A 288,358-nucleotide genomic window follows, 5' to 3' on the forward strand; every position below is an offset into this window, starting at 1 on the left:
ATCATCATTGACTAAAGTTTGATAATGTTTTCATTTGTTTAAACACAAGCATTTCTTGATTGAAGTCAAAGACAGCTAGTGAGCTCAGCTTCTAATCTCTCAGCTCATCAAACTGATTGGCTTTGTGTCTTGTTCTCCAAAACAAACTTCTAATTAGCACTGGAATTTACACAGAAACAGTCAAATACAGCCTGACGATCCATCCATCATGGGTATAACATTTGTGTAGTCACAGAGACACCCTCTTTTCACTATGCAATTCAGATTCTAAACATTTCCAATGCCTCATAAAATTTTAATTATAATTATTTCTAAAGTGGAGCTGATATCTCACTAGATATTAAAAACTGTTAGACTGCTTCTTCGCTGATGAACCTTTGTTTACCCAGCACAAAAGAGACAGCAAGCACTACTGCCAGCAGGTTTAACACAGACTTTGCACTGTGGATAGCTATGTAGGTAGAAAGGGAATCTAAAAGTAAGTTCTACTCAGTGCAATTTCACTTGACAGGAATTAACCTAAGATTGCCCCATAAATTTTGTCCTTTGCAATATGTATTTATTTATGAAAAATAAGGCATCTGATTTCCCCTGTTTTCCAAATCAGGGTATTCTTTCAACAAAACTTAAAGGCTGATCCCAGAACTACCTGTAGTTAGTTAAATACAAGAGTATTTAATTCAAAAATCATACACTTCAAATAATGTAGAGTTCATTTTAAAGACAAAATGTAAGTGTTAACTCTGTTTCCATCCCATATATTAATAGTAATGTTTGAATAGTAGAGGATGTCACTAAATAGCTTTATAAAAGTGAAGCGCAGAGATTTCCAAGTCACAATTTCCCACTTTTATCTACCTGTGAAAATCCAGTTGAAATACATGCAAGGGTGCCCATAAGATAGCAGCAAAGCACAGTCACCTTCTTTAATAGACAGGAAAAGTTGGTTCTGGTTTTAAAATAATGCTCTCTGAATCGCACATTAGGACATTCCAACTGTTCCTCAAATTAGAAACCTGACATAAGTTTTTGAATTATTATTTTTTAAATGGCTTATGGTTTTAGTCTTAGGAAGGGCTAATTTCTTGCAAATTGGAAGTGATAAATTATTCAGTTTGCTAATAATGGCTTTCCAGATAGGTGTAAGGCACTTTCTTGCAATAGCAGGAATGGCAGTTAAGGTTAAAAAATAGCTCACATTATGCTCACATTTCCTCCCACATTAATAAAGTTAAATTGCCTCTTGAATTGGATTCTATGGTAAATTTCTATAACAGAAGCTTAAAGCTGACATCAAATTCGTGTTTAAGTGTATAAATAAATTACTTAATTTTAAAATCTGCAGAAGAAAACTGGAGATGTTCATTGTTCCACAAGTTGGACTAACGTCACATATTTAAGCTCTTGGCTTTCATCTTATGCCTTCTTGAAGTTTTGTTTTTTGCATTATCTCTATATAATCTACAAAAAAAGTAATGAATCCTTAACTAATCTCACACCAAGATCTTTTAACACAGTTTTTTTGCATAAGCAGGCGTATTCTCTGAGCAGGAAAACTCACCACTTGCTAGTAAAAGATCAACCACCAGAACAACACTGGTGTCCTACAGATCTTTTCCCAACTGCATACACGACTACACTTGAAAAGAAATGCAAGTTCACTGAAGAAAAGATCAGAGGGTATGATTAACTGATTAACTCCTGTTTAATATTTTTTTTTGCAAAATAAGAAGGAATCAATAATTATCCACAAAATACAACTGCTCTCACAAATTAATTGTGGTTTAAAAGTATGAGCTAAATTATAAATTTTCCATCCACTCAGAACTATCTGAGATGTTAGAAGCATAAATTAAATGCCATTTAGCTTTCGTATCTCTCTGAAGGCCAAGTCATATTCTCACTGCTTCCTAAAACAAATTTGGAGGTGATGGATTTGGATCCTTCAAGTTCCACTAGTTTTTCCTACAAGATTAGCTGGGAGATGAACAGTAAGTTTTTTCATGCCATTAACATTTGTTTGTCATGTTAAAGATGTCTCTTGTGAACTTTATGGTGGTTGCTCCTTAGCCTGCATTTGCTGCTGAAGCCTTCAAGTTCTTGCAAAGTTTAATCAAAACATAAGGAAAAGTCTCATGCCCAGACTGGGAATAGCACTATGGAAGGGTTTCTGTTGTCACCTGTAGTGACAATATTTCACCCTTGCCTACAGGTTCCATTTTTTCAAGAAAAGAAAAATTAATGTGAATTCTCTGTGATCTTTTGGGGAGAATTGTATTTGCCATAATTCAGTATACCATCCAGTCAGTCCTGCTGAATAATAGCCAGTTTCCAGCATGTGAACTGTATCACAGAAAATATGCTGCCCTTTGCAGGCACAGCTTTGGGCTACCCTGTGTCTCTTGCTGCCTGCATCTCCTGTTTTGGTAGCCATGAAGAGCCCAGAGTTACAAGCAGTGTCTCTCTAGTCAAGCATGTGCAGTCAGGCATGTATGCCTAGGCACAATACAGGCATGTGATGTATTTGCTGCAATATAATAAAATAGTTCTGTATTTCATTTCAAAACAGAGAGTCTGAGAACGGCACTGCTTTCTGTCCAATGCTATTGGGTCTGTCCAATGCTCCATCGAAGTAGAGTTCCCAGGATGAAGAGATCTAGGAATTAGTCTAATATTTCTCTTCTTATTAATATCTTATTATTAAAGCACTTTTATTATGCTAGTAGCTGCTGTGACTTTTTTATTTAAATTGGGGAAGGACCCTACACAACCAGGCTGTGATGATGCTTCTGTGCTCTTGTAATTCCTGCCCACATCTCCTTCTTGGCAGGGCTTTGGACCTCTTTGCTGTAGACCTTGGTACCTTCTGAGCAGCCTGACAGGAGGTGTCTGGACCCTCTGCCTTTAGTTCCTGGGATAGATTACAGCTGGTAATAGGAGGGTGTGACGGACTGTTCACAGCCCCTGGAAAGCTGGATGGAAGGGTACCGCTACTCCTAGGTGCTGTCAGTGTGAGGGATGTGGAGGTGCATGAATGTGGGGCCATACACCAGGCATAGGTGATAGATCAAGTTTTACAAAACCTCTGTGTTATGGCAATTAGGGTTCTAATAAAAGTATGAATTTACAGAGTTTCCTGTTTTGTTCTGCACCCCCCTTGTGGCATCCAGTCTGTCCTGGAGCTCTTACTTTTCTCCAAAGCCAGCCTGCCATCTGGTAAGCACTTCAGTTCAGACAACTCCGGAGGTCAGTGAAGCTTGTACCATGAAGTAGCCAAGCCCTTGTGGGACCTTGCTCTTGGGGGCAGCTGATGTGGTGTCTTTTCTGGCTAGGCAGGAGGCACTCAATTTGCTTGTCCCTTTTCCACTGGCCTGTGACAGCTTTGTGCAGGCTCCTGGAGCAGCTGTTTCCCAGATTCCTCTGGAACAGCAGTTTTTCTTGAATCCTCATGGAAGACAAGTAATATGGAATTCAAATTACAGCCTGAAATCACTTTCAGGAATAGAAAGGGCAAAGACTCTTGCTGTTGGTATTCCAGCTGTGGAATACCAGGAGGAACCTGAAAGATGTCTTGGCCTACATCTCTTTACTGGGTTGCACTTCCAGCCTGTCAAGTTGCTGAGGTAGTGTCTCTATTGAGAGGAAGTTGTAGGCAGGGTGTGCTGTGAAGAGCTTTTTGCTTTGAATTTACTCCTCTCTTTTATCTGTCACAGCTCAGATTTATTAACCTCTGGACATCCTACTCTGAGGGAGGGAGAAAAATACTTGAAGATTTCTGGGGAACAGCTGAAAAGTTATTTAAACCAGCTTTTAGTAGTTACTGAACGTTTATATTAGCAGCAGACAGGCAGTTTATTGTACTGTTTTTACCTCTGATTACAAGTGATAATAATTTCCAAAATGCTTTTTCAGAATGCTCAGGAGGTTCTTATGAGATAATGAGGCAGAGGCAGAATGGATTCCAAGTGTGTGCAAAAAGCCCAACAAAAATTAGAAACCCTTGGTTGTATAGTACAGCTACAGAAAAAAATCTCATTTAGCCATTTGATGTAGCTTTGTCTGCATTTATCTACTGGTAAACAGTATACCTCCTTCTGGAAATGATGCCAAATTCCCTACCCCAATTCCAGCAGCTGCTGCATCAGTGACGCTCACAAGTGTAGAAATGTGCCTAAATGCATTGGTAGTGGGGTAAGGTAGGATGGTGGGATATGCAAGTTATTAAATGCTCTGGATGAGGAAAAGCACAGCACTGCTGACAGCTATGAGTGCCCCCGCTGCCCTCTGGGGTCAGGAGGTGACCTCATGCTCCTGAGGGGCCTGAGGGAACCTGCCATTAACACAATAGCTCTGCCTTTAGCACAGCAACACAGACAAAAGCTGAAAAAACATAGTTGGTGTTCTCTTGGAGTTTACTTATGTGCAGGATAGCAGAGTGGTTCTATTCAGACTCAGTATTTGGGTTTTCTCTGTTTTGAACTCTCCCAAACCTGTGCTTTTGCCAACGGCAATTATTTTGTCCATAGTTTATTATCTGTGGATGGTTGGATTAACATATCCACTTTGTGCTACATCATCCTAACTATCAGGATTTTCTATTCCTTTGCAACTGAAACACTCAGTCATTAAGACAAATGTAATTAATGAAAATAGGTGAGAGAAAAACCAAGATTTTAAGAAATTCCCTATAACCACATCTCTGAGTATTTTTCTGGGTATTTAAAGATTTTGTCTTACCTTTCAAATCTGTTTGGTTGTTTTATTTTGTTGTACATTTTAATTGGCAAGACCGGTAATCGTGAGGCATTCGGATATTATGGTTCCTAAAGTCTGTGCAATCTCTGTCTTTCTTTCGAGTGAAGCTGGACCAGCAGCAATTTCATTTTTTTAAATATAGATGCTTCCTGTACTATTTGAATGTGTAGTTCTACTAGCTGTGTTTTGCATATGTGCTATAGTAGCATTCAGAGTCTCTGTTTGTGCAGATGTTTTTTGGGGAATGTATAAACATACACAAAAGGGCTCTAAAACGCTTCATTCTTGCATTTCTTCACTCATTCGTGGTCTTACCTGTACCACGGCATTCCATTTTCTCATTGGGTTGGTTTGTCAAAGACTAAGAAATTTCTAATCTTCTCCTTGCAATACCTGCTGCACTCACTTGGGGTAAATATGAAGTTACACTTGCTGAAGAAGCTGAGATTCTCATCCATCCTCATAATTGTTCAAAGCTCATTAGAAACCTATGCTAGGAAAAAACTACATTAATGGTGCCGTACCTTGCAACGAGGACCATTCTGATTGCCTGGTACTTTGTAATACCAGCAATGAATTGGGGGAAAGGAGCAATAGAAAACACTTTTATCCTCTTCTCCAAGAATGTACATACTGAAGTGAAATTTCAGAAGAATACCTTTTCTTAGGAAATTAGTATAATAGGCACTGAACAACGGTGATATCCTCCTGCAAACTAATTAGATGGCGAATTTTTTAGTTGTATACAGATGTTTAATTACACTATAATAATCAACTCAGATGATAAAGTCCAGAGAGGGATCTCAATTTACATTTCATAGCTCTTGTGTAATATTCTGATGAGGATATAATACATGTTATAATAAACAGGCATTTATCATTGCATGGTTGCAACATAGTGCTCTTCAGCTTGCTGTTACTTGAAGAAATGGTTAAACTGATCATAAAGCTGTAAACTGGCAGATTTTATGTTGCGCAGATGCTCCCTCTTTTTCCCTTTCCTTTGTACTTGGCTCCCAACTGGTGCTTATGATCCTGCACAGAGGATTCCTTACCCTGACCTCTATGATTTTAGACCAAACGACACTTTGGCTCTTGAAATTTGTTGACTTTTCTCTCCACAGATGTTTTGCTTTGCTCCTCCTTGCCTGTCCTGAAATTTAAGAAGTTCCTGGTGTGAGCAAAGAATGGATCTGTTGGAAGGGACAGATGTGGAGTGTTATTTATTTGCAGACTTGAAGGCCTTTGATAAGGTTTTATGAGAGAAATTTTTCATTTTATATCTCCTTGACCCATAGATATTTCTCTTTGTCTATGTTTTGAATATAAACATTGGTATACTTTCTCAAGTATAACTCATAACTGTGAGTTACACAATAAGAAACTGCATTTATGTAAAATATGTGAGTCACTATTATTTTCCTGTTTCCTGACTTCTCTGACTTCCTTGATCAATCAAAAAGCTGAAGTCCAAACTCTGCAAAGAGCTGCCCACAATTTGAAGAATTGCAGCCTAACTCTGCTCATGCAACTCACACATATTTTTTTATTCTGAAATATGGTTTTTAATGCAATACCATGGAGAGGAGCACAAGGTTTTCCCAAAAAATAAACAGCATGTTTTAAACAAGCATACTTTTTTTTCATAGAAAAGAAGGAATTCACATTTGAGAGATGGTATCTGTTGAGTCAAGTTCCCCTGCCTTAACTGATTTTTGGCATGGAGTTCTTTTCCCAGGAAAGTGCTCCCTGCTGCACCTTCCTTGAAACACTCATTAGGGAGTATTGTAGATATAAGCTCTGTGACCTGACAAACCTTAAAGCAGTAAAGCCTAATGGAGATGAACTTTCCTGAAGCACCGAATAAATGTGTCTATCTCGAGAAATCTCTACAACCTTTTTGCTATGTTTTATGCTAGTTTCATAAAGTAGCTGATTATCAAAAAGCTGCAAAGATTTCCTATGGGACAAAAAGTAATCAGCCTTGTAGTTTAGCAGCTGAGAACTCATTTAATTTACAAACATGGCTGATTTGTTGTGGTTATGTGGAACAAGAGCTGGAAAACTATCAGGGCGGGAACGAACTTTCAAAGGTGGGGATGACATATTTTTAAGGAAAGCCTTAACAGATATTTATTTATTTATTTATTTATTTATTTATTTATTTATTTATTTTAACACGTGGAAATATCAGCCGTATGGAAATGTTGTATGTTGAATTAGCTTCGCGGTGCTTTCTCCCTTCTCACACTTTTACCTTGTTATTTCGCACACTCACCTTTACCTTCCTCCTCTTCCTTGCAAAAATTCCTCGGTTCGTCAACTAGGGCTTTCCGGAACTTTTTAGGCACGGGGTTGGGGCTCTCCGCACCCCGCGCATCACCCACAAGATGCGGTCGGGACCGCAAGTGCATCGGGGGCGGTTTTGCGGGGCCGGAGACGCGCGGTGCGGGGCGTGTGAGCGTGTGAGGAGGGGACAGCGTATGTGTGAGGAGGGGGGACTGCGTGAGCGAAAAGCGCGCGGGTGTCTGAGGAGGGGTGTGTATGAAGGGGGGGTCTGTGAGGAGGGCTGTGTATGAAGGGGGGGTCTGTGAGGAGGGGTGTGTGTGAAGGGGGGTCTGTGAGGAGGGCTGTGTGTGAAGGGGGGGGTCTGTGAGGAGGGGTGTGTGTGAAGGGGGGGTCTGTGAGGAGGGGTGTGTGTGAGGGGGGTGTGTGTGAGGAGGGGTGTGTATGAAGGGGGGGTCTGTGAGGAGGGGTGTGTGTGAAGAGGGGGGGTCTGTGAGGAGGCGGAGGTGTGTGAGGAGGGGTGTGTGTGAAGCGGGGTGTGCGAGCAAGCCCCGGTGGTGCGGGGCGGGGCGGGCCGGGGGCGGTGGGGGAGCACATATAAGGCGGGCGGGTTCGGTGGGGCGGGTAGGGTCCTTCCAGCGGCGGCATCAGCGATGGGCAGCGGCGGCCGGCGGCTGCTGCTGGCACTGCTGGCGGTGACTTCGCTGCTGTGCGTGCCGGGGCAGGGCCAGCCCCGAGGTGAGCGCAGAACGGGGGTGCGGGGGTGAGCAGTTAAGGCAAAGCAGGGCAGTGCCTGCGGGGTTGCTCTGCAGCCGCCCGCCGCGTCCCGTGGCAGCCTTTGGCCCCGTGGGGCTGGGGCAGCCTCGGCAGAGTGTCCCCGTCCCCCTCCCCGCCGGGCACAGCCGCGGCAGGGGCCGCGTTGGGCTGCGGAGGCAGCCCGCTGTGGGAGGCGGGCTGGGGTCCGGCAGTGCCGACCGCACGCTTCCCGACGGCTTCCCCCATCTCTTTCATCCCTGTTCTCTTCCCCCATCTCCACGTTTTGCAGCCGCCCTCCCCCACTTCCCTGAAGTCCTTTCTCCTCCCTCGGCGGCGGGGGCCACTCCGCCCGGCCGCCTCCGGGGCCGCCCACTCCCTTTGTGGGAGACCCTGTGGAGCGGCAGAGACCCGGGGGAGGAGGGGGCGACCCCGCCGCTCCCAGCTCCTGGGCCGGGGGGAGGGCTGCGGCGGCCCAGGGAGCCCCCGGCAGAGCCTCTGTCCCGGCGGGAGATGGGGTCAGAGCCGGGCACGGGCCGCAGTCCTGGGGTCCCTCTCTGGGGAAGGGACAGGAGCCGGAGCCCCGAAGGATGCCGCACGCTGTCGGTAATACAGACCAGATTAAGCTCTGTTATAAGGAGTGAGAAGAGTCCCGAACGACTTTCCGGGCACGAGACAGAGGTAGCATGAAGAAGTAATGGAGACAATTTACGAAAGTTTTCCTTTTTTTTATTGCACGTGGGCTGGCCGGTGCGTTGCGGCCGGGACACCGGAACGCTCCGCGCCGAGTTCTTACCCTGCCAATGACTTCGTCACACGCATCCTCTTTGTTCCAAGTGCCGTAACTTGGGTTGTCCTGGTGAGACCCAAGCTACTGAGCACATCGGCTCGCTTTGTTGCTGGGTTAACAGTGGTTGACTCTGCGGTGTCCTGGATCGTGATGGGAAGCGCTGGTAGACACCAGGTGCTCTCACCTTCGGCTTGGGTCAGCTGCTGCTGGGGTCCGCGCCAGAATTTCTGCCCATCCCTACTCCCTGCACATGAATCCCCAGTCCCATTAGGTTTCTATTAAAAACAAACCAAAAAAATCTTGAATGGAAAATGGTTGAAAGGCATATGTTGTGCAGATGCACGACTTGTTTTCTTTATGGTGAAGTAGAGTGTTTGAGGTGGATATAGGGTGGGAGATTAGCATCTGGATGTTTACAGGCTGCAGTAAAAGCCAGTGTTTATTAATGTAATTATGTGTACAAAATATCCTCTAGGTAAAAAGGACAAAATCAAGCCCAAGTAAATTTCAAAGGCCATATGTCTCAGCTTTAAAATAAATATTATTTAGTTGGGTTTTGAAAATTCAGTTGTAGAAACAAATGAAATGCCAGACAAAGTGATATAAACTTTGCTTTTTAGGTTTTTTGAAGGTACCATCTTACATCAAATAATCTTAATTCAATACTAATTCCTATTTGAATATATATGATAACATGCAGTATAAAAGGTAGGAATTTTCCTGAAGCTTGTCATGTATTGGTGACAAGAGTGAATACCATTTTTGGTTTTTTCATTGACATTGGCAGTGATCTCACTACAGTAATGTGCAGCTTTTATATAGCAGCCAACGGGTGCTAGAGGCGTCTGGATAAAATACTTGCTTTTTATGTCAGTGATTGAAGCTACCAATATATTTCATTGCTTCTAAGCTGCCCCTCCTGGGAATATTTAAGTTCATAATTACGTTTTTCCAGTTGAAAGATCAGGTCGAGAGACAATTCCTCCTATTAGATTAAGTTGATAGAATTTTTTTTTCTCTGCGTGAGAGCACAGATCATCCGAGGAAGCTGTGAGTTTCAACCCCCCTGGTGGTGAACTGCCTTACAAAAGCCACAATTCAAGATAACTGATCCTAAAACAATGTGAAGAATGTGATGCAGATTAGAGTAGCAATGTTGCTTTTACAGCAAGTAAGCAACTTAAAGCTCAGAATTGTAAGTATCTTGTTGAGGTAAAAATACATTTTGAAGTGAGGATGGAAAGGTTTCTCAGAGCAGTTGTCAAGAGAAGTTAGGGGAAAAGGTATCTTGGCATTGCTGTGGAGAGGGCTGTGGTAGACTCAAAGCATTTCTTGTTTTTCTGTTCAGTTTTGTTTTTGTCATGTCAGCAAATGAAGAAACTGGGGGTACCACAGCTGCAAGGGTCTGTCAGAAAGTGCTGAAGTCCATTCCAAGAAAAAGAAACACACGATCCTGAAGTCACTGCACTGAACAGCTTTGAAAGTTAATGATTGATTCTTTCAGCCTAAAGATTAATATCTACATAGCTATAAAATTTAGTTGGAATTTTAACTACAGGTGTTTTGTTAGTATTCCTATCATGGTCAAAAGTTTGGTTTGCATTTTCTGTTGGGTCTTTTGTATTCATTAATGGAGTAACTTCATGAAGCATGTAACTCAGTGTCTAGATACAGAGGAATTATTTTACAGTGTCAGAAGCAAAAAGCCATTTTGGAGGCTCGTTGTAGCAGCTTTGTTCTGTTGGAACTCATTCTTTGTTATACTGGAGTTAGGTGATACATGTCTTCAAAGTAGAAAGGAAAATCAGTTAATGATTTTGAACACTATTGCCTGTATTTCGTATATTTGACCCTGCCACTGTCAGGTGATTTTTTTTTTCTGTAATTAAAAAAAAATCTTGCTACTGTAAACCTGTGGTAGTGTTAACTTGGAAGGCTGTAGTTGTAGACTAAATATTTCCTCAGCTGCATCTCAGTTTGTTTGTGTAAGCTGGTGTGCTGAAGTAGCCTGCTCTGTTCCTGGCTGGGGTTTTGGAATAAGTGCTGGTGCTCAGGGAACCGAATAGCTGTGGGGAGGTACTCCATCTGGGCAGAGATGAGCATAGGTATTTCATATGCCTGTCACCCATTGGGTTTCAGACCTGCTTTGCTTCAAGGATCTGGTTTAGTAAGTATTCTTAGGCTATGGCTAATATACAAATTATGACATTATGGTGAGCAGCCACTTTGTTTTTTTTTTAATATTGAAACACAAGTGATATAAATTGTATTGTTAGAGCACATTCCCAGGCAGTGGGAGATTTCTGTTAATCTCCTTAGTTTGAGGTGGTTTGAGCCTACATCTCCAATCTCTGAATAGAGTGCTGTATTACCAAGCTGCTGTGACAGGTAATGCAGAGGAGGAGTGTGTGAAATCTCTCCAGACCTGTCTTTGAAAAGGAGCTACTGTACAGCCAAGATGTCAAGTTTCCTTACAGAAGGAAAAAAAAGCTGATGCTGTAGTTGAACCATTAGGGTGCTCAGAATGTAAGGAAAACACAAGTGCAGGCCTCCCTTTTATTTCTTTGCCACAAGCAGCAATAAGGTGTTTGACTTCAGGAGAAATTCTTCTATTGTACCAGTGTCTGCTGGGATTTGTTTGTTGTTTTAGTCTTTAGGGTTTTTTTACTAGGTTACTCAAGCCTGGCACCACTTGTGGGTACCACTCACTCTTTACCACTTAGTGAAGAAAGGCTCTTTGGTGCCTAATTCAGGGTGGTGAGTTCCACCTCAAGTAGTGATGTACTTGCAGGAGTTAAAGCATCTGACAGAAGTTTGGGGTGTGGTAGATTTGGCTGTTAGTCTGTGAGCCTAGGTAGGTGGATCTTACACTCTCAGCTGCCTCATGCATTCAACCTCATGCATTCAAAGGTGTTCTGTGCAGTGAAATAGTTTCCTCTGACACTTTTAAAACAGAGAGACAGTCTTCCAGAATGTGCTTGGAGGAAGTTTTTCTGGAGTTTCAAGATGACTTGAATATTGTATTCACAATTGCTTCCTGTATGAGATGAAAAAGGTATCTTAAGTGCTTCACCATATTGCATCTTGGGTTCATGTATGCTAGTGGCTTGAACAGGCCTTGTTGCCATCAGTCTTAAATAGTTTTTTCCCCAACATCTGCAACAGAATTAACTGTTACAGAATATGAGAATGTTTTTCTATGCCCTGCAAAGTTTGCCTTTACTTCTAAATATTTTCCTTTAATGTTTCTCCTATGTTTCCACTGATGTGAATATTGTTTCCTGATAAAGAACACTAAAAGAAACTTCAGGTTCCTTGAGGCTTGTGGAAGACTTAAAAGGCAGTGCTGTTTGCAGCTCGCAGTGTGGGGCAGGAGACCAGTGAGCTAAAAATATGACAGGAGTTGGAGGCAGAATCACTTAACATTGTGGTAAGGTAAAAACTTCTTAATTTTGGGCAAAATTTGGTACAGTGGTATATTTGGCTTAAGTTTCCACTTTTTCCTCAGGGTTGGAAATCCCTGTTACAGTGAACCTGTACATACCTTGTGTGTTTGGGTGGGCTAAGTAGCAGGGCCCCAAGATGCTTATTAGCTGTCCACACTCTCATTTAAGTTCTTAGATTGTGTGAGAAGTCTCATGTCCACCCACAAATCAACACGAGATCAAGGTGGAGCAACATAAATAATGAACCCAGAGAAATGATCCCCTGCCAGGGCTCTCCTCTGACAGCCCCTGATGTGTTATGGGAGCAGCTTTTTAGAGCTTACAGGATTGGGGTGGTGGCAGTCTACAGGGGTATGGGACCCATCCTGGGATATACGGGAAGAACATTTTGGGAATGCACAGGACTAATTTTGGGATGAACGGAGGAAGGGCCAAAGATGCAGGGATCAAAGTGGTTGAGCAAAGAGTGAGTGTGTAGGGATCCATTGTGTGTGTGTGTGGTGGGGCTGGTGTGTGTGCAGGGCAGTTTGTGCCTCGGTGGCTGGGGTGGAGATGTGGACCCCAGGGGCTCATGTGCCAGATGCCAGCAGTGAGGAGATCTTGGGTGTGGGGGAGCACAGTTACTGGATCCAGTGAGTCTCCAGCTTTGGGTATTTAAGAAATGCACATTGTGGATGGGCATTGAAGAAATCCATCTCTGTATGAATCCATGTTTTTCCCTGGAGCAGGGAACAGGATGAAACCATTGGTGGTTGCATTTGTGTGTTTCTGTCTTTGTGGATCTATGTGGCTGGCCATATGTATTTGAATATATCCATATATCCATTGCATTATGTGGGTGGCTCTGTATGTGCCTGTTGGGAATACTTGCTCAGCTTTACTAGTGGCTGGGCCTGGAAACATGGAGCTGCAGCAGCCACTTCTCTCTTGGCCTTGGTACACCCCAGCAAAACTGTGGAAAAGCAGATGTAATGCCAGAGCTCTTGGCTTTTGTTTCCTCTGTGTCCATTTGATTGTCAAAGTCTTAATGTAGTGGACTTTGTTCTATGTAATACTCTAAAAAGGTCAATTTTAGATGACCTGTTGATGATGTCACCTCAAACAGAGGCCACATTGCTTGTCCTCAGGAATGCAGATTTTCTGGATACCATTGTCTTAAAGTTACCAGGTTCCCTAAGTTCATGATGAGCAGCACAAATATATTTTGAAACTTTTATTAAATAGAAATGAGGTTTTACCTTGTTATAAGGAATATGTAGTGTAAAAAAGTAATTGATCTCAACTAGGGACAAATTTTGCAGTTTGAGACCTGACTTGTGGTTGGGGGGAGAAAAAAGAACTGAAAAATGTCATTTTTTTCTGGTAGTCTGAAGGGAACATCGTGGACATTCTGTGGGGAAAATGTGCTTGGTGTTGATTAAAGCCCTAAATTTAAAATCTGCTTTGTGTTTTGTTCCCTGATTTATTTTGCAAGAAATTGCCAGCAAGCCACAGACCATTTTCTTTTTTCTTGGAGTATAAAGGTATGTGACAGAGAAAAATCCCATGAAAGCATTCTAAGTTAGATTGAAGATTAAGATAAAAAAAAATTTGTCTGTTGTAAATATTTTCCCCATTCCCTGAGGGCTTAGAAAATGCATCTCTAGAAGTTTAGGGCTATCAGTGTATGTTGATCAGTTGTTGGTATTTGCATCTGTTTCAGAAAAGATCTTCAGGTGGAAACCAGTTTGTTGCTGTCCCCTGCTTTTTTTTTTCCCCCTGTCCTGCAGACATCCCTTCCTGACCAAACAGAGGAACAGTGTATTGCAAAAGTTTTGCAAGGCAAGATTGGTTAGGTCAGCTTGCAGGAATTGTGATTTGTTAGTTGGTGTAAACTTTAGGAGCACATCAGTCAAACTTATTTCTGTATGCTTTTAGGTACTTAAGGGATATCTGAGGCTCTGTACTGTGCCTCTGAGGTTGCAGGTATGGGTACAGCCCTCTGTCTTTTGAGATCTGAGGTCAGTGCTTCATTTACTTGTGTGTCAGAGCAAAAATAAGGCTTGAAATATCTGTGCTTTTTCTTTCTTAGTTACTTTTGCTATATAAGGACTTCAATGATTTCTCAATCATGGTATTCTCTTTTTTTACAAGCTGAAGAAAGCTGCTTTTTCCCTGAAAATAATTATTTTATACACATTTTTGTGTATTGAAAGCTGTATACATAACAATATTATAGGAAAACTGGAAGACTTCTTTTGTAATTACAGTAGAGATAAATAACAGTCTGAAAATAGGAAAACATAAAATTGTAAGACTAGAAACTAACTTTCAGTATTCTAATAGCAAATATTATAGATGCACATAATTTTAACTTCTCTTTCTGATGTGAAACAGCAGTTCCAATTCTGAAGAAGTTCAAGGCAAAATACAGAGAGAATGCTTTAGTTTTACCTGAAAACCTGATTTTTTTCTTTTTTTTTCCTTTTGAGTATGTCTGGAAAATCACAACTTTCTAGTAGCCATGTGAGCTCAGAGAGCCATTGGAAGAGAGGTGGATTCATGGCAAGCATTTTCACCCACTGCCCTTTCCACAAGTTCAACTTGGCAGGCTTTGTAAAGCAGCAGCTAATATGGGTCCATGGGCTGATGGGCTGACACGGTTGGTTTTTTTCTTGTAATTTCTGGGCTTTTCCCACCAGGCAAAGGCCAAGAAGATCCCACTGCTGCTTTGTGTAGGCAAAATAGATGTCAGCCTTCAGCAATAAATTCCTTCTGTTTTGTCATCTTTAACTTGTTAGCTTTTGCTGATTTTCTTTTTTAACTGTCATTTGATACAGTAACAGCTCTGTCAGAGATATTCCCTAACCATTTCTTTTAGATTAAAGATTCAGATTTGAAAGTTGTTTTGCAAGCGTAATGTAATTCCTTTCTGTGAGCTCATTTATTGCACTGCGCTGCGGGACTCAGCCCCCATCTTGATTCTCGCATGAAAATAAAGCTTAAAAAGCTGTTCAAGAAGACGTCTTCCCAAAGTGGAAACTTGTTTTCTCTCCTTGGCTCTGCCTGCATTTTTTTATTGCTGCTTGCTCAAAAATGACCTTGAAAATAGGCTGATGTCCACTACCTTTTTAACTGTATTTCCACAACTTTTATTTGCTGAAAGTCTGAGAGAACAGTGCAGAACTTTTACAGGTAATTCAGAACAACTTCTCTAGTCTTGATTTGATTCTTTGATTAGTATTTTTGTCTTGTTGACCCGATGAAGCAAGAAGTTTTTAATAGCAAAATCCTAACTCTGCAAATCAGCGGGGGTAGGTCTCACTGACTGTAAAAAACATTGGGATGCAGTCATTGAGCATAAATGCGAATTGGAGCTGTCATTGATGGTAACTTAGATTACTATTGATTACTTCTATCAGGTTTTTGAAAGCATGACTGGAATTTTGCCTTCTGTCACAAAAGCCAAAGATGTGTGTAAAGAAATGTTTGTGTGGGAAGGAGAGGAAAAAAGCACAGTAGCAGCTGAGATATCCAATGCAATTTGATTCTGGCTGGCTGCAGCCTTGCCAGGGAGCATTGGAGCAGGGATCCAAGTTATCCCTCTTTTTTTGTGGATGCTGGCAGAGTGAGCTTAGCAGGAAGCACAGAAGGTGTTGTGCGGGCTGGCAACCTGGGGAGCCTGACTGCATCTCTGATGCTCCCTACCCAGGCAGAGCTGCTGCCAAGCTGGATGGTGCCCATCCAGGCTTCACTGACTCCTCAGGGAACTCTTGATCCACCTAGGGCTATCCAGACAGTGAATCAGGAGAGCCTAGCACCAGAAGTAGGCCTGTACTTTAAAAACCAGTTAATTGGATTCCACCTTCTCTGTTTCTGGCTCTTTCTTTATAGAAGTGAGAAATCCAGCTCCTGAAAGTGCTTCCACTACACACACTATGGAAGAGATTCCACTGCTTTTTCCTGTCAGGTTTTAATTCAAATGCATGAATAGCTAATATGTGTTGTGCTCTTCTCCATGCCACACCATTCATATATTTTACTTTCCTTTGCTGTGCTGTCTTTTGTGCATATCTTGCCACTGCTTTAGGACAGGAAGGAAGAAAAGGCTTGTAACAGTGTGCCAATGCCTCTGATGATCAGGCTGTTTCTACTTTATTGGCTGAGAAGGGCTAGATAACAGAAGTTTGACATAAAGGTTCTTTGAATTGTCAAGATCTGTGGATACCCTGGTTTAAGTTAGGGTTGTGAAATATATGCTGATGAAATTTCTAGGATTCCATTTATTTACTTTAGCTTGTAGTCTCTGAAATGTGTGCTCAATGCCTTCAACTAGAAAAAAAAAACCCTTTAAAATACTCTGAAGAGATAAAAACTTTGATGGCAAAATGAAGGATTAAATCTGCTTCACTGGCTTGGGGAGAGTTGCTGTACTTTACATCTACTCAGTTCTTCATTCCTTCAGTAGCTGCTAACTAATGTGTTCATTTTGTGTGTCTCTTTTAATTGCCAAAGTAGTTCAATTGATAATATATGTCTTAAAGCATAAAGAAAAAGGTTTGTATAGACAGAAGGCAAATCTGCTGTTTCTGTGATTTTTTTTTTTAACTGTAGCTAGGTTATTTAGATATTATCAATAAATCTCACTATGACTTGATTAGAATTTTAGGAACCACACACTTCTTTGCTAATGCAAAAATGTGAGCTTGATACTGAAACTGTCTTTAGATGTAAACATGAATTTTAAACTAAAAGTTGCAGGAATTAAGTAATTTCCAGACCTATCCCAATTAATCTTCCTTGAAGTTGGTTTACAGTGTGTCTGCCAATGTTCTCCAGAGCAAGTTCATCAATGCTAAAGGCATGCAGCAAATGTAGAGTCCATCTTTGGATGACCACACTTTACTTGGGAGTGGTCACACTCGGGACAGCTTGGTTTGTGCATATTTGATAACATTGTAATGGGGATATTTCTGATTGAAGAAATGATTCTTCAAAGTGCAGTGCAGGTTTTCAGTGACGTGGTGAAGGCAACCCTTGGCAGGCAATGAGAAAGAGATGTTTGTGATGGGATGAGGAACTTCCAGATGAATTGAGTAACTTTCTATAGTGATCAGCAGCAGGATGTGACCTAAAGGCAGCAATGAAGCAATAGGTTCAATACATAGCTGCTGGTGGACAGCTGTGTTCATTTTGTATCTTGGTGTGGGCCAGAGGTTGCCATGCTGATGTTCAGCTCCTGCGATGTGTCAGGCTGCTCAGAAACTTTTCTGTGGGTGCTTGGTGGAAAGATCTGCTTGTTGCTGTGCTGCCATGGCTAATAGTGGTAATAGACACATCCAAGTTTGGGTGTTTCTGGTAGGCTGAGAATCCTGCAGGAGTGGTAGGGAAAGAGTGTCAGAAGGGGATTGTTGGTGGCACAGTGGCAGGGAAGAGGTCAGGACATTTGCCCCAAGGAGGAAAACCCTTTTTGTATACCACAGAGTATTGAGAGATGATACAATCTCTCTAAAATTTGAGCAGCCCTCCCTTATCTTTTCAGCTGCCCATTCTGCATCTCTCACCATGTTGCTCTGTTTCCCACAGTCATCAGCAAAAAATGTTTGGGGTGTTTCAGGCAGGATCCAACTGTGCCTTGCTATTATTTTAGTGTCACTGTAACATTGCTGAATTTTAAATTAAACTACTTGAACTCTCAGTCTGTTAGAATTTTTCTTCAAAATTGCGCTTTGGGCTGAAATGCATCATTCTTGTTTTCAGGCCAAAGGCAAAATACTTTCAGAACACTTGATTAAAATTCCATGCGACTGGCTGAGTTCTTGAGTATTAATGGCAGTACAGAAGAGAACTTTAAAAAATATTTTCTTTTTCCCCCTTGTTTTTTGGGTACTTAAAATTACACTTTTTCAGGAACTTAACCAGAGTGACACAAATGCTTTTGAATTTCATGGAGGTATTTACTGTAAAATAAGGAAATAAGAATTTGCATGTGGTGAGAATTTGAAACATAAAACATGTGCAACAATTGACTCGGTATGAATTTTTTTAAATAGTTGCAGCTTGTGTCCTTTACATTTGTTAATTTGTGTGCCTGGAGACCAGCAGATGCATGACCAAACAAAGCATGGTGTTTTGCAGTTTGTTGCCTAGAGTAAAATGCCTAGGAAAAAAAAGTAGCAGGATATATTTTACTTTTGACAAACAGCAGAAAGCTACCTCTATATCATGTTGAACAGTTGGTTACTACTGAAATAAAATGTAAAAAAAATTACAGAAAATGCCCCAGTAGGTTTTTCCCAATTAATCTTGAAAATTAGAGATTGCTAAATCTTGTCAGTAGAGATCAGGGAATGACCAAGCTTTGCATGTCTTTGGGGTTAAACAGTTGCAAATCTTTTCAAGTCCATTCAAGCTGGAGGAAATGTGCTTTCTTCTACCCAGGAAGATCTGGCAGTGATACAGGCCTGTATATGCCCTGATAATGGTTTTGTGCCTGTTGGAATGAAAACATTTTTCTTCCGTGTCTGAAAACAGGCGAGCTGGTAGTTCTGAGATGCCGAAATCTCTTGAACTTGAAATAGTTTTTGTTAATAAACGGAAAAATTCGACTTAGATGAAGCTAAATTTCTATTTAAATTACCACAGCTACAATTTCTAACATAAGGGAAGTGACAAATCTTTTTTTTTAATTAAGAAAATGAAATAAAATTTGGATTTGTGTACAGGTAGTTAATAATAAGCTTTCACTAAGTGAAAAATACATATCAGGGTTCCTTTGTAGTGCACCTACTTCATTTATGATCACAAGGTGATGCCAACTGACTCAAGGGCATTTCTAACTGTTTTAACCTTCTTAGTGTTTGTACAGGGCAAAAAGTGGTAACATTTTGTTTGGTTGTGATACTGAATCACAGTACCGAAGTGAGTGGGACCTCTAAACCTTTAAAATTCTTCCCAAGCTCAGGTCTCCTAGAATTTGCCAGTGATAAATGGAAACTTAGAATCAGAAGAGGGCTAAGAGATACTTGGGTCATAAATTCCTTTTTATTATAATGAATGATTTGGTGTAGCTGCACATTTATGCATGCAGATTTAATTAGGATTAAACCAAGAGGATTTTCATTTACTAGACAGTTGCTTCAGGTTGAAAACTGGTGATAGAAAAGAAGTTCAGTGGGAGATACTATTTAAGGAATCATATTAAGGAGGTGTGAGGGAAGTCTATTATGGGTCCTACATCAGTAAGAACAAAAATATTTTATTTTGTTGATATTGGGGCACATCATAAGTGACAAGTGACTGAGGTCCCTAGTCTTTGACATGCCAGTCACACTGCCAGTGCTTCTCTTATGTTGCTCTAAGCTGATACTGTGTCTTAGGCAGCATATAAGCAAAACTGACAAGACACTGAAGTCTTTAATAGCTGTGACTTGTATTTACTTCAGGTTTGAGCAAAGATTTTTCCCAACTGATGACTTCAGAAAAAAGCTAGTGTACTTGTAAAAGAAAGAACAACCCCCAAACCAGCAAGCACAATGATGCAGACTCCTCAACGTGTGGAAAAAGCTTTGGGTGAACAAGAAAGAACTAATTTCATGGTCTGGCAGGTTTGTTGTTCCTTGGCAGCCTGCCCATCTGTCAACTTGTGGTTCTTTTGCTTTGGTGTAAATCTGTGACAATTTCTGGGCAGATTCTTGAACTAGCCAACAGCATACAAAAAATCAATACTTGCAAAACATGATTTGACAGAAGAAATATTGATTATAATTTGGAAATGCATGATAGAATACTCAAAATTACTTGCCTTTCATATCAAGTTGTACTGTCTGATGTTGAAAACTAGCACAAAATCTAGTTTTCTTTTATTCCACTAACCCTTAGTTTGTTCTGATCGAAATAACCAGGAAGTTACTGTCGAAATTGAAGGTATTAGAAATACCTGTGATAGAATTTTTTTTCCCCAGGAACTAATTTTTTTTTTCCTCAAATCCCTCAAATCTGTGAAAAGATCAAGCCATAATACTACGAACCACACTCAGGGCTGGGATGTAAGCTATGAAACTTATTGAATTCACCAGTGTTTTCTATGCTCAGGCTGTCAAAGATGATGTGCCCTCCATTTGGGAAATAACATAGCACATTTGCAGGAATGCCTGGTTGGGGCTGAAAACTCAAGCTTCAGTTTCAAGCATCTGCACCCTGACCATGTCTATGCAGCCTTATCCTCTCCTTAGTTTTCCAATCATTTTGTATATAGCATGCTTCATACACTTTGAAATTTAATTTTTTTAGAACCCAGGTTTTCTACCTTACTTTGGAAAAAAAAAACCCACTTTTTTTTAACCTTGTTCAAATTCTGTTACATTGGGCCCAGCAGCCTGGTGATGTGCTGGTGCTTGGGAATTTTAAGGAAGACATGCAAGTTATGCCAGACACTTGCTCCTTAACCTTCACAAACTATATTGAGGAAACTAGTTGTGGGAGAAAAGTGCAGCTGGTGTTCATTCTTGACTGAGAGAACTTTTGCTTACTTTGGTTCCTGTCTGTTTTCATGGAATTTTTATTAATCTGTAGTGTTATGACTTTATTCACTTTATTAATTTGCAGCATTGTAATTGTTTTCAATACATTTCTGAGCACACAATACTAATTAGCACATCATCTAGCCTAAGGGAGACCACAGTAGGTAAAATGCTTTTGCTGTTGTACCCTGTCTGCATTATGGCCCTCATTAATAATGCTGAGTGCACATAAGAACTGCAGAAAAAAATATTTGGCAGAGAAGACTTTGCCATTTTGAAGAAGGGGCAAGGTTCCGTCCTCTGTAGCTTGTTTGTGCTCTAACAGCTTGTGGAGTTCAAACAGAATGGTTTTTGTTACATTAACTGGTGTAATGAACTTGTTTTGTTGTCCTTTTTTCTGGCACTCCAGTTGGATTGCTTAAGTGTGATTTGCAAAAGCTTGAGTGGATCAGAGCTGTAAAATAATCAGCAGACTGTTCTGAAAGCAAGTGGTTGAGTGTTCAGCAAATGGCTGCAAAGTAATCTGTTTTACAGATAACCTGAACTCCTCCAGGGTCTGATGTGGAGTATACTTCTTTTGTATAAGTGCTCAGGCTCTGCAGTACAATAGACCAGGACGTTTTACTTAGCTTGGTGTGCAATGCAAACAGAACAGCAGTACCTAGAAAAAATACAAAACTTATTCTCATGTGTGTTCACAAAACTGTCAGTAGTTTAAGATGTTATTCTACTCCAGTTGGTCCTGATGAGGTCTGAGGGTGCAGACTGTTGGAAAAATGCAAGCTGCCAAGAACTCAGAAGGATAAGGAGTGTAGAAGATGGACTGTAGAAAGATTGAGAGGATTATTTACATAGTCTGGGATAAGGTGTGTGATAACAGCTCAGGTAAACAAAAGATGTAATCAAGATCATGAATGCAGCAAGGAGGACTGAAAATTTGTAACTTTTAAAGTGATAAATTGTCAGAATAGACTTGTCAAGAATGCTGAGGCATATCCTCATTGGAAGCTCTTAAGAACAGGCAGACTTAGTATGTTCTTACATTAAAAGCTGATTAAATTAAATAAATGTAATCTTCACTACCTAGTGTTTCTGTGATTGACTCATTAGTCAGCTTTACTCTACAGTATGAGAAGAAATAGAGAATGGGTTTTAAGAAAAGATAACATGCAGTCATGGTAGAGTTTTCTTTTAGTTCTGAAGTAATTTTATCTAAATACTGCAAATTAAAGTTTACAGATGTTCTGCTAAAAACCCTCAAATATACTATGTAGTTAAATCCTGTAACTTTGATGTTCTGCTTGCAGAAATTCTCCTCTCTGAGCTACAGAAGCAGGTGTGATCAATTTTCAAAATAATTTCTAACTAGTGTCTTGCTACCTAAGCTTACTGTGTAAGTTGTGGTGAAGCTTTCAGCTTTTCAGGTGGGTTAATGCTGCAGCTAACACACTTTAGGCAGTGTCTCCACAAAGTGGATTATAAGGCAGGTTGAGTGTTAAACCCACATTTCTTGCTGACTGTATAACAGAATTAGTACCTTAATTCCTGTAGTTAGAAGTTACCTATTTCAGCCCATTTATTTTAGGGAAACCAGCGTAGATACTTGATGTGATTACAGAGTAGGATTCTGATGAAAGTGTATAGGGAAGCTTAAACTAGGGGTGCCTGTTGGTAAAATATAATGAGAGTAAATCTCTTGAGCAGGCTAGGAGTCTGAACCCAAGCCTGATAGTTCCAGGGTTTTTATTTAGTAAACTCATTTAATCCAAAACTTGAATAAGACCAACTAAATTAAATCTGTGCTACTGAAAATAGTCTGAGAATGTTACCAAGAATGTGACCTCAACTTCTGTGTGTAATGCTATTGCATATTTTATACATTCTAATACTGTGACACTTTATTACATTTTGTCTTTAGTCTGTTTGGTTCTCCTGAAGTGCTTCAAACTATTCTGAACAACTGTGTACTCTGTGTATGTTTTCAGTGAAGGGAGAATCCATTGCTTGTGAGCAAACTTCAGCATTCCCAGCTTGTTATGAGCTGCTGATTGCCTTTACATTTTTAAAAAATGCTAACTTGCAAATGAGATTAGACCCCTTCAAGTATTTCTGTGTTCTGAAAAATTACACAATAAAAGCTCATTGTAACTGAACACATCAGCTCTTTATGTTTTTTAAGTCAGATCTACTTTGTTCACTTGCAAATTACTGCTTTATTACACTCAGCACAGAAAAAGCCAAAATACTTAGGGAGCAATCAGGCTGTTGGCATCATTGAATGTCTCCAAGTTGCTCACTGAAGTCTGGTTTAGAGTCTTCATTGTATACACTGATGAACAACCCAGAATACTTTCTGAACTCAGTTCTTGGCTTGCTTCATATAATCTTTTGTGTTCATTTCCCATTAGTTTCTCTTCTTTGGGGAAAAAAAAAAAAACAAGCACCTCCCTAATTTAGTTAGCTTTCTAGAAATATCAGACAGATCAGTGAATCTAGATTCAGGAAGAAGCTGTCTTAAATATGCCATTTCTGTAAGAGCTTTGCCGTCCTTACTGTGTTGATCTGGATACCAAAATGTATTATCTTTATTGTGCTTGTTGAATATATTTGGTGGTGTAGTGAAGCCCATGTGGAGTAGAACTCTCATGTGTATGCTTCTGTCTCTGCAGCTGTTTGTAAAAGAAATTATTTTAATCAGCTATGCCTCTGCAGGGAAGATTTTTATTCTTGGGACTGTGTCTCTTCACATACCATCTGTAAAAAGTAGTTTTACCCTGTCTGCCACATTGTGAGGATTCATACAGTTTGATATGGTCAAAACCACAGATCACGCATGTGTTTTGCCAAAATGCACAAATCCGCTTCTCTTCTACCCAAAACCCAGTGATTAAATATTAATAATTTTCTGATTGAACAAAATCATTAATCAGAAAATGCAATTGGGGTTTCATTCAGATATAGCTGTACAAAATGCAGCCAAGGGTCCTACATTGAGAAAACTTATAGTAGGAAGGGAAAAAATAATGTCTAAAAAGCCTTTGATAGATGTCACACAAATGCATATGATTTCCATATTTGCATTTAGTGATGGATATGTGCTGTGGGCTGAGCATGGAGACTAAGTCTAATGTTAGACTGCACTGATGCTGCTCTACACGGACAGGATATCTGAGCTCAGTAAGTCCAGATATGTCAGATTTAGTAAGTCCAGATATGTCAGACTCACTGCACAGTACTATGGAATGATTATAATTGCTGTGATCTGCTCATGTACAATAGATTAGGTGCATCCAGAGTGAAGCAACAAATATGCATTGACTGCAGTTCGAGTTACCAGAATCCTGCCCATGTCCCAAATCCTTGAAATGGTGTGAACTTCAGGGTGTTTGGTATTCTATATGTGTAACAAAGTTAAAGCTTACAAACCAACAGAGAATTAACTTGAGTCTCCAGGAAAGATGATATTTACATCAACAACAAGGAGTTGTGAGGACTTCTGTATAAAGTAGAATAATTCACAAAGAACATAGGCTGTATGCTCAACCACTAACTTTACAATAGAAAGATAGCTGTCTTGATAGGGATGTCTTTTACTTAAGCAATCCATGATCTCCTGCATGGATTTTCAGTACATTGAATCTGCCTCAGTAAGCTGCATGCTCCACCTGTCCCTGTTAATTTGAGCCAATAGGCATATTGAAGCACATAAAATAGAAATTGCCTCATCCACCTTAAAGCTTTTTGCTTGTCTTCTTTTCCCCTGGCTTACTGCATGGTGACCAACTGTTTATCATTTGAAAATGTTGCAACTGGCTACATCATGAACAAGCTGACTTGTTTTCCTGACTTTTACTGGAACACTAATTCTATGTCCTTCACCATAAGGTTTGTCTGCTGAGCAGTACAACAAATCCATCTAACCTCATAATTACTTCTTGTCATTTCCTGATGGATTGAACTATGTAAAGTGTGGATGTGATAAATTCTGCACTATCCCCATTGCAGGTTGCCTTACTAGGAATGTAATTCCCTCCATTACCTCTGAGCTTGGGGTGTTTTGTCTCTCTAGGAAAGCTCTGAATGACATAATTCTGACAGTACCCACTCAGATTTTCAGTTCTCCCTTACTGAGTTTTAGTCATGCATCTGGCTAAAACCAAGTTCTTTACAAATGAGAGCAACTTGTTTGAACGTCTAATGAAAACATTGTGCTTAGCTTTTGTGCTGAGCAGTAGTGAACCAATTGTTATTCTTTGTCAAGGTCAAATTAACATCTATACACTTCATTTTCTGGCATTGGGGTGTGTGCAAATCTCTGGTTTAAGGCAAATGAGCATCTGAGTAGCTGGAAAATAATGAAAGAGTTCACCTTACCATGAAAAGAGCTGGCCAGCAGTTAGAAGTAAATGAGTTTAGTTTAAAAATTCTTCCAGCTTTTCTCAGGACCACCATAGTCTCTTGCAAAATGCTGAAAAGTACATGGAGCACTTGCCTTTCTTTCTAGTGGGAATAATATAATAAATCCATGGTGCATGGAGCACTTGCCTTCTTTTCTAGTGGGAATAATATAATAAATCCATGGTGCATGGAGCACTTGCCTTCTTTTCTAGTGGGAATAATATAATAAATCCAATTTAATCTATCATTTGTGCTGTACTTTAGATAGAAAACCTAGAAAGTTAAATGGATGAAAGGTGTAGAGGGTAAGTCCTTTGAGGAGGGACTGAGAGGGCTGGAGTTGTTTAGTCTGGAGGAAAGAAGGCTCAGGAGTGGCTTTATCACTCTCTGAAACTACCTGAAAAGAGGGTGTTGCCAGGAGAGGGTCAGCCTATTCTCCCAGGCAACAAGTAATAGTATGAAAGGACATAGCCTTAAGCTGTGCCTAAGGAGATTCAGGTTTGACCTCAGGATCAGAATTTCATCATGGGAATAATTGTTAAACACAGGAAGTGGACTGCCCAGGAAGTGGTGGAGTCACTGTCACTGGAGGTATTCAAGAAATGACTCTGTGTTCCACTTGGTGCCATGGTCCACAATGTGGTAATCAGTTAGAGGTTGGACTTGATGGCCTCAGAGGTCCTTTCCTAAGGACTAGGTGATGCTGTGATGGCCTTAAAAATGCAATTATCATTTGCTAAAGTTTTGGTTTAATGAAATATGTTGTCTTCTGATGGAGTTTCATGTCAGTTACAGCCACTTGCATTTCACACCAAGATATGATGACAGTCACCTGTTTATCTGCAAATGGCTCACTTAAGTGACTGATTCTTTGGTTGATCATCTTTATCATACCTACTGCTTCCTACAAGGCATAAAAATGTCTTAGCAGATGTTTGGTTTCCTGTTGTTTTGGTGGCGGGGGGTAGGGTGGAGAAGTGAGGGAGAAGAGAGGTTGGCAGAGCAGTATCTAAGAGCTTTTGAATTCTTCTCTCTGAGTGCCTGGGTCTCCTTAGTAAAAGAATAAAGAGGAACAATGTTCTATGAGGATGCAACTCATTTATTTGAAATTTGCCTTTTTTCAATTTCATTTGTTGCAGATGCTTATTGTTTCCTGATAAATCATCTGTGACACTATTCTCGGTCTTCCTTGAAATCATTGGCTGCACCTCTGCCATTTGCCTTAAAATTTAATTGTGGTAAAGAGATTCAGAGGTGAACATAGTCAACTAGCATTTGAAGAGATGCAGTACCTTGCAGGACAATGCTAACAACCTCTTGCTTTTCATTTGGGTCCTGGGGCAAAACTGCAGGGCAGCTCACTTGGATGTCTGTGAGACCCAGGAAACTCATTATGAGATAGCATTGCTGTTCCTTTGGCACTAGTCTGTTGACAGAAGGTTGTTGGAGTTGGATTATTTCACTGGAGCTAATGGAAAGAAATGGCAGGGCTACTGTATAATGTGAGTGAAGGTAAGGGGTGACCTGGGAAGTAATGGATAGCTCTTGAAGACAGGCTGGTAGACCCCTGCATGAGCAGTAATTAATACTGACTAAGAAAGATTTTATATAATTGGAGAGCAATGTTAAAAATGGTACCTTCTTCCACCACTGAGCATTCTTGTGGAGTAGGAAAACGGAGGCAGCATTTCTTCTTTGGCCCCAGCTTTACATCTGGGCACATACTGCACAAGGTGAGAGAAGCCTGTGCAGAAGATATCTTACTGACAGAAGAGCTCACTGGAGTAGTCATTGGGATGTCTTCAGCATCCTCATCTGCATCAGATTTAGGTGTAATGAGAACAAGGCATCTGACCTAGTCTGGGTTTAACATAAATGAAGTCAGGATTCAAAAAAATACAAAGCTCCATCTCCCTCCTATTGAATTTCAAGTATAGCTCAATTGAAAACACACAGTTTATTATTCATACGGTGGTGCAGAGGGTTAGGATTTAGCTAAATTTTCAATAACTGAATGCAAGTTTTAAATAACACTGAAACTCTTCTCCAGGTTTTCTGGGGTAATAGGGTAATAATAGTAACTGGGCAAAGAAACATGAAAGGAATATTGAATGTAGCCTTGTTAAATCACAGTATTGTTAGGGTTGGAAGAGACTTCTGGAGATTGTTTGGTCCAATGACACTGCTAAGGCAGGGTCACCCTGAGCAGATTACACAGGAACTTGTTCAGGTGGGTTTTGAGATGTTCACACTGAGGGTTGCGCTGCCACCCTCAGTGTGAAGTTCTTCTTTATGTTAAGGTGAAACTTCTGTTTTAGTTTATGATCATTGCTCCTTGTCCTGTTGCTGAAGAGCTCTGAAAAGAACCTGGAACCTTCCTCTTGGCACCCACCTTTGAGATATTTTACATGTATAAACAGCTAAGGAAAGCAAAACTTTAATATTGCAGTCTCTTTTGATGTATATTGTGGATAATGAAGTAAAAGAATTCATACAGTTTTACTAGTGGAATAGGAGTATTCACAAATATTTCACAAATATGGCTTGATTTTTTTTTTTCATATTTCCTTTCAACAGAAGACAAATCATTTTAATACCTTACTATTGCAACACAAGCAATTCTCGTGGCATTTTTAATGTGCCATACCAAGTCTCTAGCTTTGATTTTAGCCCACTGGGTTTAATCTCTAAAGACAGGACTCCTCTTTCCAAAATTGCTTCTTTTTCAGAGTTAATTATGAGTGGAAATGGAGTATCTTTGTTACACCATAACCATGCAAGAAATAAAAGCTTTTTAGCCCATGAGGGACAGCTGGAAGCTGATTGAGAAACTGTGCTTAACTTCTGTCTCATACAGTATTCTAGAAATTTTATCAGTAGCCTTCAAACCAAAGTAAACTTTACTCCTTTTAGAAAAGGTGAAGGATTCCTGGTCTGGTAGCTGTAATCTTGAAACTTAGTCTGTTGTTACATTATCCCAGTGCAGAAGAGCAAAACTATTTGAAAGTACACTGAAGTGTTTGTATAAAGATTAATAAGTGGCAAGCAAAATATCCCTTAGACTTTACAGAGACCGCAGAAGAAGTCTGTAGCAAAGGTCTAGAGTTCAGTCCTTAAATCTTTTCAGTTTGGAGTGTCCTGTTCAGGCCAGTGGTGCTGCTGCTGCAAAAAACTTGTGCAAAATGCAGATTTCCACACCAGCTGAGTGTGTGCTCTGTAGTCCCTCTTTGATTCTGGCAGTGGGCCCAGTCCCCCAGGGTTTGATCAATTCAGTATGCAAGGGAAGGTTTAGTAACTGGGAGACTTGGATTGCAAACTCTTGTGTTCCTCAGCGTAAAGCATCCAAACGTAGGGTGAAATAACAGAGATAATCCTGTCAGGGTGCCAATTTTGCATGCCTTACGATGTGGCTGATATACATTATTTCTTTCAAGGGCTGTTTCCTGCCATTTTGAACCTGGCCAGCAATGCTCACATCTCCACCAATGCCACCTGTGGAGAGAAGGGACCGGAGATGTTCTGCAAACTGGTGGAGCACGTCCCCGGACGGCCCCTGCGCAACGCCCAGTGCCGCGTCTGTGACAGTCACAGTGCCAATCCCAAAGGCAAGCTTCACATGTTTTGGATTTTGTTTGTTTCTTGAGTTTGCGTCTTTTTTTTAACCCTTCCCCTTGAATACAGAGTGTATTGGGGTCAAATATGTTTTGGTTTTAGTCTGTCTACTATGTGAGTGCAATTACCTTGGAGCAAAAGGCTGACAAAGTGTGAGCACCGTGTATCACCACTGAGCACTGCAAGATCCAGTGACAACCTTTTTGTCTGAGGGCAGATTTCAGCCTTTACTTCTTCGTGACAGGAAGAGATTGTTCTCCATGTGAAACAAACGTGCTGGGTCAGAAGAGTTCAGTGAGATTTATTTTCAAGAGATGTTTAATTTTTTTGCTTTGAAACAGAGCAGCACCCAATTTCCAGTGCAATCGATGGTACCAATAACTGGTGGCAGAGTCCCAGCATTCAGAATGGAAGGCAATACCACTGGGTCACCATCACCTTGGATTTAAGGCAGGTGAGTAACATTTATGTGAGTATCATTAAATGGATGTAGGATACAAGCCAATACAAATTGATTGCAGCTCTTTGTTTAGATAAAACAAAAACAGTTTTTAGTAAAAAATATCATCCATGTTCTTTCTGTCTTGGTAACCAATTCCCATCTGTAGCAATTCCTTTGTCTTGGTAACGTTCCTCTGCCTAATCTTCTGTCTTTTCCTCATGCTTGTGTCTTTTCCTCAGCAGTCCTATGAGACTGTTTTCCTTCACCTTTTATTTCTTAAAAGTTACTTAAAGTCTGTGTTTTCAAGGACTTATTTTTAAACAGGAGTATTTTCAGGGTAATGGCCAAAGCACACGTTTTATAAGTGAGGATGCATCTGACTGATTCTGATCATAATCTTGTTGGAAGAAGCACTGGAAACACTTGTTCTAAACTATATCTTCTAGGAACTTTTGCTGTCTGCTGTTCTGCAGAACTGGGGTTTGAATTTCTGAAACAGTGATTTGTGACCCTGGGGAGTCTGGAACTGTCTGGGCAAAAGTTCTTTCCTCTGTTTTGGACACTCTCTATGGCCAAACTTGGAGGGATTTATCATTCTTAGAGAGGAGCATGCTAAACTGTACAGGGCATTTGCTAATTTATAAGTTTGTCTGCTAGACACGAGAATCAGAAGTCTCCTGCCCTACTCCAAGAATAGACAAAGTAATTGGTGAAGAAATTAATTTTTCTTGGCTGTTTCTTGGTTTTTTGCTTTGAACAGATCTATGTGGTGGCCTACCTAGGTTGTTTGAAAAGCATAGCTCAACAATTCCATATTAATATGGGGATGTGTCCCAACTCTGGAAGAAGCAGCTTTATTACTTATTAAGAAATGCATAATTGAGGTGTAGAATTGGTAAGAAGCTTCTGCAGGATCTCTAGACCCTGCTTAAAAGTCATTTTAAAGATTAAAACAGAGGGTTTAACTTTGATGTTTTCCAATAAAGCATAGATTAAGCAGGTGCCTGGTTTGCTCTTTAATTAGAAAGTAGAACTGTTACGATAATGATCACAGGGTGTCTTTTGTCAGTGACAGAAGGTTTGGATAGGATGTTAATGTTGTTTGAAGAGTTAACTTTGTGTTTGGTTTGTAAATGGACAAACAGGAAGGAAAAATGAAGGAGGAGGGGATGCCTTAGTTTTTATCCTCCTAGAACAATTTCACTTTGGAAACAGACCAGCTGAGCTGCCCTCTGAGTTATTTGTTCTTCAGTCTTAGTGCTGTTGATGTTTCAGCAAATACATATCTTTACTCTCCTGACCCATGCTCAGTTTCACTAATTTGATTTGAAAAGCTTCCCCTAAGGGGCCTTTCTTCTGTTTTCCCTAGAGAGTTTGAGAGAGAAAGCATCTAGGGCTATGCAAACTGAATGTAAATTACTGCTCTGTGAGAAAGGATTTGGTTAATAGAGATTGCTTGAAGTCAGTGAGTTATTAGAGCTGACTTGATGTGCTTACTTGAAACGAGTTAGCACAAGTAAAGAAAGCAGAAAAGAAAAGCGTACGAAGGACCTTAGTGATTTTAGCAATTGTTTACTTCATGCATTTGTTTCCAAATTACTTAAAATAGGACCTGTGAAAATATTCCTGAAAGTCAGTACCAGTGTTCAGTATAATTTCATCATTAGTACTTTTCTTTTTTTTACATTTCAAGCGTTGTGCATTAAATCTGTCAAGTACTGTATTAAAGAAAACAAGTCCTTCATATTTCCTTGCCAGAGTATAGAATATATTCACACCTTTTTGTGATGTTAAAAATCTGGTCATTATTTATGGGTGGATTTTTTGTGCAATTTGCAGAAGTTCTAGGACTAAGAGGAATTGATTGTTTCTTGGGATTATTACCAAGGTACAGTTTAGAGATATAATCCAAGCAGTTGTGTTGGTAAGTGCTGGAACATATCCTTGGCTGGCAAATATGGGGAAGATTCCCGTAGCTGGTGAACACTGACTCCACCCCAGTTTTCCTAGGTGAACCTCTATGACTATTCATCTCTTGGCTTCAAGTTGGAGAGAACAGAGGATGTTCTTTTAGCTAATATTCTACCTTGTTCTTAGTCTATTTAGTCTAAAACCAGCTTTACTACAGAGTAGTTTGATGGGATCTCAGTAAGAAAAGAAAGCTATCTAATAAAATTGGCATTGAAATTGCTGTTTTATCTTTCTCCTTTGCATTATCTGTGCTATTTGTAGCTAATATAGCATTTTAAAAGGATAGTGAGTGCTTATGTTATGATTTTCTAGCTCATATACATCATGACAACTAGGTACATTTAATCTAGTGTGCCTTTCAGTCTTTCTAGGATCCACATGTATGACAGCCTTTCCTTCCCATGCCCTACACCACTGCCTCCCCTTCCCCTTTCCATTAAATGTATGGCAATGATCCAGAACTGGGAAAAGAGCAGTGTAGCAATGAGGTGTAGGACTGATGTACAAGACACTAAGATTTGATTTATGACCTTGTGCTTCCTACACTGGTAGTTCCACAGAAACAAAATACACAGCAGCAGTTTTCTATAAAAACAGCATTTTTTTTGTCCGAGTTTGACTCCTCTGAGCAGTTGCCCTGTGAAATTACAATTCTAATAAATCCTGGCTATGATGCATTTTACTGGTGTGATTGAGCCAGCTGTAAAATATTACTCTGTGACACCATTAAATGAAGACTACTTACCTCAGTTTTATTGCCATGCTTTGGACTTTTAAAGGTATTTAAATGAACTCAGCATCCTTCGTATAGCAGAAAGGCAGATGTTTTGTATATCAAAAAGTTATTGAACTGCAAAGTAAGACTAGGTCTTCTTGGAAGACCCATAGTATTGAGTTGAGAAAACAGCTCCACTCCTGATTAAGTCATAGTTTATGAATATTCTGTGAGTACTGGATTACCACTCAGAGGCTGATGTTGGAGTAACTTGTAGTTTCTGCTATTACAAAGTAAAAAAGAATGTAAATATAATATGATTTTTCCAGAGCTTTCATCTTGAAATCAACGGGCAAGAAAAGGTTTCTGTAAAGATACATGGTTTGCTGATGTCAAAAAATGGTGTTCTGTTGATTTTACAGGACTAATGCTGGATTATTGTTTGTGGCAAGCTTTCTTAAAAGCCTTTTGTGGCCTTGTAAAACTGATGATGCAAGATTCAGGTTGTTCGTCTGTATATTCTTACAATAAAATTCTTGAATAAAATGAATTTCCTTTCAATTCCAAATTAATGTTTTCACATAGTGAATCAAAATTTTGAAGAAAAGATAATTAATGAGACTAGAAGTTCTGTATTTAGTGTATTTTGCACTTGTAATGTCACAGAATCGTCAGAGAAAAATGTTGCAAACACTTGCTTGGCTTCATAGTGTCCAAGAAGATGAAGCTGACTTTAGCTCTTAAAAAGACATTTCTGTAAACAATATAAGCTGATAAATATCCCTTCATCTAGTCTCCAACTCTGAGGGTATTTAAGAATGATTTATTTGGTGTCACTGGATCAGCATTCAGGGAAAAAAGGTTTTTAGAAAGTCTTAATTAAAGCAGAAATTCTTGTTTTGTTGGCATTGCAGCTACGAAAAAGGGTTTTAGTAGAAGTTTATTTGGCTGATCTTAAAAATCAGGATTGAAATGCCTGTAGAATGGTGCTTTAATATGGCTTGGGAATTGCTAACTTGCTCTGACTTGCCCTTTTTGCCCTTGTAGTTCAATAAGGCAATTAGTTCTGAGAAAGTTATACAGTCAAATTAAAGTATACGAATCATTACCTCTTGCTCAGGTTTATCACGTGGCTGGTTGGTGGGCCCTGAATGACCATGGAAAGTGATAAGAAACTGCCACTGATGTGCAAACTTGAAGAACTTATAAAAGTCAAATTATTTTAAAGTGCTCAAAAGAAAATCAGTTTTCATTACATGGTCTTCTTGACCTATTATGGGTTGCAGAGTCTGTGGGATAGGAGGTCTGCAAAACCCCTACCTAGAGATATTCCTTAAGACATCTTCATCTGTGAACACTGTGGACACCTTGGTCCCTTTCTGCAGCTTCATTCCCTTGCTGGGAAAGATAATCCCTGAGAATACAGGTTGTCCTGGTAGGCTGTCTTGTGACTTCTCGAGTCTGAGAACGTTTATACAAAGTCCTTTATTTATTTAAGCTATATTATTTTCAGGGGCTGACAGATTTTCCTGAAGTTGTTGTTATTCATTATCCTGTGAATTTGTCTGTGAAGTAAAATGGGATACCTGTGATCTATGTGTGTAAATGGAAGAGTTGAGAGGAGATTTAATTTGTTGTATTGTGCACTGAATTTGTGCACAGTTGCTGTCAAAATGTTAATATTTAACTGTCTTTTCCCTCCACTCCCACCTCACCAAGGAACTTGATATTTAAAATAAGTTTAACTTGTATAATCTTGTGAATACCTTTTACTGCAGCAGTTAGTTTGTGATAAAGGATAGCTCATTGTTACTAGTTGGAACCGGATTTAAAACTAGCCACATCAGCTGCAGACTATAATGGGTCTTGAAAAATCTCAAAGTAATCAAAAGTAGATCATTTGTTGTTCAGCCAACTGTGTAATAAGTAGGGAAGCAGCTTAGTTGATGACAGCAAGCAGAGTGGGGGGAAAAAATAAATAAAGAACATGTGAGAGTTTTTGAGGGAGATTTTTTAGCAGGGTATTTGAAAAATATTTGGGTTCGAGTCTTGCATCTTTTATGCGTTTGAGAAAGATTACTGACTTCAAAGGAACTTGGAAGTGCATAGCTGTTTCTAAGCCCAGTCAATAAAACTTTTCTAGTTTTAATAGTTTTGTGATGTTCTCATCTGTGATGGAGGAAATACCCATACAAGCAACTCCTGTCACATACAAGTGTCTTCTGGTTTTGGGTACTGAAATGATGATACACCAGTTTCTGCTTGGTCATAACTGACTCAATGAAGTCCAGGTTGTGTGTAGGGAACATAGTTGTTTGGTTTGAAGTCTGCCCAAATGGTGTACTTTGTTCCTTTAAAACCATGTGTTTTGGCTTTTATTTTTCAGTTGGAGATTGTTGGCATGATGTAGGTTTTATTTAAAAGGCATTCCTCTCTTCATGGAAGCTGGATTATAATTCTTGCTATTCATTTAACTTTGATCAAATTTTAAGATTATGTGAAACAACAAAGGATTCACAGACCCCAGAGAAATTTTATTTCTAAGACTGACTAAAGAATGAGCTGGCTTCTTCTTTTGCCTGCATCTGCTTGTATTGCTGAAAGGTCGCAGTAAAATCCTAATTTTCTGTAAATTTTCATATTTATTGCAACAACTAGAAATGTTCTGTTTGCATCTGACTGATTTTAACAGGATAAAACTGGAGTGCCTGTAAAGAAAGTCAGACCAAACGAACATTGTAGTTTAAATGATCTGATTTAAAAACCAGTAAGATTGTTTTACTTTTTAAAAGATATTATATGTAGTAAATCAATGGAAGATAAATATCACCAATTTTTTTTCCTTTTCATGTGTGCAAGATCTCCTAATCAAGGCTTTGTTCACTTAAATAATGTTTTGTTTCAAAAGTCGTTTCCTGAATTGCATGCAGAACACAGTTACTATTTATTTTTGTGAGTTTATTTCCCCATTTGGCAATATCAAAACCTGCTTTCATGTGGCAAGTATTGCTCTTGCCCTGGCTTTAATCTGTATTGCAAAAAAAAAAAAAAAAAAGAAAAAAAAAAGTCCTAAAAATTTAAATTTATAATGTATGAAAGAACTGATTGCAGCCAGATTGGAGCTTGAGCTCAACACAGTATTAATACTGCACATGCAGACAGGAATTATGATGATAATGGCAGCCGACCAGGCAGTTTGCTCAAGTGGAAATACATTTTCTGAGATGGCTGAATAATACAGAGTTTTTCTTTCATGCAAACCTGGCTTGTTACTCCAGCGTATATGAAACATTAAACTCCTGTATAGAAGTCGTATGAGGTTGCAAATGCAGCCTGTTTTTTTGAGTGAGGTGATGTAGCAGGTCCTGAGTAAGGGAGAACATGATGGCTCTGCAGTAAGTGCTCTTCAGTGTTCATGTCTGATGCTGTCATGAGTTGGGGGGCCAGTGCAGGTTATCTGGCTGCGTGACAAGGCAATTTAAAAGGTGATGTGAACTTAATTACTGCCCTGCCTACTCACAGAAGTGCTGAACAATCCTGTTGTGTGCATGGGGATTTCACTTTGGGTTGTTAGAAAAATAGTCAAGATAGCTGCATAGTTCACATACATCTCAATGTTACATAAGAATATTAGCTATTTTATCATGCTTATTTTTGTCATGTTCAGCTTATTTGTCTGTGTATTTTTAGCAGTGCCTGTAAGTAGTCTTTTGCTGAAGTAACTTCAACAAAGGTTGAAATTGTAATGCAAAGGGGTTTTCAACATGGGTATAAAAACTTTTCAGAAATGTTATTTCAAAGAAGATTACATTCCCTGCTACATTGTAAACCAATGAGCTTTTTGGGCTGCATCTATAAAAAGCCCCACAAAAGCAAACAACCAAGCACAAAAAAAAACAAACAAGAAAACCCAACCAAACCCCAGTTTTTTGAAGCCCTCCGTGGTTCAGAAAAGCCAAACATTTCCCACAGATTGTTAAACCCATCTAATCCTTAAGTGTGCAGTATAGTTTAGATTTCAGCTATTACATCAGCACAAACTGATGCCCTGGACACAATTCAATGGACCTCTAGTCAAACATTTGTGCAAAAAATTTATCCAGAGTTACTTGACCAAATTTTACCCTCTGCCCAGGCAAACTGTACACTGCTTTTAAAATTTAAATTTATTACCCAGTTGGCTTCTGGTGGTGTTTTACAGTACAGTGAAGTGTTAAAATTTTCTTCTTGCATTTTTTTTTTCAGGTCTTTCAAGTTGCATATGTCATCATCAAAGCTGCTAATGCTCCACGACCTGGAAACTGGATTTTGGAACGCTCCATAGATGGCATGGAGTTCAGGCCGTGGCAGTACTATGCAATTAGTGATACTGAATGCTTAACTCGTTACAATATCACACCAAGAATTGGGCCGCCAACTTACAAGAGGGATGATGAAGTGATCTGCACCTCCTATTATTCCAGACTAGTTCCCCTGGAACATGGAGAGGTATCTTTTGGTTTTGTAGTTGCAGTTTGTGATTAAGGACGTGGAGTGATCACAATTTGAAAACATTTGTAATGCTGTTACAGAGTATATCACCCTCAGCACTATCAGGTCATCTGTTATTCTTTTTTAATCACATTATCTTTACATCATGTAGTATAGCAAACTTCTAAATCTTGGGATGAAGTGTGTCTTTGGTTCTATGTGTTCCCATTACTAAACTCTTTGTTCTTTCTTTCCATATAATTTGATGGTAGCAATTAGCTGTGAATTATTAGTTCCTTTATCCCGAAAAACTATAACAGCTGCTCTGTGTTCTGCCAGTTTTTTTTAGTAGAGAAAACTCCTGTGTTAGGAACACCTGGTTGTGTGAGATAAAGCAGCTAACACTGTTGAAGTTCTCAGCACAGCTGGAACTCCTAAACAAGCCTTGGCCTTGTTTCAAGGATGCAGCATAATTAAAAGGGCTACGAGTTGTGCAGTTTTGCTGTTGATTGTTCTTTCTTTTAACAAACTCTATTCATGGTACTTGTGTAATTTATTATGGAGAGACAGCCACACAATGAAATGATACATTAAAACCAGTGATTATTCTATCGTGAATGCTATAATGTATGACTGTGATAATAAGTGTGGTGTTATCCCATGGAGAGTGCTAGTAACTCGTAGCTTCATAGAAATCACATGTTTTTATTTCTTGGTTAAAAAAAAGATTGGACTGTATGTAGCCATTCACGTAGAATTAAAACTAACAGCAAGAAAAAAAAAAAAACAGTGAAATTCAGTAAAGTCATACTTACTTTAATAAAATGTTGTGAGCATGTGATCAACATAAAACTGACAGATCGGATGGAACAAAGAAACCTAAACCTGTCTCTCCACACAATTAACCAGAAAACCCTTACTGACTGTGTAGGAGGTTGACTGTATAGGAACAGTGCTGTTTGTAATGTGCATTTAGTAGGCCATACAACTCCAGCTCTAGGGATGCCAGAAATTCAATTTAGTGTTATTTTTTTCTCATTCTTTTTTTCCTGATGGCACACATAATTAATTGGGCTACATCATCAAAACACTACTTTTTTTCTGAGTGTGGTGGCAGAAAAACATAGCACAAAAAATTGGAAGAATTTAATTTCTGTCTTCTATGGAGAATCTCAGAATCTTTTAGGTTGGGAAAGACTTCTAAGGTCATGGAATCCAACTATTAGCCCTACTAATAAGGGCTAAGGTCATTGACTCCATTTAGTCCTACTATACGAGTTCAACACTGCCAACTTCACCCCTAAGCCATGTTCTTAAAGTGACACATCTTCATGTTCCTCCAGGGACGGTGACTCCATCACTTCCCTGAGCAGCCTTCTCCAATGCTTGGTAATCCTTTCTATGCAAAAAAAATTCCTAGTTTCCCGTCTAAAACTCCCTTGCACAATTTGAGGCTATTTCCTCTTCTATCACTTGATGCCTGAGAGAAGAGGCTGACCCCCCACCTGGCTACAGCCTCCTGTCAGGTTAGGGAGTGATAAGGTCACCCCTGAGCCTCCTTTTCTCCAAGCTGCTCCCCACAGAACGTGTGCTTCAGACCCTTCACCAGCTCTGCTGCCCTTCTCTGGACACACTCCAGCCCCTCAATGTCCTTCCTGGATTGAGGGGCCCAGAAGTGAACACAGGATTTGATGTGCAGCCTCACCAGTGCTGAATACATGGGGACAATCACTGCTCTGGTCCTGATGGCCACACTGCTGCTGATACAGGCCAGGATGCCATTGGCCTGCTTGGCCACCTGGGCACAGCTGGCTCAGGTTCAGCTGCTGTCAACCAGCACACCAGGATCTTTTCTGCTGGGCAGCTTTCCAGTAGCTCTGCCCCAGCCTGTAGCACTGCCTGGGGTTGTTGTGACCCAAGGGCAGGACTCAGCACTTGACCTTGTTGAACTTCATCCAACTGGCCTCAGCCCAGCAATCCAGCCAGTCCAGATCCCTCTGGGGAGCCTTCCTGCCCTCCAGCAGATAAAGACACATGCATAAAAGCTGTCTTTCACAAAGGACAGGCTGCTCCTTTGTAACTGGATTGTCTGTCAGATAGGAGCATTGCCTGCACAGAATATCTCACAACCTGCATTAGTGAATCTTGGAACTCTATGGAAAATATATGTATTTAGGGCTTTGTAATTTGTTCTGGCCAATCTGTTGCACTTAAGAATGGCCCTGCAAACCAGCTGATCTCTGTAAATGCCTGCCTTATATTCAGCATTTGCTAGCATCCCAGTTTTCTGCTGTCAGGTTGGAGTGTCTTGATGTAAAATAACTGTTAAGGTAAAGAGATCACATATCTAAATATGGATGTCATATTAGATGACATTTTTTTTGCCAAATCTGACATTTTGCCAGTTTAGTGCTAGATTTTTCTCAGGTTTGAAGATATATGACTGCTTGACTGTAAGTTCTGTAGTTTGCCTGATTTATACTGCTTGAAGATCTGCTTCTGGCAATTTACACAATCAGTTTATGACTCATGATGAATTGCATGGCTTAAGTTGCAGTTGTTTGAAAATGGTCTTGAATTATAAAGGACAGGTAAGCCAAAAATACATAATATAGAAATATCAGTGTGTGTAAGCTTATAGAAGCAATATATTAGACAAATGTAGCAGTGTGCAAAGAGAATCATGGTATTTCTTCTTTAGTGTCTTAGTCAGTATCCTTTCTGTTTCTCCCTTTTTCTGCTTGTGAAGATTCCTCTACAGTCTCTATAAAGATTTAAGTGTATTGTAACAGAATTTCTACTCATAGAATTTCTAGACAGTAGAATTTCTGCTGTTCCATCTTTTAACTTCAGAGTAAAAAAGTGAGTAATAATTTACATTTCATCACTTGAAGGCACTACTTTAGAGTAGTGAGAGTATATATAAGGCAGGAAAGATGATGTAGAACGAAGTGGCATGTGACACGTGGCCAATTGGTTGGGACAGGCATTTCTGGATCTGGTGTCTAAGTGATAAAAAGCAAACACAGTGTGTTATAAATTTCAGTGTCATGGTTGGGTCCTGCTCTCTTGGCTGAGAAAATCAAAGGATTGCAGTGAGCCTAGCAAATTCTATGTCTGTGCTAAAAAGTAGATGAGAGTAGGATGTGGTGCCCCATGCTGAAGTTGTGCTCATCTATAGTTGAGTATGTATGTGTAAACTTGTTTCAGTAAAAGAAGAACAGTGATATTTGAATATTTGACCAACAATTCTGCCTTGTAATTCCGAGCAGAAAACATAATTTCTGAATGAGTATGTCACAGTCAATTTGCCTGAAGAAAACAGGCTGAGATGTGGTGGGCATGTTCAGTCTTTAGTTGCATAAAACATGGGTACAAAGAGGAAAAACCTTTTCTGCATGTCTGTGACATGCAGAAGAAGAGTTCTGAAATTGCAACAAGGAAAAACATGATTTAGAGATTAGGAGCATTTCTAACAACAAAGCTGGAGAAGCCTGAAGTACTTTGCCTTGGAAGGTTGTAAAGTCAGCACCAACACTGGTCTTTGAAAATGGGTTGGTCAAACATCTAAAAAAACTCTAATAAATCCTGCTTTAGCAAAGTAAATGGACTAGAAGACTTCTCTGTATTTCTATGAGAGCTGAATATTATATCAGGTGGTGCTAATTTTCAGGATGAGACCTGGGAAACATTTTGGTTTTCATAACTGTTAATTCTGTGGTTGAAAAAATGGATGGGCTATCAGAAAAGTAGAAATCTTTGAACACACTATGTTAGAATATTAAGAAGAATGGTGCTAATCAATAAATGTCAAAATTATAATTTTGGAAATATGACCTCCATTACAAGTCTGTTTGTATGTCTTTTAAATAGCACAATTACTCCCTAGGGAGACCCTAGTTCCATTAGGGAATCAAGATTTTTTAAAAAAGAATAATAATAAATCTATAATGTAGGAATATTTTCAGGGGAACAATATGACAATTGGACAAAGTTGAAACTATAAATTCAAGAGTAGTTTGAGACAAAATTACTCCTCATAAATGAGAATATGTCATGCACTCTGAAATGCAGCTGACAAGCTGACCCTTTGTTTGTTATGGACACCAGGTAAACTGTTGAACACTTGTTCATTGTCTGTAGGGTAGAGTCTTGTTTTTCTGTTTTTTCCATAAAATGGAGCAGGGACTGTGGGGTCGTAGGGGACTATATCCTTGTGTATTCCTAAGTAGCTTTGGAAAGAAGAAAGGGGCTGGGCTGTTGCCAGAAAAAGCTGTGCAGTTTGATACCAAAAGCCATCTTAGTGGGGTCAACTGGAATTGTGCAAGAAAGATGCAGGTCAAATGAGTGGGTTTGTGTTGGCAGCCCCTTGCTTTCAGTTGTCATCTGTGTTGGGCTTTCCACTGCATTGTCTTATCACTGAGTACTTCTTGCTGGTTGTGCAACCCTGTCACTGTGTAGGATTAATGACCCCAGATTGAGAATGTGGACCAGTTTATGCTTTATAATAAGAGCTTTCTATTTGCAGAGAAGAAATCTGTAAGGACAAAATTGAACTTCAGGCCAGGGTTACATATTCTATCTCAATGAGGGAGAGGAAGGAAGACTGCAGAACCTAGGGACTCACCTTGATATCGTACCTTGGTTTTTCTCCTTATTTTATCTCCACAAAAGCCCAGGAGACTTGGGACTATGATGAGTTGATAAGGGTGGTTTCAGAACAATGTGACTCAGGCAGCAGGAATTTTACCTGCAGATAGACAATGGGGAAATATAAAGAACTCTAGGTAGTCTAACACGTCACCATCCTGAGTTGTTGGGAAACAAGATAAGTTCTGTGGTTTTGATTCTCAGACTAATGTTTGTCGTGGTAAATGAATCACGATGTTTGTGACTAAGTCAGCCTTTCTTTCCAGATTCACACCTCACTGATCAATGGTAGGCCTAGTGCTGATGATCCTTCACAGAAGCTGTTGGAATTTACTTCTGCACGATACATTCGCCTGCGACTGCAGCGTATTAGAACTCTGAATGCTGACCTCATGACTCTCAGCCATAATGATCCTAAGGAACTAGACCCCATTGTTACCAGAAGGGTAAGCTGATTATTCATAGATGGTATTCAGTATAGCTTGATGGGAGAGTCTATTCTGACCTATTTGAGAAGGAGAAATAAATACTTAATCCCTGTCATTCATAGTGGCTTTGATAGGTTTTAAATAATTCTTGCCTTGCCTTTGACACCATTAACAACAATATCTTGTCACAAACAGCTTTTAGAAAAAGCTTTTCAAGATAGTTTTTGTTTTAGTTTTTGTTTTAATTTATTTGTGTGAATGATTTGTGCTAGGAGCAGTGTTTATAGTACTTTATCATCAAAATACAAAATGTGGTTTGGCTGATTGAGATGCCCTTTGAGGTTGCTCTTGATGCCACTGCAGTACTTTTTGTGGTGTATCATGGATTTCAGGACCCAGTGCTGTGGTTCATAAATATAATTTTTTGAAAACATTACTGTTGTGAATTTTCATGTCTTATAAGAGTTTTCTTCATTTTTTAAGGCTGTTATAATCAATTGTTTTAGATCTCATAAATTAATGTAAAATGCTTGTATAGAATGGCAAGACCATTAACTGATTTTCAGGTTTGATCTGAAACTGTGGAAGCTGAACCCCAAACACTTGGGCTGACTTCTTCAGGTTCTCATATAAATTGGAAGTCTTTCTGCTGGCAAAGGATTTCTGTTTTGTATCTTGCCATTTTGACCATCTTAATTTGCCCATGACTCATAGGTTAACACTTCAGAGGCTTCAAGTTTTTCTGTGAAAGTAGGCTTTCTGATGAGGACAGGAGAACATGAGAAGTGTTTCTTCCTTCAGTTCCTTTGTAGCTCCTTTTCCTGAAGAAAATCTGCAGGCAACTCTTCCTTGTGCAGCAACAGGATTCTTGCAGTTTGTGACTTCTCTGATACAGGCAATCCTTGTGCTGTCTGGATAGCTGAGTATAGAAGGGAGGAAGGAACTTGGATTTGGTCAGGGATTGGTGGGTGCTTTCAAGATGTCCATTCAACTGCAGCATTGTAAAGTGTAAAATCTGGATGATTAGCATTTTCTGTCAATGGGAATTGCTAGCATGGAGACTGCAAGAGCAGAGTATTGGACAGCTGCTCCAGCTGTGCCTTACTTGGCAATAGGGGAACGCACAGCCTAAGAGGTGAGATGTTCCCACAGAGCAAGCTGGTTGATATTTAGGTCTGTTGGTAGTATTGGCATATCAAGACATACACCCCAAAAAGAAAAGTTTGACATGAAAGCGTACAAACATATGCTGGGAAACAAGAATTTGGAGGCCAAGCATTGCCACTGGTTTTGTAACATACACAGTTGTGCAATCCAGGGCTCAGTACTTCACCACCTAGCACTGCTTAGTGCAGTTTTACGTGAAGAACTACACATTTTGGCCAGAGTTCCCAAATCCTGATGTCTCACCTTGAGTCTCACTTTGTTGTGCAACCAGCTGCAACAAAGATAACCACTTCCAGCTTTTTGGATGCTATTTTTATTGGCTTTGAAGACTTTGCTACAGTTGTTGATACCAATTATGTTTAGTTCCCTGTACGTAGTATTGAAAAATGGCCAATGCAGATTCTGAGTGTTCAACAGCACCTTTATTTCTGTGTTCTTGTTATTTATTTCTGTCTGTAGCATTTGATTATCACTGGTCGCTCATTCCACCCCAAGCTGCACACAGCTGCTGTGAGCTGTACACTGGCAGAAAGTAAGACAAAGGAGATATAGTAGGGAATGCAGTGAGAAATTAAATTCTGCTTTTGTCCTTTCTCAGCCTGAACCTAAGACCATAAAAAAATAAGTATGAAATCAAAGAAGATAGTTTGCTCCAACTCCAAGAACCTTCAAAGAAATAACAGTCCAGTAGTCAGCATGTCTGACCACCCAGGGCTACCTCTCTTCCTGAACCAGCTGACATTAGGGTTGGTAGGTCTGAGAGCATTGAACTCTTCCCTTAGAAGTATCCTCAAAAAGAGTTTCTTTCTCATTCCCCTGTAGTACATACTTCCCAGGATACAAACAGGCCAACCATGTTGATACTGCAGCTGTAACTGAACCCAGATGGTCATTTCCTGCCTCCTCTTTGCCTTGAAAATTAAATCCTTTCCTTATGTATGTTGTTTCTGCTCACCACCTGGCAATATTGATGGATAGTATTCTGCTGTATCTGCAATTTTTAAGCTAAGAGTTTGAATAGAGTATTTCACTGGCTACACAGTAGTTGCAAAGAGCTGGTCTGGAAATGAGAGTGCAAAGTGGTTTTAAGGGAGGGATAGTTCCCATTTTAAGGAAGCATACTCTTAGTCCCCAGACTGACTCTAAAATACAGCAATTTTTTATGCTTTATGACTTCTTGTAAAGCGAAAAAAAGTTTTGTTTTTTTTTTTCCTTTCTTTTGCAAGTACATTTCAGTTGAGGTCACATTTGGTGGTCATTCTCAAAGCTGACCAAAAGGAATTTTACATACATACTTAAAAGTCAGTTTGTTTTTCATACCAATAGGGAAAATAATAGGAAAAATAAAAACCGCAAAAAATGGAAGGTTCCCCCAAATGGCAAATAGTTTCAAGTATTTCTTTTATTTATACAGAGCAGTTGAATGCTGGCATTTTATTTTGAAAAATGGGGCAGGGAAATGTAAATACATGTAAATGTCTTTTATTCATAACTTTCTCACTTTTTTTTTTGTAGTACTACTATTCAATAAAGGACATCTCTGTTGGTGGCATGTGTATTTGTTATGGCCATGCTCGAAGCTGCCCTTTGGATGAAATTACAAAGGTACTCTTTAATCTCATTATTTTTGCAAAACAACTTTTCCAAATAAAATAACAAAAAAAAAATCCTAAGGAGAATGAGAAAGAGGAAGCTTAAATAGGTCCTATGATGCGTACAAATTACTTGCTATATTTTCCTTTTTTTTTTTCAGAGCAAGCATACCTGGGTTTTGTAGCGTATCTATCTTGAAGTTAACTCTTCTTTGGCATTGAGTTTAAACAATTCAAGGAGCACAAGACATAGTCTGTCTTGCAGCACAGGAGATTTGCTCCTCCTGTTCTGGAAAGGCTATTTCCTAGTAGTTGATGTACCGTGGTAGAGCAGTTCAGTGCCACTTGTGGGGTATTTGTGGGTCATGCCATTTTTTGGAGTAAGATTGATACTGAGCAGACTTTTGGCAAAATTGATTAAATTGTCCATTAAAGAATATTTCAAGAAAGTGGATTTTTTTTTTATTCTTAGAAATTGCAATGCCAGTGTGAACACAACACATGTGGAGAGAGCTGTAACAAATGCTGTCCAGGCTACCACCAGAAACCATGGAGGCCAGGAACCCTTTCTGCTGGGAACAAATGTGAGAGTAAGTAGGCTCAGGCATTTAGGTAGTTTCATGAAGCCCTGCTCTTCTCTTATTTGAGGTTGCTTGCATACAGATCTGTATTAATTCCCCAGAAAAAGCCACAAACTATTAACTGTCTTCATGAGATTGTTCAGAGGTAGAGAACCTACTTCTAATCATAAATGTTCAGATGGTTTTCAATAATCTGTTCAGTGTAACTCCTTGGCTAGTGGAGTTGTCATGTAGTACAGCTCCCAGAATCTTTTTCAAAGGGACTTGGGGATTTATTGTACTCTTGTAGAAACTAGCAGATTTGCATCAATCATTTTGTTAGCTACTTGAAGTGCAGTTTTCATCAATTGATCATAAATTTTGTCAGATGAAGAACTTTGTTCTGATAGCAAATGTTTTGAAAGAAACCCTTTATTGGCCAGTTATAGTTCAGATTGTCTGATAGATTGACTTAGGCTGTGCCAGTATGGCTGAATGCGTTCCTAGGGCTAGTTGGTGCATTTTCTCACTTCACATTACTAATGGATATCACAAGCTGCAGACAATTAAGAACCTATTGGATAAAATTTAAAGTTCCAGATGGAAAAGAAGTGGTTTTAGTTGAAATCTTGTCACAAGTCATAATACCATTCTTTAAACTAAATAAAATTTATACTTAAGTACTTCTTTGGCTTCTCAGGTTTTGTCTATAATACAAATAAGAGAAGAATTAGGTGGGTTTTCATCTGTAATGCAGAGGACAGGAGAAGGAACAGTTACTGCTAATTGCACACATCACTGTCGACAGTAGTGCTGACAAGATTGTCTTAGTAGGATATACAGAATACTGCTAAAACCAGCGCTGTTAAAATGATAACAGTGGTTTTGGAATTTGCTTACTTGCTCAGAAATATAGTGTATTATATCTGATGAAGCACATGGCATGTTAAAGGGGATAAGCTCACTTTTGACATGAATTCATGGGCTCTTCTACTTACATTTTTAAATTTGTTACAATTCCTGTATCACTGGCATTTTTCACAGTGTAAATAAGAAAAAAAAATTTATTTCTTTTCCATTCTTTCTCAGAATGTAACTGTCATAACAAAGCAGAAGATTGTTATTACAACCAGAGTATTGCAGATCAGAAAAGGAGCATGGATATTCATGGCCAATTTGTAGGAGGTGGTGTGTGTTTAAACTGTACTCAACATACTACTGGGATCAACTGTGAAATGTGTGCTGATGGATATTTTAGACCACACAAAGTAAGATTTAGAAAATACCATTCTGATGTTTTGGTGAATTATAACATGGTATCATGCCTATTTCAGCTGATTGTGATTAATATATTGGTTTTTTTTTAGTTGCAGAATAACTAAGAACTATAGAGGTTTTTTTTTTTTTTGTAAATGACTTAACACCAAAATAAAAAACCAAAAATGCTTGTCCAGTTGTGTAGGAGGGCAAGTCAAGGTGTTGGGAGAAGAAAATTATAAGTAAAAATGGCATTTGATATCCTAGTGTGGAAATGTACGTGTTCTGATCGGAAATCCGTTTCTCCTGTGGGTTAAGTTCTAAAAAGGTCCAAAGTACTGAAGTTTCACTGTCTTCACAACTGCCAAAATTGTGTACCATCTTGTATCAGTCCATTTCAACCAGCATTAAAAAGGGCCTGGCTCGAAGATCAAAATCTTTGGCTCATAAGAGGTTGCAACAAATGCTCTTCTTGATATGATTGTTGCAGAACTTGTGCTCTGAGTGTACTTTCCAGTGTCACTCTTTGGAAAAAGGGCATAAACTCTACAAGACATCTATTAAGATGTGGCTGACAGAGTTAAATATATGAACTTATGTAACTTAGTATTGCATATAACTGCAGTGTTAGAGGTCTCTGTGTAATGAGACATTCTGAACTAAATTTCTACTTCACATGGTCTTGCTTTGGTAGGTTCATGCATATTTTGAAAAACCCATTCTTCAAAAATCTGGCATAAATTGGTGCAGAGGGCAAGGGTGAGTCCATAGGAGTATGGGTAGACAGCAGGTACAGCTCATCCAAGGAAGTGAATTGTGTCTCAGAGTTACTGTAAGAAGCATTGAAGAAAGGTCTTTGATCAACTCATAGCCGTTAAATGTGAGGTCATTACTGATTTGCTTTAGAGCTGAAGCACCTCAAACGACAGTTGTCCCTGCCCTGCAAAAAAATAAAATCTTGACATATGATTTTCACTGCCTTATATTTAAAAGATTTACGGATCATGAAGGTAGAATGAGTCTTTATTAATAGATAAGCTGTCCTTCCATTGAACACAGAGCCGAGGATTTCTTTAACTTCCTTCCTCTTTGAACCAGAATGTCTTTGCAAAAAGCATCCACTCTTGTCTTAAACATTTCCATATCTTTTGGCAAACGTTCACAGTGGTTAATTGCTGTTACTTTAAAAAAAAAAGTCTATTAATACTGAATGTGCCAGACTTCAGCTTCCAGCCATTAGCAGTTACTATATTTTTGAGCTATTGAAGATAAACTTTTGTTCCCACATTTAAGCTTTTTGTAGACTGCAATTCCCTGACCCTTATGCTTGCTAAAGTTAGACTAGTCCCGTTATCCATTGCCCCATATTATTTTTTTCCAGTCTTTATTCGTCTTAGCTTTGGTGACTGAAGACAGGAAACAGATGTAACTTTACTGTTCCCAGTTAATAATTTGAGAATTTGGCAGTGAACTTTTATTTTACAGGTTTCTCCCTATGAGGATCACCCCTGCTATCCCTGTGACTGTGACCCGTTTGGCTCTCTGAGTTCCGTCTGTGTTAAGGATGAGCACCATTCTGACTCCCAGCGTGGTAAGGAAACAGCAAGTGCCTTTTCCCTAAACTTCCAGTCTGACTGGAGGTCATTGAAATTGAGGGAACACTATCTACCTTTGAATGGCTGCCTTTTAGATACCACTTCAAAACACTGGTAAATCTTTGGGAAGGTGAGGCTGAGGCATAACATAATTTCATGATTTTAAGGTATGTCAGGTTCCTGAATCCCCAGTTCTGTGGGGATTGTGGGCTCCTACTGTGTAAAACAATGCGAGGTGTTGAGATCTAACACTGCTGTTTGTGAATGTTGTTACAGCTGTAACAAAATCCATTTTGCTGCAGTTTCTCTGCATTTGATTCTTTAAATGTGAAAAATAGATTGTGAGACTGACCTTGTGCCAAGTATCTGCGGAATATGACATGGAGTGTAATAAAGGAATGCTAAATTATTTGTACCCTCTGAGACATCCTGAATCCAGCCTATTGCCTGCTCTGATTTTTTTTTTTTTTCCCCCCTCTACTTTTGCTACTCAAGGCACTTGGCCAGGCCAGTGTCAGTGCAGGGAAGGTTATGCAGGAGAGAAATGTGATCGTTGTGCATTTGGGTATCGGGGCTACCCGAACTGCCTGCGTTGTAACTGCAGCCTGGTTGGTAGCATCAATGAAGATCCATGCACGGAACCTTGTCTTTGCAAAGTGAGTACTGAACTTCCACTTGTGTTCAACATGGAATCTGTGGTTTATTAACTCCTTTTTAATAGTGAAATTGCTTCATTTCCTGGGGACATCACTTCCTTTATAAGATGTAGCCTGGTGTATACTTGACAGCCTAGAACTCAAAACTACTAATTATTCTCTGTACTAATTATTACTCTGCATTTGCTGAAAAAATAGGGTAATTTATGTTGCGTAGTTCTGTATGTTACTGATGCAACATTTTCTATAATAATGGGCCAGACTGACATTAAAATGAAATAAAACCTGTTCATGTTTGAGGCAGTCATTGAGAGTGAGTATGCCTAGCTGGATTTGGTTAGGAATGAGCTGATATTTCTCTTCGAAGCCACTGATTGCTTGTAAACAAATGTTGTGTTTAAAACATCTGCTTTGTGTAAAGAAACAGCAGGCATTTGGAAAGAACTATTGGAACACTTGCACTAGACATATGTGTGAAATATGGTTTAATTATTCAATTACAAAATATAAACCATAAAAATGTTTAAAAAGAGAGCAGTTCCGCAGCATTTTATTTTTTGGTAAATATCCAAACCTCTTAAAATTTCTTGCAGCTGTAGATTCCACTGAATTATATTAAAAAACTGTGTTAATATTTAAAGAAGCTACTCAATTTCTGAACCAAATGTTGGAGTAGTTTATGTATTTGTTGCCAAATATGAGAGCGAACAGGAGCCAAAGATAACATGGTTTGTTTGACAATTCTTCTGAAAATTTAGTCCTTTTGCATAATTTATCTGATCCAAAAAAAATCAAACCTTTATAAATATCAAGACTCTGGAAAAACAAAATGGCTCAAATTGCCAATCGAAATGCGCAAAAGGAGATAAGTGCCTGAGTTGGAGTTATGGTAACACTGTATCAGCCAAGGCAGCTAAACTAGTGAAAATTTTGTTATAAACTGGACTAGAAACTCCCCTTTTCAGTGCTGCTGTGGGCACAAGCCTGGCATACAGAATTTTTAGGCTGGATCACAAAGAGCGTCACCAGCCAGCGGACCACCTACAGAGATGAAAGGAGAAAAGTTGTGCGCTCCAAATATCAAATGAAGGAAACAGGATTTCTAAGCCTTTGCAGACTCTATTCTTTTTTTATATAGTTCATTTTGTGATATTTGATCTTTCCTGAGACACAGCTCTTGAGATCTAGTCATTGGGTAAGATTTTTATTTTTCTTTAAGAAATAAATAATTTCTGTCTAATAATGTTAGATAGTGAAATGTGTGATCCAAATCCATCCTGAAGACTGAGAAATAAAAAAGCTGAAGACAGCATACAAATACTGTTTTTGTAAAAATCCAAGATTTTAAGTTCTCATTATATCAGGGGGCACTTTGCCTGAGATTTTTTCCCAAGTTTGCATATGAACAAATAGAAGCAGCCATCCTCAACCTTTAAATCAGAACTGGAGATCATAAATTTTTAATATGCTTTGCAAACACAGGTTGTACTTTGCTTACAAAAAGACATAATCTGGCTGTATAGAGAGGTTTAATGTAATCTTGACGTGCCAAACACTGCTCCAGATGGAAAGACAGTTGGAAGTCTCAGATTTCTCTCTGGTAAGCCTGAAATATGCTCCATAGGGCCAGATCTGATATAAGTCTGCAATCTGGAGTGATTCTTGTGACTGAAGTGAAGGTACCCTGGTAACACTTCTGAAAGCAGATTTCGGTCCACAGGCTTTGCATTTCATATGGCAATGCAGAGCTTGTATAGGCCTCCTCAAAACAGTAAGACAGTTGTTCTTCACATGGATGCTTGCGGTCTTAATGTCCTAACCATATGTATCAGGGAACTTTGTGAAGTGTTCTGTAAAGTTCTTTTTGTCTTTGTAGTGGAGTTTTCCCATAGTTGAAACAAAAGGTTGAGATTGGAGAGTGGTGTGTGTTCAGGTCTTGTCCTGATATGAAGCTAGGACATGATAAGAATCTTGTCCCTGGCAGTAGGAAATGTTCTGTATTTTAGTGTGTGGGAATGCCCATGGAGATCTGCTATTTACACAGCTTTGTGGGTATTTATCAGATATTTTCTCTGCTGGTTTGTTTGTCAGCAGCAATTGTCTAAACTTTTTTTAAGAAAGCGCCATATATTTGCTGCACAAATTTTACGAGAATAGAATATTGGGTGCACTGTTTGGGATGGGTTTTTTTCCTTGTAAGTTCTGCATTGAAAGATGTTTTTTGCTGTATGCTCTGAACTACCCAATTTGCATGGCACAATACCAATAAAAGGAGCTAAAGGAGTGGAGCATCTTTACTTCTGGATTAGGAGAGTCTGGACCTTAGCCAGAGCATATTGGGTGGAAGAGTTGCCAGCTATCATAGTGTGGTGCTCTATCAGGAAGAGGTGGCAGCAGTAGTGGGCATCAGAGCATAAATATTAAGAGATGGCTGAGAAATTATTGTCTTGAAGCTGGCTGTGGTGGCTCCTAGAGCCTGGCCTTAAAGCTGAACTTTCTGGATTCTATCTGGTGAGATAGCTGAAAGGTAATCTGGGTTCAGAAAACGTGAGATCTTCTCTCCAGAGTAATCTACAAAGCCAAGCTACACGAGAAGTAGACTGGCAAGCTGGCAGAAGCTTTTCAAACTCTGCCTGTGTTTTGAAATTTTACTACAATAGAACCCTTGCTGGGGCTTATTTAGATTTTGATGAACTGGCAAATTCTGATGAATTTTTCCAATCAGTTTCAGTTTTAAGCTCTGAGTCTTATTGAATAATCCTGCTGTGCTGAAATGTGTTTTCTTTTACAACCTTCTGAATGCTGTTATGCCTAAATCCCACCTAATCCATGGTATTTGTTACCATAATAATGCTGATGTGAACCAAATGTTATGTGCCTTTGACAGGAAAATGTAGAAGGTGAAAACTGTGATATCTGTAAACCAGGATTCTACAATTTGCAAGAAAGAAATCCTCAGGGCTGTACAGAGTGTTTTTGCTTTGGTGTTTCTGACGTCTGTGACAGTCTTACATGGCCCATCAGTCAGGTATTTAAATGTTATGTCCATGACCTAATATTTTTTCTTCAAGCAGCTGCAAAATGTACTTACGTGCCCAAGTTAACTTCAAATTCTGGTGTGTGTTTCCTTACAGAGGAATGGCTTTTCAGTATCATTGGGCAGCTCTGAGGTAGTCAGCAACTCATCCCAATGCAGGCTTTTGGCCCTGCTGGTTTGCAGTAATGTCAGAAGCATTGGGTAGTGAAGGCTGCCATAATGCATTGGAAAAATGAAGTTTTTTCTGACTGTTAGTTTTTTTTTTTATGCTGAAGAAATAAACTCAAGCCTGTTTCCTTGCTATTATACCTAATGGACAGGGCTATGGGACCTCTGGCAATATGGCCAATACTCCTTCTTAGCAAACAGTTTTTATAAATATCAGTGTTTTCTGATTAGACAGTTCTTAAGTTATGGGACTTTGAGGCCACTCTTTTCCCACTAAATTCCTTATGTATCTTTGCAGAGCTAGCCACACTTAGATCTTCTGTTTTGTGTGCAACAGAAAGGGAGGAAAACAAATTGACTGAAATTCTAAGATGATTGAATAAAACTCTCTCTGTAAGAAGAACAAAGTTCTCTGGTCTTGGTCCCTCTTCTGGGACTGTAGCTTTTGCTTTTCTCCAGCTCAGCCCTATCTATAAATAGGGACAATTGTCCTTGAAGCCTTTGAAATTCTGCATTTTTATCTCGGGGAACTGCATAGGTATAATGTTCATTTTTTTGGAAGGATGAAAATCAAGCTCATTATATTTTTGTTCCTGTCAAATAGAGAGGTGGAGACCATCCTAGTCTGAAGTGGCATATTTGCATATGTTGGTGTCAGCTTGGCTAATGCAAGTGTTCTAGATCCATCAGTTTGAATGAGTATCTAGGAAGAGGTGAATGCTTTCTCAATGACACAACTGCCTGACTGCTATTAATATTACCACTCTTGCAGATTTCGGACATGACTGGATGGCTCGTTACTGATCTGTACAAAGCAAGGAGTGTGCAGCCTCAGCGAAGCCAATTTGATGGACCCCATCAAATAAGTATTAACAACACTGAGGCTGTGAAAGTACTGAAAAATACTTATTACTGGTCAGCACCTGAGGCATATCTAGGAAATAAAGTAAGTACTCAGCTAAGTGTCAAAACTCATAGGTTCTCTGTCTTTACCACAACCTATTGCTCTAAATATATAGTTTCTGTAATTAAAGATTGTGCATAAAGCTCAGTATTACCAAACTTCTTACTCTGTCTCTGCTTTTTACATCAGAATGTTCCTGTGCAGACATTCCCAGTACCCTCTTTTCGTACTTTGAGCTCATCCATCTCTCCACTTCCTTCCCTGCCTATTGTTGACACAGTATAATCTCTCCTGACTGTTACTGACTTACATGCTCACATTTCCCATGCGCTTGGTTCCTATCCCAAAACTTACACCCTTAATGCCTTGTCCAATCACAGTAGATGGAACCATTAAAATCTCTTGTCTGCTTCATAGCCATCTTCTGTTTCCAAATAACTTGTCTTTAATTTTTCCCTGTTTACTAGCTAAAGCTCTGGGTGTCCTAGTTTTTGCAGCAGAATTGTAGAATAGTTGAGGTTGGAGGGGACCTCTGGGGGTCATCTTGCTCAAACTCTGTCCTCAAGTAGGAAAACCTAGAAAAGGTTAACCAGTTCCATGATCAAAGAGCTGCTTCTGAGTATCTCCAGGGATGGAGACTCCACAACCTCTCTGAGCAACCTGTGTCACTGCTTGGGTACCCTCACAATAAGTGTTTCCTAATGTTCAGCAGGAACCTCCTGTACTTCAGGTTGTGGTCATTGCCTCTTTTACTGGCACTGGGCACCACTGGAAAGAGCTCAACTCCATTTTCTTTCTTTGCACCCTCTCTTTAGGTGTGTCGGTGTATATAGATAAGATCTCTCTGAGCCTTACAAAAGTAGGTGGGACAGTCCTGCTGCTCTTGGTCTTTCCTCATATGAAAGATGCTTCAGGCTCTTAATCATTTAGTAGCCCTTCGCTGGACTCTTTCCAGTATGTCCACCTCTCTCTAGTACTGGGAGGCCCAGAACCAGAGTCAGAGCTCCAGCTGTGGCCTCTCCAGTGGTGAGGAGAGGAAATACTTGCAGCCTTACCTGTAATTATTTTCAGTCCACTCTTTCTGCCTGTGCAGCTGTGTTTATTGTTAGTATAGTGACACAGTAAATGAAAACAAGTGTAAAAAGTGTAATATTAAGGAGCAGATTTTGCACAGGGCAACACTCACTCAAATTCTGATTTCTTATTAATTTAATATAGGTCTGTTTGTTAATTTACTTTGTTGTAGTCAGCAGCAGGTGAGGGGCTAAGGACCCTGAAAGGTGGTGTATGGAATGTGGAAAAACTCCCACATGCTGTGCCCCTTGGCTAGGATGATAGTGTACACCTCAGCTGTCTGATCAGAGTGCTGTTAGTGTTTCACTGAATGAGGGCACTTATCTGAATCACATGTAGAGCCTCGAGCTAGCTCTCACCACCTGCACAGCAGCAAGCCAGCTCTTGTCCCTGTGCTGACACTCATGGCATGTTAAACTTCTTATGTAAAGTGGTATTTGTAAGCCTAAAATTGTCTTATAATTTGGGCATTGTACTGACCCATGTAATTGCTTTGTGTTGGCTGGAGGTTATCATGTTGGTAAGACTTTTCTTTTTGTTATTTCAGCTCACAGCTTTTAGCGGAGACTTGAAGTATACGGTATCTTATGACATTCCAATGGAGAGCGTGGACAGTGATATAGTGTCTACTGTGGATGTCATCATTCAGGTGGATTTTTTTTTCAGCTAGTTACTATTCAGATGTTATTAAGAATCTGTGAAAGGCTTAAAAAATAAAATAGTATTTCCATACCAGTAGTTTTTTCAGTTTTAAGTCCCTTAAATGTCACTGTCAAAATTTTATTACTACTCATTTCTCTGATTTTCTAATCCATTTGTCTGAATATACTAGTAGGTATACCATACTAGTTTTAAATACTAAATACCTAAATTTAATCTGTATGTATATGGGTGAGTTGCTTATTACCAAATATACAAAGCTGGGTTTACAAAACAAACTGCAATAAACTGGAAAGGCTTATGAAACAGGTGTGCTTGCTGATTGTTTACTTTTCTAGATTTATGTTGCAGTTAAAAAAATAAAGCCTTATACTAAATCCAGGCATCTCCAAAAACATGTATTTTTTTATGTGTACTTAGCAATAGAACAAAGGAGAAAGGAAATTCTGTTTTGTAGAGGTATTCAATTTTTGCAATTCAGTTTATTCTTTTAAAAAGAACTCTGGAGTCTCTGAACTTAGAGAGAATGGGATTGTGGTCTTGAAGCCACAGAAAACGTTGACTTTTTACTTACTTTTTCTTAATGCAAGGCATTTAGTTTGATTGCCTTTTCTCTGTGTTACATGGATGTGTATTTGACACTAAATGTTATTGCTTAATAAAATACATGCAAATATGGAAAATGTTTTCTCTTGTCCTTCAATTTCAGGGTAACGGGCACATTCTGAGTACAAGAGCAGCAGGCTTGTCATTACAGCCATATGAGGAGTATTCTAATTCAGTGAGACTTGTATCAGACAATTTCATAGAGTTTAATACAAAAAAGGCAATAGACCGAGAAATGTTGATGACTGTTCTGGCAAATGTGACCCATCTTCTGATCAGAGCCAACTACAACATTGCCAAAAAGGCTGTGTACAGGTAAGTGAGATACAATATTCAAGTTAATCTATATTGTTCTATTATTTTTCTGCATATGAATCATGATTCTTAGGGGCAGTATTCCTAAAGTTTTATGTTGTTTATTGAATTTTCTTAAGACCAGTTTTTGTCCCCAAAACACAGTCATATAGAGTGTGTGGTAAGGGACATTTGATTTTAAAGATATCTGATAACAGATGTTGTCTTCTGCTTTAAAGTAATAGTGCATAAAAGTCATATTACAACGGCTGCTTTTTTAGGGGGAAATGCCTCCAGAACTCCCTGCAGTATGCTTATTTGAGTATGTGGCAAGTTAATCCATCACTGCCTATTGAAAACCTATCAGTAAAGACACTGATTGTCATTTCTTTTGATGTTTGTTTGTGGATGTTATTGAGACTCATCTCTAAGGGAGTCCTTAATAGGAAAATTAAGCTGCAACAGATTAGCTGATCATTCCATAGTCTCAAAGCAACATTGGCAGTATCTGTGTCAGATCTTAGAGATCTTTGTTTAACCTCTTCTCCAAGATATCGGAATAAAGTTGTATTGCTCTCAAGGGAATCAGCTTCATCATTTACTTAATTCCCTTCACTCACTTTCAACCTTTCTTCCTTATTCCCTAATTAGAGCATGTTGCTAATAACACTTAAGTTGTGGATTCAAACCCCTATATGGGTCATTTATTTAAGAGCTGGACTTGATGATCCCTTAAAACTCAAAATATTCTGTGAATATTCTGTCATTTGGTAGCATTTTGTGTTAATAAAATAGGAACTGATACCAAATTTGCTTTGTGCCCCCACACCACTCTGGTGAAATTTATGTTCATTTAGGGATAGTGTGTTGTTCTAAAGGATTGTTTGTAAATATTTCTTACAAAAATGTTACCTGTGGCTGAGGATGTTGTTTCTTCCAGTAACAATAATGATAACAGGAGACATCTGCAAATGCTGTGATAAAAGTATGATCACAGACTTCTTGGAAAAGAGATTAGTGCCTATTCCTCAGTTGTCCCTGCCAGGGAGCAGTGCTCAGTGGTGTTACCTCCCCAGAAGCAAACTGTCCTGCTGAAGATCAAGTCTGGGGAAATGTATGATGATGTGATGTTTTCCTGCTTAACCCTAGGCTGGACTCTGTGACCCTGGATACTGCAAGTGCAAATGTTATAGATCTTTCTTCAGCTCCAGATGTGGAATTCTGTGAATGTCCTCAGGGTTACACAGGATTATCCTGTGAGGTAACCTCTTACAGTGTTTTGTATATGCAAAATTATCTCCTATTGTAAAGGCAGGCTGCCTTTAATTAAACTGCCATTAAAGTGTATGTTCTGTGGTGAATTGCTGCCTACTATACTTTATGCAATCCTGAAGGTATTTTCTTTCAGATACTCTAAACAGGATTTTAAAGTTATTTCTTGAATTCTTTTTCATGGCACTAAAATATGATGATGTGCTTCAGAATATCAGTGTTTCCGAGGGAGCAGCTGTTAAAGCTCTGTGAAGCTGTTTTGAGCTTACCTTACTCATTAACAGCACTTTTTCTGGAGCTCTGGATCGTATTTAGTTTATTCGTATTATGTGCCATTAAGTTTATGGAGGCAATGAGGAATCTTAGCAGAGAGGAATGCTAGCTTTTGGAAGAGCCCACAAGGATGAAATGCATTGTGCAAGGTGGTGTCTTGTTTATCTGTAAATAGAAGATTTAGAGAGGCACAGTCCTACTGCAGACTAGCAGGAATTATTTTGACAAATAATTTCAGTATGAAAATCCTGAAATTGTGCTATAGCATTGTTAATGATTCTGCAGAGGTGGTAGAATATCTTTTCTATTGTCCCATAATAAGGAATGTCACATATTAAACCACACAAAAAACTTTCGTGCCTCCAAGGAACAAAAGGATGAATCAAAGTTTTATGGAGTTAATTCTTATCCCCTTTAGCCAGTGCAAGTAAAAAACAACCACTTGAAAAGAGCTACAGTGACATCAATAGAGTTGAAAGAGCATTCAGTTACCACAGTGTGAAAGGGTTGGATGGTGGGTGGTCGGAAGTGCACTCTTTGAAAAAGTTGTGATGTGTATTTTCAACACACATAATGCTACTGCTTTTTTCCCCTTCATTTCTTTTCAGTCCTGTCTCCCTGGGTACTACCGTGTGGATGGAATACTCTTTGGAGGTATTTGTCAGCCCTGCAAGTGCAATGGGCACGCAACTGAGTGTGACATTCACGGTGTTTGCTTTGTAAGTCATCCTGCAAAGTGTTCTGCGTTTTAAGCATCTATTTAGGAGTTAAGAGAGCATTTTGACTGTGGAAGACAAGTTTACAGTGCACATATTTTCAAGCTATGGGTACCAAGTGTTTATTTTTGTTGGTTTTCATTGTTTAGTTCAGAGTATTTTTCAAGACTCCATTATTGTGTTTTCCAATAAACGATTTGTTTCAGTTTATCATTTCAAGTGGGGCATAGTCAGAACTAATACAAAAATGCCATTATATACTGGCTGATAAAAATCTTGATTTTGGTTGCTGCAGGTTCCTGAAAAGAACAAATTTAAGTGGTGAATATCTGTTTTCAGATATATGTGCATCTTCCATGACTAACACCAGAGGAAATTGCACTTTACCTTGTGAAGAGAAAATTTAGCTCTCAGCTCTCTTCTGAAAATTAAAGGTTACTGGAATAAAATGGCTAAACACCAGTAAAAACTGTATAAGTTTGTTACTGCAAATGTGTGCAATATGTGAAATACATTTAAGTATGTGTATAAGTAATGTGGCTGGTTTCATAAATTATATTCTAAAATGTAAGAAAAACCAATCAAGATTGTCATAACTCAGGAAAAAAAAACAAACACTAATTTTCAGAGTTCTAGGCAGTTCTTCATGGCTTGAAGAATGGCTTCCTTGATGTCATCCTGCATGCAGACTGCTGTAGGAATCCCTCAGGGGCCAAAAAACCATCAAGAGAAAATACAAAAAGATTTTTTCCATGTCTCTCAGGCTTGTCAACACAACACAACAGGACCTTTCTGTGATCAGTGCTTGCCTGGCTTCTATGGAAATCCATCCCAGGGAACATCTGAGGACTGCCAGCCCTGTGCATGTCCTCTGAGTTCTGCTGCAAACAAGTAAGCTTCTTATGCAAGACTGTCTTTTGCATCTTCAGCAAAACCAGAAAGTGAGAAAAAGAAAAATCCCATGACATCTGAAGGAGAGACAAAAGGAATTGTTTTTCTTCATCTTTGTTTGCATATATCTCATAGAAGCATTGTGGTTTGAGGTAGACAAATATATAGACTAGGCTAAGACAGGTTGAGTGAACTGGTATGATTTTGCATGGTGGATGAAAGTAATAATTCAACCTGTCCTTGAACTTTGCGCCAAAACTATGGTTATCTTCCGTGTTTTTTCAGAAAACAGTAGAAGGACAGAAGTGTTGTATCTGAAAAAAAGGAACTCAGTACAGCAGTTGTAGTGCTTTGCTAGAATGAAAGCCAAGTTTTTAGGAAGTTTTAAAATCTTGTTTTTAAAGTAAAAAACCCAAGAGTTTTTAAAAATTATATGTTTATTATTTTGACACGTTGTAATATTAAAAGCATTGATAAACTAGGAAAAATTGCAATTGTGTGTTTATATAGCTAGGTGCAAGGAAGGGTGGATATTGAATTTTTGCAGGAGTCTTGTGATTCTGTGCATTGATGCCAGCTGCCCTAAATATTCTTGTTAGTTTCAGTCCCACTTGCCAGCTGAGTGAAGAAGGTGGAATTGTCTGTGACAAATGTCTTCCTGGCTATACTGGTTCTCAGTGTGAAAGGTAGGTACACTAACTTTGGGTGAAACATCTATATCATTGCCATCACTAGGTGTTATCATCCTATCTTCCTACTATTGTTCATAGCACATGTACAGAACATGCCTAATAACATTTTCCTTCCTATTTAGACTTTCATTGTAATATGGAGACACTTTAGTTTAAAATTTAACAGGAGTGTGGTCATGTCATACACTCTCCCTTCAGTGAGGAGAGTGTATGACATGACCACACTCCAGCTGACAAAGTTTTTAAACTAATGCAGGTGTGCTAATGGTTACTATGGGAATCCTCTGATGGCTGGACAGTCGTGTGCTCCTTGTGAATGCAATGGCAATGTAGACCCTCAAGAAGAGGGCCACTGTGATCCCTTCACAGGACAGTGCCTGAAATGTCTGGGGAACACAGCAGGTCACCACTGTGAAAAGTGTGCTGATGGTTATTATGGGGATGCAGTGATTGACAAAAACTGTCGTGGTAAGTTGTTATTTTTATTACTCTAAACATTTAAAGAACACAAAAATGTGCAAAATGGATGGGGACATGTGCATCTTTGCTGAAAGAGTTAACCTTCAAGTTGTGAGTAGGCATGTGCAGGTTGAAAACTCTGAGGCTGGGTTAGGCTGAGGAAGGGGAATGTATTATGTTAAAGTTTTATACTTGGTATCCCTGGAACTTACTGGTTTGCTTAACACTGTCCCTCCAGTGACATGCTGGACACATTTCCTACTTCTGAATGTCACATATAGGGCTGAAAGAAAAAAGCTTTTCAAATACAGCTATTCAGAGGTGTTTTGTTTTTAAAATTTTAGTCCAAATGCACAGGCATTTCTGTGGTATATTAGCATCTGTGGGATATAAACAGATGAAACACATCATATACCAGATTTTGAATTCTGTGTAATAATGAATGCCTATAGATACACATGACTAATTTTTAAACTTGGTTTCTTTTTGTCTGATCACAAGCCTGTGCCTGCCACGTGAATGGTTCCCTTTCAAGTACTTGTCAACATGAGACTGGCATCTGCTCCTGCAAATCAAATGTAATTGGAGAAAGATGTGATAAATGCTTGGTAAGCAGATATATTGCCTGTTGCTAATGTATAGATTTTCTTGTCTTCCTCTTTATCTGTCGATTGTGATTTGAGCAGATACAGAGAATAGCAGCAAATAGGTTTGGGGGAGAGGGGCCTATGGAGTGGAGACCAAGGATGCAGAGGTTTTTGTGGCTGAAAATTGCTCTGCATGTGCTCCTTGCAGATGTGAAGCTGTGTAATTGACTCAGCACCCTCCTGCATAGGGCTGTTCAGGCTGGTGCTGACAGGGTGCAGTCAAAAACCAAACCAAACACTGTTAACAAACCTGAAGGGATCTTAGAGCTGTGCTTCTGTAAAAGCACAAATGAAGTCTGAGTAGGGAATATCTGAAGAAATGCGGGTGGTGATAATACATACATCGTGGCTGAATGCCAACAAGGGATTCAGCTGAAAGGCAAGCCTGTTACAGCGACATGCAGACATTCACTGGTGATACAAACCAGCAGTTTCCAGTCTATGCTAAGTGTAGAACTACATCAGAGACCAGAGCAGGAAATCTGTGACCAGTTGCTGCCTTTTGGGCTGGCCCAGCTGAATGACTTTGAGCATGCATGTACGCTGGGTCACTGACCTGCTCTTTTCTAGGCTTTCAGTCATAGTCACAGGTATCTGTGCTTGATCAGCACAGCCCACCCTCACCTCATGCAAGTCTTTAAATTAGAATAGCATCAGGCTTCAAAACATAGTGTTTTGTTTGTGAGATTAAGGACCATGAGAGCATTTCAGGGTTGAGTTTTTCACCCGAGGGCATATTTCTTTGTAGCTGGCAGCAGTGAAGACATAATGCCAGGGACTCTTTCCACAGCAGTCACACAAGTGCTGGCCAAGATTCATGCAGGTCCGACATCATGGGGAGTAAACAAGAGAAAACAAGAGTGTATATTGTAGTATTTTCAAAAATTTATGAGACGGCACAAATCTATTTCTTCTCCAACAGAATGGGTATTATGGGCTGCTTACTGGGCTTGGCTGTGTTCCCTGCAACTGCAGTCAGTTTGGCTCAGTGTCCGAGGACTGCAATCATCAGGGGCAGTGTCACTGTGTGCCAGGAGTGGCTGGAGAGAAGTGTGATCGCTGTGCTCATGGCTTTTACGCATTCCAGGATGGTGGCTGCACACGTAAGCTCTAATCCATGATCCTTCCAGGGTTTGTCTGGAATTTCTTTCAGCAGTATATTGTATGTTGAACTCTGGCAAAGGTCAGTTGTTGTGATGACAATACAGAAGAATCTGTAGGAAGGTCTACTAATACTTTGATGAAGTTAGGGAACAAAACATTTCTTTGCTTACTCTGTGCTCCTTGTAAAAGGTGGTGACTATGAAATAACTCATAAAGGGTGCATGAGAGAAATATTACATCCTCAATGGCTCCTTTGTCTCTTTATTACAAAACCCTTCAGTCCTTCAAAGAGAATGAAACCTTTTTTTCTGCAGTTGGGAAAATGAAGATCTATGCCTAGAGAATTTTACTTTCTTTTTTTCTCATTTAAATCTTAAATATGTGTTTCATACTTTGATATGAAGTCATTGGCTCTGTTTCCCCATCATCACCTGGACGTATGCAATTTTTAATCATGATAAGGAAGAAATTGTTCTTCTAAAAGGAGAACATGCCATCAAAACCTAATTTTTCATGTTAATAAGATGCCCTTTTCAGTACTGTATAGCTAAAGGAATGCCTGCCTTTTCTCCAGCCAGACAAAACCACTTTTTTCATGCCTCAAACAGTATATTAAAATAAAATATGCAGTGAGATTGTGAAACGATTGTTTTGAAATGAATATACTTTGTCTATACTAAGAATCAAAGATCCCTTGGGTACCTTTGACCATTTCATTATTGGAAAATACTTAAATGTTAACAAAAAGATTTAAAAAATCACTTCACTGAAATTCTGCTTTTTATCTGGAATAGTACTTTGTTTCTTAAATAGCCAAGTGCATCCTGCAGTAGTTAGTTATTATAAAAATAGTTATTCATTCTTGAGCATTAATCCTTTCACCTGCTTTCACCAGAAAACATTAGCTTATCTCCTGATGAGTTTTGTGCCCTCTAGCATAGAAAAGTTTTCCTACAAATGTACTCGACTCCAAAAGTAATTTTATTTGGTCTTGTTGATCCCCTTGTGAAAGTGCTGCTCTGCTTTTTGAAACACCAAATAGGCTAAGCCAATAAGCAATAATGGGCTTCCAGTAAAAAGATGAAATGTCACTGTGGTCATTATTTGTTTCTCAGTGATTAGGGATGGCGAGGGATTCCTAGTGGAACAGACAAATGTACTGCATAAGAAAAATAAGACTATTGGTGGTCTTGGAATTTCTTCTCTGTAGTAAAGTGTGGATAAAGTTAACATTTGGTCCTGTTTCTCTTGCAGCCTGTGACTGTGCCCATACTCAGAACAACTGTGATACTGATTCTGGCCAATGCATTTGTCCCCCTCACACTCAGGGACAAAAGTGTGAACTCTGTGAAGAAAATTACTGGGGACTCTCTCCTAAACATGGTTGCAAGGTATGGTAGGATGGGTGAAAAGTCATGGCTGTTAAAAACAATTTGCCTTATACAAATGTCAGAAATGGACTCTTTTTTTTGAAAACCATGATCTTTATTCTGTCTCAGTGTTAATGCAACATGCTCACATTAAAACAAAAAACAGCAAAACAACAGGTGGCACAATGTTTATTGAGGAACCTTCTAAGAGGACTGTCTTTGACAATACTTTCAGAATGCTTATTCTGGATAGGTGCAAAGTTCACACTGAAATTGTGAGGTGTGTATTCTAACATTTAGGTGTTTAAATAGTAGTACTAAACCAGATTTATAGCAGCAAGGGGCATCTGGGAACATAGTTTCTATGCAAATCAGTAAGTGATAATATTACAGATTTAAGAATATTGGAAGTGTCTTGAAAGTTACTGCAGGCATTTTTTCTGAAAATTTGTAGTTTAAATGGTATAATCTAGTTAATGTTTCATGGATGGAACAGTGGTAGCTCCCATTATCTCAGCTTAATTCTTATGGTTAAGCAACAAAATGCCAAGTCAGTGCAGATCCAAGGAACTGCATCCATTTAATGCCTTTAGGTTCATGCAGTAAATTCCTGTCAGGTATGGCATCGGTCCAAACTACTTTAAATGTTGAGATTTTAAAAAGCCTCAATTACATGAATGTAATGGGTAACTTCAGTGGAGAAACCACAAATACAATCAACTTGACAAGGTCTGTCGTTACATGCAGTAAGTATTTAAGTGTCAGCCAAATTGGTATCCTTTTTCTCTCTTTAATTTTTTAGAGTAAGAATGATAAAGTAGTCCTAATAAGTCTTCAGAGTTAACCATCTTAGTGATTTACAGTAACACAGTTGGCAACTAGTCTTTAAACCACGGCTTTGTCAGCTGTTAGCTTACTGTCATTCTTACCTAACATACTGCAAATACAATGTGCTGGTCCTTGTGCATTTCCTTGTGCAGGTGTTCATTTCATAGGGTGATTCCACAGCACTTGCCAATGATCTGGTGCAATTAAATATGCAATTGCTCTCTTTGGCTAGGTTATTTATCATTCCTTTTGGTTGCAGCATCACAGTAATGAATATGAAATACTCTTAAGTATTTTAGACCCTTTCTTGATACAGCAAACATTAATGTGATCTCCAGATAATAGTCCCAACAGAGGGATATACCCTGTCCTGAATAGTCAGATGTGGTAGTTTAGGATCAGGACCAATGTCTTCTGGCAAATCCAGGAGAGACTCTTTGTGTGCTCTCTACATGGATAAATGGGGGAGATGCTGAGAAGCCCAGACTGTATGGTTTTGCATCAGGGAATGCATAAGTGGTTACTTTATCTGGCTCTGTTTCTAGAGGTTTTGTTGATATTTGGTATCCATTTCTAGTGCATTAGTAGTGTAGCAGAGCTGTAGTCTTGTTTAGATTACAATCCTTTTCATGTGTGCTGCAGCACAGTGCATTGTACCTTGGAGTCTTTATTTATCTTTGTCACAAGTAGCTAGAGATTGAATACATGTAAATTATTACTATCTTAGAGTTTGATGTTCAGAGCTGGGGACCTTTACTGATACCTGACAGCTGAAGTTGTCAACCTGTGTGACCATAAAGTGTATTAAACTAGGTATTATAGTACCCAGTGCTAGAGTAAAAACTGCTTAATACAAAGAGTGCCGTGGGTAAACAGCAAAATTGTGAAGAATGCTAAAGGATAGACAGTAATTCTTCTGGAACTTGTGGGTTTTGGCATGCAGGACTTGGCAAGGTAAAGGCTTTTCATCTCACAGAGAGCTAATGAGCAAAAAAACTCAGGGGAAATGCTTACAGTAGATGGTGATAGATGGAATGTACTTTTTGCCTGTGTTAGAAATAACCATAGACCAAAACTGGGCTTGTGAAGTAACCACAGATAAGAAATTAAGAGGGAAGGCTAATCTACACTGCTTCAAAAAAGAATGACAAATAAAGTACACCCACTTTGCATGTTTGTAATACCAGGTTCATATTACTGATTGCATAATGAAGGGTGCACTCTGCTGGGAAACAGTGTTCCTTTGGTACTGAGCTGCACTGCATGTTGAGCTTCCCACCTTTGGGATGCAGTGAGAGTCTTGGTTCTTCATCACATAGTAAATGTAGCTTGAGCAAGATGCAAAAGCTATTAATGCTTCTTGAAATCTTAACAGAATGTTGGTTTTAAGATTTCCTTTCTGTCATATATATAAAATGCTGATACAGATTTCTTTCATTCAGCACTTATACAACATTATTTAATTTACTTGCTGTACTCAATTACTAGTACTGTAAATTAAGTATTTTGGATATATTTTTGTTTTCTGGAACAGATTCCTTCAACTCCTTTAGTTCCCAATCCATGTTTGGGAACCAACAAAGCTTATAACTTTTTGCCATCCACTGTTTACTGGAAATGCAGTTCTTTGCTAAAAAAACAAACCAAACAACCTCATTTCTGTGTGGAATTTCTTCTCTTTTATTATTATACAGTATTTATTGACAAACATTGAGTTTTAAGGGTCATTTTTAAATTTACTGTGCTGTTTCTGTTGTAAGAATTTTTTATTTTAAAAGATCTGCTATTTATGAACCTTTCTTCTCTTCTGCTAAGGCTTGCAATTGTAGCAGCACTGGTTCAGCCAATCTCCAGTGCGATGTGTTGACAGGTCAATGCCAGTGCAAAACTGAATTTGGAGGACGGGACTGTTCCAGGTGTGCCTTGGGCTACAGGGACTACCCAGACTGTGTTGCCTGTGACTGTGATTTGAGTGGAACCAAAGTGGAGATGTGTAATGGCACCAAAGGAGTTTGTGGTTGCGAAGAAGAAACTGGTGTCTGCACCTGCAAGGTACTGAGTCATTCATCCCCTTCTGGGAAAGCATTAGTGCTTTCTAGACATTGAGTGCATTGAAGTCAAGGAAAATACAGGGCTGAAAGGACTTCAAAAGGCAATCTGCATCATTTGTGAGTACACCTTGATCATTGCTAAAGGATTTCCTGTGACAGATCTTACTGTTAGTCAGGAAAAATTCAAAACCATTGAAGTTTTTCTGTTTGTACACATTTGGTTTGGGAACAACACATTAGTTCAGATGATAAAGCCTGCTTTTTTGAAAATTCAAATTATGATGGGAATAAACCAATAAATACTAAATGGAGAATCTCAGTGTTTTTTGAAATATATTTATGTTGAAAGTTCAAATTAATTGCCTTTGCTGGAACCAGTGCTTAAGAATAACTCAGATATATTGCTAATAGTGAACTCTGATATTCTTGTATATAGGGGAGGAAACATTAAAAACACAGATAGTATGGATTTTTCTGAAAAGATGGGAATCATTTCTTGAAAAACTGAGTGATAGAAAACTTACTTCAAGACAACAAATTTATCCCTTCATAGGTCTCTGTCCAATCTCTAGTTAAAGGTACCATTGGGCATTGACTGTAGTTTTTGGTGTTTCTTGAGGTTCAGCTTACCAATTGGGAATTGAGTGCAAAAATAGACACTTGGGAAGAGGTCCCTTGATTTCTATTCATACTAAGCAATTTATTTGTTTTTTAGAGCTCATTTTCAGATGCAGGTTTGGGAGGAAATTCTGTCTTGAGTTGAAATACATAGCTGCTAATTTTTGACAGTCAAATATATGAGCTTAACTTAAATGTTCGGTGGTTGTTTGTGGGGAGTTTTGTGTGTGTGTGGTTTTTGTTTTTTTGTTTTTTCTTTTTTTTAAGAAAGAAAGCGAAACAGCATTGGAAAGTAATGAAAAAAGTAATGTACTGCACAGTAAAACAGATTGCATACAATAATTGATATTCTGCTATGTAATTTATGTAGCAACTAGTTTTTCTTCAAAAAATAATCATCTTTCATTTAGATAGTGAAGTATTATGAGTGTATTGTTACTTTTTTTTTTTAATATCCTTCAGGAAAATGTTTTTGGTCTACAATGCAGTGAGTGTAAACCTGGAACTTTTGGTCTGTCTGCTAACAGTGCACTAGGATGTACTCCATGCTTCTGTTTTGGGATGTCCACATCTTGTTCAGAACTAGAAGACCATGTGAGAATTCCTGTAAGTAAAGCAATATAATCACACATAGACAGTTTGCTGTTATCCTCATGTTAGGTACCATGCTGGTGTGCACATTTAATGGATCAGGCTGAGTGTTCTGACTGGCTTATGGGGCCAGTGACACAGGTCAGAACAGAAAAGAAAGCAAATGTAAGTGGTCATACTCTTCTTTCTGGAACCTTGTGTTTCCCTCTTCACTTCTTAAAAAAAGTAAATATCAGACGTGTTTTTCAGTTTTTTGGGTTGGGCATTTATTACTCTTAAGATGGACCCTTGACTGTTAACAGGATATTTTGTTGAATGAATCTTTTGCTCTGTGTGTTGCAGATAACATTAACTCCAGATCAGGCTATTCTGCATGTAGTAGCTCAAAGTAACCTGACTGGAACAGTGGAAGGAGTATTTTCACAATTTCCTGATATTTTATTGGATGCTGCCATAGTCAGAAAACACCTAAATACAGAAACATTTTACTGGAAGTTACCAGAGCAGTTTCAGGGAGACCAGGTAAGAACATTAAATAATTTGAATGCTTTGTAGATAACTTTGTTGTCTGATAGACAATCCTTTTCTCTAGAACAGTAACTTTATCTTCATAACATGTTTCTATGTTAGTTCTATTCTTGTAAGTCATAATATTGTAACTATTCTGTGATAGAACTTACATATAGCAAACATGAACAATATATTTACATTACCCTTTCCTAAGAAGAGTCTTCTTGACCCTGTAAATTGGAAACACCCATATTTAATTACTTCACAGTTTCTGTGGGGGACTAAACAGTGATATATTCAGTTTCATTTTAGAAACCTAAAAAAAAATTTCAACCTTCATGCTAGAGTCACTATATAGCTCATGGAATCTCTATTACTTAGGAATTGAATGTAAACTGAGTGCACACCTTGAGAGGGTCTAGGTGAAGAAACTAAGACTGCTTTTTAGAAATATGTATTTAACCTTGGTGGAAAAGCCACTGAGTTTAAGTCAGTTTTCATGTTTTATTGCCAATATTTCAATGGACTGGCAGTTTTCCAGTCTACAGATGATGTTAAGATATCTTCAGCTAGTAGCTCGAACCTTAGAATAAATAATAATAGTAATAATTTTTAATCCAAACAGCTCATGGCCTATGGAGGGAAGCTGAGATATACTGTTGCCTTTTATGCTTTGGATGGCTTTGGAACCTCAAATTTTGAGCCACAGATTCTAATGAAAGGAGGTCACACCAGCAAGCTGGTTATCTATGTAGACATCCCTTCTCCAGAAAATGGAGTAAGAACTGACAAGGAAGTAGAAATGAAGGAGGTAAGCCAAAATACAGGCAGGAACACAGCATTACTTTGAAGTAAACATGAATGTTCCTGGTTTTAATAATAAAGAAATAAATAATAATAATAATAATTAATGTGTTATCTTTCACTAGGATTCTTGGAAGTATTTTAACTCTGTGTCTGATGAGCCTGTCTTACGTTCTGACTTCATGTCTGTGCTCAGCAATGTTGAATACATCCTTATCAAGGCAGCTTATGGCCAAGGATTACAGCAAAGCAGGTAAAGCAACCTCTGATTGCATTTATTTATTGTATTGCACTTATTATGAATTAATTTACAAATTGCCCCAACTGAGCTATAAAGACTTACCTCAGAGAAATTTACAATTTCCTATTTAAGACTTCTGTTCTTCCTCTGACAAGAAAACATTTATGACTTTTCATTGCAGCAGAATCCCTGTTGAATTATTTTTTTGTGAAATACTAAATGACTCGCTCTGCTGCTTTCTTTGATAGCAAAACACACAAGGAAGAAGAGGCTGATGCAGTGCTCTGCAGGACTGATGATATAGTTGAATATTTTATATTTTCTAAAATATTCCCTTTCCATCTTATTTTTATGGATGTTGAATTTTTTGTTTCTTTTTTCAGTTGAAGCACATGATCCCCTGAGTTCTTGGATTTGTATCAATCTAGGTGTCTCCTGTAGCTTGAAACACTCTGGGCAGTGGCAATAAGATAGTCCTACCTCAGAACAGTAGCATTTTATTACCCTTCTGTCCAGAGCTGTTACTAATGAGAAGGAGGGGATGGGATATCATAATTTCATCTGTCAATCTGGAAACAGACAAGACAAGCAAAGGTGCACCCAATGAAAACCCAATGTCTGTACATCTTCACAGCTCTGAAGAAGTCTGATTCTACCTCCAGATTTTGTGTTATTTTTGATTCACATGCCCCCAATTATCTTTTTGTTAGCTCTGTCCAAATTTGTGGCATGAGCCAAATGCAATTGTCTAATATCTCTGAGGAAGAATAACATACTCTTGCATGGTGGGTTTGGGAAGTTTTCCAGATCAAGAGGGGAGGGATCAACCTTTATTACTTTGAATAATTTCTGCTGTGTTTGGCTGTAGATTAAGTCCTATAACTAAGTTAAAAATGTTCAGTTTTTGAGATGGGAAATTATGGAAGATTATGTATTGTAGCCTTGCCCTTGAAGCCTGAAAATGTTTTTGGATCTTGTTTTCATGCTGCTTAAGATGTTCACACTCTCTTCTGCATATGTCTTGTAGAATTGCAAATATCTCAATGGAAATGGCAGTCAGGTTTGAAGAAATGCATCTAGGCAGACCTCTAGCTCATCTTGTAGAGCAATGTAGGTGTCCTGCTGGTTACACTGGATTGTCCTGCCAGGTACTGAACCCTTGAATCCTTTTTGTGTGTCTAATAGTGTGAAAATAAAAAAAAAAATATAAAAAATTACTTTAATGGCTTTTAAAATTGTTGTTGCTATTGATAACTGTGATAATTTCTTTAAAATTTTACTTTATTCCCCTTACAACTAGAGCTGTGCTCCAGGATACTACAGGGGGAAGCATACAGAACTCAGTGTAAGAGAGCCTCACACTCTGCTAGCACCTTGTGTGCCATGTCAGTGCAACAACCATAGTGAAACCTGTGATCCTGACACTGGGAAGTGCTTGGTATGTACATCTTATACATTCTTCTGTTGATTTCACCTGAGCATACAATGGCAGTAACCTGTCCAAGGAGTTTTTAAAAGAAATATACAGCTGTACTACTTTGATAAAGTGTGAATTTTTTTCCCCCTACAGCTCTGAAAAATGGCAAATGTGAATAGTTTCCCTTATGGTCCATTCAGTAAAATTAGCAAGATTTTGGGGCACTAACATACTCAAAATCATTAATTAGTTTTAATTTTACTTTTAATGTTACTTCTATATTGGTTGAATTTGTCTGTTTTTCTGTGAGACTTTCTGGCCTTTTGGACAAGGTCTGATTAGGCACACACACACAAAAAAAAAAGATTCAGTAAACCATACTGCACCACAGACTTAAATCAAAGGTAATTTTTTTCTCAGGAAGAGAATCCTCTGGGCAGCTTTAAATGAGGCTTTTTTTTTCTTTTATGCCCAGAGACTACAGTATTGTAGGGATATGCCTCAGCTAAGTTGATTTGCTCACTTTTCTCATTTTATCCCAAAGGTTGCAAAGAGGGGTCACATATGACTAACACATTTCCTCTCTCTTGTGGTCTGATAGCCTATGGACAGCAAATTCTCAGCTAACCAAATAAGGCATATTAAGTCCATTCCCTGACATTGCTCAGTATTTTTTTCTAATTATTTCCCTCCTGTTGCTTTATTTTTCCAGCGGTGACTGGGTTAGTTCAAAGTCAACTTCTACTGAATTCATTCTTGAAGTTAGTTTTTAAGTGAGTTTCCTTAGTCCTTCAGGCTTTTCCAAGCCATTCTTTTGCTTTCAGGTTTGCACACAAGTATGTCTCTCATGAGTAAGAACTAAGGTTCTCACTTTTGCAAGGCTAAGGTGCATAGGTCTTTCACAGAGGTGAAGAATCATCATTCTTCCTCTTAGTTTTTTTGTTGAGGGTTAGCAAGTCATCTGTGTCTTGGGATTACTTCTCAGACATTTCCAGCTGAGTGGTGTAGGCAAGAGGGTTGGTTTTCACCTGACTTCTGCTCCCATAAAATAGGAGATTGCATTGCTACTGTTTACCTCACCAACCAAGCTAAAATACACACTAGCAGGTATATGAAATACAGAATAAGAAAAAAGAAAGGTTAAAAGAAAAAAGGGAGGGGAAAGCAGAAAAATGTTTTTTGTTCAGTTGGGGGACTAGTCAGTTAAATTGTGTTTATAATACCAATTTAGTGTTTTAATATTAACAGCACTGGTTATTGATCAGTACTCTTGACAAATAAAATGTAGTGTCTGTTAATCCTAACTGGTGATAGTCCTCAGCATTTGCTGAAATACTGAAACAGAAAAACCAAGTATTCTGTTTAATTTTTCCTTTTTGTTTATTTGTTTCTTTTGTTTAGACTTTTTGTTTTGTGGGTTTTTTTAGGATTTTTGTTTTGTACTGTAATGTCCTGACCTGAATTGATTAATAGTAGCAAAAATACATAGACTTTATGGAAATTTAAAAAAGAAATTAGGTCAGCCTGCCTGAAGGAGCATTCACATAAGACAAAATATGCTGGCATTCTGTTTACATAAAAAGTTTTTTCACTCAGAGAATGCTGACCGGGGGTAGTGACATATAGAGATCATTGTTGGAAACTGTACACATTATATTGATAAAGGAGATAAAGTTACTTCTGTTGTTTGTTGTTGTTTTTAACCGTCTGAATTTTGTGTCTCAGAACTGCAGAGATAACACAGTTGGTGATTACTGCAGTGCTTGTGCCCCAGGCTACTATGGGAAAGTAACTGGATCTGCCAATGACTGCTCTCCCTGTGCCTGTCCCAGAGCCAACCCTGTCAGGTAACCAGGACTGACTAAATCCAGTGCACATTTCACCATTCCCATTTCTTGTGTTTGTCCAACCTCCTACTCCTTCTGCTCCTCCTACACTATGGCAGTAGGGGTTGGTTATTGTTATGGGTCCTTAATTTTTAGACATTTGAATGCTGCCTATTTTTGTTTAATAAATGGAGCTTGCATTCTGAGCTGTACTGGTAACTCTATGAAATTTTAAAATAAAAAGATTAGGTGATAAATGAGTAATTTTTTTCTCTAAGACAGACACGTAGACTGTTTTATAGATAGTTGACTAAGTTGCTGTGACATTTTGTAGTATCAAATATGAGTCTCCTTCATTCACAGAACAGTACTTTTGTGTTTACAAAGATTCAGGTCATCCCCACTCAGTGCAGGAACTTTTCATGAGATCAGTCCAAGGGGAATTACAAATATTCTTTTGTCTGAAATTTATAGATATGCTTGTTTAGTAGAGGAACAGTTACCTTTGTATTTTGACAAACAAAATGCTGTACAGGCTGGGTTTTTTTCTGAAGCTTAAGAAGCATATTTCTTGTTTGCTTTTGTATAATCAAGTCAGAATGAGAGTCTAGCAATTCTGGTGTTTTCATGCAAGTCTCAGTTAAATATATAAAATAGTCATATCATACAGTATCCATTTTACATTGTCTTACCTTTTCAAAGGAAGGCCATAATGTGCTCTAGGATGTTCTGCAGTAATGGAGCTGCATTGGGAAAGCAAACTTAACTAATTTAAAGTACAAAATCTAGAGAAATGCAATCAGATTAAACAGAAGGTGCTGTGGCTTACAGTATTTAACCCGTGACTGAAGGTGTTATCTGTCTTTGTCTGGTCTTTTATTTATATGATAGCAGGTATTTGTCTATCCTTCCCCTAGTTTTAGTCCCACTTGTGTCCTGAAAGGTGCTCATGATTACCACTGTGATGCCTGTCTCCCAGGATATGAAGGACAGTACTGTGAAAGGTGAGTTACACATGATGTTCCAATTTATTCCCAACTCCCCAGAGCAGTTTGGTTAACATGAGCCATATGTGCACTCAGATTATTCAGTGTTCATAAATAAGTGTATAAATGAGCGCTCAAGGACTTGGAGTGATTTTCTAGTTACTGTTGAACTATTAAAAACAACCCCAAGCTGTCAGTAAATGTAACATCTGATGGCACGATGAGTACCCCGTGATGTTCAGTGTGCCATTCCTCCCTGCAGGTGCTCCCCTGGCTACTATGGTTCCCCTCAGCTCCCCGGTGGCAGCTGCCGTGTGTGCCAGTGCAATCCGGGCGGTTCCATTCACGGGAATTGCGATGGTGCCAGCGGGCAGTGCCTCTGCAAGCCAGGAGTGACGGGACAGCTCTGCGAGGAGTGTGAACCCAGGCACCTTCTGCTGGAGGACGAGTGTGTCTGTAGGTGCTTTTTAAATTGTTTACTTTCCCAAGGGGCTGTGGTCTGCTCCAGTGGTATTTTTGTGCACATGGTTATTCCCTGGATGGGTTTATGGTGTCAGGCCCTGTTCTTTCTGTGAAGGAAAGAAACCTACTGGAATAATTACCAATATAATTGGATGGGACGTGCCTGAGCTTGTCTGGCCCTTGCTGCTTGACCAAATAGCGTCAACTGTTGTATTTTCACCCCAGAGACGCCTTTGGCTAAGCGGGATGCTGCAGCTGGGCACTTGGAGGCAAGTCCAGGCATCCATCCAGGAGCTCGGGTGGTCCTCAGGTTTACCTCTGGTGGAGAAGCTTTAAGGTGGTGGTGAAGGAAAGGAGTCGGTTCTGATGGAGGCTTATGATCCAGATCTTTATTCCTGGCCCACAGGCCTCTGAATCCAGCAACAACTCCAACAGAACTCTTGACTGTGTGGTTTGCTCGCCCTTTTACTGGGGGAGAGGGGGAGGGAAGGAACATGGGGACCACCAACCAGGTGCAGGAGAGGAGGTCTTAAGGGACAAAGGACACCTGGATGGCCCAGTGTCCCCACAGGGGTGGAGGGCATCTTTTGAATTCTGCCAATCACTGACACCCTTCTGGAATGCCTGGATTGACAGGCAGTGCTCAGCAGGGGGCAAGAGAGGGGCAAGGAGATGTGACTGGCACACCTGGCCAGGGAGGAACTGAGGTATCAGAGGCAAACCATGACATCACACAGCAACAGAAACCGTAATAACTTACTATTTTTGTAAAACAGAGAGGTCTGGAGAAGATATTCTCTGGAGGTCTCATCCAACCTCATCCATTCTGTGAACACAGAGGAAACTACAGTAGAGATCATAATGTCAGCCAAGCAGTTAATTCTTAAACTGGCATATTTAGTCTTACAAACAAGTTTAAGGGAAGATAATTTTAAGACTTTTGCGGACTGTATAATATCTTGTTTATTGCAAAATCTTGAATTCCTATGTCATTGACCCTTTGGATGTGAGGTTGCTGTAATAATACTCTTGGAATTATGCCAGGTTTATAGGCATTCTCCACCAATAATAAGTCATACTCCCCCAATAATTACTCTTGTAATTCTCTATGAGAGTGTAAGTAGCAGAAAGGCACATCTAGTACAGCAGTCTGCTTCTATAATGAATTGGAATTTAGAACTCAGGTTTTATTTTGTGTAAATAAAAAAAAAATCTAAGAAATAAATGGAATTACAGGACTGTAGGCTTGAATTTCCTGTCTGCCATACCTGTTTGACTGAGTGGCTTCAATGTGGATTTATTGCAAAATAGCTAAATAGGCTCAATAAGCTTATAATACATAAAGCAGCTCGATAGTTAGCAGGACCAATAGGGCTCTAATGTGTGCTAACCTAAGGAGAATGTATTTGGAATAAGTTCACTCTTGGGCAAGAAGGGAAAGGCAAGACTACAAATCTGTGCATTCAGAGTTATTATACTTTATCACTCTTAACTCAAAAGATGAAGGCACATACTGTCTAAATCAAAAGTGCAGTATTTTTTGTCTTCATTTTAGTATTAATACTGCTTTCTTAAATTTTTTATTTAGCTTGTGATGACAATTGCACAGGAGTTTTGTTAAACAGTTTGGACAATCTCAACGAGGCCATGCTTTCAGTGAACCTCACTGGTATTGACCGTGTGCCCTATGGGATATTGTCAGAGTTGGAGAATGCAACACAACATCTGAAGGTAAATGAACACATAAACAGCAGAAATATTCTGTCACACTTTTAAAGCAAAACTTGCGGCCACCCACAGGTGCTAGTAATTTGACAGAAGGCCTCCTGAAGTTCATTGCTTGAATATGTGTAAGTGATGCCAGGTTAAGACCATTATGTTTGCTGTGGAAATATACCTTAAGTTCTTTGGCTGCCTGTATAAGTTTCTTTTCATCTGTTGCACTGGCATTTAAATTAATGGATTGATATATTTTTCAATTACCAGTCAGATTTTCTGAATGTGCTGTATGTATGTGCTTCACCTAGATTATGTGCCTTAAATCTGGCCAGCAAGAGGATTAACTTTCAGTGGTGAAATAGAAACAGCAGACAAGGTCTTCTACCTTTTTAGTCCCTTTGCTAAAGAGCTGCCAAGGCATAGATTTAGATAGATTCCCTGGAGTTCCCTGGGTCCTTCCCTGGATTGATATGCTGCTTTTCCATTAGCAAGGGTGCTTGGGGTGCAGCAGTTTGCTTTCTTTTTGTCAGTGTGGCAGTCCAAGTGCTTTACTCTGTCCTTCATCTCAGGACAGTAAAGTCAGGTGGACTGTTTCAGTGTTGGACACTTTCAGACTGCTTGGGGCTAACTTCCCTTCAGCTCCTCCCCCCCTTAAACAAAGCATGAAATACCACTTTTTGTGATTCCAGAAGGTCATTTATTGTTGCTGAGGAATAGGCTCATGTGGCCTCTGCACAAAAACAGAGATAAACAGGAACCTCCCTTTTTCATGACTACTAAAAATAAGCACATTTATTCGTAAGAGTCTTCTCAGTAATAGTCAAGCAGAAAAGCTCTGAGTTAGAAACAAAGCTATCTTCTTTGTATTTCACCATATCACAAGAAAATCAAAATAATGTGTCTTTTTGCGCTGCCAAATTCAGCAAATTAAAGTATTGAATTCTAATTTCTTCTATTTAAGATATAAGGCAGAATGAGTTCCAATCAGTGTACTTTGAAATGTTAATAATTACAATAATTGATGGCAAACTTGATTAAATTACATGTTTATGCTTCAGCAGAGGTACTCTTGTCCTTCAATTTTACTTGCTAACCTTTTAGTTTGAAAGCTTCAGTTAGGCTTTTCTTCTTTATGTCCTAAGGCATAAGTGTACTGAAGTATTGTTATACTTCAAGGATACAATTCACTTGCTTTTTATAATTAGTTTGTGTTTGTTTGCTCCTGCGCCATCATCTTTTACTTGGAAACATTATTCATATGTAGTTTTTATTGAGCACTTAACAGCAAAGAAAAATCAAATCTTATGTAAAAATAAGGGCAGTTTAAATTTCTACTTACTTCTTAAGTAAGTTTAGCTTTCTTAACTATAGTAAGTTTGTAGTAAGTTCACCATAAGTAGTTAAGTAAGCTTCTACTTACTTTTTGCTTTTTAAGTTTTAGTATATACATTTTTTCAATATTAAAATTAAATTGAAGCCAGATGTCACTGTCTTGGAAGTAGGTGCTTAAAGTGATATAAAACTTCTTGTGACTCATGTAATTTCATTTATATCGGGCCACAGTGTTTTTTAAATAACTTAATTGTGGGGGTAAGTTGATAGTCTTTTAATTTTTCTCTGTTTGGAAGCAGGTATTCCCCCTTTTCTGGACATTTAAAGATAACCTTGTCTTTTGCCTTGTACCAAAGAAACTGTGGCTGGAGGCCAGAACATCCCCAAGGTTATTTCTGTGAATTGCAGATCTTCCCTGAAGGGCTGTCCCTCACTGTGCTGCCTCTGCCTCATGTTGGTTTCTCAGGAACCCGAGTACTTCCTCTTTTCTGTACCTTTCTGTGGGTCCTTTGCTAATGACAACATTACCAAATCAGATTGTCCATTGGAAGACTTAAGTAGTTCTGTTTTTCTAGTTAAAGCCTCCTGCTTTACTCCACCTGATATCCCTAAACTTTGTTGCTGTCCTGTCCTGCTTTTTTGAACTAGGCTTTTAAAGAAACCTGCAGGGCTTAAAGGCTCAAGAGCTTTAGCTTTCTCTTTCACTTGTTTTAATGCTGAGGAAAAGACTTTGAAATTTCCATTTGACACAAGGCTGGATACTCTTGTGTAGTACTTTTTAAAAAATTTGGATTTTAATTATATGTATGTATGTATGTGTGTTTATTTATTTATTTATTTGTAACTTATTAGGGTATTTACAATGATTGGCTCTGAAACATCTGAAATCTGAAAATAACCTTTCCTAGACTTGCTCTCCCTGTAAGAGATGCCCTAAGTTTCTTTGCATCTTTAGAGAAGTGGTATTCTGTTTCAGGCCTTGACTGTATCAAATATAATAGACTTGGGTACAATGACCTATTTATTGCTGTGTGGTGCAGGTTTGAGGTGACCTTGAAGGCAAATACAGCCTATTACTCTTTCTCATTGACAAAGGGACCCACAGGACTGCTGATCTCCAGGGTCACCCTCACAGATACACCCTAGTGCAGCTGTTCTTACAGGACCAGTTGCTGAAATGATAGCAGCTATGGTACTGGATGAAATATTTAATTTGAAGGGTCTTGGAACTCCTCAAAGTAGTTTATTTGGGCAGCTCAGACTGCGGTGGAATTGAGAATTAGGAATGCAGAACTGCTGCTTCCTTCCTTTTTTCTCAATTAAAAATACAACATGTCTGGATTCTTGCTTATTTAAAGAAATGGTACACTGTGTTGCATGAACTGTAGGTGTGTAGTTACTTTGTCATCTTGTGTGCTTTGAAAATCAGTCCTTTCCAACATATAAATAATCTAAATAGTGTGCATAATTATTTTCTTCCCAACTTTTCTGGACCCACAACGTCTTCAAATTACAATGAGCTGTCACTTCTCATTTCTTATAGAGGTCTATAGTTCCTAGAGATGACCCAACTTACTCTTTAGATACAGCAAAAGAAAATCTTCTGAATTTATCAGGAGGAATTGATTACTTGCATGAAGAGGTAGGTGCTGGCTTCTTTATTCTTAGCCTATCTGGAGAAATAATTTGAGATTTCATAGCTTAATATCAGAATGCTAGAGACTTGTTCAGAAATTACTTAAAATCTATAGAGTTCAGTGAAAGAATTCAGTCCATGCTGTAGTCTTCCTGAAAAGGGGAGTTAATTGCTTTGTGGAAATCTTCTGCAAATGACAGTGGCTTATGATATTGTCCAGGAGATGTACATGGTTTCTGTTTAAGTTAAAAGTTTTTTAGTACTGTGTTCCTTTAATGTTCTTAAACTGGAGAGAGTGAGTTACTTTTTTCTCATTGGTTTTAATAAGTGGAGCTTATTAAAAGTTATGTCATAGCTGAATGCTCACCAAAAAGTCCTTGATGCCTGTAGTGTTGTATTTAAAATGATCTCAGGAGAAATAAATCTGTTAAAGTCTCACAGGAAAGATAGACAACATCTTGATTTATCCAGTCTTAACAGAAGAATAGTTGTAGGTAGGAAATAGACCATAGTACTTCAGCCAATAGATCTCATTTGCTGACCAAATGTTCTCATAATTTTCTGGCCATGTATAGAGAATCTAACCAGGTGCTTCCACTGAGTGCTGTTATTGTATTGCATTAATATTGATGTATCCAGAACAGTGATTATCTTAACAAACATTAGTAGTACCTAAAATATTATGTAATATTTACTTAGTTAAAGAAATAGCTTTGCTAATTATGAGCTTACTGATTATGGAAATAATTGATAACTCTGATCTGAGAGTCTGGAACTTTAAACACAAGGCATCTGCAAGGATGGAAGCATCAGAGATTTGTAAACCAGTTGGATCTACCTTATCAAAAAGTATTGTTTCCTTAAATGAAAATATTCTCAATATTAAGAAAATAAGCATAAAAACAATAGACAAGAGTCAGGAATTAATCTTGGGTACAATGGAGTTTTAGGAGAACTGTGAAATATCATCTCTGATTTTATTCTAGACAACTAGATTTTTGAAAAAAGCTCAGCAGCTTGACACAATGACTCAGAAAACCAGGAATAAAAGTCAAGAACTGACTGGCTTTATTGACACAGTGCATACAACCATCAAAGGTATCTTCTTTTTAAGATATTTCCATTTCTTTATAAAATTTAGTAAGGGTATGCCCTTGGCAACTCTTAAAGTTCTATGTCCATGGAAAATGCTACGGTTTGCACTGGGGATTCAAATATGTTCTTTAATGGCATGACTGAATTGGTTATTCTCCTACTCAGTACTTGCTGAAGTTGCTTTGTCACTAAATGAAACACTGGGCCTGGATCTGCCTCTGTCAAATGCTGCATCTCAGAGCCTGCAGGATGATATTTCTGCCCTTTTGGATGCATTGCGCAAGAAGGATTTTGTTCAGCAGCACCATAATGCTACCACAGTCCTAAAGTAAGCCTGTTCTACCAAAAACTTTATTTCACATGTGTCTCTGCCATGCAACACTGCTTTTTTGAAGAGGTATCTGGAGAAACATTTTGCCATAATAAGTGGCAGTGTCATAGTTAGCCCAGGTGGTGCTGTGTGAACTTTGCTTTGAAGTTACGTGATTTGGTGATACTTAGTCATCCCATGTGATACAAATCAATAATAAAGTCTTTTAGAAGTCTGTAAAATCAATAGTAAAGCCTGTTAACTTGGATGTGATACAAAATTCCCTTGCAATAAGTCAAAAGACTCACTGATTTCAGATTCTTTCTGATCTGACCCTAATACACATCACTCTGTTGGTTTTGTCTGAAAACTGTCTCAGTCAGTTGCAAGCCCAGGACATGTCAGGCCTCCTGAAGGACATGACTATTGATTGTCAATGGAATATGTAACACAAAGATCTGCAAATAAAACCAAGGCATGTTTTTAAGCATTCTGAGTCATTGCTTAGGATTGTATTCTGTTGTCTTGATTTGTCCCCAGTTGAAGGCTATTTTGAAATGGCTTTTATAGTCATTATTAGTGCTTATTGCCAGACTTGGCAAGGTAAGAAATAACTGTACCAAAAGTCAGCAAATTTTTTGTTCCACTTTCAGAAATACTAACCAATGCCATATCACACTAAAACCTGTAGGAATGCTAACGTTGGCTTCAAGGACAAGGATTTAGACCAAAGTAGAATATTTCTGAAAATTTGACTTTTTTTTTTTTTAATTAAGTACTTTGGATTAAGCAGGATAGTGTGTTTGTTTTGGTAGCATGTCTCATTTTGTTCAGCAGACTCTTCTGCTGAATGTAGAACTGTATAGAAACTATCCAGACATGAAAGTGGACCAGAAATGTACCATTTATTCTTATTAGGTACTTCAAATATTTCACCAAATGTGTTGTTCCATAGTAACAGCATGTTCTGACTTTCAACATCAACAGCTTTTGAGCTGTTACAGAAGGTGTTTGCAAATTAACTTTTTCAGTTATAGAAATTTCTGAAAGCTCTCTGATAAGGGCCCTTTGACAGATCGAAGAAGAGCGGTAGTAAGTTCTATAAGGTTGTTTGCTCTGCAGAGTTTCTTAAGCAATGCAGCTGTAAATTCAAAAATTATTTAAATAAGCAGCTTGCTAGTCTGTGTTTCAGGGAGTAGATGTTGCCACATGACTCACAGTGGACTGAGTTTGTGATAAGGTACTTTAGGAAACATTTGTTACTGAGGTCTCCACACATTTGCCATGAAAGGCAAAGGCCCCAGACAATTTGGAGTATAACCTTTTTACTCTATGCTGAAACAGAAGCCATTATTGACTTACAAAATTCTTTAGATCTTCTTGTAACTTTTTTAAGATGGTGGCTTCTGACTGAAGGGACTCTTAATTTTTGGTTTTAGGAAATACATGCAAATGCACATCTGCTATTCACTAAGAAAGATGGATTGCATTTTGCTGTATATAACTGTGAAATAAAGTAGGTTTCTTTCACTTTGGCTAAAGATCTATGTTATATGCACTCAGATTTAAGAAGGACAAACATTTATGTAAAAATACCATTTCAGGAGTTGCAATGTTCAGCATATGTGCTGAAATGAAAAGAAACTAAGGAATAGACTTCCAGGATAATTACAATTTCTGTTCCTTCAGTTCTGGAAAGTGTTCAAATGAAGATGCAAATATTCCCAAATAGAATGGCTTAAGCAATTAACAGCTGACAGATTTTGGAGAATTTAATATTTGCCCAATAGTCTCTGTGCTGATTAAAAATATAAGTGCAGAGATTGTTCATATCAGTGTTCATTTTAATGACACTCTTTATTTTTATTTGATATTTAAACTTTTCTGTACTCTTGCATATATGTCTTTCAGTTCTGGTTACTTGTTTCTTTCCAGTGACAATCCTTGTAAATGATGTTTTGATCATACATTCAAAATATGAATCACTACACTTAGGATATAGAGTACTCCCAGAGGAAAGTTTCACAGAGATTTTGACGTGGGTGGGTATGTCCCAAATCAAATCCAAACCAAAGTGATTCATGCTCACCCCTTTTCCCTCTCGTCATTACATGCAAAGTTTATGAACTGTATTACTGTCCTCTCCCCAGGCAGTCATCATTTTGTGTGGTAAGGTGAATAACTAAACCACCATGTATGCTATTCAGGAAAAAAAGATGGCAGACTTTAGTAGGAGGCATATAAATTAATTTCACATGACACCATTTTCTTCTTAAGAAATCCATGCCTAAGTTTCTCCTTTGCTGTTTCTTTTAGTTGTGATTCCTCTCCTTTTTCAGAGCTGCAGAAGAGTTGTTGACCCAGGTTCAGAAAGAGTATCTCAAACCCCAGCAGGAACTTGCTGAACTGAAAACGAATGCCAGCCAATTCTTATCAAAGCAGAACAGCAGACTGCGCGATGCCCAGGACCTGGTGAACGAGGCACTCGCTAACATCAATGAGACCCATCGCTTGTTTCCTCTCATCTCCAGCAACCTGGCAGAGTTAAATGTAAGAGTAGACAGTCACTGTTGCTGCATAAGAAATACCAAATATGTGATTGTGTTTAAAAGCTGATATTTTACATTTTTAAACATATTTAAATGTTTTAATATATATGATACCTTAAAAATTTAAAGGAAACCAGATCCGTGTTTGAAAACCACAATATTATGTTATGTGAACTCATCAGTATGGCTGGCTTATCAGCCTGCTGTAAAACACTTGATTTATGCTATAGGACAAAAAGCTAAAAATAAAGGAAGGTGAAGAAATCTCGACCATGCTTATTAAAGAAGGGGAGGTCCTACTGAATGATGCTGCTGCTCTTGCCCAAGATGTAGAAAACTCTACATTTGTAAGTCCTAAAGTTTTAACATCCTCTTAGAAATTCTCAAGTTTATTTTGCTAGTGAAACAAAAACAAAAAAAAAGGGAAACTTTTTTTTCAGAATGTGGAAGTCCACCAGGATGGGTTGGTCCTGTGGAGCACCAAACTGCGACATCATGTGGATAAGCTGGTGATGCAGATGTCTGTGAGAGGAGTGCTTGACTTGGTATACAGAGCTGAGGAACATGCCACCCAGTTCCAAAGACTTGCAGATGCTCTGGAGAGGTGATCAACTCAAGAATTACAAAATTAAGAGGTTTACATTAGTGTCAGATTTAATAGGTAGAGGCCTGACTCACTAAACGCATTCCCCGCCCATGCTTTGAAAACAGAAAATTTTGCTTGGAGTAACATTAAGCAATTCTTGACCTCACCACAGCTAGATAAATTCAGTAAAGCAAAATTTAATATAGATTTGATTTCAGATGCTTATCATTTCCTCCTAGATCCTGTATCTGTACTTTGTTTTTTGAGTTTCAGGCAGGGGCTTGTTTCTGTTTTGTTTAGGCAATATGATTTGTTTGTTCTAAGGGTCTTTATAAATTGAAAAAATTAACATAGGCAAAAGGGAACAAAATAGGAGGAAAAAATAGAGATGGAATGGAAAAAAAAACAGAACAGCAACTAACAAAATAGAGAAAAGCCCCATAATTGAAAACCTTTTAACTTGGTCTTTCAGTTCAAAATAATTAATTGAAAGCCCCTTATGCAACATTGGGCAAGGTGTGCTCATTTGTTTCAGAATGCATCATGTATTCTGGAAAGATGTGCATGTTGTAATTGAAGATATGGAACTCAGTGCTTGATTGAAAACAGGATTGCTTGTTATATGTCTATTCAGTGACCTTTACAGAGTAAGAAATGTGACTCTGAACACAACTGCTGCTATCTACACTCACTCCAGTGTTAAAAGTGTGATTGAAAGAACAGAAAGTTTGGCAGATGATGCATCTAGAGTTGTGAATGGCCCCTTGGATTTAGTAAGTATCAAAATTAGTATTTTAATTTATGTCTTTCCCTTTCTCATTTAGGAATATTTGTTCTAATTGTTTCTGCACTTGCTGAAAACTTGAGTCTTTTTGATGGAGGCATGTCCTTGATGGCAGCCTGTCCTACCAGCTAGTATGTACTGTATCCTGAATCCCTACTCCAAGGCAGTAATGACACCACATCTCAAGTTCTGTTTACCTTGCTTTTCTCTCTGCCACAGTACCATTTTCCCTTTGTTTTGTTTGCTTTTTAATATCTAATGCATATATTATCTGGACTGGACTTGTTTCTATGAGGGTTTATGTCAGGCATCTGATGTATTCCCATAGAACTTAAATTCCCAAATCTCTATAGTGCTCCCTTCCTCCTTTAGAATTATTCAATGATCTCATTATTTGACCTATCCCTCTTCTGTTTCTATCTGGGTATTCCCAACCACAGCTACTTTGCTTAGTAGAGGACATTTCATAACAAATGTATGTTTGTGTTTTATCTACCATCCCTCTGCCTTCAAAGATTATCAGATTGTTACTGAAACAGTAGGTTCGAAAGACCAGACCAGCTCCCAATCTGATCTCAAGTTTCCTACAGTTTTATTTCCTCCCTCACATCTCTTTGTCACGCATGTTATACCTGCACAAGTAGATGTGATAATGCATTTACATGACAGCAATCTAAATAATTGACATTGTTTTGTGAGCTTGTATGTTTTTATATAGCACTCTGTCTTATTAAAGCTGTCTGCAGCATGAATCCTTCAAGGTGTTTTTCCATTGTTTTCAGTTGGAGAAATGTAAAAGAATACCTCTAAGACTGGGAGTTTGAAATATCTCACTTTAAATTCCTCAGTGCTGGAAATTTTGAATTAGCTCTGGAGTTAGAATTTCCAAAAGACAGAGCTGAATCACTAGCAGTATTGAAACTAAAATTTTGTAGGTTTTGTTTCATAATTGTCTTTTTTTAACATTAAAACACAAAGACATTCAATGTCACATTCTTGAATAAAGGATAACAACTTGTATTATTTTAAATCGATGCTTAATAAGGTAAGAATAGAATATCTCATAAATAACAAGAATGTTCAATAACTTTATGTAGGTGTCTACAAATACTTAAATGTTTTCAATTGAATTTCTGTTTTTCATATGTGGCAACTTAATGTCTGTGTTTTTTAGCCAGAGGAGTCTTTCAGTCTTCAGGGAAAAGAAACTCTACTGCTTAGCTCCAAATTTCAGAATGAAGCTAAAAATCTGAAGAAAAAAAGTGATGGTCAGTTCAATAGAATTAATATTTCTGCCTCTATTTCTTTTTCCCATTTTCTGGTTTGTGCTGCTTTTATTCTGTAGTTTATTTTTTTTTTTAATGAGCACAAGCTAAGGTAAATATCTGTATATCACTATGATCATATTATCATGTAGTTAAGATTAATGCTTTATGGATTCTCATAGTATTTTCATTTTTTGGGTAAGAATAAAATTTTTCTCTGTAAATATTTAAAAATTTGGCCTTCACTATACCCCATTTGCCTATAAGCAGTGCTTGCAATGGCTGTTTTTCCAAAGTTTATGAATTAAATCATTAGAGATTGTGTACTAAACAAAGAGAAAACATAATTCTTGAAAATTCTGTTAGTTTTTATTTAATAAATCATGGATGGCACAGGTATATAAGATGACATGTTTAAATCCTAATCCTTTTTATTTGTTCCTGCTGGACAGCTAAAGTACAAAAAAAAAGCTGAAGTTCTTTGTCTCCATAAACTCAAAAATACTTTTGGTTTTTCTGTTACTCCAAGGCAAGGCATTGAACCTTGATACTAGCAAGACTTGAAGTCTACACCATGAAAATTCAAAAGCATTTTGAACAAAGGCTTTGTGTAGGAGCAGAAGCAAACTCCAAGTTAAATTTTTGACAAAATTGGACAGAAAGGGAATGTTTCACAGAGATAAACTGTAACTGTAAAATAGTGTTGTCTTGCAATACCGGTGGTTTACAAATTTGTATAAATTTTATGTAATTCAGATGTACAGAATTACCTTTTTTTGTTCCTTCTCTTCTACATATTTTAATTTCTAATGAAAGGATTCTGCCAGCAGATCACATATCTATAGAAAAAAGCCACTTCTTTGGCTCCTGTTAGATAACATAAAATGTGAGGAACACTGTAAAAAATATTACAGTTCACAGTCATGGAATAATTTCAATTTAGAGCTGTTTCCTTGGTATGTTTGTAGCCATTCAGTCTCATGGCATTGGTCAAAAAGGGTAGCTTTGAACAGAGCAGTGCCCATAAGAGCTTATCTATTTATACTGCATTCATTTGGCATTCCTGCTTGTAAAATCTCTTTCTGTTGGGAAAAAAAAAAAAAAGCTCCATTGTTGAAAGAAATGAATACTTTGGTTTTGTGTGGGTTGTATGGTATTTGTTTATGTGTGTGTTATTTCTTTCAACAGGACTTCTATTTGGATTGAATGGGTTGAACAAAAAGGTAGAAAAGATTCAGGAAAGTACTAATAAAATTGGTAACCAACTTAATGATTCTCTGTTGACACTCAGAGCATTGCGTAACAGTAAGTGAAATTTATATTGACATTTTCCTTATTGCAGAACTCTCTAGTACAATTGTAATAAAACCCTGTTCATTATCTGATTGCAGAAACCTAGCAATAAACTATACTGGAGACTTCATTTAGCCTCCTAAATATTTTACACTCTTTTCAGTAAACCCATTAAACATAATTGGGTTATAATATAAGGTCTGTAGTCTGATTCACATTTCACATTGCTGTGAATCAGGAGGGGCTCTGATGGAAATAAAATTGCACTGATATGTAAGGAGAGTGAAGTTATAGAATATTTAATCCCACATGCAGAGAAATTTGCATATGGAACTCTGAGATTTCACTTTCTTTTCTGGCTTGTTACAAAACTGATTATATTAGTCTATGAATTTTACAGCCTGCATGTAAATGTTTTCTTGTTGTAAATGCAGACTTCATTTAATTGATTAAAATCTATTTTCTGTGCTTTTCTAAAATGAAAGAATTCCTCTTTCTTCAGTCATCATTTTAAATAGAGGCAAGACCTAAAGTTCATGGAAACTAATTGAGACAATTACTTTTAAGTTGTGAATAAGAGGGTCCAAAATACTTTGTCAATCTAAATAATGTGTTTTAAGTTAGAAAAACACTGATAAAGATCTCTTGCTGGAGGGCTATTTGATTCTACTGTGAATCTGGATTAGAATGCTAAGTTCAAAGCCTTAAAATACCCTTTTTGCAGTTCAGAGACCTAATTCATGCTAAAGAGTAATAGTAGTGATGATGTTACACTGGATACGAACTGCAGGATGCTATCTATCATAAAGCTACACATTGAAAATTAAGTCATTAAAATCACAGGAGTGTTCTCCTTAACTCACAGCTTAACATTACATTCCTTGAAGTTGTCTCTTTCGTTTTTTTCCCCCTGGTCAGAGATTGTTGGTGGCATTGCTCTCTGTGTAGAGAGTGGTGAAGGAGGATCCTTAGAGGTCTAACTCAGGCCTTTTTTTGCCAGCTGCGGCATATTCCACTCCTGTGGGCAGAGGGTGTAAGGGGCAGGCTGAGACTGGGGGTGGTGCACTCAGTACACAGGTGATTGTAGCCAAAACCAGAGGGTGTAATAGACAGACCTTCTGCCTCACCAGCTTTGCATAGGCTTCAAAACCGCAGTCTCAGATGAGTGTCTCTGGTGCCAACACTCATTTAGGGAACTTAAGCACTACGAGCCTGATGCATTCATACAAACTTCCTGATGAGATAGGCAGAATCAAGTTCCTCAAAGAAAGGACAATACAATTGTTATGATGACAGGAATGTAACTGACAGCATTCCTAGTATTTTGGCAATGTAACAGAAATGTAGCTGCTGTTACAAGCCAGGCATTTGTTAGTCACAAGAATGTATGAAAGTTTTGAATATTTTTTAACCTTGGAACTGTGTTTCAGATACCAGGAAATACATGCTTGAAGTGAAAGAGCTGGCTGTGTCTGCAAACACCAGTGCTGTGGTGGATTTAAGTCACTTTGGGGAGTTCAGTCGAAAGCTGATGAATACATCTTCTGCATTGTCCCAAGTTAATGACACTTTGAGGAAAACAAGTGAACTCATAACTGATTCATCAAAAGCTGGTAAGTGTGCTCTGTGGCAGTGTCACTGCTAGCAGAAGCAATATTGATATTCAGTTTTAACAGGCATTAAATTAGAGTCTGATGGACTGAGAGTTTATTTCTAATTCAGTAAAAATATGCTAACTTTTAAAAAAAGTCCTCTAGAGGATTTACATGGGATGTATATCCCTTACTGATGTTAAAAGTTGCTGAAACCAAAATGATCACAAGCTGACTACCTTGGCTAAGTATTTTAGCAATTTCACCCTGCCTCAACATTTCTTTTATGTTTCCACAGCATTCACAGCTGAAAAACAAGTTAAAGAAGTTGAAGCACAAGCAAGTCTTTTATTGGATAGACTCAAACCTTTGAAAATGCTAGAGGAGAACCTGAACAGAAACCTATCTGAAATTAAAGAACTTATCAGCCAGGCCCGCAAGCAGGCAGCATCTGTAAGTGCTATCATCCCAGACTGAAATGAATTTTCACTTTCAGCAGGGAGGTTGTTTGAGATAAGGAGCCTAAAATTTACTTTCAAGGTACCTGGTTGCTGTTGCCGAGTCTCAGTGAAGTCCAAAGAGCACTGACTGATGCTAAAATCATACTGGCAACATTTTAAGGTTTTAGCATCAAGGTTCTTATTGCATTTGTGAGTTTGTTGGAACAGCCAGCTAGTAATTTATCTGCTATTTCCTTCCTCCTGTTTCCTACAAAAATAATGAAACAGAGTATGCCAGAGAGCAGTCATGAGAGATTTTGACCAGAAAGAGACAAGTTGGAGGATGGTACTGCTATTCTCTTTAGTACAAGATTTTAATTTTTGAGGTTATTTAGAGATTGATGTGGGGTGCCCCATATGACATCAAGTACCACTACAAACTTTTTGTCAAGAGTGTTGATTCTATCAATAAGTTTGCCATCTGTGGCCTGTCATGTCCATATGTTCTTTGCAAGAAGCAGCTGATTATCCAGAGTACTTGAAGACAGTGTTCTTGTTTTTAAGTCTCTGTTCCTACCTTAAAAACAGCAAAAGTGAATCAATTGTACTATGGATCTCATTAGACTGTGAGAGAAATATGAAAATGACTTTGCAATGAGTAATTTTTGATATGCCTTTGACATACTTGTGGATATATTATTGTAAGGTTTAGGGAGGTTTTTTTTTTTTTTAAAAAAAGAAGGCACTCAGTTCTTTCTGCAAATCTTCTTAATTATATGGTTATTGCTTCTCTATCACAGTCTACTGAAGCTTAATAAATCCACTGCAAAAAAAACCAGAATGGTATTTTCTGAGGTGTCATAAGCCACAGAAGTTCCTGGCAAGGTGAAAAGAAGTGTTAGAAAAGTCCCTTTTTCCAGTTTGGGGGAATTTGTTCTGTTTGGGGGTGTAGGTTAAGGGTTTTGTTATGGTTAGGCTTTTTTTAGAGGGAGTTTGGGTTTTTTGTTAGTTTGTATTTTTATTTGGTCTTTTTTGTTTGTTGGTAATTTTTTACTACACAAGAGAAACTTTATGTATCTGTGTCCAGATGCGTCAATACACAAGTGTGTGCTGTATGCATTTAGCAGTTACAGGTAAATTCCATGAATTTAAAGGAATTAAGGCTTTTTTCCTGCTAAGATGGATTTTCTGTCATTATACTACCAAGCTGCTGGAAGTTTGGTTACATTTAGCTTGGATCAATTTTTCATCAGTTTACTAAACAGTGGTCTTAGGGATATGATAATAGGAATATTATTTATTTAATCTTTAAAAAGTGTAACTTGCCATATAGTCACAAATGTATTTTTTAATATTGTGTAAACTGTTACAAATTTGAAATTACTGGATTTGTTGCAGACAGTCTCCTTCTTAATTTGTTTAAAAAAACCCCCTCTCAATATAGAGTAGAAATGGTTTCCTTTATTTTAAAACATTTTGAATTTCTGTATCTTTATTTTCTGATATTATGACATGGCTTTCTGCAGCTGTATGATCTTCTGCCCAAAGACTTACTGTTATTTTCTGAGGTATTTGAATAGTTTGTTTACTGATTCAAACCTCCCAATTAAGTGAGTGTATTGAGACAGATTTCATTCTTTTCTATTGTGAATCTCTTTATCATGAGATATCTAGAAGATTGGAAAAATCTAGCCCAGGCAGCAATACTTGGATTGCATGGAAGATCTCAGCAAAAGAGATCTGTTGGTCAGAAGCTAAGTACATGCTCCACAAGTGAGTGCTATGTTCACTGAGACTTGTTGAGATTCCATTTTCTTCTTCTCCTTCCAGATTAAAGTTGCAGTATCAGCAGACAGAGATTGCATTCGTGCCTATCAACCCCAAATTTCATCCACAAATTACAACACCTTAACACTCAATGTGAAAACTGCTGAACCAGATAACCTCCTTTTCTACTTGGGCAGCAATGGAAAGGTAAGTTTCCGGGGTACATTTACTGAAGGTGATGATAGTCAAAAGTTTTAGATTACTTTTAAAAGTTTTAAATATGCTTTTTCTTTGTGGATTCTCTGCTTGTTTTTTTACCTTTATTGGGGTCAGGATTGAAGGCACTTGAGTCTATAGTTCACATTCAGACTCAAGTGTTTATTGTTTCTTATCAGTGCTACAGCCTCACAACTGTGAGTTTTGTAGTCTTTCATTAATAAGGCAAAAAATGGCTATCTCTTGTTACAAGGTCTTTTAAGGCTAAACTATCTAATTAAAAAATGATACTTAGATTATTTTCCCTTTTAACCGGACCTTTCTGTTCAATTACAAAACATCACCCAAACCCATGAAGAAGGAGGAAGAAGGTAAAGAAGGACAACTTGTCTCTGCCTTAAAACCTCCATCTTGTTTCATATTTATTTCTATATTCTAAAACCTCAAACTCTGAGTTTTACACTCTTTGATATTATACACTTCTAACTAACTGCACACTCGTAATCTTAGTGCTATTAATCAATTTCGGAAACTTTTCCTACAGTCGCAGGTCAAATACAGTGTTCTCTTGCGAGTCTGTGCCTTACAGCACAGAAAGTTTAAAATTCTCAGCATCTAGGGTTCCAGCATTTCTTACTTGATTTCAAACTAAGTAACCAAGTGAGGCCTCTTTCAGACAGATGTGTTCACTGGGGGTAGAAATATTTTCGTGCCTTAGATGATTCCAGAGATTTTCAAAGGTAGACAATAAAAGCACCAGATTCCTTAGCTGCTGCCTCTCGGCCCTGTGCTGAAACTCCCTCTTCCTTTTCCTGTGTTGGGCATTAACCACATGGAGTGTAACACCCCCTGTGATACCTTCATATAGCATGCTGGAGTGCATCAAATGATTTGCTTGGTAACACAGGTAAAATTCTTGAAGCTGTCGTTCATGAACATGGTGCATCCACCCACTTGGAAGGGAGTGTGATGGCTTACTGTCACATTGCTCTCCTCTTCATTCTCTCTGTAATCCCAAGAAATGCACAGCTGTTAATTCCTTGTGGCACACTATCATGGGATAGTACTTTTTCACAGACTAGTAAGTGTATGTGTGTGTATATATATATATAGAGAGAGAGAGAGAGAGAGAGAATGGACATTCAGCTACTTGCATATAATCCGAGGGAGTTTTGTCTCAGAACTGAGTGAAAAGCCTGATTTTGCTAAATGTCAACTCCTGTAATATGGGATGTAGGGACATGAATCTGGAAAGACTTTCTCCATGTTACTGGTGAAAATACACATTTGATTCCATGAGCTAGAATAGGCTCTGCTGTTTTTCAGACAGACTTCCTGGCAGTGGAGATGCGACGTGGTAAGGTAGCTCTTCTTTGGGATTTGGGCTCTGGACCAACAAGAGTGGAATACCCTGATTTTCAAATTGACAACAACAAATGGCATAGAATACATGCCACCAGGTAATTAAAATGAGAATGTTATAAGTAGTGTACACAAAGCATCCACTGTTTGGATGATGTCCACTCATCATTTTTGATGAGATTTTTCTTGTCCTTAGAAAGAGAAGCCAATAGTATGTATGTGTTGATTAGGCTTGGTGATTTCTATGACTATTTACTAGTATTTGTATTTGGCAGGTTTGGAAAAACAGGTACACTCAGCATAGAGGAAGTGAACTCCAATCAGAAACCTTCACCTAAATCTGGAACCTCGCTGGGGACAGCCAGCATATTGGATGTTAACAAGTCAACCCTAATGTTTATTGGAGGACTTGGAGGGCAAATCAAGGTTAAATTCTGAGATCAGCATTCTGTTAATTGTTTTGAACATGTTTGAGAAATACTTTTGTGTCAGAAGTAATTGCTTGATTTGGTTACTTCATCTTTATTTGGTCTTCTTGTATCCTGAATTTTTACATGAAGTTTTAACCAGGCCAGTCTGTGTGTGAATGTACCATGTATAGACATCATCAAATGGTTTTGTTTGCTTCTTCCATGGCAATTGTTATTCATGCCATGAGGGGTGTGTAAGCAGGTCAAGGACATAGTTATTTTACTTTTTTGATGTACTAATCTATCATTATTTCAATTATAATTGTTAATAGTTACACTAAAACCTATTGTTCTCCTATTATGATTTATATCTAACGAAGTTGAAGTTCAAGGAAAACAACCGTGCAAAAATTTTGCTGCATAATTTTCAGAGTACTTAACATTACTTGTATTCATGAAATATTTCTTTTCTTATAGAAATCACCTGCTGTTAAGGTGACCCATTTTAAAGGGTGCCTAGGAGAGGCATCCCTGAATGGCAAATCCGTTGGTCTTTGGAACTACATAGAAAGAGAGGGCAAGTGCAATGGCTGTTTTGGAAGGTATTTGGTCTCACTCTCTCTTCTCTTTTTTAAACTTGTTTAGAGTAATTTACATTTGTTATATTATATTTTTATGTTAACTAAGCATATGGAGCTCAGACAAATTAAAGTGTTTCACTGATAAAATTAACTTACAGTTCTGAGGACATTAATCTCATTGCATCAGTGGTATCAAATAACTTTGTATGGAAGTTCAATTTTTGATTCACTTCCTCAGAGGAGTTTTATTGTTGGTCTCTATTTTGTGCTTGGGAAGTAGGGACTACCAGTGAACGAAAATACTGTGGAATCTTTGCTTTTCAGTAGTTTTTTGTAGGACAGATTTATTCTTTCCTAGGGTAAGAAACAGTGTAAAGCAGTCTTATAAAAAAAATTGATAGCAAAACTGTAGCCACTGAGCGTGGTGCCTTTTGCAGACTACTATTTTATGTTTAAGGAATAAAAAAGAAATATGTTTGTCCATATTCCCTTTGCAGAATATTTCATGCAGAAACAGCAGAGGGTGCTGCTTGATTGTATTAGATTTTTTATGAGTCTTGTACTGCAGGGAAAGGGGCTAATAGATCATGTATTGTAAGTGCAATTATGCAAAGCATTTTGAGAAATAGATGACATGTTTTAATTTAGAGGGTGTATGCTGTAACAATTATTTTTCCCCTAGGAAATCACTGAATTTGGCTTTCATTTTTGCATATTAGGGAAGAACACTTATCTTGTGTGCATCCTTCCCCATGGCTAAATCGTGTGTTGTGAGGTTGCATAATGAAAGTGGCCGTTGGCTGGAATCCTTCAGTTACACATTGCATCAAGATTCAAGTGTTTCCCCACACTTTATGAATTGCTGCCTGGAGACTGCCCTGACTGAGCAGTACCTGAAGGGAGCTAGACAGAAAGGTGGAGAGAGACTATTTACAGGGGCATGGAGTGACAGGACAAGGGGTAATGGATTCCAATTGAAAGAGAGTAGGTTTAGATTAGATCTTAGGAGGAAACACTTTACTGTGAGGTGGTGAGATGCTAGAAGAGGTTGCCCAGAGAAGTTGTGGACATCCCATTCCTGGAAGTCTTAAGGCCAGGTTGAATGGGGCTCTGAGCAAACTGGTCTAGTGGAAGGTGTCCTTCATGTGTCAGGTGGTGGAAAGGGATGGGCTTTAAGGTCCCTCCCAACCCAAACTATTCTATGACCTAACTTTTCTTATATTTTATATACAAATTACTGGGAAAAAACAAATGTTCAGTTAACATTTTTATACTGGTTTTCTACTTCTGTAGCCCACAGGATGAGGACACTTCATTCCATTTTGATGGCAGTGGATACTCGGTTGTGGAGAAGGCGCTCCGCTCAACAGTGACTCAGATATTAATATCTTTCAGTACCTTTTCACCAAATGGGCTTCTTCTCTATCTTGCTTCAAATGGCACTGTAAGTAAATGGATCTGATTCCTAAACTGTCATTTAGCTTACATATATTAGAGCATATTACTACTTTTGTGTAATTCATCACCTGTGATTGGCATCATAAGTTAAAGGACTGAAGACATGAACCCTAGAGTACAACTCATTAGAGCAAATATACCCCTAAACTAAGGGCAAAATTAAACAATGAAAATAATTATTCACAATTTATTTAAATTTTAGAATAAAAATAAATTATTTTAGACCAAAATTAATGATTACTTAGCTAAAGGATAGGAAAGGAAACAGTAAGGACAACAAGCTAATTTTTCAGTTGGAGGAGCCTATTCAGAATGTAAAAATGTTTTGGAATTGAGCTTGCAGAAGGACAATATAATAATGATAAACCATATTGAATTAAATCCATAAGATGGGAATTCAGTAAACTGAAACAAATTAAATAAAACTCCTGCAAAAGCAATATAACCCAGACCCAGCACCAGACCTTCATTGTCATGTCATGCAGTTCACTGCATACTTAGATGGTGGTTTTCTGTTCCTGAAGGAAGGAAAAGCTTTGTTTGGGTACAGATTCTTTCAGAGTCACTGCATTATTCATTTGCTGTATGTACTCACTGCCTGAATACATTGCACAATAATATCTAATTTAAGCTTTACAGTTCAGAGGGGGAGTCTTCAATGCAATTCAGAAAGTCTTTTTTACTCTGTGAGGACGGTCTTTGCTTCTTGCAGAAAGAATATCGTAGTGCTTGATCATTATGCTGTCAAATCAAATTACTTTCAACCTCATCCAAAACCAGGAAAATGTGACTTTGTTATTTAACCATTCCTCTGCTGAGTAATCAAACCTCATGATGTATTTAAGTAAGGGTAACAGCAAAACAAAAATACATCCTTGTGAGGTACTTGTAACTTAATTTTCCTAAATAAAGATGAGCTTCTTGGGCCTAACGAGTAGTCCAGGTACAAGAGTTACAAGATATTTTTCACACAGTAGGCCAAACCGACCAGGCATGCATTCTCTAGGAAGATTTTATTTCCAGGAATGTAATCTGTTTGTTTGTAATGTTTTTGTTTTTGGGTTTTTTTTCTTCCTCTCAGAGAGACTTCTTGTCCCTTGAGCTTGTTGATGGCAAAGTGAGGGTGACTGTTGATCTTGGTTCAGGACCCCTTGCTCTTACAACAGAAAATCGTTACAACAATGGAACGTGGTATAAAATCTCATTCAATCGGAATAAGAAGCAAGGTAGGCTACAGATTGAGAAGCCCGAGTCTTTGCACATTTACAAATACAAATATCTACAATATATATTTACAAATACAAATATCTTACAAATATCTAAGATAGCTGCAGGGAACATCGCTGCAACCAAATTTGTTCACTTTCATTGCCGTCTCTTTAGCTGCCACGCCTCGGGTACTTTGCTTTTAGAAGGACTACAGTGTAAATCTTGTGGGTTTTTTAACACATCTCACAAAGAGCAGGTAGTGTAGAAACTGCTGCACAAAAACAAGTGAACAGTCTTTAAAGAATGAAAGATTTTTGTCTGAGTCTGTAAATGAGGGATCACATTTTCTCTCCTGCATTTTAATATTACTTAGTGCAACTGTTTTGTGGGGGTCTGTGTTTTGGCCATAACACGTATATGCTGAAACAAATTAAATAAAACTCCTGCCAAAGCAATATAACCCAAGCAATATAAGTAGTTATAACATATTCTCATATGTATTTATTTTCCTGTAGACTTCTCCAGATTTGGTTTTGGCAGAGAGGAATGAATGAGATTAACAGAATAGCTGGTAGTACAGTAAATTGTTCATTCTAAAAATAAGAAGATTGTCCATACACGTCTGAGTCAATGAATACATTTTCCTTTATTATGGACAAGATTGCCAGAAGAGAAGAATGTATATTCATGTTCTTCTCCAGATCTTTACTCTCTTTTCTTTGCAGGAGTTTTGGCAGTCATGGATGCATATAACCTTAATTATAAAGAAACCAAGCAAGGAGAATCTCCTGGGGTTGCCTCAGACCTGAACCGCTCTGATAAGGACCCAATCTTCATTGGTGGGCTGCCAAGATTGAGGGCTCTTAGGTAAAGTGTGTCACTTTTGCACCTTTTTTAAGACTCTTGTAACGTGAGGGGGAAACTATTACACACTCTTATCTTCTCTGAAATTAGAGAAAAACAGTGAATTCTGAAGTTTAGTTTATGGCCATGTATACCACGTCTGTCCTTTGACTTCAAACTCTGATATGGTGTTTTCCACTGGTAGGTCTGATGCTGCAGTTCAGAATCAGAAATAATTTTGTTTTCTTCCTCCAAGGGTGATTTCCACCACAGCAGCTGCCACAGCAGCCCCCCCTGCTCTTTGGGGCAAGAATCCAGCACTGCTGTCTGCAGTGATGCTCCTTTGATCTCTACCTTTTCGAGCCTTGTGTTTTCCAGATGGCATTTACGGGCAAAACTGTGCTTAAAGATAAAGTTGTACTTCAGAATTCCTGTAATTCAGTAGCTTGGAACAGAGGAAAACCAACTGTGAACAGATCCACAGAAAACATTGCAGATACATATTTTATAGCATGTCTCTAGTTATAGGAGTTTTTTGTATTGCATGTCTGTACTGAACTTGCAAAGTCACATTTCTTCCACTGGCTTCACTGTGAAAGGATAAACATGGCAAGAGAAAATCTAATTAAACTTTCTGCATGCTCTTGACAATAACGTAAATTCGAGTACATTATTGGTCTCTGCACAGTTATTACAGATAGCAGACTAGTTAATCTTAGCTGGCATTCCAGCCTTTAAGGGATTATGGCAGGATAGCCTTAGATTTCTCAGCCTTAAACCAGGAACCAAATCAGGCATCCTCCAGACTTGAAAACTGAAAAACTGCATAGTAGACAGCTACTGTTACCCTTTTACATAATCCATTTTCTTTCAGCTGAAGATTAACCTTAAAGTTTTGGGAATTTACCTGACCTGACAGAACAGCATTACACACTTGTATGTTTTAATTTGGGCACAAAATTATCTTGACTCTTTTTAAGACCTGATTTAGTATCTGAGAGTAAAATTTAAGCTCTTTTCACTTACAACAGACCAACTGCATCCTTCAAGACAGAGCTCTCTAACTTTTCTTCTTGAAGAGAAATTAATCTTTTCTCCCAGGAGATTCCAAGTACTACTCCTTGGAAAGCCAGCCTTGTTTTTTGTTTCAGGAAAGGTCTTAATAGTAGAATGTATGTGGGATGCATCAAGAATCTGGAAATATCTCGTTCCACCTTTGACTTGCTTAGAAATTCATATGGAGTAAGAAAAGGCTGTGTATTGGAGGTAGGAGACTTTAAATCTTGTGATCTGATGTTTATTTTAATAGAATAGTCAATAGTGGTACTTACAGTGAGTTGAAACAGATTTATCTTTAAAAATTCTAAGATAATCTTATCTATATTTGATTTTTTTCTTACCTTACACTATGTATGGATAAATTCAGTAATTATTTCTGTTCTTCATAAAATAGCCTATTCACAGTGTAAGCATCATGAACAATGGATATATTGAGTTGGTACCTAAGTCCTTAAGCCCAGAGTCAGAACTGATGGCAACTTTTGTTACAAAGAACAGCAGTGGCATCATCCTTGCAGGGGTCAGCAGGGGACTGGAAAAGCGACAGCGAAGACAAGCACATTTGGCAAGTACTGAAAACGAAGAAGCTTTGGGGATTATTTTTGCCATTTTTATTTTGTAAAATCAAGGCAGGTTGCTATATATATTGTGTATCTGATGGACAGTTGGAGCATCTAGAATCCAAAGGGAAAAATCTTACTATTTCCTGCTCTAAGAGGAGGAGTGTGTGGGTGTGGGTGTGAATGTATAAAAAAAAAACTCCTGCACTTTACCTAGAATAATGTTGACCATAGAAATCTCCAGCTTTTTTTGTGTTTGCTATTAGAAGTCTTTGCACTCTGAGAGGTACCAATACAATTCCTACTTGTCTTTGAGTTTCATTTAAAAGTTTGCAACAAGTTTGGAGGTAAAGTTTTCCCATGTATGTTCTATTGAAACACTTAACGAGTGTCTTGAAAATCGAGCTACAGTTAAAAATTAATCCTCTGATTAAATCTGCAGCCCTTCTTTTCCATCATGCTGATTGATGGTCATCTTGTAGTGCATGTTAATGCTGGAGATAGAGCAAGTACTAGGAAAGTAGTTCTTCAGTCTGCTAATGGAACATACAGTGATGGACAAGAACACTCTGTCATCCTAATTCGGAATAAGAGGTACATGTGACTGCAAAGAGTACTACCTGTTTAATTATTGCATGTTGTTGTCAGTTCACTGCACTCTCTGAGGAATTGCCTTTGCTAGCTTATTAGGTAGGATAATCAGGACTGTGTTTTTCTGCTGTCAATGCAGATGTTCTGATTTACATGGTAATTGTATACAGCGTACAGCCACTGATGGAGGTGTAGCTAAAAGCTCTCAAAATCTCTAGAACAGCTTGGGGCACTTGAGTACAAAGCATACTAAATAGTATTAGAGAAAAGATACACAGCTATCAAAATAATTTAGAAAGATGTTTGACAAAACTTTACATTTTAAAAATCAACAGCAGAAGGGCTTCCAGTTTTAAGACATTGAAAGGATTATCAAAGTGTTGGAACCTTTATTTATTAGAAGAGGATGTTTTTGAGGCTGACAGGCATGCTTTTCATCTGAAAATGGCTCTCTAAGACCTTGTTGAATGTTTTCCCTACTTTATCTTTTTCAGGATCATAACTGTACAGGTGGATGAAAGTAAACCTGCAGAACTGAGGCTTGGTTCAGCAGCAGAAAATAGCCCCATTAATATTTCCAACTTCTACGCTGGTGGCATTCCAGCAGGAGAGGGCATCTTAGGGCTAAAATTGGCTGGCTCCTTTCATGGCTGTATCAGCAACCTTATTTTTAACAAGGAGTAAGTCAGAAGGGTAACTGCCTAGTTTTGGAAAACCATGTATAGTAATTGTTAAGTGTAGTTTGTGATCTCTTCCATGACACTTCTGTTTGCCTGGTTTTTAACATAAGATATACATGGTACTCATGATCTGGGTACTCTAACAGCCAGAGAATGGGTATTACCAACTATATTTCTAAATGGTATTAAAAATGTCTTTGATGTTTATGGAGATGCTGCACAAAGCACAGCTTTCTCTACTATAATTTCATCTTCTGTGACAGACTGAATGGTTTTCCAAATATATTGTAGATTTATATTCTGTGGACTGATTATTTGCCTCTTCTCAATCTGTTTGTCACAGATGCCACTTTTTTCTTTTTCTCCTGATACTACTGAAAGACCTTATAAAATACTCTCCTTCTGCTTCATAAATAAGCAGAAATGCACCTCTTAAAATGTTTTTTGGTTTTTTTGAATATAGGCTTTTATATTTTACCACTTCCATGAAGTATGAGCATGTGGATATGGACAGCTGCTTTCTGTCAGAGAAGCCTAAAATAGTGGTACAGCCATCAGACATTGTGATTCACCCTGAACTTCAGGCTTTACCAGTTCCCCTGAGGCCTCTCACAGACACAAAAAAAGTGCGTATTGCAATAAAGCTCTGTTGCCAGTTCTTTTGTCCTTTCTTTTTGGAGAACTATCAAATTATAGACTGCATATATTTGCTTCCTCTTCAGTATGGAATGGTTCAATGGATATGGATTTGAAATTATTGTTTCCTGTAAAAAAACTGATACTAACCTTTGCAGCAGCCTATTGGCCATTTGGAATGGAAAAGTAGTTAGGTTTATCACTCTTTGGGCTGCAACACCAACAACAAAAGAAAAAAAAAAGAGGAAAGAAAAAGTGGAATGATAATCTCCCAACAGAAAGACTTGACAGTAACTATTATCTTTTCCTGCCAAAGGGACTTGGAGCAGATTTGCATTAGCTGTGCAGTTCTGCATTTACATTTTCTTGGTCACATATATGTAGTCTCTGCTCTGTGTCAGAGAGGAGGCACAAACCACTTGAGAGACTCACAGTGTCTGGATGCAGCTTGCTTGGCACCTGTTTCCTCTCACACAGTCCCTGTTCCCAAGAGAGAAGGCAGCATTACTTCTCTCCTCCTGCAGCTGCACATCTTTATAATGAAGGGTTTCCAAAGTATCCTGCAACCATTTTCCTGTGGCAACAGAAAGCAAGATTTCATACATACAACTTGGGACTATAAAAAGAAATAAGTTGTCCTTTTTAGAGCTAAAGTATAGCTTTGGCTAATGCTCTGTTACTCAGCTCTCCATACCCCAAATCATAACAAAAATGTGTGTCCTCATAAAATGGGAAAATATTTCCACTAAACCTATAAGATTTTCACACTGAACAGCATTTGTCGTCAAAAAGGCTGTCAATTAAGACAAAAAGTGAATTGAACATGTCCCAAACTACAAGCATTTCTCAGTAGAAAAGGTCAGTGCTGTCTAGAACACATAGCTTAATCATTAGGACCAGTTCTTTTTGAGCCTGAAGATGGATTGGAATGATTATGAGTTAATTGATGTTTTGCTGTGTACTTTCTGGTTTTCTTGTGGCTTAGTTTTGCTTCCTACAAAGCTCTATGCAGGCACATTGTCATTCAACATTTGTTGGGCAGAACCTGACACTATCCTACTTAATAAATTCCTTTCATTAACAGGTAATTTGTGCAAAAGATGAGCTGCCTGATCATATTCAAGGTGCCCATCAGTTTGGACTTGCCAAAGGCAGCCATTTGACCCTGCTCTTCAATCAGTCTACTGTCAGGAAGAAGTGAGTATATCCTGAATTACACATGCACACAGTGTTATTTTGTATTGAGCTGCAAGAAGTGCAGTGATGGTTTTCATGATTGATTCCCAGCTTTGAACATGGTCCTCACTTCAGGTTTCCGTGGGCTCCTCATGGAAGAAAGTATCATATCCCAGGTTTAGTAACTCATGGTCTGAATTCTGCATTTTTTTTCCCTCTCTGACCTGAGTCTCACTTTCACTTCTGTAAGTACTTTAATTTCTTTTTTCCACATACAGAGCTCACATCCGGTTCCTATTCTTTTGTCTGATGCAAATGACATCTCACCTTCTCCTCTCTATTTTCTGCAAGTGTCCTTCCATGTTTGAAAGTGCACTTGAAGGAGAAAAGACTACTGAGAAGAATAATTTTATTGGGACCTAATGTGTGATAGGACCTCAGCCTCTTTTACTTGTTTGAGAGGCTCCCAGCAAGGTTCCCATTACACAGCCTGCAAGTCTCTTGCATTTGCTTCTTTCAGCTCAGGAAGTCTCTGCAGGCATTGAGAAAAGAGTGTTTTTTCCTTCTAGCCCTTCTGTTACAGCTTCTGAGCAGAGGACATTGCAGAGGATTGATGCCATGTAGTCTGAACCTGGTGTCTCCATAATAAATGGCACATTCGTCTCCTCTGCCTTTTAAGCCTCTCTCTGTTCTCAGTCTGCCCATAATATCCCAGCAAGCCTGGCTAATAGTAATGGATGCCATAAAGTTATCCTGGAATGGGTTCCTTTCTTGGGGCAATAAGCAAGCCTGCAGTCACAAACAGCTGAGCCTGTCCCTCTTAAAGTTCATCTCACTCTTTGACAAGCACTTTTTCTACTTCTGACAGGTACAGCACTGATTTCCATTATGAAATCCATTATAAGTCATGCTTTCTTAAAATCAATCTAAATTCTACTTTTCTGGCCTTTGTAATAATAAATCTCCTTTCATAACAATAAATTGATTCAGACTGTTCTCTGTGTCCAGAAAAGCTTTTCATCACTGCAGAAGAAATACCTTTAAGTAACACTGAATTTTTATTGTCTAGACTTTCCGTCCAGCTGAATCTCAGAACCTTTGCCTCCAGTGGCCTGATTTACTACATGGCTCACCAAAACCAGGTTGATTATGCAGCCCTACAGCTTTATGGGGGACAGCTCCATTTCTCATTTGATTTAGGCAAAGGAAAAACAGTAGCTCTTCACCCTGCTGTTGTCAGTGATGGAAAATGGCATACGGTAGGTGGTTGCCAATCTTGTGCTCCATTTTCTCTTCCCTGGAGGTACTGGTATGGATTTTTCTTGCCTTTTCTGTGTAATTTCTGTGTTGCAGAAGCACACTGGTTCTAACCCAATAATGAAGTCATTCAGAAAACTTTTATTTGATAATTATTTTCTTTTAAAATTGTCATTAATTGAAAACCAAATCCATCTTCCAGCTACTGTCAAGTGTCTCAAACCATTTAGGAATTAAATAATTTACCAGCTGTGTAGTGACAATCATCTTCAACAGAGAAGGACCTAATCGAGAGGTGTAAAAAATCTGACCTTTTCCACAGTGAGCTTTCAGTGCATTATACCACCAAAGACCTGCACTTCAGTGTGTGACAGAAATTTATGGGTGCCGTATTTTCTTTTCTCCCACTTACTGCTTATTGCCTGTGCATGTCACAGCAGCTAGTGACAACAAGGAAACATTGTCTGTCCTTTCCTTGGTTGAGGCAACATGAAAAAGGGGGGACATTTGAAATGAATGGAGGACTTGTCTTAAGTAGAGTTGAGGAGAAGTTATGTCTACAGCTTGAAGGTGCCACATAGTACTCAGGGCCTTCTGCCCAAAGATTGCGTCAGCCTTTATTGGCCCAATTCCTCCGAGCAACCCATCTGCCACTGGCTCTGGCTTTCTGTGTGAGAAGTGACTGTGATGTTTGCAGGAGTTTTAGAAGTAACTCTGAGGATATCAGTTTTCCTAAAGGCAGGTGAGGATGACAGTTTCATCCTGCTAAGTTTCCCCTCCCTTATCAGTATGTGAAGCCTTCACTCTAAGAAGTGGTTTCTGTGGGACAAAGTGATTGATGACACAAAGCTGCCAGCTTTCCTGCGTGCCTTGGGAATCAACAGAGTTCTTTTTGCTTTTCATAAACAATCACCAGAAGAAAAACCAGCAAAAATTAACATGAAGAAAGGAAATGTGAACTTCTGTCAGAGATATCACAGTTAAGCTCTGCTGCCTACCCTGAAAGGAAGAACGCTCCAGGACTTACAGCTGCATGTTTAAAAATTACACATACTCACATAAAACTCCTACTGACACTATCCACATATTAAGAGCTGAACAGATTCCACACAAGAGCTGACCTATCTTTATTACCCAGGACACAAAGCAGGAGCTTCAGCCTTCTTCAGAGATTAAGGCTGAGTCATACCACTTCTAGCTGGGGGTGATCATTGCAGTCCTTCTGCAATCTATGCAAACTGTATTGCTACTGAAAGAGACACTACTTCTTTTCTTTCTCTACCCTCTGCTCGTACCACCCTGCTTTACCCCTTTATCCCCTTACCAGCCCAAATGTTCATGAAACTTCCTGTTGAACCTAGTCATGGTTCTGAGTGGGGCTAAAAGTAAATAGAGAAGAATAAATGGCTAGCTGACTTCCCTCAGCAGCGTGTGACTAATTGTTTTAGGGCAAGGCAGGTGTAAAAACATACGTGAAACAAGATGGACAGAACTGGAAAGCTTTTTGGTCATAAGGAACGTAGCACTACCTATCATAAAATGTCAGCACAGGAATGTGCACTTCAGAGAGCTGAGATGTCTCAGCTGCTGGGCAGTACAGTAATTGCAGGAGGCCAGCACAGAATGCCTTTCTCCAAACTCAATGACCTGCCCATATCCTAAGGCAATAAACTGGTGATTTAAAGAAATAATAAAACACTGAAAACCTTAGGCAGGACATTATGAAATCATTGTAAGCCCTTGGGAAGGCAAGAAAGCTGTTTAACTGCTCAGTTGTATTCAGAAATGGTGTCAGCCTCAGGAAGAATTTCAAGAGGTTGCCTCAGAACAGAATGTCAAAGCAATTGAACCACTAAACAATTGTCTTGCTCATTTCTATGGCAAATGATGACTAGGTGACAAATTTAGCTTACTCATTTATGTTCACACGCTTCCCTTTTTTCCAGGTAAAGACGGAATATGTTAAAAGAAAAGGCACAATCATTGTGGATGGACAGGAACTGGTAGCAGTCAATGCCCTGGGAGATGGTAGCACCTTGGACGTGGAAGGGAAGCTCTATGTGGGAGGACTCCCCTTAGACTACGTGCCAAAGAATCTTGGGAATGTAAGGTTTGGGGTGGGGGGTGCCTCTGGTATTTTGCAAGACTAGAATGAGCATAGTGCAGCAAACTCATGTAAATGAGCATCCTGTCTCTGACAGGCTAAAAAAGAAGTACTTAGGGAAAGAAGCAACAAGGAAAGTAATGACCCTTTACCAGAAAAATCTTTCTAGCTTTCTGTGGCTTAATGAGTCCAGCCACAGCTTATATCCTTGTGTGTTAGTAATAGTCCTTAACAGAACTCTTTTTTTCATGCTGTTTATCTGTTAAAAATGAATTAAGAATCTAAGTTCCTGTCTTTCACAGTATAAGGTAAAAACGTGACCTACAATCTCAGACATTTTGCTACCTGACTCCTATTGCATTCAAACAGAAATTAGGTGCCTTAAATATCTCTGAAAGACTGGATTTAGCTGTCTTTAGGTGAAAGCATATTTTTAATACATGCTTTTAGAGGGTAGGTTTTGTCACCTTCCTCCTTGTGCAGCCCACTTTATTAATGATGATTCTGGTGATATTGATAATGTTTTTCATAGACTTGTAGAATATCCTGATTTGGAAGGGATCCTCAAGGATCAAAGTTCAGCTGCACAGGACACCCCAAGAGTCACATCTTGTGCATTAGAGCATTGTCCAAATGCTTCTTGTGATGTCATACAAAAATTTTGATTACTCATTAATTTATTAGTGCATGTTTGGAATGTTTTTACTGTGTGTGTGTGTCCCTGCTCACAGTCAAACAAATACAATACATCCTGTATATTATAGACAGTGTATACTCTGCCTTTAAACTATTTGATTTTGACTCTCAGACATTACATAACTATATGTAATACTAGAAATTTATTACAGAAGTGTTTTAGATTCTGCTGTGTTTTGTTCAGATAATATTTTATCTACAATAAGATCAGGTGAATCCCTAAGAGAGCAGTTTATACTAAACATTGTCTCTTATGTCTCCATGTGCTTAGGTTACTCACAGTATTCCTGCCTGCATTGGTAGCATGACAGTTAATGGCAAACAACTGGACAACGAGAGTCCTGTCTCTATCTTTGCTGTGAATAAATGCTATGAAACAGTGCAGGATGGTACTTTCTTTGATGGAAGTGGCTTTGCTGCTCTTGGTAAGTGTCATTAAATGAAAACAGTGCCTTACTGAATTAATATTAATGAAAACATACTCCTTTCAGGTCTTACTGGAATTGTGTGTAATTAACTGACTCCTCACACAGTGAGTGCATGCCCTGCATATGGATTTATAACTGAGTCCTTTTACTTCATTCATCCAAAAGTGGTCATTTCTGCAAAGGGCTGTCTTGCACAAATAAAAGAGATAATGGTTTTAGCACTGGGAAAGAAATGAACTACATCTTTATTAGCTAAGAATATCCATGTTCATGATGTTAAGGTCTGTTAAAGAATATGAAGGCCAAAGACTTGTGAAGTAACATGAAGGATTACATTTGTGCTCTTTACTGTTTCTTACAGATGAGATAGAAATCTGAATTAATGAAAAAACTTATTTGGGAATTTATATTTTCTATAAAAAATGGGAATTATGACTTTGGAAAAATTATTTTCCAGAGGTATTGCAAGATCATATGCCAGCAGCATAATTAAAACATTTTTTTAGACCTTTCAATGGTAATGAATATATTTAGCTATGTACTGTGGGTTGCAAGTCTTCTGCTAGAAGCTTCTAACTTACTTTCAGTCAGAGAAGGCTACAAGGTGCGGTCTGACGTGAACATCACCCTGGAGTTCCGCACCACGGCGGCGCACGGCGTTCTCCTCGGCGTCAGCAGCGCCAAGGTCGATGCCATCGGGCTGGAAATCGTACACGGCAAGGTAGGCTGCCCTGTGCAGGCACAGGGATGTCACAGGGCTTGTTTGAAACTGTGAGGCTAGAACCCTTGGAATGCATGAAATACGCACCAGTCGAGTGTGATGGAGACAACTTTCCACAGAACAAATACGGGACAGACGTTGTCTTGAGGTTTCTCATTGCCATTGTATGATAAAATGTGTGATTAGCAGAAGTCACTGGAACTTTTTGGATTTTTAATTGGTGTAATTTATGTTAGTGTGCAGCCACTCTGACCTCCTGTACTACATACCTTGTATTTTAGACCATATATTTCTTTTTTATTGCTTAATACTTTTTCTACCATAAAGCTATCCTTGTCCTTGAGAAAAATATTGCATATGCAATGCACACTGTGTTGTAACCTCTTCTTCAATATTCATGAGCAATTAACTCATTCCCTACTTCTACTAGCCATTATGCTCCATAAACCTTTTAACAATCAATATACATAGTTCTCCAGTCATCTCTTGCATAAAAAAATATACACTTGATTGCTTTTAAGTATTTGTTTTTGCAGAAATAGCTCATTTTTTATTCAAAGCTTCCTAGCTGGAGACAGTGTTAAATACCACTGTTTCTGTGGGACATACTTTCCCAGTTAATACTTACATATTAATTCTCACCGCAGAGTTGAGGAAATGTCTGCTGCTTTGAAAAATAAATACATGAAAAAAATCAATGCATTTATTGGCAATGAGAAGTGCTTTCAGGCAATTCTTCTTTCTCTTCAGTTATATACAGTGATTCTTCTTTCAGATCTGAAGTCTCAGGTTCTGTGAAATACATCTTGATTTGTATTTGTAAGAAACATTGAAATCCCTAGTGAAGTGTATCAATGGACCATTGTGTAGGTAGACCTTATGGTTTTAAATTTTAAAAAACACTTTAATAAGGATCTACTCTACTCATCAATGTAAACATTAACTGTGTGTATTGCCAGACATTTAAAATGTAAATCTCTGCACCAGTATGATTGTGCTTTTATCTAGGCAGATTAGTTCATATATTCTTTATATCTTCATTGGCATCTGGCTGTTTGTACAGGTTTTATTCCATGTCAACAATGGAGCTGGCAGAATAACAACTTCCTATGAACCAAGAGGCACAAATAGCTTGTGTGATGGGAAGTGGCACAAGCTTCAAGCAAACAAAAGCAAACATCACATTTCGCTGATAATTGATGGGAATTTGGTTCACACTGATAATCCCTATGTCCAGTCAACATCTGCAGATACAAACAATCCCATTTATGTTGGAGGTTATCCTGGTAGGTACAATAATATTTCCCTTCCCTTCTGTCCCTCCTGCGCTCCCACAAGAGTGACTCCTAACATGTGCTCCCTTTTGGTTTGCCGTGGGAATTGTGATTATGTACAGCTCAGCTGTTTCTTCACATTCTGGTGGTTTCTATTTTAACTTCAGAAACACCCATGCAGAATAGCTTTCTCCTGTTTTTCCCCTCTCATCTTCCACTGTCCCCTGGTAAGAACTATTTCTGCAAACTCTGCCAAGTTATTGCTGTGCATGGCCTATGCTTGAAAAGAGCAGTGACTGTCCATGTTGGGATGTCACACTTCATCCAAACATGAATAGAACTTGATGATCCCTAGGTGTTGGTTTTATTTATCATTTCAGAGGGGGAGAATTTTAATAACCTGGATCTTTGTAATTTTTTTTTTTTTTTTCAGTTTGGTGGAAATAGATTTTACGTATTTCATGTTTGTTTTTCAGCTGATGTCAAGCAAAACTGCCTCACAAGCAAGACCTCATTCCGTGGCTGTTTAAGGAACCTTGTTTTGACCAAGGGCCAACATACAGAATTGTTTGACTTTAGCAGAGCTTTTGACCTGCGTGGAGTATTTCCTCATTCCTGCCCTGGGGCTGAGCACTGAACTGTTGCAAAGCCTGTCTGGATTGAGAGAGGGTTTGTTATTTTTGTTGTTGTTGATCTGTTATTTTGCATTATCATTTTGTAATGAAAAGAAGAACTGATAAGAACCTGCATCTGTTTGATTCTTCTGGTTGTTTTCCAACTCAGGTCATTTTTTTTTTTTAATCAGAAGCTCCATGTCTGCATTTTAACTAAATGGTTTTAAACAACAAATACCTCTACGACAATTTTATTGGCATTAATTGGGTATTTTTCTTTTGGGAATTTTTATTAATCAGTGTTTACAGTATGTTTTCTTTTGATTACTTGACAGTATTTCATTTTATTGTGTGTTGGCGGTTTTGTAAGAGGGTTATAATTTTGGACGACATAATAAAACTACAATAAACTCTATTATTTCAAGTAGTTCAGTTGTCCATGTGTTTCAGTTAGAAGAAAAAGAGCTGGAAGGCTGAGAAGTTACAAGTATCCCCACCACAGGGGCGTTGGAACTAGATAATCTTCAAGGCTTCTTCCAGTGCAGGCCATTATATGACTCTGATTATATGAAATGTTAGTGGACGTAGTCCAGCAGAGGGAGCAGGAGACTGACTGAAGGCATAGTTTTGAAGGTCTCAGATTCAGAGTTTAATGAATAGAATTTTTTTAGTTACACTTCACAGGGTAGCTCCATCTCCTTTTCCCTGTGCCTTATCCAGTGCTTCTGACACTCATTATAGATACATTGGCTAGACGGGTTATGTTCCTGTTTTGCTTTCATGGAATCAGCTTCAGGACAAGCAGCATTTTTATGGCACAGAGAAGCCTGTAAAGTGATGTGCTGCTGAAGAAACAATTTGGGTCTAGTTTGGGAAAAAACTATGCAGTTTGGCAATGCAAATTATTGCATTGCATTCTTTGGAAAACAGTATTTCTTATGGACACCGGGAGGCAGCTTTGAGGCCAGCCTGCAGTTGTATCTTTGCTTTTCTTACCATACCTGCCTCTGTTTAGAAAATTAGTCTTCCAGTAGCTGTTCTTGAGCCAGGTTTGGGGGACGTGTGCTCCATCTCAATCAAGTAAGGACACGCATTCATCAACTGGCCAGGTCACTGAGCAGTGAGAAATGTGTCTCACACTTTAATATGCATCTATAATGAACACAGTTCTTTGCAAAGTTACTTCCATCTCCCCCTTTTTTTCCCTCTTTGAACTAGCAGTATTTTTGTTTGCTCCTTCCAATTTTATTTGGCTTTTTCTGTGCATTTGTACAATTTGTTCTAATATTAGTTTTTCTCTATGTATTTTGTACTAGTTTAAAAAATCTGGCTGAAATGAAACTCCAGAGCAGTTTGCCATTGCTTTCAATGAGGCAGGATTCCAAGCAGTGTGTTTTGTGCATTGCATAGAGGTAGTCCAAGGGAAGAGCTCCTGGAGCAAAGACCTCCTCCACTTCAGCAAGGGGTGGCAAAACGTGGTCCTCTGTACAGCTCTTCAGGTGCTGTAACAACACAGTTGCTTTTAAAATTTTTAAGTTGCTTTTCTGCTCCCTGCTTCTATCCAAAATACACATGCATAAATTTGAAGAGCTGGCTTTGTTGTATTGTTTTTATTTTTGACATGGATACGATACAGTGGACACACTGCTGTACAAATACACTTACATGTTGGCGTACTTTGACAAAACACATAACATAATGAGGATGGTAAGGGAAATGTACATACAAACACTTCACTTTGATTAGTGGCATCGTATTATTTTCCAGAGAAGACACACATATAGAAACCCATTGAAAAATAAAGATTAAACACTGTGTGTTTGTATTCATTGTCTATTAACCCCAACATCTGATCTCACAAGGTTCACATTACAAGCATAATTTAGGCAACATGTTTTGGATAAAATTTTATCTATATCCCGAAATATGTATTTTACTAAATATTTTTTATAATTTCAAATCTTGTCTCATACGAAAAGAAATACTTTGTCAGCATTAATGTGAAATTGATACTAGATTAAGTAGTAAATGTCTAAGCCAAAATATTGTTCCTGGAAAATGTAGAGTGAGGTAGTTAATATTATACATGGACACAGACACATTTGCACACACGCACACTTTCTAATGATATTTGCTGCATATACAGGTTAAAGTATTCCAGTCTGTTTTGCAACACCTGTTTTTTACAATACTCCCTCTCTATGTGTTGATATGCAAAATGCTGTCCTTGTAGAGCCATGGAGTATATAAAAAATTGAGGCATCTTTGGAATTTCAGTGAATTTCTCTTTGCTTGCTACCACTTTCTTACTAATAGCTTTCCACATGTTACCTTTTTTTAGGTGACAGTCCTCTTGCTACTTAGTTTTGACTTCAGCTTCTGTTAGGAGAAACAAAATTCCTCATGCCTCTGCCAGCATCTTGAAATATAAGACCTAAAGCTGAAACCTCATATTTCAAAATGCCATTGAGCTTGTTCCATTTGTCTGCTGCATATTAAATCAAGTTAGTGTACCAAAACAATATAAAACAACTTAATGTGGAACAGTATTAACCACTACACATGGGTCATTAGGGCCATTTGTATCAAAAGAGAATCCTGACATTCTTTTTCAGAGACAGGAGGTATTTGGCCACTCTATGTAGAATCTAGTTCATCTGCTAATATGCATGTCTTACAAAGTTATAGGCAATTCAGCATAAAACAGGAACTCACAGGGTGGATTTTATGACATCATATTTGACTTTTCTAAGTTGTGAATTGGTAGAAGTCTTCCAAAATGCCCTGGTATTCTATACAGAACGCAGGGAAATCTATTTCAAATAGAAATCACATTGATGAGGTCCAGAACATGCTGAGCAAGTTGCAGCATAAACACAGGGCTGCTCTGTCCTTTCCCTTGCACAGCTATTGAGAACTCAGAGTGAAGTGAGTGGGCAAGATGGAGGAGGTCAGTGTATTTGTCTGAAAGTATTGTAGGAAGTTAACTCATTTGCTATGACACTTCAAATTACTTTCTTAATGTTTAGGCTTTCTGTATAGTCACAGAATGCCTTTTAGTTGGCTATAGATACAACGATGCTTAGCATTTATCTGATTCTCTTTATATTCAAAGCACTTTCCACATATAAAAGCCTTTGCTGAGTTTGTTCTTCCCAGATGGATGTTCATTACTCCTGATCTGCTCAGGGAATTGTTTGGCTACATCTGAGAGTAGAATTTAACTTAACTACTTCTCACGTTGCCTTTATATGGAAAGTGCAAGTCCTGCTTTACAGCTGACATTCTAGGGCAGCATAAGCACACAGAGCTGTCCATTACCACAGAGGGAACTAAAGGGTATCGGGAGCAAAGCACAGGACAAAACGTTTATGCCTAGTCCTATAAACAAGCCACAGACCTACTATCTCTTGTATACTTAAAATAAATAGTTTTCAACATAAGGAGTGTATTTTATAATACAATTGTCCTGTTTTTTTCTGGCTGCAACTGTGTCTCCCTTAGTGTTAAGAAGAAAAAGGAAAAACAAAAGAAAACAAAAAACCCAAACAAAAAATAACAAAAATAAAAACCTAAAAAACCCCAAACAAACAAAAAACAAAACAAAACAAAACCAAAACAGAAAATGCGCCAAAACAACCAGAAAGTTAAAAATGTCACTGTTCTAAAGAAAATGTTGCTAATTTTTTATCATTTTTTATCAAGAAGATAAGAAAGAAGACAGGATCTGCCCTCTGTAGATATTATTGTTGCTGGTGAAGTTACTCATTTAATGTTGATTTCTTTCACTGACTACTAACAATGAAAGTTAACTACTGGAGGACATGATCAACTTGACACATTTTAGAGGGTCTGTTTCTGGATCAGATCCTCATTGCATAGCTTCAGCAGAGCATCACAAGTTACAGGCTTTCTCTGCAGGACAGCAGACTTTATTCACCTCCAGTTCACCTGAAAGACTTGGTTCAGAGTGCTTTTAAGTTGCTGTGTAATAAACAGTTTCTGCCTCATCCCTGTGTCCAGATCAGGAACAAAAATCATTGCTCGGGCTGGGGGTGGTTTCACTGTACAACAATGATGGGGATGTTGCAGTGCAGTTGAAGGCATTGGTTCCCAATTATTACATATGACACAGATAAAAAAAATACTTTCTCTTTTCCAGAGATTTGTGATTTCCTTACTCAACAAAGTCTTTTAGTTCAGCACAGCCCAAAGTGAGATGACTGAACACCACTTGCTCTTGTGACTGGCTCCAAACAAGACATCCTATCTGACATTCCCAATTCAGTTGCAGCCCACTATTCTCTTGTCAGTCTGTGTGTTTGCTTAGACTGCTTGCCAGCTGCAATTTGTTATGCATTTGTAAAACCCCCAGCACAACTGGGCCTAGACTGGCTATGGTTTTAAAGACCTAATGTGTAAATTATTAAATCCCTTTTCTCATTGGAAGCCCTGTTTCTTCTCCATGCTGTATTATACAAGACCTGAACAAAGATCTCTTGTTGATGCAGCTGAAGAGTATAAAAATTGCTTACATATTAAAGCTAAAATAAACAAAATAAAAAGAATTAGGTTACAAATTAGAAACTATAATGTTAAACGACAAAAGGTGATGACTGTAAGTGGCAACATTAACACATCTCATAGTCTGGCATTACACAGATTTAATTCTGAGAGTATCAAGTAAAAGGCAGAGCTAGGGGCATATGCCCCTCCTCACCTAGCCTCTGTCTCCTGAAACTTGTGTGACAGGGGAAGGGAGGGGAGCGTGGTTTGTGGCTTTACAACTGCACACAGCTGAGGGATCCAGACAGATGATTTTGGAAGACTGGTAGTGAGGTATACAGTGGTATGTACACTGAGCAGTACAGCTGTCTGTAGTTCCTCCTCCTGCCTCCCTCCCCCAGCATCAGGTACTCATGAGGAGTGACCGAGAGACACAAGCATTGCAGTAACACACACTGTATGGGTTTACTTCCAGGACAAAGGTTTGGTTTTCACACTGCTGTCTGGCACTGCTGCATGTTGAGCTCCTGCCTTCCATGCCTGACAGACACCTTCCCTTCTCCAACATCTGTCATGCTTCTGTGTCATGCTGTGGTCAGTAGTGTTTCATTCATCTGATGCCACTGCATTATTTCCAAAAATTGTTCTAACACCAGGTCAGGAAACGAACACCGTACCTTGGTCTGCCCTCCTCACCTCCTGGGCCAACTGGCACAAGTGTAATCCATATGAAAGCATAGCTAATGTGATATTTTTCCGATGGTTTGGGAGCTGGAATACCAAAAGTCCTATGTGCTGACCATCAGTTGGACAGTACAGTAGGAAGGAATGATGTCCTGTGGATACCATTTTGTTATGTCTCTGCAAGAGCTGCTTAAAATGACAGGCATCACTCTTGTCCATTTGGCTTTTCTCCAGTATATAGCTGCCTTCTGCTTCAGCTGGCTTTTGGTTTTATCACCCATTCTGCCTGAGGATTTGCACGGTAGACATCTAGCATGAATGCATCTGGATCCAAACAGTGCTGACCTGAAAAGGAAATTGTCAGCCATGAATCATAAGATGTTCTGAGCACACAGAGACAGAGCTGTGTTAAAATGTCCTTGAATGTTTCTCTGACCTGCACACATCAAGCCCAGTTTGGTGTGTCCATCCAGCTAACATCTCGAGTGGATACAGACAGGGCCTTTGGTAACTTTGCCAGTGATTTTATTCTCTGACAGTCATGAATTTACTGCCACTTCCAGGCAGGATGTCCTGCATTACTGAGTAATGGACAAGACATTTAGTCAAACGGTGAATATGGTCTCTTTAGAAGCATCAATAACACTGTTAGTGTAAGTGCTGCAGTATGGGGGGTTTTATTTCTTTGGATTTACTGAGCTGGAATTATAACTCTCTCAGTTCTGCACTATTTTTAAGTACTGAAAAAGTAATTCTATAAACAATGTGTTCCCATACAGTAGGATCTTGGAAAGAAATGCAGGGACTCTAACAAGGGTGTTGCCAATTTGCTGGTTAAAAAAAAAATCTTCTGCACTCTGGCTGTTTCATTAGCTGGTGATTGGGAAGTTGTGGCTGCCTTTGCCTGAATGAGGATTTTGTGCCTCTTAGTTGAGTAATAAGGCAATAAATTCTAGAGTTAAGTTGATTTGTTGGACTGTATTGCATTTACATGGGGTAATGAAGTAATTTCACTGGTAAGGTTACTTTGCTGTGACACAAGATTATGGTAAAATTTTTGTATGGTTACTTGTAAGGTCACTGGGGTTCTAATGATTTTATTCAAGAGAAAGCAATATAAATGAATTAATGCATAATCAGCAGACTAAGGTACCCTGAAGGATCTAGGACTATAAAAATGATTTTAAATGAACATGCAAATTAAATGTCCCAATTTTTTTGGGAGACCATGGCAGAAATATTTGGGATTGTTTCACAAGGTTTTTAGGATCATTTTTCTGTTTTAGCATCAGTTGGTCATCCTGTTTGGACAGGCAAAACAAATCACTAACCCAATTTAGTTTTTTTTTTATCATCAGTAATAAAGACTGATTCCTGATTGCTCCTGAAGTAAGTCTGTGATATTTTGTGGTAACTTTACAGAAAGTCTTTAGAGCTGCATCTAGAAGAAATAAGGAATACTCTAATCAGGTAATTCACAACTGACTCCAACACAGCATCCAGAATTTTGGCATGAACAGAGAAAGGAGAGAGTAAGAAGAGAAAGGATTGTGTGATATCAAATTAAAATATGTTTTTTGACCTTTAGGCCAGAAACTTGTGGGCCACTGTTGTTATTATAAGAAGTGTCACTGCATAAAACAGGATACAAAAACCCTACTGCAAGGAATTTGCAGTCTAAATAAAGCACACAGATTAGTGTGAGTATAGAGCACCCATACGTGCAGGGGCTGAATTCACAATTCTGTGGGTCTTTATTTGCGGGAGGTTAACACTTGCATACAGTCAGAAAGAAAGAGGTCTCGGAAAAATGCTTGAGAGCAAGGTGGAATGTGCTTGCAAGAGGAAAACCAAGGATCTTTTAACCATGGAAAAATGCTCAGTTACAAGAGTGAGAGAGGTAAGCAAAAGGTCAGATGAATTTGGCACGACCGTAAGAAGTGCTGCTGAGATGCAGCCGCCGGGTTCATTCTCTCCTGTGGGGTACCCCTCCTGTCACTCTGGAGTTGGAATAAATGATGACATGGATTCTAACAGCTTTTGGGTCAGGCTCCTTTCCTCCAAATGGACTGGAGGGTAGGAGAGACCCAGCTCTGTCAAAACAGTGCTGCCCTGAGGTATTTTAGGAGGTTAAGGACATTCAGAATTAATTTTCATAATTGAGACCTACCTATATTTCCTCCAATTTCGTGTAAACTTTGGATCTGGCCTCTCATGTTCTGTGATGATCCGCGGCTAGGATGGAAAAAAGCCTTTCAGTTTGTCCTTCTGTTATAACCACTGCCTTATCACCCACCACCTATGGTAAGCTAAAGTTTGGTATTTTTTCCCCTGTGAACTACCAAATGGACCACCACAGAATAATGAATCTGCCACAGAGGTAGATTACTGCATCACAATCAACCAAACCTTCTATATTATTCATTTTATATTATTTATTCAAAGAACAGAATTATGTGGTAACATAGGAAGACTTTGCAGAAAAGACTTTCCGATACAATTTACCATTTCCCATAGCTGTTAATAATTACTACCTTACAGAAATAAAAACATTCTAGACTTATGGATAGATATAAAACAATCCCTTTGGGTTCTCTATGTGGCAAGTCTATAAAATGTATGTTTAATGTACATTTTTAGTAGTAGTGTAAGGGAGGGCAGATTGATTCTGTATAGGAGCCAATTATTAAGTAAAATAAAAAGAGTAAGATAAGTGGTTAAAATTTCTTTGATTGACATAACCATAAATTAGCAATTTTAGATTAGAAAAAGAGTTATTGTAACACAATGAATCTTTGAAGAGGGAGCAATCTATTCATTTATAGTTCTGACATTGTTGTTCAGGAAAAACAAAATGTTCTGCTTTACCCACCTGTTTTCACAGTGGAATCGAGACAGGATGTCTTTGGCTTTTGTTTGGCTGTTGAGTTGAATTGCCATTGAGACTTTTGAATGCAGTGGAGCATAAACTCTTATCACCCCCTCGGGTATGTCAGACTGCAAGTATGGAGGGAAAGTGACAGCTCCCTAAAATCAATATTCAATAGAGTAAGTCTAAGGCAAATATTGCTCTAGCTCCATTTGGAAGCATTTCTGCAACCTCATTTGAGGTTGCTTGCAAAACTCACTGTCCTGCATTCTCTTGGCTATTCAAAAGACATTTACAGTCATACAAATGCAAATTTTTAGACACAAATCAGATACAACACAAAGACACAAACTCTTTGGTAAGTAGCACATAAATACACACAGGGTAAAGCCCTTGAATTGTAACTTTAACTTATTTCTGTTAACATTGGGCAGTGAACCAACTGCTTATTTAAAAACATAAAAATTATTAAGAATATCTGGTTTTCCTTCTAAAGATGAAATTCTCCTGAGGCATAAAAATCCAGTTCTCTGTTTCTGCTTCCCATAACTTCAACCAGATTGAAGTGTGTGTACAGTAAAACATCAAGTACCATATGGTTTCTGTTAATTTGAAATTTGACCTTGTGGAGGGTTCAAATGATCATCTATGAAGTTTATGCACTCTTCCATGATTAATGGTGGATAAATCAATTAGCAAGGTTTGCATTCCAGTTCTAATCCAGTTAATACCATGCTGACCAGAACACAACAGTCTCTCCAGTCTCTGTCTCTGTGTAATTTAGAACATCTGAGACCTGGGGATTGCGTTAAGTGCTCTCAACATTAAACTCAGTTATCCAAACAGAGTCTGCCTCCAATTTACCCTTCATATTTCAGCTCTTTGCCATGGCTACCTTCATTTTTATTAGATGTAAAGCCAATTACTCTGATCAATGGACTTGTCTTCCCAAAGGTGCAATGACTTCAGTAATTGACTCTCCTCAGAGAAGGAGTCTATCTGGTTCGTCCCATGCTGAAATTAACTTTGCAGCACAGTAGTCTACACTGCCATTTTAAACAAACATCTCTGTCTCCATCTGCAGCACCAATGTATGTCCTACCCTACCTAAAATACTTCAGTCAGTGCTGGCAAATTCTTGAGAAAGGTGAATTAGAGTGTATTCACTATTCATACATAACATTTATCTTTCTACATTTCTCCCATACATTACCTTTTGCATTTTCTCTCTTGTCTGTACTAGGTGGCTCATAACCTTGTGATACCATTCCTTCCTAATTTGTCTTTTCTTTTGTTCTTCAAGACTATTCTTCAATGACTATTGAATCCTTTACAGTATCTATGATTACTTCTACAATTCACCAGCCTTCATTCTTTTAAACATTCATGGAAGACTCTAAATACGTCCTCTCCAAGTTATCAGTCACTACATGGAAACACATGTAAGTAACTGTAGGGACTGTGTATGTTGTACATAGAGACACGACATATCTTGCTGCCCAAATTTATGTTGCACCTAATGTGTAAGATAGTTTTAGTTGCCTATCAAAGCAGGGTACCCTAAGCAAGTTTCTAGGCAGTAGATAAAAATGGGTGGCTTTAAGACCTTCAAAGAAAGGTTTTTCTATTAGATTTTCTTAAGTCCAAACTGCTTCTGGAGCCCTGGAAATCCTCAAAAGTATCCACCTCTCTCCTCTGACTGTACAGGAAATAACAACACCATCTACCTCACAGGGCACATTTAGGCACAGTTTAGGTGTCTGTGGTAGGCAAACTGAATTTTCTCTCTGCTTGAAAAGTTAATGCAAAGCTCTAAGACTAAAGCTTGCAAGAAGAGTTTCAAGTGGCCTGTAACAGGAGATGGATAAATGCAATTAATCCTAACATGGATCATCCTTCTACTCAGCTACAGATCCATGCATTTGTTGAGTATCTACAAATCACTGCTGTCAGGGACAGTCCACATATAACCATTTCTTATGAAACAGGTTAAAAACCAGCTAGGCAGCTTTGGCTGCCTTCCTTACCTTTCCTCAATCAATTCCCAAAACTTTGTCTTACCAGAGTGTTAGACTGGGCACACCTTTCAAGCTAACTCTCATCTTATTTTGTATGGCAAAATTTCCTCCCCACACTCAGAATCTCCCACGAGATAAAGAAGGGAAGCTGTTTAAAGCTGCTCTTGAAACCTGATCTTTTTATCACACCTCTGGTCTTTCAGGTCTCTCCCGTTCCATGGTCTTTCTCCTCAAAAGTTTTCTCACTCCTTTGTCAAACATCAGCTGTCTCTTGCTGTTGTTCATGGCTGCCTCATTCATTTTTCTCACTTGGGAAATCAGGAAGGATGGGACCTAGAAGGAGGAAACCAGATCTGAGAATATACAATAATTTTTCCCCAATGTGTTGGGTCTTTAGAAGGGCACCAAATTCTAGGCAGCAGAAACTGTGTTTATTCGTAGAAGATACATGCAATCCTCTAAGAACCTTGAGTTATTCCTTTGGTGAACTTGTAGATCATCTTTCATGCCATATGAAACTTTGAAGTGATGTTTTCAGCTGCAGGAACTTTATGAAGAAGTAGTCTTTGCAACCCTCATTATACTCTCCCTCTGTTATGACCAAACAAGCTGAGACTGTCAATATCTTCAGGCCAACCTTCAGAACCCAAAATGTTGTACACACTTTTGTCCCATTTTATTGTGGGCTGGACTTTAAATAGACATCTAATCACATTCCAGTTTAGATGTATCACCTACACACCCAGATGAAACCATTCTTCTATGCATGACTCTATATAAATAATGGTGTGGGAGAGGGACTTCCAGAAGGCAATTGATGCTAAAATAGATGTCTTAGATAAGTAAGGTAATAAGTAATTTTTTCAATCCAGAAATATCTGCCAGGATGCCCCGTTCTAGATGCAGAAGACTCCAGTCAGTTTCCAAAGAAACTGTTTCTCCTTGGAAGGTCCGTTTATTCTCATTTCTGCTCATGACATGCATATAGCAAATTCCTGCACTGAAATGGGACCATCAAGGGGGAACCAGCACTACTCACAGTCCACAGGATGTCCTGGTACCGGATTAAAAGCCGCACAATGTGCGCGGTGGTGGCGGCCGCTTGCATTTCTTGTTGGTTTGCACGTTTCCCTTTGTAGATGAAGAGGTTTGGTGCAACAATCATAGACACATTCCACAAGTTCATCTTGTTTTTCCCTTCATTAGCAACCACCTTCTTCAGAAACTGAAGAAAGGCCTGGAAAAAAATACTTGTTTAATCTCAGGAAATAATTTATTTTTGAAATGCAGCATTTTTAAGTGCATATGTCTGGCTTCTACATTTGCACCTGAAAGTGAAATTTAGTGGTTTTTTCATAGTATTTGGATTACTCTGATATTTGTTGTTACAGCAACCTGCGTCAACCACAGAGGAATAGTTAATGTTATCAAAACACACATTCATAAATTATCTATCACTTAGACCATAATCCCAAATTTATAAGGCAAATACAGTGTCTACAGTAAGGCTCTGAATCCTACACAAGAGGTAAGATGTACATGTATTGCAAGGGAATAGTTACTTTCTTCATAGATTACCAAGTGTCCATTTTGATGTATCTAACCAGTGCTTTTTACGTCACAGTCACTTGGGGTGATTAGTCTCTCCAAATCTGCACCAGTCCCCAACGTGAAATTTCTGCCAGCAACCCTCAGACTTTTATTCTGGGATAACAAAAGCAAGAAGAACTAAGTGGTTGTTCATTGATGTTACTTCTGCACATGCCTGGCAGAGTCCAAGGAAATTCATTTCCCCTTTTGGGTAGTTTATTCAGAATTTTGCTTGAATGATTAAATAGCACAGACTGCAGCTGTGGTTAGAGTTGGGGTCTACCAATGAGTCCTTCTGCAATATTGTTCTGGTTTCAGCTGGGATAGAGTTAATTTTCTTCCTTGCGTCTGGTACAGGGCTGTGTTTTGGATTTAGGATAAGAATAATGTTGACAACACACTGATGTTTTAGCTGTTGCTAGGCAGTGTTTACACTTAGTCCAGTGTAATCTTTAGCTTCTCATGCTGCACTGCCAGCAAGGGGGCTGGGGCTGCACAAGGACTTGGGAGGGGACACAGCCTGGACAGTTGACTCCCAAGGGATATTCCATACTATATGGCATTGTGCTCAGTACCTAAACTGTGGGGAAAACTGGTCTTGGCCCACTACTCAAGAACTGACTGGGCATCAGTCAGTGATTGGTGAAAAATTGCATTGTGGACCACTTGTTTTGTGTGCTCTAATTAATTAATCATTATTATTTTCCCATTCATTTCTGTCCTATTAAACTGTTACTGTCTCAACCCATGAATTTTACTTTTTTTTTAGATTTCCTCACCCATCCCACTGGGAGGGGGGAGGAATGAAGGAATGGCTGTGTAGTGGTGTGTTGGCTTTAGATGGAGTAGAATGAATTTTCTTCATGTTGACTGGTGTGGGGTTATGTTTGCGACTTGTGCTGAACACAGCGTTTATAATATAGATTTTTTTTTTTTTTTTTTTTGTTATTGCTGATTAGGACTTGCTTAGAGCCAAGGCCTCTTCTGATTTTCATACTGCCACACTGCTGAGATGCATGAAAAATCAGGAGGAAATATGGCCAGGACAGGTGACCAAAGGGATATTCCAGACCATGGGACATCATGCTCAGTGTAAAAAGGTGGGAGGAAGATGAAGGAAGAGACAGACTTTTAGAGTGATGGCATTTGTCTTTCCAAGTAACTGTTACATAAATGAGATCAAGCCATGCTCCCCTGGTGATGGCTGAACACCTGCCTGCCCATGGGAAGTGGCAAGTTCCTTTGTTTGCTCTGCTTTCATGAACAGCCTTTGTTTTCCTAATAAATTACATTTATCGCAACTCATTAATTTTCCAGCTTTTACACTTCTTATTCTCTCCCCCATCCCACTGACAGGCGAGTGAGAGAGGAGTTGCACATGCTTGGCTGCTGGCTAGGGTTAAACCATGACAGGTATTAGCTGCCTCTTGGTTAAACCATGAAAACCATACCATTAAAACCACTGTCTTTGTACCCTGACACAGCAATTAAAACATTTTTACAAACCCAAGAATTACAAAATAGAAACTGTGCTGGAAAACTTCTAAAACCTCATTAGAGACAAGAGAGTGGTGCTGTGTAGAGTTTTTCATCACTTATATTTTTGTACAGAAGCCTAATTAATAATAGAGTAATAATTAAGACTACTTCTCTAGCATGTGTTTTACATATGCAGCTCTATACCCAAATGAACTTTGGTAGCAGAAACAGCCCCCCATTCTTTACAGAGCACTAGTAGACCTTCAGGGACTTTGAAGACAGTTGTTGGTCTTGTCCCTTGTTACTGTATAAATAAATTCAGGTAAAGAAGGCACCTGAACTCATAAGGTTGTATCTAAACTGACTAGTGAAAGGCTTTCAGAGGTGGGAGACCTGCATGGTCCTGATGAGCAGGGGACCTGGTGAAATGCCTGGAGGTTCCCAGGTAGCTTGTTCACTCAGGTTTCCTCGATGTAGAAACAAGCCCAAAGATGCAACCAGTGTCTCTTAGGGTCAGGACACAGCTGCAGTCACATCTGGGAGCTGCCAAGCATCCAAAATGCTTGTAGCCACTGTGTTTTTATCAGGCAGTAGGACATGGTGATGGGCATGGGTTTGTAAGGCAGGCCAGCTGAGGGTGAGCTCCTGACATATGTACTACAGATGCATGCTTTTACTTTGGACTACATGCTGCAGTCTGATCCAGACTGAAAGCCCTTCCAGTACCAGGAGTGCACTAGGCAAGCTCCTACAGCTTCTCTTTTAAATTCGTCCTGGAGAATTTCAGTTATACAGAAAATGCAGAAACTGGACCTCCTTTGTCCATCCTAAGTGAGGAATATGCCTCTTTGAAATGAATGCTCCATAAAAATGGTGCCTGAGATCCAGCAGCTGGATACCCCTGCAACCATTTCTTAATTGCTTGTAAAAGAAATGACAGCCAGGAAATTTTAACATCTTTTCAGGGAAATCATCAAAGACACAGATGAATACTTTCCTCGTGTAGCATCTGAAAAAAATGAGTCTCTCATTTAAAAGTCAAAAGCACCACACATGGCAGGTGATAGCAAATGAAGAACTTACCTTGGCTGTGTCTCTGTTGGCTTCAGGCATCAGCATGATCAACAGATGCAAAGCTTGTAGTTGTAACTTGATCTTGGAGATTTCTAAGGACATGAATAATTAATGCTTTGAAATCCCAGCTGCAATTGGTTTGTTCTACAAACCTTGTGTGTCAGCAGTTCTAGACATACCAGCTAGCGCCTGGTTGAGGCTAGCATGCTTAGGTGTTGATTAACCATACACTTTTCCCCAAATAAAAAATCACCTTAATGAGTGGCTTTTTCCTCATCATCTTGGATCTTTGTCACATGGGGACACAAGGTGCTATAAAACCCTATCTACATAGTAACAATCCAGTATTTTTTAGCACTAGCTAGTTTCTCTAAGATACTGTGTATTTGTTGTAGGGAATAGGTCACTTTATTCTGCACAGACATCTCCTGTTCAGTCTTCTCCAAACTGCTGAGCCATTGTAACTGCATGCAGCCTGGGACTCCTAAGGAGCCCACGCACACCCAGGTATGTGGAGTTTATGGAGAGAGGTCACCTCCTTATGCCCTTTAAGATACTCATGGAGACACTGAAAACATGACTGCAACTTTATGTAAAGATCCTCAGTTTTCTGTACCAATTTGCTAATAAATTCACCATCCTGAGACTTTCAGTCTGTCCTGGCACGAGTGACTTTACAGTGAAGTCATAGGTATGGCAAGGTACAATTGCATTCTTCTTGGAAGAGAAATGAACAAAATGTACCCTGAGATTGAGAGGGTGTATGTACACTGAAAACAAAGCCCAGCCGCCTGAACCTTTCTGTGCTCACACATATCTCTGTACCAATGGTCTGACCTCAACATAAACTTTAACATAAATAAAATAGGTCCAGTAGGTCCAGTAGATAAAGGACAGAGATTTGAGTTTGCCTTGCAGAAATTTTCTTTTGTGAAACCTACAGTTAATGTGAATCAGAGCCTATATATGAAAATCATTACTCAGTCACTGTTTACTCACAGGTTCCAAATTTCACATTAAACAGTTGTTTTGTTCACATAACAAGCCTGTGCTATTAGCTGAATGCAGACACCTTTCCCATTTGAAAACAAAACCTTGCAGAAAATTAAAATGTTTAGGCAAAGCACTGGGTCTATTTTTCTCTCTACTTTAGAGGGAGAAAAAAATTACATGACTTTTCTCTATGTGCTTCAGAGAGAGAAAAAAATTGTAATGTCTGCTCTTCCATTTTATCATACTATCAGTCCATACTAACTCCATTTCCACATACTTTCTACGAGTGTGATGAATGCAGGCAGATATTCTACTGTGAAGAGTGGGCTGGGGAGTTCTCTTATGAACATTTTTAGCAGTCCCGCTGCATCATTATTTCGTACTTGGTCCCAGTCAAAAGTGTCTTCATAAAATTTTGCCTCAAGTTCTTGATGGAGATTCTGAAAAATAACAGAAACATTTGGCCTTCAATCATTGCTGCTGATCCAGCAATTTGTGATCACTTCAGAAAGCCCATTGCAAGCAGCAGACAGGTTTGTACAGTACTTGAACTAAAGCAGCCCTAACCCAGTGACAGCCATGTGGAGCTCAGAGCAGGTTAACAAGTCAACTTCCTGCAGATATTTGGCAACCCAGGCTAAATTTGTTTTGCTATAGCTAGATTTCTGCCAAATTGAACCACCTTAAAGCTTCTTAGAACTAGAAGCTTCTGCTTCTAGTTCTAAGACATTTTGTGCAATCTTAGAACTAGAAGCAGAAAACTCAGTTAGCACAGCTGTTCTTTTTGTTTAAAACACTCTCCAGGGGTTTCGACCCTTAAGTCACAAAGGAGTGGTGTTTCTTCCTTACTGCCAATGAATTGCTAGATACTCTGAATCCATGGGCCCTGAGAAAATGGCTTAAAATTCAGATCTTCCCATCTTTGAAAGGAAGTTTTATGTTAAGATAATTATAGTTAGATTTGGTCAAATAGTAGAAAAATAAAGATTCAAAACCATTACTCTCAGAAAAAACCTTAATGCATAACCCCCCCCCCCCCCCCAAACCTCTAAAAACACAGGAGACATTTAAGATAGAATTGATGATGATATCATTCTGGGTTCCCATTTAATCCCCTTGTTCTCCAATGGCAGCATCCTGCTCCATAATAGAGGTCAGTTAAGTTCTGGAGTGTCACTTGGCAGTGTTCAAAACATGTATGTGAAAGGGAAATACTCAGCAAAGTTCCTAGGAGGAACAGGATTTGGCTTCAAACCAGATCACTGTTCAAAAAATGCAAGCTCCTCAAAAAATTGTTGAGTTGAAAAGATTGAAGGACAGTATTTTAATATAAGGACGTCCATAAATAATGCAGCCTTCACAATTATTATTGACCAAACACTGTCCTCTCCATTGGAAGTCTGTTGCTGCTTTTTATGAGACCATTTATGACAAAATATATCTGTAGCAAAGATTTGGGTTCGGATCATGATTTTGTCAGTTGTACTTTAATATTATGCAAAAAGTTCAGTCCATTCAGGCAGAAAAGCTTTCAGAAATGAATTCTGCTTGCCACGTCTCACATGAATGGAAGGAAATTACACATCAAGTACAGTCACACATAATGAAGTAGAAATGGTTGCACAAACGGAAGTAGAAAGTCGTTCAGGATTTGGCATAAAACGCTACAGTCTCATTTTGACTGGCACATTTTACTGGTTTTAATCTGGGCTATCTCAGCTTCCTCTGTATTCACATCCTTTGCACATAATCGATGCAAACACCTAGATTGAATTCTCTCCTGTAACTCACTGGAAATGTGGAATAGAAATCCTCACCTCATCAAAAGCACAAGAGGACAGAATTCTACTCCACATTTTTCTGCTGAGAACACTAGGAAAAAGCCACAAAAACAGAATGCAAGATTTTGGAAACATTAACATTTTTTATATACATACACACACACACACACACACACACACACACACACACATATATATATATATATATATATATATATATACACACTTACATTTTTTTATATATATTTATATATCTCCACACAGGTAAGCATGTATTTTATACACTCAATTCCCTCCCTTCCCTGTCTTGTATACATGTACCTAATACTTTAAAAATATGAGCTGCAATTTTTTTTAACAGGAGTGATCCTTCACTGGACTATCATACAGTTTTGGTTTACTGCAGCTTTTGTTACAGAGGAAAACTTGTATTCATTTCTTCTAGTCTTTGTTTCATAGAGGAGCAACCTTTAATCATTTCCATATGCCTTTTCTTTCTCCAAACAAGACTGAAATAAAGTTGAAATGCCCTCAGGTCCTAATGTCATAATAAAGTATGAAGGCTTTTGAAGGATAAAATCTGGATCTGCTTTGAAAAAATCTCTCTCTTGCTCATTGGTTTATTGGGCAGACTCAAATGAAACCAGAACTCACATAATTAAAAACTTTTATATGGGCAGTTTAGCTTACCACCTAGTATAGAGGAGTTGCACATAAAGTCATACCTCATAGCAGCTCCCAGGATACAGGTTGTGAAAAAGAAGTGAACCAGACACAGTGCAGGGTATGCAAAGAACATGAAAATAATTGAATTACAGCACAGCCCTGCTGTGTAATCTCCATGGAAAGACTGGAAAAATTTGAGATTGTGTGAAATAACATTCAATCACTTCTATGAAAAAATGAGGAAGCTGAGAAGTACCGGGCAAGTTAGGAGCTCCCTTCTGAAAGATGAGGCACTTTTCAAAGCTTTGGGGACTTTTATCAATGCACAGAGTCAAAGGAGCTGGGATGCTGCTGTCTATCTTTGGTGTGTTTCATGTGATGCTGCTTTTTCTTATCCAGCCATTTTTTATGATCCTCAGCCCACCCAATTGTTTAGCAATCCCCATCATTTGTGTGGCTGTCACAATGTTGAGCCTTCTTGGTTCAGAACACCAAACTAGCTTCCTTGAGGATGAAAAAGTGGGAGTAGAATGCACTGTAAGGTGCTGCTTAAACCAGATAAAAAAAGAAGCCTAAGGGAAAAGAAAAAAAAAGGAAAAAAAGCAAAAATCTGGGAAAGAGATAGACCCTACTAAGCCTAGAAAAAAGCCCAACCAACCAAAAAACTGCCTTGTTTTTCTAATTTGCCTCCTCCAGCTCCTGGAATGAAGTTGGTCTGGAGAAACAATTGCAAATATTACTGGCCCACAGTGTCAGGTTATTGGGTGCCAATTATACTGTGTTCATAGCCCACAAATAGCCTGTGAAAATGCAGTACTTCAGGCTGCCAGCAGTGAACAGAGGCCAAATTTCTCTCACTTGGATCATGAAATTGCGAGATCACAGACGATAAATGAAAAATAAAATGACACAGAGGTTAAAATTACATAGAATAAGATCTTTATCTGGTGTACACTCAGTTTAGGAACTCTGCATTTCTGAAATAAATTAAAACAGAGATAAGATCACAGCAATTTTGGATGACAGAGATAAACTGAAAGGATGTGTCAAAGTTTTGTGGAAAAAAATCACATTTCAACATCCTCTGTGCTTTATACAGAATGTTAACTAAATCAAAGTAATAGACCAAATGGTCTGTGATTTATTGGTTCCCAGGAACTAAACTGACCTTTCACTGGCTGGAGTAGGAATGCTGAGCTACATAGATCAGCATTTATGTGCAGTCTGAATTTGTGTGAATGCTGTATTATTTTACTTAATGTCTGTGGTCCAGAAGACAGAAAACTGGCTTGAGTGTATACCTTGACTCTGGAGGCAGATCCAGGAACCCGAAGAATTCCTTCAGTTTCCAAACCTGTTTCCTCAAGCTTGAGCAGCAGCTGAAAGAAGAGACAAAAAAATCCAGGAAAATACTCAGAAGTGCTGAAGAATACTCCTGACTTTCTTTTCAATCTAGGTATCCTTGAAACTAATCTGAAAAAGATACATTTCTATGGAATCAGCTAACGAAATCCAGCCAGCTCACGTAAATAAATTTGTCTCCACAGTCCTGATCCTGAAGTAAGGAGTATGCAGAGTACAGAAAACTGCTAATGCAATAAGCCCCTCTGCCCTTGACTTCAGAGTTGGCACTGCTATAGAACAATGAACACATAAATATATTAAAGAAACAGCAGATATGCTTAAACAATGGTGTTTTCAAGGGAAAAAAACCTCTGAGAAATGTTTAAGTGTGCCCCAAGGGGCACAATGGAAAGGTCTATAGATAACATAGGTTTTTTGGAACTGAGAACTCTGATTAGAAAATTATCCCAGGACATTTTTTTTTCAAATTTTTGTGAATAGCGGACTAAACTTTCCACTCCAATTGGTTATCAAAAAAAAAAAAAAAAGCTTTGATTTTATATAATTTTGATCATTGAGGGAAAAAAAAAATTGATTTCCCAGCATTTAATCATACAGCTCTGCATTTTCACCACCAGATCTGCTTCCTTCTAATTTCCAGTGTTATCTTGATAGGGCAGCAGCAGAGCTAATGGCAAAGTCATGTAAATGCTCAAGTCGTGTCAGACACTCCCCAACACTTCTTCTTTTGTCAGTATTTACAAGGAAATCTGTTGCCACTTTGAGTCTGTGTAAATCTGTGCAATTGCACAAGTACTTGTGTCTGTGTACCCGCCTCCAAAACCTCCACAGGGTATCCCCCTGTGGCCAAATGTCTCATTTAAATACCATTGTCCTGGCATACAAACCTCAATCAGAAGATATCACTTCCATTCTGCAAACAGCAGCCAAGTAATACCTATGGTTTGAATTAATGTGAAATTAAAACAACCGAGACAACTCTTCTCTGCCTCTTCTGCACACACATAATTTTGCTTGGCTCTCCGTTTTAATGAAAAAGGGAAACAGAAAGATATATTTTTTCCCGAAGTTTCCTGTGTGGTATCACATAATTACAAAAATCGAAAAGGGTACCCACCAGAGAGAAAAAGCCAAAAAAGAAGCAGATTTTGTCTCCCCGTCACAAAGTTTTCAAACCACAATATTCAGACAGTCTCTAGACACCTGCCAGTCTGAAACTTCTCTGATCTGATGACTCCTTTGAGTGTCAATGCAAACGGTGGAAAAGCAAATCCTAGAGACCAAGCAGGCCAAGTGATACTCACTTTTTGGAAGATAAGGGGCACTTTTATTCCAGGGACCTTCTTTTGGTCATTCTCCAGCAGTACCGTGAGAGGGACTCCAAAAAGACCATTCTCTTAAAAACAACAACAACCAAAGTGAGAACGAGGAGACACAGCCTCGAAAGCACCTTCTTTCAAAGCTGATGGCCATGGAGGTGGCTGCAGAGGGCATGCCACACACGGTACCTCGTCCCCGCACCCTCTCCACGCGGCTCCTCTTCAGCTCCACGCCCAGCGCGTCGTAGAAGGCGGTGAGCTCGATCAGGGAGAGGTAGCGGATCTTCTTCATGTCCTCGGGAGACAGGTCCCCAACCTCCGTCAGCCCAAAGCGGCTCTTCCGAACGATGAATTTCTACAGCAGAGAGGGGTCGCAGCTTTATTTGCACCAAAGTTACAGGAAGTGAACTTTTGTTTTAAAAAGAGATGCGCGGATGTGACCGGAGGTCATGTTCAGGGAGATGGATAACAATAAAGGGATGAGCTACAGCCCTGTAGATTGGCCTGGTGAGGTGACGTAGCTGGCATCAACCTGAACATAAACTGAGCTTCTTGCTCACCATGCACCCTTGCAGTTTGACTGGGAAGTGGTGCTGGAGAACCTCAGTGCCCGCACTTCAGCTTGGACAAAGGAGTTATGGGCTTCTTTAAAAGTTTTGCCCAGTTTCCACAGCATGTAGCATTTTGCTCTGCTCCTGCCTTCTCCAAAACATTTTTGAATGCTGTTGAAGTGGCTGACACAGTTAATCATGGATATGGTTCTGTATCAATTGTGTGTGTGTAATGAATCCATGCCTGCTTTGCTTAATGCTATTAACTTCTGAGGTCTTACAGGGGAGTTCAAACTAAAGACCCGAGGAAAAGCCCAGAAGCAAAACTGCTCTGTTCAGAAGCCAACCCTGTCAACTCAGGGGTATTTTTTAATTGCTCAAGAAAGCTTAGAAACAGGACTCCCAGCAGCTAACAAATAATTTATTCAAATAGACTTAAACTAAATGATACTGAGTAATTTGGGGGCATGTGAAGATGGCTACATGTTTTAGAAACTGCAGTGTCAGGGACCACAGCCAGGAATGTTGCGTCATAACAGATGCCTTTGTACAAATGTCAAAAAGAACAAACACCCATCAGTTTCTGAGATAATTGTTAGACATAATAACAAAGTCATAGTAAAAAAATATGGTAAAAAACATGCTTTTCAAAGACCTGTGGATCTTTGGTATTGTACTTTTTTTTAAATTTAAACCAGGCATTGTTAATAAGAGGCATAAATAAATAGTATTACAAAATCATCTCCTTCCTTTAGGGAACTGTGTGGAAACCCAGTCTCTAGCAATGTTTTGCTTTTGGAGATTTCAGCTCAGTCCTTCATTTTTTTACAAATTTGGACTCAAAAGGTTTAACCCATCTTTAAATTAAGCCACTCAAACTGATTAAGAAGAAGAGAAACAAAAAAGAAAAAACAAACCTTAAACCAAATCGAAACAGAAGCTGAACTTACACCAGATTTCAAAAGGAAGAGAGTATAAAGGACACCTAGATAATGTAGTTTAGGACTTCATAAACTACATTGCATATGGTCTTTCAATAGGGGTTAACAATAATTGGGTGAGAAAGAGTGTAGGGAATGGAATAACTTTTTTACTTGCTGCCTGGGGCATTTTTAGCCCAGAATATTCCCTCCTTAGAATGCAGTGATTCCACTGTTAGCCTTTTGCTGAGACTTAATGTAACAAAAGCTGCATGGGAGTTAGCCTTCTGAAGAAACATAAAACACTAAAGAATACCTACACATTTTGATTCCAGTGATGCAAAAAGTGCAAAAGCAGCCGAAATGCAATAAATCACCTTGAAAAACAGGAAAAAACACCCCAGACTGTATACATATATTTTGTGGGGCGAAAAAGAAAAAATTCTTAGCACTGCAAAACTGATTAAAAAGGCTAGTACAAAGATTTTCCACAGTGGCTATTTGACTCCTAGGGGTCACTATGATGTGATGCTGTGGTTTATACAAACTTCAGGGCTGGCTGTCTTTCTCTGTCTTGTGTCACAATTTTCCAGTGGTTTTTCTTACAGTGGTGTAAGAAAAAAATATGCAGGTTTGAAGGAGGCTGTGCTATCCCAAAATTAGATTACTAATGTTTTGGCTAAGGATCACGTCTGATATTTTGTGATGTTGTTTCTATGTGGAACTGTGCAGTGTACTCAGACTTGTAGTTCTGTGGTATCTTCAACAAAGTCACATGGACCATGGTCCCACATTGGAGAAATCACATGTACTTTGGGGAAATCTCAATGCTCCTGGGGATGTTGAGTTGATTCTTGTAGGAGTCAGGGAACTCCCTACTGAAGGGGAGATGCTATTTTATGATATATAATATCTGTGCAGCTCTGTACACACCATCAGTGAAGTTGGTTAGGTTGTCAGGCCCACCCTGGAGAAAGTGTGACATTGCACAGCCTCCAGTGTAGCTCCACTGTCCCACTGTCCTTCTGAGTGCAGGTGACTGGCTGCTCAGGGTAACAGAGTGAGAGGTGATTTTTCTGCTGAGGCCCATTATGGTCTGAGTCATCATGGGAAAAAACCAAACACCACGAGTGGCAGCAGATGAAGCAAGGGAAAGGCCAACACCAACAGCTATTATTGCTCACTTTATTCAGAAATGCTCTGCAATGACCTGGCATGTTTCTTGTGTGGCCTTCTGAGCTCTTAAAATTCTGTCCTGCACGCAGAGCAGCTCAACTCCAGAACAATACTGGCGTTTTCTAAGGCTTATCAATTATGAATCCACAGATCCATGATATTCAATATGGCATCTTCTCTTCCTTCTTTGTCATCAGTTTCCCTGCTCTGTCAACTGGGAATTGTCTGTGCTGTCGCAGAGAATAATTTGTGAGTGTGCATGTGTTGCAGTAAAGACCAAAATCATGATGAGTGTAGAGATGCCCTTAGTTGCCACAGGCCACCAAGTTATCCCCACAATAAAAACCCCAAAAACCTAAACAAGCAAAGACAGAAAAAAAAGCTCAGGAATTTGACACAAATTATGTCATCTACGTGGTATCTTATCATTCAACATAGAAGCTTACTTCTGCATCTCAGCTTCTTCCTTGATGGAATCTCAGATGGACAACTGGCTAATTCTCAGATAATTCAATGTCTGTGTGGATTGTAACAATTTCAAATTAGTTTGGGACCTCAGGACATCATAACACTCAGGACATTTTTCCAAATACTTTACAGCCACTTCATACATGTCAAAGGTGGTACTGGAAGCACTAAATTAATGCTCCAGTTTTCAGCGATGGAAGTTATGAGGGCAGATGTGAGTAGAAAATTGACTTCCATGACTTCATGACAAAATTCCAGATAATGACACAACTGCTCAGTACATGTCTGGTTGGATGATATGGCAAACTTTTCTTGAACAATTTGTGTAGAATCTCCTATAGTGTGATTTGCCCTCAATACTGACTGCAAACAGCCAGTATGCTGCAGGAACGAGGTCTGCTATCCTCCCTTCATCTGCAAGGCAATTTAAATCCACACGTTAACAAAGGCAGATAATCTGTGGAGGAAAAAAGTAGGAAAGCAGACAGGTAACAAAAATGATTGTTAGTTTTAATGCCAGTAAGCAGTTTTTATTTCTGTGCGAAAAAATTGTGGATGATGCAATATTTGTGAACTGAGTTACACATACTCATCTGGGTGCACATGTTCCTGATGGGTACGAGTAAAAACCTGGCTTGGATATCCATATTAACTTTGGGAATCAGCCACAGGCAATAGGCAGGCACACTGAGAAGCCTCTACAAAGCACACACTGCAAAGGCCAGACCATGTATCTCAACAGACTCCATGGTGCTGGGGATATTAAACAGGAAATTGCTGTGTTAAAGAAAACAATCAAGGAAATATATGGAGAAGAAACTTACTGGCAAAGCCGAGTCTTCCTTTTTGAACCTCTGGTTTTTTGGCCACTCTTGGGTTTTTGGAAGGACTGTAATGGATTCTGAGAAAGAGACATCATAGGAGAGCTCTTCTGTTATGGATGGGCTGCCTTTATCTGTTCCACAGTCTAGACAGCTCTTAGCTGAAAACAAGGGAAATTATATATGAATAATAAATTGCATTTAGTACAGAGACATTAAGATTTTGAACCAAGAAGGCAAAATTCTTGAGAAAGTAATAAAGGAAGTGCTTCAAAGAGGAATTTCAGTGCAAACCACAGCATGTTCCTGTTTTGTCTTGAGGAAATAACCCCTTAGAAATAAAATCCCTATTTTCGTTTTAGATTATTTAACTTGTTGCTTTCTGTGAGAAAGACAGTCAAGCTGCAACTTCCTGTTTATCAGGAATTACCAAGTTTTTTTACTCCATCCTTGTCTTCGCAGACCAGCAAACTGTGGTGGCACTTGTCAAATGAACAATTAAAAATAAAAGGTCTTGACAGAAAAATGCTGTTGACACAGTTTCTCAGGTTACTGATGACTTATACACAATCACAAGACATTGTGCATATATTTTATGAAGTCACATACACATATTTCTCATTGTTGATAGTTTAGGTGTACAGCACCATAACAGGACAAAACACACAATATTCCAGTTTGAAAAACACTATATCTACTGGCATTTATAGTAGATGTTGTGAAATAACTTAATGCTCTTCTCTAAAATTTAGTCACCTCCTTAAATTACTGGATGTCAGAGGAAAATTTTTGAAATCAGTACAATCAAGTCCAGAAAGATGCTATTGTCATGGAGGCCAAAGTGTGAAAACATAAATGAGCTACAGGGTTGCCAACTTTCTTGATGGATCTCTAGTATTTCAGGTAAATTTTTAGTTTTCCTGTAAGGTTCAGCTCCTAAATCCATTTGGGATGGAATCATAGATTTAATTGAAAGTGAAGTAAAATTTCAGCCCCCAGGACTACAGAGAAGAATTTACTAACATGGCACAAGTGTATTCAAAAGCCATGGCAATCAGAAAGTGAATTAAAAAAACATAACATATTAAAAAAACATATAAACTTGTGCATGCCCCATTGTTCTCTGAATCATTGCATTTACAGTTACAGGGACTTTTTTGCAACACCACATATTTTACAGGTCTGATATGAAAAAAATTGTGTGCTATTAAGTGGCTTCTGGTTTCTGAACTGTGGCTTTAGTTGTTGTCTAATGTCCAAGCCATTTAAGATGTTTTCCATCTCTCTTTCCACCCCTGGACACGGCACCACAGACTACTCATGGTACCTCTGAGCATTTGGTTCCTCATTTGTTTCAGTAAAACTGCTTGCAGAGCAGAAGTGTCAGCAGAGCAGTTTTTGCCACCAAGGAAAATGTCTGTGCCACTGTATCCAGAGGTAAACATCCAAGGGATTAGTTTAGAAATTTGGGTATTAATATCCATTTAGTTAAGCCCTGAGCAACGGTGATGAGAAGAGCATTCAGACTAAGAGATGGACATTCTTGGGGAAGGTTGCTGACAATTATTCAGACACTGAGTATAGGAGGGCTATTACTTTCATTAGCACTGCCAATCACTGTCAGGGCAAAGAATTTAAGGGATAACACCATTCATAGATCAGAATAACAGGGCAGAACTAGGAAAATTATAAATTTCTAATACTACAATTTCTGCAGTACTGGAGAAGAACTGTGGAGGAAATATACTGCTTTGATTTGCAACAAGAAAATACACTGATGACATATTTTGGACCAATTCTGCATGATATTGCTTACAGATTATTTTCACATTCCCAGCCTTGCAATGATCAGCATTTTTTGGATGCTGATGCCTCAAGGGCAGCAGTCTGTGTCTGTACAACAGTGATCTTTAATGGGAAACTTTGATTCCTGCATGACAATAAGCTGATGATTTTAAAGAAATCACTGCCCCAACGTGAGAGAGGGGACCAACCTCTGAACCAGAAAAGGGTCCTTCTGTCTGCCAAGTTACTAAGAGGAAGTGAACACTGGTTACATGTAGTCATACTCACAGCTAACTGATTTCCAAACTGGCTTCTGCCCAGGAAGCTGGATACCATTAGAAGATACTGGTGACACTGGAACTGCCTCAAATGTGGGCTGATAGGCAAGGAAAAATGATCAGACTGCAGTGAAGGCAAATGTCTACGGACAGAAACTGCTACAGTTCAAGCAAAGGTGCATCATTCTCAGCTTACACTCTCTTGACAAGATTAAACAATATGTTGTGATTCTTCAGAGTATATTTTTCAAAGCCAAGACTGAGAGTCAATCTTCCCCAGACTGCACAGATTTGGACCGTGTGGAGGTCAGTAATACCGAAGCTTGCTGTACCTAATGAGTCCTGTCCTATAAAATGACTGAAATTAGCTAAGTAAATTGCTCTACAGAATTAGGCTAACTGAAAGGTCCTCCTCAAATTGTAATTCATCCTGGCTTTAATAATTTTGGCCACAAATCTTTTTGAAGACTCTCTGGCACATGCTGAATACCCACTATTCCCAGGGACCTGTCAGAAATCAGTCAGTCTGCTACCTCTTGTGATTTGGGCACCAGAAAGCTATTAAAGGATGGATGTCCTCCCACAGGTTATACACTAATACCTTTATCAGTCAATTGCAACAAACAACTTGAGGGAACAAAGAAACATTTTCTATATTCAAATTCATTTCTTTCCACTCCAGAAACCATTCTGCACTGCTGAGAAGTGGCTTGGCAGCCCAGAGGGTGACTTTCAAGCAGTGTCACCTCTTCTTAGCAGTGGAGTTTTAGCCTTGTCCTCAGCAGTTTTGTGGCTCATAAAGACAAATCTGAGTGTTTGTGTTCCATGGGAAATAGCAGTTCAACTATTTGTTCTTGAGGAAAAACCAAAAACCAAAAACAAGGTCAGGAATTATAAAACTGCCCTGAAGGTTACTCATTGAAAGGAACTACAATGTTCCAAACCTGTCTAACATTTTTTCTGCTGTTTTCTGCATCCTTGTGGGAAGCCCTGAAGCACCCAGCCCTTCTCAAACCTGCTGTCTCACACACCCTGAGCCTGATGGAACAGACCCAGTTTTCCAGCTGAACCTGTAGCTATAGGCCCCCATGAGCCCTTAATACCAGCTCTTTTAATTGCTCTTTAAATTGCTAAGTCAGCTGTTTATCAACGAGTAGCAATGCCTCAGGGCAAAAATTCTGTTTTCTCCAGTTGTAGTCAATGTGTGGGAGAAGTGTTCAGGCTGTCAAAAAATGTCAGATATTTAAAAGACAGGCAGCTCTTCTAATTGGAAGCCTGAAATAACGTTTTAGTTGTTTTATCCAATCTTATCCTCTGAGCTATTTGGGCAACAAAGACAAATGTAACATGAATAAAATCTCTCCTGAGAAAGTCCATTCAATGGCTTGTGAACTTGATAGCAAACAGGATCTGAGTCACATGGGCTTCCTTTGCCAGAAGACTGTAAGGACCATAGACTTTTTAAAAAAGGGAGCTGGATACTTTTATGATAAAATCCCACAACATTTACACAAAAAGCTTCAGGACATAAAAAAGCCCTATAAATTTCTGGTGGGAGGGTAGAAGTAGAGAGGATTGCTAAACTTGTCTCAGCAATCAACTACAAAAGTAGTTATGCTTTTGCTTAAGATCCAGATGGAGAAATTAATGGTAAATGTTATCAACTGGCTCATCTATTTTCAGTTCTCAAAATGTCAGACCCTGTGAACAATATTCAGAATAGATTAACAGTCAGTCTAGTTTATTAAGAAAAACCCACTTCCAGCCTTGTTCCATGGGTGAAATGAGTGGTGAAGCACCTGCAGTATCCTGGAGCTGATAAGCAGGGCAGAGCTGGCAGACACAGATATGGAAGATGGAGTGGACTGCACACTCTGCCTGGCAACCAGCAGGGCTGGCAGCAGGCAGCCCAAGCCTGGGGAACTGAATAATGTGAACTGTGCACAATAACTGGGGTACCTGAAAATGTCCTATTCTCAGTCCCATTTCCCAGCCTCCACAGTCAGAATCTATAATGAACCAAATCTATGTCTCTTTTGTGAAAATGTCTTCCTTTTCCCCCCACCCTTACTTTCTTTTAATGTTAGGAAGACTGGGTTATAAAACCTTTTCAATGCGTGAATTTAAAGACTCAGATTATTTCTGTAGGGTAAAAGAAAATTAAAGAACTTTTGAAGACCTTTTCTCAATGATTGCGAACGACCAAGAGTCAAATTGTGTCCTTAAATAAACTAGGACAGCTTTATTCATTTGCCTGGGGCTTCAGCAAAGGTGAGGCTTCCCATATCCTGATTTCTGACTGAAAGTGATTCATTAGACACACTAAAAATGAGCCAACTGTTTACTGCTACAACATACACAGGAATTTCCAATGAGAAGATGAAATCAGAAGAGCAAGGAGAGGATGAAGATGAGGTAGATGGATGGGTCTTTAGTGGCTACACTCATTGTAGAGATGTAAAGCCAAATCATTGGAGCACCAAAGAGACCAAATTTTATTTTCAGCCCTGATGCTAAAGGAAATAAAGGCAAAGGAGGATACTCTTATAGCTCTGGCCAGGATACAATTTGCCCATGCTTTGAATATATTCATATTTCCAAGCACTACCATCACAAACACCTTTTCATGCAAATAGGGTTAGTAAGTGATTCTTCTTTAACTAGGACATGATTGCGTCATGCATTGCTGAAGCAAAATGCTTGTAGAAAATCTTCAGGAGTTTTAGTTAATTACAACGCACAGGGTTGGGTTGTTAATGAGCACAGTGCTTCATCTCCTCTCTCCAATGACAGAATGAATGCATGTGTGTCCCCCATTTGGATTCTGCTGTTGATTTTTCTAAACTCTGAGCACTAGCAGAGCCGATAGCGTCTGATGGAAGCAGCAGGGTACCAGCAGTAAGGAAAATCAGGTCACTGTGATTAATAAACCATCCAATTTAAAACTCAGTAGTGTGGCTGTCAGTCGAGTTTGCTGGCTGTGGACCTGTCTCAAGCAGAGCAAAATCACCTCAGCTGGGACAGGTTTCTCTACTTGCCCAGGTGTGGCTTTTGTAACCACAGGGGTAGCATTTTGTCCCTAGGGATCACAGCTCCTTTCCAGGACAGGCAACAGAAAAAAACAAAAAAAAATCCCCTAAAGCTACCAAAACAAGAAAAGGAATAGCTGCATTTCCTTTTATTTCAGTCCATTTTGTCTGTGATGGGGACACTCCTGCCATGAGGGCATGGACCTCAAGGCAGGATGGCTGGAAAAGCAACTTTTGTTCTGTGTTGACCCATGCAGAGCCTGGCCACTAGGCAGTAATAGCAAAACATCTGACTGGCAGGGTTTTATCAGAACAGAGAGGAAAAAACTAGGGCAAATCTATCTTTTTCTTCCCCCACTCCAGATGACAACTAATTTATGCCTCTTTAGTGGTCCCCTAAATCTCATCTCAGGTGACCCTAGTGAGCTAATCCCCTTTTCTCTCATCATTAGCCAAGGAAGAGAGTAATCCATCCTGTGACCCATCCCTCTGGGCTCTTGTGATTCTTAGGTTGTTGGGAAGAGGTGTAAATCCATTCTCCTAATGGGGAGGATTATAGAGTTAAGTGAAACAATTAGATCTGATTTGCTATTTGCAGCATGTTCTGTTTACTTCTGCCCTTCCCAACTAAAAGGCAGGATGGGAAAGCAAAACTGCATGTCATTTCAAGCAGTCTGCTCACCAACCTCTCTTCCCCAGGCTGTGCCGAAAAGATCTGCCCATCCCCATCTCCTGCCACTCTTTTCTTTTGGCCGGGTTGTTTTTAATGTGCTTCTCTTCCCCAAACTGATTAATCACAGAGATTCTCTGGCAGCTGTAGGGCCGTGCCTAAAGAGGCAGCAGAGCTCCAGGGACTGCTGATACCCCCTTAAAAAGACTACTTGGGACACCCTTAGGACAGGGACACAAGCCCTCCTGAAGTGTGTTTATCCCTGAAGGGCTGATAATTAGGGCAAAGTTTCTAAATCCCATAATAAGCAGCAGAGATCGGAGCACTGGTGAATTGGAAAATTAGAGAGTTGTGGCCTTGCAGGCTTTCAGAAGTGCAATGTTTCACAGGCTGTTGGAGGGAGGTGATGGTGTGCTCTGCAGTTGTGCTTGGGCATCTGGGTTTAACATCTAGGTCAGCACCTGCAGAACTGCATATTTTTGTGGGAAGAAGAATTAGAAGACTTAATTACTTACTTGATCTTATCTTTTAGACTTTCACAAGGCAGAACTAGTAAGCAAACAATTTTGGAGGAGGTAAAACACTTACTTGAAGGGCAATTGCTCTGAGCATTCAAATTCCTCTTGCAAGAGAGAAACTTTATCAAGTTAGAAGGGGAAAATAAGCAGGTCAAAAATAAATCAGTAATGTGCCCATCTGAGAGGAAGTGTACAATGCTTATTTGGCTGATTAAAATTTATTAGAAAACTCAAGCTTTTGTAAAAAAATTTAAACACCTTATGGTTTACAGATACTTAAATCAGAAGAAGTGAGCTAATCTAACTAGGAGTACCACCAGCTTTTTAACGTTCATGCAAACAGGCCTGATATCTCTCATGAAAGAAAGTCTGCCCACAGGAAACTACTGGATGCTCCTGGATGTATTTGTGGGATATGTGCAAGAGATTCAAAGGAATCCAGATACTGAATTTGAAAACAAAAAGTTTAAATATCTGGATATTATATCCTTGTAATTTTAACATTACTATGCAGCTACAATTTTTGTTCGAATTTTTTTTTTAATAATCCAGGATATCAAGCCTTGAGGTGATGGTAGAACAAACAGGAAAGGACAAAGCAATACCATAACGAAAAATAGTTTCCGGGAGTTTTATAAGGGCAACAATTTTAATATTAATTTCAAAGGTGAGCTTGTGATCTTATTGGTGACTCCCATTTAAGATATCATGAGTGATAAACATAAAAACAGGCGTGTTGCTTTGAGCAGTGGTCTAAACTCACACAGCTGACTGCGTTCACCAGAATCAAAACATGTACTGACAGGAGCTGGTGTGTTCAGAGCTATCCTCAGGGAAAAGTGGATGAAACCTCCAGAGGTACTGCTGATTTCTGAAGCCATGAAGCAAATGAACAGTTAATAGGTTTTTGTTTGCTATGTAAGTGAAATGTAGCTGCCAGTGTACAAGTTACAATCGTGCTGGCAGGTGTTTAATTGCTTATGCATATTTGAACCCCAGTTGCTTCATTAGACAAGTTTTACTTCACCACTGAGACTGCTGAGTAAATAGCAAGGGTCCCCAGAAGCCATCAAAAATTTGAATAGCTGCCAAGGGTAACCCACCAATTTCCAAAAAATAAAGGAGTAAATGTTAGTCTTGACATGAGGCTGCAGGAGAAAGGCTGGCAACAGATACAACTTTATGTTACAGGTTAGTTACAAAACTGTGCACCACTGCATTTGGTTTCTTCCTTTCCTCTCAATCGTACTGTATACAGCATTAAAAGTCTGGTGTTATGGTCAGAAACTGCTAATGACTGTCTGTGCATTGTCAGCAGGAAAGGGTTCCTGTCTGGCAGAAACTTTGGTGAGCTACTTGCAAATTGCATAAAAATTAAGAACAAAGGCATGCATGGGGACACTTACAGGAGAGTCACTGGTGCCAAAGATATCTCGCACATCCCGGACTGTGTGCTTGTTCTTCTTCCTCAGGGTCTGAGTGTAGGTGTTGTACCTCTTCTGTACAGCAGCAGCTTGAGTTCTGGTCAGAGTGGACAGCAGGGCTTGGCCATCCTCCTCTTCAGCTCCTGAGATCAACGTGGATAAACCTACGTCTTGCAGCCATTCCGCCTCCAGCTCCCCTTCTGTGGAGGAAGAGAGCATGTTAATAAGCCTGGCAAGGAATAGAGAGAAGGCTGAAGGAAAAGAGTTGGCACGATGGGACTACCACAGCCTTTACCTTGAGAATACTCCAATTCCAACCTTAGGCCACAAGTGCAAGTTAAGTTAGGTTTATAAACATATTGTCCTCGAAAAACTTTCAGTTCATCAATGTCTGCACAAGAGAGGCTTATGAGGAGAACAGAGGAGTCTTTTCATCAGCATATGCGTGTGAAGAAGGCAGCAGAGTAACCAGCCTGACAAAGCAAGGTCCCTAAAATTAACGCCAAATTCATAAGCATAAATCTCCTCAGTTCCCATTTATGCCACGCTCACCATTTGTAGCATGGTGTACTGGAGAAAGCCATTTGGCTGTTGGAAATAAAATTGGTATTCCAATTCAAATAAACAGAAATACTGGAGGTGTGTATACAACAGAATAATGGATTTGCACTCTACTGGTGCAATTCCAGACTCCAGAGGGTTGGCTGGTAGCTGGTGAAGAAGGCACACTGAGAGAAGGGTGATGTCCACCTAGTCCAACTGCTTGTTTTGAACAAGATGATTAAGAACCAGGGCTGCTCACTGAAGAACAAAGGTCAGGAAGGGGTAAGTGTCTAAGAGGTCATGTAAAGGAGGAAGATGCAGAAATAGCCATCCTGGCATTCCAGGTATTACCCTAACTTCTAATTATTAAAGACTCACTAGCACTGTACACCCCAGTGTTTTTTGGGATCTCAATTATAATACCTTCTTAAATCTGTTCAGTATCTGCTTCCCAGCTGGTTCAATACTGCAATTGCTTCCATTGTGAGGGTATGCACTGTGGAAAGAACTGTATTCTATCCTGGCTCTGTTGGACATGGCAGAAACTTCTGGCATCTTTTCACAAAGCCACACCTGCAGTACCCTCACTACCAAAACCTGTCCATGTGCAGACAATATAGGTTTTCAGCTTGCTAGCTGTTACCTGAAATGAATATGCCCTGTCATTATCTGACTGTGAGAAAGTCCCAATCTACCTTCTCTGAATCTTTCAGTAATTTTAAACTTTGCTGTCACTGCTTTTTGTTTTGTGTTCTTTCTAAAATAAAAGACATAGTCTTTTAAAAGTCATAGTCTTTTAAAATCTCTATTTATGAAGGAGATGCTGAGAACCTTCATTTCAGTTTTGTGAGCAATCCTAGCTCAGCAGTGAGCTGCCTGACACAGGACAGTAATTTCGTTCCAGCCCTGACTGAAGAAGAGGTACTACAAATAAACATGTCAAGCAGGAAATGGATTAATTTGCAGCATGTTCTATAAAACAACTCGTCAATGCACTTATTGTTCTTGTCCCAGCACCAGTCTTAATGGCAGGTTGGTATTTCCACACTTCCTTTTATTGCCTCTTCTTGACATCAGAATGCAGGCTGATTGATGGACACCAGTTTGCTGCACTTTGGCAGTTACATACACAAAAGAGAAAATTACAGGACTGGCTGCAGGGACAAGCAAAAGCATCTTATGCATGTGCCATCACTGACTTCATTGTTAACTGCCCTGCCTCTTCACAAAGCACTACAAAAATAGCTGCTTCTAAACCTCCTGCTCTGTGTTAGCCAGGGGTGGGACCAGCACTGTATCCCGTGAAATAGCTTGTCTCTGCTCTTATCCGTTCTGTATCCACAGACAGGATGAAGACTGTTCCTCTTCCTTCTCTGTAAGCCTTGAACCAGAGATTCTTCGGCCATTTTCACTCTTCTTTCTAAGAAGGTCTCTTCTCTTTCTCGTGCGCCACTGTTGGAGCCACATCTGTCCATGTTTCAGCTTTTAAATAACATTAACTTTTGCTTTTCTCCTGACATATTCTTTCCAAGAATTGAGCTTGTAATCAAATTTACTATGAAAAATAGCAGGGCAGACATTAAATTCGGCCTGCTTGCAAGTCACCCTGTGACTTGTTTTCTCTGGCTTTTCCCTTTTCCTGTTCCAACCACACACAAACAATAGACTAACCCATAACAACAGCAATCAGAGGAGTAAAAGTATTAAAGAGAATAAATTATTGCATTAAAAAATGCTCAAAATTTTATGACACACTGGTATTAAATTAAGGTTAACACCCCACCCCCATGTTGTTTAAGAAAGCCTTATTTTTACAGTGTTAGCTACTAATACAGCATAGCCCTGATACTGTGTTTGATTCTGCTCCACCAGAAGAAAAATAATTGAGAGTAGGTCTCTTTTTCTCAAAGAGTTTGCTAGGAAAGAGATGTGTCTTGCTTTGAATCTCAGATAAAACCTGTGACAGCCCAGAGATATAACCTTAAATAACTCACAGCATTCAAGCCTTGTAACAAAAGTTGTAAAGCAATTCTGCACAGCATGGGCATCTTAAATACACTGTGACTTTCTCCTCCCTATATTTTCATCCCTTGTGTCACTTGTCATGATCTTCTGTTCTTTTTTGGCTATATTTGCTAACATCAGCAGAAAAAGTATGCTGTTGTCTGCCCTTTGCACATGATGTCTGGCAAATCACATTGAGGTTTTGACAGTCATGCCTGCCTGGCTTCTATCACCCTTTGGCCTCCTTCTTAAGGATCTTCATCTCCTCCTCTCAAAGACATCTGAAATGAATATTTGCTTTTATTTTGCCCTGAGGGTTTCCACATTGATTTTTAGTGTTTTGATCACTGGCAAAGAGTATTATCCTATTAGGACCTTAATAGATCTCACTATTATTCCCAAGATTTATAATCCCAGACTGAATATATTCCTGATATTAATAACTAGGGCAAGCACTGCCTGATTGTGTGTGGGTGTATGCAATACATATATATGCACTAAGACAACAGTATGAAGGTAAATGAAGTGTGGAGATGTATTGTATTTTGACTTGCAGTCTCATTTTTAATTCAGGGCAAAGGGGGAAAAATCAATGTGATTTGATGAGGTGTACTCAGACACGGTAACATGGGACTGCAGCAGAGTTCGGGCAGTTGAGAAGATTTACTTCAGCAGTGATGAAACTGATGGAAAAGCTTCTGGAAAGTAAGCTCCAGTATTGCCTTGTCTTACTAAGTTATCCAGCTTGGCAGCTCATGGATTTGTGTCATTCTCCTGACTGTGCAGACGAGTCAGGGACACCTGTTAGTTCATACTGACAATAGCATGCAGGAGGCCCCAAGAGGCTCACAATCTCCTTATGGAGTCTCCAAGCTAAAGAGTATGACCAGACAAGAGTTTTCCCAATAAGAAACAGAGGAATGCAGAACAGTGGATTTAGGCTGACTGATCATAACCCTCACAGCAGACCAAGATTTCTGGTGGCCTTTCCTTTTGCTTCCAGGAGAGCCCAGCTGGAAACTAGTGAATGGGAGGTGTTTCCCATGGAAACAGCATGTGGTTGGAGCTAGATACCTCTGCATGGGTTACTTACCATGACTGGTTGCGTATGTGATTGCTTAATAAAGGAGTACTTTCCACCATTCTTCCTGGTAGCAGAATTAATGACATCCCATTGCACGTCAAGGTAGGAAAAGTACATCATCACTCGTGTTAATAATTGTATGGAAAGAACATGCCATCTTTTCAAAATCTATCCCTACATCAGTAGTTACCCGACCAGGGGCCAGGAGCCACAGAAGGGTAGCGGCAGTTATCAGCAGGTCACGACCTCAGGAGAAATTTGGTTTCATTGTATAGTAACACCTGGTATTTCGCGTTACGCAATCTAATACATTTGCAACGGGGGTCCTAACTAGAAAAAAAAATGAAAACCCCTGTTCTAGATGTTATCAAATCATCTAACACAAAGGTGCATTGCAACAAGCTATCACATACTGCAAGTTTTTCCAAATACAGTGCCTAACGAGAGGGCAAAACATTAAGATAATAGAATGAGGCACTAATACCTTCAGGATACGTTGTAAAAGTGATGAATGAATTTGGTCAAGTGGGGCGCCTGAACGATGTAGGCATCCCTACATTCTGACTTATCTCTAAACTCTCCTTGAATGAGATCTTAATTGGGCAATGTCAGAGAAACAGGCAGATATCAAATTCCTGATAGCAGAATACTACATCTAACCAAAAACTGCCTCAAGACTTTAATAATTTCTGAATCATATCCTATCAAAAGCCAGAAAGTTTAAAATTATAGCATACTTAATTAACATTTTGCTACTTTAAATGTTCTGGTTTAATCTATTTAATGCTGGAAACTTAGTTTTCATTGAGTGCCTCTCTTTTCTGAATTACACTGTCTGTCCTCCCAAAGCACAAATAAAATCAATGCAACAAAACTCACTTCAGAAGTTAATTACTAGGTCCAGTGCATAAACCAGACAATTACTGTTTCTTGCCAGTTTTTAACTGATGTTCATAAGAGGAGCTGCAATGATCATAGACCCAGACTAGTGCTTCTGCTCAGACTGAGTGACACAAGGAAGGAGATCAGGGCATGACTCTTTAGAGAGGAGCAAAGCCAGGGAATGAGGAATGAGCGGTGTTCATGTGCTCACCATCAGCAGGTTTGAACTCCAAGAGCATTGCTTCTTCAGATCCACCTTCTCTGCTCTCCTTGATGCTCTCCACTTCACACCAGAAGTCCTCCATGGAAGTGCTGTCCGTGGAGGCCTGAGAATTGGAGCGACAGAAGGCAGGAGGTACCGACTCGTTGGAAAGCATCCTGTTAATTCTTCGACAACGAGAGAGAGACTTTCTGAAAAGAGAAAGCCATACAAACAAAATCATCTTTCTATCACGTTAACTTGCACCATGCAAATGGAGCAGGCAACCAGTGCTTGACCTGTGGCTGTACCAGGAAGTGGGGAACAAGATCTCAGAGGCCAAGTACAGTTCTGGTAATTGTCATGATCTCCGTTGCTCACAACAGTAATGGCTGGACATGCACTTTGCATCTGATAATTTATCTCTTTAATGTCCTTCAGTACTTCCCAGTCTAGAGGGAACTCAGGAAACGCAATTTCTATTTATAATACTGGTATCCATCTAAAGAGACACTGGAAAACTATTTTCACTTCTTTTTGCCTCAGTTTCTCTTTCTATCCCTTCCTGTTTTGCTTATTGGCTGAAATGCCTCAGTGAAAACTTCACTGGGGAAAAATAATGAGAATTGGGAACACTGAAATATTTCACAAACTCATCTTCACTCCAAAAAAGAAAAAAAAATTGAAAGATTTTAATTTGGAAAAATAATTACTTTTTATTTGAAAACACTTCAAAAAAGATTTGAGATTTTTCCTTAAGTTAAAATAATTTCAAACAAAATTTGACTTTGAATTAAAGTAGTATATTCTATGTCAAACAAAGGTTTTGATCACAGGTTCAAAAAAATTATGATTCACCAAAAATCAAGTTTCAAGTTAAGATTCAATACCAGGTTTGAATTAAAACAAAGTTTCCGCCTCACTCTTTTGTTCTTGTCCTTTCCCCACTGTAAGTACTTGCAGCTGAAGAGAGTTATACAAATTCATTCAAAATCTCATATAACACCCACCATGAAAATCGTCTGACTTTGTTCTTTTGCATTATTATGGCTGCAATACTGTAAACAGCTTTTGTATGTGTAATTGCAGTAGACAGAGTAATCAGCAGTAATAACCACAACAATATTTGTACAAAGGAGTTAGGAGGTAACACAATTTTGGCAGAGGTCTAGACCATAGGAATTAATGGAAAATTCTGACATAAGGTCTTCTGACCTTCACTTATCAGAATTAATTCAAATGCAGTTTCCCTTTCTCTTCCTCTTCTGTATGGCATGATCCTGCCAAAACACTTTTGTTTAAAACCACAGGCATCACTTTTACTCCACTAGAAAAAAAAGATATTTCCTCTTCAGTGTTTCCCTCCTTATCAAAGCCTTCCTAATGGATGTATAAACAATGTATTATTTCATAAAGCTGACTGAGCATGCTTCTCCCTCATTATGCTGCTGCCTCTGCTTCATCCTTCCCTGCCAGTGAAGGGCTGGATGCTTCCCTGGGGCTTGCAGGGCCTCCCCACTTTATCTGGGCAAGTCTTTCTGGGCTAGATCTGAGTCTCGGTCTGGGGAGCTGTGGTGGAAACAACAGAGCACAACAAACCCAGCTTCGGACATGATCAGGCTTTAGAAAAGGCAAAGCTCAGGCCTTTGTATTTTTTTTTGAACACTCATAGGTGTAATACGGATGATTCATCTGCCAAATCAGCCCTTGTGCTCTTGGAAGCAAAGCTGGGAAGCAAAGCTTGGTGGGTGACAACATTGCAGCAGGAGAGAACATGCTGTGTGGTGGTAGAGACATGTTCTCTGGGAAGAGAAGTGCTGTCTTCAGTGCTTCTCTCCGCTTCTCCCCACATAGTTTGTTTGCTTTAAAACATTGTGCTGAAACTGTTATTGTTTTAATTAGAACAAGCCACAGTTGCCAAATGCGAGAGGAATTTGTGACACAAGTGTGGTTAAAATACTTTTGTTGTAGCTCTCCCTCTGGGGAGATGTGAGTTTCAGTTGGCTTTTGTTGCCAAAGCCTCACATGGTTGGGGTACCTGATAAATTATAATCACTGGAATTATGCATCTGGACACGTCGGCCTTTGGGGTTTTTGTATGGATTTCCCTTTCTTTTGTGGAATCATCTATGTCACATCCTCACATTAGCAAGTAAGAAAAATGCAAGGATCACTGGACTTAAATGTGATGAGTTAATACTGTACCAAGCATCCCTGAGTGGAGGTTTTAACCAGCAGAAGCAGAACTCCTGAGAAGCAGCCAGAAAACCCCATCTCTTCAGCTGGCAGCGAGGTGGGATAGGGCAAACAGCACCCACCAACCCAGTGGTTGTTGCTGTGAAAACCTGAGCTCTTTTGTTTAAAAGGTGATAGTGAACACAAATAAAGAAAAAGGCAAAGCTGTCTGGAACTCCAGTGGTGTTTGGGGCCTCCGTTCACTGGATATTGTGCAAGCAGAGGAGATGCCAAGGGCTGTCTGTCCTCCTGCCACAGCTTGTCCCTCACCAGCCTCCTCTTCAGCTTGGTGCCTGAGACCCCAACACTGCTGCTCACTGAGAAATTCATGTCCCTGCTTAATATAAACCTTTGTGGAAATTCAGTCTCTACACATGCTATACAGCACAGCCCAGAGATCCCGAGCCAGCAACTGCAGGAAGGAATGCTCTCACCATTCTGGAACCAAACACGAGCTGGGACGAGAAGAGGGCATCCCTGATAGCATCACTGGCTCCCAACATTTACTCATGGTCAGGGAATTTAAACATTTCCTGCCCTCCCAGTGTGAATCCTGACCACAACCTTGGTGCTCTTCAGGCACCACACCACACTGATCCTTGGGCTTTGACTCCACCAGCACTTCAGCTGGCTCGGACCAAGGCTTTTTTATTTCACCATATTAGGAAGAAAGAGGCTTAGTGGGTTGCTGCTTTTCTCCCCACAGTGAGTGTGCTTATTTTGTAATATTACCATACCAGAAAGCTAACTGATTAAATAGACCATGTAAAACAGCAACAACTGCTGTGGCAACCAGCTCTGCCAAACATGTCTAAGGTTCCTGTGTAATTAATGTGCATTTACAGTTCACAATATTACAAGTATGGAGCTTATTTGGAAAATCAGCTGAACAAAGTTCCTGAGAACTTCGTATTTGAGGCTTGTTATCTCAACCCAGATTAAATCAAGCTGTGTAAAATTCCAGTAACAAGAAAGGTTAGGCAGAGGCGCTTTATCCTTACAGGTAAACATCTGAAGCTTGCTTCCAGGTGGTCTGGTACAAACCTTCTCCAATTATTCTGAGTCTGCCTAATTAAAACTCATGTGTTTGAAAGACTTCCAGCTGCTGTTTTGACCCATATACCTGTGACTTTTGTCCTGGAGGAAGTGGTCTTGCCTTTACGTGATAATGGCAGTTGTCTCCCATTTCCTCCAGCCAAAGCTGCTCAAAACAGATTCAGGAAAAAAAAATCCTACAGAGGAAGCAAAGCATATTCTCCACTGCTTTTAATTAATTCTTGAAGGACACTGTAAGAGCACTGACTCAGCAATCTGCCTGTCTCAGAAATAGCTAAAGAAGCCCAGGTTGCCTGTTACCTGGGAACCCTTGCAGCAGACAACCTCTGTTCTGACACCTTTTTCACCCTCAAGTCTTTATTCTCAGTGTCTCAAGAGAAGTTCAGAACAATAAAAAGTTTTCACTAAGCTGATTCTGCTGCTCCTACAGAAAAGTTGTAAACCAGTCCTGTTAAGCAAGCAGCAATCACAAAGTTCATGCCAAGTTTCTTTTGTTCCCTCACACACATAGGCAGTAGTGAGCTAATCTGAAATGCTGATTAAATTAAACACAGGAGGGATCTCAGATCCTGGCTTTCTCCATGGAAAAAGTTGGGAAAGGAGTATGAACCTAAAAGCACTGAGGGAAAATTATAGCAACTCCACTGAATGAGCCGAAATGTTTTTCAGGATGGAATAAAATAAAAAAGAAAAGCCACATAAAACACTGAGAAAGAAAAGAAAAAGAAGGGAAAAGTATATAAGAAATAATGTTATCAAAGAACTGGTCAATTACTGGATATTTGCAGAAGAAAGAGTTAAAGAGTGTCGGGAAAGAGAAATATGATATAATTTAGAAAGCTTTCCATGGAAAAACTATTGCATGGAAGGAGGGTATTTCCATGGGGCACTTGAAAAGCTAATTCAGCTGTGTTTGACTTTGGTTTTGGCCTGGTGTATATCTATAACACTGATGAAATGCATCAGCTAAGCAGGCCTCCTGACCCTCTATTTTATCTTGCATATGTACTGCACTAGTGTGTTCAGGGTCTGCTACCACCCATCGATTTCAGGATAGCCAAGCCAGATCCAATAAGCTGTTCTCACCCTATCCTCAAAGTAAAGGTTTGTGAAACCACATGAAGAGCTGGCTCAGTGACACTTAATGATTGCTCACAGGCTCAGTAATGATAAAGCCAGGCTTGTATTTTGAGTTTAATTAAGTAATGGATGGTGAAGAATCCATAAAACAAATGGGAGCAATAAAGCCATCTTGTAGTTAAAAACAGCAATTGATTGGTGTTTACACAGAGGGAGAGGACATCTTATTCTTGTGGGCTGTCATCCTTAATTTCTTTCAGTGGGTCCGGAGCCTGCTTCACCACAATTAGGCACATTTATGAGAATGGGAAAGGTGAAGGAATCAAATTGTCCTGGTCATTGTAGGATGAAGATCCACCTTTTCACACTGCATAATTATATCAGGATAACCACCTGCTCAGCTTTTCCCATATGTAAAAAAGGGGATAGTAGCTTGCATTGACAGGGAAAAAACATTTATTCCTGTTATTAAGAACTGTTCAGAATTTTTAGCAGTCATGTACCAATATCTCTCCTTCTTCTAAATAAAATGTATACAAATTCCAGGCAAAGGAAGAGACCAGCAATGGGAAATAGTATTTTTGTGCACAGTTCACTCTTGACCCAAATCTCTCCTTTTCTGGTTCCTTCCTGGTGACCTTGTTCCTGCACTCTTTATGGTCTGCTTATTTCCTTCTCCCCATGCTTCATGGCTTCTGATCACAGTGAAGGGTATATATCAGACAACATCCCCCCAACTCCATCTACACACTTCTGTTTCTGATTATCTTGCAGATGTTAGGCAAGTCCTAGACAGTGGATGCTAAAGCTTCCTTTTCCTCTCTCTAGCATCTGGTATAGCAAATATTTAAATAGCATGGTCACTCTTGCTGTCAGGCTGCCCTGTTTTGTAAAAGAGTATTTGAGAGAGAGGCAAAGGAAGGTTTTATTTCATAATTAATTTTCTTATCCTGTGGCCCAGCAGAATGCCAAAAACACGTGAATCTCATCACTCTTTGTTAACAAAGATGGGTTTGAAAATAAGCTATGACCTTACTGTATTGGTTAGATTTCAAAACATAAGAATTCTCTATTTTGCCCATCTTTGTAGTCTACAAAAGATTCTTCAAAATATGTTTCTGTCAACTTGAATTTTACTCCAAATTCCACACCTGGGGTGTTTCAACCCTGGATATATGCACAGACTGAGGAACAAAATACTGGAGAGCAGCACCACAAAACAGGGTCCTGGGGGTCCTGTTGATGGCAAGCTGAACATGGGTCAGCAGTGTCCTGGCAGCCAGGAGGGCCAGCCCTGTCCTGGAGGCATCAGGCACAGCATGGCCAGCCCAGCAAAGGAGGGCATTGTCCTGTCCTGCTCTGCTCTTCACTGGGGCAGCCTCACCTCAAGTGTTGGGCGCAGCTTTGGGTGCCACAGTGTAATATATAAAGCTATTAGAGATCATACAAAGGAAGTCTACGAAGATGGTGAACTGTCTACCAGGGAAAGCTGTACGAGAAGTGACTGAGATCACTTGGGTTTTTTCAGCCTGGAAAAGATGAGACTGAAGGGAGACTTCACAGCAGTCCACAGCTTCCTCATGAGGGGAAGAACTGGGGCAGGCACTGATCTCCTCTCTGGTGACCAGCAGTGGGACATGAGGGAATGGCATGAAGCTGTGTCAACTGAGGTCTGAGTTGGATATTAGGTGAAGATTTTTTCAAGCACAGAATGGTTGGGCATTGGAAGGGGCTCCCCAGGGAAGTGGTCATAGCACCAGCCTGACAGAGTTCCATAAGAGTTTGGACAATGTCCTCAGGCACATGGTGTGACTCTTGGGGCTGTCATGCACAGGGCTAGAGGCTGGGCTTTGATGATCCTTGTGGTCCCTTCCAACCCAGGATGTTCTATGCTTCTATGGTTTTTAGGACCAAAAGGGGTTGTTTACTGAATCTTAACATTTAAAGACTTAGAAAAGATCCGTAATATTTACAGGAATTAAAAGCTTTGTTTATTTAATTATATTTTGTCTGCAATTCATCAAGGTAGTAACAGAAGTTAGGAGATTGAGTTGCACAATCTGCATGGCAGTGTTACCTGCCAACATTTAAAAATGCATTTCACCTTGGGTTCTTCAGCTGTCTCTTAAGCAACATGCTTGTAAGTGGCAGGGAAGTTCCCTGCTGTAACAAAGGCCACATTGTGGCCCCCCTTCAGCCAAGCATGGAGATTGCAGAAGAATCTCTCTCTGTTTGTGAGTTCCAGTGTGAGGGCTCTCACAATCAAACCCTTTGAGCTTGGGGAGTTCAGGGAATATACTCTCTAGGTATTGCCTGCTGGCAACAGTGACCTTTGGGGACATAACCCAGACCTCTCCTCCACTCTGGCAATCACATCACTTCAGCGCTGGCCCGATGCAACAGAGACAGTGCACTACATGGCTGCAATGTGTCTGTCAAAATCTGAAAGGGACTCTATTTCATCTTCTTTCTCCTAACAAAGCTGTTGCTAAAGGGCAGAAGGGGTTCCCAAAGGATTAACAAGAGTATGTTCTGTTAACCATTTTTTTTCAAGTTAATTGGAAAGAATTCTTTTCATATACATTAAGAGGAAGCAGTATAAGCCAGTTTTCAGTGTGGATGACTTAAGAACATGAACAGATCACGGCAGAATATGTCACATGTAATTTTCAGTGGATATGGGCAAGATAAGAAACATCTGGACACGACCTATAGGAGGCAAAAGCTGGACATGAGCAGCTGTTTCAAACATCTTAAACATTTCCAACACATATTTATTGTTAGAAGTGACCAATTCTTTTGTTGTGTTCTTAGGCAATGCACTGCTTGCCTAAGACCTATTTATTTCCTATGAAAAACAAATCCATGTATCTAGGGTAGGGCAAAGAAACATAGGCATGTGGGCCATGTACTGTGGACTTAGAAAGCCCTGTGCTTCCAGAAGACGTTTGCTCCATTGTGCCTTTACAGTACAAATGACTTGTGTCTGAGCACTGAACCCACGGGATGTCACGCTTCATCAGTCAGAGCCGATGGAAGGCTCTGGGAGCACCAGGCTCACTGCACATGCACTGTACAATTTATCCACTTCTCTTGAGTAGATGACTCCATAAATTCCATCTGCCACTCACCCAGAGAGATTCTAGTCAGCGGAGCACTCCGAAATCCAAGGCAAACCCTTTAGATTCCACCTGGACTGACCCTGAAAATAGGTTGTGTGGCAGCCCTGCGTTTACTACTAGTCCTTGACATGAATTACTCAGTGAAGGCACACAAATAGCATGAGGCAGAAGTGTTTTGTTCGGCAGTTTAGGGCAAGCAGTGTGTTAACTAAAGCAGCAAGCAAAGATGGTTAAGAGACATATGAAGAAGGAGGAGAGCAGGAAGAACAAATATATTAGATTCGGTCCAAACACTGGTACTGCCCAAAGTGTGATGCTGTTCACTGCATGCACTCAGTCCCTCCTCAGAGAGCTATCTGTAGCAGTGAGGAAAAACTCACAAAAGGCAGTAGAAAAGCTGTCATGCTTTTTTTGCTTCCTACTGCTCTGGTAGTGTCACTTCTAAGGTAACCAAGAGCCCTGTAAACACTCCCTGGGTACAGCACGGTCTCATGTCAGCTGGAGTACATCAGGCCACTGTGCATCCTTCTGTGTGCAACTACAAGTACCAAGGAGTTACAAGGAGGAGGAAAGTAATGTGCAGACTGATCCAGAATATTTTTTCACAATAAAATTGATTAGCCTCTGCCAGCAACTCACATTTAGCCAGATTCATTATTTATAGCACAATAGGATAATTAAAACTGCAGGAAATGCACAGGTTCAAGAGCTCCAGTGGACCCAAATCATCCAGCAAGCAAAGAAGCAAACCAAGTAAAATCCACGTGAGATGTAAACTTGACAATATTAGAAGAGTTCTAGCTCTAGAACCACAAATTAGAGTTTTAAAATAAAAATTAAAATACTCAGCAGACACAGTGAAGCACTGAAACATAAGGAATCAAGTCTTCTAAATCTTTCAATACATCTTCTAATATTGCCTGCATTTATGATGAAAATGTGAAAGAATATACATTTTTATTTTTATATCATTCTAGAGGAGCTATCCTTTCAACCAGAATGATTATTATCATTAAGAAACTCAGAGTATTTGTATGACTTTCTGAAACACTTCAAAAAGACAAAGTCAGTCATTTTGGTTGACTTAAGGTAACAGCATAAGGAACTGGACTATATTGTCTACTGGAAGGTATCTCATGAAACTGCATATATTGCAAGTGTAAGCACTTTAAGGTCCTGATATAAGCAATGAAGGGAGGCAGACACATCTAGAGAGTGAATATGTAAACAGGAGCTTAAAGTCATGCCATATGCGTTTGAAGTTTTCTTTGTGCTTGGTTTTAAGTGAAGTCCAGCCATTACTTTCTTCCTTCCTATAATTAATGAATGCTTTTAAGTAAATGTCACCACTCCACCCATTACACTTTTTTCAAAGGCTTCAGGACCTAAGCAAACAAGCATTACTTGAGTTATTGGTTTTTCCTTTAGATGTTTTTAACGTATATTGAAGGCCATGGCTGAGCTACAACATATGAATAAGTAAACTCTAATGTATTCATTTACATTTTCCTCCTGAATGGTATTCACGACAAAATGTTTTGAACGTTGGGCTTAATAGTATTCACAGGACTGGACTGAAGTAGTGTAAAGTAGCCCACCAAACTTTTAAAGCTAAGCAAAACACTACCTTTAAAGTTATTTTATTGAAAAAAAAAAGCATATTCACTGAAGATATTCTTGAATCTTTTGACAGAGTGATGAATAACTTCACATTGTCATGAAAATCCTGAATCAGATTCTCAGATTGCAACAAACTGTTGCAACCCCATTGCCTTAATTCATCCCTTATGTTCAAATTCAGAACATCCTTCTTCGTGGTACTGTTAATGTTGAAGTTATTACAAATCACAAAAACTTCCTGAGCAAACGTACACCATTTAAGTTTTTCTTGGCAGTTCTAGGTTGGCTGTCTGGCAATTCTGGACTCTCAGCTTGCATTTTCTGTGCTGTATTGTACTTTGAGCTATACTGAATCAATCAGAAGGAATGAAAAATTTGCTGGAAATTTCTGTAGCCAAACAAAAATCAAGATATGGGCTTAATTTTATTTTCTGCCACTCAAGTACCTTGGTAAAGATTTTATGAGTTACTTTGGAAAGTGTTCCACACTTGTTGAATAGTCTGTTTTATGTTAATGAGAGAGCTTAAAAAGCAGTGTAGATAAAGAATGTGCAATGAATAAAGAAATATAGATGGAGAATATATCAGAGCACTAGCTTTCTATTTATACCTGAACTAAAATGGTTATATATCAGCTGGAAACTGATAGAAAACACATCAAGGTGGAGACTCCTGTCAATGACCTGAGCAGTCTGTGACTTTATTGTTGATGACCTGAGGCAATGTGAGGCCTCATCTCTAATTCTGTCCCCTTTTCCATCCCTCTGTCTGCAGATGTCCCAGAACCCTGCTTCTTTCCCTTCCCTTTCCATTTTCCATCAAGTGCTGCTGGGTGGAGTGAGAGGCTCTGTGCAGCAAGAGGCTGAGTGCAGCAAGCAGAGAAACTGAGAAGGGCTCTCTGTGCAGGGGGGAGGTGACACCAATGCCAAAACACGCAGGGCATGGGATGGGCACTGCAGCGGGGGGATGTATTCCCACATTTCTCCAACAGCATTTGACTGTCATAGCTCCTTACCAGCAGAAGTCACACACCAGCCCCTCTTTTCACTCAGTTCCAAATATTTGTAAAAAGCTTCATCAAAGCAACGAGGGCTCTTTACATTCTACAAAAATTAATGACTAAAAAATCCCAAACAGCCAGGCAATATTAACAGAAGTAAATCCTCTTGTCTCTGTTGAACCAATGGATGTTTTTACTAATGTGGTGCAAATTTCAACTTCAAGCTTTAAGAAGAAAATTGTATCAGAAAAGGCTTTTGACCCACATTTTGTGGAGAACACTGAAGGTTGCATTTCTTGTTAATTCACTCATCTTCTTTTAGTTAAAATTTTAGACTGTTTTACTCATTTTAAAATTAAATTTCAGTATATTATTTGATAATCTCTCCTATTCAGGACATTAGTAATTATACAAACATAACTGTGTAAACATAAATCTAATTTTAAATCAAAAGCTGGTAGAAGAGTCCTATTGGAGACTGGTCTAGAGAGTTTTCATTTAAAATGTAGGTACAAAACTATGCTGGCAAGAACCTCTTGAGTTGACAGATAAGTCTAGTAGCATTGCCAGTACTATGAAAGGTCATGGTGAGGTGGTGGCAAATGGCATCTTAGGAAATGACAGAAAAGAGCTGAAAATGAGCAGAGGTTAAAATTTCATGGAGACAACATGGGAACACCAAGTAAGTCCTCACAGACCTCTAAAGAGCAAAAATTCCCAGATTAAGAGGACCACAAAATCAAATTTAGTTTGTTATATTGTCAGGTCTGCAATGGAGGAATGAAGTAGTCTAGAGAAAAAAAAACAATGCATTTTCTTATACTTTGGCTATACAGTTCCAATCAGTGGAGTATAAAAGGTTTTCTGTAATCTTAAAGTGATTTCTAGGCTTATGCTGAAGAGATGGAAAGAACATCTTCATGAGAGTTGTCAAGGCAATACCCTCTAGGTCTTCAGTGGTAGTTTTCTAGTTGTGTCCAAATGTTTGTACTACATGTCTGTGAAAAACATGACTGACACCTCTGATTCATTTGACTGCTTTCTATGTAAGCAGTCAAATGAATCAGAGGTGCTTCCAAACCACTAGGACTCCAGTGAGAGCAAGAAATGTTACACTAAGACACATTTCTTCACGATATCCCTTAAAAAGGCAAATACCAGAACAAGAAAAATCACCTTTTAAATGGGAAAACTAATACATGTTGTTTTCAATACAACAGCTTTCCAGTTTCCTTCAACTACCATTTTGTTCTCCTGCTTATATGTTTTTTGAGGTTTGTCTCAAATATTTCATCCATGAGGACTCTGAGGAAAGCTACAGCATGCCAGGTATTTCCAAGCTAGGTTTTCAAATAGACTGCAGCTCCTGAAGCTTTTAGGCACACCTAAGGGACAGGATATAGCTTCACACCGCAGCACCTGAAGCTCTTAGGGCTACAGAGGCTATTAATATTTACAAAATATGGTGCCTCAGTGATGTGAGTAATTCGGAATCTAACAAGCAGCCCTGTTGAAGTCAGCCGAGTGACTCCTGTGAGTAAGGTTTGAATTTTTAAACTTTCTTTAGTATTGATACTGGGGGAGTAAGGTGTAGCTCTTGGAAATCTCACAGAAAAAAAAAAAGCTCTTGTTGAGAGGAAGACTTCAACACACAGAAGACATAGAGGCATGGTACCTTAGTTTGAAGTAACACAGGCACAAAATACCCATTCATGTTCTCCTGGGAAGTAGAAAACTTGGATGGCCCAGAACTGCACTAGAATTTTCTCAGCATCCTTTGTAGACATCATGTATTACAAGAAGGGATTACTCTTGGTTATTTTGACATTTACTGTTTTGTACTGGCTTTTTGTAAGCTGTTTGGGGCATGCACCAGGTTGTGCTGAGACAATGGAACAGAGGACTTTAGAGAATTGTCTCTTTAAGCTGAGTACTTCCCTGCCAGTCACAGTCCAGAGTCTGAACCCAGATATCAAATCACCATGCAGTAGATAACAGCAGAATTTGGTAATTATCAAAGCACCTCAACCACTCCCTGTAGCACTTCATTAATTACATAGGTAAGAGCTAATTCATCATATCCCACTCCAAAGACATCAATTAAAAATTATGGAGGCAGGTGAAATGAGATCTCCAAAATGACACAGATGTTTTGTTACAGAAGAGGGTTAAAAATACAAGTGCTAGTTTGTGACTTAGAGCTATAGGATACTGTGAGTAAAAGGGCTGCTTCTGTAAGTCCTACAGAGCTTGGCTGAAGTTTCTATCCGAGCTTTGCAATCCTGTACATATTCTTGTCAAGATAACCACTTAAAAGTAATTAATATTGCTATGCAAACATAGTAAATCATGTCTGGAAGCTCACATACTGCTGTCAAAGGAGTACGACTAAGCTGTTGCTGTGGCCTCTGTCATTGAGGGTTCATGCTCCTCTTCCCACACCTGCCTAGATAAGAGAGCCATGATCCACGATAGGAGGTGAAGATTCATCGGGCATTCATCCATCTTTTAATGACTGTGTTAGATCTTTCACTGAGCAGGCACTTTATGAATGTTGTGAAACTGTAATGCTATCCTTCCCATAAGGACACCAAATTACTTATCCATGCTTTTGATATAATGCATCTTGGCTGAACTGCTGCAGCTCTCTCTCTCTCTGGATGATTTCCAGTCCAGGGCTATATTTACGTCAGTTACAATTGATTCAAAATGCTTCCACAGGATCTTGAACAGGCTAACACATCTTTGTGAGTTTAATCCAAACCAGATGACTTACGGCTTTCCAGTAAAACAGGGAATAATCGCGCTCGTACCTCTAGTTCTTTGGTTTGAGTTGGTAGCCCGGGCTGATATTCAACCTCTGCTTGGACCAGAACATGTTTTGGACTTTCAGGTGACTACAGATTATGCTTCCAAAAAGGGAATAAGGCAGGCCATCACCCAACTCCTATTTTCAGGAAAGACTGACGGATTCCAGAGCACAAACCCTATGGACTTACAGGAAAGTAAATGCTCCTGCTCTCAAAGTCAGTTTTGACTTACACCTTTAAGTCACAGGAGAACTTTTGAAAATTTGCCTTTAACTTGACTGTATATTATTACACTCTTTGTCCTTGGAGTTCTTTTTTCTGTGGGCATTAATCTTGCCCAGTTTTCTGGGACTTTGACCATCTAAATTCAAGCCTTATCTTTTAAATTTGTCTTTGATTAACACAGCTGTTATTTATTCTTTTGCTTGGCAGGATTTTCTGCAAGACTGCCATAAAGTCAGTCTGTTTGTATTGTATTCTACTGTTAATCTCCTTTCCTTTATGACATACATTCACAGTATCCTAAGGGGAAGATTACTAAACATTTATATGGATTTGTACTCACAAATAAATAAATGTAGGAATATATAACAAAGATAGCAACAAAGGCAGGGAACATTTTAGTAATCTCCATAAAGCCATTGTGAAAAAGTCTAGATAACACATAAAATGGAACGTTTTATACAACATGAAGCAGAGGATCAACATTAATCAGTTGCTTAATGAAAGCATAAATCAAAATAAGAAAACTACTTCTTCAAAGAAGTTGGAATCATTTGGGTGGGAGAAAGAGCCGTCAAATTAGGAGACTGCTGTATCATTATGATAACTTACACACTGCTCACCACCTAAGGTTTTCAGAAATAATTTTATATTTTTCTTTTCCAAAAGTATTTAAAGATACTTTCTAGTAAGAATTAATTAGAAGAGTTGAAGAAAAATACAATAATGTTAGAGTTGCTAGGTTAATTTTCATCAGAATTTGATCACCATCTTAAAACCTCAACAGTGGAGAATTTTTAGCTGTCTAGAAACATCTACATTTAGGTACTTCACAGAGACTTTTTGAATTAGGAATCACTTTGCAATTTTCCTGTAAAGCCCTGCCTTAAAAAGCCCTAATATCTAAGAGTGAGCTGCCTTTTCATGGTATATACATGATCAGTGGGAGCAAACATAGGAAAACCCAGTGATGGGCGATCCTTCAGATTTCTTCAACTGGTATGAGAAATGGGTCACAAAATCAGAAAAAGGAGTTTGGATTACCACTTATGCCAGTAAACTCTATCTCCCATGATGACAGAACACTGCTGGGACTTGGAAACTCTACTGGTGCTAGGAGTATAATTCTCCAGTAGAAATTTCTCAAGAATCCCACAGATTAGACTAACTTTTCCAAACAAATCAATCAAGAATCTAAGGAGCAGAAGTCAAATCTCCAGGGATATTAGCTGCCTGGATTTCTTTTCAGTGAGACTTCATATTTGACAAGGGAGCAAGAAAATACTTGCTCTTTCATCCTGATCAAAGTCAATTAAAATCAATTATGTACTCATCATCTTGACCGTGGTCATCATTTTGTGCTGCTCTATGGCATCTGACGCAATTTCAGACTTTCCTTTGACCCCAGCACAGGCCTCATGCTGCCCCTATGTAGGAAATAACAGGGTAAGAAATCCTTGAAAAATTTTCCCCAAGGCAAGGAGTATTATTTCTGCTGATGGTCACGACCCCGGCTCATGATATTTTGCTGCAGGGGGACTTTGGAACCATAAAGGTTGTGCTGGCCAGTTCAGTATGTGAGAAAATTGTCCCAGAGCAAGAACAGCTAAAAGAAACTCTTCAAGCACTGCTGATGTTTACTCTGGAGGTGCAGAGCTGTGAGTGTCATGCCAACCAGCCAGTAGGAGAGAAATCCCCTGGAATCCTTGTGGAACAGAGGAGAGAGCCTGTTTTTGAGTGTTGGATGGATGGTCTATTGTTTCCATTTATTTAGACTACATAAACAAGATTCCAGTTTCCTTAAAACTATGTGGACAAGTCCTAGTTTCCAAGTCTCTTGAATTTCTCCTGTTTTCATTACTAGGTAAACAGTTTTAGCTGCTCTTCCCCACCAGTCTCCTGCCACGCTGGATTTTTACCTGGTTATCAGATAGAAGCACTTTCAAACTGAAAGTAGCCATTAGAAAGAGACTGCAATATCTGCAAATCCTTGTCTGCCAAGCATACAGGACCAAGCCAAATTTGAGCACAATGTGAAAAATGAGGATTAGGATAATGTAATTGCGAATGTTGAAGCCTTTTAGCTCATTTACCCATGTAATCTCTATGAATGCATCACTTAAATTGTCAGACCTGGCTTTCCTCCCATGGAATAAGTCATAAGTTTCTTCTTTCCTTATAGCTAGGTTTGTACAAAGCTAAGTTAGAGTCTGGCCATGACATTGAGCTGAAATTCACGTAATTGCCATAAACAACTATATGACACCAGAAGGCAAAAGTTGAAAAAGGCAAATTCTGACCTCAAATCAAATGAGAGCAAAAATAGGGAAAATTGTGAACAATCCAATTTGAAGTGAAGGTTCTTCTCTCTCTGGAATATTATTCCAGGGGAACACGTTTTATTACAGAGAAAAATAAAATATTATAACAGAGTATAACTTCCTAGATGAACACCTTATTAATAAAACCTTGAAATGGTTTATATCAATAGATTTTTGAGCCATATTTTCATACAGCTTGAGTCAATCAAACCATGCATATGCTCCTTCTGAAGTTGCTTACACTTGCACTGTGTCCAGTTGTTTTTCTACAGTGGAACTTTTTTTTTTTTTGTCCCCCCTTTTCCTGCCTGGTAAAGCTGGAAAATTCCACTAGTGATAATTCTGACAGCTCACTCTCCCTCCTGTCGCTCCTTGTTTAAGAAAGCAAGAGGGAGGGAACATGGTCTGAAAGGCTGAGAGATTACTGATTTAGTAAATTCTGCAAAGTCTTACCTCAGAGGAGAACAGAGCCTTGGTGTTATCCTTAAAGGAGCAGAGCAGAGTCTTTCTTAAACCCAACTTCTTCATGCTCCTAGTGGCAGTGAATCCCTCCTCAGCCTATAATCACCAAGTTGCATATTCTGGGAGTTATCTGAAAGCCTGTGACAGGATATTCTGCCTCTAGTCACACAAGGGCTGCGGGAACAAAGAGTGGTGGAGCTTCTGGCCCTTCTGGGAAATGGACTGACACTGCTCCATCACTATTTAAAGAGCAGATGCCTTCGGGATAAATCCTCTTAGTATGTTTTCCTGTTTGTGTCAGAACTTAAACCTTTTATCCGTTTCCTAAGAGGAGAAATAAAAAAGTAATCAGCACTAAGCTGCTCTGTGATTCAGGAAAGTCCCTGTGGGGTGGCTCAGAAAAAGAGCCAGCCTATGTGTTTTCTTCTAAAGGAATATGAGACACTGTCATTAGCATAATGCAGAAGCTCCTAAATGGCCAGATGCAAATTAATGAGGAGCTCTTTCTGCATGGAGATGGCTGCTCCACCCAGAGGAGAAGCCTAGTGTGCAAAGCCAGAGAGGAAGGAGAAGGGAGCCAGAGTACAGCTGTTAAGAAATGAAATATTTATGGGGAAGCCTTTCTTCCTTTCCTTACAGTGGGATGATCAGTGGGGGGCCCAGATGAATACTGAAAAAAGCACTCACCAGGTTTATACGAATAGTGGCCCAGAACTGGGTTGTGGCCACAAGATCAGTAAAGTCGTGAGATTCAGGGGATGGTTTTGAGCTGCAGCTGGAGGATGAGGAAACACACTGTGCAAAATGCTCCCTGCCACAGGCAGTTGTCAAAGGAGCCCTAAGAAATGCCTCTTGAGCATGAAAAACATATGAGCTGGTCAAACTTTACTCCCTCCACCAAACCTTTGTTTATGCACTGAAATGCTTAAAAAGGTCTGTCAAATTTACAGCATTCCTGTCATCATTCCTCCAGCCTGACATACAAGAGGAAAAGGTAACTTTCTGGTTATAAGCTTTTTGATATCCTACACTTCCTCCAAAGACATGGCTAAAACCCTACAGCAGAATAAAGGGAAAAGAAATCCTGTTATTTAATCAGAGAAAGAAAAAAAAAAAAAAAGACTGAAACAAAGGAGAGAGAAGGGAAAGGACTTCCTGAATCAGACACAGATTTCCTAAGGGGCAGAAAAGAACAAAACCAGAAGTCATTTGGTTTTACAGTTCATCTTGAAGTTAAATTTGCTCTGTGTTTTAAACTTTATGTCACTTTTATTTCTTCTGGGAAAATTTTATGATTGCATAAATCCTTGAAAATTTTGAAAGCTTCTAGTAATTTACCATTGTCTGCAGGTCTGTTTAGGGACTACTAGGTCATGCTTTAATGGACAAACTGCAAGGAAGAGGGAACATGGCTCAGGAATCTGGTAGTGGACTGTGGGGCTGTTCATGCTACAAATCCAGCTGATGGTGGTGGTGACCAGAAACTGCTTGAATGCTTTGCCTGGAACTATAAAATGTTGCTAGTCCATATCACCCCAACTAAATACCTCTACAGTGTTACTTTCTATAGGCATTCAAAGGCAACCTCTAGGCTGAATAGTCATGAGACTGCCCTCTCTGCTTCCTTTAAGGATGTTGTCTCCCTCTTCTCAGTGAAGTGATATACTGTCCCCACTACTGCTCTCCTGGTGTTATATAAATACAGATTCAGGATTGCCTTTTCCCAAGGTTCCTCTCTGATGAAATTTATACAATCATCAGTAACACTGACTTAGGTTTTCCTAGAAACTAAGGAGCGTTTGGTTCCATTTTGCAAATATGAAATTTTCAACCCCTGTTCCTTGTATCTAGCTGCCTGTGGGGTAGAGAAAAATGTTTTTGGGAAGGGAGATGAGGAAATGGAGGTCTGCTTGGAGCAGCAATTTACAATGAGTGTGTCTTTCCTCCGGCTGCTGTTGGCAATTAAACATTCCCCAGACTCCAAGAAGTCCTGCATCCTCTCATTTCACATCATGTGTTGAACCAGGATGTGTGAGTTAGGATGCTGCTTGCCACAGCCAGCAGAAAGTCACCTTCAAAGAGCAATGCAGCTCACCCTTTGCTGAGAGATCTCTCTTGCTGTCCATAAAGGGAGAAACAGTGAGGGACTCATAAGAGAGCTAATAAATGCTGGAAAAACTGCTCACTGGGCATTAGGTACGTTTAAAATCAAGAGAAGTGTGACCCTCTAGCTACAGCGCCCTACTTAACATATTTTACCTCCAAAAATACAGTATCTTCTTTAGCTAAATTTTAAACAAACCTTTAGGTTTAAAGAACCTTGCCATAGAAGTGTGTAAATATGCATAAACATAATTTTTTGGCCTCACTCTTTCAGGACCAACATAGTGGTAAGCCCTAATGATATCTGTCCTATGAAAAATAAAAAGTGGTGAACACATATGCACAGGTGTCCCTCTGAGGATCTGCTTGCCCTTGCATTTTTATTCATATTTGAGTTTTCTGCCTAAAGGTTTGTAGAAAAGTAATTCTGAACCAATTCCTTATATGGGACAAAATGATGGACTATTTCAGCAGATATACTGAATGTCATACATCTGATAAATACTGACACATGGTTTCATGCTATTCTTTTTCTAAATTTAAATGTTATACCAGTCATAAACAATTAGCTGTGTAAATAACTGATTCTTTCAGGGCTTTGGCCAAACAAGTAATTGAACAAAGTCTTCATTTAAAGTTATTCTGAAACAAAGCTGTTTTCTTTTCCTGTAGAACTTCAGAAGAACAATAAACAGTTTGATCTCAGAGATTTGTTTTACTTTTCTGTTGAAAGTTAAATCCACATAAATTAGAAAGAAAGCAGTTATTTTAGATGTTGCAATGAAATGTTTCAGCTTTTTCTGGTTTTTGCCAATTCTTTTCCTTGGCTCGAAACATGATCTTGTAGATTATTCTGATCAACCCAAAATTTTTTTCCATTGAAAAAGAAATGTTCATTTTATTTTGGTTCCACTTCTGAATACAGTCTCCTGTTTTAACAGGTCATGGCTCCTGAGGAATAGCTTTAAGGACTTGTCTAACTGATGTTATATGGCAAGCATGAAAATAAAACTACAAGGAAGGAACTGGAATAATTATCATTGGATTAATTATTCCACAGAAATTCAACTGGCATGATTATAACTGTGTGGTGGTTTCTTCTGAAACATGACTGCTCTTTCCAGAGTCTCTATATACTAATCCATTCCAGCTGTAGTGAGTAAAAACCAGAGGCTCTTCTTCAAGCTAGATTCTACATTAACACTGGAATACATTAAGCGCACATGCTCCAAATCTGGCTTATTTTTTGTGGCATAAAAATGGCAATATGCTAAAATTTAATAAGGGATGTATTTGAAAGCAACTATATAGATAGAAAGAAAACAGTATTTCATGGCCAACCAGTCCAGACTTGCCCTCAACTTCTCAGATGCCATAGAAGGTTAAACCTTCTCTTGTGAGATCTCTGAAGATCTGCTTCTTCTGTCTGGGCCTAAGCAGAGGATCTGTGAAATGTCCTGCCTACACTCATGATTGATTAAGATTTAACTGAAGTCTTACCTCAGCCTAGGAGACCCTTTATTTACAGAAGAGTGATTTTTCAAAAGAGAATACTTAACCATTTCGACAATAGAAGCAGTCAGACAAGAGGAGAGGGTTTACAGAGCATGATAAAAGGATTGCAAAATGTACAGCCTTTATTGACAAAAACCGTGGAGCAGAGAAATCCATGGAGTGCCAGGAGGGAGGGTTTAGTTTGGCGACACCCCTGTGCCTCCTTGCAGGAGGCCCGTGGGCCGCCAAGGAGCTGGGTTCCACAAACGCGCTGAGGCGGCTTTCTTTATCTGCAGGAGCGCTCGCGCAGGCTGGGAAGGTCACCTTGACAAATGAACTTGCCTGGTGGAAAAAAACCTCCTCCACTAGTAAATTAGCAGGAAGGGACTGAGCTTGTTTTGCAGGGCCCACTGCGATAGCCGTAAGCCAGGGCCGTATATACACTGGAAAAAGTGTCGGGAGCTGAGTGAGGGGGGAGCTGGGTTTTGTGCTGAATTCACAAACACAGTTTTTCTCGGATGGCTCTCTGATCTTTGGACAAACACTATTTCCTCCCTTAGTGTTCAGTCAAATTGTCAAAGGTGACTTCTGAAAATACACTCCTATTAGGTCCTCCAAGAAAAGCCTGTATTGCTTCTTGCATTAAACAGTACCATAGACAAGTTTTATTTATCCTAATTCCAAAGATTTACAGAACAGTCCCCTAAGGAAGCCACTTAGTGTCCCTTAGAGCCATATTTCTTTAAAAGCTAAACCAGGAAGGCCAAAATTAAAAAGATTACAGTCTGGAAGAAGAGTTACTGACTGAGGAGGATATGAATAACAAATACCCCAAGTCACATGGCAAGAAGAAGAGGAAGAAGAAAGTAAGTGCTTGTTTTGCTGATGTTGCTGATGCATCGTTATAAACTACACCATTGATGATATTGCTGAGTCCATTTCATCAGGAAAGAATGACCTGAGATGATTGTCTGTAATATTACCATTTTCTATATTCTCCAGAACTAATTTCTTGCAACAGCCTGGCAATAGAGTCATAGAACCATAGAATGTTAAAATACTTTGTCTTGGAAGAGACTTTTAAGATCATTTAGTTCCAACCATGTTCCAACCCTTCACCATGAATCCAACCATGCTTACGCCCTGAAACAACTGTTGCCTCAAAGAGGCTTTTCTAGGTATAGTTTGGATTACTCCTCAAAAGAAGTGAAATTCTGACCCTTAAAAGCAATCTTTTCTGCTGGTCCTTTCCCATTTTGCTCTTTCTCATCCCAAACCATCTTTCAAACTTGTTTTTCTTTTACTTCTGATTGATGTTTCTCCATGTCTTTGACGCACAGGGAAATCTAAGGGGTAGGGTTCCTGCTGTCTAAAATGATTGCCTGCCTCTCTACTCCAAAACAAGAATATTCATAACATATGATGTGGGCTGAGTGTTCAAAGATTATTATAAAGAGTATAGAAAACCCAGGATGCATGACATCAAGGGCTAAAGGATTACTGCAGCTTGAGCAAAAACAGAGGAACATTGTTTAAACCCAAACAAAGCCAAGCAATGGGTAAAAGCCCTGGCTTACTGATTGCCAAATGTAAGACATTTATTCTCCTTCCTCCCTTAGATGTTAACCAAGTACTTCTGAACTAACTACAGCTAAACCACTGTAATGTATCAAGATATTTTTATATTAACAGATGTTCTTCAAAAGTATCTGCTCTTTGGAATGTAACTTCAAAAGTAACTGCCAGATTCATATATGGCCAGTAACTTTTATTTTAAGAACTGGGGTGAGTTTCTGATGACCAATTTGTTTCTCCTTTAAGGTGCAGATTTCATTTGGACAAAATACCTTACTAGTTTCACTTATTAGGTAATGTTAATTTAATCAGCAGTATTACTTGAGCAGGACTGTAAATCATGAAATGAGTTACAGTAAAATGACCTTTAAAAATCCCTAAATACATAGGCATCACATCTGAGAATTCTGTTGGACTCAAACAGACAAAGGTAAAAAGAAGTTTTTACTTTCTGTACACAATTATGACTTTGAATATGCTCAATCCATCACGAATTGCCCATTCCCAAGGTCCATTCCTTTAAACAGAAACATGCATAAGTTCAAGACATATCTAATTACAATGTATAAATATTAGGTTAGTCTAAGATTTTACTAATTATTTGACATGAAAGCAGAACTGGGCCTGGCAGTGAGGCAGAATTTGGGATGCCTGTCTTGTACAATACAGTGAAATAGAAGATAGGACAAAAAAACTTCTATTACCAAGTTTAAAAGTAAGAATCTATGTTACCCATTCTATCACAGACATTTCAACATAAAAACCCAAAAATACATGACATGTGAAGATATTAGCATGAGAGGAAAAAAAAAAAAGTAGATACAGTACTATCTACCACTGCCATAGGGCATGAACTGTAGCTGACACCACCTATCTGTTTTCCTGGCTTCAATCCAGAGAACCAGAGCCCACCATGATCAGCACTTGGCACACCCAGAGCAGCCAAACCCATGTCAGGGCCACCTAAGGAACCAAGACCATCACTAGCACTGCTGAAAGTGGTGTTTTTCCTTTAATTGTGCAGATCTTAATGGCTGAAGGTACTGGCGACTCAGGCTAGCAAAGACACTGGGAAATGGGCACGCTCCTTGTCATTGTAAATGCCTTCAAAAGCCTGAAAGGGGTTCCTGCATGCTTTCAATATCAAGGCTTTCCTCAGCATTGAGAAATCTCTGGCTTCAACAGCACTGTCCTGCAAACAAAATATACCTGGACCCACGGTTTTCATGAACAAAGATAGAAGAGCACTTCGGGGCCAGCCTGAACCTGCCCTTCACAGCTTTTGTTTCCCAGTCCCTCTCACACTTGTACAAACCAGGTGGGAAGCCTGGGGAGGACACCAGCCACATGACAAGGTCACAGGTCTCATGGAGTCCTGCATGATGGTTATCTGACAGTTATTTCCTCTTGCAACACTGCTGCAGCAAAGCTCTCCAGCATCCTGTTGTGCATTTAACAGCTGGTACTGATCCCAGCTCCAATGGTTTCACTGGCAGTGCTTTTTAGCTCTGGCAAGACAGAAGAAAATTGTTGATTAAAACTAATAGAAAGCTCTGGATCAGAGAGACAGAAAATTCAAGATATTTGATAAAAGATGATGTTTCAAACAGGCTTTTGTGACAACACTGCCAAGACTACAGTAACAGTCTCCTTTGCCAGCTGATGCAATTGCAGGCAGTGCCCTTCAGATGTTCTGATGGACAAATATTTCACGAGGCCTCATAAGAGCTGAGAAGGCAATTTATGTCTCACAGGACATGAGTTGGTAACTTAGTGGTGGGTTATAGCTGATGGGAAAAGCATGTGTTGTAAAGGGGAGGCAGTGAAATCTGACAATGTCACCCACACAGCATACATACAAGCACTAACTGATGAAGATGCCCCTTATTCTCTGCCCCACCAACACCTGGTTCGGGGTTTGGGTGCAAAAGACATGCCAAGAATTCCTGTGAGAATCCATTTCTTGATAATGCTGCAGTGCTGTGTCCAGTATTCTGGACAAATTCCAGCATACACCCAGCTCTGTTTACAGTGATCATGAAATTTCCATCTGCTGCTTATGCCACCTGTGCTTATGCCACCTGTGTCTGTTTCTGTGTGCTGTGAAAATTATTATTATTATTATTATTATTATTATTATTATTATTATTATTATTATTGCTATTACTATTCTTCACTGGAGGTGTGAGTCAGACACAAAAGCCTCTTGCTTGCTGTCCTTTGTACCAGCTACCCTGAAAATTACCATTTACCACCAGCAGCCTGCAGCCCACCTGTGCCCATGCAGAGTGCTGAGATCCCTAGCCATGCTCTGACTGCAGTTCAGGCAGAAAACATCATTTTATAACCCTAAGATGGCTACATTTCAGTCATGGAATTGCTTCTTTCTCACTAATACACTCAGAAAGTTAGGGGTATAAGAAAAGCATAGCAATAAAAAGAAAAAGCCAGAGATTTTCCCATACCCAATTACATGACAATTTTAAAGCTGCTGTCTTGGGCCCTATGAGGCACAGTGCTCTTCTTGTCCAGTGAAGAATGATTTCTAGTTTCAGAGGGTATGGACATATGTGGACTCAATCCAATCAATGATCCAGGACTATGCTTTTGTCTTTTTCAGGACCTAGGCTAATCTTATGACTGGGGAAAAGAGGTAGATGTTTCCTTTATTTTTGTTTCTCGTTCTGGCTGGCTGTTTAGACACTATATCAGCATTTGAAGACAGGTGGATGTTTGCAATGCCAGTAAAACTTTGTTGTAGTGGAAGTGGTGAGTGAACAGGGGGCAGGTGAGCAGAAGTGGTGTTGCTAGAGAGTGTGTTTTTCCACATGGCTAAAATGCTGGGTGTCTGCACTTCAGCAGCACAGCTGACGCACTGCAGGTGACAAACACACAAATACACACATATATACACACACACGTGGATGCATGCGGAGCACAGGCAACACCACACCACAGTGAGTGTGTACACCTCAAGGATTTTTGAAGCCTTAAGGATCAGCTGCCAGAGGAATTACACAGCCTGACCCTGAAACTAAAACCTTTGAGCAGATTTGCCATGACAGCAAAAAGTGTCTCTGCTTGCTTCATCATTCCTTTCTCACCATGGTCTTCAGACTCATTACAAATCTGGCTATAAGATTTGAAAATTTACTTAGTAATTGTAATTTACAGCAGCTCTCCACAAAGATTCACTATTATTGGAAAGAGATGAAAGTCGAGTTCACGGAGGTTGCACATCATCTTGACAGCCACGTTTGGAGCTATCGACTTGAAATATCTAATGTAGTGTGTGCTGTCAGACACACCACGAATTCTGGTTTAGTAGGGACTTCTCTGATTTGATTTAACAGCTTATTGCCCCTTTGGAGTATATGCCGAGTATGCCCAAGAATTTATTACACACTTTCCTTTCTGCTCTATAGCTGAAGTTTTTCACAGGCTGAGCAAAAGGAGTTTTGAATAACTCTAGGCAGGACCTCACTCAAGTGAAAATATTGTCCCCTAGAGTTTCCTCAGAGGCCAGCTGTCTATCCTGGAGTTTCCACTGTGGGCATTCAGTGGTCTAATCCTGCTTGGAACTGACTATTTAGAATAAAAAATATGGGTGTTGGGGTGGAGTGGAGAAGGAAAAATCTCACTTAGAAGTGCCAGGACTCAGAGCTGTAAAGAGTTTTTTTACAAACCAGAAAAATTAAGCAAGGTCTGATTCCTTTGAGGTGCTCAGCACACTGGCCATGATCCAGCAAAGCACTTAAACATTAAGTGTGCTCTGGAGAGTGCCATAGGGAACAGCATGAGCACTAAGTACCCGGCAGGATCAAGCTCCACATAGGGACCAGATATAAACCAGATGGCATTATGTCAGCTTTGCCATTTTAATAAGTTATTTACTTTGCATTTTAATCTCTCTCTCCCCTTTTCTCCTTGTTCTCCTTTTTGCTCTGCCTTTCCTATAAAACAATTCTTGTGTACTAGCAGAGGAGGGCAATGCACTGAAATTGCCCCTTATCACCTTTTCGCAAGTACAGAGTTAAAGCAAGAGTTGGGAAAGTGGCTGCTTGTTTTTTTTTTTTTAAATCAGTAGTGCTTGGAAAAGGACCATCAGGAGTCTGGAGCTGCTGAAGGAAAGAAAATGCTGACTGTCGTCTAATGAGCTCTCCAAACACGTGTTGAGTGTGCTACTGTACTTGAGAGAATCAGTGCCTGCATCAGAGGTTATTTTAATGCCTTGTGGTTTTCTGGGGATGGGGGCAGGTAGGATGGCTGAGCAGGAAGAGTGGAAGGCAGCTTTCTGCCTGTTTATCAACTGGGCTCAAACTGATCTGAAGTGAGAATGCTGCCAGGCAGGGTTCAGCACTCATGCATCCACAGAGGTCACCTGCCAGGAGGCAGCAGGAAAAAAAATCAAATTCTAGTTGCTGCTTTGTTTTTTTAAACAAGCTCATGGCTTTCCCCTTTTTCCTTTCCAGCATGGTTACAACTATCTCCAGAACTTCCTCAGACTTGTGATTTGTGCAGAGGCCAGTTTTTACGTGGATGTTTTTGAAACTGAGCACTGCTCTCCTGGAAGCTGTCCTAGCTGGAGCCACTTTGCTGAAGGGAGGATGTGGGCTCCAGCCGAGGTGGGACACGTGCCTCCTTCTCTGCACTGCTGGCACTGCTGGCTCTCAAGACAGAGCAGCCTGGGCTCAAGTCCGAGCCTCAGAGCTTGGATTAGGGCACGCCAGCTGGCTGCCAGGCAGGTTAGGGGTGTTTTTGCACAGGCTGCAAGTCATCACTTTGTTGGAGCTGTGCATGTGTGTGGGTTGTGCAGTTAAGACTGAAGAGGAAATTTCTGTGATCATTTCAGCATTCAGGCAACTGGAAAAGGAGCTGACGGAGGCGCCAGACCTTTGCTTTCAAGACTGCATTAATCTTCTCCTGGCCTTGGAGAGAAATTTTAGATGAACTTAACATGTGTTCTCAGAGCTTTCATTCTCAAAGTTATTTCTGCTGTGGATCCTGAACTGATGAAGGATAATGCCAGTGAATTGGCCAATATAAATTAAACTTCACTGGATAATAATTTTAGTGACAATTCCTGCTGCTGTGCTGTTATGTAAGAAGCTGAGAGCTGACTACCATGACCTGGAACTTTTGAGAAACGTAGATTTTCCTATCACAAAAGTTGATGGTGGAGACTGGAGGAAGCAGTAATGCCCCTTGATTCTACATCTATGTATCATCCAAGAAAAATCTTTTCTTAGGTGTAGTTGTGGATTTCTTGTGGTCCAGGGAAAGGAGTTTCAGATGAATATAATTATAAGAGTTAAGACAAATAATGCTATTGCTATTGCCGGAAAAGTTCCTAATTAGCAACCGAGCTATATTAACTGCCATGTGAAAGTTTTGTCAATGGCAAATGTGACATAATTCAAAGTAATTCTGTCATGAAAGAAGTAAAAGCCTAGTTAAGTTACTTTTTATTAGCCATGCGCTACGAGCAAGTCCCTAAATGGTTATAAAAGCTCACAGTGTAAGTGGCAGTTTGTTTCGTCATCACAACTTGGTTGTGATTCTGAGTCCCAACAGACTAGGAAAGAATGAAAGTAGTTTGGGGATAGCTGACTACCAGACAGAACCTATGAGTTTGGTGGGGATTTGACAATAACTTTTGATCAAGCAGGGAACAAACAGAAACTAAGCCATTTGGCTTTTGTGGACTGCCTAGTCCTCTAGAGCTGCCCTCCAGAAAGTGGTCCCATAGATGCAGTTGTCACAACTGCAGGAGGAACACCAGTCTATGGGCAGGTTTTTCTTTGGTTCTCCTACACCTTCTGTTCATAGATTTGCTGTAGAGCTGCAGTTCTGAGAACTGACAGGGAAAGTTTTCTGGCTTCAGTGTAACATTTTAAGGCAATGATATGAGCTGGGGAAATGGTCAGGAGAACCCCAGAGCATGCCCTGGCACAGCCCACAGTCAAGCTTAGAAGTCACCTGAATTTGCCCTTCATGAGCAACTGGACAATGTAATTAATTGCCCTAGGTCTCCATCTGTGAAAAAAGTACAACCCAACAATTTTGTACAGAACATTTCTATATGAAAGAGAATATGACTAACAATGCACAAATCAAGTCCAGCAAACCTCGCAGGAAACACAGGGTGAGTGCCACTCAGAGTAAGTTTACGATAAAGTTTGTGTCCAATGAAAATTAGACAACCACAGCAACTCAGAGGAGCCACAGAGCTGCTCTCATTATTTATCTTGTCAAAGGGATTAAATCAGCCCATCCATCAAAAAATGTTCAAAGTACTTAGAAATACAGTGAATCATAAAAGTTTCTATAGTACAGACAGTACATGTGTCTAAGTCAAGGCTTTCGACTCAAGATATTATCTGATGGCTTTTTCCATGCAAAACAAATTAATTTCATTTTTGTTAGGCAAACATTGGATATTAGCATGAGGTCAGTCACAGCTAACCAAGAAGCTACGGTCTTATCATAATTTCCAGGGAAGCAGGACTTTCCTATTTACATATTGTATAGGATAGCAGTCCAAACTCAAATACAGTGCAGTAAATCATTTGGCTGTTGGCATTTCAAGGGTTGCATCAAAGAAATGTACAGAATCAGTCAAAAAACTTCTGCCATCACATCTGCTATGAATGTGTACTTTCAAATGCTTTCTTTGTGAAAATGCCCAGTAACATGTGTTTCAGTTACTCGTTCAGACTTCTAAGCAACAATTTCTACAATCCCTATTCAATATTCAAGTCACAAACATTCTTTTCCACATAATCCAATCACAAAACTTTTCAACAGCTTTAATTTCAACAAGTGCATGATTAAATCAGTAATTTAAGTAAAGCACCACATCAAAACAAACCCCTGAATTCAAGAACAAGCCTCAGCTAAAGAATTTTGATGATCTTTCATCTACTTTCATCATGGTTTTAGTCTATCCTTCACTTTACTGCTTAGTAATAGAAAAGTTTACCTACTCAGAAAGATCTCTTCCAATGCTGTCAAATATTACCCATTTTCAAAGAAAGACTAGCCAAGATTTTGTCAACAACAAGGCAAATGCAAAAAAATCCCTCCACTACCAAGCAAGAGGCACTTGTGGAATAGCCATTCAAGTAGATCTTAGGTATGTTTTCCTTTTTACTTATCTACTTCTTATTAAGTAATTGCCACTTTACCCCTAACTTTTGAGTTTTCTTCTAAGTTCCTTTAGATTCTATTAATGATTGGAAGTTTTCTTGCTTAAGGTTCAGATGTGTACTGCATTATTTTCTTTTATCTTTACGTAAATGATACATTCTGAATATACAGATAGGATGACACAGATCTTCATCAATCTTCTTATCTTAGGCACCTAAAATTATATATCTATATATTTCTATTCATTTCAATTGATGTCTATAATCAGAATCAATTCAATGATTCATTTTTAGAAGATACAACATCACCTGCAAAAACCAAAACACCTTCCCCATTCTTAAAACCTACAGGACTGATTCCAAAACCACAAGACTAACTCAGCAAAAGTCAAAAGTAATTCCAAAAGCACACAGAATATCACAGGTAGAGGAAAAAATTTATCACAAGTAATACTTACAGAATTTCTTAAAATCTAGCTATGTCTTTCAGGCTGCTGGCCAGAGGACAGCTGTGCATGAGGCAGAGGCACAAACAGTACATCCTTTGTTACCTGTTCACAAGAATATTTGAAGTCCACTAAAAAGTAAACTTCTCTTACAAAACGACAAAATAAGATGAAGGAAAAACACATACATGATTTTGCATCAGGTCTTTTGTTTTCTGCACAGCAATTCCCATGAAGATTGCAATGTAGAAAATTTTTTCTGTTAGTATTGCTCACTTTCAGTTTTTATAGCTGCTTGGAGATCTGCATCATTGTATTTGATTTCAGCTAATCACGCATACAAATGAACAGGAATGCAGACACACAGCACTGTAAAAAAACACAGAAGGAAGTTTTTTCAAACAAAATCCCTTTATTAGGCAGTGGTTCCAGTGATGCAATCAGAATAGGAAGGAAAGTCTGTGTTGCTTCATTGTTTTGTTTGGATTTTGGGGTCCAGTGCTAACTTGTGATAATATTTCCATTTGTAAGTATATTTCTCTGAGTGCAATCCAAAAAAGTGACTGTGATGAATCTGAAAGGAAAAATATCCCATTGAACTTGCTAAGTTTTTCCATCATGAGTGACCATTACAGAATTGCCCCACTCAATTATCTTTCCTGTGTAGCTCAGTAGTTTTTGGCTACGTTCATTGTTTTTCATCAAAGTCCAACAAATGCACAAAGTGGGTGCAACAGAAATGCAATTACAGAGAAATTCAATACCTGATTCATCCTCATGAGGAATTTAGGAGTTCCTAAATAAGAGAATGGAGTGAATAGGATAAATGACAAAAAAGAAGAACTGCAACATGTATTGAAGACACAGTCAGTCACAGAATGCAGACACAGGCCATCTAGATCTTCAGAGGCAAGCCCAAAGCCTACTGTCACCAGGAGGAGTTCTAGGTCTGACTTTCAGTGTGGCGAGATGTCAATTACATTTGTAATCCAAAGATTCAACCCTATCTAGTCTTCACAGTTCAATAGTTAAAACAAACATGTACTCTCCTCCAGAGTGTCTTATCTGATCAGCCCACCACAGCACCTAACTCTAAACAGGATTTTCCAGGTGTCATGAACAGAGCACTGGGCAGTCTCTCTGGCTTTAGATATCATGGTTTAAGAAAGGGTAGAAATCTCAGCTCAAGCAAAGAGGAATTTTCCTTATGTCTCCCAAATATAAAATGCAGAACAGCAGTCTTGCAAACTGAGCAAACTCTTTCCATCAAATATGAAATTGATAGCTAAGATTAAGAGGTTTCCTTCCCTTCTGTAAGAATAGGTTACTCGTCTCACTGTACGTAAGGATGTGTTGTTCATTGTTTATCCCTGAGATCTACTCATTGCTTTCAAGTGATCTTCAGGAGATGGTAAGTTTGGTCTGCTATAACCACATTACAGGGCCTTACTAATTTTATAGGTAGTTAAAAATGATGGAAAAGCGTTATTAATTAAGTTTTTAACTAGATACAGATCACAGAAAAGTACAGAAAAATAAACACTGAGCTTATTATCTTCAGCTATACCAGCCGCTTAAGCATACTGATGTCAGTGAGTGTTTTAAGACCCTGTGAAGATGGCCAAAGCCATAAATATGTGTTTTCTCTAAAGATACCAGAAAAACTCTTCCCACTGTCTATGATTTTCCTGTTATTTTCTGGTATCTGGTGCAAACTGGTGTACTTCATTTCAAAGATTAATCCCATACTAAGTTCAAATTTATTCAAAGTCTTCAAAGATTGCTTATCTCATGTTATCATTATGTCCAGTGAATTAAAGGGATATGGCTGTTTGTGGGCTTTAGGGTAGCCCTGCAGGTCCATATGTACCATGTCAGAATTTGGATCATTCCTACTGTTGCACAGCCTGAGGTCCCCTTGGTTTGTATGAAATACAAAATCTACCCCAGTGATGGAAACTCATCACCAATAGTCTCAAAGGAGGTAACTTAATCTAGCCATCCACTCCACTGATATAATTAGGAATGCACTTTGTCAGCCTTTGAGGGTTTAACTACAGCTGGCTGGATTCAAGGCAGCCTCAGAAACCAATCTGTTCTTAGTAACACCATCTCCTTCACAAAATTACAGACATACTTTCAGCAGATATACCCAGCTGACTGCTGAATGACGTTTTTCCACCCACTTTTGCAGTGGTCAGTGTCATTTCCAGCATAACTGAAGCACTAGATCAATGCCATGAAATGATTCAGAAACCAAAGGCTGAACTGACAGTTCAAGAATAAAGATTACAAACCTTATTTACTTAGTGTTTGAATGTGGCTCAATGCAGTTTCTGAACATCATCGTATTTCTGATCCAACTGATGGAATTTAATTAGAGAAGAGATTCTAATGGATATTCAGATGCTGACTGACCTCAGTCAATAAAAGGTTTTCAAGCTCTATTCTTCCAGAAAATCAGAACTCTACTTTTCAGATGGATTACCTAAGCTTAAGGGGAAAAAAATCTAACCTAACAAAAATGTAAAATCTTCTTTAAAATTATTCATCAGAGCTAGCGCTGGATCCCTGCTGTACCCTTGATTGTTCTGCTGGAGTCTACAGGGATTCAGATGACGAACACTTTCATATTGTTGTCAATAAGCTTTTCTAAGTGAGTATCACAAGCAGCACTCCTTTTTCATGTCCTTTTCCCTTGCAGGAATCTAATTTGCACAAAAAACCAAGTTATTCTGCTATGGTTCAAGTAAGTTGGGTAAAGCTTCCCTTCCAGGCTGCAAAGCATTTGAGAAAAATGCATTGTAACTTTATACCTGTTTATGTACCTCAACCTGAAAATACCCAACCTAACCTATTAATCAGCAGAGTGGCCTGTTCAGCAAAACACATACCCTTTTTTTTTTTTTCCCTTATCAGTCCTGAAGCATTAGTTTAAACACTTTGAATTCCAGCCTTCAAGTTTCCTACTGCCGTGTCAGTGGGATGGACACAGGCTTCCCAGGGCCAGAAGCCAGCAGCTGAGGTGGTGTGTCACCATGGCTGGTTTTTGGCTTGGGCAAAAACTCAGTGCTAACGTGGCCCTACAGCTCCTGGACACAGGAGCTCAGATTTGCTTGCAGCCACCCCATGAAAGTATGTTCTGAATTCCTGTGTGCAGTCATTACGTGGCAATCTTGATATCCACTAAAACCACGAATTTAATATCTTGCTGTTAAACCATATGATGTCAGACTGAATCTCTTCGGTTTTATATTTTCTTTTCGTTGCTTTATTTGGTTCTTTTTTGCCTGTAATGCAGATTTTCAGTAGAATACAGACATCACAGCTGGGCCTAAATACTAATAGTACACAAAGTCCAGCGTCCTGTGTCTGAGAGCAAAAAAAATACTTTGAAATAAAAAAGCAATACACATCCTTCTTACTTCAAAAAATTTCATGTAAGGAGGAGAAGGTTACCTCTGAAAATTACAACTTAACTGTATCTTTCAGAATTCTTGATAGCACTAAGTGTTAATCATAGACATCCTTGTTATCCACACGAATATCATACCTCATGTTTGAATCTGGAAAGAGAAAATGAGCCTCCAAGGACATCCTATGACAATAAACTCCATGTACAAATGCATGATTACTTAAAACTAGTGATTTACTGTTGCACGACATGTGAGGCAATTAACTGCAGATTTGCTTGTGTTCAGTGTAGACTGGAGCAAGCTGTTTTGGCTCGTATGATCATACTGCACTGCTGAGTGTGGCACAGTTAGCTTCAGGCCAGGGTTAGCTAAATCTTGTAAAACAAATTTAGTAGTTAAAAAAAAGGCGTAAGAGATGGAGTTCATTCAGGATGAAATGCATTTGGACCACACAAAATAGCTGCAGAATCAACGTCTCTCCCAAAAATATGTGGTGTGCTTCCTAAATACAGAACATGGAGGTCCTGTATGATGAAGAAAGCTCTTCAAAAAGAGCTTTCTAGGTTCTCTTGTTTGTTTATTTTAAATTGCTACGCTTTCTCAGAGGCAACAGATGGTTTGAACAAATATGCTTGAAGAAAATTCCAGTTAATATTTGACTTGTAGGACAAGTAATTCTAATGTTTGCCATATACTCTGTGAATTGTCAATGACATACAGGTAACCATAAACTTCATGCTCCATCTATGGGCTTGCACATATTCTACACACACAGGTAAATTAGAATAAACGGACACTTCCCAAAAATTCAAATTACCCATAATGTTAAAATTCTCATGGGTTAATTGCTTTTGCTAATTGAAAGAAAGAAGGGAAGGAAGCAAGCAAACAAGGCAGCATCAAAGAATTGCAGCAGATCACAGGGTCTTAAAGTGAAATGCATCCTCTGAGTGGAAGATGTAAGAAAGACCTCATATGAGGCAGACACTAATTGTTTCAACAGGTGACAAAAGATTTCCATGTACTTAAAAGATCTCTTTCCTGTGCCTGGAAGGCTGTCCTGGCTTCCTTCTCCCCACCCTCTCTCCAAAAGTGAGCACTTGCAATTTAAAGTGCTGCAGATTGAGTGCCAAGGCTTCCCTTGTCTCTGTTCATCAGGATAAACTCTCTGCTTCCATTCACCTCCTGGCACATGCACGACATGGGCACCATCTGGCCCGAAAAGGCCAAGGACAGCTGAGTCTGAAAAAAATCTTCACAGAATGCCCTAGGACCCCGTGCTCTGTGTTTCACCTGTATTTACAGCAAAGATTTTATAATCATCTCTGATACATCCAGACAAATATTAGAACACAAGTTTTCAAAATATTTGAGTAACGGAGGGAAGTGCTGCAAAAAGATGACAGGCCTAGTCACTGTTATGTTTTAATTATCTAAGACTTTATATGGATGACCTTTTCTACAAGAATACTGTTAAAGAAGTCAGCCTGACTTGAGACAGGAGATAGCATAATCAAATCATGCCCTGTAAGTTAAATTATTGACAAAAATATATGAGCTCTAATGACTTATTCCATTTCTACTAAATTCAGAGTAATTCCTCTATAACTACACCTAAGTGTCCTTTAATTCAGTCCATATGTACAAACAAGACTCATATCCCACTTGCTGTTTCACTGCCTGATTTATTACTGATGTTTTATTAAACTAGAATAAAAAAAAAGGACTAATTCATATTGGCTTGAATGCTACAACGATCCAGTTCTTGCTCTTATACCAAGGTTAACCTTAAAAAGGATCTGTCATTCTCAGTTCTAAATTCCCTCTTGACCACTAGGTATGATAATCACTGGGCCAGAAAACATGATTGGATGGTATTTTGCTCTGAGTTTTCATTAGCCAGAAAAAAAGAAACTGATATTAAGGAGGCTCTCCACTGCCATACCTACATTTTGCATTGATTAACACAGGGTCCAGCTATCAGGGACTCTGCAGGGGTATAGTTAGCAAAGAACCTGCTATTCCATGAGTCAAATTCAGGCCTTTATACATTTCTTATGCCCTTCCCAAGTCTGACCATTTGAAAAAAACCCAGTCTAGGGGTTTTTTTTATTAACTCTAGTAAAATATGAAACCTTACAGCTCTAGAGCTTCTTCCATCTCTGGTCGTAAATTGTGAGAGTGACCTGATAGCTGATGTCCTGAGGTTTCATGCACAGGTGTTTAAAACACCATTCCCTGGCTTGTCTCTTGCTTTACTTGTCTTTCATCTGGTTAATGATGTCAACACAGCTGGACTTGTACACCTGATATTTGTTCTCCATATATACTTGTTCTCCTCTGTCTCTCTCTGGTAGGGCTCTTCTACCTTCCACAAAAAGACTTACGGTCATTATCTTGCTCTTTATCTGCTCAGAGGGCCTTCTGCACCAAGAGATTTTAAAAAAGGCCTGCCTTCTGCCTAAGCACTCAACATAAGTCCACCCTAAACTGGATGATTTTACCCATCTGAAAATCCCACAGACCTACAGTAGCTGAGTGTTACACAGCATCCTAAATAAGAGAAAGTAACTGTATTTAAACAAACAAACTGATAAAAGGCTCCCTGCTCCAGTGTTTATTCCACTCTCCTCAGAGACTCTGTCAGTGTCTGGAAAGTTGAGATATGGCAGGGGAAAAAATGAATTACAGAAATGAGGGATCCCTCACAGATCATCAATCTTTTCCTTGCATTAATTACAAGGGATGCCAACTCAAGCACTTCTGCTGATCTCTGCTGAAATAGTCCTTCAGGGTGATAGAGCACTTTTTCAAGCAACCTGTCTTTTAAACCATTTCATGTTTTGATTTCAAAATCACTACTTAAATGCCATTCCAAACCCCATGTGTTTGGTGGGGCTTGAGGCCCAGCTGTAAATTTCCCCACCACAAAACAACATTTATGAGTTATTTATTTTCTGCCTCCAGGTCCTTTTATTTGCACACAAGGATGAGAAGCAGGTAATACACCTAAGAATGTGGTCCATCTCGTGTCCTCCTGTGCTCCCCTCTTCTTCCCACCCCCTTGTATTGTTTTTTGTCTCCCTGTTCCGAGTCCCTAGCACTCAGACAGGACTTGGAAGACCAGGGTGATATGAGCTGATTTCCACTGAGAGAGAAAGTAGGAGGCAGGAAAATGGAGGCCAAAATGCCAGGTAGGATGCTTTGCTTCAGTCACCACTTTGAGATGGGACTCTGGGTTCTATTCTCTGGGCACCTCTTTGGTGCTCTTTGAATGCACCCACATGGTGGTACCTGAAGGCTGCAGAGAGCATGGTCCTGCCCCTCTGGCAGATGTGCTGCCAGCTGGGCTGGCTCTGCTGTGCTGCATGGCCAGCTGGAGCTAAGCATCGCAGTGCAGGGCCAAATGGCTGTTCTGCTGTGGTTAGCTGAAATTCAGGATGTCAGCTTGGCTGTTTGCTGTGGATACCCCACACTATTTCAGGATGTGATTCTATATTTGTACAGCACTAACCAGATGCTTTTCAGATCCTGCTCTAGCTAAGTACTTTAACTAGTACTCCACAGTCGTCTCGCAGTTGTCACCCCTCCACATTTTCCACACATTTGCACTGAATTAATATGATCTCCTGTGCAAAAGTAACACTAAGGTTGTGGATTCCTGGCAGTTTGTTATGCCAGTGATGTCAGACTGCCAGATGCAATCTGAACATGTCTGTGTAGGGCATGCAGGGCTCTCAGGTCCTACTCTTTTTTTTTTTTGCAGGCAGCTCCAACACTCATGTAACCAGAGATAAGTGACTTAGTTAAAAATGAATGGGGCAGCTGGCTAAATGCTCAACCCAACAAAATGATCAAAGGGACAGTGCCAGATGTTTTTCATTAGCTCTACATATGGAGGTACCAGGGAGAGCAGCAGGAGCACCAAACTGAAAAGAAACCAGAGAAGCCAACTCTAGTTTCAACCATAACATGAGGAGCTGGCTATAAATACTACATTCCTCAGTGTGGCTCCCAGAGGACAAGGATATTTCTAAAACCTACAGGAAAAGCGTGTCTACTATTGTCTGACTTATTTATATGCATCCTCCTGGTAAATATTTTATTAAGAAGTATCCTTCTTAGCATCTATAAAAATATACTTTAAAAATCATATTTTAGAAAGCTTCTATAAGTTGCAACAAGGGTTATTTTTTCCATAAAATTTATTTTTTGTGCAGCTGGTGCCAATGCTATTTTTTCCTAGGCTACTGATTTGTGGGATTTTCATTTAGTACATTTTAAAATTTTAAATTCATAGCTTTGGAGACCAAGTTACTGCAAAAGGCTCAAGTCATGTCAAGATTTGCTGTGGAAAAGGAACCAGATTTCTATTTTTGTCTTCTGGGTATGTTTATGATAAGGTGAGATAAACATCCAAAATAGTTAAGGTTGTTTATCCTGCATCACCAAGAAGACATTTTTGACATCACTTGTACACAACTGAGCTGGGGAGCTGCTCAATCAGCCCTGACAGAAATCCAACCCAGATCACCTGGCCCCGGGGCTTACAGACCTTACTTCAGTGTGATAAAATCTGCTTCTGTTGGGATAAAACCTGAGCTGTTCACATAGCTCCTGCTGACACAATACAAATTTTGGTGCATAAAGACTCCTCCTGTGGTTGTATTCCTTCCAGGGAATTATTTCAGGACACTTTACCTCACCTTGACATATATCTGTAGTATCTTGAGGCTTGCAAGGAGGAATGAATCCTACAAAACAATCTGGTGTCATGCCTGTCCAGTGTAATGACTTGACCCTCAGCTCCAACTCTGCAAGCGTTAGACTTGGAGAGCAGGGATCCTGGAAGTTGCCAGCAGGAAACTCAATCCACACAGTATTTTTCAAGCAATATAGAAAATATTCCTGTTCTTTTTTGACTCTGGTTTAGTGGTGTCTGCCTGAAAGTCACCCCCATGACAGCAGGAGGAGTGAGACATGGTGAATGCAAGGAGATTGGGAAGGCATTTCTCTGAAACAACTGGAAGTACCAGACTTGCAGTTGGCTAGGGAAGACTGTAGGAAGGGCTCGTGGCTGTGTTGATCAATAGTGCTGACATCTACTTTGTCCTTTACCTATGCAGCAAGCTCCTAGGTTTGGTAGTATATATGATGCTCTTTGCATGATTATTGATTGAAAAGGTTACTCCATGTATAAAAAGCTTAATGTGCACTTTAAAAGCTGTTCTCACACCATTCTGCAGGAACAAAGTCTATGAACATTCTTTTTCTTTCCCCTAATTCTTATTTCATGCACACATAAGTGACAGCAACTCATTGCAGTAAAAATGTGATTTGCAGTGCAGGATGAGTTCTTTGCTGGTAGATGTGCTGGTAGCAAACAAAGGAACACACCAATTATCATACTGGAGTCAAGGAAAGCTGGAGCATGACTCACTTAGGAATGCTTTGTCTTCCCCTAATTGCATAATTACCTTAGAGAGCTCTCTGGCCATTTGGCATAGAGGTCATGCCTGTTTCCTCTGAGCACAGGAATAACTCCTCCTAGCTACTCCTAACAGGATAAAAAGGGGATGTGAGAAAGACATATGGCCATGGCCCCACTTTTCCTCTGTATAACCCAGGAGCAGTATTTGTGCACAACTACAAAGTCCTTCATTCTCTGAAATGAGGAAGCCAAAATTGACCATTATGTAACACAAATCAGCACTTTCACCTTTGCATTGAGACAGAACCTGTATTGACAGGCATAGTGTGATATTCTGGGTTCTTTGGTGCTGGTATTTGTGACATCTATTTTCTAATAAACAGGATTAAAAAAAGAGTGACGGGGTTGCCACAAGAACAGGAATTTTTCCCACTATACTCATATGCTGTAGAGCTAGCCTGACTTCCAAGCAAACAAAACAGAGATCTCCCCAACACCTCATTCTCACAAGCAATAAATAAAAAAAAGATACGACTACTATAAACATCTATAAAATGCACATAAAAGCAGATGGCAAACTAAGGAAAGAGACCTTAATATCCCACGAGAAAAAGGAAAAAGAACTTTCTAGTTATATTAGCATTAAAGGAAGGTTTGTCTGGAGAATTCTCCTGGAACTCTAGGATACTCAACAGTGAGGTTTTCAGGGCTCACCCCAGCCCATGCATAGAATGGGTTAAATAAGTCTGCAAGATGCAACAAATGGAGAGAGATAGAATTTAGCTATATGGATAACTGAAGTCAAGATATTTAAGTCTTTAGTCCCTCTGATGAACTCTTGCTCTGGAGGATGGGTGGAATCTGTGGTCCCTTTCTTAACCACTTTATTGATATTATCCAATGCTACATTTGGAAGCTAGAATTCTTCTTTGCAAACTGGCGATGGCATCATTATGCAGTCAAATTTTCATCCCACTCTCCTCTTCATTAATTCTATGAATTTCCCATCCTTCACTGCACACTGATCCATCCTCCATTCAAAGCAATTTAAGCAAATTTTCTCCTGTTCCCTTTACAGCCCACCAGCTACTATCCCCTAACTTATTATGGGGTATACACCCACTGGGCTTAGAAATGGAAATGCTTGCAGCTGCTACACTTCATACTGACCCTGATGCTGGCAGTGTGTTTTAGAAATGCACTGTGAGAGTTGGGCATGAATATGAATCCAAGTGGTCTGATGCATCTGTTAGTGTAACCCTTCATGTAGATGGGCTTCTCAGCTGTGTGTCTGGATTGTCAAGAGTGTTCAAGATTACTCATTTGTTTAGGGGCTTATAATGGTTACTTAAATCTTTCCTTCTTTTTTATCAGTGTCTTTTTTAATGGTGGGGAGTGGTGCAGTTAATTGCTGGCTGAGGCTGCATTAGATTCCACTTTTTGTGAGAAAACTCTGATCAGAAGGTTTCCAAAGGGAAAATTTTTGCAAAAGAAAACAGCTGGAAGACAACTCCAAGCCTGACTCCAGTGAGTGGAGCTATTCTAATATAAAGAGTGCATCACTCTAAAGCAAGCAAAATGTTATGAGAAGAAGAAGGAAAATGAAGTATCTTGATTCCTAAGAGGAGAGAGAATTGGTCAGCAGTTTACCAAATTAAAGGCTAATATCCAAGACAGATTGTATTCTCATGGGTAAACATCTCAAACACAGACTGGCTTTAGAGTTACATGTAACTTAAGCAGCCGACTTCAGGCTCTGGGTCCCAACTGTTTTTGTTATCAAACAAGAAAAGGGTGACATCTCTGTTCTTTTAATGCTCTTTTGAATGATTTTCCTGAAGAGTTAAGGAGGTTAAGAGTTAAGGTTAACATGCCATAGTGTGGGTAGCTGCCCTAGGGATCAAGGAACACCAGACAGAACCTATAATAAAAGCTCTTGCATTAGGATGGTGGCAGAGGAAACTATACAGAAAATGCAGTCCAGGAGAGACTTCTTAGAAGATGAAGTAGGGATTAAGGCAGAGCCTATTTTACCATTTGCTAAAACACTCAGTGCATTTGCCTTCATGGGTTCTGCATTCCAGAGGACTTCATGCTGGGTTAATAAAATCTCTCTCTTGAACAGGCTTTGGAAACTCAGACAGCCACTGACTACCCATATGGCAGAATTTGGCCATTGTTATTAGACAGCTGCAGGAAGTTGAGGACAAGAAAGGGGAGACAGCACCAAAATCTTATGGATATGTAGACACAGAGAGAGACACATGGCTTTGGCTCATGGCAGGAGCTTCCAAAATATGTTCCTCGTCAAAATGTCAGGATCTGCTTTAGTTCTTTTCTTTCAGGAACTGTAATTGGCACTTCTGCTTTTTGTAGGTGATATGTATGTGATTTGTGTGTGTGATTTAAACTCTCAGACACACCGAGTTTAAGCTTCAAGTGCATTTCAAAACAATTAGCACACCTACAAGAGAAACAGCAAAACACCACATTTCTGTTGCTCACAAACTTAACGGGAGCTTGAGTTTAGTGCTCTTCTGAAGGGAAGAGCACAGGGAAAAACACTACGTTTCTCTGTAACTCAATGCCAAACCACTGCTCTCTGTTTTGAGTAGCAAATGCCATTCTTACTGCATCTGAAAGCCCAGACTCCGTTCCTTTTCTCAACATGTAATTGTGTATTTTGGTACTGCTCTCCAATAGCAGTTTACCAGAACAAAGGAGTTATCTTTATGGGACAGCCAGGGAAACGCACAAAGAACAGGAAGATGCAGCTAATCTAAATAATGACATTGAAAACAAAATAGCTATTGGGCTATAAATAAACAATATGAAGTAAATATCAATATTTTTATTAAGAGAAGACACAGACTTAATTCACGGGGATAATGTCATCTGCTGTCTCTTTAGACTTTAGTTCTTATTTTTTCAGTCAAGCCATAATGCAAGACTTGCTACTTTCTTCAACTTTTTACAGTATGAACTTTAATATCACTTCTTTTGGAGAAAGTTGCAAAACTCAGATATGTACGTTTAGGAGAAAGATCAGATTTTCTAAAGTAGTAAAACTGCTCAAACCGCTTGGTTTTGAACTGTGCAAAGACATGCATTCTTACAAGGCAGGAAGGTAAACATACACGCGACTGCATTAATTAGGACAGTACCTAGTTTCCTGCAACACAAAGGAATTTTCGTATTTAGACTAAGTCTTCAGCGATGCAGCCCCCATTGTGTGTGCAAAGCAAAAGAGGCAACCTCAGTTTCACAGAGAGAAGCACAAGGGTTGGTTCTGACCCGGCGAGTGAACGGAGAAGGAATTAAATAATCCTCTAAACCAAAGCCAGAATCAACTTTCCGAGCGCCAAGCTCAGCCGGTCCCACCACCTCACTTTTTGGCAACACAGTCCTAAACTATCTGAGCAGAAGGCTGATTCACGTGCCTTTCTTTTCCTAGGGATTGTCTTGTTGAGTATCCTGGCCAGGAAACCAGCCTGATCTGTCGACTTACAAGACTTATCATAGGCAATCGTGTTTCCCCCTCCCAATTCCAATCTGCACCCCTGGGCCGGATCACTTCTCCGGCGGAGACACGAAACGAGCGAGAGCGAGCTGCTCCCGAGTGTCCGAGCTCTCAGGCTGACACAGAGCACACGTCCGAGCCTGGCAAAACACCGGGCCAGGGCACCGCTCCCCACCCCTCGGGCTTTACCTGCTGCTGGGCGAATGGCCGGGGGGGATATCCTGCACAAAGCTCTGCTCCATGCCCGGGATCCTGGCCGGGCTGTGCGGATGGTAGGCTGTCAGCACCACGCTGCCCGAGTCCTTCATCTCCATGGTCATAGGCACATGTCGGCCCCGCCGCTGGCGACACAGGCGACCCGAGGGCGGGCGAGGGACCCTGTCACAAGCGCCAGCCCATGGCCCGGCCGGGCGGCAGCGCTCGCCGCTGCCGGCTGTCAGCAGAGCTGTGGCACCGGGACACGGCTCCTCTCCCTGTCAGCGAAGCTGAATTAGCATAAATTCAAAAACACCGCCCACAAAGCAACTCACGGGCAAAGTTACTACGTCCCTAGGAAACGAGAAACCGGGACGCTTCCTGCCCGCACGCAACACCTCTTACTTCTTTTACTTCTTTCCCCAATAGTTCTCTGCTTACTTTTTTTTATTTTTCCTGTTTCTTTTTTTAACAGCAAATTCGTACTACTACTCCTCATGTTCCTGAATTGGTCTTGTCTGAGTGAACCGATCTGGTGGAGAGTGCTACTCAAACACAGCAAACACATGGTTTGGTGGAGCAGGGAGTCTTACAAGGGATGCAGGAACCGAGCGGGATCTGCTCCGTTTAAATCACTGGGAAAAAGCAGCGGGAGCTGTGATTTCCTACATTCCGGATCATTCCTATGGCGGGGAATTCGCATTTGCTGTCTCCTGAAAACAGATTGAGCTTTCATTTTGTCTGATATGGCTGTGTACATAATTTGAAAGGCATTGGAAAATGACTGAATTACTTTTACAACAGTGTGTGTTCATCTGGAGCAATCCTGTAAATAAATACACACCAAGATGCTTGAGAGTTTTTCATGATTTAACTTGATCTCTGTACGTTACTTAAGTACTTTTCACTCAAAAGGAGACAATCAGGAAGAACAACCAGGATTTAATTCTGGAATAATACTCAGAGAAAACTCTGTCGGACAAAGTAAAAAAATTTGCAAATCCCTTTTTTTACCCTCCCATTTCTTCAGTGTTTATTTGTTTTGGGTTTTTTTTAAAGAAATGTTTCTGATAAATGCCAATTCTTGAAAACTACTGTCCTGCCTATGAAATCATGTGAAGATGTCCCTAATTTTACTCATTGGGCCACAGGTCTCTGAGCACCTTGTGAGCACAGGTGTGAAAGACCAACCTCCGTGCAGCTTTGTCACAGCTGCCAGCAGCATCCTGAGCACAGGTTCTCTCCCAAATGCTTGTTGGTCTCCTTTTGCATCTCCCTTGAGTGAGGTTGCTCTTTCCAGCACTGCTATACAGTGCTATATTACACTGTCAGTCTCTCTGGTGAAGTAGCTCAGGTTTGGAATCACAAAACGATCATCTCACCTCTGCCTTCCCCCTGAACTGGGTACCCTGCCTGGAGGGACACGGTGGTTTCGGTCAAACACATTGCTGCCACTCATGTAGGCAGTGCCCAAGTTAATTTTAAATTAGCCAGCGTAGGACACTGATAAAAGTACACTTGGCAACACTTCTTGCCAGACCCACCCAGGAAGCATAAATATTTGAATGTACAGAGCCTCTAAGCCTGCTCTTGCTATGCTGTTAAGATATCCTGGATTAAATATTTTCAGGCCAGGTTGCCTGGGATAAAATCATGGCTGCTTAAATGACAGCATGGATGCCTTCTAGGAGCTTCCATGCAGCCATGAAGAGATGATAGAAGTGAAGGAGAAGGTTCTGAGCTATCTCTGGAAGCACCATCGGGACCATAGGCAGTGGTGCCACCAGTGATGACTGGGGTGAATGCAATTACCAGTGTTCTGTGATTACTGGGGTATTCAGTGCTATCCTGGTTTTACATTTTCCTGCCTGGATCAGAAGGTGAGAAATCCCCTTCTCTGATGGGGGGGAGTAAATTGTTGATAGAAATTTATACTTGGCCCAAATGCAAATAGGTATATTGAATATTAATCAGCCAAAATGTAGATATCGAACAGGATCTGAGAGAAAAAAAAAAGTATGTTATAAAATATTTGCTGACACCCTTTAAGGATGTTCTTCACAATTTACTTCAAGAAATTAAACACCTGAAATAGGACACATCAAAAAGGGAGTGGGTGTCCTTTGGAGATCAGCGTGCTGAAAAAATATTGGCTTAACTTCAGGAAGGCCTTTTATCTCTCCTATCATAACACTAGTCTTTTTGCAGTACCATCAGCCAGAAAGTGATGATTATGTGCTTTAAGCTATGTATAGATAAAGCCCACAGTAGAAATGCAATATATTTTTAGTATTATTTTATTTTCTCTTCCCATAATAAACCCCCTCAAACACCAAAATGACTTAGAAAGTATACAGATACCATCTCAATAGAAAAATACATGTAAATAAAGGAGGCCCACACTTATTAAATGGGATTTCTCTCTAAGAAAAATAAACATGGAAAGTTTTATTTGGAGATTTATAAAGTGCTGATGCACAAACTGGAGGCATATATGGAAATGGCAGACTATTTGGCACAAGTAAAAATAGATATTTTGAAAACTGATCAGCCAAAAGACATGTATCAGACCAAGACCTAAAAATGTTTATGTGCCTAATGGCTCTTGGGGTTAGACAACTGCATATTATTGAAATCCCAAAAATATGCTAAATTAACTAGACACACGCATCAGCCTTTGAACAGAGTTTTAACTGGGCTAGTGAACAGCCTTAGGAAAAGTGCACAAGACAACATGAGCTGGACTCCAGCTCTATCTGAGCAATTTTGCTCCCAATGGAGAAGTTATTTTCCTAGTTTATATAGAAACAAGTAGGAAAGTATTTTAACCCAACATGTTTGTGTTTCTGCAAGATTCCTTTGAATACTAGATTGTGAAGTGCTCAGGACTGTGACCATTCTAATTGTTTTTTCAGATAGTTAATGGCTTTATAGACCTTTCAAATACTATGCAAATGCCCTTTTAGTGAAAAAAAAAATATTGTGAGGATGCTTTTGGTGGCAAGCAGTAAAGTGAAGGTGCAACAAGAGAAGAGTCTGTGGGGAGTCTGTGGCCTGTGATCCCATGAGCAACTGTCTTGGGTTTTGTAGGCAAGGGGCTTGTGCTTCCAAATTTTGTGCTTCTGTCAAGGGGAGTGCTTTGCACTTTGACACATTTGGCAAAATAATTAATAAAGAATAATTGTATAAGGATTAGTGGGCCTGAATTTGGAGAACTGGGAGTGAGAAATCTTCACTGACCTGTTACTTCAGAAATGTAAGTTAGTGGCTGTATACTTGTATGATCAAGGCTTCAGCTCGTCTGTTGAAGAGTATCTGTGACAGCCATATACAAGGAATATAAACACACAGAAATTCACTGGTTCAAGGTTACTGAAATGAAAAAGAAAGCATTATTGTTATTAATACCAATTTTTTATTTACATTATGTTAATTCATAATAATTTTGGCGGCAAATTGATGGGCAACCTTTGCATAGCACATTTAATACCTATTGCTTCAAAAGGAACTATCATTTTAAACAGATTTAAAGCAGCCTTTCTGTTCAAGTTCAAGGGGGTGTCATTACTTAAAGGAATGGGATTTGTCATCTAGGGATTCTTATCCTGTCATGGAGGGAGTATTCACCATTATATTATAAGAAGAGACCCACAGAAGGGAGGGAGTATTCACCATTATATTATAAGAAGAGACCTTCCTGGAAAGTGAAAGATTCCCCTTTGAACTAGGAAACACACAAAAATCTCTGAATATTGAATTTCATTGCTCATTTCCAGCTTAAATTACCCTGGGCAAAGTTAGACAAAATTAGCAAAATCCAGAAGTTAATTTTGGACCAGATTAATTTCAGCTTGGGTTAGATTAAGTTTTATAAGGAAGCTGTGTAAAGCACAGCATTTTTCATTTATTAAATCAAGGGGAAATGAGTGGAGTAATACATAGAAAAATGTCATCCCAGCTCTGTGTCTAAATTTCCCCATCCCTTTTGGAAAAAATTTTGTATTTGTCTGTATGAAAGTAACCAAAACCAGAACCACTGTATTTCTTCATCTTTTTGGGAGGAGTAGGGTTGGGCAGGGGAGGCAAAGGGTATCTCTTACTTCTCTCTAAGTTTTCATTTGGATGGAAGCATGTTTGAGGGGTGGGGAGCAGAAAGCCTCATCACACCAAAGAGTTGGTGTCAGCAGACAGCACCTGGATAATCTGAGAACAAGCAGTGGCAAAACATTGCATGAAAACCAAGGGCAGTGGAGTGGGCATCTTCTACTGCTCAGTACCAATTCACATGAAAAAAGTGTCTGAGAAGGGGCAGACTTTGTGTCAGAAGAATTTTCACTGTGTCTTGAGGCCTATATCCTTTCAGATAATTTTATGTGTCATGAAGGATAGTTTTTAATCTTGGTTTAGCCTCTGAACCTTATATTCTAGTGATGCTGGAAGGATTAGAGTCCTTTTTTTTTTACTATAAAGGAGAGCTGTTTGTGTGCCTTGTTGTGGTCAGCAGGGAATGTAAGGGCATGGGTGAAACCTACTGCTTTTATACCACTGAAAAAGTAATAAATCAAAAAATAAAAAAAATAGAGAAAAAGCTTTGTTATTCTGATTTGACGTTTCAAACCAAGAACAGAAACAACAAAGAAAACTGTTGCTTGTCCTTTAAAAGCAGGTTAATTAACTAGGCTATTTAAGCAAAGAGATAGAAATCAGGTATTGTGGCAACTGGTGGTTTTGCAAAGGTTTGTAATTAAAGTATGGAAAAAACCATTCATCTTTGTTAAATATAGCTTCACAAATTGCAGTTCCAGGCTCAATTTAAATATATATCACATTTTGGTGAATTTTAACATGGTCTTTTTAAAATTGATTTACTATGGTTTCTTTTATCCTAAAAAAGATATTAAAGTATAGAAAAAATATTATTTAGGGAACTTTGTGCAGTTTCTTGCTTAACAGCGACCCTCATGTATTTTCTAGGAGCTCAAAAGTTGTTTCTCCTTAGCCCAGAAGAAACTACCCATATATTATTCCCATGTTAATTATGTTCAGAAAAGAAAACTTCCTTAATCTGTCAGCCACAATAGGGCTTTCTGGAGGTTTACTTTAAGAAAAAGCTCATATCCTTTCATTCATCCATGAGGTTTATGCTCCTTCATGACATGTTGATCTGAGCACTTCAGCTGGGACAGCTGATATCCACAGCTGAATGCTGTGGTCTGGTTTTTTTTTGTAGTGAGGCAGTAAGTTAAAATTACATGAAGGAGTGGTAATGTGGTTAAGAAAAGTAGCACTGGGAGAGGCTGCTTCCTTCTTTGAAATGTTCCTCTAAGCACGAGCTGAAAATGGGAATTTGTTTCTGCAGCATGGAAGGGGAAAAATGGTAGTGGATAGACAGCAATGAGTATTTTCAGCATGTATGTCTATGTCTTGGTACCTCTGAAGGAGCAGAATTGGGTTAGGTATTTGAATTTGGTGCAAGGAAATTGAGTCCTCCTATTCAGATGATATGATTTATAAATATTTATAGATTACATGTCCTACACATAGGTTAGTAAAGAAAAATGAAATAGGAATATAGGTTTTTGTATAAAAAGCCAACCAGACAGAGATTTAGAACTTTATTCTTTTAAATAGTACTGTTTTCCAGGGGCCAGTCAAAGTCCTAAGAGGCTGTGTATATATGTATGTGTATGTGTTTGTTTAGGATATGTATATATATTCACATTACACCTCGTCACCCTCCACCTTTAACCACCCTTTTAACATTTAAGAAAGGTATTCCTTTTTTTTTTTTTAGTCTACAAACGAAAAATGCAATTTCTGAAGTTAGTAATGATTTGTGAATCCACCTTTGCCCTTACAGCAGCACTTTGGTAGTATATCCAAACACAAGAAAAAGGCTGTTGCCTCTTTCTTTTTACACTCATAAATAACTTCAAACTCAGCATTTTTGTAACATTTTCAACCCTGAAACAACATTTACTAGGGGTGTCTTTAAGTAAAATACAGTGGGTATTTCTCTGTAGCCAATGATTTTTCCATTTTGCCATTTCATAGGTGAGCCTGTTTCCCAGGCAGTAGCAGTAGAGCACAGCTCTGCTGGTGTATTTGGAAGCTGTGCTGAGCTATGTGTTTCACCAGAGGACTGCTCTGTTAATTAAACCATGCTTTCAGCTATGGTCTGAGGAATATCTGAGAAACTTGATGAAGCAAGGTAGAAAGGTGTTAACAGGAACCACTAATGTTCCTCGGGCACATAGCCAGACATGTCAATATCAGCTGCCTTGTTTTGATTGTATTCTACTCCTTTTTTAAAACCAAGAGCTGCGTTTTTTTTTTTAAATTACAGGGTCTAATAGCACTATTGACTGGATTTTTCACATCTGCATACAAGGGGTGAAACCTCAAATTCTCCTTCCTGTCTAGAGAGGAGGGGTGTATTACAAAAAGCATTGCTTACATCTTCATCCTGCTTTCTCATTCTGTGGCTTGATGACTTGAATTCCTGAAGTTACTAAATTTGCTATTGCCTTCGCTATGCAAAAGTGAAGAAGGTTCTCTTCTTATCTGCTAATTTCTTCATAGTACTGCCATATCACCACAGAAATACTTATTGAGGTTGTCAGAGGAAATCTCATTCTTGTATTGGTCATGCAGGAATGATATCTCAGAACTTCCCTGAAATACCTCTGTTAGGTAAGTTATTGCACAATGAAGTGAGTTAGATTCAAAAAGGATTTTGCTTTTTTGATAGAGACATTTTTATACGTTAGTAACTTCAAATTTAGATCTGCTGCAAAAATAAATTGATGTATGTTGATTTACAGCAGCTCTAAAGGTTTTCAGTAAGAGGAAGCACAAATAAACCCAATTAAAATCTCTATAAGTAAATTTAATGCTATAATTTACTTGAAAGTTTGTTACAAATTTAAACCCTAATTGTATAATTTATGAACAGTAGGAAGAGGATGTTTTCAAATTTAAAATAAAACAGACCAAATATATCTAAATAAATTTAATATGCAGCAGAAAAGCACTGGATGGCACCATTATTATTATAAATGTATTTTCATTTTGAAATCATATTATCAAAGGTCTGCATTCACTTTGTAGCATTATTAATTTAAAGATACCTTTGGGAAAGGCATGTTTCATAAACCCCTTTATGAACACTCTGTGTTTTAGTAATAGAGACATTGAAACAGCAGCTAGCGAGAAAGAAGACTGACCTGGTAGAGAAGGGAGATTTCACAAGAACTTAGGGAAAATAAAAGGGTGTATCATGTTTGGAAAAAGGGGCAGGCCACTCAGGAAATGTTTAAGGATGTCATTAGGTCATGCAGAAGGAAAACTAGAGGCAAAATCTCAGTTAGAACTGAATCTGATCACTTATGTAAAGGATAATAAAAAGTACTTTTACAAATACAAAAGTTAATTAAAAAAAAAAAAAATAAGTGCAGTGAAAAATCTCTATTCTTTATTGGATGTGGGGGGAATATAGTTACCAAAGATGAGGGAAAGACTGAGGTAGTTAATGCCTTCTTTGCCTCACTGCTCTGCAGTAAGACTGGTTATTCTCAGGGCAGCTGGCCTCCTGAGCTGATAGACAGGGATGGGGAGCAGAATGGACTCCCCAAAATCCAGGAGGAGGTAGTTAGTGACCTGCTGTGCCACTAAGATGCTCACAAGTCTATGGGAGCAGGTGGGATTCATCCTAGGGTGGTGGAAGAGCTCTCTAAACTGCTTTCCATCATTTGTCATCAGTCCTGGCTGAATGAGGAGGTCCTGGATGACTGAATGTTTGGCAGTATGACATCCATCCATGAGAAGGGCTGGAAGGGGTTTTCAAACTTCCAAAGAAACTTTCCAACCCCAAGTGTGGCCAGGATGAAACATTGTTATGACTAAATGGGAAAGTCCACTCTCTTGTAGCCCTATAAACAGCATAGTAGAGTAAATAGTAGAGTGAACCTCACCAGCAAACTTTGTTGTGCTGTTGCTTTTGTATTAAACCTGGGGGGTTTTTTGGTAACTTTTCCAATGATTCTTTAAGTGCACTTAAACACTCATTAATGACACAAATATCTGAAAGTAGGTTGTAGCCAAGTGGGGATCAACTTCTTCTCCCAGGCAGCCAGGGAAAGGACAAGGACAAGAGCCTTAAGTTGTGTCAGGGGAGGTTTAGGTCGAACATTAGGAAGAAATTCTTCACAGAAAGGGTGATTAGACTTTGGAATGGGCTGCCCAGGGAGGTGATGGGGTCACCATCCACAGGGATGTTCAAGAAAAGACTGAACTCAGTGCATTGGTCCAGCTGACATGGTGGTGTTCGGTCATAAGCTGGACGTGATGATCTCAGAGGTCTTTTCCAGCCTAATTGAGTCTGTGACTCTCTGATGCTGTGACTGTCTTGTGCAGGAAAATGCTGGGTGCCAGACATAACTATAGAGGGAACTGCCTGACTCACGGTCCTGGTCCCTAATCACATGTGAGGTTGCAGCTTATTTAATCAACAGTTTGGGAAGCACTTTTGTAAAGGGATGGGTAAAAAGATAATACATTTAATCAACCACAGAAACAGAACCACAACAGGAGATACAGAGAGCATACCATGTGAGCTACAGAAATGGCACATCTTCCCTGGAAGTGGCTAGTTAGAGATTTATTCCCTGCAGTGGGTGTGTCCCAATTTTGGTGGGGTATCTAGGGAGATTTGAGGGCTTTCCACCTAATGGTTAAATCATACAGATTAGCCCTAAGTGAAAACACATACATGGATACAACTTTGCTAAATATATCAACAGTCATGTTTCTAGGCTACTTTTATGTCATGGTATTGAACACCGTAAACTTAAATATGTTTTAGAAGCACTAAAAAATAAATTTTGTCACTGCTGCAAGTAGGTGGTTGCATCACCATAGTGAGCTAAATGAGTTATCATAATCGGGGGGTAACAGACGGGAATTTTGCAATACCAAGGATCTGGGAATTACTGGCTCAGGAGATTGCAAAGAACATTTTAGATTTTTTTGCTTAACAAGGTCAGGCACGAGCTTTTCTCTCTGTGATACTGGCACAAGGAATTTGTTTCATAGTTGGAAAGGTCTATCAGAGTTTAAGAACATGGAAATTTCCCATTAAATTTTGTCATTGTACATTGTTAATGGAAAAATAAGCATTGCCAGGATTATTGTGTCAATTTTGTTAGTGTAAATTGTTAGCCTTCTCAATAAAACAGAAAAAATTACAGTTATTCCAAAGGCATTTCTGCTAGAGGAAAAAAAATTAGCATGTAACCATTACTTATTTATTTCATTTGTCTTTTTTTATTCATATGTTTTTTATCTGTGGTCTCAGTGGGCTACAATCCATGGTATGCAACTCTATCAAAACAAAACAAAGTCCCACCAGGGATGAAATAGATACATTTTCTCCAAATTAATTTAATAGATGAATGTTTCGCACAATAAGGGAGCCAAGACTGCAGATGACTTGGTTTTGGTTTAGAACTTCAGGGAACAGATGGGAAAGTGGCAGCATTAATGTACCTTAATGGATCCACAGGACTCTGTTTATTATTTGGCTTCAGTTCAGAATTTATTTTATTTTTTTTTTCCTCTCTCTCTCTCTCTTTTTCTTTTTAGTGGCTGTGCTCTGCTGAATCACTTCAGAATCTTTTCAGAATCTGCTTCATTTTTCTACTGCACTTTCCTCCACTTTTGTTCATGCCTTTGTTGTCGTGATTACAGGTTTCAGACTCAAAAAACATGAAGGGTCTCTAGCTGTTTTTCCAAAGTGAATACGATATGGGGACATGCTGAAGGGAATAGACAGAAAGGTCCCCCTTGGCCTCTGCTCCAGGATCTGGGAGTATTGTGGAGGACGCAGAGAAGAGCCTGCAGGGCTCAGCTCATGTGCCCTTCCTAACCAGCATCTCCTGTTGCTGCTGTTGGAGGCAGAGGATTGAGCCAGATGAACCACAGACCTGACCTTCTGACTTTACAGGGACTTTCTTGTGGTCCTCAGCTCACAGAATGAGTTTTTATTTACTCTTCTTTACTTATTGTTTGAAGTACTCTTACTATTTACCCTTGTCTGCTGTCAGTCCAGATGGTGCACAGTATGGCTTGGCTTACTTTTAAACACAAGATCAAAAATCTCTGGGCTGCTATTGAGAGTGCTGTCTTTTTGTATATATCTTCTGCATGGTATTTGCAGCATAGCTTTCTTCTATTTCTTGCAAACAGCAGTTTCCTTATTTCTCTCCAGATGTTTTGCACTCTGACATTTTGTTCTTTCCTACCTTCTACTGAACTGGAAAACAAAACAAAAAAGTAGGTGAAACTTGGAAAGAAAGAGAGAAAGTAATAATTTATTAAATATAGTTCAGCATGAACCAAAAAAGGACAAAGAAGTACATAAAGATATGCAGGTACTGGTAAGTCTTGAGTGTTTTGTCCTCCTCAAAGTCTTATCATTTGATGAATGAGATACTACAGGACTTTTAATACAGGAAAACACATTTCTTGTATAATCATGCCAAGCATGCATGTCTCAGCAAGATTTAATGATGAAGATATGTGGATTAATCTGAATTACAGAAAACACAGACTTTTATTTAGCCATCCAAGTCTTTATTCAGCAATCAAACTGGCATGTCAAATTTGCCATTTGCTTGCATAAAAGAGATAAACAAAATGCTGAATAAACCTCATTTTCCTGGGAAATTACTGGTATTGCAACAAACAAAAAAGTCTTTCACACACAGAATGCAGGGCCACGCGTTTTCCTGGGCGATGCATTGTGCCCAAAGTGTGTCTCACTCTTTCTCAAAACAAGAGCTATAAATAGGCAGGCACTTTGTGCCATTTTAATGCTGAGTATTACACATTCCAGCAACTTCAGTTTTTCAGTTGGTTATTTTTATTTTCCTTTGTTGTGACTGAGCAAGCGGACCCAGCCTACTGAAATGCCACCCACTCCTTGAAAGAAAAATCTAGGAATAACCTGAAAGGTCAGGAAAGGGCTCTACCTAGAAATTTGCTTGAAACAAGGAGGACAGTGCAGAAAACTGTCTCAGGCTGATCTGGATACAGTGAGTATTTTATTTGAAAACAGCAATGAACTTTTGTCTGAAAACCACTGACTTAATCGCAAATCCCAGTCCCTAGCAAGGAACATCAGTACAGTTGAAGAGGTTTCTGTAGCAAGTCAGAAGGCTGCCTGCAAAATGTAACTTTTTTTAATTTTTAGTTTTTATTTGAATATGGCCCCCCATTGTTTCAATACCCTGGGATCTGGCACTCAGAAAGCCAGTCGTTTCCTCTGGACACTGTTAGAAAACACCAGGAATGATATGGAACAATAATGTTCCTTAAAAAGAGTTTCAGTTCATGGGAGAATTACTGCAATATGAGGACTTGTTTATAACACACTACAGTGACTTCCTCACCCTATTATCATTAGCAACACAGCCCTTAAAGTTGCAATTACCATCCTGCTAATGAAAAATTCCCAAATCTGCATTCATGTCAGCTACGGTTTCCTGGATGCCCTCTGTGTTAGCAGACCTTGGTGCAATGCAAAGCTTTAATGCTCTCCTGACTGCTGAAACCTGTGCTGGACCTGAGCTCTGGTGTCCACCTGGGCCTTGTTTTACCCATTTAGGCAGCCTGGAATCTGTCTGCTTGGGAATCCCACATCCCCTGAAGGCAGTCCATGACAAAGGGCTGTTCCTGTTTTAGAGAAAACAGAGCCATCAGCTTAATCTTAGGCACTTTGTTAATGGAGATGTATAAAAGCAAACAGAAAAGCTGCATCATGCTGGGGCAGTTGCAAATGCAACCATGAAACTGAATGGTTTTGGTGGGTGCACATGATGTTTTTATCGTGCTTTACCAGCTGTTTTGTCCAACCTGGTCTGTGAGAGTACTCTAGAGGATAAACACTCAGCAAAGCTGACCTTGAGCCAACGATAAATAGGATGGATTTACTCTTCTGAGGATTTGAAAGTCTAGTAATGAATTATAGAAAACTCCTGTTCCTGGGAAACATTGCCTATGTGGGATCATAACTATTCCATAAACTGGCAGACTGTGATCCTTGTGGTCTCATATTGTTGTCACTGCAGTTTTATTCTGGGCTAAAATTCTCTGACAAAAATAGAAGCACTCCTTATTTATGCCACTGCAAACAATGTTAGCACATAGGGTTGATCAAAGCAACTGCTCCAGCTTCTAATGGCTGGGTTAGGACAAGTGCTAGGAGTTGTGACTCTGAGGTTCTGCACTGCTTAGGAAAAGGCTTATTTCCAGAAAATTTTATTACCTTTAACTTTTCCTGCAGTTTTGGTCCTTTGTTAGACCACCCTCCTAGCCCCCTGGCCCTCTGCCATCTCTCCAGTGATTCTTTGAGCCCCATAGACAAGGCTGCAGATTGGTTCTGTCATTTTAGTTCTTAATTTTCTCTCTGGGCTGAATATTGTTCAGGACGATTCTCTTTGGGCAAATAAGAAAAGGTCAGTTTGAGGACCCCCAAAGAACATCAAAGTGGTAGTGCACATACAGCAAACAATACAGGACACTGAACATGTGGACTTAAACAGAGGAAAAGGCTTGAACATGACTGTGTTTCCTGTGCTGCAGCCTGTGCTCTTAGTAATGGCTGTCCATGGGAGCCAATTTTTCCTTCAGAAGCTGATAAAAAAGGGTATTTGTGCTTGCAGCAGCTAGGAGGGCAACCATCCAAACGTGCTCTGCTCTGTAACACACACAGGGCTGCCTCTGCAGCGGCAGAAACCCTTGGTGCTGCAGATACTTTGATAATTTGCCCTTTACTAATTCAACCTAACTCCTATTCCCACTGTTTTTCTGAGATCTGTATCCTCATTTAGACTGCAAAATTATTGCAGCCTGTGTGTGCTGAAAATAAGTTGAAAATTATATTCTTTATCTTTAGGATAAAGAATATAATTTAAAAAATATTTTCATGATCCTGAATAGCTACCTAGATCTTCTTACTTTGCAATTACTGCACCAGGCAAGAGAGAGTTTCTCCATCAAATCACTCAATAAAATGACTTTCTGTCAGAGAAACCAACTCACCTGACTTTGTGGAGAGGATCAAAGGGATTTCTTACTGCAAGTGGTGTGCTGATTCTATTGGAATACATTGTAATCATAATACATATGTGCCATTTTAAGTTGCAATTAATCTCCCTAAAGGGCTTTACAGTATTCTGCTTCACTGTGCAACAAAAGTGCAAAGTGGGAGGCACAGTCCCCAAAATTGTATATAGTCCCCAGCTTTGGCTCTCTGACTGCTGTGAAGGATGAATTTTGTGTTATTGTTTTCTAGACCAATACTACTAACATACTTTTTAGGAAAGGGTTAGAGGGGTAACAGTTATCATATTCCTGAAAAAAAAAAACTCCACAAGTTTTGGAACTTTGCTCCAAGAGCGAAGCATGCCCTTTCACCTGGACTGCACAACTAGGAAACAGAGAAGGCAGCATAAGGAATGCTCAGCACAAGGACAGGAAAAGCCTGTCCGACTCAATATGCCCGTATTTTCTTTCTGCCCCTGTTTATCTGAAACTCACTTCCCTTCTTTTTTCCCTCTGCTCCTCTAACTCATTCTCAACTTGTCTTCAATTTCCAGCACTTTTTCCATTAGCACTACATAAAGTCTTGGCATAAAGTAGTTGTGATGGCAACATTTCCCACTTTCTTCTGTTTTGAACTTGGGGAAGCTCTAATCTCTTTGCCTGTAGTTTTAAAGGCCGGTGCAGACAGTGAGCACACAGCTTTCGTCTGACAGCAGTGTATTCTTTACAACTTTGCTGAGTTTTAAAATTCTTGTGCCAATTTAGATTAGCCTGAGAACTGCTCTTATAAACTTTTAGATAACCACAGTTACCATGCTTTTTGACTAGTTCGGCATGAAGACATCACATCAATCTTTTTTTTCCCATTTAATCATTGGAAGGAATCTGTAAGTTTCCCTAGTCCATTAGTTTTTAATCAACTTGGAACCATCTCTCATATTGCATGTGGCAGGTAAATTTGTGGTAGTTGAGAGGGACAAGGTGGATATACTGCTTCAGAAACTGTCCCCATTGATTTATAAAAGTCCCATTCAAGCTACAGATGCCTCAAAAATTTCAGAATGCTTAAAGTTTATACTTCAACTAACCCTGCCATATATAATCTCTTTTCTTCCTTAAAAATAGCTATGCATCATTCTCTTTTGTTCTTTGAGAAAAAACTTTTGTTCCACTCTAGCTCTTAGTCTTTGTTCTGTACCTTTTATCCAGAAATCTTTGATGTAGAGCAGTGCTAAGTATCCTCTCAAAATCTAATTAAATTGGAATTCCCTTTATCTATCATGGCAGTAACATCTTCAAAGAATTCTAACGAGTTAGTTAAGGTTGAATACTTTTGCTTCAATATAGTCCAAGTATTTTGAGATCTTATCCCCCTAACAGAGAGCTCTTTTAAATAGCTTTCAATAAATTCTTAAAACAGTCTTCAAAAGTTACTGGATCCCCATTTCATCCTATCTCTCCCATGTAACATTTTTGATAATTGCCCTTAAATTATGTATCTTTGTTGCATTATACAAGGATCCCAATAAGATACTGAGCTTTGTATAAAACATAAAGTAAAATATATGTTCAAAGGTTCTCATTCTCTTTCTCCTCTTAACTACAAGGACATTGTTTTGATTAAATGAAATTATACCCACTAATTACATGATATACCTAACAGAATATATTCTTTCCTCTTTGACTTTGAAGAATGATTGCTAGTGAGAACAGTTTGGTTTGCATTTCCTGTACATAGAATGGAACCATATTATAGATTTAAGAAGTCTATTGTATTTAACCCCATATTAACTTTTCAATTTTTGAAATTCCAGTCAATATGTAATGATAGATAGATAGATAGATAGATAGATAGATAGATAGATATGTAGATAGATAGATAGATAGATAGATAGATAGATAGATAGATAGATATGTAGATAGATAGATAGATAGATAAATGGATGGATGGAACAAGAGCATTCGGATTCATAGGTGTTAGTTTTGAAAGTTATCCTATCACTTATGATGGATTACCTTTAATGTAATCTTAAAAATAATTTCCAGGGTTTGGTTTTAGTTTTTTTTTCCCCTTAATGTTCTGGAAGTGCCAGCTTGCCAGCGCCTCTTCCACTTGCACAGCTATAAGCATTACCTTAAGCTTACACTGGAATAATTTAATTTTTCTTAGTAATTTCACTGGTGTCTGCAAAGTACCTTCTCAACAATTGTCTCTCCTGAGCTGAAGGCTGCTCGGGCTGATTGCATTCCTGTTGCTGCCAGGTCCCTCCCTCCATGCAGTGAGTGACCTTTCAGTTCCTTTCCCATAGCTGGCACATGCACAGAAAGGCTCTGGGCCTCCACCAGCACTGAGTTAACCAGATGCTTTTGCAGCCCTGCAAGTCATGGCTAAGGAGCCAAATTTAAACAGCAGTGTCCAAGGAGAGGGAATGCCTCATCAGCATCCCTGTTTGAGGGCTTGAAGCAGCCCTGCTCCCTCCTCTGCTGTGCCAAGCTGCAGCTTGGATGGGTTTGCAGTGGCCTCTGTGACTGGTGGTGTCAGTGGTATAAGCATTTCTGTTTAAACAGAGGGACTTTAGTGGTGCTCTGGTTTACTTTACCAGCACTTTCTAGGTATTTGCATAAACTAAACAAAAGTTATGAAAAATTTGGTGTATTGAACTGGAATCCTACATTTTTCTGTTTTGTTTAGGTGGGATATCCTTTTTGGCAGGTTCACAAGCGTGTGTCAGACAACTGTTTTACAACCAAAACATTTTGCTACAGTCATGGGTTGATAGAATGACTGATTGTCATTTCAGAGGCCCTTTGTTCTGACTCCTCATATGTTTTCTCATGTGCTTACAGTCTGAAGTTCATTTCTCTCCAAAATTGAATTCATATGCTCTGGAGAAAAAAAAACCCATCCCATCATTCTTGAACTATGAGGTCTTTTTCTTTCCCCCCATGACTGGTTTTCATAGTCCTGTAACTGATTCTCATAGCCTGAAATGATAATTTTATAACTGCAGTGAGCATGGAAGAAGCGAAGCTCAGCCCCAGGAAGCAGATAACTGCCTGGACTGCCTGTGGAGAGCTGTGCTGAGACACCCGTGTCAACTTTGAAAGAGGTGCCTTGGGCACAGAAGGATCCCTGTTGCTGCTTCACAGAGAGGAGTCCCGGCTCTCATCCCTCTTAACACAGACCTCAGACACAGCCATTAATTAATAGCAGCCTGCTGAGGCAGTGAAATGCTATACCTATAAGAATTGCCTGCAGTCACAAGTTGAAACAGAGCCAGGAGCTCAACCCAGCCTGGAGTTCCAGTCTAGTGCCTTTTACCACTTCCTTCTCTCACATGACTATTTACGTTACTGACCTTTGGAAGAAAACAGCAACCCCCAACTAGATATTGATATATGCTCATATTTCAACACAGGATTCCTGCTTTTGGAACATCTTTAATACCTCTGCAGTCCAAAGGTCTCAGCAAAGCCCATTCTTTCTGAGGGAAAGCACATACTGAAATCGGAATTTGAAATCTCCTAACATTTATACAGAGATATAACCAGCCTGGCAAACCCTGTTTCACCACATTATTTCCCTTTGGCACAGAATAAAGGAATCTGGGGACAGTTGCTGGGTGGCTTCTAGGAAAGGTGAAGTAGCAAAGTCTCAAGGTAACAATAATGGTTTACCTCCTACAGGGATTTCAGAGGCATGGTCTAGATTCTTCTCTACTGCAGACTTCAAGCTAACCATCCCTGAGAGGAGAGCATTTCTGAACCTGAACAGTGGTCTCAGCTGCCCCAGTTTCAGAGAAGCATATGGTGAACAGAGACCCTATTTACTTTGTGGAAGTAAAAACTCTATCTCTTGGTTGTCCTCTTCCCACAAGTTTGTTAAATTTTGCATTTGTTGGCTTTATTTGCTTAAAATTGAAAGTTTTAACTCACTTTTACTGATTGCAGAGCCCCTCTGGATATCAAAGTGCGTGATGTGGTTCAACTCGACCCTGCTATCTGGGCAGGTGCCCAGCTCTCTGTGGAGGGCATGCTGTCCCCCTTTGCTGAGCAAATGCTACCTGAGCCCATCCCTAGATCACAGCCTCCACCACCAAATACAGGATTTTGGCATGGAGAGGGCACCACAGATGCAATGAGCAAATGCAGCTTAGCAGTCCCTCAGTTTCTAGATAGCCTTAGGGTCATTAGAAGTCACTGTAATCCAAAGCAACCCTTATGTCCTCCTGGAAAGTGAAACTGCTGTAAAAGCAGAAGACTGACATGTAAGTGCACAAATTAAAAATAAGCAAGGATAAGAATGACTCATCTCTTTAGGATTTTAGAGCTAATTCATCTACAAGTATCAGTTCATCACATCAATATGATGTGTTGCCCTCTTACAGTATCTAGCATAAATTAAACTGGGAATAAGTCAAATAAATCTGAAATTAGGGGACTATTTGTGTTACCCACCTCCAAAAAGCTTTCTAAGGGAATTCCTTACATGTCTGTGTTATCAGTTAACATACAACATGAACTGATACAAGAATATATGTAAAATACAAATATTGTACCTTGAGGTCCCTGCATTCTAATGAATGGTACTGTAGTCTGGAAAGAAAAAGAGATTTTTCCTATATTTTAAAGAAGTCCAAATGCACCCATGATCTTTGTGTTCATACACAGACAACAAAGTCAAAACACAGCTGTGAGGTCTAATTTTAGGGGCCACTAACCTTGATCATGCTCTTTTAATAATCCTCCTATTTGGGAATTCAAAGATTCGAGGAGGGTGTAACCTTGAGGCTTTTAACCAGTCCTTGAAACCAGTATTCACAATGTGTCATTTGATTTTAGAAACAATATTATCAGAATGCACTGGTAAATAGTGGCTTGACCATAGGATGCCCTGGAAGCTGAAATGCCATTTTAAATATAAACAACACAGAGGGTTCCACAAGAATGTTTCAGCTGAAAGAGATGTGTCAGGAGTCTAGGATCACATTCCTGTGTCAATCATAATATAGACAATGAAAGAAATAAAAGTTGTTCTCTTTAAATCTTCCACCAAAGCACCAAACTACCTCTCATAACAACTCTGAAGAGGAACTTTGTCAGGGTTTTCTTGTAAATAAATGGGGAATTACTGAAAAGTCCTGAAATGAACCTTATTCTTGAAACTTCTTTCTTTTCTTCTTTTTTTTTAGCATTCCAGGTTGAATCTTTGCAAACTAAAGCCTTTATACATTTTGGAGCACTGCTGGCTTTGCAAAACTGAAGAATTTGCTACTTCCAAATTTATTATTCATTTGAAGACCTCTTACATGACAGCTGACTTTCAGTAAGCAGAAAAAGTATGTAAACAGTGACTATAAATGTAATTTTATCCAGTTAGAGAAAGCTGGTATTTCTAAAAGGAATTCAGTAAAACAAGACGATGCATCTATTAAAACATAAGGACTAAGGGAGATTTATTCCTGTCCTGCAGTGACAGAGTGGCTCAACAGCAGCATTTGAATGATGCCCTGCCAACTGATCTGACAGTGCCAGAAGGATAATCCCAGTGTACAGAAGGGAGCAGAACAAAGCTGAGCCTGGGTGAGTTAAAACTGTGCCCATCATGTGCAGTATTCTCTGTTGCTGTTAAGAATCCATTGCCTGAGCATTATTAGCAGGTTTTAGTTCTGCTTGTGATGGCACAGATGGGTGATATTCCCAGATGGAATAAAGGAAAGTTCCAGAGCAAAATCTACTCCCTATCATTCTTCTACCGTATGAACACAATGCTGTACAGTCCCTCCCACATAAGTACTCAGTAGTATTTCAAAATCAGACTGATTCCCTACATTCCTGGTTAGCACATTCAGAGGTTAAACATAAACCAGAAACCAACACTGATTATCATTAAGCATTCCTGTGCCAAATACCTTGGTGAAGTAAAATGATAAAAGTTCACCACGTAATTCTTGGCAGGTAGGGCTGATAATTTTTTTTTAATGCTTCTATTAATATTCTTGGTTTACTATGGTCTCACAATTACTTTTATTTGTCCATAAAATTCCACTTTGTTTAGTCTTGTGAGCTATTATTTCTGGTTCAGCACAATACCACACACCCAAACCAGGCTGCAGGAGTTCATTGCTCATTATTATATATTGTAATGAACTACTGTGGGGCTAAGGTGCTACTGTGTGAATTGGCAAAGTGCTATGAGAATTCTAACTCTAAAAGGCAGCCGTGGGAAATGGGGACCTATTTGCTCACAGTTTTTTCACACTTAACCTTAATATAAACAGGGTCTGTGGGATGGACTGTAGGTGTATTGCCCTGCAGACTGTAGTTTGGTTTCTACATCCTGCTTAGTCTTATATCTATTAGTACAAACTGTTTCGCTCCAATTGTCAAAGATTTTTTCACTGATCATGTTCTTCAGTATGCAGGAATGCTTTTTCCTTGCTACTCTTTTCCAGGGGCTCTAGGCAATCTAGAAAAGGGTGAAAAGAAATGAGAAATTCAGATGCTCCAGTATGTGCATCTACAGGCCATGGAATGAGCAGGCTTTCAATTGGTGCATCGCTGATACAGTATATTAAACCCTGTTGTTATCAAAAAGCACTTGCTCCTGATAGTGCAAATTCATGAGGTTTTCTGAACTTAGTTGAAAATGGAATCCGAAATAAAGCCACAAACCTAAAAATCATTAACTAAAGCCTGTGGGAATATTTCAGACATGTAGCAATGATATACGCTCCATCTTATGTGTTATATCTTGCTGTTTCTGGTCTTCTCCATACTCTGAGGAGTTCATAGAGATTACAGGCTTGATGATGGGAAGGTGTATCAGTCTCTAGAACACTTACAGATTTGATTACACTCCTCCAGAATTCAGAAGTGACATACATTACCAAGATCTATCCAAACCCCATTCATTCCTGCACGAAATTTGATAAAAATGAAAATAGTGTCAGCACATAAAGTACTTGGCAGTGCAATTGAACTTATTTTTTCTTGTTTGATAAGTACAGTGTTACCATAGATTCATAACACAATGGGTTCTGCTTGTGCAATAAAACTCACCACCTTATCCTACCACTTTAAGTCCAGCAAGAGTTGGCAGATATAACTTCCAAGAAAGGCTGCCAGACACAGAACAAGTCATGGAAAAAAAGGAATTTCTGGGTTTTTTTCCCTTCAAAGGAGAGAATTCAGATAATTGGGATTGCCTTTGTTTACTGACGCTGGCATAGCTTTTTATACAGGCCACTTAAAATAGTAAGAGGGTAAACATAAAAAAAAATGCAAGACATTGTGAAGTAAATAAAGTTATGGAATCCGCTTGAGTATTTGAAATAGCTTTAAAAATTTGACTATAATCCCTCAAATCTGATTGTCTCCAAAAGGGGGTAATTCTAATCCTTTTAAAAGATAAAAATACTGTGATTAAAATTTGACTTGCTCAGCCTTTTCTTGATTAGGTGAAAAAGACTGCAAAGGTGTGAAAGACTGGTAAACAAAAGCATTTTCATAGATATATTTTCTTTAAAACACCTTCAAAACATCCAATTTTCAAGGTCCTTATAAAAATAGCCAGCCAAAAAAGGGAAAATAAAACTGTGCCTGGATAGTACTTTTATAAGCAAGAGGAAATGCATCATGGCATAATAAGGATTTTTCATCTCACCTTTCTAACCAAAGTAATTGTGGTTTTAAGAACTGAACTGAAACAATAAAAATCAAAGATGATCTCTTCTTCCTAAGAGCTTTCTTTTTTTTTCTATTCTTCCAACTTGAGAGATTCCCTTTATCTCCCCATAAGATCAAAAAAATATTATCAAAATTAGAAATACATCTTCTCCAAAGATTTTGTGTTCTTCTTCTTGATCATGTTTTTAAGCATCCCAATAAAAGCAGAATTTCCTTGCCACAGAGAAATCCCCCAAAACACCACTGGAGAAGTATAACTGAGAGAAAAAACTTCCTTTTAAGGATTTTGGGATTTTTTCTAAACTCTCCTCTAGGTCAAAAAACAGTTCACTCTGCTCCTAGGAGGTATTTCAGCATTTCTTGTTTCTTTCGTCAACTATTTTTCCCCCAGAAAAGGGAACATTCTTGTCTACTTAGCTCTTTCCCACTGTGTTTTGCTGTGAGTGTCTTCAGTTCCCATCAATCTTATCAGATTTTGTCATGGAGTTTGAGTCGGTTAGAATTTGTTTCTTGGAGAAATAATAATAAAAAAATACTTCAGAATCTGAAGCTCTTAGTTTATACACTCCTCCTACATATCTAAAGAAATTTTGAGACTAGTAGCACTAATTTTGGAAGATTTTCTGACTACATTTAAAGAACAAAATTATGGGAAAAAACATTTGGCCATGGGCCAAAGCATTTTGCTTTGTTCAGGAGTGTATTCTGTCCTTGTCTGCTTGTTCATTGCTTGCTGCAGTGTGAAAAATTAATCTTTAAGCCTTTGGACTATACAGATCACTGTTTATGGACTGCCAATGTTTATTATTCTTCCCACCAAAATCCCTATACAGAACAAGAATGAAGAAATATGTTTTGACCTCTGTTTAATGAAATATAACTTAACCTAACTATTTAAATCCTGTTCTCATTTAGCCATGAGTTTAGCCAGAATAACTTGGTTCATGCTTCATGCATGACAAGTGTGACAAATAGCTACATGATGCATGAAAATAATGCTGAGGAATTTCATCAAGAAAAGGTACTTTAGCTTAGAAAGTTTCAAATGCAGCTACTGGGACTCAAGAGGAGTAGCAGATGTGGCTCTAATACTGATTTTGTCTGGGAGGAGCAGCTATTAGGCAGTCATTAGACACCAGCCTTTACCTGTGATGCAGGCTTGGGTTTTCCACACAACACCTGTCTGGCTGCTGCTGGCTGTGGGCTGAAATACCTGTGACAAATACAAGCATCTGTTTATGAGCAGTTGCTAATCCTCTGTCACATGGTGATGATAGGAGATGTGAATTGAAGAAATTAATCTTGTAACAGAAAATTCCAACCTTAGAAGACAGCTTATCGAGCATGGAGTATATTCTTAAACTTTTCTTAATACTACTTAGAAAAATAAATTTAATTTATTGCTCAAAATTTCTAATTATTTTTCTTCAAATAAAACTTGATGCTGATTGCCTTTTTTTGGAATTCATTATTCTTTTATTTAATGTTTTTTTCTTGTTCTAAATGACCTTATTAAGACCATGCAATTTAAACTAGTTGAATCTAGTTCTAATTTTATCTAGTTCAGATCACAAGAGCAGTAATCCATCTGTTCACCTACTTTACATGTGAAACCATTATATAACCTAGTTTTGCATGAAATATTAAGCTTAACATACTTTTCAACATCCCTGGGCTAAAAAGAAAGTGGAGCTTCTAGTAAAACCAGAAAATAGTTCATCTGAACATAATGAATGCTGAAGTTTGATATTCTGCATTTTATAGAGGACAGAAGTAGACATGTATGGTTTAAGGACATCATGAAAGCATAATGTTTTCCATTTTTAATAGTAACAAATGGTCAATTTCTGCTGTCCTGCTGCTTATAACAATGTGGGCAGATGGCTCTCAATGTAGGAGAGATCAATCAAACAATGTCAAACTCAAAAAAAATGTGATATGAGTAACCTATAAAATGAAGCCAGTTAAATATAGTGCCTACAATGAAAATGTAAATTGATGTAAAAATATTACTGTTTTGTACTAAGAGATCTGGTATTTAACAGGATCAATATTTTGAACTTAGCTTACCCATCTTATAAAAAAAATAGACATGACTAGCCTTTGCAGCTTTTATTCTTTCCTGCTGCAATTAATCTTATTTTATAATTGTCAGGCCATTCTGAAAGAATTGAGTTAGGTTGCTCTGAGACCAGAAGTGATTTAAATTCCTAATGTGGATGAAATGATCTTTGTTGGTTTTAAGAGTAGTTTTCTGAACGTATCTCCATCAAATATAGCTTTTTACCAAATTTTGGTGAATGAGGTAAGAGAATGACAACCTGTTCCAAATGTGATGAAAGGACTAAAGGTCATAGCAAAGCCAAATTTGCTAGATGAGAAACCCTTGTCACTGAGAAGGAAAAATTCAAATGTAAACCATTTCAATTCTTTAACCCATATTGCTATTTTAAGTATTGGCATCTCTGGAGTGGACAAGGTCATTTTAGAAAGGGAATAGCAGCTGCTAATTTGAGAGTTAGAAAGACAACCAAAGGTATTTATGGTAGTTGTAACAGTATGAGGAATGACCTCCACAAAATCTCAAGAATCTGCAGGGAAGCACTCCAGTAAAACTACTCTAATTATTAACAAAGCTTCAATTACACCCCACACCACATGCCAACAGTTGTCTGTGGTTACCATACTAAAGATACTTGGTGATCCTACGTGGATATAGCATAATTCTCATTCTCTGCAGCCCAGTTGTCTGAACTTATTTATTGTTCATATGTTTATGATACCGCTATAAGTATTTCAAACATAAAAGCTTTTTTTCAAACATAGTGAGGATATGTCTATTTGATCAGATCAGAAATGTAGTGAGCTGTCCAGGAAAACAGAGGCAAGTACAGCATTTTTGTGAACTTAATGCAAGAACTTTCAACTGCAGGTTGAATTCATCATTTTAACCTGCACTTGCTTATCTGTCATCTATTGTCCCCTAAATGCCTCTGTATCCATATATAGAACTCGCTTCTGAAAAAATTTCTTGCCTTGTACCCAGGCTGGATATTATAATAATAGATCACATTTTAATTTGTGGTTACAATATCCTGCAAATCAGATAGACCTATCCTGCAGTGGCCAGTTGGTCTCTCATGGCTACTGGGGGTGCTAACATTGTGGACAGAAGCCAAAAGGCAAAGCATGGATTTAAATGAGGTTTCACAAGAAGTGAGCCTCGTGCAGACATGGAGAACTTTGGACAGGAGGAGAGGGGAAGCAAATAGACCGGCTTTCATCAAAGAACAGGTCCAGATGACAACATGTGTCTTCTTGAATATAGTTGCTATACTTCCAAAGGTTCCCTTTAGGAAAGGTAAGATACCATTTACTTTCAGATGGTGGTTGTTTTTATATGAAAAAAAAAGGTGCTGGAGATTTGGGAATGCCATGTGTGTGAAGCAGAAATACTCAAAACTGCATGAAGATCCTGAGAAGGATGGGTGAAGGGTCCTTCCGGGAAGCCTGTGCTGGACTCAGTGTCAGGTGGTTGTCTCAAGGGCCAACTTGTCAGAGGAGGTGGTTGGCAGGGTTCCACAATTGAAGAACGAGAAGGTGCACAAAAAAGGAAAATCCTGATGCTCAATGGTTTAATGTGGAGATTTTCACTGAATGAATTTTGAAAAGAAATGAACCTAGGCCAACTCTAGCATCAATTTTAAATGGATGTCACATTAAATGGATGACGTGATGTCTGCCTACATTCACTTCTGTGTTCTGTTCATGTACACTTTGCACTTCTATAGATTTTTCAAATGCTGCAAAGCCTTTTTCTAGCAAAAGCGAGTGACCTCTTTTTAACCTGTAAAGTAAGCAGTTTATCCCTATTTTATGGGAATCTGGTGCACTGGCTGATTAGTTGAGTGACCTGGCAAGACACCCAACAGAGCTGTGACAGAACTGCAAGCAGAACATTGGTCTTTTCTATGGCTTATTACCCTGTGCCTTCTTATGACAGAAAGTCAAACTATTTACCTTGCATCAGTTCATGTCCTTTGTACATATACCTTAGCCTCAGAAATCTGCCTCAATACCTTCAGATCCATCCTTCTGCCTATTTTCTGAGAGTTCTCAGAATTTCTCAGCAGTTTTAGCTGCCCTCCCATTGTGGACTGGGATGTATGTGCCATAGTTTGGCCAGCAGCTTGTGCACTCTTTTGCACATCAACAGAAAAAACATGAAAGATAATGAGTTAACTTTTGCACAGCAAGTCCACTTACTGGGTTTTTCTTCTCTAGTCATGTGACAGTTTTTGCAGAACTCATATGAATTTAACTGTCTTTAAAATTTTCATTCTTCCATCACACCTCTTTACATTGCCCAAATCAAATTGATTAGGGGGTGCAGGCTTGACATAAAAGACATGATTGCAATATACCTTGCCTCTAAAGGAACTAGTTAAAATCAAGCCTAATCTAAATCAAATATAAACTCCATATTGAAGAATAAGTTGCATGAAAAAGTAGAAATGAACTTCTGTGGGATTATTCCTAGAACAACTTACTATGGAACTTTTTCATGTTCCTTTGAAACTTCTTGTAATTGTGAATAGCTGAGGTGAGGAATGAGACTTCAACGTTAAGGCATCAATCTCCTCCAGTCAGAGGAGAAACTGCAGGGTGGAAATATTCTGTATGGCAACTGATCTATGAAGCTGAGCTAGATCATTCAGTCTTTCACCCCTAATTGTTTTATGGATCCATTACATGTAAGGACTTGTCCTAGCCAATATTTGGTGAAGGAAAAGGCGACTGCATGACAAATGGCCTTTTGGTTCCTGTTCTGTCTGGGCCTCCTGATCCCCTTTTGTTCCCTGTCTGGCATGAGCCTTCTGTTTGGCTGAGTTACGGGTGGGGAGTGTTATTACACCAGGAGTGCTTGGCTTGTGTAACTACATTTCTGTCAGTATTTGTCATAAGAAACACTTTTTCCCTTTCAGTGGATTCCTAATTAGAAGCTGTTTCAAGGCTGTCTTAACATATCAAGGCCCCAGTTCTTCTTTCAAAGACATAAAAGTAAGACCAGGGCAGCTAATAGAATTATTCTATAGATTTAGGCCAGTGAGATAAAAGTCTAACCAACGTTTCTACTAAGGAATATGTTTTCAGCTATTTGGGAAAAATAAATGGCTTGATGTATTTGCTGTGCTAATAGCTCGATGAGAAAAAGGCAGTTTCCTTGATGAAGATGATTCTCATTATCCTTTATTCCTGTGGAGAATGTGTGGTTGTGATGAACACCTGCTGATGGGAAGGCTGCAGGCAGTGATACTGGATGTAGGGTCCAGCTTAGCTCTCTGTGGCCAGCATGGGTTAAATAACCTTTGAAGAGCTACAGCAAAGGAAAACAGTGAGGACAGGCTCACTCTACAGCTGATGACAGGATTGTCCAGAGGCACAAGGTATTTTAGGGCTCTATTGCCCCTTGTGCAGATAATGTCAAGTACAGAAGATTGATAAGGATATTTCTCACAGGAATGTGGTGTCTCCTATCTCAGGAACAGAGAGCTAAACTGAAGATCTATTCACACTTGAGCAAGCACGCTGGAGTGAGCACGCTAGCATTCAGGGAATTGCTTTAGCAGAACATACAGCCAAAAAATCACCAATAAGACTTCTAGCAGCCTACTCACTCCAAAGGGAATCCAGCATACATAGATGTATCAGATAATGTAGGTGAGGGAGTATTTTTTTTTCACTAGGGGACACTTCCTATTTCCAAATCCACCCTGAATGAATCTGCTGAGGGTTGGAGATGTTCACATAATCTGCTATAAACAGCATAAATGAAGAGCTTAGTCCTTTCAGTCTGACTAGGCGACACAGGCTTGTCCAGCATTATCGGGCTAATTCTTAAAGTAGTCTCAGCTGGTTTTCTTCAACAAAATTGATTCAGAACAATCATGGGGGAATTTGATTATTTTTGGTTAAAAATTAAGGATTCATACTCTCTCTATCATGCAAACAATTATGGCCTGGCAAACTCTTATAGGGAACTAAATCCTGAAGATGACATTTCCTTTTCCTTAGATCAGTGTGAATGGAACTCTTAATTCCCAATCCTTTGCTATTTTTCTGTTGCTTAATTCAATCCTTCAGTTATAATTCCCAATGTGGTTTGAACATGACAGTTTATTTTTGTTACAGGACATCTGAAGTTCATAGTAGTTTTGTTATTGAATTCTGCATGCAAATGTGGAATTAGGGCAGTAGAGCAGGAAGGAGATGCCCTACAGTTTACTGCCAAACTAAGGCATAACTCTGATAAGTCCAATAGAAATGCTTAGCTCTTTTTGATTTTATTTTTCTTGGGTCTGTTGTCTGACCAAAAGGATCAGATTTAGCCCAATGCTGTGTTTGTTCTAACTTTTGATAGCTAGAAAGATCATAACAGAGGAATCGCTTGTTGATAAAGGATGAGAAGGTAGAAAAACAACTACAGGCATGGTTGATGGGTGTTTTTTTTTTTGAGAAACCTGTGAAATAAGATGTTATTTCATACAGGGTAGGTATTTTAATTTTCAGGACCCCAGAACTAATTAGTGTGTGTGTGTGTGTCACTCTGGTTGGTACCTCTCTTAGAGCACTTACAATTAAGGCTGCTGTAAAAAAGCATACTGTCATGTGGGATCTTACAGCTGTATCTGTCTGTATCAATTAAATTTGAATATGGCATTAGCAAACCCAGGCACATGAAAAACACAGAATGTTAAGGTTTCCAAACCACTGTACTGTTTTCCAGAACTGTATCCTGATTAAGTGATTCATGACCTCATTTACAGGAACCAATTGATCCCAGAGTAGAATATGCTGAACAGCACATTCCTGAAAGGAATTTGCTGATGTATTTACAAGTGGTGATCCTAAGCTGTCCTGCTTTAAATTTGATCAAGCACTGGATATCCTAGCAACATTTAAAAGGGAGGCTGAGTCCTGAGGAGAAAATGAGTGTAATCATTTGTGGAACAGCAGTGGCATTTTTACGAAGAAAGCCATCTGATGTGACAGGGTGTTTTCAAAACTTTTCTTGCAGACAGATGTTCAACTGAAAAAGCTCTGATTTTTCTGCAAACTTGCAAGAGGAGCCAGAGGCACTTTGGGAAGTAGATTTGTTCACAAAATCACTTCTTTTTGATGTATCCTTCACACATGGATAACAAACAAGATAATCAAGCCAGTGATCACAGCTGTTAGAAAACAACTGTGTCAGGAAGAAAAGCATGTGCTAGGAATTTCCCACAGAGATGCTTTGAATAATAGAGTTACATTGCTGTCCATCATGTAGATGCCTTTTCACTCTTGTCAAAATTCTACACACAATATAAAGCTATTCCATGTAAAATCTATACATAAAAACCAGTTTTAGATTATTTAAGGAAAATTAGACAAAATTCATCACCTTTCCATCACAGAAGTGGTTACAGAAAAGTACCTTTAATAAGATTTTACAAGCTACAAGCTTTCTACAAAAAAGTAGAGATTCTTAACTAACAAAGTGCTAGTCTGATATCTGAGACTAAAATATATAGATGTGCATTAATTTTAAGCTGCTAGGACAAAAAGTTTCCTGAGATCACAACTTGAGAATGGATTTCCATAAGTGTTTTGCCCATATGACTCAGTTGAATACTCAGCTTTGATGAACTGGTTGATTGCAGAAAATTTCAGCTAAGGTTCATTTGTCATTAGATTACAAATCAGAGAGTTTCCATTTCCTTTCCCTGTTTTTGTGTGTTTACAGTTTCAGTCATTTTGGAAATTGGTTGTCAATGTTCCTCTACACAGAATTATAAAATGGATTTTAGCATAGTTTTTGAAATGCATTGGAAAACAGGTGAAGTATCAACTAATTTCCTTCCCACAGGAGTGCAAACAGAAAGCTTCATAAGTTTCAGAAAGTGATGGTTATATGAAAAGCCCTGATAGTCTAATGGCAATAAAATTGTACAAGAAATGTCTGGTCCTGGTAATAAATTGATTGTTGTCCATAACAAATTCTAACTTATCTGGTTCCTCATTTTTTCTAATAAGTTTCTAACCTGGATTTAGATTTTCGTACTGTTCAGAATTTGCTGGACATGGTAAACTTCAAGTCTTATTTGAACTTTCAAGCAATTATCTTTCTTAGTACTCTACCTAAGGGTATGGGGAAAAATATCCTCCTGATTTTCAGAGGTCAAATCTTTATATTCTTTTAATTAGCTTAGTCAAGCTGATTTGATATTTTTACAGTCATTGCATTCATGTAGGTAATTGCAGTGCACATAACATAATAGTTTAATCAGGTAAATAGTTCACCTCTTCAGTGAGGAAATGACTGATCCTCTTTCAGTAAAACAATGTTGGATATATTTCAAAATACTTTTTCACTGTGATGGAGCTAGATCCAGACAAATGGAGCCAAATAGAGCTAAAGGAAGAAGAAAAATTCTACAGTTGCAAGTTGTTAAGTTTTCTGCTCCGGAGCTAATGAGAATGGAATTCTTGACACTAAACTTTCTGTAGATTGCAGCTGTTTCTGGCCACCCGACATATTTAGTTCATGTTTCCTTGCAGCCATTTGGTGGGATTTGGTTTAAATTTTATCTTTAACATAAGCACATCTGGGAGTGTCTCTGGGGTTCATCCCTGCCTGAATGTTTGGATGGCAGAATTTGGGCAGGATGAGACCCTACTCCTTTCCAGCCAAGGGAAGATGGACACACATACACGATCCATATGGTCATGGAAGCAGGATTGCATATTTTCTGTAGAGTATACCTACCTGTGCAGTATAAACACAATTTCTGGGACTTCATTCCTTGAAACAAGTACACCTTCAGTTATAAGACCACTTATACTTAGAACAGGACTTTAAAAATTGTTTAAAAATACAGATAAAAAATAAATAGTAACATAAATCAATGGTCTGTGTAATATTTATGGCATTAAACATTAAATCACTTGGGATAGGTACCTTCTTTGAAGCAAAGGAGTATTCAGTGAGAAAAACTGTGCTAACAAAAATGCACACACTTTGTTAAATTTTGGAGCTGGAGCTGTACAGACACTCAGACCAGGGCTGAATAGGGGTGTATATTAAAAATATGATCTGTCTCAGATAAGAGTAGAGGTAATGAAGTCCTGAAACAAATTATCTATCATGTTTATAATGAAACATAACATTATTAATGATGTATTAGGTAATTCTGCAACTCTTCCAATGTAGAACATATTTACAATGAGTTGAAAAATGGCAATCTTTTTGCCAAAGTTGTTTTCCGTTTTCTCCTTCGCAAAAGCAGAAAAGATTAAGCCAGGTTTGTTTACAGAGTGTGATTAGACTCAGTGGAGTGCTGTTAAAAGGAAACTTGTTTAACTTTAACTCAAGCCCATGGAATCAGCAGAAATAGGAAACCATCATTTCAAAACAAAATCTGTGCAATGCTGCTGTTTTCCACGTGGAAGATATTGGGATTTATGCTATCTTATTTTGGCACTCCAAACCAACATATCTGTTTTAAGCTAGTTGTCCATGTTGCCCATTTCTCCAAGTCAATGATGAGAAAAGTTCAGCCAAAAGGGCAGTTTTTCCCACCTGAAACAAAGATCTCTAAATTGACAAAATTTTATTTGGATGGGTCAAGAAATGAGCGACAAAATCACCCTTCATTTTTTCAGATGGGCAAAGGATAAAATTTTCCAGGCATTCATTCTTACTATTAATGCTGAAGAAATAGTACAGTCATGATTCAGAGTGAAATACAAATTTTTAATTGCAGAACCATGTGATTTAAAATGATTACAAAAGTGCAATGGTATTCTGAGAAAATTATCTTTTTACTATGGAGAAAATAGAGAAACTGAAAATGAAATTTATAACATGTACCACGTGTAAAAGCATTAAGATTACATGTTAGTACTCAAATATACATTTTTAGTAGTATCACTTTCTAAACAAGAAATGCAGTTACATTCCTACTCTTTAGCTGTTCTGGTAAGACAATTAAAACAGAATTTACTGTAAGTGTCAAAAAACCATGTTCATTATGCAGAGATTTTATTTTACATATTTTTTTATTTTCTAAATTCTCAAATGTAATTTATTTCAGTAATCTTTTCCAACCAAAAAAAAAAAAATCCTCCAATATCATCCGAATAAAGGCAAATTATGATAAAAGGTGAGAGCAAAGAGCTTTATGAATGAGAGGACAGGAGAACCTGCATCTTGAGTTAGTTGCTGATTGCATTTGCAAAGATGAGTCTGAGTGATGCACACGGATTATAATAATACTTATCAGTTTTAAAATTATCTCTGATTTCCTGTGGCAGTATGTAACTTCCAGAGAGACAATTCAGTAAATCTAAGCATAGTGTGAGATCTGCGTTGAAAAAGACACAGAATGTGAAAATACTTCTTGTTTGTTTCATAAATTATCTAAGTATTTTGCACTTTAAAAAGTTCATTTGGTATTATTATTATTATTATTATTACACCTAAAATACACTAAAAAGCAATCATGTAGAACTTAAAGTTTGCACACAATGAAGTTAGCAGACAACAAAGTTAGAACATAGAAGGTACAACTTGCATTAGGAACTGTATAGACAGACAGCATTGAGACAGATTTTCAATAAGAAAGAGAAAAGCAAGAAGCTAAAAATCAGTCTAACAAATCAGTCTACCACATTCTTATCTTTTAGAGACATATTTTGAGCAATGAGGGCTTAAGTGGAGATAAAAGTACAAGTAATAGGTGATATATCTGAAAATTCTCAGGCAGCTGCTGATGGAGGCAGAAAAGGTAAAACTGCAGTTCTGCAAGGCACAGATAAGGCAATAAGAGAATGCAGTCCTTGCCAGGAAAATCACTGCAGGCACCAGCACTGCCATGACCCTTAGGCAAAGAATTATTCCGGAGACCAAAATCACCAGTATTGCCAAGGCTGTGTTAGCATGGTGGGAACTAAATTCTTATCAACTCAATTATTATGATAAGAAATGTGTTGGCACATCTTTAATTAGACAAGTGAGTTTAGGTAAACATCTATAAAATTAACTATCTTTGATAAAAATAAACTATGTGTTTCCAGAAATCTGAGCTAAGTCTCTACTGAGTGATCCAATTTTAGTTTTTGAACAGTTCATAAAAGTGACAGAGCACCACCACTGACAAATCTGATTACTAAGTGCCTGCCTCCCAGTTCCCAAGGACTTATTGAACATAACATGTGCTACATGTAAAAGTATTTTGCCGCATTTAGTATAGCACAGACAGACTTCAGAAAGCATGGTATGATTTTTTAGTTGTCTGACATTGGCCAGACAGATTTTCCAGTAAGACACAAAATAGTTCCTATGTTCAAAAAAATGCCAATAGCTGTAGTAGCAGATCTAAAAGGAATTTTGATCACCTAGTTCATCCCTTTCCTGTGGTATTTAACCCGAGACTTCTCTCTTATGCAAGAGAATGCATAGATTCCTAAGTCTTGTAAAGAATAATATGTTTTCTAGATCCTGGTTTGGTCTTTCCCACTCCTGTTTTTCTTTCAAGAATATAACACAATTTATCTTTTTTCAGTTTGTGTGTCATGTGAGTCACAGGGCCTTTTTCACCTTGAATTCCTTTCTGTGTCTCTTTTTGTGTAACTAAACAGACCTTTTGCAATGTGATTTCCTTACTGAAAATTGTAATACTAATATTTTGAACTCATATTTTTTTCTTCTAACTTGCTTGGATCCCATACAGGCTTAATTTGAAAAACATCTTTCTCTACTGCCCAGACTATTAAGTTAAATGTGTAATATTGCCAAATCTATGACAAATTACTGTATCTTTTTAGTTGTTATGGTATTTATCTGAATTTGTACATGATTATCCTTTTTTGTATATTAGTCATAAGGTCTCAAAAAAAAAAAGTTGGTTGCAGAAAGGCATGGTACAGTTTGAGAACCTTAAGAATAAACCCCTTCCACTGTAAAAATAAATCCTCATCCATCTGTGACTGGACCATGCAAGGGGTCATTAAAATTAAAAGAGAGACACCCAGAGGATGAAAAATAAGGAGTGGACCTTGCTGAACTGTCAAACCAAACCAAATGTGTTCCAAGTACTAGGTGGTTTTTAGTGGTCTCTTTTTTTCTGTTGGGGATTTTTTTCTAATGTACACTAACTTTGTTCCATTTTACAGTTTACATACAACAGATTTGTGTGATTCCCTTCTATCTTATATAAAAGACTCAATGCAAACATGTGTGTTGATGGACTTTGCTGGTGTGAGAAAGCTTAGCGGTACAAAGACAACCCAATCTCCAAAGAGTGCAGCAGTAGCATGCTAAATTGTATGAATAAGAATTAAAAATCTAAATTCTTCCTCAAAGAAAAAGTAATACAAACAAATTTGGAAGAATTCCTAGTGAATGCATATGCCAACTTCTTCATCAAAAAGTGTTGCTCTTCAAACAGGCTCCTCCATAAAATTCCCACTCCAGAATTCAGAAAGGTAGAATACAAAACCTCTAATCCAAACTAGACAGAGAATGTCTGACAACAGGTTGTCATACACTGCCATCGGGATAACTAAAAAGCCCTTCTTAAAAAATCCATAAACCTTGTTCTTTATACTTGTTAAACCAACCCGGCCAAGTGAATGGGGCTCTGAGCACCCTGGTCTAGTGGAAGGTGCCCATGGCAGAGGGTTGGAACTAGGTGATCTTTAAGGTCCTTTTCAACCCAAAGCATTCTCTGATTCTCTGATTCTGTGATTAGACAGAATGCTAGTAGAGTGTGGAAAAACAAATACCATATATTTGTATATAATCCAAATAAAAATTTAACAAAAAGTTGATTTCTAAAGCTGATGCAGCTTATGTTCCTTCTGGCTTTGCATCCTGGTTAAAGGAGGATGCAAAGCCAGAAGCCTGGTTAAACCTTTGCTTCTGGTTAAATCATCCCTTTCAGTAATTGCTGCTGATACACATCTGCAACACAAATCAAAATATTTAATCTCATGAAATGATATTGCCAGATAGATAGATGAGAACCCTGTTACAGTCTTATCTCTGCAAGTGAGTAATGACAGTATAAAGCTTTATTTGTAATAACTCCAAGTTTCAATAATAACCTTTTCCATGTAACCACATAGAGTGTGTAGTGTTTTGTGTAATTATAGACTTAAGAAATAAAAGAAGTTTTATTTAGTGTTCACACATAGAGGAATCCAACCTGGTGTTTAGTTATCCTAGGAAAAATTCTAGCACATACTATGCACTGTAAGAAAAAGATTCAGGATTTATTTATGGCAACAACATTGTTCTCGATTTGACACTAATAATTCAGATAATACCAAAAAACTGAGAAAATAGCATCTCTTTAGGTAGAGTTTCAGGATTATTTCAGAGAGCAGAGGCATCAAGTCTTCTGCTCTGTCCATTATTAGAAGCCAAGAATATATATTTTGAAAAAAATCACCTATTTTCCAAAGGTGGCTCTACTTATTAATCATAATGAAATAGCTTTGAAAATTTTCATTCTACAATTTTGCATAATTACAAGTATAGATAGGCTTATTATTGATGTTTTCCAGTGATTTTCAAGGAATGTATCAATAATTATTTACACAATTTACTTTTTTCCTGAATCATACCTTTCAGGCTGGGTTTTATTTTCAATACAACAATATATTTCAAGCCTCCAAATCTCTCTACAATTCAGATATAACCACTCAAAAAATGCACTATATCTGGACTATGGTTGCATTTTCCCCCTTAAACCTAAGAAGGGAAAAGAGGCACTGATACTATTTATGCCCTGAAATTTGCAAAGCTATTCTGGATGTGATGTGATGATATCCTGTGCATCCTAATTTGACATGCCATGCAGACAACGTGATAAGTGTGGGCCAAAACCATGGGGCCAACAAAACTTCAGAGTTCTCTTATGAAGTGCTATCGTGCTGAAGGAGGTTAAGGACATGGTTTTGCCTCTATGAAGAGAGAGTGGCTGTTGAACAGCTGAATTATCTCCTGGTCTTGTGTATGAGTGCTGGGAAAGTCAGGTCCTGGTGCTCTCTGTTGGGGAAACAACCAGAAAATGGTGCTTTGTTAGGGGTTGCACAGTTGAAAAAATTGAAAGACAGCCACAAAATTCACAAACACATTAGGGACTGAGTAATTATTTATATTCTAAATATTTGTCTCAACAGGCTGATCCTACTTAATCCCTTCCAGTGTTATTCTTGGTTTAGAATAGAGGACAGAGTCATTTAAGAAGAATAGGGATGCCATCAGTAGAGTAAATAGCAGCAATCCAAGGATAGACCTTTTTTTTTCCCCTTAAGGCATCTGTTAATCTAAATTCTCCCTCAAAGAAAAAAGATACAAACAATATTAAAATGAATAATTACTTACAGTGCCAGGAAGTGTTGTCAGTTTGATAATTCAATAATATTCTTCAACATAGGAAGGAAAAATTGCTTAAAAAGAAAAAAATTGGAAATGCTATATTGTCTAAACCTTTGTTGATAAAAACAGTATTTATTGCTATGATTCTTAAAGTAGCATTTATTTGCTGTTAAGTTTCTAGAACCAATGATTTTTCATGCCTTTTAAGGATTTTGCAGAAGGCTGACTTTGGAATCTATAAATTATTTCTATTTTTATTGGTCAAATTTATCTTGGTTCATGTAAGTGAACCTAGATTTCAGAGGTCTGCAAAAGAGATTAACCATAATGAGCACATTAAGGGGTCTACTGAAGGTTTTTCAGATGTCTGCAAATATAAGTTCTCTCAGATGAATAATATGAAAAAACATAAATCTGTCTGTCTAGCTGTCTTCAACAGACATATCTGCAGACAACTCACCATAACTAGCATAACAGAGTATCTCTCTTTGTTCCTGCTCACGTCCTTTGGCACTGAACCTGACACTTTTCTTCACATTAGTGTCCTCTTCAGATGATAGCTGATGCAGACATGATCATATTCTAAAAATTAGTGTTGTAAGTTTGTGATATGGCTGCTATTTAACAGTTTGCACTTGATGAGGCAAATAAGCCAACTTCCCTGTTTTCATTAGAGAAAGTCACTGAAGTTGCCTGCAGCAGAAGTTCTTTGTGTAAACCCACTGGTAACTGCTTTGGAGTAGAAGAATAATGGGACAAAACTAAGTCTCTTTACATCTTTATGCAAACCCCATGGATTTTACAGTGGTGGATTACACAAGGACAATTTAGGAGAATCATTTGTAAGTGTCTTTTCCTTGCTTTCAGCAAAACCATTATCCAATGCCATTACTGTAAACTTACTTCTAGTGATCAAAAATAATGATCCAGTTCACTTTACCATCTAACCAAATGAGTCCCTTTCATTAGAAAAGCATTAGCATTCCTAATTCTAATACAGTTGGTAGTTTTAATGTGCAACTTTGTGGTAGTTCCCCAGACTTTCTGCTTTTGCATTTTATGGTTCTACTCTTAAGGCTGGAGTTTTCACTCACAAATAATTGCACACCATTCCTTGGACACAGAGTGAAGAAGTTCTGAACTTTTATTATCTTGAGATGGCTTTGGATTCCCTTTGGAATCAGCGTGGTTATTTTATGAAGATCCTTAATGCTTAACAAGCACTACAGGAAATTTCAGTTAAATGAAGTTATGCTGGTGAAGGATAACAGAAGGACAAAACAAAGCTGTTTTAGCAGCCTGTGTTTTATGAGAAACAGAGGTAAGGGAGAAACCACCCACGCGTTCCAGGGTGACAGAAACAGTAAGAGAGAGTGTTCCCTTTGAGCTTTCCAGTGCTATGATAATCAACAGAGCTAATAAAATGCAGCAGTTCATGGGCTTTTGGCAGCATGAGCCTTCAGAAGGACATGAAATTATTGCCAAAAAAGATTCTTAAAATCTTGGTTTTAAAACAAATATCCTGTCTGCTTTCTCTAGCAGCACTAAATTGTTCCCAAGGTTGTTTGTGTAATCTGCCTATCTCCCTTTATCTGGATTAGATAAAGGAAATGAGGTTATTGTATCATTGATCAAAACAGTGTATTAATGGCCTCCTTCTGGACTGGGCCAAAGATACTGACTACATTTGATTTACTCAAGTTGAGAGAAAGCCTGCGGTGTTTGTGAACCCTGGGTAAGTATGCTGGGTATGAGTGTGTGATACAGAGACAGCAGCAACATGCAGGCTGCTGCAAATGACAGATGGTAATATTCACTGTGAGTTGGTAAGGTTAGTCAGTCCAGCACAGCAGCCAAAATCCTTGCCAAGATTTTCTCTCTCTCTGAATGTACTCCTACCCATTGAGAAAAGTGCTCTCTCACACAGTATTGCTATAAATTCATGAGAACCCCCAATGCAAAATCTTTACTCTTTCTTGCTTTCCCTCCCAGGGAACTGCTGTATTTATTACCTGGACTGAATCTACTCCCTGCAGACTGAGCAGGCAACTAACTTTGCCAAAACAAATGTTTACACAGGGCTTTTCTAAACTGTGGCATTCAGCTATTGTTAGGCATGCACAGAGTTTATTTGGGTTAAAAATCCCACATTTTGGAGAGTGGAAAGATAAAAAAATAAAATTCCTTGCATTTACTTAAAGTAAGTAACAACTTACTAGGTTACTTATTTTACTTACCTACTCTAAAGTACTTAAAGTACTTTAAAGAAAAGTGTTTACCAATTGACAAGACCAGTAGATATAAAAAAGGCATCTTAATAGTAAGTGTCATGGTATTATTAAGCTTTCAGAACAGGCATCAGTAAATCTTCACAGGTTTCTGTACACCTCAATATCTGACTGTTTGTAAGAGGCAAATCTTGTAGAATGGCTGCAGAAACCCTATGAGAAATTCTCCTCTTTTTTTCCTTCCCCACATTTCAAGAACCCTCTGCCTGGCTCTCTCCTGATGTATCTGTCAGGTCCTGTGGTCTGATCAAAGAGTCACAGAATATGTTGAGTTGGAAGGGGCCTTGGAGCAGCTCTGTTCTGCTGCAGGTCTTTACTGCTCTCTTTTATTGCTGGTGCTTGATCCAGGTAACACCTATGAAGGAGAAAGGGATTTGGGCCACAAAGTACAGCCAGCTCTATCCCTGGCCCATGCACAGAGGGTGCTAAGATTAACACAATAGGATTCAAGCCTGAAATGTTGTTTAAAATCATAGAGAATTGCAAGAAGGCTGCTTCTGAAAAGAGAGCTTGAAACAAACTAGAAACAAAACATTTTGTTTATCAGCCAAGCAGATCCTAGTTATGAATTCTTTCAAGTTATTTCCTCTTGGCCAGACTAGTTCAGCTGGAGGGCTGCTGCAGACTGGAGGCACCACAACTACAACAGCTCACTCCAGCTGAGTGCTTCAGGAAAGCAGAAACACAGGATAGTTATTCTGCATTCTTAAAGCCAAAGTAGTTAAACTGTGAGGTGGAATTGTAACAGCTCAAGACAGATTTCCTGGATAAAAATGAAAAATACCCCACCAAAAGCTGTGATCTAGAGTTGCATTTCCTCTGTAAACTTGTTTTAAAATGTCAGATAAGCATAAAATTTGGCTGTGTAAAAGAAGGAACAATAAGTAAGTAAGTAAGTAAAAGTGTATAATGGCAGATTGATCAGAGAGGAGTTGGACTGGTAGAAATGTTGGGTAATAGCATGAACTTTCCATGTTTTAAAGTAATGCACTGCCAATTTTCCCCTGCAAGTACTTTCTGGCTGGAAACCACTAGAGTGCAGAGGTAATGAAAAAAACGTGTGTGTGACCTGTGCAACCCTTATAGATTTAGGTGACCTCAATGAAGTAAGACTCCTAAGTTTAATCAGTAAGATAAAGTGTGGAGAAAAGAGTGAGGAGTTTCTTAACCCAAGAAATTGGAAAGGCTCTTACAGCAGGCCCATGCTGAGGCTGAAGTTTCTCAGCACAAGTGAGACTGGGATAGCTCTGCTTGTGGTGGCCAGGATGGGAAGAGAATGATCAAAAGAGGAAGAAAAGGGAGAGAGAAAGCAATGCCATTCCAAAGTTAGCCCGACAGCCTTCAAAGTGGAATTTTTCTTATAGCAATTATAACTAGACTGGCCAGGAATGCATACCAATTTCTGCAGGACTGAAGAAGTATATGGATCGGGAAGGTAATCATCCCTCTGCATCTTTTCCATTCTCCTTTTCTTCTGACATTAAGGATATCAGAGAATCACAGAATATCTGATGTGGAAATGGACCTCTGAAGGCCATTTGGTGCAACCTCTCCTGCTGAAGCACAGCCAGCCAGAGCCAGTTGCCCAGAGGGGTTTTGAATATCCCTAGGGATGGAGACTCCACAACATCTTTGAGAAACCCGTGCTAGCGCTCAGTCACTCTCACAGTAAAGAAGTGTTTCCTGATTTTCAGAGGGACCCTCCTGTGTTTCAGGTTGTGCCCATCACCTCTGGCTCTGTCACTGGACACCACTGAAGAGTTTGGTTCTGTCCTCTTTGCACCCCATCCCTGAGGTGTTTGTACATACCAATAAGATCCCCTTGAGCCTTCTCCTACCCAGGCTGAAGGATCCGTGCTCTCTCAGCCTTTCCTCACAAATGAGGTGCTGGAGACCCTAAATTACCTTTGTTGCCCTTTGCTGGACTATGTCCATGTGTGTCACACACTGAGGAGCCCAGACCTGGACATGGCACTCTAGGAAGGGACCTCACCTGTACTGAGCAGAGGGAAAGGATCACCTCCCCCAAACTACTGGCAGCACTTCGTCTAATGCAGCCCAGGGTGGCCTTCTTTACAACAAGGACACATTGCTGGCTCTTGGTCAGCTGGGTGTCCAACTCCAGGGCCTTTTCCACAAAGCTGCTCCTCAGCAGGATGGCACCCAGCAGCTCCTGCTACCTCAGGCTGTTCTACTCCAAGTGAAGGACTTGGGACTTCCCCTTATTGAACTTCATGAGGTTATATCCTGGGACAGAAAAGAATCTGATCTATTATTTTGCCTACAATTGGAAACTTTACTTTTCTAAATGCTTTGAAAAATATTATTCCATGAAAATATACAATTGTATTAAAAAGTATACTAAATTTTATGGGGATTTTTTTCTCCTAACTATTAGATGCCAAAAAGGTGTTCACATTTATTTTGTTTATATCTATTTTCTTCTGTTGTGGGGTTTCTTTTTAGGATAAATGCAAACAAGATGTGTAGTTCTAGTATGTATGAAAGTTGATCAATGACTTGGTAAATACTCCCCTTTACTGAAGCCATACTAGCTTTTCCCAGGCAGGCTGTATTTTTCAAGGAATCCACTAACTCTACACTTGGTTTGTACTTGTAGTAATTTCCTCAGTAAAGAAGGCAGACTTAGAGCTTTCTTGATCCCAAAGGAGCTTTTAAAAATATAGCACATCTGTGATATCACAGATGCTGCACTCCAGTCCTCTGGTGCCATGGGAGCCTTAAAGCAGAAGTTAGATGGTGCTGTTAGTAATTTAGCTGTTTCATCCTTGAGATCTCTCAGAGCTCTTGGGGGCACATGATCTAGGTCTGGTGATGTTTTAGTGTTTGTTTCATTGCTTTGTTCCGTGTCCTGCAACCACTTCAGTTTCAGACAGGGCCTTTGCAGAGTGCACTACAAGAAGGTTAAAGAAGGGGAATTTCTTTTACTTCCACAGTGAATGTCAAGGCAAAAACTTTGTGTAGTATTATATATTGATGATGAGCTGTCCCTGCCTAAAGTCTGTGGTTTTCTTCTGATGTGTGTGAAGGATTTAGTACTAGTTTTCATTTTATCTTCTTAGTATTAGCTTCAAATTCTGGTTTAGTCTGCACTGGTTTTCATTTCATTTGATATGCCTGAATTTTTATTAACACCTTCGTTATATTAATTAGAACATGCATGATTTCAGCAATTTGAAACATGGTTTTCTGTTTCTAGCAAAAAAACCTTTCCTTCCCATTCTGTCTTGTTTTCATCCTTATTTAAGCCTTTCCTACTGCAATACAATATGCAAATCATCTGTAAGTATTTAACATTGTCAGCTCCTTCTTTCAAACTCTGTTTTCACAGGCTCTGTTCCTTCAGGACTCATGAAAAAGTGCAAGAACTGGAAGAATTGTTCTGCTTGTGGAACCATTCTCTTTCATAGTAGGGTGTATGAGGCCACAAACTGTGTTCCTTTAGCACCAATGTTAAAACCACCACAACTCAACAGAAATGGACTGGATGATTTCTTGACTGGTATTTGTATCAGTTGTGATGGAGAATGATGATGTAGATATGATCTCCAGATCAGGAAGTCACTACCTAATTGCTGAAAACCAAGATGGAGTACCAGGGGAAATATTATCCTTTATGCATTCTCCATCTCTTATAAACCTCCCTAAGCATACCAATCACTGTCTAAGACAGGATATTGAGGCAAATGGCTTTTTTGGTCTAACTCCATATGTTGGTTTTTATAAAAAGTAAATCTGTTAAGAAGCAAAAGCTTCTGGAGCGAGGTAAATTTCCCCAGAACTTGATTTCAGAGGAAAACAGCAGGAAAAGTTCGGATGTTATTATATTTCTTTTTAGGTAGCCTAGTTGCTTGTTTATCTTTCTGAAGTGCCTGTACACAAATGCACACAGCATGGGGAATAAACAAGAAGAACTGAAAGCCTATGTCCTATCACAGGGCCATGATCTCTATGCAATTACAGAGACAGAGTGGGACTGCTCACATGACTGGAATCTTGTCATGGATGACAATGTACATATAGAAAGGACAGGACAGAGAGGTGAGGTGGTGGAGTAGCTGTTCATGTGAAAGGGCAGCTGGAATATATTGAGATCTGCCCTGGGACAGACCCATGATTTGAGGGTTTCTGGGTGAGAATTAAGGGACAGGCAAATGCAAGTGACACTCGTGGATGTTTATTACAGGCCACCTGTAGTGAACATGAGATGGTGGAACTCAGGATCCTGCACAAGGGAAGCAAATCAATAGGCAGGACTAGAACCCTAAACTTCCAGAGAGCTAACTTTGGCCTCTTCAAGGACCTGCTCATCAGAATCCCATGGTTATGGCTCTAGAAGAGAAGTGTGTCCAAGAGACATGGTCAATATTTAAGAACTACTTTCTCTAAGGTCAAGACCAGTGCATCTTCATGATAAAGTAGTTGGGCAAAAGGAATAGGAGACTTGCATGGATGAACAGAGAGCTCCTAGTATATCTCAGAGGCAAGAAAGAAATCTGTGGAAAAAAGGACAGGCCATGCAGGAAGACTATGGGAACATTGCCAAAATATGCAGGAATGCAATGAGGAAGGCCAAGACCCACCTGGAACTGCAACTGACAAAGTACCTCAAGGATCAAAAGAAGGGATTCTACAAGTATATCAGCAGCAAAAGGAAGATTAGGGATAATGTTGAGTTGCTGCTGAATCAGATGGGTGTCCTGGTAATGGAAGACACAGAGATGTGGAATTACTGAACACCTTCTTTGCTTTACTCGTTACTTCTGAGGATGGCTCTCACCAGTCCCAGACCTCAGAGGAAAGAGAAGAATGTTGGAGAAAGAAAGACTTCCCCTTGGTCATAGAGGGTTGGGTAAGAGGTCAACTAGGCAGACTTAACACCAATAAATCCATGGGCTCTGATGGGACGCACCCCTGAGTGCTGATAGAGCCACAGATGTTGTTGCTCTGCTGCTCTCCATCATCTTTGAAAAATCACAGAGGACAGGGGAGGTGTCTGAGGACTAGAGGAAGGCCAGTGTTTCTCCCATCATCAAGAAGGACTAGAAGGAGCACAAGGGAAACTACTGGCCAGTCAGCCTCAACTCCAGCCCTGGAAAGGTGATGGAGAGGCCTTTCTGGAGATCATTAGCAGGCATTTAGAAGAAGGCAATAAGGTGTAGTCAGAACGGATTCACCAAGGGGAAGTGATGCTTGACCAATCTGATAGCCTTCTATGATGACATTGCAGGATGGGACAATGAAGGAAGGGCAGTGGATGTTGTCTGCCTTGACTTCAGCAGAGCTTTTGACACTGTTCTCCAGAACATCCTCATGGGTAAGCTCAGGAAATGAACAGACAAGGTGAGGTAGATCAAAATTAATGGCAGAGCTCAGAGGGTCTAGATCAGGCCTCAGAGGGTTGTGATCAGTGGAGCAGGATCCAGCTGGAGGTCTGTAGTCAGTGGCATTCCCCATGGATCAATACTGGGCTCTGTCTTATTCAACTTGTGTATCAATGACCTGGACAAAGGGATTGAATGCCTTTGCATTCTCAGCAAGGTTGCTGAGAATGCAAAGGCACTCAGTTTGGTATCATCAGCAAACTTGCACTCTCAGCAAGGTTGCTGATGATACCAAACTGAGGGCAGTGGCTGATACAGGTGCAGGCTCTGCTGCCATTAAGTGGGACCTTGACAGGCTGGAGAGTGAGGCAGAGAGAAACATAATAAGGTTCAACAAATGCAAGTGCAGGGTCCTGTGTCTGGGGAGGAATAACTCCAAGGACCAGCACAGGCTGATCAGCCTGAAGTTTCTCATGTTCCAGAAGTATTTTTCATCCAATCTCTTCCTCTCAGAAATGTGTCACTATGGTCAGCATCAGTCCTTTCAGAGTATCACAGATATTGCAGTCTTGAAAACTTTCCCAAATCAAAACATTCAAAACCTTGAAAATACAGTCTCAAGAATATACAAAATATAAAGTCCTTCATGGCATATAAGAGGAAAATTGGTTATATTGAAATAAAAGGCTACTGTCCATTGTTTTCTTGCAGTTTCTGCTATAAAAAGCATCAGGACAAAACCAGAAGAAAAAATGCCAATTTAAAATGGAGTTACAACCAGGATGGAATTTGAAATGCTTTTGTCCTCTATTCCAGACTGCCCACTTGCATTTCACTAGGTTTGATCACGGCTTGATTTCACCTACGAGCCTAAATTATGGCTTTTCCCTTGAAGGAGCCTCGTTAGCTTACCCAGATTTCATCCTGTTAACAATGGATAGATATAGATCTTTTTTTCTTTCTCTGGAAAGGTATTTGATTATAAACATCAACTGACTTTGAGGGTATTTGATGGTCATCAATCTGAAGGAACACACACAGTTTGTTGTGATTGTGAGATGTTTCTGAAGATCTGCCCATACAACCTGCTAGGCCACTAGGCATTCCAGTGAATTTGGGATGTCCTGTTTGTTTGACCTATTGTGGAATGTAAAAATTCTTAATTACATAGTAAATTTTAACAATTAGCTGTGACATGTTTTATCAGTGTTTACCCCTAACTGCTTCAGAAGATTTCTTGTTCTCATTGTTGTTTTGTAAGCCACAATGTTGTACTAACTTTAATAAATGTAAGTAAATAACATATTATCCTTAAATGATTTTATATTGTTCAACATACATATGGAAATCCTCATGAAGAGAAGCAGAAATTTGATTTTTATTAAACAGCACTATCTGACTTGGAACAGGTTAACATAACTGAGAGGAAAACTGTGTTTAAATTAAAATGCAACATTTAAAATTAAACTTTGAAAGTGAAAGAACTTTATTATGTCCTTTGAACACTTAAGTTGCAGGAATGACTTGTTACTTTTACTGAAAGGTCTCTCATCTTCAACTCCCAAGAAACAAGTAATTACTCTTGTTGTTGCTTGGTCTGTACTGGGGGACTCGAGCATATCCCTGGTAGGAAACTCACTGTGTAGATTCAGTTTGTATGGGGCTTTCCCCACAAGAGGAAGGATAATGTAATTTATTTTAAAACCAGCCCTGTATAAATGACTTGGGTGCAGGTATCCAAAACCTGTGTTTCACAATCCATGGTGGTATTTCCCTCCTGCTGTCCAGCCTTACTTAAAAGAAAGTTCTTTTCAAAGAAATCAATTTACTTTGGTAAAAATTGTCAGAAATACTGGATTTTCCTGTGCTTTTGTCAGGATGAGAGTTTTGCCTTTATAGCTTTCCACATTTTCTGTGAAGCCACGAGCCAGCTCTGCCAGTCTGGCTATAAAGCTGTTACCCAGCTGTCAGCTTGTACAGTGATACTTTCAGTAGCTCCAGTATCTCAGGCTAAGTCTATTTAGGCTTCCAGGAAAGACGTGTTCTGCCTTGGATGTGCTCAAGTGCACATCAGTTATTCCCTCCTGGCTATCAACATAGCAATTCACTTGATGGTTTCCCTTCTAAGTCACAAAAGAAGAAAGTGCAACACTTCAAGCATCACCTCCATTTATTGTCTCCTAAAGTCTTGCATCTTGCCTAATGCTTAATCCTTGCACCTTTTCTGTTTTTATTTCCTCTTAGTCTGTCTCCTTCCTCTGCCTTTGCTCAAGCAGCCCAGGAGGCCATGCTGCTACCTCCATAGCATGCTCCCAAAGAAACAAAGATTATTCTTCTTGTCTCCTTTGGTTTTGGAATTGAAATTAGTGCTTCCAAGACTTTCCCTCTTACAGTGAGGAATGAATCACAACTATAAAGAAAACTGCAAACCCCCAAAAATACTCTCTTTCTCACATAACTGCAGTAACAAAGGATTTTAAATAAGAGATAAAAAAAAAAAAAGGCATAGCAGAATACTCATGTAAAAGTGGAAACACAGCTGCAATATGTCAATAGTGGTTTTCATGCTAGAAGGAAAAAAATATTTTTGGAAAAAATGTAGAAAAATATTGTTAAATTTGGAGCATTTTTTAAAAGAAAATTCTGTTACAATATAATGGCCCTTTACAACAGGGGGACTCTTTGAATCTTCTTTGCCTCTAGTTTTTTATTCCTTCTTCTACATTAGAGCAAGTTGGTTTATGTCCCCAAAATACAATAATTTCTAATTGTAATAATTTAAACATGTACATAAACCCTTAAGAGACATTGATAAAATGTGTACATGAGTCCAATTTAATATCAAATTTTAGATGTAGAATATGAGTCAGTCAGCTCATTAAGTACATAGTTTGCTTGAAGTCAGGGATAACTTCATTGACCTTAACAATCCCATTAGCAGGTTTACCTTAATTTTAAACCCACCAATGCCTCATTAAAATAAATGACACTGACTACAAAGACTTTTAACTCACAGCCTGGGCAGATATTACATGATTAATCTTTACTGGGTCAAGACCACATTATTCGCTAGCTGAAAACTTTATCACTTATGTGCAATAAGATATAAAATTAAGTATAATTGTAGGTTCTCATGTCTGGACCTACTTAAAAAAGTACATATTCCTGCTTTGGAAGGTAATGAAATAATCTATTTAGCTTGTACAAAGAATATGTTTTCTTTTCTCATGCTGCACAAAATCTTCCCTTCATCCCTGATCATGATTCCTCTCTCCTACATCCTTTCTTGGAGATTAATAGATCTTTAATAGTTTCAACATCTATGAATGAAAAATACTATAATGATTTTAGAGGAAATGTGCATTTCTTTCAGAACTTCCAGAACATATATTTCATACCTTACAGTGTGAGTGCATTCACAGCTTTGCAATGTGCAGCCTTTTATTGACTCTTTCTAGTCACTTATTGCAGTCATAAATTTTGTAACATTGGATGGAGCATTTCTAGGTGGGTTGTCGAATAGGAACTCAATAGTTTAATGTGCTATGCTCTTTACATAATGCACTGTGTTAACAATCAGATTGAATTTCCTAATTAAATGTGGAACAAGTTGTATAATGCAGACATTAGTAAATCTGTGTTACTGACGCAGGAGCAAGGCAGGCTAAATTATAAATGATGATCACCGGAAATTGAAACATAGCATGTGCAAGTTTAACAATCAAGAAACAGTCAATTAAATGTAGGCTTAATTTCCCTTCTAAACTCAGAGAATGTATGCAGGTAAGAAGGGTAGTAATTTTTTTAGCATAATACGTGCTTTTTAATCTGATACTTCCCAGCTGAGCTTAGTCATTGTCAAGGTCTTCAACCATGGACAGGATTAATTTTTTGCAGTACCTGTGAGGCGGAGGAGCCTAGAACAGTGTGGGTGTGGCCAAGACCCAAATATCATTCAACACTATTTCATGTCATTGCCAGGGCATTCTTTTCCAGTGGAGCAAGCCTGGCAGATGGAGTGGTGGGGTAATGCTGGTCCCAGCCAGAGGGAGCAGTTTTTGGGTGGCATGGCTGTGGGTGGGTTGAGTTCCACACTCTGTCTTTTGTATGATTTCATTATTAATATTGTTGCTGTTACTGTTCCTGTTCTTATCTCAGTTGGTCATCTTTGCCTTTTGTGCCTTCAGTTCTCCTCTCTGGCCACCCATGGGCAGAAGAGAGGGGGAGGGAAAGCAAGTGGGAGGCACTGTGGTTTTGGAGTCCTGATGGAGGGAACACTAAATACCATTCCTAAACCATAACAGTCAGGGAAAACCCCAATAAAGCTCCTATTACACGAGCTGTGAAGGAAATGCAGTCCACAGCTCAGGAGGCTACAGTCAAGAGGGAACCATTAGCTGCTCTGTGTGACAGACAGGTGCCTCTGCTTCCCAGCTCTTAATCATTACCTTCCTAAGGAGCTCCCAGGAGCAACCAGGTAGGAAATTCCTGAGTATTCAAGCTATGAGAGAGATGGTTATCTGGCTTGGAAGTGGCTAAGTAACAAGAGAGCTGGGAGTTCTTAGTACTTATTGATAACTTGCAGACAATTATCATTAATATCAGGTAAAAATTCAATGGATTATCACAGTATTGAAAGCATGCACATTTTATATGGTATTCAAATCAAATAATATTAGAAAGATTGCATAACAAAGCATAGGGCTCCTCTGCTTTAGCAATGCAACATACAATTTAATCTGATGTAACTGAAAGTTAGGACTCCTGCTGGATGGGACAAATATGGTTTGCAGAAGGTGATGCTAATGGAAATGTTTATATTAATTTTTTAATCAATGTGTGTTGATATTATGAATTAGAGTGTGAATTTTAGAGTGAACATATATGAAGCAATATGAATATACATAACACAAATCTATTCATAAGAGCTTAGATTTGATGGCTCTAACAACAAGACTTACAACAACCATTTTTTCTCGCAGAAATTAGAGGTGTTTATAGTGACATGGAAAGAAGCAAATCATGAGATTGTTCTTCTGATGCATTAATTACTCATTTTCTCATCCTTATTACAAGGATGTTCAATAGCTAATCAAGAAATTAGGTGATTAATTTAGGCTGTCTTTACTTATTCTGCCATTACATTTCACTGAGGCTTGCATGACAACAATCCTGTGGTATGCCAAAGCATTGAAGATGCAGTAATGATTTGTGTATGTATATGAGTTTATATATGTTTATCTGTGTGCTCAGGTGTGTTGGCTGATTTTCAAGTCCCTTGCACTATCTGAAAAGAAATGTTTGAAAAGTAAGTGTTTACTTAAGAAGCTTTAATACAGAATAACTTTTGCTCACAGATGGATAAACATTATATTTTTATAAATGCTATCAATGTCAAGTATTAACTAAATTTTTAAACAAGGTCTATTATTAAAAATAATTGCTAATATAATTAAGTATTTGGAATGTTCTAAGATGACTTCCAAAGACTCTGATGAGCTTTAGGTCAGGTATTCAAAAAGATGAAATGACATTGACTCTTCCATTCATGGCATTTTTATGCAATCCTATTGGAAAAGCTATGGACAGTTTGCAGTGTTAGGCTCTTTCAGTAATCTTTGTATTATTTATGTATCTATGTATGTATCTTTAAAAATTCAAGATGCTTATAATGAATTATTAAAGATTAAGGTGCATTATGTTAGACTATAATTATGTGGTGAAGATACATTAGAAGCTGAGATATCATCTGGTCACTGTTACTAAATGCCAATTCCTATCTAACAAGTTACATATGCAGTTGACAGTATTTTATTTTCCAGACTGAAACACCTTAATTTCTTAAGGTGCACCTCTGAACTGTTGTGCTGTTGCTTTTAAAATGTCTAAATAGGGCTAAAATTGCTGTTATTCAACCCTTAAGAAGACAGACAGGATAGGCTTTAAAGAATAGCTACTGTTCTTAGAGTGCTGATGGTGTTGTACTGTTTATTATGTAGACAAATCTGCAATTTTTAAACATCAGCACAGAGAGGTGAAAATACAAGATAGCTGTCCTTCACAAAGGGAAATATATATTTCCACCACTAACATGTATAATTATGCTTAATGAAGGAATGTAGAATAAAGAGTAATTAAGAATAAATATAATAAAATAAAATACTGCATAATAATTCATGGCATATTGAACATATCCATAATTAAATATTTTAGTTTAATGTGATAAGTCATAGGAAAGAACATTAATTATAACACAATCATTGGCCATGTACTGTCAAAAACTAACATTCTGAAAGACCATGAAAATGACTATTGCTAATCTTTTTGCAAAAGCAAACATGAAGTGTCCCTAGATTTCTTTTCACACAAGGGTCCTCTATATTCTGTTGAAAAAATAGGTCTGAAGGCTAAATGCTAAGTGAATATTTTGCCTGTGTGATGCCAGTGGTAGGTGATAATCCCTGCTTCTGTTAGCTGAAGGTACAGATAAAGATAGATGAATATATTGTCTTTATTCTATACCAGCCATGATGACACAAATCAATCTCACTCACTCTGTTTGGTCAAAAAATTGTTTTTAAGCAACACAACTGCTCATCTCCTGTTCAGTGACACGACCTCATGAGTCTCACAAGTTTATTATGCAGTCAGTTAATGAACAAGGAGAGGAGCTACTTGAATCACAACTTCTGCTGGATCCCAGGTGTTTCAAAAGAGGTTAAATGCACCTTCTTTAATGCAGACTCTGACTTTGAAATCTTGAGAGTGCTGCTGGCTGGAAGCTGCAGGTACTCAGACCTTGCTATGTGTGCCTTGCATTTTTACATTTTTCCCAGCTGTACACTCTAGATGGCTCTTTGCTCTCATTCAGCTAAGTATTTCTTCAGATTTTATGTGTTTGCCTAGTCATCTGAAAGGAGGTAAGACTCATAACAAGGGGACAAGACTTCTGAAACCAAGAGCATGGCTACACAACAGGAATTGACGTCAAATAAGTTTTCCCCAGGCAGCTTTGTCAGGGCTTTCTATGCTGAGACCCTATGTGAGAATCATAGAAGCATGCACATTTTTATCCAAACAGCTAAAAAGTCCCATGAGGCAAATTACCAACTTGAGTCTGTCGTGGAAGGAAATCCTGGATAAGGTGGAGCTGGAACAACACAAAAGATCCAGCTGTTTTTGCAGTCTAGTGTTTCCAAGGAGGTGACAACTGCTGAAGCTCCTTGTTAATGCAGTAACACAAAATAGTCTCCACAATCACAGTGCCAGAAGTCTTTGGCACAATCTTCTACCTGGAAATTGTTGGCAAATAGCATTGAGCATTGGTAAGATGATCAAGAGGAAATATTAAGGAAGACTTGATAAATCATGTAACTTGATTATTTCAGTCTTTCACTCATCAAAGTAAAAAAAAAAAAAAAGATGCTTTATTTGTTGTCTTGGTTTGGATAAGACAGGTGCCTGCTAAAGAAGGCAGGAGCTTCCCCTGAAATGGAGAATGCAAACCCTCCCCACCCCTCCAAATTGCTATGAATTTTAAATTAAGGGGCTCTCAGGCAAAAAAAATACGGGAGCAGGAAATAACAGTTCTTTAATAGGGAAGGGGGGGAAAAACCATAAAATGATAAAATAAAAACAATGCAGTACACTAAAATGACAGAGTCAGAACTCAACCTGACACCCTGTTGGTCAGGGTGCTGGCAGCAGTCCAGTTGGAAAAGTGGCTGCAGTCCTCCTGAGGTGTCAGGTGTGGTTCTGTTGGAGCAGGGGCTCCTGTAGAAAAAGGGTGATTCTTCCTCCGCAGATCCGTGGAAGAAGAAGCAGCTGCTGTTCCTCTGGTGAATCCAGTGGAGAAGCTGTGCTGGTGTGTCAGAATCTCCTGATTATATCTGGATAGCAATGCTCGGCTCCTCCCTCTGGGCGGAGCATCTCACAATGGGATGTTACAGTTCTTATCAGCCATGCAGTGACATTCAATAGCCTCTTATCACGGGATGCCCCCTGCTGAGGGAGGAGTGATTGTGATCTCGCAGGGAGAGAGATAAGGGGAAATTGCCCACTTAACACCTAGACAACTGCCATACAGATGGTAATAGAATACATCCTGCCTTGCAATCCAGAACATAATCCACCCCTTATTCTATTTCCATCTGCATCACAATGAATCCTTACACACAGTTCTCACTTAAGACTAGGTTTCCCTGTGGTACACAACGGCTTTCTCCATCTTTCTGCATTACCCACCAAGTGTAACCAGGTCCTTGAGCAAAAACAATTCCACGGATGGGTTTGTCTTTGCCTGAGGTGGGAGTAATCCAAACAGTCTTTCCTAAAATACCTTTCATGTGTACAACAGGGACTTTATCTCCATCTACAGTGTGCAGGGGTTCAGACTGGGCAGGACCAGCTCGATTGATAGACCCTCTGGTGTTGACCATCCAGGTGGCCTTTGCTAAGTTCATCTCCCAATTTCTAAAAGTCCCCCCACCAAGTGCCTTCAGGGTAGTCTTGAGTAGTCCATTGCACCGTTCAACTTTCCCGGCAGCTGGTGCATGGTAGGGGATATGGTATATCCATTCAATACCATGTTCCCTGGCCCAGGTGTTGATAAGGCCGTTCTTGAAATGGGTCCCATTGTCCGACTCAATTCTCTCAGGGGTTCCATGTCTCCACAGCACTTGCTTTTCCAGGCCCAGGATGGTGTTCCGGGCAGTGGCGTGAGGCACAGGGTGGGTCTCCAACCATCCCGTGGTGGCTTCCACCATGGTCAGCACGTAGCGCTTGCCTTGGCGTGTCTGGGGCAGTGTGATGTAGTCGATCTGCCAGGCCTCCCCATACTTGTACTTGGACCACCGCCCACCATACCACAGGGGCTTCACTCTCTTGGCGTGCTTGATGGCAGCACACGTTTCACAGTCATGGATAACCTGAGAAATACTGTCTTTGGTTAAATCTACTCCTCGGTCTCGTGCCCACCTATAGGTGGCATCTCTACCTTGATGACCTGAGGCATCGTGGGCCCATCGAGCTAGGAACAACTCCCCCTTATGTTGCCAATCTAAGTCTATCTTCGACACCTCTATTTTTGCTGCCTGATCTACCTGTTCGTTGTTTCGATGTTCCTCATTAGCCCGGCTCTTGGGGATGTGGGCATCTACGTGGCGGACTTTCACAGGTAGGTTCTCCAACCGAGCGGCAATTTCTTTCCATTCCTCAGCAGCCCAGATTGGTTTTCCCTTACGCTGCCAGTTGGCCTTTCTCCACCTTTCCAGCCAGCCCCACAGAGCATTGGCTACCATCCACGAATCAGTATAAAGATAGAGCCTTGGCCATTTCTCTCTCTCAGCAATGTCCAGGGCTAGCTGAACAGCTTTGAGTTCAGCAAGTTGACTTGATCCACCTTCTCCTTCGATAGCCTGAGCAACCTGTCGTGTGGGACTCCATACGGCTGCTTTCCACTTCCGGTTCAACCCTACGATGCGACAGGAACCGTCAGTGAAAAGAGCGTAGCGTGTTTCCTCTGCTGGGAGTTGGTTGTATGGTGGAGCTTCTTCGGCACGTGTTACTTGCTCTTGTTCCTCTTCATCAGAAAGACCAAAATCTTCACCTTCCGGCCAGTTTGTAATTATCTCTAAAATCCCAGGGCGATTCAGGTTTCCAATACGGGTGCGCTGTGTGATGAGGGCAATCCATTTACTCCATGTAGCATCAGTGGCATGGTGGGTGGTGGGAGCCTTTCCTTTGAACATCCACCCCAGCACCGGTAGTCGGGGTGCCAGGAGGAGTTGTGCTTCCGTGCCAATCACCTCTGAGGCAGCTTGAACTCCTTCGTAGGCAGCCAAGATTTCCTTTTCTGTGGGAGTGTAATTGGCTTCGGACCCTCTGAAGCTTCGACTCCAGAATCCCAGTGGTCGGCCTCGAGTCTCCCCAGGCACCTTCTGCCAAAGGCTCCAGGACAAACCATGGTTCCCGGCTGCAGAGTAGAGTACGTTCTTTACCTCTGGTCCCATCCTGACTGGGCCAAGGGCAACAGCATGAGCAATTTCTTGCTTAATCTGGGCAAAAGCTTGTTGCTGCTCAGGGCCCCAGTGGAACTCGTTCTTCTTGCGGGTGACCAGGTAAAGAGGGCTCACGATCTGACTGTACTCGGGAATGTGCATCCTCCAAAAGCCTATGGCACCCAGGAAAGCTTGTGTTTCCTTCTTGCTCGTTGGTGGAGACATCGCGGTGATCTTGTTGATGACCTCAATGGGAATCTGACGCCGTCCATCTTGCCACTTTACTCCCAGGAACTGGATCTCTCGAGCAGGTCCCTTGACTTTGTTCTTCTTGATGGCGCAACCGGCTTCTAGCAGAATCTGGATGATTTTCTTTCCTTTCTCAAATACTTCCACTGCCGTGTTCCCCCACACAATGATGTCATCGATGTATTGCAGATGTTCTGGGGCCTCACCCTTTTCCAGTGCAGTCTGGATCAGTCCATGGCAGATGGTGGGGCTGTGCTTCCACCCCTGGGGCAGTCGGTTCCAGGTGTACTGCACGCCCCTCCAGGTGAAAGCAAACTGAGGCCTGCACTCTGCTGCCAGAGGAATGGAGAAAAACGCGTTAGCAATGTCAATGGTGGCATACCACTTTGCTGCCTTGGACTCCAGCTCGTACTGGAGTTCCAGCATGTCTGGCACAGCAGCGCTCAGTGGTGGAGTCACTTCATTCAAGCCACGATAGTCCACAGTCAATCTCCATTCTTTGTTAGACTTGCGCACAGGCCAGATGGGACTGTTAAAGGGTGAGTGAGTCTTGCTGACCACCCCTTGGCTCTCCAGCTCACGGATCATTTTGTGGATGGGGATCACGGCGTCTCGATTCGTCCGATACTGCCGGCGGTGCACCGTCGAGGTGGCGATTGGCACTCGTTGCTCTTCCACATTCAAGAGTCCTACTGCGGATGGGTTTTCTGACAGTCCGGGCAAGGTGTTCAACTGCTTAATGTTCTCTGCCTCTACAGCAGCTATGCCAAAAGCCCATCTGAGTCCTTTTGGGTCTTTGTAATAGCCATTCCGGAGGAAGTCTATGCCTAGAATACATGGGGCCTCTGGGCCAGTCACAATAGGATGTTTCTTCCAGTCTTTCCCAGTCAGGCTCATCTCAGCTTCCAAAAGGGTCAATTGCTGTGATCCCCCCGTCACCCCGGCAATGGAAACAGGTTCGGCCCCCACATGTCCCGATGGTATCAGGGTACACTGTGCACCAGTATCCACTAAAGCATCGTACCTTTGTGGTTCTGATGTGCCAGGCCATCGGATCCACACCGTCCAGAAAATCCGATTTTCCCGTGCCTCTCCCTGGCTAGAGGCAGGGCCCCCCTAACCCTGGTTATTATTTCTTCCCTGGGCATACATGGTAGAGGTACCCTCAAGGGGATCTGACGGATCATACTCAGCAGCTCGGTCATGGGAGGTTGAGGCTACCTTCACTTTACTGGAGTTCTCTCGGTTAGTGTTTCCCTCCTTGAGTTGACGCACCCTTGCTGCCAGGACTGAAGTGGGTTTTCCATCCCACTTTCCCATGTCTTCCCCATGGTCCCTCAGAAAGAACCACAAGTCAGCCCGTGGGGTGTACCCTCTCTCTCTAGGTGGAAAATGTTGGGCTCTAACTCTGGGGCCTGTGACTCGCACTGGTGCAATATGGGAATTGTTCCTTCTCACCGCCTCCCTCATCTCCCTTATCTCCTCTCTGAGTTCTTGGACCACGGCAGAGACATGAGCTTGCATGGGGCCATTGATCATACTTTCATAATTTCTAAGTTTGTTTGCCACAGAACCCACTGTCTCTCGGTTGGTATCAGCATTGATCGTTGCAATGAAAGTGGTGTATTGAGATGGCCCCAGATTTGCCAGACTCCACAGCATCTGCCCTGTGCACCTGACCTGGTCGGGGTCATTATCATGCTGTCCATCTCTCCCAAAGAGTACCTCCAATACTGCCACTTCCCTCAGCTGTTGGATCCCTTCCTCAAGAGTCTTCCAGCGCATTCTGTGGTGCTGCTCCTGCATTCTTTCCCTGTGGACAAATCTCTCTCTGACACTTGTTAAAAGCCGCTCCCAGAGGGAAAGGGACCCTGGCTCCCTTACAAAAATCTGATTGATACCGGAGTCCTGAGTTAAGGGTCCCAGATTCCTTGCCTCACCACCATCCAGTTGCACACCTGTACCCATAAGGTCCCAGACCCGAAGTAGCCAGGTTGTATAAGCCTCACGTCCCCGTCGTACAATGTCTTTGTGTAGATTACGGAGACTTTCGTAAGTCAGGGACTCGGTGATGATTGCAACCTCTGGCTCCCCTGTGGGTTGTGAGGGCCCTCCCCTATCTGGGTGCTCTGCTTTTGTTTTAGATCTCCTTGTTTCTACAGGGGCAACTGCTGCTGGCTGTGACTGCCTCTGCAGTTCAGCTGGAACCTGGACAGTTGTAACATCTGTGGGTTCTGCTGCTGCACTATTAGATTCTCTCTCTTCAAAGCGGGGGGAGGGCTCTGCACCAGCTGGGGAAGTGTACTCCTTCAGGGTCTGGCCTATCTCACGCATCTCCTTCACCAGACCCCCCACCCAATCTGGGTAGTTCACATCTGGCACGGGCTGTGGGGTAGGAGTAGGCTCTGGGGCAACAGCATCCCTGGACTCTGGTGGCGTGTTAGGTTCTGATGCAGGTGTCAGGGTAGTTATCCAGGTTAGTCTCTCTCTCTCTCTAAATGCTAAATAGAACAGGCCTATCAGCAACACCAGCCACTGTATGATATCATTAATGTTTAGATTGGATCTGAACCCTTCAAAAACTGGTGGGGTGGACCCAAAGAGGTGATTAAAGGGTTGGGAGAAAATTTCCCCTGGTGTAATTTCCTTACAGCAGGTGCCATTATTAAAGTAACCCCAAAAAACACATAGTTAAGGTGTGATAGCTGTGAATCCATGTGCCTGCCTTCCAGAGGAAGTTAAAAATCCATGAATTCCTCACCTTATTCACCCATAAAACAAACCGGATAATAGCCACAGTAGCCTTGGTTATAGGACCCATGTTAAGATAAGGGCCTACAAATGGGAGAAATACAGCCATGATCACGTGCCACCCAAACCAGGGTAAACTGGACCACATGGTGTCACTTGATGAGGTTTGTATAGCCACACAAAAATTAGATTACTCAAGAACTGTTATTCCCTTTTTGTTTATTTGCCCTCGAGCCCCACGTTGGGCGCCAAAAATCTGTCTTGGTTTGGATAAGACAGGTGCCTGCTAAAGAAGGCAGGAGCTTCCCCTGAAATGGAGAATGCAAACCCTCCCCACCCCTCCAAATTGCTATGAATTTTAAATTAAGGGGCTCTCAGGCAAAAAAAATACGGGAGCAGGAAATAACAGTTCTTTAATAGGGAAGGGGGGGAAAAACCATAAAATGATAAAATAAAAACAATGCAGTACACTAAAATGACAGAGTCAGAACTCAACCTGACACCCTGTTGGTCAGGGTGCTGGCAGCAGTCCAGTTGGAAAAGTGGCTGCAGTCCTCCTGAGGTGTCAGGTGTGGTTCTGTTGGAGCAGGGGCTCCTGTAGAAAAAGGGTGATTCTTCCTCCGCAGATCCGTGGAAGAAGAAGCAGCTGCTGTTCCTCTGGTGAATCCAGTGGAGAAGCTGTGCTGGTGTGTCAGAATCTCCTGATTATATCTGGATAGCAATGCTCGGCTCCTCCCTCTGGGCGGAGCATCTCACAATGGGATGTTACAGTTCTTATCAGCCATGCAGTGACATTCAATAGCCTCTTATCACGGGATGCCCCCTGCTGAGGGAGGAGTGATTGTGATCTCGCAGGGAGAGAGATAAGGGGAAATTGCCCACTTAACACCTAGACAACTGCCATACAGATGGTAATAGAATACATCCTGCCTTGCAATCCAGAACATTTGTAGAAACTAATTTTTGTAATTAAAACTTGAAAAATAATTATGGAATAGTCCTATAAAGAATTTACTAGCTTTTGCTCATAGCAGAAATTTTATCCTGTGTTCAGGGCAAAACACTGTTACACTGAAAAGACCTCTGAAGAACAGATTGTGAAATGAAAGCTAAAACTAACATTTATAGCCCAGAAAACTTACAGACTTTGTATTGTTGCCTCATAATTGCAAGAAAGTTATGTATCTTGGTTTGCTGGGTTATACTGGGACAATATTCTACATATCCTTTCACATGATAATATTCCTACCAAGTTACTCATTAGTGAAATATGATCCATCTTGCAATTCATGATTTGAATTATATGCAGGTACCTGGTCATTTCATGTGCAATAGTTTCAGCAGCAAGCAGCTCTTTAGCTCAGAGGCATTTCAGACTCCACATTTAACAGCAAGCTCTTTGATGACACATAAAGTTGCTCTCTTAGGGAGAATGGTCTACATGTAAGGTTTAATTTCTTTTCAACACAGTTCTGGAACATCCCAACTCTTGTTTCCAAGGCCCAGACACAACATGAGACAGTCCTGCTCTCTCTCAGGGTGAAACTGCAGATTTCCTTCCTGGTTCAATTTCAGAAGTTACACGCAGCAACCTTGGCCTCCTGAGTGCTTCTGAACCCACTGTATCTAATTTGTAACTTGAGCAATGTTTTAGATGTTTGAATGTTATATTGAAAACCAAAATCATTATTCCTAGATTATTCAAAGACCATTATACAACAGACATGGTTCAAGTAAAAGAACTTTTAAGAAATAGCATTCAGATACTTGCATCATAACCTATCCACTCTACCAAGTATAAACTTTAGCAGAATTTGGTCGTTTTTTTTAGATTCAACAAAGATTTTGCAGAGAGGGTTACTCAGATTTCAGGCTGGGAGTGAGGAAAGCAACACAGTTCTGGGGCAGCTTCCACAAGAGACCTAAGGAGACCTGCATCCTGACACTTTTAAGAAAGAATTTTCCTTTTGTTTTTCTTGCTCCTTTAAACTTCAGAAAGTAGAATATAGAGGCACTTCATTCTGCTGGGGAGCTCTCGGATCTGTTTAATAAAATTAGTATATCCCCATGTTCTGCACAGGCTGCAGAAATAATTCTGAATGCCTCACTACCTGCCAGGTGAATGTCCTAATAGGAGATATGTCATCTATTATCAGAGCTCAAATAAAATCTGGGTCTGTCAAAAATCATTGCTTGTTTGTGCCTGTGTTCCTCATTCTTCCAGCACCTGTGAATTGTGGGTACACAGGCCCTGTAATTATGAGCTGTGAGAAATAATAGTGTTGCAGGGGTACTTTGGGTCCCAGAGAAGCAGAGGTTCAGGTTTATTCTCATCTGTGAGCAGCTGGCTAACTCAGCTCTCTTGTTAGTGAATCAGTTCACACTGGCCAAATAAAGTCTGACCTCTCACCTTCCTTCTCCTCTTGGACTTGGTTGATATGACATGTTCTTCCTCCTCAACAAATTATCCATGGCTGCAGGACCAGTGGGGCCAGCCTGCCTTCAGACCTTGTAATAAACTCTCCTAACATTGACACTGCTTGTCCTGGGAACACCATGGGTTTTGCCAGGAGAATTTGTAGGGACTTCCTTGAATGCACTGAGTGAGAATTTAAGATTTTGATGGTCTAACTGGCGAACACAAACCAGTGAGCTGAAGCAATATACTTGCAGAAGTATTTTATGTGTAGACACAACCACTGTGAACCCTGTAGAAATAAGCAGAAGAGCACCAAAAGAAGTGTCTGTGGGTAAAATGTTTTTTTTTATTAATACTCTACGATTAAAACCAGTCCAGGTCTAAACCCTCCTCCTTCCTAAAATCAACTCTTTCCTTGCTGCCAGCACAGTTAATGGCCCTCGTGTTTCATGCCTTAGACAAAACCTTAATGCCTTCCTCACCTGCCTTCCTGCCAACCTGCCTTGCCCTCAGCCCCTTGGTATTGCAGCTGCTGTGAGAGTTCTCTGTGTCCAAGGCCTCCAGCACTCACTGGAATCAAGTAGGGAAAAAGAAAAGGGTGAGAAACTCTCTGAACTTTGTTAAAGAAAAGTTAGGGTGTAATTTGGGTTTGGCTACACAAGCAGGCATTATAAAATAGCTCTGCTTTTTAATCTCAGACTAATGTGAATTTGTGCTGCAAAATGTCCTTTTGCTGCTCTTTGCACAAGAGCACGCGTGCATGAGCTTATGGTCTCAGAGCAGCACCTTAACAGACACTTAATGCTCAATATAAATACCTACATTTGGAAAACTTATGACCTTTAATATGGTACTTCCTTTCCTTCTTGCTTTTGTTAAGGATCTTTCATGATGTTACAGTTAATTGAACACTAGATTATTTCAATCACTACTTTATTAACAAGAGAAATTACAAAAAGTCAGCCAGAGTTTTCAGTGAGAAGCAAAGAATTTCCTGATTTATCTCACCATGCAGAATTTTATGGTGAAAAAAACTGATTGACATCCTTCTGGTTACTATTTACTTAAATACTAGCTTTCTATCAGAGACTAAACAAAGTATAATCCCTACAGAAACCTGAGCTGCTTATATTAAAGTCAGATGGGATGTAAAATAGAGAGTTTCTGTTATTTTTGGCTCAGTAATATGCAGTTATGGTAATTTCCACCAGCATACTCAGTGCCTTGTGCTTTTGTAACAAAACAGAAGAGGCCTTTCCTTAGCTGTTTCTTTTCCATTAGTGACAGGATGACTTAAAATGTTAATGCAGCCTAGAGACTTTGTGTCTCAAAGATAGCTTTGCTTGCACTTGAGGAAATGTGTGGAGGGTTTTTTTATGCCAAGTTCTTTATTATGCACAGAGGCACATAGGTGCGTGTACATAGAGGGTCTTATTTCTCCCCAGTGGCCAACATCTTCCTCAGTTTAATGGCTAACTCCAAGAAAGAGGTTGCTAAAACCTTCCTAGTAGCTGCAGGTTTAGCTAAGTTCAGCTGTTTCTTAATGGAGGCTCAAAAGCACTGACAAGAGCAACACAGAGAGCAGCAGGGAGCCCGGGCTACTTTGTCCCCTACTTCATTAAACATTCCTATGAACCTCAGGTATGGGTCAAAGAGAGATAAAATCTTTTACCAGAATCTCCAAAACTCTACTAACAACAACAATGGTTTCAAATGGTTTCAAAAGTAAATAAAAAAGATAATTATTAATTGTAAAAATAAGTAACTTCTTCGTTACATGTATGTGAATAGATCTGCTTAAAAAATGTTATAGGATGAAAGTTAAGGGATTTTTTTTTTTTTTTTAATATATTTCTATCCTTTACAATCAGCTTGGCAGGGACAGTGAACGAGAAAGAAATAAACTTGCTTTGCATGCTGGTGGAGAGGATGTTGGACTTCTTCCACTCACACTACCAACATGTGAAGTAAGAAATGGTATCCTGTGCTTGCAGGAAGAAAACAGATCTTGTGATTTCTATTTCCACTTAGCATAGAAAGCGGGAGAAACAAAAATTAAACTTAGAACAAAATTAAACTTTTTTCCTTCACCTAAAGGAAACAGTATGAAGGGGAGTAGTGTAATTTCTTTTCCAGACATGAGATTCTTATTAGACTTGTCAGAGCTACCTAAGTAATAATATTGTTTCTATTATGGTATGCGTCATTAAAGAGAAAACTTAAGGTTTGCCTGTAATACACATTTCCTGAGTCATAATTGCCATTAGCTTGAATTGTAACTTCAAATCTCAGAACCTTCATTCATTTGAACTATTGGTATTTGCTAGCACCTACTAATGATTTGCAGCATGAATATTGTAGAAAGATATTGTTCTTTCCTTTAAACAATTGACAATCAAAATTGAATATTTAATATTCAATCATTATTGAACATTAAATTGAATAGAATTCATATTTATTAAGCAACTGAAATCTACTTCAGTAGACTATAATTAGCTAATGACACATAATCAAGTAGTTTAAAACATTAATATGCCATTTAGATGAGGGAGTAGTAAGTTCTGTGCTTCCCAAACCAGCTGGTCACCCATGCCAAGACAGGAAATACAAGGTTCAAGATGGACTGCTTGGTGTGTCTTAATATTAACTTCTCTTAGGAACTTGAAATATTTTCAAGTTTATGAAAATTGATGGGTCATGAATTGACAAACTGGCAACTGGGCTTTGCAAAGTCCAAACCCTTGCTCTTGAGTAGGGTAATTACATAGACAGGGTGAAACCTTGTCTGCATTACCTCCGTGCAGTTTGCAGACAATACAAGTACTACGTAATTGCTTTGTGAACTTTGAAGAGCAGTGTCATTGCTGCCTACTGTATCTTGGCTTTGTCACTGTGTGGAGTTGAATGCAAACACAGAGCAACTTAAAGTAAAAAAATAGCTAAGTTAATTCTATTTCCCTTCGCCAAGCACTGCTCTCTCAGAAAGCCTCCTCTTCACAAGGGATGTTTCTGACCATGACTCATCAGCTGGCTGATTAAAATCTAAACAGATAGAAGAAAAAAATCTTTTATGCAACTTAAGGGCTATGAGAACCCGCTAATTCTGCTGCATATTATTGCAAAGTTGTATAATACCTCTGTTATTAGGTTGACTCAGCTCAGAGGGATGTGATATTTTACTTTTATGACTCTGTATAATCCTTTGCCCTGAAGTTGAAAATACATTGTCCCCTGACTCACAATAAGTGATGAATTACAAGGTAGTGCTGCCAATTTTCCAATACACACAAGATGAGAGATATAAACAATCATTTCCTCATAACAGCAACATGAACTAAACTGGGTTCAACAAAACCGAAGGAAAACCTGCAAAACAGCAAAACCAATTTTTCCCACAGACTGTGATTCAATACCTCCTTTGGGTCCCAATTTTTGAAATTTTGGTTATAAAAAATGCAGTATTCATTTCAGTAAGCTATCATCCAATCAAGACAAATTTAGAATAGCATTAATCTGTGAACATGCACACATATGTACCTATATGCATGAACATACATGCGATAGTTGTCAGTATTATTAGTATTCAACATAATATGACAATTCAGAGCCATACTTTCTTAAGCCCTCATGGACCTCTTCACTGTGATTTCTTTCCTTAATTGTAGGTTGAACATTCAGCGTCTTTAATGTTAAACCAGAATGAACTCTTTCTTTTGCCCCGAGTTCAGTTTCTGCTAAAAATGCCAAGAAACATTAGAAATTTTTCCCGTTTCCTCAGAATCTTAATCCTGCATTGTATCTCAAGTGCTGCTTCAACAAAACTACAACATGTTTATTGCATGTCTTAGAGCTTTGTTTTAATTAGATTGGTAGTTATTGGCTTCAGGGTTGAAAAACCTTGCGTCTTCACCACTCTTGCCTTCGTGGTTTGTAGAAGTAAAAACTCAAATTACCCTGTAAACTGAGACACATGGAGAAAAAGGATACCTTGTAGGTCAGTAGGGGAAGAGCTAGAGGTCTGCACAGATACAGCCATATGCAAAAATGCAATACCTGCAAACTCAAACCTTGGGAAAATTCCACCCCACCTTTTTCTCCGCCTTCACTGTGTTTTTCCTGGAGTAGGAAATGTCATAATTTTCCACTATGTTTGACACTGTAGTTTCTCTGTGTATATGAAAGGGTGTAACCTTCCTTCATTAGTACCCATAGGGGCCACTATATTATCCACAGCTTCTTTAATTTGCTTAGCAGGAATTGAATTCTCCATGAAGAGCAGGGTTTCTCATGGGGAGAAGAGGAGGAGAAAAGTGATTTTCAAGTCAGAGTAAAGGGGAGCTTTGAAAGAGAGCTAAAAACCAAGACCAAAACTAGTAATGGCATTTGAAGAACAAGCCATAGCATGGCCAGCAAATAGGAGGAGAAGATTTTTGACTAAGATGCTATGGTTGGTCTGAAAAGAAAACTGCAAAATAACAAACAGAAAGAAGATGTTAGAGCAGGGGGAAGAAATAACTAACCAGGAGAAAGTGGTGACAAAAATGGTGGGACTTATAGGATTTAGTGAAAAGGGTTTTTTCCTCCTTTTGGAGGATGTGAAGTCAGAAGGGTTAGGAAAAAATCCATAAAAGCAGGTAATCCAGTATCAAAAACCTAATAACAGAAAAGCAGATAAATAAAAAGAGGGAAAATAAAAGAAGGGAAAGGAGATAATTATTTAAGCCACCTTTCATTTTTAGCGGGCTAAGATGATAAAATCTGCCAAAACCCTTGCAAAATGCAACATTGATTCAAACTGGGAATTTGGAAGTAGTGAATTCCCTTCACACTTATAAGAAATAAGAAACATCGTGCAGAGCAAAGATATGTAGGAAGTTTTGGAAAAGACTACCCAGGCAAAAAGCAACATGAGTGCCATATGTCTTCTGACATGCAGCACAGATGTGGATGAGCAGTAGGAAATTCATACTCCAGTGCATGGAGGAGGGTCTTACGGAAAAATTTTTTTACTAGGTCACTGTGTATGAGATTGCAAAATGTTGCATGCAAAAATAAGGAGGAGGCAAGATACTGCAGGTGCCAGTGACTTACTGAGGAAATGCCAAAAAAGGAAGCTGGGATTTAAACATTTGCCTTCTGCACACACAGATTATCATAGCACCAAGAGCTGTCTGGATCACCTCTTGTAGTGATTGTCATTATCAGGCTGGTTTTTGTGAAGCAACCATTTTTGGCTAGGATTTTCATGTTAGGTTGAAAAGAAGAGGGCAGAATAAGGAGCTGAAAGAAGCAAGCTGAGAGATTAAAAGAATACTGACAGGATATTTGTGTTTCAAAGGCATGCCCTTCAAGCAAAGTTGTTTTACCTGATCTTGTTTGCAAGCTCTCTGTGGGCTCAAACGGAGACTCAAGTGCTGTTATCCATGGCAGAGAGGCAATGTAGAAAATTCTCTACCATTCTGGAATTCTGGATGTGCAAGACATGTAATGACAACTGAGAGTAGATATTTTCACTTATAAGATCCAGTACTGGTAAGGTAAGCAGGACCAAAGTAGGGGCACAAACATCTGTACATGCAAATAGCTGCATCATTGAAGCTAAAATAGGAGGCAGTATTGTGCATAGCTTTGGAGATGTCCTCAAATTTTACCCAGAAAAAGTTTATAAGGTTTGTGTTTAACTGCAACACTCATTTTTTCAAAAAATTTTTGTTCCAGTAAATGGCATCTGTAAAATCTTCCAGGTAAAAATGATCAAGCTAGAAAGACTATTTTCATTCACATACAGTCACTTTCCTTATCTCAGATAAGAGGCCAGAGAAAAGAGCCTTTCTTTATAGTCACCAATGATATTTGAGCTACTTATAACTACCTTTACATACTTTGTTTTTTCATCCAAACTTCCACAGATACAAGGAAATTTTGCCTAAGAGGAAAAAGAACATATTTCTCAGAAGCTGTGGTCCGTAACTGCTTCCACCCATGACTTCAGCATAGCACTACCAACAAACAATGTCATAATCAGCCAGAACCCTCCCTCAATTCCCTGTAAAAACACTACCATGTTTGTTTACATGTTCAGATGGTTTCTGTGTATGTCTTATTTTATTGGCAGTTCTGGAAAGGGCACATTCTCTAGTGATGACACACTCTTGGATTCTGCCCCAAAAATGCATCAGACTGCACAGGATGTGTTGTTATCTGCTCTGTAACACATAGACAGTAAATTAACTGCTATCAGACAGATGACAGACAGCTAAATTGAATGTTTGCATATACTTTTCTTTAATTTGCTGTGTTTCTTGATACCTATCTTTCATGATATTGCCTTCATATCAGATTTGAGCAGATTAACACTGTCAGAATAATGGGGAAAATTACTGTAGATAGCAAAGTTACAGCCCTGCATCAGTGGCAGGCACTTTTCAAACTAATGACTTGTAGTGTGTATTACACATACTCAAAAGTTCTTTTTTCATTGTTCTACAAGTGTGTTTTATCCTATTAAAAAAAAAGAGAGACAGATTCACAGCTTTCTCAAATATGCCAGCAATTTCTCTTAGTCCTCAAGGGGCCTAAAAAATTGTATCTAAAAGTGTGATATTTTTATGAATATACAAATTTTTTTAGATTTTTACGACTTTTCAATTCAGTACAATCAGATTCCTTTTGCAAAATAAATTTCAGCATGAACCTGAAGCTGAAAATTGTAAAAGCAGAGAGTATAATTTGGGAAAACTATCCTTTCAATCAAAACGAGTAAGTAAGGAAATCCAATAGTCAGAAAAATGCCAAATCAGTCACTCTGTGAATACTAGAGGACAGTTTCAGTACATATCTCCCAGTTATTAGCTTACAGAAAAAAATAATACTCCTCTGTAATATGAACCAGTCTTTTATATAGAGATCTGTCTAAGAATTTTAAAAAATCACTGAAATTTCCTGTCACTATGTCACCTGTCATGGAAAGTATAATGCTAGTACAGAATCCCATGACATGAATGCATGTTAATATGGAAAAGTCTCTGTCCTACTTTTTCAGGAGATAGCCATATTAGGTTTTATAGCTGCTCTGGTGTCCATCTACACAGCAAAAAGAAAATAAAACCCCTGTGATTTGTTACTTCATCATAAATGTGATCTGCTGCACGGTGGAAGTAAACAGAGATGTTTTGGTAAATAATTACAATAAGGAGGCCTGTTAGTAGCAATTATTTCTGGATGAAAAGGAGTTTCTTGAATTACCATGTATGATGGTGGTTTGTTCTTGGTTTACAAAGGTGACTTATTTGAAGGATAGGCAGCAATAATTTGTTGTAGAAAATAACAGTATGGTGAACACGATTGTACCTTATGCAATGTGTTTTTATGTTGCCTGAAATATTCTCAAGAATCCCACAGAGTTCTGGAGGGGCCAGTCCTGTTAACAGTGAAAGTGGACAGGAAAGCATTGCAGAGAATAAGGCAAGCATTCCACAGACCAGAAAGTTGCATTTTTACAAAAAATGCATTTCAAAAAATGAATACTTAATATACCTTTTTACAAGGTTTTTTAATGTGGTGTATTTTGGATCAGATATATACAGACTTGCTATGTCCATGTTGTAATCTGCATCTTTTATTAAAACTCATTTTCATGTTTCTGCACCCTTTGTGCCCTTCATGGCCAAGTGTATATATATATATGTGTATATATATATATATATATGCCTTATCAATTGGTGAGTTTTGACTTTCTTTCTTTCTCCCATGTTCTCCTCTTATTGACATTTGGACCTCCAATCTGCATTTCTATTGACTTTTGTGGGGAGACAAAAGTTCTCTTTCCTTGCATGTCCACTAAATTATGAATTATTGAACCACTCTACTTAAATAAATTGTTTGTGTTTTTAATTCACCGTGCATTAAATGCTTCTAGTGACATCAATCTATTTTATTATACTGTCCTCAGATCCATCAATGAGCCAGATTTCAGCTACACAGACCTGCAACAACCTTGAGCATGCTATTTCTGTACAGTAACACAAAAGAAGATGATTGCAAATTAATTTTTTGTAGATTATCAACAATCATACAGAGTAACAATTTAATAAAAAAATTATAAGAGAGATTTGTGCTTTGATGTAAAAATCCCTTGAGCTTATATACTGATCATCATTAGCCTTGACAAATTCATTGGGCTGTGTTAGATAACCTCATTAACCAACCACGGTTTACCTCAAGTCACAGATGCTTTTTCAAGGTTAAAAGTGATAATCACTTTTGGTTTTAAGATTGAGGTTGAGAAAAAAGGTTTTTAATTTCCCATAGATCAAAAGCGGAGGATTTCTTGTGTTTTATGATGTTTTTGATTTGTTCTTCTGGAAGTTAAAATCAAAAGTTTGGCAAGAAACGTGGGAATTTAAAATTAATAATGTCTCTTCTTCTCAAAATATTTCTCTTGATTTTGTAGCCATGTACTTGATAACTCATAAAAACAATAATAGTTTCAGTGCCAAAGTACAAATAAGAGAAAACAGCCTGAGGCAGAGGTTTTTCAAAGATGGAGATAATACAGAAACTGAGAAATACGTGAGGGGGGAAAAAAGGACTGTTTTTGTCATGTGAGGGCACATGGAGAGCAATGATTAAATGCTGGAAGAGAGGGGCAGATGTTCACCAGTATGCAACACAAGTGAACTTTAAAAAACCCAAGATGCTTTTGTTGCCCTAGGATAGCTCATCTCTCAAGCAAATATGGTAAATATGAACAAATCAGCAGTTATCTTCAAAATGTCTTCAGTGATGGATGGCACTGTTTTTATGTCACTCTTTTTAGCACTTCTGTTGATTTCTTTGAAATGAAATAAAAATCATCTGAATGCAATCTCTCATATTCGAATGGCACAATGGGATGAGAAAAGAATCTTATCCATGCAGATATCTTTGTGATTTCTTTTCAGATTCCTTGGTACATATTCATTACATAGACTTAATTGGCTGAATTATGAAAGTATCCTCATGGATCCACTGTAAGTGTCTCCATGTAATACTGCTTTCTGCATTTGTGCATTAATTCTCAAGTGTCTTGGGGTAGAAGCTGAAGTCATGTCTGTGCCACGAGAAGTGTCCATGAGTTTATGGCTGCTTGGTAAACCAGCCTGGGAGGGAACTTCACTTTCATACTGAGATAAAGAGGTTTTTTTTTTTTTACAGTGAGGTTTGTTTCCAGTGTGCTGAAGTCTGCTAACAAGAATTTATGTGCAAGAGACATAGGAGTGACTGCTGTTTTTTTATTCCTGTGTAATGAGTGTTTCATCAAACTGTCTTACAAAAGGTGAAATGTTCACAGTCCTGTTTGGTTTTGGTAAGATAAACAGTTTTCTAAGATACAGGAGGACTTAACCAAAGCTTTAATTCTAGTGCTTTGTATGTTTAGATGGAGAAGACTGAATTCAGGACAAATATGAGACAAACTGAGTAAAAAATACCCATGCTTATGGCTTGGTGATGTTGGGGAACACAACTGGTAATCTCTGCTGGTGAGTATTTAGAGTGGTCCTTGGCATGGGGACCAGCACCAGCTATTCACAGCACAGCTATGGGATTTGTGTGAACCAGGTTACCAATCCCAAAACACAGCTTGGGTGCTACCAGTCACTTCTGCAGTGTGAAAGAGTTTAAAATATATATGGGCTGCTGATCTGATTACACCTATAAACAGATTGATAAATGCTGCAGGACATCAGAGGAACAACTTGGCTGAAATATTGCTCAATGCCTTCTAAAAGGCCTGCAATTGAGTTAATTTCTCTGGCCATGAACAAAAAATTCACAGTAAATAAAATCACTTTCTAAAAAGAGTTGTGATCCACTGCTAACAGGCAAACTATGAAATTTGCCCCTTTTTGAGCACACTCCTCCCCCTGCCCCTCCCTCCAGGGCTTAATACTTCTGCAGTTAGAGAAAAGAGCATTTGGAGCAGGGCTTTTTTTGCCACATATTCCATGGGTTTTTGTGTCAGGCAGGGATCAAGCTTCACACATGATCCAACAAGTAACATAGACCTGGAAATCCAGAAATAAAAGCACATGTCATGTAACACCTGCTGATTACTGACAGACTTCACAGCAGAGCTGTAAGGAGTCACACTAAGACCTCACAAAATCTGACTTCTCTTCCTCTCATGTCTCTCCCACCTCATTTGCAGACTTAGGCAAGTTTTGCCACCAGGAGTCATCTGCCCTCAGTGTTATATCCATACAATTTATCCACTCATCCCATGTGCTTGTAATCTGTAGTAAATTTAGCTTTTGTTATTGGCAGCATTTATGAGCTGGAATAAGTCTATCTTTGTAATAAAGACTCAGTGGATATTTCCATGGCAACATGCCATGAACAGTTTTCTGAGGGAATAAGCCCTAAAAGTCAGCCCAGACTTCTGGAAAAGGAGATCAACATTCCTTGGGAAAAAATCCCATAAAACTATTGAAACTAATACTAGTTTTAGGGTCTGATTTCATAAAGACATTTGAGTAATGCTTCACCAACCTTTGCATATCCTATGTCCAGTTTTGGGCTTGAATTTGGCAGTAAAGGTGAAAGCCTTGGGTTTACCTGGAGAGGTTTTGGTAGGAAAGGGGGAGCTATAGGAATGGCTTCTGTTAGAAGCTGCCAGAAGCTTCCACAATGTCCCGCAGAGCCAACACCAGCCAGCTCCAAAATGGACCTGCAGCTGGCCAGGGCCAAGTCCATCACCAACCGTGGTAGTGGCTCCGGGATAACGTACAAGAAGGAGGAGACAAGTAAAAACACAAAAATGGCAATCAGAGCTGGGAACAGGAGTGAGAATACACAAGAAAAACAGCCCTGCAGGCACTGAGATTGAAGAAGGAGAGGGAGGAGCTGCTCCAGGCACCGGAGCTGAGACTCCTCTGCAGCCTGTGGTGCAGACCATGGTGAGGCAGCTGTGCCCCTGAGCCCGTGGAGAGCAGAGATCCACCCACAGCCACAGGACCCCAGGCTGGAGCAGCTGAGACCTAAAGGAGGCTGTCCCTACATGGGAAGCCCACAGAGGAGCTGGGTCCTTGCAGGACCTGTGGGCCCATGGAGAGAAGAGCCCATGCGGGAGCAGATATGCTGAAAAGGCTTGTGACTCTGGGGGGGACCCACACCAGAGCCTGGGCAGGAGGAGGGGAGAAGATTTAGGGTTTTTTTCTCATTACCCTATCTGATTTGATTAGTAATAAACTAAATTAATTTTCCCAAGGAGAGTCTGGTTTGCCTGTGATGGTAATTGGTAAAAGACACTCTGTCCTTATCTCGACCCACTATCCTTTCATTGTATTTTGTCTCCTTTGTCCAGCTGAGGAGGGAAATGATAGAGTGGCATTGGTGGGCACTGGGCATCCAGCCAGGGTCAACCTGCCACACAACCACAAAAGAAACCTGATGGTGCCAGAAATTTGAGGCCTTGAGCAGGGAAATGGGGGATGAAGTGCTTGCAATCAGAAAAGTGACCTGAAACTGAATCTCTCTCATTACAGGAAGGTGCTCTGATTTCCTTACAGTTTACAGGATACAGGTGTTTATCTGCTCTGCCTTCAGCCTCCTGCCTCCCAAGTTTTCTTTAGAACCAAACTGGTAAATGCGGTCTAAGACAGACAAACCATTTTGGATCCTCCAGGTCTTTTTTTTTTTTTTTAAACTACCTTGCCCCTTAGCATTTTCAAAGTTTCAGTACATTCTTGGTTGTTCAGAAACAATCTGGGAAGGGAAGAACACAGATGGTGATGTAAGAGCACAGTATCGTAGCAAAATAAAATAGTTAGGGTTGGAAAGGACCTAAAAGATCATCTAGATACAAAGACCTTGCCATGGACAGGAGACTTTATACTAGATCAAGTTACTCAGAGCCCCATCCAGCCAGTCTTGAGCAACTCCAGGCATGGGGAATCCACAACCTCTCTCAAGCAATCCGTTTCAGCGCAACACTGCCCTTATAATAAAGAGTTTCTTCTGTATATTTTGTGTTAACCCAGCTTCCTTCAGCTTAAAGCCGTTCCCCCTTGTCTTACCACTACACGCCCTTGTGAAAAGCCCCTCTCCAGCCTTCCTGTACTGGAAGGGAGGTCTCCATCTAGTCTTCTCTTTTGTAGGCTGAACAGCCCCACCTCTCTCAGCTTGTCTTCATAGGAGAGGTGTTCTTGCCCTGCGATCAATTTAGTGGCCCTCCTCTCAACCTGTTCTACCAGGTTCTTGTCTTTCTAATGTTGGGAGCCCCAGACCTTGAAGCAGCGCTCCAGGTGGGGTCTCATGAGGGCAGAGTAAAGGAAAATGATCACCTCTCTTGCCTTGGTGGTCACAACACTTTTGATGCAGCTCAGAATACAGCTGGCCTTCCAGACTGGGAGTGCACATTGCTAAATCATATTGAGCTTTTTGTCCACTTATATCCCCAAGTCCTTTTCCCCAGGGAAAGTCTCAATCCATTCTCTGCTCAGTCTATATATTGCTTGGGATTGCCCCAACCCAGGTACAGGACCTTGCACTTGGTCTTGCTGAACTTCATGAGATTAATGAAAACCCACCTTCCCAAGCCTGTCAAGGTTCCTCTGGATGGCATCCCTTCCCTCCAGTGTGTCAGCCACATTAGGTGCCTGATTAGGTGCCTCTTCCATAGATGTTAATTTGTTCAGCTTTGTTCAACTTGATCAACTTTCTGTTATTCACTTGCCCACAATCAAATTGTCTGCTCCAACAGATCCAACACGCACATTTGAATGCTCAGATTATAAAATCCATATAAATCACTTTGGAGCTTCAGCAACTTCAGTGCTAAACATTTTGATCCCTAAATTACAGAAATACTAGTTGCTCATACTAGTTATTGTGAAGAAAATTGACTACCCCAGCCAAAACCAGTAACTCTGGGGATACAGGGCTCTGTGGGATACAGGCTTGGAGGTGCTGAGTGTGCATGTTTGTTCTTTCGTGAGCCTAGTCCTTTGTCTCATTCAGTGTCAGAGGAACTTCATCTTTTTCCTGACCAAGTCATGACTAAAAGTGAGTCTGGATTGTCTAAATATCTTCAAGCTTGTATTATTAGAATAACTCAAAATCACACTTGCTCTCAAAAACCTGGTCACAGAACAGGTTTTCTTCTGATAGCTTTCTGAAAAGGAGGGTCTTGGGGAAGAGGGTTCAGAAAAAGCTTCAGAAGCCAGAAGTTTTTGAATTCGTGGTGGAAGGTGGAAGAGAAGATTTCCTTAGAAGGAGGATCCTGAAGGCTCTGCCTCCTAGCTCTTAGTCTTATTTTCAAAGCCAACACAGACCTTATCACATTTTCTTTCCCCACAACTTCCCCCTCTCCTGTCAGTTCTGAGTGGAGCAGAACACAAGTAAATTCCTCTGCCCTGGCTACAGCTCTCCTTCTTTCTCCTTTGCTGTGCACTGTTGCACCTTGTCCTCAACATTTTCCCTGGCTGAACATTCAGACCCAGTCCTGTCTGGTGTCCCCAAGGCTGGTGACAAGGCACATCCCAGCGCACAGAGAAGGACAAGAGAAAGCATAGAGGCTTTCTCGATGATGCAGGACAGCATCATCATAACCATGGGTGGTAGATTGGGTTGTGCCACGTGCACCCATGTGTGGACATTTGGCATGCTCATGCCTTCAGCAGTGAAAGTCCAAACATCATTCTGAACACGAGTGCCATCCTGATATGCTGCCCAGCTGGTCCATGCTGTCTCAGCTCCAAGAGAGGAAGGAAACTTCTACAGGGTAGAGCAGGGATCTGAAATTCAGATGATATGGGGAATATTTGTGTCCAGTGAGTAATATATACACCATCACCCCAAACAGGAAGGCCTTTCTTCACAATGGGTGTCCTCTCAGGGTAGAAAGAAAAGTCAGCAGGAAGAAAAAAGTCACCATTCCCTTTCCCATTACCCTACACCAAGGTGTATTTGATTGATCAGCTACCAAAAATGGCACCAGGAATGGTGCAGGCAGCAGACACTGCACTTCCACTCCTTAAATAACTGACAGAGAATGAGCAAGAACAGAAAAAACTTCTTGCTACACATCAGAGCTCATACAGGAGGCTGCGTAAGGCCTGATACATACCTCCAGAATGACAGTGGGAAAGACAGGAAAGACTGGGACTAAATCCCCAGTCTAGAGGCTTCTTGTCTAATGGGAGAGAGAGGAGTCTCCTCAAGCTCATGAAAAGTAATTTTTTAGGGATTGAAGCAGGTGGTTGTAAAAATCTGAGGTTGAGTAAGACAAGCCAGAACAGGAGTTCTTGGAGTTATTGGCACCAAAGCAACACAACTCCAACAACCTGCAGTTGCTGACAAAGTTCATCGCATGCTGGGTTTTGTTGTAAACTGAATCTCAGAGGTTTCGCCCAAACTCTGCGGGTGGTGGCCGTGGTCGAATTGCGTCAAAGGAAAATTTTCTCTGACATCCATCTTTGAAACATCCATCTCAGCAATGTTGCAGTTTGACAATGCATGCTAATGTTAATATGTGAGATAGATAGATAGATAGATAGATAGATAGATAGATAGATAGATTATAGAATTATGGGATGGATAATATCCACATTAAGGAAAGTGAAGAACAATGACTTTGAGAGCTTTTAATATTAAAGCTGTCCCCAGGATGAGCTTTAATTGTGGTAAAGCTGAAGCAAGTTTCTAAGTTTGGATGCTGAATCAATGCCATCTAGTGGTAGTAGGGTTGGGGTTTTAGCGCTTTTTTTGTTTTATTTATTTGGGTTTTTTGTTAAAATTTATTTTTGGTTTTGTTTTATAGTCATGAAGATCACAGCCGTTTAATATAATCAAAAATTCCACCTAGTAATTATCTTTTATACCTTTGTGAACATTGTCCAAATATTTCCCCAAGTTAAGCAACTAAAAGCAACAGATATGTAACGATCAAGATATGAGCAAATTCAGAAATATTTACATTTCCATTTGTTCAAATAACTGTATCCATCACAGACTAATACTCTTTTCTACTGAAGCCAGTATTGCATTACAACTTATCCAACACTCCCACTTTAAAAGAACATCTTTGCTTCACTATTATCTAAGGAGATGGGAACATCACACTGACCAGCACTCTCAAACTTATGTCAGTTTGTCTAACAGAAGGTATTTCCTCTGAAGATAGTCCTTACAATGAACAGCATTTTCTTAACTTTTAATTATGAAGCTCATCAAGTTACCAGGTGCTTGTCATTACACCTGGTTCCTTAGCAATGAATTCTTTTTTGTCAACAAGCACTGACAAGAACAAGACTTAACAAGCAGGATTCATTTCAAAGCTTCGTAGATAAACAGAGAAGTTCTGAGCCCCCCTGCAGTTGTATATTGTAAAAAGAGCTACTTTGGTGGTCTGTTGCTTACTTACAGAGTGCTAGCAGAAGTAAAATGTTAGAAACAAAAGTAGTGTCTTGTCATTGCCCCTTGCAGCTTGACTGTGGTAGTGAGTGTAAATTAGAGCACACACATATTTGTGAGCATGGTACTTTATGCTCATAAGACTGGTGTGCTAAAAGTGTATCTACTGATCATTTCCTAGACTATCTTCCTCATGTCAGGATTTATAACAGAGTAGACACATTCATAAATTTTTGGTATTCTCTTCAGTGGTATGCAGCTCTCAGATAATAAATTGCTTCAGTTTGTTTCTAATGTCAGTGCTGATCTAGAGTTATCTGGCAGCAGGAACAAAGGAGATGAGGGTTGTACTAAAACGTGAAAAAGTGGTGTGCTGGGTACCAAAATTCTGCAAAGACTGAGTATCTCAGACACAGCTAAAGGAAGCAAAAGTGAGGACTCTCTGGGCAGGACCTTATAGCAGCCCTTGAAAAATTGAGGTGAGATGACTCTTTACGCTGTGTTTATTATATTTAGGGGTTTTTTGTTTGCTTGTTCTTTTTTTTTTTTCTTTTTTCTGTATTGTCCTATTTTTATGTTTGTCCTTTGACAGAGAGGCAAATCCAGCCTTGTCTTGTAAATGGTACTGATAAATGAGATTGGGGTTTGAGATCTTGATTGCTGCTTTAAACATTTTTGCCCTGTGAAAAAGTCCTCTGGGACTCTGTGGAAGGAATCCAACAATACTGGAACTACAGGTCCTAACAACTGTGTAACTGTAATGCATTTCTATGAAAGTCAATGAATCAAAAGTCTAAAAATTTTTGTTTAAGCAAAGAATCTTTATGTAGGTAGTACATGAAAAATCTGTACATACACATTAACTTCTGCAACAGATGCAGATATAGACAGTGTTGAAGGAACTAAGAACTTCTGTGATCTGTCCTTGCAAACAGGATAAAATAAGCAACAAATTAAGGAAAACGCTATCAGCGTTGCTTGAATTATATTTCCATTAGAGGCAGCTGGAACTGCTGTTACCTTTCAACAAAGTCAATTTTTTGATGTGATTTGATATCTGAACTCTATGAAGTGTACAAGCCCTCAGAAATTATCAAAAATATCTGCATCACTGGGCCTTTAACATCTTCTTTGTATATCTTCTCAGTTGCATCAGCTAGGGCTTCAAAAGCTTGTAAGCTAATATTATTGTCAAGCCCCTTGCTTTTCTTAGGCATAAAGTTATGGATATTCTAGCTGAACTGGATGCTTGGAAATTATTTCAGAGGAGTGTTTGAGCTTTGGGAGTGAGCCTTTTGAGGTGTGTTTATGAGAATGTGGTATCACCACAGCAGCTTGTGGCAGTGTGAATGTACAGTAGTATTTAGTACTTATCTTCTCCTGGATAGTAATTTCAGCATTTACTTTAATTATTTACAAGGGCAGCTTCTGCATTTAAAACCTAGAGAGCTCAATAAGTTGAAAATACCTTTTCACCAACCTCTTTAAAGCTACATAAGGATTATACTTGAAATTTAGATTGTCCTCAGTGTTGAACTTGCCTGTTTAAAGCCAAGAGCTCCCTTGATGACAAGCTGTGGGTCAACCAGCTAGAATAGCCTTGGCCATCCTCTGCTTTCCCCTCTTCCTTGCAGTGACCTCCAGTGCCCAGCCCTGGACAGACAAGGCGGGGCCTCACTTTACCTGCAGCAAGTATCACATGTCACAGATGGTCCACTAATGATCAAGAAAAGCAGTCTCTAGTGGAAACGTTTATCTTGTTACTACAAATCAATAGTTTTGTCACTATCACATTTGCATTGCCACTAAGCTACAAGAGTTGAAACTGTGTCCTGGCTTGTGCTCACGTCTGACCACATTAAATTCTGAAATTATACTGAAATGGTGGAATCAGATTATCCATCTGTAATTTGGACAATGCTGTTTGTTCTCATCAGCTGTAAAACACACTGTTGTAAAACACACTGTTGTAAAGCCAAGCTTGGTCAAGTGTAGGAAGCAGCTCTGGCACTAATGGTGACAAAACAGCCAGGGCTGTGTGGGGCTATTCTGTATGACTTCATTTTTGTAGGTGGTAGCTGTTTAAGAGTTAGGTGGTTCAAAAGTGAAAAAAAAATAAAAAATCTTGTCCTCATGGTCACATGTAATAACAGAAAACTGAAAGTCTTTGGGCTTTGAAAAAAGTTCCCACAACCTCATGCTGGAATGGTTTGCAATTTCAGCAGAGAAGTGGGGGATGGTGTGAGGAGCACTCCTGTCATTGGTGACGGTTATTATGATCTACTTGGTTAAATAGCACTGGCCTCCTTTGAATATGTTTGAAGATACATTTAATTACAAAATCCAATGAAATACCCTTCATGCTTTATTAAGAAGCAAGAACTAGTAGCCACCATTATGAAGAATTTTTTGCTGATGGAAGAAAATGAATGTCAAATAAAAGGATAATGAAATATCACTTATTCTTTCCTCCTGTGAGTGAATATGGTATTAGAGTTTTACTTTTGCAGAGCTTCTGAACACTCCTGGTATATCTTTGTACTGTAGAGAGCTCATGGCAATTCCTCAAAGAGTTACATCATAAGGATATTACAGAGCTGTAGCTGTGCCCTACTTATAAAGAGGGTACCCAGAGGCATTTTCTTGTTCCTCTTCTAATTTCCTTGTGCTTAATATTTGGTAGTTTCTTAAAAGTCTTAAGAAAAATGCCTACTTTCTGCATATTTAGGTGATTCAACACCTTTGAGAATCTGAATGGAAGATGGTTTTGGTCAAACACATTCGTGTTGTGTAGGTTAGTATCAATTGCAGTGACTAAAGCTCTGATGTTATCTTTCTACTGAAGAATCCACTTTTCCTGATCTAAAAACCTCAGTCACTTGAATACAGTATTGGCCTTCTGTTTTCAGTTACTGCTCCAATACCTGCCTTTTCTCACCAGGTTTTTTGAAAGAAAAGTCTGTTTTCCTAAAAAAAACCCACCCAAGTTTAAGGAAGTGGTGGCAAATCAGCCATTACCTAGACAGAATACTTTTGAAACCACACATTGAAGTCTAGTGGTGCTTCTTTTCTCTCAAGTACCAATTTTCATGTGCAAGACAACTTATCAAGTGCAATGCAATAAAAATTCAATGAAAAAAAGATAGCACTAAAAATGAGTTCCCAAAATGTCCCACTGTTCAGGGAATGACTTCCTCAGCAGTAGAATCTCCTTTCCATTAAAATTCATTCTTATTGTTACATTGAGCATTGACCTAACTCCATGATTCAAAAGCACAGACTAGAGACTATGAGGTGGCTTTAGGACAGAAGCACTGAACCGATGTAATAATTTTCTGACAGTAGGTGAGGTAAGTCAAATCTCTTTTACTGCCTGATAAATGACTTTTCTTTTGGCAGAAGTGAAGCAGATAGCACACATCTAATTAGAAGACACAAAGGCACTGCAGTACATGCTCATCAGAAAAATATCCTCAGAAGATATTTTCAAAAGCTGCTCTTCAGCTAACTCTCAGTTTTCTGGAAGAGAAATCATGCATCCTTTGATGAGGAATAACAGCCTTGTCCCCTCAATGACATTCAAATATTTAGTGCTGTGGGATCAGAATAGTCATGTGTTGTGGACAGGACTTATTTGGTATGCACGGGTATATTCCTGCAATGAAATTGGATTTATGAACTGGTACAGCAGCCCTCCCCTCAAAGCAGATGGTCCCTCCTCCCTCTGCACAACCCCTGACGAAGGGGAGGATAAAATACACTTTTAAACAGTCACAGCTGTCCATCGCTTGGCCTAATCATCAGCAATTGTGCCACAAAGCTCAGTAGCTCTGGGATTATGCATTTGAAATGAGCTTTAAAATGAAGATTGTGGAGTGTATCAGAGCTCACCCAATGCCTCTCTTTTTTGACAGATTTCCACATTTCCTCTGTGCTCAAGGACTTTAAATAAGGAACTATTTAATTCCAGCTTTACCTCTAGTTTCTTGCTTCCTGAAGAAAGCTGCAACAATTTGCCATGAGTACTATAAATATACTTTTTTCCCTACAATCAAGCAATATTTAATTTCTATTTCTGTAACTACGGCATCACACAAGCAGAGAAGTTTTTTATTTCATTGAGTTCTTTTCTTTGAGTTATAAATATTAAAATATCATTGAATAGTGAGTCAGAAAAGAAACTCCAACTACTTTAAAAGGTTATACTGATTTGTATCTCAAGTGATATGAGGAAATAGGGAAAATAGGATCTAGATTATAGAGGTGAGCAAAAAAAATCTAAGAAAACACTAATATAAACAAGCACATCAGGCTGGTTCACTGAATCCTACAGTTAGAAAAGGCACAATTGTCACAAAAATATATATGCTTGCATTGACTATACATGTCTTTAAAGTGAAAATATATATAACATGTTTTTCAGTGAAGATAAAATTACAATGGCACATTAGTTGTACACCTTAGCCACCAACATGGTAACTATGCTCTAGAATTACTCTCACAAATAGAATCTACAGAGTCTCATGTTCATGGGGAATGAAAATGAGTTACAGCCCAGAGTCAATGTATAATTGGTGCAATCACTGCAGTAAATCAGAGCAAGAAATTAAGAAAACTGGAAAATGCTACTTGATAAGAATAGAGCTTAAGAGTAGCCTCAAACCTTTCTCCATTGTACAGAATCAAAAGTAGCAGGAAGAAGCAATAGCAGCCAAAACACAGGAAGTACTGACCAAGGTATTTTGAACTACAGCAGCAGAAATGGGCATTGTCTGCTGGCAGTGTTTACTTAGCTATTCACACATTAAATGTGCAATTAAAGTAATAAGATCAAAGCAGAGGGCAAATAGTGCAGGAAATGACAAATGTTGTTGTATGAATTCTTTGTGCTATCTCAGGCCTGTGGCCATCCACCTTAGCCTGTCTTTAGAGGTGGCTAGCTTATCTGATGCTTCAAGAAAAAGCTAATAAAAAACCCAAGCAAAACAGAAGTGATGCTGTTGGACAAAATTCCACTTTAGTTTTATCAAGATGCTGAATGAAACTTTGGAACTTGAGGTTTAGTTATAATACTTGTCTTAACAAAACCTGCCAATGTCAGGAGGAGGTTGGGAGCTCCAAAGGAGTTGTGTGAGCACATGAACTCAGAGCCCCACATTTCAAGACCAGGATTACTGTTTGTCTCAGCTCTTGCCTGACACACTTCTTACACAGAGGTTGGAAAACGTGAGCTAATTCAGGCGTCTATGCTCAAATAAAGAGTACCTTGAAAATATTTCTGAAAACTGTGCTGCGTCATGCTAAGATTTTTTGGTGATGGCCTATTCACCACTGTCCATGCTTACACTGGAAAATTATTGCACCAGATGAGTTTCCATAGCTTCTAGCAGAAGCAGCTGGACCTTCTCATCAGCTCATCAGACCCTTAAAACGACCTTGTATTTCTTCCTTTACTTAAACACAGTGGTCAAGTTCTTTGTGGTCTTCTTGGGCATCTGAATGAAGTCCTTATGTACTTGTTAGAAATGTTGTTTTCCAATTCCTGCATATTTCAGAGTATTTTGAAACTTTTCCAGTTTCCATGGCCATCTTGGAACACAATCAAACTGCTGCAAACTGAGCAGTTTGTAAGTAAATTCCATACTTTCATGTCTCCATCTCCATTTACACAGCTAAAACATGCCTTCATTGTAGAGACAGAATCAAGTAACTAGAGAAATTCTGAGGTTATTACCCAGAACTTCTCACAATCACTGTTTTCTATTATTTAATTTCTCATCCCACAAGCATTCAAAGTTCCATTTTTCAAAATATCCTACTTAAAGGGTGAAACTCTATTGATAATCTTATTTGTAATGGAAGTTTATTTTTGAGTTCATACTAAGAAAAACATATTTCCAGATTTTTATCCATTCAAGAAAAAAAGTGTTGTTATAAGAGGACACCTATAAACAATTAAGTTATTTTATTTTATTCTGTCATCATTGCACAGTCATTTTTCTTGAGGTACTGGCTATCCAATAGGAGGATTATACAACTTGAGAAGAAATTAATCTCTTTGATTATCTAATCTTATTCTAAAGTCTGCACTATTTTAGACTATTAGAACTATTTTTAGAATTGTAAAGAGCTTGGTGAAACAACTGTCCTAATTTCTAAAGCTGTGTTAGTAAAATGTGAGAATTTTAAAAATATAATTAATTTACATATGCTTCTAAGTCATGATGATTGAGGAAGGGGATCCTGGCCCTCTCCTCAGCCCTAGTGAGGCTGTATCCAGACTACTGACTCCAATTCTGAACTCCTCAGTACAGGAGATACACGGAGACCCTTTTGAGGCAGGTAACATTTTATCACAAGGCGTGTGATGGGAAAATTCTCATATTTTTCAGGTTTTCCATGTTTGGCAGGTAATATAAAGCATTTCCATTTTATACTGCACCCACACAGCCATTTTTTAGTCAATAATGATCATTCTTTGTAAAGAGACACCAAATCTAAGGCTGATTTGAGGTAATTTATTCAAACACGCTTGGGCTAAAGATACACATGAGAAGATATTATGCTAGTTAAATTTAAATGTTTCTAAGTAGATATGATACATTTTATTGAAGAGCCTGCAATAAAATCAGATTTGTGACTCGTGCTATTTACACCAGATAAACATTATGTAGACTGCAAATATTTAATAATTTTAATTTTATTTATTCTCTTTAATTTAATAGATTACTTTCTTTTTATCATTCCAGCTAAACTTTGAATGCTAAATAGCCACCCAGATCAGCAGCTGCTACAACCACAAGCAGAGCTGAATTTTGATTATTCAGAATGTTATGAAACTATGGATGAGCCTGCTCTAAGAAGATGTGAGCCTTCACTTAGCAATGTGCTGTAATCATCACAGTTGATTGACTTGACCATGAATACAACCTGATTAGAGTCAGAGCAAGGTATCCACCTGTTGTTTAGGATGGTAACTAGGAAAAGGGAAAATTTGAGTTGTAGTCATTTCTGAAATTTCTTTTTAATTTATATACTTTAATATAACATTAGACCATTTCTGCTGCTGGAAACCTCTTCCATGTAGTTTTTGAAGCCTGTTATTATTTTTTTTTGTAAATCCTTGGGGGTATTTTTTGTTCCAGATTTCATGAAATTTTCTTTCCTATCAAAGTGCTTATTTTTCTCTTATAAATTAAGTTATACTTTGCAATCAACTTTGGTTTACTGACTTTTTGCCATTCTGGATGTGGATAAGCTGGATTTCATGCTCGTAGCCTCAGTGATGTTCATTAGAAATCAGGACATGAAAAGCAACTGGGAAGCAAAAGAGCATACAGTGGAAAATAATTTTAAGATTTCTGAAAACTTAAAAAAAAATTAGCCCTGTTGTGACTGGACTGCAAAAGGTTGACAATGATGTGTGGTGAAAATGCAGAAGAGGAAGGAAGAACACAGCCAGGAGAAGCAGGGAGAATTATGAAGGCATGAATCAGTAAACTAACTGATTATCTATTTGAATATTGTACTATTGTAAATATTGCTTTTCCAGGAAAATGCAAGTTTGTAAATAACATTAAAAGGTTTTCAGTACTTACAGCTTTCTGATGAAATTACTGTGGGCAAAAAATGTATCCAATTACTAAACTACATCAAGATGTTCACAACATGGCACATAACATCAAAAACAACTGAGGTCAGAAATGCAAGACAATGTAATATATGTGGAAAATCATAGTGTCACTAATGTTCACATGCATTGAATTGCTTTTTTTATAACTATTATTAGGAAATACCATAATAAAATAGATTTATATAACTCAATTTTTTGTATAAATTATTTTTCATAAATTATTTAAACTCTGTAATCCATTTGAGTCATATTTATATCAATGATCTATAGAGCTAAGACTATATTTCATGTTCAACAGCTATTTCTGAGTCCTAATACCAATAAGCATGATAAATAAAGCTTTCATATGCTGAAATAGAGGATGGATTTTCAGACCAGGAAAGAACAATTAAAGTAAGGTATGGTTCACACATTTTTCATTTTAGATTAAAACTTCCTCTAGTGAATCTATATGAATTATACTCCCTTACTTCAGAGAATTTCTGGTTTTAGATGTTTCATTTAATGAAAAATATTTAAATAGATCCCACAGACTGCACTATAGTTGATTAGATTCCCAAGCAAAAATGTTGAATAACATTTTCTAACTTCCTGATGTTTTAGTTGTCGTGGAAGTTGTCAGAAACACTAATTGTGAATGAGCACTGGATATCAGAAGGAGCAGATGAGGAGGAGAATTCATGGCTCTGCTGAGGGTGGGTGCCAGCTGAGCAGCCTGACTGCCCTTGATGATACACACAATGACAGTCTGGATGGAGGAGGGGTGGGCAGCAGATGTAATTTACTGTCCCTTTAGCAGAGCTTTTGACACTTACCCCTCCTGTGTCCTTGTGTACGAGCTGAGCTATCACTGTCTGAATGGAGGGCCATCAGGATGGTTGGAACTGGAACACTTGTCCTGTAGCACAAAGGTTGAGGGGCTGGGGCTGGTTCAGCCAGGAGATAAGAAGATTTTGGGGGCAGCCAAAGCAGGAGCAGCTCCTGATATACGCCAGGTGACTCGGAAGACAAAAGCAAACTCATCAAAGAGGCACATGGTGGGTGGATGAGCGACAACAGACACAAATGGGAACTAGAGGGGTTCAGGCTGGATTAAAGGAAAGTTTTCAGCCTGAGGAGAGTCAGGAAGGGGTACAGGCTGCCCAGGAAGGCTGTGCAGTCTTTGTCCTGGGTGTTTTTCATGACCTGAATCGATAACGCCCTGGACAACCTCGCTGAATCTCACAGCAAATCCTGCTTTGAATAGGAGATCCCCCAAGGCCCCTTCCTTCAAATATTATTGTGAGATTAAGACTGAGATATACCTGTCTAAAATACCCACTGAAACTACATAAATTTCAACCATTTTGGGAGATCCTGTTCCAGTGCTCTCAGGTCTGTGAAGGAAAGATTATGCTTGCAAAGGATCCCATTGGTTATTAGGAGTGTTATAATATCTGCAGTTTAATCTCTGAAGAAGCAATTGTAGACAGCTTTGATATAAATACAGTAATCAGAATTCATTCATCTGACAGTGTAACATGGCATTTCATTTTACAGTCCAAAAAAAGAGAAAGAAAATACTTTCAAAGGAAGCAGAAATCTTTTACTTCTCCAGAAAATGAACACAGTCTGGCACTCACATCACAGCTTTAAGATTAAATGGAGCAGTTTTAGAGATAAAGGGGTTCTACTGTCACAGTGAAATTTCTAAAGGTTTTTTAATTGAAACTCAGGAAAAAGGGACAATAAACCTGGAGAGGAGCAGACTGATTTTCAAGCATATACTTGAGTGTTTGTCTGGCTCTTCCCATGAGCTCTCACTCGCAGGTGCACATGGCAGGTGCTGTGTGTGCTACATGTGTTTCTGCACATGGGGAAGACGTGCATTTAGCTCAAGTACTGTCAGTCTTGCTGTCACACTTGAAAACATGAGAGTAAATGGGAAAAATGTATGTGGGTCCAGTTTGTGAACGTCAAAAAACCATCCTACACTATATGCAACGAGCATGCATTAAATTGTGGAGAGTCAGACTAATGTCTGCCTCTTCAAACAAAACTTTGTTTGTGAATGCAGCACTGTGGTAAGAAGAGTACACTGGTATCAATAATAACATGGTATTACACACTATGGGCAGTGCTGACTCTTCACCTTCCAGCACTAAATAACTGCCTCTGGAAAAAGCACAGGCCACACAGTTCCCTGCTCTTCTCTTTCTTTACAAACCTTTAAGCAGCATGAAATTCTTTTTGGCTAAGAGAGAATTGTTAGGAGCTTTTAGCCCCATCTTGGTGGCCAACTGCATTCTGGAAAAATTGTCTGGAGTATTTTCACCAGCTGCTGACCTGCTAAGTAGAAAAAAGGGCTAACAGGTATCATGGGGTGATAATCACAAGGCTACCAAACCAGTCATAGGGTATTACTGGTACTTTGCTGCCAAAAAGCCCAGTAATTCCAAGTATCCATGTTTTGTGCCAGATGTATTAACAAGCTGAAGCTGTGTTAATTTTTTTGTAAAGCTTATAGGAAAAGGGTCATGAATAACAGCTAGCCATCTTTGAAAAGTAACATTAATACTTTAAGCTTCTGTTAACACAGAGACATTGAATGAAATGGGAACTTAAATATTCTATGAGAGATGGCTGCTTCACAAAAATCTGGTCACGTTCAAAGTCTCGTCTGATGACACAAAACTGAAGTGTGAGGGTATATGTAGCACTGTGGCCATTTGAACATTGTTCACACTGTCACAGGATTTTTAAAAGGACCTTAGGGCAGGCATGGAGATGGCTGACAAGCTCTACAGAGAGGGTAGCTTTGATTTGAGCTTTGAATTTGAAATACAAATTCATGTAGTCAAGAGCAGTTCTTTAACCTGTTTAACTGTTCTTTAACCAAATTAGCTCTGCTGTATAATTTTGGGGATACGGATCTGTAACTACGTGTTCTTTTTTAGTAAACTAACAGAAGAAATATGCTGTTGTAAGCAACTGGTGGATTCTATCCATAGTATAAACTAGCCAAACCTATAACAATAAACATAAAGAAAGCATATTGGGAGATATAATGGTTTTTTGTTTTCACTTAGTGAATCTCCCTAAGGAAATTATTGCCTGTTTTTTAAATGGCAGTCACATAAGAAATGAATCCTGAATTAATTGAAGTCCATGATAAAACTTCAAAAGGATCAGCATTTCTTCCTTGCTTCTGTTATGGGTTTTATGGAGAAGTTTCCAAAAGGCCTGAGCCTTTTGAATGTCACATTATGAAATGTGATTTAGACATTCTTCTGCAACAAATGCTGAAGGAGTAGGTAGCATATTCATAAGCGTTCTCCAAGAACCTCACTTTTATTCATGAAACTAAACAGTCAATAAAATGGTATTAAAGCAAGAATGGTTAAAAATGCATGTTGCTTTCTGTCTAGAAGAAAATTAATTTTAATATACACTTTGATATTTGATGGCATTTTAAGGCATATATTTGTCAGGATATTTGCATGCTGAACATCAGAGTGTAGCATTTAGTCTTTCTCCAGTTTATCAATCATGTTATTCTCTGCAGTTAAGGCAATAACTTCTAACAAAAGAAAAAACCTGAATGGCTTTATAGGAGAGTGTGCCAAATTATTCAGGGTTTAAGGATCTTAGTTGTCAGGCTGTAACTTCAGACTCCTGGCTCCTCCTGTAGACAGGAGACAAAAAAATTGACTAGCAAGGAGAGCTGTGCTCTTTGCCAGTTGGTTCTACCAAATTAATAAATGAACCCTGACTAAATGGCCAGGGAAACTCTGTTTGAAATGTGTCATTCAGCAGATGCTGAGGAGTGATTTTGAACTTGATTAGTTAAAATGAAAGAGGGTTTTCAAGAATTGCTGAAAATCTCTAACAGCCTGTCTTTGTATCTTCAGAGATCTGTTGGAGGGAGAGAATACTAGGCTGTAGTATTAAGCTGTAAGTGAGCTGCATAAAAAGAAGCATAGAAAGCAGTAAAGGCAGCGCCATTACAGAAATCATTGGCATATTTTTGAAATGAATAGTCTACATAGAATTTTGGTCACTGCATCAAAAACAAACGCAAAAGAAACAGAAGAAGCCCAGCAGTTCTGACAGAAAAATTACAGCTCTAGTGATCTCGTCTTTACATAAAAAGACGAGATGAATATCAGTACCATCTCATACTGAAATAGTGTCCATGTGGGGTGATGTGGCAGAGACTTGGGAAAGTGCATGTTACTGCAGCTGTCATTCAGATGTCCTGGAAATACAGAACTGCAAAAACACTTGATAAAATAGAAGGGAAGGCAGGAAGGCGAGCTTAGGTTAATGAAATATGTACACACAAGGAAGCAGTGGACAGAAATGTTAAGAAAGAGAATAATTCTTAACATTCTTAATGATTTTTATGATAATCATAGCAAGGACAAGAGTATCTCTTCTCCTGAGTGCCTTTTTGAATGAGATGACCTCTCCACAGGCCCTGGAGTAACGCTTGGATAGCTCAGGGCAACCCTTTACCCACTCTTATAGCTCCTGCCCAGTTGTGTGTCTCACATTGCACCTCTTGATCTCAGTGATGGCTGGTTTGACAAGGGACACAATTTCAGCCTACAGCTCCTCTGGAGGCTGGGCTGTGTCACGAGTGTATTCAATGTCAGTCAGCACTCTTGGGACCAGCAAAGCTGAAATCGTAGCAGGTGGTTGGAGAGTGAGAAGAGATAATGCAGCTGAACTCCCAGCTTCACAGCTCTCCAGCTCTAAATAATGAGTGAGAATAGTTTTGGACTGCTGTAACTCACCTCCAGCTGCCTACCACCCACAGGACAATTTTGGAAGCCAGAACAGATAGAGCATAAGGACCTTTGACTTTCCCCCCATGGCCTGGCTATCTGAAATATCACCCACTGGTTTCATTTCCACACAGGAAATTCTTTAACACAAAGTTCAACTGCCTTTCTGAATGTTTCACTGGACAGATAGCAGGCTCCAGTCCTAGACAGACATGGATTTTCCCTATCTATTTTACTACCCCAAGGAAATCTTTTGTTCTGCTTTTCATCTGCCTTTTTGCCAGCATTAGTCAGCATTTCTTGTTGTACCTTGTCTTCAATTTGGTACACAGTCTGAGTGATAATAAGTGTTTGCAGGATAGCTGTATCCCACTGACTCCCATTAAATTATAGCAAGTTCTATGAATCTCTTGGGATCTGATCAGTAGACTGTTCCTCTTTCCAACAGCAACATTTGTAATGCATCAGGAACTTTTATAGAGCTATCAGGAGAAAATATATAGTGTAAACAACTTCACTGTGCAATCCCAACATCCAGGCTTTAGCCTAGCAGCTACTATGTGCCTAAATCTTGCACACAGGGGATTCTGAGTCTGTGTGTTATTCATAATATAAAGCAAATAGAAATATTTTTTATTTTAAATAACAACAACAGTGAATTATCAGGGTAATTCCACTGAAATCAATTACATTAAAGTAAAATCCTTCTTGTTTCAGGCTGTCAGTATCTATCATTAAAGAGCACACCTGTTCTCCGTTGCATGACAAACCTGTTCTGCTAGTCAAGGTGAAAATCATAAGTATACATGCCCAGAGTACCAACTTTTTTTGGACAGATTTTAGGATATGCCAAGTACTCTACAGATACAAGCCATGATTTCAGCTTCCTGCTAAATCAGTTCAAATGATTGCAATGATGACAGGTACTGTGTCTGCTGTGTGGACTTTTTTTTTACTCGGATCTACTTGTGACTGGAAATATGCAAGTGCTTTTGGAAGTAGAAGAGACTAAGTTTGCTTTCCTTAACCAATTAACTTTGACTAGTGGTGTTTAAATTTTAATTTTACAGGATGCAAATTTATTTGTTATTATTGAGCTGCAGAAATGTCTGTGCAGATTGTTATTCCTGCTTAGGAAGCCTATTTTAAGAAAAAATGAGACACGACTGATTTATATCTCAACGCAAACACTAGATATAGAAGGACTTGATTTTTGAAAGATGAAAGAGACCAATCTAAAGACATCAAGAACTTGAGGCAAAAAGGACAGTGTTAAGAGTGAACCCACCTCTGTGTGTGTGTGTGTGTGTGTGTGGGTGGGTGTGGGTGGGTGGGTGGGTGTGTGTCTATAAAAGACATATGAAATATTTTTTTTAAATCCTTTTGCAGGAGTGTGGCAATCACTTCTGTTTCTTGTAATTGCTTTTGTTATGCTGCAATTGAATAGTTCTGTGTGTGTCTCTGTGCATGGAGAGGTAGGGAAAGTTGGGGACTGCAAGTGTGAGTGCAAGATGGAAGAGCAGAATGATATTCTAACACCCTTATATCTGATACACCCTGATATCTGATACATTTGAGCACTTGTATCATATTTTCTTAAAATATTGCATGCTTCACTACTTGCTGCAATTCAGCATAAACTGTTTTTTGCTGCATTTTCCCAGCTTTGTCACCAAATAAGAGAAGCAATAAAATAAATATTTGCCCAAGGGAAGACATTTCTGTCTGCCCCTTAATAAATAGTGCAGCTAACACCTAATACAGAAATTGAATAAAATGGTTATGTTTTCTTTCCATTTTATCTTAATGAGAAAATTATCATTAGAATTAGACAAATGGAATAATTACTTTTGTAATAGCAAAAATCTGAACGAGGTGCTGAATTAGAGAAATGAGCAATACCTCTCTGTTGACTCACAGATGGTGACAAATGGCCTGTGAGGGCGGCTACAGAAATGGAATCAGGATAACTGGGAGTGCAGAGGGAAACCCATCATGGCAAGATCTTGCTGCCTGGGGTGGAAATCCTGGTTTTGAAGATGTGTCACATTAGATGCTCTTTCACCAAAGAGTCAGGCCATGAAGCACAGCTCCTCCTGGCACTGCAGCTGCTGGTGCTGGTCTGGATGTTGAAAGGGCCTCCTCCACATACTTTACCCAGATAAGCAGGTCACACCGATCACACAAGTTTGAATGGAAATCCTAGTCACCCAGGAATCTTGGAAGTGATAATGGACTGGCCAGAAGGCAAGATTTTGGAATGTCACCGGTGCTCTGTTGGGTGCTCAGAAGGGCAGTCATGTTTTAACCCCAGCCAGCAGCTGAGCACCATGCAGCCACTCACTCCCACTGCCCAGCCAGGTGGGATGGGGAGGAGAACTGGGGAAAAAAAAAAAAAATTAAAACTCAGGAATTAACAGTTTAATAATTGAAACAAAGTAAAATTTAGTACTAATGATTTTAATTTTACTAATGAGAATAGTGCTATTTAAAAAAATGCTAATAGCAATGAAAAGAAGAGAGAGGAGAGAGGAAAGGAATAAAATGCAAGAAAAAGAAGTGATATCCAATGAAATTACTAACCACCTGCTGAGTGATGCCCAGTGGCACTTAAATATAAACTGGAGTTGGCTGCATTTTTCCAACTTATTAACTGAAGATGGAAAGCAATTAACTAAATTCTAATCCAAGGGAAGACTTTTCTGTGTGTACATTAATAGTGTAGCTAACACCTAATACTTACTGAAAGAAACTTAATGATAGAGCAACATTTGCTGTCTTTGCAGCGTAGTTTTTCTGAGAGATAATAAGATCTCTTTCCCAGGCAGCTGCATGTATTATTAATTCTGTTTCCACAGCCACAATTTACTCTTTTCTTAGGTATGGCTATTTCATACTCAAAGTACACAGCCCTGAAACAGGCAGGTTTCTATTCATGGCATTCATATTGCAGAAATGAATTTAGGGTTTTCCTAGATGCTCAGATACATGTAATCCTGTAGGGATCAAGCCCCAGAATTATATGTTTGCATTGCTCCCAGCTCATTTCTGAAGTAAAAATTGTGAGAAAATTTCAAAAAGGATCACATAGTTTTATTAGCACTTATTGAAATATTTTACTGATGTTTTCCTTAAAACATCAAAAAAACTTGTTCTGCCCTGCCCCCTCCCCCCCCAAAAAAGCTAAAAAGTTCAAAGGGAAATACCTGCATATTTCTGTACTGATGAAGACCCTATGTCAAATGTCAAATGTGGGAATGATATCTCATGTTTAGCATCAAACTCAAGTGTGATTCTTTTTACTATGTTGGAATATGCAACATTGGTTTTCTGAATACTTCAGTGTTATTTGAAAAATGTCAGACTGATTCTAGTCTTTGAAGTAAAGAGATTCTCATCTATAACACTGTTCGTCACCAAAGCTCATTGTTAGGCAAAATTATGCAAAAAAAGACTGAGATTTTAAAAATGGAAACTTCAAAGCAAGTAGCTAAAAATCCCATGTCTGAGAGCACACTATTTTCTTGCTCTTAAAAAACAAATTAAATTTCTTTTTTTGATGATGGACATTTTGCTTCACATTTTCACCCTTTTCTTTGTGAGGAATTTGTAATGGGAAGTAAGGTAACTGTAAGAAAATAAGCAATAGATTCAAAGAAGGTACAAGAATAAGATGCCAAGAAAGACATGATGGGTTTTTATCTTCAGAACAAACACATTTATAAACTCCAGGGCCCACCATGCCAAATCTTTTTTTTTTTTGTTGCAACTAGAAAACAACTTAATCAAAATATGTACATTTGAATTTATAAAAGTTACTTCAAAAAACAAGCATAAAAATTCTTTTCATTGCAAATAAACAGGTTTATATGATAACAGCTTACCATCTGTGATGCTCACTGAACTTTGAACATCCTGACTAATTTTTTAAAAAGTATTTCCTCTTCATTGTTTTTCATGCAGACACTTGGACAGCTGTAGCAGCTTCAGAATTCTTTGTGTAGTTTTTGCACAGGTACTTTTGGTGAGGATGATTTTGGAAACTGAGCTATGAGCTTACACATGTGTAATTCAGATCTGGACAGGCATTTACTCTGCCAATACTTGCCTAAGGACCAATTCTCCTGGCACTGCAAAACACATTCAGTCATTAAGGCAAAAGCTTTCATAAAACTCCCATTCTGTTCTCAGTCGAGGGACTGCTGTGGTAATTAGTCACAGTGACAATTTTGCTTTTTCTAATACAGAATAAAAAGTAATAATTTTGAAAACAATTTCTGATGGAAAGAAATACAGAAAAAGCAAATGTGCACATGTCTGTGTATTCATATTCATACATATATTACGTTTGAAAGGGAGTAATTATTGTATGTAAAGTGAAACTTCAGCCCACATGGTTCCTATATTGTCTCCTCAATTAAGTATGGGTCCTGTTCCTATTAGGTGTCTTTAAATGAAAAAACACAGATTTTCAACATAGGCAGTGCAGTCAAGATGACTTTTCTTCCTGGTAACTAGATTTTTCCAGTAATGATTTTAAAAAGGCAGGCAATAGTAATATTTTAATTGCAGGCAGGATTTGTCCACAAAGAACTAGTTTCCACCAAGTTTTAAAAACAAAATATCTGTTCATTCAGCTTTAATGATTTAAAAAAACCTGCAGGTTCCACAGTTAGGTGGCACTGTTTCCTTTTTCTTATTGAAGCCTTAAAGCCTTTGCAGACACCGTGCTTCAGAATCTCCAAAATACAGCACTTCTTGTGATTTAGGCTTCACTCTGAAAAGGAGCTGGACAAACATCAGACTGTCTCACGGGTCTGTAATTATTCCCTTCCCTTCTCTTTGAAGCTGGCATGCTTTTCCTACAGTCTTTGTCTATCACCTTTTTGTAACGTGTCACAATTACTGCGGGTATCTTGTAGCTTGGAGAAATGCTTGAGGGTGAAATTTTCATCCTCTGCAGGCAGGTGCCCTGCACTTATTGCTGTGGCCTGCTTCCACTTTCCCTACAACGCCATTAAAGCCTTATATTCAACTCATCTATTTTCAAATTGAGGATCCTCTACAGTAAAAAATGCCATTTCCAGAAGACCTTTCGTTCAGGAATATTGTGGTGGTGAAAGGAAGATGCACCTCCATTTCAGCCATGGTTTTGTGATCCATCTTCTACAGCTGTGCCTTGAAAACTAAACTGCCTTAAAGATAAAGGAATTTAACATGTTTAAATGTGCTTTATTGTGACTTAGTATGATTAGGAACTAGGCTCTCACCTTTGTCAAGATGCTAAATTCGACCCATTGAGTATGAGAACCTCTGTTGATATGATAGATCACAAAGAAATGTGAAAAAAAATAGAAAAAAAATAGAAAAAAAAAGAAAAGAGCAGAACCCATAGTACTGAACATAGCTAAAGCTACAGTATCAAAAGCTGCCTCAATATTTCACCACTATTTCAAAATTCCCATCATATTAATTTCTTCTTCTTCTTCTTCTTCTTCTTCTTCTGTAATCATCATAATAATAATAACTGATTTTAATAATAACAGAATTTAATAATAACCAACTTTATAAAAATGCCTCATTTTGCCAATATTTTTAAACAGGGGCCATCAACTAAACTGTCAATAAGCCTTTCTCAATGTGCAAAGAAAAAATAATAAGGCAGTCCATCTTAATTTCTGCCAAGACAAAAATATGTTTGAAACACTTTGTGAAGTGGATGGAGATGTGTTGGAAGGTGTTGCCTTCACTAAGCACAGTGGTCTTATCCCAACAATTGTAACCCAAGTTTAAGCAAGTGATAAAGTTTGCACCTTTGGAGTGCTGCCCCATATATTATAAATCACAGCCTACTGCAGTATTTTATGTCTAGAAAAACACTTAAAGTCAGCAATATGCTTCTTATTATTTTCTAGGCAGTCATGACAGTGATGTACCCTAGGAGTGGTTCCTGGACTTCTCTAATGAAGCTTGAACTTCAATTCATATGTGGCCAAGAAATCTCAGAAATGTGCTGGACTGAGCCTGTGGAACAAAACATTGCTTTGTAATTTCTCAATTGCTTTTTCATAAAAGGATTCCAGTAAGCCTGCCTGATATAAATCATCTTTCTAAATATTTGCTTAGTGTTAAGTAGTGGTGTTTCCCACTTGATAGAGTTTTGCAATATCTTGTTTCACTAAAACTGCAGTATTGAGTCATGCTTTGTGTCTTTGTGCAAAGCTACCTTTTTGGATGTGGTTTATTCTGCTCTATAATTTGGTGCTATTTTTAAGTGTGAGCTAAAATAAACCATGAAACATGGCTTCTTTGTGATATCTGTGTTCTTCTCACCTTTTTTCTAGCCAATCTTTTCCACACAGCTTTTCTTCTCTTCTTTGATTGCCAGTGGTCTGTAGTGTTACTAGAAACTTCATGAACTTAAGAAGTTATCAGCTATTGTGGTAACAAGTTACTGAGCACCCATCAAGAATGTTTTGCTATTCTAATAATCCATCTGTGAAAGAAGACACCAGAGAATGCAAAAGACCTATGGGTGTTAGGCTGTTGCTACTATTTTTTTATTTAATGGTTCCCTTCTTCTCTATAGACATTTGTGGTGGGTTGACCTTGGCTGGGCGCCAGGTGCTCACTGAGCCACTCCATCACTCCCCTTCCCTGTGTGACAGAAGAGAGAAAATGAGATGGAAAGAGAGAGAAAAAGAAGTTTATTCTTTACTTCCCAGCAGCCAGTGATGGTCAGCAACTTCCTGGGAACCAGGGCTTCAAGTGCCAATGGTTGCTTCAGAAGGCATGTGTTGTAGATAAGGGATTTCCCCCTACTTTCTCCTTTCCTTAGCTTTTGTACCTATGTGATGTCATATAGTGTGGATTTTCCCTTTGGCTAATTTGGGTCAGCTGGCATGACGGTGTCTTCTCCCAGGATCTTGCCTCTCCCAGACCTTGTTAGAGGGGGAATGTTGAGAGGCAGTGGTGGTGCCAGCCTTGCTCAGCAGGAGCCAAAGCACCGGTGAGTTATCAACGCTTTTCTGGCTACCAGCGCAAAGCACAACACTGCGTGGGCTGCTGTGGGAAAATGAACTCCAGCTAAATCAGACCCAAAACAACATTTAACTTAAAGAGAGAAGTTTTCACAGAATTTGACCAAACCTTTATAAGCATTGAAGTCGCTAGCTAAATTTTCAGTAAAAAGTAGAGATTTACTGTGGTTTTTTTTTTTTTAAACCTCAAAATTGAAAAATCCCGGTCTGCTCAGAGATCTTGAGACATCCTTTGATGACATCCTGATCATGTCTGTGGACACTTCTGCTAGAAAACCTGGAAGAATGCAGAGATTTACAGTAGAAGTTGGCTATTTCTTGTTCCTTACAGGTAGCACCTGTTCAGGGTTAGTAGGTAGTGGTCCCAAAAGATTCAAAAGATCCCAAAAGTGGTCTCAAAAATTTCAAAAGATCACTCTGTTTCCGAGTGATCTTTTGAACTCTGAGGAGGTAACAGCGTCTCTGGGTAAGGGAATTGTCGTATCTCAGGTTTTTTTTGTAAGATCAGCTGATCAAGCTTACTCCTCAAGTCCATGCAACTGACTAGCATTGCATAACAAAAAGAGAAAGGAAAGGAAAACTCACATTGTAAATGAAATGTGTTGGGTTTTCTGTCCTGTCTGGAGGAAAATGTGGGGAATTTAACTCCCTTGGAAAGGTCAAAAAGGAAGCTCCAACTACAATTATATTATTTTTTGGAAATCCCTCAGTGATAACTGAAACAACGAATCGTTTTTCTGCAGAAAGGACCCAGAAATTATTTATGATTAAATGAATATACTGAAACCAAATATTTCCACTGAAATGTTCAGATAAATACTCAGCTGCAAAATATCAGGTACCTGATACTACAGCATTTGAAATGGGTGTCCAGTATCTTAACATCCAAAACTGACATGTGCATTTGATATACTATTTATTAGTTAGCCTATTCAAGGCAGATGTCCTTCACAACAAATGCTGGATAGCAAAGCAAAAAGAAGTTATAATGTGTTTTAGGGCACACGAACTATAATGTCACCGCTGCATTTTTATCTGTCCATGAATTTGCCATACTGCTGAGTTCTCTGCAATGTGTACAGAAGGTATATAAGCCTATTCCTTTCCTTTATTCACAGTTTCACTGGCTCATTGTACCTTAAGAAACTATTTGTGTATGAAGTATCTGACACAGAGGAACTGAAATATCAGTAAAATTGCAACAATTTCTTAAATAAATAAATCCAATGTCTATGGTAGATCTCAGCATACTCTGAGGTTCTATATAATCACTATTCTGTTTTGTTCTTTTCTGATTTTGCTGTTGTTTCTTCAGATATGTATGCACATAAATTAATGTAATTTATCAATATGACAGCTGAATTTTAAATTTAGGGTTGTTATTTCCTAAACAGTTCTGCTGTTACTTTAATGTCAACAGTGATTCTGGCTTTACATTATGTACTTTTTGTCATCTTTAATTCCAGATCTATAGAGCATAGATGAAGAGGAATGCACATATTCCTCAGTGAAGCAGACATTTTTCTTTTCCAGAGATCTGTCTCAAACAGCACTGTAAGCTCTTCTGGAGTCATGAGACCATCCATGTTTAACTTAATCTTCTTTTGGGTCATCAAAGTTACATGGGAGTTACTCAAAAGCTGGAAAAGCATGTTTCTGCTTCTTTTCCCTGCCAGCAGCCCTGCCTTAAGGCAGAAGTTCGAAATTGTTTTTATGACCTGAAAGTCCCTGCTTCTGTATGTTTGTCTTTGAAGGGAGCCTGCAAAAAGCATGCTCACTCATTCCCTTTTGCAGGCTAATGATACAGTTTTCTTTTTTTATCTCCTGTTATATTTGTCTGCTGTTTTTTTTAGCTATTGGACCTCTGTTATTCTGCCTCCTCTCCTCCATCCCTGCCCCTCCCCCCTTCCCACAAAATCCCAAGCCACTGACAAAACCCCCCCAAAAAACAGGTAGGGAAAAAAAAAACCTTACGAAAAAACATGAGGAGAAAAGTCTTGTCTCAACCTGGTTTTTAGCATTTATGAGTGTGACTTTAAACTTTCACAGCAGGCCATCTTCCTCTTTAACATGTTAACCTTAGGAGAAAAAGAGCTACCAATCCCAAACCTCTGGTTGCACCAAAGGGAAGCCCAGCTCTTTGCCTCCCTGAGAACAAGACCTGGCCAGCTTTCCTGAGGCTCTGAAGTTGCTGCAGGTCATAGACCACAACCATGCTGCTGGATTGCAAACACCTTTTTCATTTTTTCAGTGGAAGCTACTGCACAAGCAATGATGCCAGCTTTCTGGTTTTTTTGAGAAGCACTTTGCCTTCTTTTCCATTCCACTGAGTCTTCAGCAGAGCCACAGCACAGTACTAGTGGTAATTTCAAATGACTAAACTTTCCAGAAAACAGCAGCTGTCAGGCTTGCCACATGGGAAAAAAACCTCACCCCCAAAAGAACGTGTATCCAAACTTGGGACAAATAACCTGATAATAGGGTGGCAGGAATAAGAAAACAGTTTGATGGTAGGCTAGAAAAATAACCACAATATTCTTTACATTACCAATGTAAAGAATATTTTTATGTGAAAGTTCTGGATACTTATACTTGTTTTTAAGGGAACCTTTATTTCAGCTAGCAGAGCGATTCCTGATTTTAGAGTCCTGTACAAAAATAAAAAGACCTACAACGTTCAGACAAAAATTCATCAGTTAAAGACAATGGCCATGCTCTGCATACCCTTACAAACTTCTCCATGAAATGTTCAGTGGAACTAGCTATAATTAAATATATGCAGATATCACAATAATAAGAGCTTGATTAACTCAATTCTATAGGAAGCTGCATATTAATTTCCATAATGCTTAAAATTAGATGAGTTCCATCTGAATTTTAACATTTTCCCTTGCCAAATGAAGATGCTAATCGCACTATTCAAATGTTTGAAGAGAGGATTGAGAAGCTTAGTGCAGACAAAAAAATCTATAGTGTTACCATTTTAGCAATACTCATGTGCCCGACGTAACCAATCATGAATGAAGCCCTTTTGCTTAAATATTTGGGAAATGTCTAGCACATCTCAACAAACCAGAATATTTTATATTCATCTACAGAGAATTAAAAAGGAATGGATGCTTTATAAATGGATTACCATGTTATTTATTCTTCTTGAGGGAGAAAGTCATCATAATTTGTTTGAATATAATATTATCTGAATTTTAGAAGATGTTTATCTAAATCCTGCTTTATATAAACCATACATGTTTTGGTATCACTATTGCCTAGTGGTTATTTTTTGGTACAAAAGATTTGTTCTACATCTGGATGTTGAATCATCTACATACCAATAACTATTTGATCAAGCCAACATGATACATGATTACAATAATCAGCACAATACTAGAATCAAGATACCCTTTTTGAAAAAAAATATGCTACTTTCCTATGATATTTCTTTGGTTTTGTGCATCCTGTAGCTAAAATGTAGATTTTATTTTCCATACAGCTTGTTTCTGATCCAGCTTTTGGGGATGTGTTTGGCTTAGGGTTTGTCCTACTTAAAATTGAGTCTGCTGGCTGTAAATACCTACTGCTACTTTCAAGATCTTTTCAAATCTGGTACTGAGGGAAATAGCCCAGCCAATTTAATTCCCAGCATGTGTCATGGGGGTTAAGGACAGTAAAGTGTTGTTTTATCTTTTCTGGAGTTACAAGTTCAATGTACCATGTTTTAGGTCATGTCCAATGGGAAGTCTGAGATGATTCCTTACTGTAACAACAAATAAGCCACCAAACTTTGGAAAAAAGATTCTGTGACAGCATTAGAAAATCAATGGTTTTCTCTTAGTCAGGTTTCTCCTCAACAAGTACAGCTGGTTTTAATCCTTCTATTTTAGACTTCAAAGACTTTTAGGGTGCCAGTTTTCATTTACACCTTATTGTCCTGCTAAGAGAGGTGGTGTGATGCATAAAGAATTAATTGAGAGGATGTAGCGGTGATTGCAACCCACTACAGACCAAACCTATTCTTTTTATACCTCCTGGCTTATGTCTCAGCTTATTGATTTCAGGATATCATCAAGTGTCAGACACTTATTTAAAAATCCTCATGTCAGAACATGAACATTGTCACGTAAGCGCTGTAAAAATTACACAATCTTTGGCTAAATCTTAATCACTGAATTTCTGAACAGACTGATGATGACAGCTATCATGGTGAAAAATGTCATAATTTCTGACACATGGTATGTGTTCACAGAAAGACTGTAAACCACTACTCCTGCTGTTCCTAGATATTTAGGATGCAGATTGCTATTTTGCATAATTATGGCTGCCACAAAAGATTAAACTTGTACTAAAAATATGTATCACTATCTAAACACAGAATGTGGGCTTCTTTCATTGCTCTTGCTCCCTCCCATCTCTATTCAATCCGTATCTCATTCTCTTTCTATTGTGCTGCCTCTGTTCTCTCTCCCAGGTATTCTTCTCTTTATTCAGTTTTCCTTTATGCCTTTATTATTTCTCTGTGCCTCTGAATTTCTAAATCATTGTTTATTTGGGGGAAGAAAAGTCCCTTTCAGCCTTTTTATTTTCTGGTTTTGCATCATTCTCAATTCTCTTTGCTTGTTTCCTCTTTTTCACCTAGTATTACTTGATTCTCTCCATTTCACATCTTGGCAAATTCAAGTACTTCCCTTTTCCAGAATTCCTGGTTTTCTGTGCTTCCTCCAACAACTTATGTTGCTTCTTCTTCTAACAACTGATTGAATGATCTTCTGTCTCCCACCAATGGAATGTATGTGATTTTTTTTTCAAAATTATGGATACTAGAATACTTGCATAGGAGTGGATGCATCAGCAAAAATCCTTAAGTCATCAGCAGATATGTATCCAGTACTCTACTTGTCTGATCAGTGAAAAACAAGAGTGGGCTGGAGATTTGGATGAAGAAAAGCTAAAGAAAAGACCATGGAGAGTGTCCAAGTTAAATCATGCTTCAGCAGAAGCCTCTGTGGCCAGGGGCTGTTAAAAATTTCTGTTCTTACAGGAGTAAGTGGACTTTGGATCCAGTCTTCACACAAACTCTTAAACTTTAAGTATTTAATGTGTTTCCTTCCACTTCTTATCTGATCAATCCTTCATCTACTGTTTTAACTTTTGCCCTTAAGCATAAACAGGAAATTAAGCTAACGTTCCTTGCCCTTTGATTTAGAGAGTTTTTAAACGGATCTAATTATCATTTAACTGTCCTGATAAGGTATTTACAGTTTGCTTACTAATTGTAAAGAACATCAAGATTATCTGCTTCAAGATAATTTAAATGCAAACTATTGTAATTTCCAAAAGAACCTCTGCCCCCAGAATTAAGTAGTTCATTACTCACTTAAACATGTAGCCTTCAAAGTTACTTGGTTTAGAAAAATCTATTTCTGCTTTAGGTATTGCATTTGCATGCATTGCATGACAGAAAATTACTTTTTTACTCGACTACTTGTTATCATTATGTCATATACAGGTTCTGAAATATCAACTTATTGTTATGCAATTCTTAAACAGAGAAAGATTTCAAAATTATACCAATTTCAAGGGTTTTGTTGTGTTTCTCTTACTTTCTGCCCTATGTGCATGCTGAAGAACAGAAAGCACACTGGGTTTTTTGCTACCTAGGAGAAATCTATAAATCAAATAGAACTTTCAATATCTGGTTGGCACTGGCAATCTGCTCTAACAGACTGCAGTATGAACAATCTGGTAGCCGAGTCATTATCAAGATCTTGCATCCTGCACTGACTTTTTCTTAGCAGTTTAAAAAAAATCTGTTAGTACAATCCCTGTTTTAAAACTACAATATTAAAAATCCTGGCTATGAATGTTTAATGTTGCTTAATTAATTTAAATTGTACTAACCATTAGCTTTCTAAGGCAACTGAGATACCCAGGGCCTCATAAGTAGCAATTAAGACTGTGAAATGGAAATTGTGATCAAGAAAGTAGTGCACTGGTGTCTCCATCTCCACGTTCATCGTTGCACTGCAGCATTATTGGGAAAAGAATTTGAAAATCATAGGAAACATGATCCTTTGTTTTATTTGAAGGCCTTTTGACCTGCCTCATGTTCCTGAGCAGGGTGAGGGCTCCACTTGGCCATTGTACATCCAGACAGTCCTGGTGATGTGCTCAGTGGGATTTTTAGTCGCTGGGATTGTTATACCACAGGGCAGCTGAATTGCCACCTGCAACTGCTGTTTCCTCCTACATAAGGATGGTTGCCTTCCAAATATACATAAATATAGAAGAGCAGACAGTTTGTACTCACAAGGTTGCACCTATTTAAACAACTGAAGGAAGGAAAGGTCAGAACAAAGGAAATATTGGTATTCTGCTAATGTGGCACCGAGGTCTGTATAGAGCCCTAAAATTCAGATCCTCAGAGGATTTCTTTGCACATCTCATTCAGCCTCACTTGCAGCTCTTCAGTGTCTCTGTGTGTCTGGTGGCATGTGGCCACTGAAAATCAGAAAAGATGGTAGCATTCAAACACTGGTCATTCACCACCTTCACCTCCCACATAGTTTATATATAGTGTAAAAATGGAAGGCTCTGTTTCTGCAGTCTGTTATACCATCCACTACAAGCCTGAGAAACCAAACAGGGATAGTAGTGTGTATGTAACATTGATTTTGTGGAGGAAAAGAAACATTTTAAGTCTCTAATAGGGAACTTAGAGTAACAAGAATATATTATTTGATTTAAAGTCTTTCTGAATGTTCTGCTTCTCTAAGTTTATTTCAAAACTCAGCAAGAATTTAACTTCTAGCTACAATCCATATGATCTAGCAGGAGTTTAGGCAGAGATAAATCCAATTTCATGAACTTTGTCCAGAGACAGCAATAAAGCTCCAAAAATATTAGATGTTAGATTTTCTCTGTTAGACTAGAGACAGCATTACATTCTTTCCTCCGAAGAATGTGCATTTATGACTGATGCACTCTTTCTGGATTAACTGCAGAGTTGTTTTAGATTAAAAAAAAAAAAATTGGCTCGCTAAAATTGTTTTTTCTATGCATAAATTGCTATATAAGTTCAAAGTATTGTTTTTTTTTTAAAAAAAGAGCAGATCATCCACAATAGAACTGGTGCAGTATCTAGAGGGATATAAAATCATATCCTAAGAAGGTCATTGTTACAACATGTTTTTAGCCTTGCTGGCATCAGTATGGCATTTGCCTCACTGTCATCTCCCTCCAGCCTCATTTTGAAAGACAACTTTCAGATGATTTAGCTGTCAAATAATTTTCCTGAAAGCAACAAGATAGCCAGAGTAAGCATGGCACAAGGGGCTGGAAAGGCCCCCAAGATGTCACTCAGTCTATGTAAGTTGGTCTAAGGCAGGGCCAGCTGCTCCTAAATCACGTCTTGCAGATGTCGGTCTGTTATCTGTTTCTGGAAGCCTAAAATGACAGCTCAGTATCAAGTCAGATATCAGGAATTTGTTTCTAACTGTAAGGGTAGGGCAGCAAGGATGTAGCTGCCTGAAGAACCTGCCAGGTGGGAGGTGTGACAAACATTAGCCAAGTGTGATGGAGTCAGCAGTGGCTGAGCCTGCCTTGGGGCAAGGAGGACTGAATGAGCTTGTCAAGGAAACAGGAACTATCTGACATAGTCCAGTGTCCCTCAACAACAGCCCTCAGCACTCTCAATGTTGATTTCCACAGAGTGTGGTGTTTTCCCCAGAGGCTGTCCATCATCCATATCACTTGTGCTGCGTTTCTCCACACATTTTTACCAAGGAAGTGATGCCATTCTTCAAGATGTTGTTGCCTGAAACTTGGTTTAAATGTATGCTCTCTGACTTCTACTTTTGAAAATGCTCCAAACCAGCTCTGGATCAGAAGATTTCAGCCCTGCTGGCTGGTTCCAAATATGATTATGACTGCAGCTATTCAAGCCAGAAAGGTTGAACCTGTTTGTGCCCCTGAACACAAGCCAGCAGTGAGCTCCTGCAAGGAAAGCTGCAAGTGCATCGGGCTGCACTAGCTGCAGCATAGACAGCAGTTTGAGGTCAGTGATTAGCCTGGCCCAGTGCTGAAGCTTTATGTACATCCTGGAACTGATCTCCCCTCCTCAGTACAAGCAGAATATCAGCACACAAGAGAGTCCAGCACTCATGCACCAGAATGTTTAGGGGCATGGTGTATATGTCTTAGAAACAGAAGCTACAGGAGCTGCGTTTCTTCATCTGAAAGTAGTGTCAGGGAATATTCCTTACTGTCTTTGTAAATCTAGACAGGAGCTGTCAAGAAGATGAAGTCAGTGTCTTCTCAGAGATACACACTGGAAAAAATAACAAAATAATAAAATAACAAAAGCTACAGCAAAAGAAATCCCCATTAGTCATGAGGAGAAAAACAATGGAGTGCTCTAGTTTAACATGGGGAGGCAATGGAAGTTGCTTTTTTTGAGATTTTCAAAGCTTACCTGTAAAAATTTCTGAGAAACGTGTCATTAGCCCTGCCTTCAATACCAATTTGGCACAGATAACCTTCAGAGGGGGCTTCCAACTCCAGTCTTTCTGTGGTTCTATTTCAGCCCTTACTGTGCACTGTAGTTACTCTTAGACCTTCAGGAAAGAAATGTCTCACAGAATCATAAAACAGCCCGGCTGGAAGTGACCTCAGAAGATCTTCTGGTCCACAAATCTTTCATGGCAAAGAGAGCCTAGATGAGATTATCTATCACCCAGTCCTGCTGCACCTTGAAACCTCGAGTGGTGGGGCTCTACCACATCCCTGGGGAGGCTGTTTCAGAAAATGATTGTGGCACTTCAGAAAAATTTTCTTACATCAAGAGGAAACCTCTCTCAGTACAATTTGTGCCTGTTTCCCCTTGTCTTCTCCATGCAACTCCTTGTGGAGGGAAAACCTCTGTCCTTTTTGTAGCCATCCTTTAAGTGCTGGAATACTTCAAGTAGTATGAGGTCCCCATTCCCTTCTTCAGGGTTGAGAGACATCACTCTTTCAAGTCTTTCCTCATGGGGCAGGTACTCCAGCCCTTCACAGCCTTCCTGTGTACCCTCTCCAGTCTGTATCTTTCTTGAAATGTGGGGACCTGAACTGAACTCCAGGTGTGGCCTGAACTGCCCTGAGTAGAGAGGATGTCTGCCAGCAACACCCCTGTGGATGCAGCCCAGGATCCAGTTTGCCTTTGTTGCTGCAGGCGTGCTCTGCTGCCTCAGGCTCAGCTTACTGTCCCCCAGGTCAGCAAGGCTGCTCCCAACCTCACAGATCCCAGCTTGTACTGGGCTTTTTGGTGGTGTCCATCCCAGGAACAGGGCTTTGCACTTGGTAAATGACCTAAGTAAAATAAAATCCTCTGTATCTTTTGTATATGAGAGCCACTGTAGCCGAAAATGTGTGGGAGGAGAAATCATGAGATAAGTATGATTCCATTTCAGAGTGTAAAATAGGATTCGATAATTCCTAGAACTCCTGGAGTGTATTGCAGGATATGATTATTAATAATAATAACAATAATAACAACTCCTGTAACTTTCTTTTAGTATCACATTTGTCCTCCATTGAATAATAATGTCATTGTTAGGCTAATTTTGAAAGGATTTGATGTAATCTGAGTATGAGCTAAGAAACTATGATTATGCTAAGGGAAATGAGAAGTCAGAGTCTTTTTAAAAAATACTGCATGAAGGAAATGATCCACTGTTCAAATGACTCTTCGCCTAATTTTCCAGAATTCACAGTCTTTTTCCTGTGCCATGTTTTATTAGGAAAAGGCAATTTTTTTTCCTTACTCAGCAACTTAGTGAATGAGTGTGTCATATATAATGTTTGAAAGGAAACTATATTACATGTGTTATTCATCAATCAGGAGCACTCTTCACTCTTGTAATCACATGTGAAGTCCAAGGACCTGTAATTGACCAACAGAAAAAAATCAGCTATGATTGACTTTTGCCTTAATGTGGGAAGTTATGTCAATGACTCTACTTTTAGTAGTTATGCTTCTCCTGATCAGAGCATACATCTAAGTCTCAAAGATGATTTAGGCTTTTATGCTAAAGAGATTTCTCTGCTTCTAAGAATGCAAAATTACTTTTTTTTTAGAGGTCAATCTGTACTCCTATGGTGCGGTTGAAATTACTACTGTAATTATTAGCATAACATAGTAAGATTAAATGCATAAATCAGATTTTTATACACCTACAAACACCAATAATATTTCTTACATTTAAAGTAATTAGGTAACTGGTGTTTTCACTGGAATCAAAATAGAATCTTTAACTAAAAATAACAAAATAACAATATCAAAGTTGAATTTATGGTTTTAAAATAAAAAAAAAAAACCAAATTAAAATAAGAAGCAGCATATAGTCTTGCAATTTTCAAGCGGAATAGGGACTTCTGTCTAACTGTCCTTACAAATTATAAGGCACCATAATGTACAAACTACATGTTCTATTTGGTTCTGATGTGCTGGATGCACTGTGCACCCATCTCCCTTCCTGT

General features: G+C 39.1%; 2 protein-coding genes and 1 long non-coding RNA gene across 4 annotated transcripts; 1 reads left to right on the plus strand and 2 right to left on the minus strand.

Annotated features, from left to right (window-relative positions):
* The first annotated feature begins 8,491 nt into the window (after positions 1-8,491).
* Positions 8,492-107,215, plus strand: LAMA1 (laminin subunit alpha 1). Its single transcript, XM_059843661.1, has 63 exons — positions 8,492-8,747; positions 28,364-28,534; positions 28,883-28,995; positions 35,915-36,157; positions 41,056-41,235; positions 43,900-43,989; positions 44,449-44,566; positions 45,626-45,804; positions 47,279-47,384; positions 47,884-48,044; positions 50,932-51,072; positions 52,022-52,195; positions 53,775-53,876; positions 54,597-54,808; positions 55,937-56,048; positions 56,941-57,051; positions 57,812-57,939; positions 58,539-58,625; positions 58,888-59,099; positions 59,592-59,698; positions 60,660-60,840; positions 62,096-62,232; positions 64,855-65,091; positions 66,171-66,314; positions 66,642-66,821; positions 67,435-67,620; positions 67,739-67,866; positions 68,882-69,002; positions 69,155-69,292; positions 70,997-71,118; positions 72,015-72,101; positions 72,346-72,539; positions 74,134-74,276; positions 77,140-77,238; positions 78,219-78,330; positions 78,493-78,655; positions 80,977-81,187; positions 81,417-81,533; positions 81,627-81,790; positions 82,407-82,545; positions 83,731-83,824; positions 85,010-85,126; positions 86,545-86,727; positions 87,005-87,159; positions 88,977-89,120; positions 90,456-90,589; positions 90,767-90,917; positions 91,379-91,503; positions 92,776-92,926; positions 94,022-94,166; positions 94,875-95,016; positions 96,144-96,258; positions 96,446-96,616; positions 97,054-97,205; positions 97,697-97,882; positions 98,346-98,508; positions 99,603-99,715; positions 100,764-100,953; positions 102,898-103,056; positions 104,023-104,176; positions 104,767-104,900; positions 105,964-106,186; positions 106,651-107,215. Exons 1-63 carry the CDS (start codon positions 8,492-8,494, stop codon positions 106,809-106,811), a joined length of 9,468 nt encoding a protein of 3,155 aa, XP_059699644.1. The 3' UTR covers positions 106,812-107,215.
* Positions 107,216-108,383: 1,168 nt separating this feature from the next.
* Positions 108,384-185,016, minus strand: ARHGAP28 (Rho GTPase activating protein 28). Of its 2 annotated transcripts, none has more exons than XM_059858438.1 (15): positions 184,735-185,016; positions 143,497-143,696; positions 138,755-138,972; positions 133,142-133,229; positions 131,072-131,229; positions 127,322-127,487; positions 127,118-127,209; positions 125,750-125,827; positions 122,279-122,441; positions 121,018-121,100; positions 117,905-118,102; positions 117,055-117,198; positions 114,851-115,005; positions 114,149-114,213; positions 108,384-112,323 (listed from the first exon to the last, which is right to left on the minus strand). In XM_059858438.1, exons 1-15 carry the CDS (start codon positions 184,863-184,865, stop codon positions 112,232-112,234), a joined length of 2,031 nt encoding a protein of 676 aa, XP_059714421.1. In that variant the 5' UTR covers positions 184,866-185,016; the 3' UTR covers positions 108,384-112,231. The 2 variants fall into 2 exon arrangements, with proteins under 2 accessions (XP_059714421.1, XP_059714431.1); XM_059858448.1 differs by lacking the exon at positions 184,735-185,016 and adding an exon at positions 172,367-172,511.
* A 34,185-nt stretch (positions 185,017-219,201) lies between these two features.
* LOC132330839 (uncharacterized) lies at positions 219,202-220,030 on the minus strand. The gene is made up of 2 exons (XR_009487453.1): positions 219,968-220,030; positions 219,202-219,628 (listed from the first exon to the last, which is right to left on the minus strand). It is a non-coding gene; the product is annotated as an uncharacterized LOC132330839 (long non-coding RNA).
* Between the last annotated feature and the right edge of the window lie 68,328 nt (positions 220,031-288,358).

This window comes from Haemorhous mexicanus, chromosome 1 (assembly GCF_027477595.1).
Source record: "Haemorhous mexicanus isolate bHaeMex1 chromosome 1, bHaeMex1.pri, whole genome shotgun sequence".
In the NCBI taxonomy this organism is placed as follows: domain Eukaryota; kingdom Metazoa; phylum Chordata; class Aves; order Passeriformes; family Fringillidae; genus Haemorhous; species Haemorhous mexicanus.

Excerpts from the sequence above, each read along its gene's own strand:
- LAMA1 (XM_059843661.1), top strand. The coding sequence starts at position 8,492 with ATGGAGACAATTTACGAAAGTTTTCCTTTTTTTTATTGCACGTGGGCT. Across the intron at positions 36,158-41,055 it reads TTCCCCTGGAACATGGAGAG|ATTCACACCTCACTGATCAA; the intron begins GTATCTTTTGGT and ends CTTTCTTTCCAG. Across the intron at positions 83,825-85,009 it reads TCTGAAGAAAAAAAGTGATG|GACTTCTATTTGGATTGAAT; the intron begins GTCAGTTCAATA and ends TTCTTTCAACAG.
- ARHGAP28 (XM_059858438.1), bottom strand. The coding sequence starts at position 184,865 with ATGACCATGGAGATGAAGGACTCGGGCAGCGTGGTGCTGACAGCCTAC. Across the intron at positions 117,199-117,904 it reads ACCAGGACATCCTGTGGACT|GTCCCATCCTTCCTGATTTC; the intron begins GTGAGTAGTGCT and ends TCCTCCTTCTAG. Across the intron at positions 115,006-117,054 it reads AGAGACCTGAAAGACCAGAG|GGAGCTGTCACTTTCCCTCC; the intron begins GTGTGATAAAAA and ends TATTGATTTTAG.